We start from the raw sequence: 288358 nt of genomic DNA on the forward strand, positions 1-288358 counted from the left end.
TCAGCCTTACTTTTGATTTTATTTTACTTTTAAATCAACAATGATGGACATAGCAATATGTTATAAATATTAAACTTTTGTGGGAGTCTAGCAATAAGACTGATCACAGCTTTAAATAATATTAACAAGAACTGTTGCTACAGATGCTGCTGTGTTGGAGTAGTTCTGTAATAAGGGCAGAAGAGGCAACTCTCTTGTAGTCTATTCCCAACACTGATGATGCTTTGTGAAAAGTTTAGCAAGAAAAATGAACTTTACATGACTAGTCTTCCAAATCTGTAAAATTATTATAATTGCACTTCCAGTCTCCAGAAGATCTCATAAGATGGAAATATCTTGGGACTTCTGAATGAAAAGCTCGGGGGAAAAAAAGCCCTTTTTTTACTGGCTGCTTGCCTTAAAAAAACAGGATCTTTATTTCAGGATCTAATTGCTTTGCTTACTGCTTTGTTTATTTTGGAGGATCTATCTGAGATATAGGGGTGCAACTGCTTTTTAGCAAAGTGAAAAAAAAGAATTGCTCTGCTAATGCATTCAGGGGAATTGAAGTGGATAACTTTTTCTGCTGGTGTGCTGCTAGACTTTGCAATAAAAACAGTATACTCTTTAATGATTTTAAGGGGTCAGTGAAATGATTTTGCCATTGCACATTGAAATCTAGCAGTGCATTATCCCTTCTCATTATACCTCCTTTTATTTCAAGCCTGCATCTAGAGGGATGAAGGATGAGAGTGTAGTAGCCAGAATGCAAAAAATTGCCTAAATTTTGGAGTAGATGTCTTAGTTATGTAGATTAGATCTCTGTATGGACTGTGACAATGCAAAAGGATGACTCTTATGTCATTCTAATTTTTCAGCATAAAACCTCAACACTGACTGGCAAAGCTGAAGTACTCATAGTCTTTATGTTATAAATACTGAAATTGTGGTATTCAAATGCCAAAGAAAGGAAATCAAGTGCAGGACTAGTTGTCAATTGACAACTGGAAAATCTAAAAAGTTAAGCAATCATCTTTCAATTGTATTGCATACTTGAACATCAGCTGTTACTTCATCAGATGGAATTCATTTTGTTTCACTAGCAATAGATGCTTTCAGCAGACGCTCTATGGAAACTTCTAATTCATGTTACCAATAGTTCCTGAAAAGATAATTCAGTCTAGACTTTGGTGCAGTTTTAATTGGATTCCATGGGTTTTAGATAAGCCTATGGCTGGAAGCCTAATTCTAAGAACCCTTAAGGAGCAGGAAATGGTAACTTTTATTTCAACACCTGCTAAAGAATGGCCATGGAAATGTCTGAAATTCCACAGGTATCTGGCTGTAAAAATCCAAAGAAATCCAGCTGTGTCCTCATTTTGTGTTGTTTCCAAACATTTGGCAGTCCACATGAGGATTTTCTGAGACATCTCTTGTCCACCTCATTGCTTGCTTTGCCTTAGTGCTGACTTCAAATTCACGTCTTGAGATGAAAACAGAGATGAAAGACGTTTGTGGTAACTTACTCTGTGACTTTATTCAGCCTCTAGTAAACCCCCTCCAGGAAGGGAATGGCGCTTATTCTACCAGGTAGCAGGTCGTCTGCTATTTCTTAGCCACTTTCGCTGTAGATGAAACCTTCTAGGTTTTCCACACACTACCAGTGCTTATCTCCTCTAATATATAAGGGCATGGTTATCCAGAGTGGAGAATGTATTTTGCAGCAGATGAACAGTGAGTTGCTGTGAGGGACTCTGCTATCTGATGGCGAGAATGCTGGATGAGGATCCATGAGATTTGTCATCTATTCCCTGCTCTGCCTTGTGCCTGTGGAATGACCTTCAGCAAGTCACTGTCTCTCTTTTGTCTCAGCTATCGTTTTACCTGCTAAGATGTGATAATGAAACACTCTTTTTTTATGAACTGCTAGGTGCTGATGAATAGCACTGATGAAAAGTACTGTACAAAAGCTAAGTGGTATTGAATATGTGATTGCACTTGGCTTCATTGAATTATGAATGATAATACAGATACTGACCAGGAGGAAGTTTTAATGATTTATTAGATATTATACAATTACCAAATTTTCTGTTTGTCTACCTTTATGAATTTTAAAAATAATGCTTCATAGATTGCACTGATTTTGCTTTCTGCTGTAATCTCACAGAGAAGCTAAAATCTTGGGATCTGTTGGCATTTATTTTGTTTGCTGACCTTGGGAGGGAATGGAGCTCAAGATGCCTATTTGTATTTGCTAATTTAAGATTAGTTAAACATAGTAGGCTGAGGAGTCTGGAAGACTTGTATTCAGTGCAATTTATTGTGCTTGTTCAAACATAAGACATAGAGTTTCCTCCAGCTGTGACCCATCTGCTGTCCTGAGTTAGTGGGAACCCAGTGCTGTACCTGAGATGCTGTGTGGAACACCCTTGCTTAGGAATGGTAGGCAGATTTAATACACCCTTCTGCTTCTGTGTGGTCATGCCTGCTACTAGACACAAGTAACAGGGATGTCGCTTATATGATTTGCCAGAATTCTGTGCTGAATTACATGTAGCTAAGATTTAGAGGAATATTTTAAGTGTCTTAGCAGACCAAGAAGCCCAAGAAAACAGGCCAAGAATACATCATGCCACTTAACAAAAAGTTTGCTACTTACCTCAAAGGGGTTTTGTTTTTAAAAGGCTTTGTCCTGATGCAGTGCTTTTCTGGCTTCTAACTTAATTTCATCCTGAGGTTCTCAGCTGGGGTTACATTGAAGCTCTTGTTCCTCCTAGCACTTTCTGAAGGATTGGTAAACTCAGCCCTAAAATACCAACTACCTGTTAGTGTTTCTCAATACTAACATATATATTTTCAGTAGTAAAGAACTTGGTTATTTCATTTGTGGGATTTTTTCAGAAACGCGGCAAACAAAAAGGTTCATGTGTACTTCTTTGGTGTAAAATTTGCAGTGTTATTTTTACTTGCTGAATTATGATGTTAATATCACCATTCAATTTTGTAAAAACCAGTGTTTATAGGTCTGTATTTCTTTGGAGTTGACGCCTTGAACTCTCAGATCCTACCTCTTGACTGGGTGGTCAGCAGCATAACTTAAATGGATAGCTTTTAGATAGGATACATGGACAAATCATCAGAGTATCCCCAAAAAAAGTCCAATAGCTTTGGAAGTCATAAACTTGACTAAAAAAAGATATATTCAAAAGCTCGAATCAAAAGGACGTGACCAGAGTCCATCTGTTCTCAGTGGCAGGTAAACATCTATCACTCACATGTTTTAATATCAACTTTCCATCTTAGAAATTGAGGCTGTCCTAGGGGATCTGTATATTAGTGTTTCTGTCATAGAAAATATGAACTTGCTTCCATAGTTATGCAGTGTGCTGCAAGAACTGAAGAGAGACATTTGATATAATAAAAATAGCCAACCAATAAAATATGAGGCTCTGTTAATGTTGGCTCAACCATCAGAAACATAAATTGTGCTCCTCTGTCTGTATGTTTGAAAGGTGAGGTTTAAAGATCCTTCCTACCTATGGCTAAATGATGAAAATTACCAAGATAAAGGACTGTCTCATTTCCTGTCTCTCAGGCTTGGAGAATCCTTACAACACAAAAGGAATTTTTATACCAATACCGCTGTTTCAAGTTTTGTCTCTATTATGAAAAAAACCCAAAACAAGCACTCACCCCCCTCCAATTTGTTCTTCAAAGCCTAAAGGCATGAAATTTGTTCCCTAAGTTTATGGCCCATCAATGTGCAAAGATAAAATTGTCTCCCCTAAAAAGTCTAGCCTTAGGAGAGGGAATTCAGAAAATGACTGACAGCTGAACAGCTAATTCCCTTGGCCTCCTCTCAGCTTTTGTCGTTAGAGTTTTATTTCCTATTTTTGGAAATATTCATTCAGAAGCTGCACTCCTTTACTTCTTTACTTCTCCATAAAAATTCTTATTTGCTTTGCTAAGCCAGCCATTGAACTTCATAACAAGTAAGAATACAAAATCCAAAAAGTAGAGAGTGACTCATCCTCAGCTGAGTTACAGACTTGAAGACATTGCTAAATGGTATTTTTTTAACCATTAGTGTCCAAGCTTGGGATGCCACTGAACACTGAAATTGTTCCTTTAGACACTAAAAAAGAGATGAAGATCCCTTTCCCCAAGGGTTGGAAAACTAATACACTGATTAAGTATGATCTTGAGAATTATTGGCAGTAAGGATACTTTTAAGGAAGAGTGATTTTTAATGTCACTTCTCATTTTGCTACATGATTTGCTACAGGCCTCTCTCACATCTTATTTGGTGATGCTATGTATAAATTTTAAGTCACATACATTCTGCTTTCTGCTGTTTAGATTTGTGAATATGTTTAGAGCCTATACTAATTTTGTGTAAAGGATAAAAAGAAGAGCTATTTGGATTATTTGAAATCCTTCAGCTTGCACATAATTTCTATTACATGAGCTATGGCTTCCAGAGAGACTCTCCCAGACAAAAATGTAGTAAATGCATATAAATTTATTTATATCTACATGTATCTATATTATACCAGATAACTATTGTGTTCATTAGGATTCCATTTAGGTCTTTGCTTTAATAAATTTACAGGCACACATGACTTTTTAAGGGTTTCATAGATGTGCCTGTGTCACAACACTGTGAGCCCTGGTGTTCGCTGTCTCCATCTCAAGGGCAGAGCATGGGGCTGCTCCTGCAGTCCTCACTCTGCAAACCTCTCACCTTGATGCCAGAGCATTTCTGTGACATTGAATATGTGGATTCACACCAGGAAAGTCGTATTTGCCTGTAGGTCACCTTCCTTCTGGTCCTTTTCCAAGGGTGGGGGGCGGAACTGGAGCCAAATTAAGTCGAGCATTAGCCAGCACACAGACTAATTTTCTGTTCTGACATTGAGAAGTTCTATTTCTTTAGCCTCTTGCTTCAAGCTGGGAACATTTTATGAAATAGTTATATTTTTCTCTAGAACCTCTTTTGTTTACTTTTCACTCCCAAACTGGTGCTATAAGGAGCTGAACTTACATCCAGCACAATTTCCCTACCTCAACAGAAGAGATGCCCTTGGAGCAGAGTGCAGCAAAGAAAATCTTTTCACTTTATTATTTAAAAAAGCAAAGCTGATATCTTGATTAAAATATCCCTGTAATAATTAATTTCTTTAATAACTTTTCCCCCAAGGCCTGCCTGGTTTCTCTGCTCCTTTTTCACCTGATGTCTTACCTGTAGGTATGGGCACGATGCACCTCGTGGTGCAGCTGCAGTGCAGATGACATGACTGCTCTTACAGCCCTGTTACCATGAGGCAGCTGCCAGTTCCAATTAACCTCTGAGAGATAAGAACTCAAATTAACACAAGCTGACAGATACCTGGTAACAGGAGGAGGACGATGATTTGGGTTTCTGTGTTGTTAGGTTATGACCCAACATGTATTACTGAATGATGTGGCTCACAGAGGCCATGTGTGATGACACAGCCTCAGGAGGTACCTGTGCAGGGTTCACCATGGTGTGGCATGAGAGCAAGAGTCACCAGAGCCTCCACTGGTCCTCCACCTCCACTGGGGTAGCCAGGAAGGGCTTGAAGGCTATGTGTGTGCAGGAACAGGTTATGCCAAGTGGTCTTTGGAAGAAGGACAGTGCTATCATCACCTGGATGGTGGTTAGATGTTGCTCTCAGTCTCCAATCAGTTGGAAACTTCTTGGAACCTGGTTATAGTCTTCTGTATTGTTCTGTTGTTCTTAAAAGTATCTCTTCCTCTCTCAAGAATTGTGTTATTAGAGAAAAATTTAATTTCCTAGCAGAGGGCAGAAATGCAAATATTCACAGTGGTCAGTCCCAGGTATTTCCACATGGGAGAATGGACATGCTTCTTTCACAAAGGTTAATGAACCAGCCAGAGTCAATGCTATTTAAGATTTGGTTTCAGTAAACAAAGAATCTTTCTTTTAAAAATAATACCATCATAAGAAACTGTTACTGGATTAGGAAATGCTGATTTGATCCAGTTAAAATCAGCTAAAAGGAAAAAGACAAATAGTTCTGTCACTGAAATTAACATCTACTTGAAAACAAACTTTGCTGAATTTAGAGATATACTAAAAAAATTCAAAGAACTACAAAGACCAGAAGAATACAGGGTACAGGCAAGAACTATTTGTCAGTGATGTAAAGTCTATCTGAAATTTCTGTTTCCAGAAGAGGAAAAAGAATAGGCAAGGGCTACAGATCCAACCAGAAATGTAATAGGAAAAAAAAAAAAAAAAACAACTAAAAACAACCTAGAAAGCCTGAGATAATTGTATTCAAAGAAATCTGTGTTTTGTCGATCAGAAGGTTTAGAAATAAATGGAGAGTTTCTAGTAATCAGCTGAATTTGACGTGCAAAAGAAAGTACAACAGCAAGAAGATTTTTTTCAGGCACAGAAACAAGAAGACTAAGGAAAGAAGAGAGGCTTAGGGAAGAAGTTCAAGAAGCTGAGCATCCTCCCCCAGTCAGCCAGAGACCCCCCATGCCTCACATGCACCACATCACAATTCTCCTGACACTCCTGGTACCAAAATGTCTCAACACAGAATGGGGAGAGAAAAGAAGCCTGAATTATAAGGTTACCAAACTGGGCTTTCTCATCATACCCCCCCGTTTAAATTTCATTCTCTAAATGTATTGTTAGTACATACTTGGTAAAGGAATAATTGAAGCTAAAGGAAAATACTGGCTGGAGTGAACAAATGAAAAAGTGGACGTAGACAAATGTAGGCTGAAAATAAGAAGGTGACTGCAACAGCAGTGACAGTCTTGCAGCCTTTCTCCCCCTGTTTGTATTAAAGCCTGACTAACTTGAGCTGGAAATGCAGTTTTTAAAGTGGATTACACGGTGTGGCTGTTAACCACAGCAAGGCACAGACTCGTGACCCAGACTGCTCCTTCCCCAGTTCTGCAGCAGAGCCTTATCTGGCAGTAAAAGTGCAAGCCCCTAATATTGATTTTTGACTAACTGATAATCAGAATGAAACTGGAAAATGAGCTGATTGATATCTGATGTGCACCCAAATATCCCACTAAAGTGAGCTAAGCTTCTTAAAGTTGACATAGATATTATAGGAGGATGTTTGGTTCTTGCAGCAGTTCCCTGTGCAGAATATGAAGAAGAAATGAGTTTTGAGATTCTCTGTCACCAGATCTAGCTTGTTTCACCTTCCAGCGAGTCTGAGGCCTTCTGTATCCAAATTATGTATTCCTTACTCAGTTTTCTCTTTGCTTTAAAGACCCATGATATCCATTATCATATTGAATAACTGGACTTGCAATTTTGTCTTTATACTTTTGGCTATTTAGGAAAAAATATAGCAAACCTCTATGTGAAAACAAAGGATTTAAAGAGTTTTTCATCCTCTTCATGTAAAAGCATACACTTCACTTGTACAAAACCATTTATTTTCAGTACAAGCTCTGGATCACCAAAAGGACAGATAGTAAGTGTTATTATTTCCTTCAATCTTTTGAATTTTTTTTCTCCACTGTCAGTTGTTTTCTTCTAAAAAAGAAAAGCCCAAGAAAACCAAGCAGTCCCAGCTTGAGTCATATGTGCTCCTTCCAGCAGGAAACAGAATTATGACATTGCATATCCAGCTTTTGGACATGGCCTCTGCTTTTGAGACATTCCTTCTGTGAACTCTGTAATGCTACCATGCTAATAGCTAGATAAACTACAAAATCCTTTTGGAAATCTGCCATCTCTACTGCAAAATGTTATCTTTTCCAGTTTTCAGGGATAAGCAGTTATGTGTCTTGTTCACTAGACTTTTTTTAAATCATGTTTTTGGAGCACAAAGCCATCTACTGAACTAAGACAGTAACATAACCTTCAGGGAGATGTATTTCCTTAGTCTGTAGAGGTTCTGTGTAATGGCACCCTTAATTCAGGTGGGACCAGTTTGTGTTTCACCAAACAGAATTTACTTTGTATATACATCAGAAAGTGACACTGTTTAGATAGAAAAATGTTATTGAATAACAGTCCCTAAAGGTTCTAGTGTCCAGTCCATAGCAGTTTTACTTGATCTCCATATGAAGTTTTCTTTCTATATGAATTCAAAATTTTTCCATTTTAAAGCCATGTGTTATGCTCCTATATTTTTACAATATTTTATATGAAGGAAATAATAATTTTTGCCTGGAGATAGTTTGTTGATAGGACCTCTGAAAATGAGATATTCAGGTCTGCCAAAAAACACTGCTGGAATTAAAGCAATGTAAAAATGGGAATTGATTAATTCTGTAGTTTAGTTATGTTCAAATGGTTTCTATAGACACAAAGAAATTGAGTGCACAGGCCCAGATTTAATTCTTATAAAACCAAACCCTAGTTCAACAAAGCACAAACCCAGTGTACTGTTTCAGTCCTCAGTGCTTTGCCTCTAACCCCACTGGGTGTATCCTCTGGTAGTCTCTGATCATCTTTTCTGGGCCAAAACTGAAGGTCTGGTTATTTTCTCATCCTCCTTGATCAGTCTTGATATCAACAGGTACTCATTCCTTTCTTTTTTTTCTTTTTAAGGTTCATTCCACTTATGAATGTGTTCGCCTGATGAGTCTATGTGCAATATCTTACTAGCCACACTTGCCAGAGACCTAGGATCAGCTGCACAATAGCATAAAATGCATGGAGACCAGAGGGAAATGGTGTTTAATTGGCTACAGTCAATCAGATCTGAATAGTTACCTGGGATTTGTTCAAGTTGTATAAAAAGTTCCTGAAGTTCCAGAGGGATGAGAAGTTTCTATTAAAAAAATCAGATAAGGACAGAGGAAACTGATTGTCTAAATACAGCAAAGGAAATTGATGAATAACTCAGCTTGGAAGTAATTGATTTTATAATTCTCATTTTACTGGCAGTTCAAATGACCTAGTGAAGTTAGAACAACTACAGCCCCTCAGTTAAGCTTAGAGCTAACTTTAGTTACAGGAATCTGCTTTTAATCATGATCAACTTGTTAGTCATCATCATACAGTGCAGACCAATTTCCAGTTCTGGAAGATCGCTGTAGTCAGTTCATAAATACCTGCATTTGTCAGAGAAACTGAATATCAGATAATATCTGAAGTGGTGAAGACTAAAAATTAACATCTTCATCACTTCTGACAGCATCTGGCATTTAGTAACAGCTACTAATACTTTTAAAATGTAGGGACTATCAGCAGCAAAAAATGCTCTAAGTGCATGTAATTTTAGTGCTGTGTTTTGTACTGAAATACAACTTCAGCTCAAAGCACGACTACTGCTAACAATCTTGTGTATCATTAGAAACTTTAAAAAAGTGTTGAAACAGATAATTTACACATGAATGATTGTTACAAAGGAATTAATTTCAATATTTTTAATGGACAGCGTTAGAATTTTTTCAATTATAGGTAAGTTGTTAGGCATTAGAAATTACTGATTTTTGTCCAGTTTTGATGAAATTAAGTAAGTCAGCTCCTGTTCATGCCTAATGTTTCCTTTATGTATCATTTAGAAAGTGCTGAATGTTTTTGGTGGGGACCCTTTCTATACCCAGTAGACAGGAGTTTTCAAACAGTTGAGGGCTATCTTGCACAGAGATTGATTGAGCTAATAATTTTTTAAATGTGTCTTTGTACATATTTTTTCACAACTATTTTTCTTCCCATTAGGCCATATGCATATGTTGTATGTCTTATTTTCTAAGTCATCCTTATTTCAGCTATTCTGTTCTCCTTGCCTGTTTGGCTTCCTCTGACTTTTGTCCTAGGACACTGCAAATCAAAGATGTTTTCCTTTGAGTCTGATATTCCAGTTTCCACAGCTTCCAGTAAAAGGGAGATGAAGTTTGATGGCAGTATTGTGTAATCTACTGCATGCCAGGAATATCTTACATACAGTTCTTTAGAAGGACGATCTGGTAATGCATGTCACCACACTGCTTTTTAAAGATGATTAATGGTCTTTTAAATGATTCCTCAGGTGAGCTGTAGATCTTCATTATCTTCTCCGAGGACATTGCATTAGATTTATTTGGAGAAAATGAAATTAGGGTCATGAACCTTTCTTGAAAAACTAATTTATATCTTCTGAATTATTGAGAAGCACTATACTCTAATGATGTGATATGGTTGTTGATATTATAAAGACAACTGTCAATAACATCCAGAAGATAACTGTTATTTCTTATTTAACAACTTGGGAAGTTGCTGCTGTCTTTAAAGCTATTTTTAATAGCTGCCGTTCCTACTTTGGTTTCATCTGGATACACTCAAATTTTATCTGACTACCCAATAATTAGCTGCTGTCAATCCAATCAGTGCTAGATTGGCTAAGCTATTTTTTCTAAAATGCAAAAGTTGTCACAACACTGCTTGACAATATTATGTCATGATGACGTTAGGTGCTTTGCCACCTCACCCACTGCATAATGGTTAATTTGAGCAATATTAAATGAATGATAGGATTTAGAATTTTGATGAGCCAGAATTTGCCTGAAGAAGTATTGCCACATAGAATATTTGTATATAGTTTATTTGGATGAAGAACATCACAAGGAAAGAATTCTGTCATTTGCTATTGATACATTAAACCCTTCCAAGAAAAACACAACATCTAGATCTGAAAATAGAGGCTCTGGCCTATTTTGTGAGCTCCTCATTAGCTGACTGAGAGTTTATGCAGTGAAGAATCTTAGTGCTTGGGTTTTTGGTGCTCTATCACTATGTGTGGCCGTATATTTAATTCTGTCAGGGTTGTATGGAAAACTTTGCACAGCAGATGCCTTGTACCTCCATGATGTTTGGGAAGTGGGTGGTTTGCATGGAAGTACAATTCTTTCTTTAAAATTTTCTGCTGATCTTCAGTTTCTCCATGGTTTCCTGTTCTACAACTATTTAAACACCTCCAAAAAAACTGTGCTAGCTTTAAGTGGTCTTTAGTGGTCTTAAACATCCTCTGTGGTGCAAAGAGGTTTTGCCATTTGAACTGCAAACTTTTTAATACCCAATAAATATCTTTTAATGTATAACCGAGATTAAAGAGAGCTTTAGCTGTGGACTGCTGATTAAACTGACAGGTTCTAGAATTTCTGTGCATCACCACTCAACAGTACAGCTCCAAGCACAAGGCAGCTGCTTGAGAAGAGTGGGTGTTTTGTAAAGCTCCAGTGATCCTACTCAAACTCAATGGCCTGGTCTCTGGTGATCCACAAGCACCCATGGAAGTCACTGGTGGACCCAGATTTAACCATGTTGCCTTCTCAGGCTGGGAACTCAAGCCTGTCACACACAGGCAGTGCACAGAACATCTTTCCTTTAGAGCCTGGCAGCTCATGCTGTGTTCCATAAAGGGACTGTCAGCCCCACAATGGGCGTCATCGCACCAGCCTTTGGGCAAGGAGCTCCATTGTGCGAGCACAATGTCTGCTTGAGGTAAAATGTTCTCAGCACAGTGGCTGTCAGAAGAATAACTGTTATCTCCCAGATTCTGGCAAGCACTTAAAGGTCAGAGTTTGGGTTTTCAGGGCCACAATGGTATCTTGCTAAGCTCAGAGTGTCCATAGCACTTTCAGCCAGCTCTCCATGAAGATGGCTTAATGCTCTTCACACATGTAGGATAAATCTACAGCCTCACTCCTGCACAAGCGTTTCAAGGCTTCTTCAGGGTTTGATCTAGGCCCCCTTCCTTTACCAGGGCACACATTTTCTATGAGATCCCCTACTAAAACAGCTGGAGCAGTGGAAGGTGGCATGGACTGTAAGCATGCTGGGGCCAGTTAGTATCTGTTCCTTTTGTTTGTGTATTTCCGTTTGGCTATCCAGTCCTCCAAAATATTAATATGAACTAATCCTTTCATCTTAGACATTTCTTTCAAAACCAAATACAATCTGTTACCCCAGATTATATCATTTGCTAATTAAGAAAGCTAGATGGAGTACTGCAAGAGTATGTATTTTAACCTGAAGTATTTCTAACAGCCCTTACAAAGGGAATTACTGTGGTGAGTCACAGTACAGAGAAAAAGGCATTTTTTTGTATCTCTGAAGAATAATTGTGGTACAACAAGTGCTGAGCAACTCCTCTGTATGTTGCTGGAGGTGTCATTGCCTGTGATTTAAAGCTCTAGATGAACTGTGCAGCCTTTGGCTAAGCAGCCTGGAAGCAATGGTTAAAATACCCTTCAAGTGCACTATCACTTTCCTTTTTAAAAGTTAAAACAGGTCAGCAAAGGTGACAGAAAGTTCTTTTTTTTGATTGCCTTCATTAAGCTTTTGTTTAAAAAAGAAGGGAGAAGGGACTGAAGCATACAGAAATCGCCTCAATAACCCTGCAGCAAACTGCCAAAAAGTTTTCCAAAGCTCTCATGCAATTGAACCTGGTGAAAGGAACCTACTCCCCTAGTCCTGCCCACAGCCCTCTTTAATAAAGTTGCTGGAGGTTAGGGGTTTTTTTTTTCTGAACACTTAATTGTGTAGGTCTCCCAACAAACTGGTGCCAGCCTGAGAGAATTGGAGCTGATGTTGATAGTGGAGAAGGGAAAAAGCCGAGCTGGAGGGAGGACGTTCAGGGGTGCGCGGGAGAGTGGGGACCAGCAGGCTCCAGTTTCCACTGCTGGCCTGAGTACAGAAGTCACCAGTTATGATTGGGTTACAGCTCATGACTATTTAGACTTGGACATGGACTTGAAGCCACTTCGTGTCAGTACAAAGGGAGGAATGTAACACTGTCTCTCCAGTGCCAGGGGGGAGAGATTTGTAGGTTGGTATGTGACCTTCACTGCTGGCCCATGCAGGTGCTGTTCAAAGGCTCTCCCCATTCAGCTCTTGATACTGATACTAGATTAAAAAGAGAGAATGAAAAAAGTCCTTGTTAAAAACTTTCCTCTCTGTTTTTTCCCTTTATCTCTGTGAACAAGTTGTCTTTTGATTTGCTTGGGTTTGTGGGTTTAGGAGGCTGTTTTCCTTTCAAGGACTTACTCTTGTACTATGTATTTTTTCCTTTAGCAAATAACATTTAACTCAGTGAAAGAACATTTGTCTTGAGGCAATTCTTAGGTATTAAAAAAAAAAAAGGTTTTCATTTGTGCCCATGCTGTCTCATCATACTAGCTTTTTGCATTTTAAATTTTAGCTCCTTACCTGTATTCCAGTGCATGTGTTAAAAGAATCAGAACAAGAAACAGAGAAGTATTCGAAGCCAGAAAATCAAATCAGCAGGGCAATTAAAGACTGGTGGTCAAGGAAGAGACCAGCACCCTCCCTGGTCTCTGGCACCATGTTCCAGATCAGTTGTGTTCCCTAACAGCCCCACTGGTGTGTGCACTTGGGTGACTCACAGTGTTTAAGATGCCTTCAGAGATGATGTGTTTGTCAGGGACTGTGCCTCGCCATCCTGTAGTCAGAAGCAGAACAGACCAGCCTTCCTCACCTGTGAAGCAGACAGCACCCATCAGCAAAGACTTGGCTTAGCACAGATGTTCGGGACTAACTTTTGTACTGGAAAGATCTCAGGATTTCTGAGGAGCAGGAGTGTGCAGCAGAGCTAAGTTTATGTAAATGTCTTGTTCCAGTAAGCACTTAGGTCAAATTTCTTCTCACAGCCTTTTGGAAGGCTGCAGAACTACGATGCCCACTTTTAAAGACGGTTCTTTTCCTGTGTGCGTGCTGAAAGGACCAAATGTGTAGAACAGAGTTGCTCCTTCTGCTTCCAAATTCCCTCCCTGGAATGCTGTGCAACCGAGCAAGCCTGCCCAGCCTTAGCAGCAATTTTTCCTTAACCCTCATAGGGTTTTTCGATTGAAGTGGTTGGTATAATTAAAAAGCAGCTTGACTGCTGCTGAGTTTCTTTGTTTTATATTTACTGGAGAAAACCACTGGGCTGTTGATCTGTGAGTTTTATGTTATTATTTAATTACATTGAGGGAAGATCCAGCATTTTGGATAATTTATTTTGAGTGCTATATTTTCCAGGGCTTCGTTTAGTTCTCGTATTAATCCCTTTCCTTCACAGAAGTTTGCATATTGTTTTGGATTATTTATACTTCACTATGCTTCCAAATCCATTATTAATCACACAGGTATTGAAATACATTTCACAGATAATACTGGACATACTGCTGTATTGTTTGCTCACATAATAGTCATGCTTTCACTCGGCAGGTTTCTCATACATCAAATTATCATTAGATAAGAAAAAATGTTACAGTGAAGATTTGCCAACAACTTAATGCTGAATACTCAAGCAAAACCCTGATGTTTCCCATTCCAGGTGATGACTCCTGGGGACAATAAATGAGCAGATGCTCTACTTAGATGAGAGCATATCACCTTCAGGGATGTGAACAGTGCAAGGTTCTGCTCTGTGGACCTAAAGGAAACCTCTTGTTCATTTTTTCTCCAGCAGCAGTCCAGATGACTAAACAAGAGAGATTTCTTTCATGGTTGCATTTTGGTCAGTATAAAAAGTATTTTAGTTTTGAGAGGTCCTGCAGCTATCAGTGTCTGTAAGCCTAAGAAGGTAGGGCTGGAAAGGACCATCTGGGTCACGGCATCCAATTTCTGGGTCATCCAGCCTCTAGAAACCCACGGGCTGCAGGCCACGCTTACCCAGGCTCCACTGCGTCATTGCAACCTCACAGCAAAACCCCAAAAACCTCAACTAAAAAGAGAGGAAAATCAAAGGAAAAAAACAAGAGTGATAGAGAGTTTTAGCAACAGTCTAGACCCTTGCAAGAGCATAAAATATTGGATAAAACTCCTTGATGATCCCAGCAGGCAGCCCTAGCCTACTGCACAGAGGAAGACAAACTTTTCTCTCCCATTTCTTTGCAGGCTTTTCCACTGAACTCTTGTATAAAAATGGCCCTGAGAGTTTGAACAAGGGTATCACTCAAACCTTGGGACCCTGCTGAGAGCTGCAGCATTTTCCACCCTGTGTTTAGTCTCTGCCTACTGGCCACACCAAGGCCAGGTGTTTTAGAGCCAAAGGAGAGCACAGCTTTGCACACTGGAGACAGCTAATCCATGAACACATTTCCCTGCACTCTACAGAACAGGACTGTTCAGGGGAAAGGGGTGCAGATATGCTGTGCAACACAGAGCTTCGGGCTGGGTCCCTGAGACAGTTTTTCCACCCTCAGTGTGGCAGAAATCTCAACATGGGTCCCTAGCTGTGGCATAACATGGCACTGGCCCTGGAGTCATTCTGAGTTGGCACTGGCTTAGGGAGCTTAAGTCTGGGCATAAATACAGTGCAGGGACCATGGAAGAGCACACAAAAATTTGAGTTCTCAGTGCTGTTCCCATGTCAGAGAAGAATCTTCAAATACCTCTCTTTTTCCATTTGCACATCTGTACTTGAGGGAGAGTAACTGCACTTTGACACAAAAGCATTTTTCTGGTCCTTGGATGGATGGTTAGTGCTGACATTAAGACATAAATCTGTTAAAACTGAGGATTGGTTAAATAAGTAAAATATTATTACAGAAACTCTCTTAGCTGTTCAAAATGACCTTTCTCCTTAAATTAGCAAAGTGAAAAAGGAATAATTGCTTTCTGTCTGCCCACAGAGTCAGGCACACACAAAGTCCTCTAGGTTTATTAGACTTCACAACAGAGTGGAGGACATCCACTGTGTCATCCTCAGCAGTTCCTGCAGTCTCTGGCTCTTTTCAGCACAGTAAAAGATTACTTTCTGCAGACAAACAGCAACAGTAATAATGTCTACATCACTCAAATGGAATCTCTTCTCTGTAATTCAGAGGAGTAGCAGCACAGGTTTATAGGATTTCCTTCCAGTGATCTCAAAGGACTCTGCAAGTGGAAAAAAAAATCTCAAAATCCCCACCCAGTCACTGGGCCCCAGTGTGACTGTTTTGCAGGTGGCAAAGACATGTCACAAGCAAGAAGTGACTCATCAGATATACACATGAGAGTTGGGGCACAGCAAAGAGCAAAAGAAATTGACACTGTTGCTTGCCTGCACTAAGAGCTGATCTTATAAAAATGAAAAAATGCATAAAATAAAAGTAGGGATTTGCTTCTTATGCCATTTGAATTTAAGTCGTGTGTAAATGAGTGTGTATTGTGTATCCTTCCTTTTAGTGTAACATTGGCTTTAATTTGGCTTAGCCTTTGGGAAGGATGTTTGACTGAATTAGAGAAGGAAGCTCAGTGCACAGGTGACTCTACCAAAACCATTTTAAAGATTGGCTTAAGTTCAGTCCATTTTGAGGATTCATGAAATCTCTTTATATGGTGATATCTATAATTTATGTGCAATGTTTTTAATCTTTATCATTTATATGATTGTAATATGTTAATGTGGTTATTGTAGATTCATTTTTCTGCAGACAAGCACCACTGTGCATCCCAATTACAGCTGGACCAGGGTAGCATTCTCTGACCTATCAGTGTTCTAGCTCAGAAAGGCCTTGAAAGCAGGAACTTCAACTTGTCTTTATGAGTTTCTTGGTCATAATTTTTCCTCCCAGAACTTTGTATGAACTTTCATTGTTTTACTTGCTGGTTCAAAAGCCTCTACACTGCCTGCTTTTAGACTGTTATTTCTGGGCCCAAAATAATGGGATTGCCCAGAAGAAGCCCAGGGAATTTCTTGGGGTGGAACAATGTCTTCACTGGGTCTAGATGCAAAGCTCTCTGGGGACAGCACCACCTTCATATTTTGTCTGTTGAGCACCAGCTCACTGGGGACTTGGTCTGGGACAAGAGATTTTGCCAAAAGCCATTTGGGTACAAGACAGTTTTGAGCAAAAGAGCTCGAGAGTTTGCTTTTCCTGAAAGAAGGGAAAAGGCTGTAAAAGTCTGGAGGGAGAGGGTTGCTGGATTTTTTTTTTCTTTAACAGCAGCATCATGACCCCTTCCATGTTTATGTGTCATTACTTCTGTCAAAACTTGAACTATCTCCTCTGTGTTCAGGTTTGGAACATCAAAAGGACCATAGAACAGTTTTCTTTGATGTTAAATTTTTCTGCTGATGCCGTCTGTGGTCAGGTAATACCACATGATTAATGTGAAAAGATTCAATTTGCTTATTTTCCCATGTTCACTAGCAAAGCAAAGATGCAATGCATCAGTGGGATATGAGATAGAGTCAATCAAGAAAATCCTCCATATTAGAAAACATAATTTTGGCTTTCCAAAAATCACCCCTGATGCATTTTCTTAGGGGTTTTTTTTGTTTTTTTATTTATTTTTTTTAAATGTGTGAGTTTGCATAATTGCTTAATATTAAAGAGAGCGTGGTTTGGTCATTTAGTTAGTAAAATGAGGCCTTGAGACTGAGAAGAACAGGCTCCTCTCACTCAGCTCAGCTATTGGCCAGGACAAGCAAGTCACTTTGCCTTTTTATAAAGTAAGGATAATGGTTCCTCCATTGTAAAGATGTGAGATCTACTGCTGAAAAGCAGTACATGAGAGTTAGGTAATATTATTTCTGGCTCTCCTACAAATGTACTTAGTGTTCAGTTTTCCCATCTGTAATGTGGGGATGTTAGAACTAATCTACCTCCCAGGGTTGTTTTGCTTAATTCCATAAAGTACTTGAAAACCTCACATGGAAAGAGTTATAGGAGCACAAGGTTTCTTAATAAAGCTCATTCATGAGTAATGTAGTTTTGAAGTAAGTGACTTGAACCTTCACCCATAGTTGGAAACCAACATGAGCCAAGTCTTCTTTGTTGTTCAGCAAAGGTTGGTTGATCTTTTTTTTTCCCCCTTACATATTTAATTCTCATACGGCTTTACATCTCTGGTTTCTGGCTATGATTGAAAGCAGAAATTCCAAATACCACAAGAGAAGACTGGGGTTTTTTACTTTTTTCCCCTGACCCTTCCAGAAGCTGGAAGTTCTGAAACATATAATAGTCTCCCCCACCATCCAGTTCTCAGTCCCCCCACCATAGATAGGTGTCTGAAGTAGTCTTCTCTGAAAACTGAGACTCAGCCATGCAGACACAGCCTGTACCCTGCCCCCTTGCCACCTGCTCACCACCTTGGAGGGGACAAGTGACTGAGGTGTGGCAGGGCTGCTCTGTGCAGAGCACTAGGTGCCTCATCAGCCCTGATCTGCCCTGCCTTCATACAAACTACATTCAGTCTCATCTGCTGCACTGTTGTTGTTGTTGATTGCTGCTCAGAGCACGGGGAGGCTCTTTAGAAGCGCTGCACAAATGCTGAGGCTGAGATGGTCTTTACGTCAAAGGGCTGTAAGAGAAAATTAGCCAAAACTCATTTATCTCCGTGTCAAAATTCCTCCTAACTGGGGAGGAAGCGAAGTTGGACCAGGCTGGAGGCTGCCAGGGAGCCTGGCCATCACACCGTGGGATGCATTACAAACCCGGATTTGCGGGATCTCTGCCTGCAAATAATCCACACTCGGAGTGCTCTGCACATATCATTTGATGTGTGTAACAGAGGGATGGTGCCAGGAGCACAGAAGCTAACTTGGAGCTTGGGGAAGTTTTCAATCGGTTTTGCCAGGGTTTCCCTCGGTGGGAAGGCAGGACGGCTTTCTCCTGCCCCCTCCTGGTGCAGCCCTCAAATGTGGCTCTGGAAGCGGTAGGCTGGAAAAATGGCACCTTCATTTTCCAGGGGATTTGCACCTGGCATATATGGCAAAGCTGGTCTGTTTTCATGGCGTGAAAAGGAAGCATTATCATTATTTTTATTTTTTACTTCTTGGCATTGTAAATCCAGTTGAGCTCTGTGAAACAAAACTAAAGCTGGATCTGGTCAATGCCAGTCGAGTGGAAAGCAAAAGTTAGGGTATTTCAGGTGTGTGATCTAATGCCTTTCGTCATTGCAGTACACTGCCTTGGGAAATAAGTTCTGTTTTTCTTTTTAAGCTGCTGTGATACTTAGCCAACCAAAAAAATAATGTAGTGCAAATAATTTAAAGAAGATAAATAGGATTATGTAGTCCTCGACCAAATTCTTTATTCTTTACTCTAGGAGACAGCAGCAAAATTTCTCCTGAAGAGTCAAACTTGGCAGTGGGTGCAATGCTCCCATCCTGCACTTGAACAAAAGGCAGTCCCTGGGCACTGCACTCCATGGAGGAACAGGGCTGGGGCAGTGCCCTGACTCCTCCTGAGATCTGCAGCACCACGGGCTGCACAGACCAATGCAATCTTAACGTTTGCCACAGGTACCCACCAGTAAAGCAGTAAATCAATTAATAATAAGTCAAAATAGCTCCTGTATGGGATCACCTCACTCTTAAACTCTTCAGCCTTTTGGATTGAGCACAAGTGTGAATACAATTGAACACAAACTAAAACAGACTTGCCTAAAAGTGGGCATTCTAAGTCTAGGCTATCATTCTCTCTTCATATCTGCATTAACTTATTTCACTTTGTAAAATGATTATTGTTCACAAAACCAGAAAAAGATTTTCAGGCCTTTTGGTTACCATATTTCAATATAAGTCTAAGATCTTCCTGTCTGTGGACTCAAAACTGTGTTCTGCTCTTGATGTAAGTTCTCTGGACATCAACATGTTTCTTAACAACAAAAAAACAAAACAAAACAAAACAAACAAAGAAAAAAAGAAAAAAAAGAAAAAATTCATAAACTTAGAGTTTTTTAATCACAGAAAAAGAACTGATCAGTTTCTCACTGTTTAGATAACTATCTGTTCCCTTATCCTGCCTAACATATGACTATTGAAGAGGTTGAGTCTTCTGAATTTTCTAACAATTTGGAAACAGCTTTTATGTGTGTGTGTGTGTATGTATATATGTGTGTATATATATAGATATATATATAAAGTATCAGCCAGCTGTGATTGTGCTGTATTTTCAGAGGCTTTGTATTTCCTGGGAAGGTGTTGAACTTTGATTGTCCAAAATGTTGGAAGCACACTTTCTGAACAGCCATATCCCAAGCTAAGCTGAAGTTAGTGCTCAAGAGGGTGTTGTTTCTTCAATATATTTGTTTGAAAAGCACATCTTGCAGCACTAATAATACAGATTCGTCTCACTTAAAAATAATACCTTTTCTGTAATGTATTTTGGCTGAGGAGTTTCCATGTGAAGTGAAGCAACTCAGCTCCCTTTCTCTACAGAGCTGGAGAAAGGTGGGTAACACTTTGTGATGCTGATGAATGTGTAGCTGCAGCATTGGGCAGGGGGAGACACAGAAAACCACATCATTTCTGCTAAATGGACAGTATCAGAGACAGGAAAAAGAGATAGGAGTTTCCTTTTTTTTTTACTCATGTCCAGTATTCTTAAGGAGAAGGTCTGGCTGCACAAAGCTTTCTCTGTCTGAATATTGGTATTTAGGAAAATGTGCAGAGAGTAATTCCTTTTAATGAGTTTCTCTGGACTTTCCCATTGCAGCTTGTATCTGGCCAGTTTTTGAAGGGCTGTGACTCTGATCCATTTTGATACTATCTAAATCCATCAGTTTATCTCTTAAAGCTGAAATGCATAGAGAGGTCTGAGCAAAGCCACAAAAATTTTGGGAGGTGAGTCATTTGTTCACCACTCAAAAATTCTATTATGGGTGGACTTTTGAAGAAAATTTTCCATAAATTTATGTTTATATGCAACAGACCGCAAAGACAAAACAATTTCAAATTAAACAAAACAGTTTAGTCAGACTGATGAAAATAACTTTTTTTTTCCCCCCATAGTTCTTTCCATCAACAAACAGACGTGAACTTCACTTCAGGGCAGTGTGAATGTTTTTTCTCCCTTCAAGTTCACCTGGCAAACTGAAAAATTAGTTATTTGTACAAGCCTGGCTGTGAATCATCTTGACTCAGATGTGTCCCTGCTGGGGAGGACACGTTAGCCCCTGCCACCTTTGCGTGGTGCTTTGAATTTTCAAGTTCACCATAATCCAGTTTGGCCTCAGATGACCTGAAAAATACCATTTCTCAAAAAGCACTTGAACTGCTACAGGGCTTCAGGGCAGGTGAGTACTGAGATAGGTATTAGATAACCAGGACCTCAATTTCTGATCTCAGACACTGGGATAACGAAAAGCAGGCTGATGTACCTTCTAGAGTAACTGAGCTAAAGAAGTTTTGTAACATCACATAATGTAATGTTCAAATTTTCATTCTGTTAGACCTTCTGCACAACAGAGGTTCCATCTATCCTCATTACTTTTAGCATCCTGACCATGACTTTTACTTGAACCATAGCACAGAAATGATAGCAGTAGGTGGGACCTCAGGAGGTAATCTAGTCCTGTCCCTCCCTAAGCAGAATCAGTGTGATAGAACAGAATAGACTATTCCACTTGAAGGAGACCTACAATGACCATCTAGTCCAGCTGCCTGACCAGTCTGGAGCTGATCCTTGTGGGTCCCTCCCAACTCAGAATATTCTGTGATCCTGCGACCAAAAGCTAAAGCCTGTTAAGGACATTGTCCAAATACCCCTTAAACACCGACAGGCTCAGGGCATCAACCACCTCTCTAGGAAGCCTGTTCCAGTGTTTGACCTCCCCCTTGGTAGAGAATGGCTTCATAATGTCCTGTCTAAACCTCCTCTTAGAATAGTTTTGAAGCATTCCCATGTATCCTATCAGTGGATCTCAGGGAGAAGAGATCAGCACCTCTCTCTCTGCTTCCCTTCCTCAGGAAGCTTTACAGAGCTACGAGGTTGCTCCTTACCCCCCCTTTTTCCAAGGAACTGAAAGTGTTTGTGTAAAGAAGTCTTAAAAATTTCAAGGTTTCTACAACTTCCCCAGAAAATTAGTCTGCAATGCTTAAAGCTACAAGCAGTTATTTCTCTGTCTCACATTTGGGATTTTTTGTTTGTTTGTTTGTTTTTTGTTTTGGTTTTTTTTTCAGTTTCAAAATATTTATTTTTAAAAATCCAACCTAGATGTACAGTTGTTAGAGTTGTAGTACCATCAGTATGTCCAGTGGCCAATTAGTCACTTTATTACTAATTTTTAGCTCACTTTCAAGTTTGGTTTTAAAATCTTTTCCTCTACTAGATTGCATTGTTCTACCAGACTAGAGGTAACTTTCTTGCAGACATCCAGAGATTCTGCACTCAGAGAGGACCATGCAGTCATCATATTTTCTCTCCCACGTTGTAGACTTTTATATTTTGTGCTGATACCCAATACTTTGCATCTGAATTAAGCATAGCTTTTATTTTGGCTAAAATATATTTTCTGGAAAAGCATCTAATTTTGATATGAATACATCAGGAAATGGATAATCAATCATTTCCTTTAGAAGTTTGTTGCAGTGGTTAATCGCTGTCACTGTTTGAAAAATTGTGACCGTTTTGAATTTCTGATTTCAACTTCCAGTTACCGGTTCTCATTATGCTTTTCTCTGCCAGATGTAAGAACCCTTTAGTATCCAGGATGTTCTTTTCTGCAAGTAACTACACAGTGTAATCAAGACATCACTCATCTTTTTCTTCACAGTAAACTCAGTAGATGGGTCTTTAAATCTCTCACAGTCAGGTGTCCCCTTCATTCATCAGGTCAGTCTAACACTCGTTCTTTCCTGCCATTTCAGTTGTTTATAGAGGTTGGTAAAAACTGGACCAGACTTCTGTGAGATGTTGCACTTTGAGAAGATAAAAACACATTACTGCTTGTTTGTGGGTATATGGATCATAGGGACAACCTGTCCTTCTTTATAGACTTTCTGGAATTAGTATTTTCAAGGGGTGTTACTTGCCCACTGTGATTCCCAAACCATTCTCCAGAATCACACCTTTCCAGGATCCTGGGTCCTATCAGGTTATTTTGCTCTCTGCCTTATAGCTCAGCTTTGTACTTGCCTGCATTTCGTTCAAATGGGCTCCCTCTAACAAGTGACCCAAAATACTCTCAGCATTAGTATTTTCTCCTCATCGTTATTTACCAGGCTGCTAATATTTGTGTCAGCCATCTGTCTATCAGTGCTGACTTTATATTCCCTTGCAGAGCATCAGTGAAAACGCTGAATAGCACCGAGTACACTTCAAAGCCCTGCGGAAAGCCAGTAAAGAATCCTCATTTGATGATGATCTGATTGACGCAGCTGGGTTTTGAGTTATGCTAAATAGCCATGTCTTAGCCATTTAACATAAGTTTCCTTCATGTTATATAGTGTTTATCTAGTAAGTATGTCATGCACTAAGTCTAAAGCCTCGAGAAAGCCTGCTACATCTGTACAGTTGGCTTTTTTTTTGCAGGCAGAACATGAAACCAGTTTTATTTGAGCTATTTTCCATAAACCCACATTGACTGGCAGTAATTAAAATCTTGTTCTTTCATGCTTTAGCAGTTCAGTCCTGTCTCAGTTTTTCCACTCTTTTACGTGGGATTGATGTGAGGTTAGCTGCTCAATAACTCCCCTGTAATTGCACTTGGTTTCCTGTTCTCCCTCTCTCCCCTTTTCTCTCTTTATCTCTATCTCTCACTTTCTTTTTTTTTTTCCCCCAGGTTACTACCCTGCTTCCAGTCACCTGGAATCCCTCTGATATTAAAATGTATTAAAAATTAACATTAGCAAGCCAGAGTTCTCCTCAGTCAAATATTTTAGGACCCCTGGGTGTTATTTATCCAGGCCTGCTGATTTAAAAATGTTTATCTCTACTGGATGATGTTTAACATCCTGCTTATTTCCTAATGGGCTGGAAAGTACTTATTCAACCTTGCTCTCATATAAACATCGTCGAGATATTACTTTTCAAAATACCAAATGGAAACATTTATTGAACAAGTCTGGCTTTTCGTATTGTTGTTCACAGTTCTACTGTATGCAATTCAAACACTCCTCAAAAAATCCTGCTCAGCATTGCCATGGGCTAGTTTTTCACAATCTTTTTATTTTCCAATATAAGTTTTTCTTCACTTCAGACAGTTGCTCTATTTTCCCCATTTGTTGAATATTTAAAACACTTTCAGTTTACCAGTGGAGTAGTTGAGCCAGTCTGTCCTTGATGATGCTGATGGACTGACTATTCTGAAAGAACTTCTGATTTCCATTCATGTTTTCCTCTCTGATTTCTTCCTCCCACTCACTGTTTTCTCATAATTTTCCTCAGCTGGAGGATATTAGCCATTGGGAAGTACCAGCTACAATTGTCTTAATTTTGTCCACTTTTAATTACCAGCTCTTAGGATAATGTTACTTGCCAGCTGTATGACTGCTACATTCTCTGTTAATCAGAATGAGTTGCAAAATGAGTAGTTGATGTTGGATGCAGTATCTTTTCCTGATGTAAATGTGTAAGCGCAGGTTGTCATCCCATCACTTCCTCACTCTCTTTTGGATGAACTGCATTGCACCCAGGATTAATGAGATCATTAAGATTTCTCCAGAAACATGGGTCAGGTTTGGGAATCGTGCACTGGATTCAGGCCTGAACCTCACCTTCTCCAGAGGATAACAGACATCAGGCTTTGCTTTTCATTTTGGCCTTATCTCACATTTGGTTCATTCCTCTCTGCCTAAATTGCTCCATATTCTGATGCCTTCGTCAGGGCTCACTGCTGCAGATGGTGTATTTATATTAACTTAAAGATTGCATTCCATTCCATCTTTCAAATGAGATTAATATATTTTTCAGGCCATTGTGGTTACCCGACCTGACCTCCCATAAACGCAGCCTATAATTCTTCACCCGGATTCCAGCATCTGGTCCTATAACTCATACTTGAAAAACACAGCATGTCTTTTTTAGAAATGCATCTCGTGGACATGTAAAGCCTCTGTCATTTGGATATTTTTCCTTATTTAGTGTAAAATCCAGTCTCTTGATGATGTGTAAACATTGCACTACCTATGGCTGTTTATAAGTATGCAACAGTGTCATACTTCTAACTGTGTTTCCAACTCTGCCTTCTACCTACCTAAAATATTGCCCTTATTTTCTTCCAAGTTGATGCTGTTCTAGCCATGAAGATGGGATCTGGAAGTCACTGAGAGTTACAGATGCTTAATGAAAGATGCATGATAAAAACCAAAATAATCCAATTATTTATGGTGTCAAACTTCTTAGACAAGTGTGCAGGGGTTGACTGTCTGTATCTCTGATTGCTATGTCTTACATTTCTGTAATGTCTTTCAAATGAGGATGGAGATACATCTGCTGGAATTGGGAGGGTATTATCATTTGCTCTGTGAAATGGACACACATTTTTGTATGTATGATTAGTGTCAGAAAACAGAAACTGGACTAGAGTGTTCAACATCTTTGCTAGTACTCTTGGGGTTTACACTTATTTTTTATTTCATTTAATTTCTTTTTCTCTGGTGAGATTTTACACTGAACCCTAATATACTCCTGCAGAATGGCATTCTCCTGGGCCTATTTGAAATTCTTGATCTTTTCTGCATCTGTTTAAGTCCTGCGTTCATGCACGTACAGTACAAGGTCAACCCTTTTGTTTGTTATTTTTATGGAGTTTAAAGAAAGTCCAAATACCTGACCGAGGTACCTGTCTGGTGTAGCCTTGTGACAGTTGCAAAATCTTCAGGCTCAGAGAGTCACATGATTGTTTCTTGAAGAACAGAGGGAACCATAAACTCAGGGTTGAAGCTAACGGGTGGCTGGGGCTGGCTCCCCACCGATCAGAATGTAGGAGGTGGTTTGAGAGTTGCCTGCTCAAAGGAAACCAGCCCAGAGTGTATTGCTGAGCCGTGCTCCAAACAGAGCCCTGCGTACAGGGAGGTTAAGAGCTCACAAACAAACTACAAAGCTTAGCTCTTCCTTGGGTTTATCACCTCCAAATTCAATCTTACCCTGCAGTATAGCTGACCAGCTTCGAAAGACCAAAGGGTATGGAAGTAAAGATGATCTGCTAAGAATATTTGGGGTTATTTCTGCAGAGTCTGGGACTGGCACTTTTCAACTTGATATTAAACTGAGACTTCAGTTCAGTGTTATTAGAGATGTCAAACTCCTAGGGGGTTGTTGCTGATCTCAAACACAAAGCTGGGCTGCCTGGTGTGCAACTGTCTGCGCTGCTAAAATCCCCAGAACTTGCTCATGAAAGGTTTAGCTTTGGAATAGCTACAGTTAGCCCTGAAATTATAATTACTTTCAATTTTTTATCTGCTTGGGTTTTTTTGTTTTTCTTCCCAAAAGATAAACTCCCTTCAGACGTTTGAAGGGATTTTGTTATATTTCTGCTACATTTTATTGGTGTGAATCTCTGGGGAGAGGCTGATGTCTAAAGGAAATTTATTATTAAGAACTAGCTATACTGTTTCCCAGCACTGAGCTTGTTACTGACACATCTTCGTCTAAACTCTGTAATTGGTAATTATGTTTGTCTGACCTACATTCTTCTGCATAATTGTACTGAGATATGAGATATATCTTTCAATTCCTGAGTAAAAATGTCCACACCAGTTGTGAAGTGTTGCTGGGCAGAAGCTTTCACCCTCAAAAGGCAGTAGTATTTTTGTGGTGGAGGATGCATTTTTTTAAAATGTATGTAGCACTAGAATCCTATGGGGGTAAAAAGCAATGTTGAAATAAGTTAGATATAATGACATGATTTTTCAGAACCTAGGAAACTAATGGTCAATTAAGTCCCAGTGGAGGGTGTGTATTAGCTTCCTAATTTGTTTTGGATCCATGACTGGAATGTATACGCACATGCTATTCAGTCCAGAGCATTCATGTGAAAGATCCTTTGGGTAATTTAACAGCTACAAATGGAACTTCCATCTAAAATTGTTATTGTGTTGTGTTTCTGCACCAACTGAGCCTTCAGTAACAGATCTGATGATCAGGTTAGAAAATTCCCTCTCCTATTGATTTTATCATCAAAAGAAGGAAAATTCAGATTCCTTATAAGGTTCTTCAGTGAATAAAAAGCCATCCTTTCCACTTAACAAAAAAAAAAAAATTTCCCTTAAATAACATGGGAAATATTTCTCCTACTGCTTCACCTCAGAAGTTTTTCAACATTTTGCACCCATGAAGACTGAAGGAGCTAGTGGATTATTAGCATTTCTCAGTATGTGGACCAGATAATTTGACCAAAAACCTTGTTTCTGAGCCTTTCACTCTCTGGCTTATTGACCCAAAAGTTTTTTCATCTGTTCCTTGGGGGCTGCTGAGAATTCTGATATTTTCTCCATCTGTTTCTCGAAATTTCCCTTGTGAGCACTCGGCATGTTTCCCTGTTCCTTCCAGATGACCCTCTCTTGCCGTTCCCACTGGGTGTCATAAAGTCCATGACTCCTTCCAAGAAACGTTAAGGTGAGTCTCATTTTATTTATTGTGCTGAGTAATGCCATTAACACATTCCAAATTGATCCATCAAAGAACTCAGCCTGGAGAGCCTGCTCAGTGAGCAGCTTCAGGTCAAATATTTAGGTGGGGCAGTCCCTCTCACCTGAGCACTCTGGGAAGTTGTTATTGAAGTGTATCACCCAAACTACCCCTTTGGACTCCACTGGAGTTGCAGGTCTGTTCCATGAAGTCAACCAGCTGCTCCTTTTAGAGTACCCTTCTGAAATGTGAGCACAGCACAGGGAAATTGTTGTCCCACTGGATCATTCATCTGGAACAGACATTATTAACAAAGGGTGATAGACTTCCCATTGATTTGGGATGAAGGGATGTCCTTTTTATGGGTGTTTTGTTTTATCATGTTTTGAGCCCAATGCTGAGCCCCTGAGCACAGCCTGGCAGAGGCGGAATCTTGCTTTAGGGGAAGTGCACAATGTTGACACTTCCAATGGCTGCATTGAATGCAATCTCTTCATCTGAAGGAAACCAAAGGAGTAAAAAAAACCCAGAATCAGATCATTCCTTGTGATGTATTAGAAATATGAAAGCTGATGTCAGGAGCTTCTCATAAATTACTTATTTGTCCTCAAGCTGTCTGTGGGGGACAAGAGACAGTTATTTGTACTCTAAAAACCCAAAGAGATTAATTTAATAAAAAGTTATACTAAAACTATTTCTCCTTACATATTTTGCTAGGTGACTTCACTGAAACTCTGTTGTTCCTGTTGATCCTGTTCTCTTCCAGCTGTGCACCCACCTTGGTCTGCACATACCATAATGTTTCATGATCCACCGTTTGGGAGAGGGGGGAGCAACCCTAACAGGAGTCCCAGCCACAGGAATGCTGGGCAAGCTGGAAGCCTGGCACACGGGGGAGAATGGGAAGAACAAGTCCACAGAATGACAGTATTCCTGGTTACCAGGGAAACAATCCTAAACTGGAGCTTTTTTTTTTTTTTTTTCAATCAGAATATTTGTTTTCATTTGAAATATTTTGATAAGGGATTTTGGTTTTGATTTAAAGCTAATCATTTTCACAGGTATGCCTGTTTTTAAATTCTTAACCTTTTTTAAAAATCAGTATTTATAACATACAGTTTTCATTTAGAAAAAATATGGGGAGCTAAGTCATCGTCATCTTTTCATAAACATCTAACCTTGTACACAACTTCATAGAAATGCAGAGATCATTGATGCAACTGGAGGGACTTAGAGGGGTCCACTGGTACAGAACAGGATCAACCACACCTGAATTTCCCCCACCAGGTATTTGTTTAACATGCTTGCAGGGAAGCTCCCATTGTGGAGATTCCTCAGTCATCTTAGGCTTCCCTTCCCCCACAGTAAGTAAATTTTTTCTGATACCAATCTAATCTTTGTCACAATTTTAAAACATTTAAACACAAATGTTGACTTCACTCTGCAAAGCAATCTTTTGCATGTTTGCAGACCATTATGTATCCTCTGCCTCTTCCAAATACAGTAATGTCAACATTACTTTCCTGGTCAGAGGTCTATAAATTCATGACCTCTCATGCTTGTTCTCTTCATGCTCTGTATCTTTCTGGAAGTGTCATGCCCACAGCTCACATCAATGGTTTTATCCCAGCATGCACATTTCTGATTGCAGAAAGGATCCTACTTTTTAAGCAATATCTGCATCTTTTCCTTTGAGCTGAACAGATATCTCACTATATCCAAAACTGTGTGTTTAAACATATTTTACCCTTCATGCCTATATAACAACAATATTTTGACAATGTAATTCGTCAGTAGCATCCTCCTGTTAAGAGCTATCATCTATAATCTGAAGAAGTGATACAAATCTTAAGTACTCATAACCCTCTTGACTTGTTCATCGAAGATGATCTTACGTAGCCTTCACACCTGCCATTTCTCTGGCATTTTCCTCCACAGTATCCATTTGATGCTCATTAGGTTTTCAAGTTATTTTCCCAGCTTTTTAACTATGTGTGCAATCTTGTATTCTAAATAGGGTTGTTTATGCCCCATGTGTTTCAGTGAGTATTTTGGTAACAGTACACAAGCAGGCGATATATTTGTCCTACACATCTTTGTCCCAGCATTCTGCAGTTCCTTCCCACTCGTGCCTGAAAATTGGAGTACACTGGTTTTTTTCCTTCATCTCATCATTGTTGTTGTATTTTTTTTACCCTCTAGCATTTTTAGAACATAACATATTTTCATGTAAGTAGTGTTAATTATGTAACAGTAATTTATCTCAGATAAGATCTTTTATTTTTGTTTCAATTTGGCAATTAGAATGCAGAAAATTTCATGCTTTGAACCCTGCCTTTTATGTCAAGTTGTCTGCCCACAACTGATGAGTATAAGTATCTTATTTGCTTCAGAAAAGGAAGTGAAAAAAGTACCATCTGCAAATTTATTGGAAATTTAAATATCTTGGAGGTATGGCTGAAGAAATAGATCAGGGAGTAGTCAAAGCTGTTCTGACCACAGAGTACTTGAATTCAGCACCCTGAGAACCATTATCAAAGGGCATCAAGAATAAATGTAGATATTGCTTCAGACATAAGGTTAAAGCAACTGGCCAGTGTTTGATGCACAGAGAACTGCATGGGAGGGAACATAAATGAAGCTTTTTTGCTCAGGCATCACAATTTATTTGGGTTCTTTGAAGAGGTCAGCAAGCATATGGATAAGGGAGAGCCAATACATACAGGCTACCTGGATGTCTATTTATAATGCTTTTATGGGACCTGAATAATGGTTGGAGAAGAGGAAGGACTGTTGCATGAATTGAAATAGCTTAAAATATGTAAAATAGCAGAGTAAATGGCAACTCTCAAAGTGGACTTCTACAGGGCTATGTAGAAATGTGAATGGCAAGTCTCACGGTTGAATACTACACAGATCTGTTTTAACCCCATATCTTACAACCATCCCTGGGTTCTAATTTAGTCAGTGCCCCACTTGCTTGATCCAGGACTCTTGACTGAATGGTAAATCTTACCTCATATGTCCTAAATATGTAGCTTCCACATGAACTCCTTTAACGTGACTTCATAAAGATGGTGTTTGTTAGGGAACAAAATGAATGGGGACTCAGTGCTCTACTGCTTCGTTAGGAAGCTCAAGTTCTAACTTCAGTATCAATTACAGCAGACAGTTTTGTGCTGGGTACACAGGCAAATTTGATCCAATATTCTCTGGCTGCCTTCCTGCAAATCTGGATGTTGATGTTGTGTCATCTTTAGGACATGGATGTTGTATTACCCTTAGGAGATCTTACTGTGTTGGCACAGAGCAACACACTAGGTTTCCCAGTAATACTAGGATGATCTGTAGTGCTCTGCTTTATTCTTTTAATCTTACAGAGAGCATCTCTAGATAGTCATCTATCTCTCACCATCCCTCAGAGTACCTTAGTGACAGAATTATCACAGTCACAGACCCTGATTTAGGAATTCTTTCCATGTTGGTAGAACACCCATGTTATCTATGCACTGCCATGGCACTGCTGTGCTATGGAGGATGTTACTCACCACACTGTATCTATTGCTGGCAGATTTGACTGTCCTCATCAAACCAATCAGCTGACAAATAGAATGTATTGCCTTGAACGTCAGAGTAGATTTTTCTAACTAGGTCTAGCTACTGAGCATATGCAGGAGCCAGAATAGCAGTTGCCTGCCTTTATTTCATCCTCCTCCTCTGACAAAGCTAAACTAGCTGATGCTCCCTACCCAACATGATCTTTCAGGCCTTTCAGCATCCTCTATTCAAACAACTCTAACTCTCATAAAGAGAAATTGTAACTTCAAGCCTGCTGGGAGCCGATGGTGGAGAGGAATTACCCAGGGTGGGAAGACCCTTGCACATATATGAATCAATAGATGTCATGCATTACCAAAAAATATAACCTCTAGATATCTTCAAATATGGACTTTTCTGACCTTGAACAACCACAGAACAGCATTCTCATGACACTCTAGGCTGCACATCTAGAAAGGAGTATAACTTCATCAGTGTCCACTAAAGCAGAGTCTTTTAAACAGTTACTTTGAAATTCTGGCATTGCTGGCTCTCTGCTGATCTGCAGCAGAGCTCCTTGGTGCACAGAAAGTCCTGATGACACAGAGCCCTAATGACCATCACTCCTACACCCAGGCAGTGACAGATCTAGCTCAGCAGGGCAAAGTTTTCTTTTGGGACCTGAGTGTTTCAGGGAGGGGGACACTTCCCAGGGATACATCGGGCTGAGGGACATGAAAGCACCATAGTGCTGTGAGTAATGCATCTATTTGGTGTGTTTTCTTCACATGGCCAGGCTTAAGTCAGTCACCAGGTTTGGGCTGAGTGAAGAGCATTTCTACAGCAGGTACCAACACCTGTTTCTGCTTCCTATAGTTTTGTCCTTTTCTGCAGCATGGTGCACAGTCCATTTCCCAAGGACTGTGTGTTCCAAATCTTGTCCACTGTATCCACCTATATTAAGTGGCCAAATAACAGTTATCAACATTACTAATCTGAGATCACCCACTCAGTTTCACCTACAAATGCCCATGAGTCACAGTGAACCACCTCCCACCCCCAACAGGCTGTGTCATTAATTTATCCTGTATTTGTCATCTTGCATGGTCCAGTTTTGAAGTTTTAGATCTTTGATGAGAAAGTTTAAATTGGGTTTTGAGAGCTAGTTTGTGATTAGAGCTGTCTAGGGCTGGGGGGAAGGTAAAGGAGAAATGTATTTCTTTGCTTACTCGCCTTTCATATACTGCGGCAGCGACTGTAGAAACCTGGTCCTGATGACCCAGCTACCATGTTCCAATTCACTTTTTCCCCTCCCTTGAAGGATTGTAGCTCTTCAGCAAAAGGTAAATAACCCTTTTTCCTCTGACCCAGAAATACTTATATGAGTCATAATGTTCTAAATGTGCTTGTTGGTGTAAAACTACATGCTGATGTGAAATCCTTCTTTGGCTTTTCAAGGTTGTTTAAGAACAAAGTGGATTATAATTCTTCACAAATGTTTTACTTTATTGTCCTTAGAACTGGGGATGAAGGGACCTATATGTGGTTTTATTAACACAGAGCAAATATCTGACTGTTTACTTCCAGTCTTGTAGCTGCACCCTGATGAGGAAAAGAAGGGGAGATGAGGAAAGGAGACTGCAGAGATTTAAGCAATTCTGACAAGGACAGGAAAGAAATCAGTGCTTCTAGAGAATCTGTCTCCTAAATTTCTCTGTGGTGCCTACTGGACCATCTGTAATTCCCACAGAGCAGGATCTTCAGAACTATTGGAGAGGCCACTGAGACTTGAAGTCTTTTATAATTTGTCTTCCTGAGCCAGAGATACCTCTCAAGTACCTAGGTGTTATTTAGAATAAGGTTACTCTGACTCAGATAAGCAAAGGCAACTCACCTTCTGGTGGACACAACACCATATCTAAAACTTATCTTAAAACTTCAAGTTCCTTTAAACAAACTCTTTTGTGAGTGGAATTGAAGTAGGAGAGAAGGGGGCAGACCAAACTGAACAATTGCTGGGAATATGAAAATTATATAGGGCCAATAATGTGTTTATCATAAAGAAGAGCTGGCTAAAAGCTGTAGGAGGACAGTGACAGCTTGCCAGGTTTTCTTGTGGGCTTTTTTTTTTTCTATCACTATTTTAAAGTTTCAGAAAAATTATCTGTTCTACAGAAATAATACTTTGATACACTTTAAAATATATGGTAGCCAGCATAGTTTCTTGCAGCTCTGGAGGTGTTGCTCTTTCTGTTTCTGGAGAAGCTGTGACCCTGCAGGTCTCAGGTAAAACCCCTCTGTAAGTACAAATGCTCTGCCCCACGTGGGCTTTACAGAGTTGGGAGATGCTTAGCTAGTTTTGGCAGCCTGGATCTGAACCTTGAGTGACTACAGGAGGGGAGGAGGGGAGTAGAGACACCAAATGGCTCTGTCATAATTATTCAGGAGGTATTTAAGGTAGTGCCATGGACTGTATTGCTTTGTGTTCCACGTTTGTAAGCAAAGCCATGGAAGACAAGAGCTCCTCATCCTGCTGTAGATCTAAACTGGAGTTGTGAGTACAGGTAAGCAAAGTGTGAGGCAATCCTCAGTGCACCAAGATATCAGGACTAAAGAAACAATTGAATCAATGACACACCTCAAAAATTGCAGTCAACCATGTTAACATACATGAAGGTTTAAAAGTCTGTATGTGCCTCTTTCTCTTGTATCAAAATCCATCTCACAGGCCATAAAATACTGTCAGAAACTTAAGAGCAATAGCAAAGGGTGTGAAACAAACTAGAACTTGTTTCTGGATAAGAGCAAGAAAGAGACAATTCTGCTGATGTCCAAAGACCCTGTGATAGCCAGAAATCTCCATTGGAAAAAACTCACTAATGGCTCCTGGGAAGCAGATTATGGTCCAGAGTACAGAGAGGGAGGGGAATCAGCAGCGACCCTCCCAAAGAAGTTCCCTCCACATTCAAATATGGTTGTCAGCTTGAGATTTGGGTCTGTGCATGGATACCCTGACCATGAACCAGATTTATTAGTTGGGAAGAGAGTGGTACAGGATGTTAATGATTTATTACAGGCATGAAGCAGAGATGAAGGGATCCTGCTTCCTAATTCTTGTGCTGATTTTATAGTGAAGTGAATTGAAGAAAAGAAACACCGATCATGGAGAGCCTTGAATTGTTCTTGCACCTGAAGGTGCAGGGATCTGGTTTTTGCTGCAGAAAAATGATCATAAGAAAAGATGTTTTTGAGCCAAGATCAAACAGAAGGGCTGTAAGCAGGAAGAGCAGTGTGATTTTTTTTTTTCCTTATAACTGTTTTTGTGCATACTGTAACAGCTGTACATTGGTGCCATCTACTGCCTGGCCTGGGGCTGTCCCTGCATGGATCTCTGAGGGCATCACCAGAGACAGGTGTAGCAAAAGTGCAACAAAGGAAGAAAAAGCTTTACTCTGTTGATGCCCTGACATAACAAGAAAAATCCTACCTACCTGTCCTGATGAAAGCTGCAGTGATTTAAAGGGAACAGAGATGTTAACCAGTGATACAGCTCACTTGCCTTGGAGGTAGGACAGAAACCATGGGTGAGCATCTCTTTGGCCTGAAGGAAACATAAAGGAATCAGCTGGATTCCTTAACTATGTCCACGTACTATGGCAAAATAAGTCTCTTCTGATCCCATACAGATGCCAACAGCAGTGAGACACTCTGAGAGACAGGGGAGGAGATCCTGCAGCTTTCACAATGCCGATGGTATATGGCTTCTTCCCTGAGGTCAAACAGAGGTTCATGTGGCATCTGTACCAGGAGACTGGCACTAGAGCATAGCCCCCAGCTCACACCCTGCAGCCACTGTGACTGTCACCAGGAGCAGGCTGCTGTACACTTCTGAAACTTCTCTTTGCATGCCAGGGCTTCTCTGTAGCCCATGTCTCTCTTTTAATTCCATTACCATAACCCACCCATAAAGCTTCCATGAAGCTGCTGTTCACAGTGGCTGTAAAAATAATACATGTAGGGGGTGTTTCCATCAGCTGGTCTGAGCTGCACAGCACAGTTCACATCATCACAGCTAACTCAGCTGAGGCTGCTCCAGGAAACTTTCTAGGGAAGGTGGGAGAATGATCAAATGTGAGGAATTGCTCAGGCTGGTAACAGTGCTTCCTTCAGGTAGGACAGCCACAGGGATCAGGAGCAGGACCTGGCATCCTTCCCTGGTAGAACAGGAATAGGGTTCATGTTCCTCTCAGTCCAAGACATTTGTTGTTATTAGCCAACAAACTGACCATTTACAGGGCCCTTAGCACCACTGTGGTTGAGGGTTTCATCAATACACTGTGCCCTCTTTGTCAGTGTGCTCTCCTCCTTTCACAGGCAACAGCAGCCGAGATTCCAGTCCCAGCTTTGTGACCAGCCACCAAGCCAGTGCCCAGGCAGCAAGAGCACAACCAGCAGCAGCAGAAAAATGCCATCTTCCAATAGACCTGCCCAGAGGAAAAGGGGGAAGAGTACTTGAAGACAGACATGGTGTTTGCCTGACTCACAGCTCAAGGTAAAGGATCATTTAATGACACAGGTGTCTGTTTACTTTGTGACAGAGATTGTCTCAAATATTTTCAATCTGTGGGTAAATGCTGACTTTTCTAACATGTCATTCTGAAGCCTCATTTGATCAGTATGTTTACAAGGTAATCTCATAACCAAAGACTCTTTTAAGTGCTTGTGGAGTGCCTGAGTTCAGTAGGATCTGTCTTAGTTTTCTCTGCTTCAAATGAAAATCAATACCCATCATAAGTATCCCAAAGCCAGTTCCTATCCAAGGATAAAAACTTTTGTAGGTAAGAATGTATATATTTGTTATTATGGAAATTATACTTTAAAACTGTACAAATAAAAGGGGTTTCATTCTCTTCTTTAGAAATCACCTTTCTTAATAATTCAGTTTTATACAAAGTGAACATAAACTTTTCTGAGAACGTGAGAAAAAAGAACGAACATTTTCTCAGAGCTGCAAATCAGTGGAGACTGCCTTTCAGGAGAAGAAACTTGAGTTTCCCACTGGGAGCTGATCCCACATATGACTTTTAGGAAGACCAGCCATGGCCACCAACAGATACACCATCAGAGCCAAACATAAGCCTTCGGGGGAATGTGATCTGACAAGCAGCTGCCACTGCTGAAAACTTTCTTTGTAGACCCTGACATCTGGCTTCCTCAGCTGCCAAGCTTGGCTTCCTCCAAGGTGCTGCAGGAGACACATCTCTGCAGCAGGTAGGAAACTGGGAGGATAAAGATCACAATTTGATGTGACTGGAAGTAGGAGATGAGCTTGGCGGGATGTAAGGCACTAATTTGTATGGCCTTTGCAACACCTTTTATTTTCTACAGATTTGTTCATGAGTTGGTAGTTCTATATGCATAAATTATTTTAGTAGAAGAAGGGAAAGGCGAAGAAGGGAATGGGAAGTCACACCAGAACTTTCAATCCATGTTTATATATGCAAAACATTGACATAATTTGATGTGGCTTCAAAGCAGAGCTCCAAATCCAGTGCCTTGCTACATCTAAAAGGATGTGCACACCAGTATTAAAGGTGTCAGGAGAACAAAATTAGATAGGACAAATGCAAATTTCACAAATGTGTGAAGGCTGAAAAAGTGGTGGTCTCTTCAACTCCCCTGAGTACTGTGGTGATTGGAGACTCCCCTGAGCTCATCGTGGCAGTGTTCTGCTCCATGTCTGGAGCTGAGCTCCCTGCTAGTCTGCAGTGGTTTTGTTTGACACACAGACCATGAGCACTTCAATCCTTTATAAGGTGTGGGTGAGACCAAGCTGAGGCTTTTTCAGATACTGAGTAAGCCAAGGTTTCATTTCAAGAGGTGGTCACTTGAGACCTGAATGGGGAGACAGGGTGAAGGGAAGTTCATGTTGCTACACTAGGTGTGACTGCAACGTCACTGTGAGAACAAGGTGTTTGTTTTCCCTGGCTTGCCAACTGCTAGCTGTACAGGGAAGGAGGAAAAGACCAAGATGAGTCACTCTCTGAAAGTAGGATTTATTACTCCTTCCTCTGAAGTGTCCGTTCCCAGTGTGGGAGACAGGCTAGGTCACTGGTTTCAGAGAGGAAGCTACTTTGAGTTGAGTCTTGGCACTCTTCAACTACCAGTTTTCCAAAAAGGTTTAAATGGTTCTTTACTTTATAATAATTTTTGCATATAATTGACTGAACTGCTTTGTTCAAAACTTGGCTCCTGCCTAGACCTCAGTGAGGAGGAAAAGTAATTGCCTGAGTTTAAATAGTCCCCTGTTTATAATCCAAACACTGCAGCATGGAACCATTGCATGAGAACTGGGAAGTAAACCTGACTACAAGCCAGCTCCTCACAAATGTGAAACAAATGTCAGCCTTTCATTATCCAAGACAAAATGTAAAGCAAACAGCTTCCGAGGAAATTCACTTTTTAACCTATCTCATTGAAGGATAGAGGTTTTCCTTGAAATGCAGAGGAGAATATTTACTACAAATACTTTATAATAGTGAAATTATAGAATGGTGTGGGATGGAAAGGACCTCAAAGACCATCTAGTTTCAAGCCCCCATGCCTTGGACAGGGACACCTTCTACTAGACCACTTTGCTTAGTGCCCCATCCAGTCTGGCCTTGAACACTTCCATGGATGGGGCATCCACAACGTCTCTGGGCAACTTGTGCCAATGTCTCACAACACTCAGAGTGAAGAATTTCTTCCTTGTATCTAATTTAAACCTGCCCTATTTCAGTTTAATGACATTTCCCCTTGTCCTATCACTCCATGACCTTGTAAAAAGTCTCTCCATCTTTCTTGTTGGCCTCCTTCAGTTACTGGAAGGCTGGCACAATGGGTCTTCAGCAAACATATTATATCCAGTATACAGAGTTATCGCCAGAAATGGCAAAAAGTTAAACAGTACCTTTTAATATCTACCACAAGATGGCAGAGTTGGACTTAGAACACTTACAGTTTTGGGTAAACTGATTAAAACTTCAGACTAAAAAAAGTCTTTGTGTCCTGTAGAAAAACAAAAAGCCAAGAGCCAGTTATTACATCTTTCCATGGCAAGGAATTGCATGTCTGTATAATACCAATAGTAGCAAACTGATCAGATCTGACTAGCCCTGAACTGGGACAATGAAATGTGGGCTCCCTCCTGAATACCATGGTCACAGTGGAGGAAATTACCTGGATGGTGACATGTAAGAGAACTGAGGAGTGTTTTGGTGGTACCTTCTTGTTTTCCAGGGTCAGGCAAAAGCCAGCCAGCAGCAACTGAAAGTTAATTCCACAGATGCCAGAAATATATGTGATGCAAACAGACAGCTACCATTAAACTTCCACAAATACATTTACCATAAACAAAAAGTTACTCACTTCTTGAGAAGTGCTGACCCTTACAGATTGTCTCTCCTAAGCAGCTCCCTCCAAAAATGCAGTTATCTGACAGCTGCACAGAAGTGTCTCCCACACAAAAAAGTTGCTGTCTTCAGGAGTATCCTGAGAATCAGATTTCCTATGCTCCAAAATGGTGGTATGATCCTCAGGATGCTAATCACCAACAGAATGCTACAGGATCCTATGGGGAAATTTGGCTCTATATACACATCTTGGGCCTGCTCTGAATTCATGTGGTCTCCCTTAGCTACGTGAAGTTTTGTTGCTGGGTAGCTGGAAGGTGACTTTGGCTGTGCTAAGTTATCAAATGGATAGGACTAGATGGTGACTTTTAACCAATGTAAATACACAAGAACTCACACAAGTAATGTTATGAGCATCATATATGGAATAAACACATTACATATTCATGTTATACATTTATGGCCAGATTCACTGTCCTTGGGAGGGTAAAATGCCTACCGAGGGTTGCTTATCCAAAGAGAGCCTTGTCTGTGCAACTCCCACTTATCTAAAAGAGGTCGTTCCACTCTTGCCAGGTTTCACAAAGGTTTTTTTGCCATCTCAGTTCCTGGTTAAGGTGTAAATTTCACTTTCCCACTAGATGGCAGATTGTCATAGTTGAAATACTCGTTCAGGCCAATTCCATTAATTGAGCATCGTCTACTTGCCAGCTTTGTAGTTGAACTGTTTCATGTACGAATGCATTGGAACCAGAATAGATATGGTGATGTGCTCCTCACCAATTTGTTTAGAATTCAACAAGTTTGTTTACTTATTGATGGAACTCATCTGAGCTCAGTTTGACATTGCAGTACCTACACTGCAGGACACATGGTTCCTGAGGAATGATGGGCATACATCAGATGCATTTTGCATCTCCACAGGACCCTTTTACACAGCTCCTCTGGGGCTCTGCAGGAAGGAGTGTGTTGGCCAAACCACTCTCCTACAGATCTAGGATGTGTGTTGTGGCTCTTTCAGATTTCTGGACACAGGGCATCTCAAAAAGCCCAGCACTATGTCACAAAACAATTTTTTTCCTGTCTGAATGCTTAACAAATTGAACATACTTTCTAAAAGCTGGTAGCTGTCCTGCTCCACATTAGAGAGTTTTTCAATGCCTCTTTCTCTTGCAAGTGATGAACTCTTTTCATTTGAGCAGGTCCAGGACTTCAGAAAGTTGCAGCAATAAAATCTGCAGTCCTGATGCTCCTGTGCTTGCATGAGATTCTTCAGGTTCCAATTCTGGCTTCAAAATTCAAAGCAAACTCTTCTATAACTACCAGATATTTCTTGTTTCACTCAAACCCATAAATTGTTACAGACACCTGGAAAGATAACCTTGACTCACAGGACACTTCATCTAGGTGCAGATTTTCTCCCCTTGAACTTGTTACTTATAACCTTAAGAAATTCTACTGGAACTTGTGCTAGTGTCATGCACTAAGCTTGATGGATTTTTCCTGCCTTACTTTGGTGCAACATTGATGACAGTTGGTCCTGGTGACTTCTCCCTTACCCATGACTCAGTTTGCTACAGTGCTCTCCTGGCTCTGCAGTCTGTGCTGAGGAAGCAGATGAGCTGTTTCAGGATCAAGATCTCTCCAGCTAAAACTGCAGCACAGATTTTCCCATCAGTGTTGGGGATTTAAGCTCCATTAGCCACTAAGCAGGCACTGGCACTTGAAATTTCACTTCTGAAGGAACATGTGTGAGCTTTGCATACAAAGGCAAATAACAAATTACACTTCAGGATGTGTTAACTTTGTCATGTGCTGTTGTTTCAGCAGTGGGGGCCTTTTAACAGTCCCAGAGAGGTGTGATGTACTCACACCTATCTGTATCTGTTTTCCTAACTCTAGTGCAAGTCTTTCAAACTTTCATTTGAGAGGATCAATGCTTCCTAATAGGTTTTCAAGGGCATGGAGCATTCTCACACTTTCCTCTGACCTAGGTAAGGACCTTGGCATCTCACAGAATTGACTGGAGCCTGTTACAACTAGACTGACCTGTTGTACCGTGGTAGCATCAAACCCATACAGGTCACACAATCTCTTTTTCAGAGGAGGAATGATACCCCAAACTGGCTGTGTCCTGGAAGGTGGTGATCTCCCTTCTTCACACATCTAATTTGAATTACTCCTGTTGTGGCAGATTAGCACTGACTGGACACAATAATCAGGACACTTCTGGTGCCCCATGCTGCTGGGAGCTTCCTTGCCCTTGTTACACGGTAATCTTTTCCATGCCTTTTGCAGATGTCAAGCTGTCAAAGCAATTCCCTGGGTTTGTTTGTTCTTTCCCTACTAGTAGTTTTTCAGTGTAAAAGGTGGATATGCAGATCCATCTCTGGGGGGAGGATTTGGCTCTTCAGAGAGCTGTACAAGTCCAGCAAATAGAGGCGTGTGGAAATCCTTCATTTCGCCCACATGTAGCCCTTCCTTCAGGCTCCAGCCTGCTTTGAGCCCATTCCTGTTTGTGTCCATCTGCAATTGGCTGCAAGTCTTTTGTTGCCAAGTACTTTTTGACTGCATACAAACAGAAGGTCCCTAGAAACTATCTGAATTGATCTAATGGAAATCTGAAGACTGTGGCAATGAAAAGCCCAGTTATATGGCAGTGACAGTTTTTCTGTGCATAGAAAGCTTGTGACTAAAAGTCCAATACTTCATAGACTGCAGAAGTGGGAGCTTTATATCATTTCCAGCTCACTAATAGTGTTGCCAACTCTCATGATTTTATCATGAGTCTCATGATATTCTTCTTAAAAGCTTAGTTTCTGAAGTCAGGCAATTACATGAGAATCTTTCTCTCTCTCTCTCTTTTTTTAACATTCTTTTCTTAGCAGCAAGTTTCTAGCCCTGATGCTTTCAAGGGGGAAAGAAGGGAAAAAAAAACCCAGACAGAGGAAGCTTTAAAAGATGACCAAGGTTTGTCCTGAAGACTCAAAAACACCAAGAATGCAAACCAAAAGTGGTACATAGATATTACTGTTTGCTTGTTTCTTTTTAATCTTGTGGGCTTTTTTTAAGCCAGCCTTATGTCCAACTCATGATTTTTGAATGCCTGGGATTGGCAACTCTATTTTGACAGGCCTAATGCCTATGTGTAGCACTGGAAGTCCTGCTATAGTATTTATTTTTAGAAAAGCTATTTTAGCTCATTTGGCACATTCTTTATAGCTTCATCTACCTCGTGTAGTTCGACTCATGGGGCCAGATCCTTTGCTGGAGCAAATTAGAGCAAGATCTGTGATTTAAACCATCTGGAGATCTAGCTCATGGTGCAGTCATCTGGCTTTACTGGCAAAGGGATACAAAATATAGTCCCAATAACATTTTTAAAAACTCCATAAACTGTGCTTAAAATAGTCTTCCGTCGTTCTGGAGCAGATGTGGTACATACAGGGAACCCAGGATGGAAAGCTTCAGAGGGTTTTCTTGCTGCTCCATAGCTCACTCCATCAGATCTGCCTGTCATGGGTTTTGTACTCTCCCCATGCACTGCACCACAACTGAGCTGCTGCTTAAGTGTGTCTGTGCTGGGTGCTGTAAAATCATCGTCACAAATGTGATTTCCATACAGGGAGATTCCTACTGTGCTTCCTTCTCTTCATAACCTTTTACCCATTGCAGTGGAACCATGTAGCTTAACATGAATGAAGGAGCCCCTCAGAGAGCAGCTCACATGGAAATGTCTTTGTGCTGGGCTCCCAAAGCCCTCTGAGGGCAGACAAGGTCAGTGCTGCTCTGGAGTTGGATTCCTCAAGGACCACAGAGGAGCTGCAGGAAGTGGTCTTGGTGACTCAGCTGATGGCAATCCTCCTGCTGGGTCAGCATTGAGACAATGCCTGGCACGATGGGAGAAGGCAATGTTTGCTTCAACATCCTTCAGGTAAAGTGCAAGGTGAGGTCTCTGACCATTTGTTTCCAAAAGATCTTACAAACCGTTTTGTAGGAACAAAAATTGGCATACCCTTTCAGGAGACTGAAGTAGTCAAAAAAATATGGTAAATCAGAAAATGGATTTTGTAAAAATATATGCAACTCATTTCCAGCCCTTTTTCCAGATGTTCTACAGTGAAAGTCCCCATAGCACCATGCAGTCCTCCTGAATGTCATGTACCTTTCCCCTTTGCTGGCAGCACTTCATGAGGCTGAGCTCCCCTTGCTGAGCTGCTGCCAGTGTTGACTGGAGTTGTTTAAAGCTGCTCTTCAGTTTCTGTGACTGTGTTGTTGGCACTGCACTAGAAGATGTGAGCCCCTCTCCTGCTATTCAGTGATTCCAGGATGACTGCTGACAAAATGAAACATCAATGCTCAAAGTCCTGAGGAAGCTTCGAGGAAGCTGCTTTGCAGTGCACAGGAGCTCATTTTGAAGGTGGTGGTGGGAAGGAGGCCACAGCTCAGCAGCTCAGCTGCAAATTGTGCAATCCCTGAACCACACTTGTGGCTGGAGCTCTTTGCTCCCAGGAAAGCACTATATCTAGGATGGCCCATTTCCTCAGGGACTGTACCCATGCAGGGCCCAGGGCCCACTGTGGTCTTCTGAGCTGCTGGGTTTGTTTGTTGTGGGCTTTCTCGTGGTTCTGCTTGCGTCACTCTTGGTTGAGTTATTCTTCTACAGTACAGTCTGGGTTTTCCACCTTTGGACTACAGGGTGTGCACTGTCTCAGGTTACATCAGCTCCAGCCTTTTTCTGTGTTTGCTTTGCATTTTTTTCTGGACTCATCCAGAACCTGATTAAGTTACTTTGTCCTGGGCAGTTAACTCTTTAGAAAAGCTGGAGAAAAAGAGCATTTTCTAGAGAGCATTTGGAAAGGAACAGAGGTGGGCTGTGCCTAGCACCCCTGGGAATGTGAGCGACCTAACCCAGGCTGGTGGAAAGTGCTCTGCTGTAATACTTGGTAGATTCACCCTCTTTTTTTCATGGTCTTCCAAAGTGTGGCACACTTCACATGGCAGCTGTGACGTTCTGTGAAAGTTAAGGAAAAGTCTGGGCAAGGACAATCCTTCAGGGTGTATGTGATTACTTTTACTGTGATTTATTCTTTTGTGGTCAGAAGGGGAAAATGTAATTTAGTGGCACAAGAAAATGCTTACTGGGTTAAGTGTGTTCATTTCAGAACATTTCAGGTTTCACACAATTTGGGGAGAGTGTGTTCCTGAGAGAAGTCTCAGGATGAAACAAACTGTTGGGCTGCACCAGGATCCCATGAGTTACCATCCCAGTTCTGGGGATCCTACTGTTGCTTAGGGGTGCTGCAACTAAATGATAGAAAGACTTTTAACAGTATTATTTCTGATATTTGGAATATATTCATAAATTGGGACTACTGGGCTGTATTCAGTGTTTGTCAACTTCTTTAGATGATCTTTGAAGAGAGGACTGTTGTTCTTTGCACTGATTAGAATCTGCACGGTCAATATGGACGTGTTCATGCCATAAGCTCCTGGCTGGGGGAAGCTCTGCTCTCCTTGGGGCTGCCTGGGTGAGTCATTCTCACCATGTTACATTTAGCATTTAGGTTATGTCATATCAGCTCTGCCAGCTGGAATTGAGACATTTGCAGTGATACTAGAAGATTAATTGTCCTATTAAGAGGTCATATTATCAAAGAACCAGATTTACCCCACATTTTTATATCAACATAATACAATGGGTTTTTTTCCTTCTGTGTTTTATGCTAAATAATTATTTGATTGTTGATCCTGAGGAAATCAAAAACTAGCAAACTACACATTAGTAGCATAACCTCTCTTCTTATGTGTAAAATTGCTACCAGTATATTTTCTAGGATTTGTTCACTCCAAATTTTGGAAGTCTTTGGGGATGGAATTTGTTTTGCCTTGTTTTTTGTTTTTTTTTAATTAGTATAAATATTGTAATTTTCATTCTGTTTTGGAAAACTTTATTTGAATCCATGCATCAGGAACAATGGATTAAAATGAATGGATGGTTAGGAGATGGTAGAAATTAATTTTTGACTTTTGGTGAAAGTTTTGTGGTCCTTGCTAGTCACCTTCTGCTGATGCCATTGTTCTGTAAATATATTAACATATCTTAGTTGTCTTGGATAATTAAATAGCCTCTGCATTTAAGAGAAAGATGTTAATTTTGTGTATGGTTCCAATGTTTGTCCTGCCTATGGTTATGTGACCTAGTGTATATATTATGTTCCACTGAGGACTTTATCCCATCTGCTTACCCCATGAGACATGCACAGATCACCTCCTGTGTGTAAAGCCGGCAGGATCTAGGCTGTTTTGGAAATGTTTGGGATGTTCCAGAAGAAAGTAATCATATTAGTATTATAGAGCTCCCTTTCTGTGCTTATTATCCCAAAACCACTAACAGAGAGAGAGGTGCTTTAATTCTGTGGAAAGGTTTGATGCTGTGTGCGTTTCAATGGAAATAACTTGTCTCTGTGGATGTGTAGCTTTATAGCATCAGTCCCCTAAGTATATGTAAAACATATTCTGCTGGTAAACCACTTTTTGTGTAGTCAATATGCATATTTATTGGTAAAACATATGCACACTGTCATCTGTCCAATGTTTTACGTGTTACCCAATTTCAAATGAATAGAATAAAACAACTGAATTAGGCTGCAGTACATTGGTAAGAAAATATTTATTCTCATCACAGGGAGCTCTGAAGCTCACGAGTGACTGTGGTTCCTAACACCAAGCCCAATTAAATAGGGTATAGAATGTTGCCACGGTGGCAGTTTGGGTTGTGCTCCCTCCATGCAGAGCACAAAGTAACACATTAAGTTCAGCAGCAGATCCAGAGAAAAGGGGCATCCAAGCATTAATCATTCATTGCAGTGCTTCATGAAAGAAATCACAGTGAAAACAAAAGCAGGAAACTCAACTATTCTGAGAAGCACTTTGAGATAGCACTAGTTTCAGCTGCCAGGTATTTGCACTATCAATCAAAATATATTTATTTATCAGCTGAATCATATATTAAAACTCCCGGCTATGTAGAATAAGAGGCAGAAGAGAAATATTGAATGAATACATACAAAAATCCTGAAGCCTACACTTTCTAGAAATAATACATAAATGTCATTTGCTGACAAGAAAAACAGATTGTTGTAAAAGGAACTCCAGCAATGACCTGACATCAGAATCACAATTTCCTGTGTCACAGGTTAGTGAGAAATTGCTTCTTTACAGCCTAACAATTCAAGGAATAATGACCTAACATTGTTCCACTGTGAATTGGGGCCAAGATATATATTTTTGCAGGTAGCAACAAATAAGAACAAACCTTTCAAAGAACTAGAATACATAAATCCTAAAGCACACCAGAGAATTCACCAGTTTTGACATAAGCAATCTATAAACAATATAACCAATTTGAAATATATTAGGTATGATTGCAACTGTTCCAAGTCTCTTCAGCAAAACTGGGCTGGACCTTTGTGGGCAGTACATAGGAGGGCTATCATTTAGGGATTTGGAGTACTTCTGATTCCAGATGTTTGTGCCACTCATTTATTCAACAAATGTAATGGAAATTCACATTGGCTTAATAGAGTTTTCAGACACCTCCTGCCGTTCAGCCAGCAGTTTCATGTATCTGTGGCCACATTCTTTGCTCATCACCATAAGTTCTTAGTCAGGATTCATGGTAAAGGATGGGTATTTTGGATGCTTGACTTGAGATAACTCACAGACAACTCATTTCTGAAGAAGGCAGGCTACCCCTGAAAATCTGAGTACTGAAAAATTGGAGCCCTTTCCAGAACTCTTAGTATTTATACAACTTTGGCTGTTGTTCTGCAACCCCTGGATGTGTTATCTGGAGAAGGGGGCCTTTAGTACACAAGAACTCTGAGATGTCAGTGATACGGTCATATTCTTATTTCTAATCCTTTTATTCCTTTACAGCCTCCTAAAACTAGGACTAGCACAAGAGTTCGTGCTTCTGCTAAAATGCCATCCAGCATGGAGGATTTGTAATTCCTCCAAAAGACTTAGAAAAAGTGATCTACAAAAGTAAATAAGATGAGATCACTTTGAATGCTTTATATACCCTTAAAGTCAGGGCAGAATAAAGCAGACTGAGCTCTGGCAAAGGATTTCTTTGTGAGACAGCATTATCTAGTAGCCTGAATTTGGGTCTATGAATTGGGATTTCCTTTCCAGCTGTATCAGGGATTCTTTATCTGGCCTTGGATTAGATAAGCATTAGAGATCCTAATTAATGGTTATACAACTATGAAGTTTAAATGGATAAAGTTTTTTGGCTGGAGGAAAGCACAAACTTTTATTACAGGCACTGGCCACAGTAGATAATGTTTCAGCAGTCCAACCTCAAGGCAAATCTCTGCAAATTATTTATCAGTATATATACACTGTGTATATGCAATATGGTATAATGTGTACAGCACCAGGTTATACATTTTGTACTGACAAGGATTTCTATTTTTCTGCAAAGCCTAACAAATTTTCTCTTCCTGGAGCAGAATGAAAAGTCTTCTTGTTAGTTTTCCCTCATGAAATATAAATATAGCTTCCAACAAATCTCATTGACTTTATATCAATGTCCGAGTTTTGCTTTCTGTTCCTTGCCAATTCCAGCTGTTTGCAGTTCCTCACACAATGCCACTCACAGGTATCCCAGTTCCTACTCTGTGCATTCCTGTGCCTGCTCTCTTCCCCTCTTCCCTATAAGGAGACAACAGATTTCCAGTAACCCAATCAGCCCTGGGGAGAGAATTGTTATCTGGGCTCTCATCAAATCAAGCATTTTGCTGGGGACAGATGAAGCCCAGAGGAGCCCTGCAAGGCTGCTGTGCTGCCCTGCTCCCTCCTCCCAGGCAGGCAGAGCCCTGTAGCCCATTCCTGGCTGGCAGAGGGGGCTGCAGTTAGAGGGACAGGGAGAAGAGGAATAAGGAAACTGCAAATGATTATGAGAAAAGACCATCCCTCAGAAGCTGCACATTTTGTTTTCACATCTATGCCAAGAGAGCAGTGCTTCTGCAGGGTTGCTTGTTTTCCTTTCCCCACATAAGCACAATGCACTGCTGCTTTTCTGCAGCTGGAAACACTGTGACAAGCATAACTTATCCCTGAGCTTTTCATGTGAAACTTTCTGCAGTTTGATCTTGGCGTTGCCAGTCTTAGAGCAAATTGTGCTTCCTTTTTCAGACCTGAGTGAGAAGGGCCCTCTCAGAGTGTGACAGCAGGCTGGGTCTGGCAAGGACAGCCACAAGTGCAGCACTTCTTGAAAACCACACAGACATGATGGGCTCTGTGCACTTTGAAGAAACTTCTGTCCTTCTGCTAAGACAGGTAAGGATGGTGTGTGTATCCCTGGTCCATTGTGAATGCCCAGTCAAATGATTTATTTATCATTTTACAAGCAGAAATTTCAGTGTATATAGTCATGTGAATAAGGTCTTGTTTAGCAGGGCATTTCAATTTGAAGTTGAATAAGAACTTGCATGCTCTCTGAAATGACAGGCAGGCTTCCAGGCCAGTTTTGCAGTAAATAGATGTAGCACCTTCTTTGCTGATATAGTATAGAAGTATCATTTTGTAATCACAGAAAACCCTTAGAAGAGTTTATGGTATTAGTTCAATATTCATGATCCAGTATAGATTAAACCAGCCAAAAATTGATCTTTCCAATGCAGCAGAAAACCTCCCAATCCTCCCCCAAAAAACCAAACCAAACCAAATAAAACACAAAAACAAACAAACAAACAAAACCAAAGCAGCATCTACCAGGAAATTAACATTGAAGTTATAATTTGAATATACTTTGGAGAGAAGAAAAATAAAATAATGCTTAATCAAAATGTAAAATGCAGGGAGATGGCACCTGCCTTGAGAAACTTAACACTGAAGCTTTAAACAAGAGACAACACATACATGGAGGCAGATAGGAATCAGAGCTGCATATCAACCCCATGAGTATCAGCTCATTGTCTACCCACAGTTACATTTCCCCCAGGTAACAGGGCAACTTTAAAAAAAGAAAGTGTGCCAAAAAATCTTTCCCATTCTCTTAGTAAAATCCTGAGCCAGCATTACACATGACATTGTTAATTCATTAAATATCACTGTGATTAATTACATTCAATAGATACGAGGTACATTCAGGTTCAGTGCAACTTCATTGACCCCAGAGCTGGTACAGCTGTTTAAATCAGGGCAGAAGTGGTCATGTACTACTTCCCACTTGGACTTAAACCAGGCATCATAAAGATATGAGTCGCATGAAACATGGGTTTAGGCTTCTATCTCCTAGTGATCATCCCACATGTAATTATTTTCTACATTCTAAAAGAGAAGCATATTTAAATGTGATTTTTTTTTTCCCTGGTAGCTTCTACCTGTGAATATCCTTTGGAATACTCAAATGGGCCTTTTAATTTATCATAAGGATTTATGAAGATTTATAGAAAGAATTCTATAGACACGAACAGAACAGACTGGAGCGTTCCCCACTGCTTTTTTAACAATTGTCTTTTAAGATGTACTTTAATAAAGAATTACAGTCCATTTTCAGAACTATATCAAATATTTTAATAGCCACATTTGTGCCTATTGAGGCTAGTCTAACTTCCAGATTCTTTCCATTGACCTAACAGAAATGGGACAGATCCCAGATTAGCAATCCTGGACTTGGTGGTGTGTCAATCTTTTATCATTGTGAGAGGTTTTTTCTAAAATTGTGATTAAAAGACCCTCTTTCCTTAGTCCTGAACATTTTGGAATGTATCTTCTATATCCACATGATCGTGCTACAGCAAGATATAGTAAGTGCACGTTGTCATATGTCCTTACATCCCTACTTGGTTTCATCCCTATCAAGTTGTACAAGAGCAGGAGGGAAGACAAGAGGGAAGGTTTGCACTCTGACCCGTTGTTCATATTTTGGTTCTTTTATGTGTACCAAATGTCAGTCATCCTGTCGTCTATTTAATCTCGGACACCTATGGAAGATTAAGAGAGGGCAGTTCAATGAGCAGAGCAGGAGAGGGAAGGATAGATCCTGCTACAGCAGGCAGATAATCTAAAAGCCGACTCAAAGTTCTCAAAAAACTCCAGCCGTCACCAGCCATCGCCAGCCGTCATCCTTCAGACAAAAAGGAGGAGTTTCCATTCAGGCTTAAAAATCTCCATCTTCTAAAAGATTGGCATGTGAGAATTCTAGAAGGGAAAACTGTCCTTCTTTACATAACTCTGAATTAATCCTTTAATTCTTCCTTCTTTTGATTTTAAATAAGTTCTTGGCCAGGAGTCTGGATGTACACATGTTTATCACTGTGCAGCAGGAATTTAGAACATATCTAGTGTTATTGTTTTGCCAGCTTGTCGTTTTGATCCATCCAAAACCCTGTTATTCTAACCTATATCTCAAGCTGCTGGGTCATCTTTCCCAAGTAAAGTAACCTGGGAATAAGAGTGAGCTTTGTTTTTGGAGATCAAAGACTTTTTTTGATCCTTCTTTTGGTAACCAAAGCCTCCTCTCCCTTGCATGGTGCTTATCAGTAGTAGGTGCAATGAAACTCCTCTCTGCACAAAATTGTCCACTTGGATGGGGTAAGGTTGTGCTGCTGTGCCAGCACTGACTGCATGTGTACCACGGAGAGAGGAGAGAATTTCTTTGGATAAAACACTGTGTGCATATTAATGCAAGACTTTGACCAAAAAAAAAAAAGTTGCAGTGTTGGTGGTTGGCAAAATAACCTGCCTCACAGTCCTTCCCAGGCTATCTGAATGGAATAAATGGGATTTGGGAGTGCATGGTGAGCCAGTTGTCACCCTCAGATACTAGCCTTCTAATGACATCCAGAAAATAAGGGGGGGGGGGGGGGGGAGGAGAAGAAAAAAAAAAAAGAGAAAAAAATGAGAAAAAGCTATGTGTGCAAAATATCAGACAGAAGGCACCCAAATTGGTAGCTGGTTTTTAGGATTAAAATTGTCGTGTGAAGCAGTCCAGCCAGGTTGCTTTGCACAGGCTAGAAGAGGGAGGTTTCTGAGTGGTTTGTGCTCATTTTCCACTTGCCCGGACCTGGGCTGCGTGTCGGGCAAATCCGCTGGCAAATGTTAACACTGCCCAAGGGACTGAAAGTGAAGCTGGGGGCTGATGTGGCATGCGGTTGCCATGGTACTGGCCATAATCCTGCCGGAGTCAGATACCCTGATGATACGGCGAGTTTGAGCTTGCTCTGGAGTACAGCGCAGTGACCCTTCCCAACAGCATCTGGTTGTGTTTTAAACTTTTGATAAATTCCATAGCCAAAGAAATCAAAACAATTTAAATAACAAGCCCAGCCTGGCCAAAGTCCAAGTTCAGGCTGCTGCGTTTCTCATTGGTACTGCTGTTTAATGTAGAATGGAGCAAAAGCAAAGATATTCGGGGTGGGAATGGGGCACTTTTTGGAGATTTTTTCTCCCCTCCTCGTAGCCTTAGTCCCAAAACAAGAGGATGAAACTAGATTCAACCTCCGGCGAGGCTGCTTATCGCGTTTAGGGAACAGTCTTTAATGAACGCGTTTCTCCCCCTAGATGTTTCTGGCGGGTAAAGCCGCCCGTGTGCGAGGATGTTCCGCGGAGCTCTGCTGCCTCCAGGCCTGCTGTGGCGGGGGCTTGAAAAAGTCGCGCAAACTCGCGGGGAAAAAGCAACCACCAAAGTTGGAGGAAAACCACCCCCAGCTCCATCCCCGCCTCTCCGCGAGCGAATCTGCACAAGCCAAACTTGTGCTGTTTGGGGAGGGGGGCAGCTTTCCTCGAGAAGGGGGATTTGTGTGGGCTCGCTGCAGATGTGCTCCAGCTGAGCGCGGTGTGCGGGGGCTCCCGGCGCTCCCGAGCGGCGCGGCCGGGCTGGGTTGGCGGAGCGGATCCCACAGAAAGCCCCGCACCCAAAATGGTGCGGTTCGCTGAGGCGAGGGGGCGATCCGGGATGAAAGGGGCTGGGGGGTGGAGAGAGAAGATCCGGAGCGGTGCGCTGCTCCCGCGCCATAAGGGTGGGAAGGTTTAGATTTCCCTTTCTTTTTTTTTCTTAAAGGGCGGGTGGAAGAGAAAACAGACCCTAGAGCCAGTTTTCCTCTTGTGTCAGGGCTTGAAAGCGCTCCAGCGTCCTCCTGCAGGCTGCTCAACTTCATCCCTCGTGTGTGTGCATGTGTGCGTATATCTATTATATACATAAAGTAGGTGTACGTGTGTGCGCCGTGTCCCGCCGGCGGCCCGGGCGGATGGGCAGCAGGAGCCCCTCACCTCTGCACGCCGCCCCCGGCCCTCCACAGCGCTCCCTCTCTCCCTCCCTCCCTCTCTCCCCGTCCTTCCCCGCCCGCCTCCGTGGAGCTGCTCCGCGGCTGCAGCCGGGAGAGCACCGCGCCGCCGGGATCCGCGGCAGCTTTTGGCGAGGAGCGGAGCGGAGCGGGGGAGAGGCACAAAAGGGAAGGACGGAGGGAAAGTCCCTCCCACGCCCCCCTCCCCCAAGTTTATGATGGGGGTCCGGAGGAGCAGCGCTGCTCCGCGGCAACCACTCGTCTGCTGAAAACTTGCTGCTCCGCTTTTTGGGTAAAGTTGATGCTTATTGTGTCTTTTCATTGTGCTTTTTATTCTTTTTTCCCCCCCTCCTCTTCTCCCGCTTTGGCTGGAGCTGCCCTGCGCCGGTGGGGGGTGTGTGTGAGGGTGGGTTCAGTTTGGTGAGGGGCTCTCCTCGCAGCGGGTGCCCAGGGGGGCCCGTCCCGTGTGTCCCCCCGACCTCGCAGGTGAGCGGGAAGGATGGGGCCGCGCGTGTGTCCGCTGTGTCCCCCCCTTTCCCCGCCAGACCCCTCCGGGACCGTGCCTCCACGGCCATTGTTTTTCCCGGGGGCTGCGGTGACAGTCCCAGCCCCGGGCTGCTGCCGGGACCGCCTTGCCCTGGCTCCCGGAGGACGGCAGAGCTCCCCAAAGCCAGAATTGAGTTTGTCTTTTTTTCAGAGGAAAAATGAAGTTGCCCCCTCGCCTCCTTGTCATCCCCCCATCCGGGAGGGGCAATCTTTCGACAAGTATATTTGCTGAGGAATTTAAAAAATTCCCTGCTGCAACTTGATCCCTGTGTGATGAGGAGCGGGTTGGAGAGACCCGGACTCCAATCCTATTAAGGACTTAGAGAGTTGAGAGTTTTTCCCCCGGACTCGGTGGCTTTAAAACAATCAGGGAGGAGGGGAGGGAGATGGGCTCATCTAGATGCCTTTTCTGCCTCAAGTGATTGCCATCATTTCCTGGGAAACCTGACTTTTCCAGCGCGGGGGCTTAGAGTGATTTATCAGTGGTCCTGCTGCCGGTTTTTCCGAGCTTTACGGGCTTATTTATTTATTTATTCATTTAGCTAACCTGCAGCCAGGGCTTCAGAACTTCCCGGGCCGGGGCTGCGGCTGAGCCGCGGGTGCGGTGCCCCCTCCGCGGGGCCGGGACCCGGCTCGGCCCCCGGTGCGTGGCCCGGGCGGCCAAATGTCCGGGCGTGGGGGTCATCGCCGGCCGGGCCAGTGAAGCTTGTGTCTTCCCGTAGCTGCCCTCGCGTTTCATACTGCCCCAGGTGCTGGAAAACTTCGTGCTTACAGAAATTAGCATTTTGTTGGTGTATGGTGTTTATATTTTTACGGCCACAGATAAAGGTGCTAGTTGTAAAAGCTTGTCTACCCCCTACCAATCCCCTTCTGTTTTCTTTTTATTCTTTTTTTTTTTTTCAACTGAGGTTCTTGGGATGTACAAAAATTTGAAAGTAAGCGTTACTAGCATGTGCATAAAACAGCGTTTAAACAAATACTGTATTGGCATGTGCTGTGGAGTTGGTGCCAAAAAAGTTAAGTAAATAAGCCATGAAATTCAAAATACACACAAGTGGAATAGACTGATTTGTTGTAAGACTTGCTGATTTTATCTGCTTGTTCTAGCTACCTTGCTTTAAGAAAAACTTTGGAGGTCTTTTTGGGGTTGGTTTTGTTTTGGTTTTTTTTTTAAGCTCTAAACCTAATAAAATTAACTTCATTAGAAAAGAAACTAAATTCACCTGGAAAAGAGGATTGTGCTAGATAATTAACTAATTGTTTATGCTGCTGAGATGTTTGAATTGCGTGATAATTGCTGCATACAGCAACTACAGTTGGTGAATTGGTTTGGTTCAGCTTTTCTGATGGGTGGATATGGTAATTTGTACTTTGGCTGTAACGTCAGGAAATGGTGACACCTGTCAAACTTTGAATTGCAATAAAAATGTATTGAATGTTATTGCAAAACTGACAACTTTTAACAAGTGAGTGAAATTCATTATGGCTTTTCCACCGTAAACAACTCCTGGAAATTTGTCATTTGATTGAAAGCATGACCTATCTGTAGCACTGCAAAGTGCCTGATTGACTGAAGATGAACTTGTTAATCTATAGGTATGCGTATATCCAACCTCTGGTGTGTGTTTGTGAAAGAGTTGATCTTTAAAGCAAGTTGAGGTAAGATTCACTTCATCTCGAATGTTGTTATTGCTTAAAGTATGTGACTTTGAAGTGCCCAGAAATGCAACTGCTGTTCTTCAAAGGAAAACAGATCTCGAGGACTGTTTCCAACTTCCTTTCAATGTCTTTCTTTTTTTTTTTCTCCAGTGTGTCAAAGGGGATGTATACAGATGGACAAATTCTATTTGTGTTAGGTCATTCAATTAGAGAAAAATTAGAGCCATAGAAGAATTTGAACTAGATGCATATGTCAATATAAATCTAGCATAATTTCATTGAAGCTGCTCCAGGTTATACTTGGATAAAAGAGAATAGAACTTGACCTCAGACATCCAATACATAGCAGCTTGCATTCCCAAATGTCACACTGAAGTCACACTTAGAAAAGACAGCCTTCTGGCTTCTTATATATAATGAGCAGTGGTTTTGTCATTGTTTTGAAAACCAGTTTGAACTTCGATGTCAAAGAACCATTTTTGATTATGTTTTCTGTGATTCTAATGATCTTACAAGTTTATACCACAACTTCCCTTTCAGTGGCACAGTTGTATAGAAGCTGCACAGGCTCTGGGGCTGTGTGATCAGCCGTATACAGAAAGGGTTATGTGGTTGCTACGGTTTTGTCTGACTTGAAAATACATATTTCATGATCCTGATACTTTATTTCTATTGAGAACGTTTGAATTTTTCAGTCCTCTGGACACATCTCTTTTTTAGTTTAAGGACAGGGTAGAGCATATGACCTAATAGCAGTTTCATTATTCTCATTCTCTGTTTGCAAGTTCAGAAGACACTTGGTTAACTGCCTGCCCCTGTTTTTGGTGGCCTACTGTAAGCCAGTTGTTTGCCCTGTAGTCTGAAAGGTACACAGATACTTCATGCTTTTGTACTCTGAGAAGTGCTCTGTTCATAGTGAAGTTTCCAGTGCAGATTAGTGAAGGCAGTGGATTCAGCAAGCAGTCACCAAAATCTGTATGTATTTGTGGAGCAAACACCTATCTATTGCCCCGTCACAAAGCCTCCACTTAATAATCTGGCCAAGGATTTCAAGGCAGTGAGTTTTTTCAAAGAAGCTACTTAGGAACATTAGATGTGACTATAGCATCAAACTAATTAGTTGCCACTCCATTTCTATGAAGCTTCTAGGGCTTTATAGAAATGCAATATTTGCACTTCTCACTTGCTGCTAAGGCATTGAGGTTAAGCGGTCTCTGCTTTTTGTCCGCTTCCTTGCTGATGGGAAAGATTCCAGGGCATTGTTCAAGAGCTGCACAACCCCCTTATGTACCTGGGTAAATGTTTTAAACAGTTGCACATTTGGACAACTTGCCACAAAGCATTAAGTGGTATTTAGGGTTTGCTTCTGCTCTGTTGCCAGGACCCTTGTAAAGAAAACCAAAACAACTTGTAGGTATTTGGGAATTAATTAATGCAACACTAAATAAAATAACAGCAAAGAATGAATCCTCCTAGGAATGACAGCAAGAAGGCATTGTGTTAGAAAGGCAAATAATACATGTGTGCCTGTGCATATCTACATGTATGTACACACATTTGTGTGCATGCATGGAATATGTACAATTCATGACCTGTGTATACAGCAGATCCCATATATATGCATGTTCTAGAAACTAACTGGTGTTTGGTGTAAAAGGAATGAAAATTGCATCTTGTATGGCAATCTTGATAGTTCAAGAGGCAAAATTGCAGGTTTCCTTTGTGAACAAGTGAGTGGAATGGAAATAGTGGGTAATCAGGTCAAATTTTCTATAGACCAGCTCCAGTTGGGAGTGAATACATGTTTGATGTGTGTAGTCCAGGAGAGGCCACAGAACTTTTGTTCATTCGCTCTTGGCTACTGTAAAACCACAACCCATAACCTTTAACTTCTTATAAACAAAGTGAACCCAAATGCACTAAAGATGAAATGTGTTGCACAAAGGGAACAGGAAAATTGTCCTTTAATTCAGAAGGTCAGAGCTGTAAAAATTGTTTGGGATTTGTGAATATTCAGTACCACAGCAAAAAGAGGCCTCAGTGCCTGGAAGTGGACACCCAAATTAGAAAAAAATTGAAAATAGGCTCCCTTGGGCTCCTATTGTAATGAGTGGAAGCGTTTCTGATACTGTCATGGGCATGACTGCCCAAATACATTAGTCACTGGTGAATCTTTTCTTATCGTTTCACAATTATTTGTGATTGGCTGTCACCTTTCTGCAATTATAAATATTCTAAGAGGAAACAATACAAATTAGAACTGTAGGTACCAGGATCTTTGTACTGGATGTATTTCTTTTTACTTTCTAAGTGTTCTTTTTCATATGAAAAGAGTCTTGCAGCTTTATCCTTATTCAAGTCTTTTCTTTTTGTATCTACTGGGGAGAAAACCATTAATTTTGAGGAATGGTGAGAGTAAGCCTTAAGCTGTCTTTGACATTTTACTTTAACTTGAATAGGTTAATTTTTTTTTTTTTTAAGAAAACAAGTTGGTGGGAAGTGTGTTTTAACTGTGAGCACCCGATTTCAACCATTAGCATAAGAAAAAAAGTTTTAGTGCATTTACTATTGTATTGAATGAAGAGTTCCAACAGTCAGGGAAAAGAAAGTAAAAGGCTGTAAAGAAATGATGGTCTATTCAGATTATTCAGCAGCCCAGAGCTCTGGTCATCTGCCTCTGAAATCTGTGATCGGGATATCACTTTTATCTTCCTGTGCCTTTCTCTCCTCTATTTCACATGTTCACTTTTGTCAAGGTTTATTGATCACGTTTTCTTCTCTGCAAATCTGTGGAAAATTTAATGAACCAAAAACAACTGAGAAATAAAAGGAACTTTTTATTCATTAGTCACTAGATTGAATTTTGTTCTATACTCACTAGCCTCTTGCCTCCCATGTGCCTCATTGTGTCACTCCTGCAGCAGTTACAGTATGTACAGTGGGGATGGCCACATTATTAATTCTCTTCCAGGGAAAAGTTTGTTTAAAGTTGTGAACTCATGGCAGCCCCAGCTCTGCTCCTTGGCTTTTCTCTGCCTTCCTGACATTTGGATTCTTGACTGTGGTGCTTCTGTCACTAAATACCTTTAAGTGTGTATTCGGCAGATCATTTACCTCTTCAGGAATTAAATGTATTTGCTGCCTAGCAATTAAATCCAAATTTAAATGATTGCAGATTAGTAGTAGTTATTTACAGTCCTGATTGTTTTGGTGCTGTGATCCTTGTTCATTACACATCTGCTTTGCCGTGGTGCTGCCCCAGAGCGCTTTGTGATGCAAATGCTTTTGTTAACTTACAAATAGTTTCAGTATCTAGATCATCTCAGGTGACATATTTAAGTCGCTTCTTTTTTCCCAGATGGACTTAAAAAAGCTGTAATTAAATGTGGCTTCCAGTATGATTAAGCTTTGCTAACATTTTCCATGGAACGATTTACTTGAACTCTGGCACTTTCTGAACTTGTCTCTGGAAGATTTTTCAATAAACGCCCCTTTTAACATTAATTTCATTTCATTTAGTGCAGCTTGTAAGTGTAGGGAAATGAGTTAAAGTGAAGCATATATCTGCCTGAGAGATTACTTGGATGTTTCTTGATTCTTAAGAACTTTACTGCTACCCCATGTTAAATGCAAAGTGTAAATCCCAGGGGAAGCAAAACGGTAAAGTTCTGTAGAACAGTCCCAAATACTCTCCCAATGAATAGTAGCATCAATCCTGATACTTTTAAAGGATGACCTAAAAGCCACAAAAAGGACTCTGGACTTGAGTTTGTAATTTCAGCTACAGTGATGGCACATCTGTTTTTCTGTGCATGGAGTGACTCTGTTCTGTAGGAGTAGACACTTGAAAGCTTCAACTGCCTGTAAATCTAGAGAGAGGACTTTGTGCCCAGCAGAATGAACCCTGCTGGAAAAATCTGGGGGGAGGAGGGGTGGGGGGAATAGTAATAAAACGTCTCCTATCCCCTGTGAAAAGTAGGATTTTAGTGGAGTTAGCCCATTCACATGAAACTAATGAAATCTCTCCAGAGGAAGACAGACACCTTCTGTGGGATGCTGTGCCGCACAGGGGAAGCCGGTGTGGGTCCAGCCCCGCAGAGAGGAGCACCCTGTGGTCACAGTCCCTCACCCCTGCCATGAAAGTGGCAAATACCCCCAGCAGGGGACCAGCTGGTTCTTCCCACAATCTGCAGGGGATGGTTAGCTGCACGGCTTAATTCCTACAGTGGCAGTGGGAAAACTTCCCGTGTTACAAATGCAATTCAGAGGAGTGGAGATTCTGTAACACTACAGTGCTGTGGCTTATATTCGTCACTAGGAGCTTTAAATATCCAGTCTCTGGAAGTTAAATCCTGTTTTGTTTAAATATATATTTGGTGATTATAGTCTATTCAAGCAAGCAGATCTCCTGGAAGTTGTTTAGCGCTGTGTTAAGCAGTTTGATTCTGTCGCTAAAATTCATTGAAAACCCCTTGAAAACATCTCAGCATTTATTTTTTTCAGCTTGGAAAGTGACATTCCTAGTTAGAATCAGTGTATTGCTCCCCTCCATGCTGACCTGAGGAGCTCTATTAGAGCCCTTTTATCACACCGTCTTTAAAAGCAAGGTCTGTTGATTGCAGCGGTGTTAAAAGAGCATCAGTTCCCAACACCAAGATCGCTCCTTTTCACAGCAATGCTCAGCAATGCCCCTTTGTGCGGGGGACAATGCAATAAGTCAGACAGGACTTTCTGAGCCACCTCTATAAGGAACTGTAAGGGCTGCTGAAGTACACTTGTGTTAAGTTGAATTGATTGAAATTTAATGGCTGTTAGTAGCTATGAATGGTAATGATTTTCTAGAGTATCTTCACCATGCTTGACATTAATAACTGTAGAGTGTGTATGTGTGACGCTAGTATGTTATTCATTTTTAAAGATGCTTTCTCCCAGCCCTCTTTCCCATAATTTAGTTGCTTTGATGCTTCAGAAAAGAAAAAAATCTTTGTGCTTCGAAGAGCACGTACATCTTGTCAACATAATTTTGTGCTCAAGATTTTTATTTTTTCTAATTCTAACATAAATCAGACTACAATATAGTGAGAGTGATGAATTTGTTTTACATGCCATCAAGAATTATTGTTATGCAAATAAAAGCTTTACAGGTGCCATGATTTACTTAATAATTTCAAGTTCTAATATTTAAGCTCATTCATTATGTTTGAGTAAAAAAATAACAGAGCATGTTCATGTTTTAAAACGTGAAATGTGAGATTTGTGTGCATTTGCTGTGTGTAGTTGCTGTGTAAGCACATTTGATGGCTAAGAAAGAATCAATCAGTGTTTGCATTCGGCATCCTATGCCTGTAGATGTTACAGAGACATTTCAAAGAGAATAATGAAATATTTGTATGTAAGGAGAGGAAGAGGGTGGTGAAATATCCTTCACAGATACAAAGAAACAGAAAACTGCCAAAGAAAACTTTTCTGGCCTTCAGAATTTGAGCAGGGCAGCACAGTTTTGCTATGCAAAGTGGCCTTTATTTCATCCTGAGCTGTTTGCTCCCAGACCTGCCGCCTTTGCCGCACGGGGAGGATGCACTGAGGATCTGGTGAGAGCTGTAGGCATCCTGGGTCAAAGGTGAATGGGAATGTGATGGCAGCAGGGTTTGCAGGCTTTGATATAATTTTTAGTGTGCTTCCCAAAGGCTAAGGACAAGGGGGAGAAAGTTTGACACATAAATACATCTTGAATCTCTGAAGATAAGAATAGATTTTGATTTTATTTCTCAAAAATTGAGGTCACAGTGGCCTGATGACAGGTTGAAAGCCCATCACTCAATTTTTTTTCTGTTTCTTACTTTTTTTTTTTTTTCCAAATGAACAGACAGATTCTTATTTTTGATACATTGTACCCATTGAGTTAGTGACAGCATATTCAGGTTTTGAAGTTTGTGGCCCCAGGATCAAGGTTTAGCACCAGCATTCAGGCCTCCCTGCCCAAACAGTAGTGATTTTACTGATAATGCCGTTATAGAATCAAACCTCTTAAATTTGGTAACAGTGAATTAAAAGTGAATCTTTATAAAATGCAAGAGGGTCACGTGTTTCTGTGATTGCTACAGTTCATAGTTGTGGGAGTAGGCTCAAGAATTGCTCCTTGACCTCTTCAAGCCCAGGGGACCATTGGCCAGGGAGCAGAGTGGTACTTGGCTTTTAGTAATTTTGACAACTTCTCCTTTTGCTCTGTGTTCTTGAGGAACTTGGAGGAGAAACTCATTCGGATGAGCCATTCAAGCCGAGGATTTAGCTGGGTGTTAAAGGGCCATTTGGGAAGTGGCACACAGTGTATGTACCGTGATCAAGTTAATTATGTTGCTTTGGCAACCCCAGCTTTGGTATTTCCTGGCTAGGACTCATTGATGGAATCATATTCCAATATCTGGCGTCATCAACACTAAAATCTTCTACAAAGCCAGGTCAGTGTTGTAAAAAAGTTGCAGAAAAAAAGAGATGGAGGATTTTTCTGAGAGTGTTAACAATTCATTGTTTTACATGCTTTGTGTTGAAGTAAGTTTCTGTTTAGAATTTTTAAGTATAATTCCATTGTAGGAAATACAGTAGCAATATAATTGCTTTTCCAGTGGACTCCAAGTGATTGTTTTAGAATTCCTTTTGTGGAGAATTTCAGCATTTTGAGATTTTGTTTCAATTCACAAAAAGTCAGATTTGGAAACCTTAAATTTCTTTGTAACTGCAGTAACTGGATTCTTAACTTTGCTCGCTGCTTCTGAGAGCTGTAAGGGAACAACAGGGCTGAGCACAGCACATGCGTTTTTGAACCACGGCCATGGCCAATTTTTTCATCATTGATTTATTGTGTGTGCTGTTGGAGTCTTTTTCCCATTTTTTGCAGAGAAAAGGGAATGAGGGGGGAAACATTGTGCATATTGGGGTTGCATTATCCCAGCAAAGCTTGCAGTTCTTTAGAGACCTTGCTGCAGCACTCTAAATCTCCACTTCCTATTTGAGAAAACGTTCCTACTTCTGCATATTACTCCAAGGCCTCTGGCAGGGGTTGGTAAAATTTAAACTGTGTGTTGGACTTCTTTTGAGAAATTCACTGATGCTGGAGGTGATTTCATCCCTCTGGGTCAAAGCACATGGGGGAAGTGGGCGGTGAAAGGCAGGTCTAGATCTGTGTCGAGAGGATGGGGATGAAACGGGGCAGTGCTGGAGGTTGCACCATTCTCCCAGGAGCGTGCAGGGTGAGGGGTCTTCCTCCTCTCCATTCCAGAGGGCATTTCCAAGGTGCAGATGGCAGGGGCATCTTTGCCAATGCATTTGTTTCCTTTAATTTCTTCTCAGGGTAGAGAGACACCTGAGAATCAGACTCCATCCAAGCTGTTGAAGGTGGTAGATGAGATGGGCTTTCTTGGTAGAGAGGAACTCGCTGCTTGTGAATTGGTGTTGCTCTCTGCTGCCCACTTTGGGCTGGCTCATTTCTGGTCACTGTGGGTTTCTCTGCACCAGGTGGTGGCTTTCCAGGGAGACACTGCCTCAGTTTAGGCTGGAAACTTTTAGTGCATTGGGTGCAGTCAGGTGATTAAATGCTCCAGCTGTCAGGCGGGAGGAAGGGGACACAGAACAACTTGGGACCCCTAACCTTGGTCATTTTGGTGTCTTCCTCCTTTGCTGTTGAAGATGCAACTTTCAGCCTTCTGCCATCACCCCACTTCCCTCCTCCTGTTACTGCACGTGGAATAACTAGTGCATTCATGGGGTTTACCAGAATCAGATCTCCAGTGAAGTGTCGAACCCTCCAGTGGAAGTGAAGAAGGCAACCACTCAGGATGTCTTCTTCAAAGTGACTTCTCCGTCTTTCCTCAGTCACTCTCTTCTGCTGGCGTGGTGCAGCCCAGGGGCTGCTGCTTGGGACTGGCAGGCTGTTAGCCCTGCTCTAATGAAGGGGGAGTAGTTGGGGGATTTTATCTGGTTTATTTTTTTCCTCTCTTGCCATGTGTTGTTGGGTTGCTAGGATGAGGTCTGTGGTCCTGGTGTGCTTTCCGCATGTGCTAAACCACTCGTCCCACGAACCTCCCATGCAGGCTGGACGGGGAGTCCTTGGTGCAGCAGTTCAAACAGAGTGCAGAGCTGCAGGTGCTCTTTTGCTGGCTGAGTGCTTCAAATGTCACACCTATCCTCGGCTTAACATCTGTGCTCTTTCAACATCTCATGTGAGCTAATGCAGTTTAGGCATCACCCATTTCTCTCTCTCTCCCTGGAGGTTACAGATTTCCAGACACCCTTGAGATGGAGTTTTAAGGTCATCAGTGGCATTTTTAGGTCACAGAACTGCAGGACCTTGTCTTCTTGCTGGCTAATCAAATGACTAATTAGTTCATATATCGCTGCTGTTATCTTTCTCTCTAGCTTTGGTTCAGCTCTGCAGGATGAAGCCTGCTAGGAGATGACATCTGAGAATTACTTGATTGGAAACTTAGAGGCAGATATGGTCAAGGGAATCCATATGAGCAATCACTGGTGCCTGAGTTAGTCTCTGTACCCCAGTTCATCCATGTGTATTAATGCATCTGTCAAAGCACAGTATTTAAAAACAGCCTTGCTCTAAGCCTTTCCATGATTATGGCAGTGAATACTCAAAATACACAGCACTCTTAATTCCATTGTAATTTGAGTAATATGCACAAGACTGTATTTTAACAGATGTAGCTGTATACATATATTTTAATTTATTTTAATCATCTATGAGCAGTTTTACATCTGGGCACTTTATCCTGCACCCTCTTAAATGCTCACAAATAGAGACTTGGGCAGTGCAAGCCTTTGTGCGTATCACAGCCGTATTAACCCACTTTATTTCACACTTTTCTCAGGTGTTGATGGCATCTGGTTGTGACAGATGCTTTCTGGTAAAGCCTTCAGATCAACATGCCTTTGGAGACATCAGTGCTCTGTGTTGGTACTTGCAGACTGCTGTATCCAAATACTCTTCTTTAATTGTCTTATTAAGTAGAGAATTAAGCTGTGTGCTTTGACTGTTTTGGTGCCAGTGATTCTTATTGCAGGCTTTGGCACGGCACCACGTTGTGTTTTAAAGAGACAGCATCACTTTAATGATGTGGGAATTGAGTTGGAGGATAAAAATCCGCTGAGAAAATGGCTGACTGAAAGTACAGTACGTAAAATCTGATTTTATGTTCTACCCCTCAGACTATTAGGTGGGGGGTTTAGTTCAAATGCTTGCAATGATTTAAGAAATAAAAAGCAGAAATTCTCCCTGCTGCCAGACCACAGGCTCCTCAGCGCCAGACTTGCAGACGAATGTCACATGTTGCTGTATGTTTTGAAAGCATACCATGTGTTATTCTTTAGCTGTCTCAGTCTTCCCCCCCAGCTATATCATCTTCCCCCTAGCCAATCTCACAGAAAAACTTCTAATGAAAAAACTTTCCTTTCCCCCCGTCCGGCATAGACCCCAGGATCTGTGCCCCTGTACCTGTCAGTCCACGTGAAGGTCTCTGCCCACAAACTTGCAGAAGTGATTTTAACTTGACTTCATGTAACTCTGCCTCTTATGCTTTAAATCAGACACTTTTGACACTGATATTGCAGCTTATGTTGTGCGTTAGGATCAAGAGCTCACAAATGACTAAACATATGGTTAAAACTTTTTTTTCATGAAATATAATATGTTTCAGTTTAACTCAGCTGTGGGTCTAGATAACAAACCTCCACAGTTTGCCATTAGAATAATTGCATTTCCAGAAACAATTTTTTACTCCTTCTTTTCTACTGTCTTGGATTAATGTTTCCTCCAGCTAATGACAGGACTGGACATGCAGACTGGATTAGAGCATAGTGTGAGTACTATGAGCTGAACATGCTGGCATCTCACTTTATTGCCTACAAGGTTAAGCGGTTTACTGTGAGGTCGCAAGAAGTAAACTGAAAGCAAAAAGGCAAATTAATCCAGATCTCTTGGGTTCCGTCAGTGATGAGTTTGGCTCCCAGGGCACTTGCCTCTAAAATGTTGTTTTGCCCGTCCCCCTAGCCTGCAGCAGTGGAGCTTTCTGACTCATGACCAACTTGTGCCTAAATGGGAGGTCAGTCCAGCCACCCCTCGGGTAGCCGGGTGTCACTCCGCCAGAGTGGCCACGGGATGCCGCTCCTTCTCCTGATCTGCAGTGCCAGGAAGAACTGTGGCAGAAAAGTTGGCAGCAGCAGCCTGGTGCTGCAGCTCTCGTGAATGGTAAAGGCTGCTTTGCATTAGAGCTGCTCCCTGGGGCTGCCTCCTTGCAGGACGTCTGCTCCCAATTTCAGCAGGGGTAGGAAGCAGCCAGCACTTGTGCTCGACATCTCTATTAAGTTCACTGTACCAAGGAAAAAACGGCTACTCAGGAAAGCCACTGCTTGGGTTTCTGCAGAAAAGAGCCTTGAATTGGTCCAGTGGCAGAACTGCAGATCACATCTCTGATAAGGAAAAAACTGCTGGGGAATAATGTTAGGATAAAGGATAGGGCTGGGAAGACCAGAGCAGATGGTGCAAGGGATCATACATGCATCACACCCACGTGTGCTAGCTAGACCACTGCTGAAAATTCATTTGTATTCCTTTTATTTTTCCTTTTTGTTTGTTTATTTGTTAGGAGGTTTTTTTGTTTGGTTTTTTTTTTTTTCTTTTTAACACTGCCGTGAATGGGATTTATGCAAGTACCTGCATCCAGCTGTACCTTATAATTGTAGGTGGTATTTCCAGCTATGAGCTTAGGTGCTGGGTGAGCCACCTGATGTCACAGTTTGCAAGTGGACTGGTCATACTGGTGACTGAATGAGTCTGCCCACTTATTGTACACAAAAGCTTAGAATCCATGTTGGAAGGCTGGATCACAGCCTGTGTCTTAAGCGTGTTGGGTTTGTAATTCTCTTTTCAGTAGAAATGAAAGATTTATTGGTTATCTATGAAAACAATAATAGAAAGTTTGTGTTTCATGTTTAGATATGAGTGTGGTGCTTGAATGATGAGGTGTGCTGTGTTCAGAAAGAAACCTGGTACCATCCCACACGAGTGCAGGGCTTCCACTGGGCTGTGTCTCTGACAGATCAGTTTGACAACTCCTGCTTTACTGGGGCCTCCTTCCTCACCAGTCCCTCATGTTTCCTGGGGAGCTGCAGTGTTCAACTGGACTCAGCAACCCAGCTGTGTTGTAGAGGTAGAAATATTTCAGGGACGTGGCAAGTGCCCTGCTGGGACCACCAGCCTCAGGCAGAGTGACTCCTGGATACAGAGCTGACTGTATAGCTTGTATCTGTGGGGAGGAAAAATGGCTGTTATGTTTCCCCTCTTGAAGTCAGTGGGAACTTCACCAGAGTGCCACAACTTCTCAAATACAGTGGATGATGGCTTAGGCACTTCACTCACCAGCTCCCTCAGGACCCACAGCTTAGTCTCTTAGAAATACCAGTAAATGTTGCAGCTCACCAAGGGCACAGGGCTGCTCTTTGTATCCCAGGTTCATGGCCAAGAGCTAGTGAGTGATGACTGCTTTGTGAGACCAAGTGTGACCAGGAGGGCACGTCCTGCCTTTTGTGTTACCAGTTGCCTCTCATGTGGACTCCTGTGACCTTTTTGTACTGATGTGTTGGATCTGGAGCTGGGCCTTGGAACCATGCAGAGCTTGTACTGGAGCAAGGGACTTACCCTGCAGCCTTCCACAAGCAGTGATACACACTCTGCTTCCCTGTGCTTTGTCTGTATACAAGTCGTCAGGGGCATTTCAAGATAATTGCTATAAACTGGAAATGTTCACCATGCTAAGGATTTGCATGGTTGGGACAGACCTTTCCTTTGTGACACTGTCATGGTGGCACATGAGAAGCTACTTGAACCTGATCCTCCTGATTTCTGAAAGAACTGGTTGTAAGTTTGATTATTTCCCATGGGGCTTCTCAGAAAGCAATGCTTTCCCTGCCCTTTTCTTATCTGAGGGAGCCCTTCCTGTGGTCTGCAAAGATCACCTTACTTTCAGGGCATTTGTGGGACATGCATGTATTACAGTTCTAGTTGGTAACAATACCTGTGTGGCTTATCTTAGAAAAACTATTGCATTACTATATAGGAAGTTCATAGAACTTTCACTGTCTATTTTTATAAGGGAGATCTTTGCCTTAAATTTGTTGCTCTTTAGCAGAAGCGCCGGTGCCCCAGCAGAAGAGGAGGCTGGAATGTGATGTCATCAGCTCTCTGCTCTGCTAGACCTGCGGGCTGGTACAAAACCACAGTTGGCCCCCAAGCAGGCACTTGGCTCATGAGTATTTAAGGGACATGAAGGGGTCCCACGGAGACAGATGCACAGACAACCTGGTGGCAGCTGGGAAAATACTGTGGGGGAAAGAAGGGATGTAAGACACCAAACCTGTAGGAAACCAGTCTTCATTATTTCTGTAACTTGTCTGACTACTTGCACTCTTTTATTAACTTTTTATTACGGCAAAAGTGAATAGAATAAAAATAGTCTAAGTGCCAAGGGGATAAACAGGAATTAAAAGGATTAAGTTCTGAACACTTTACTGCTTTTAGAAAGATGTTATTTGATTTACTAGCTTAAGTTAAACTTACATGACCAAATTACTTCTTAACTTAATAATGACTTTTGTGGGGTAAAAAACCTCATCTGTTTAGGTGTTTTAGCACTTAATCCAGAATACATCATAACTCTTTAGGCCATTATGGAAGAGTGGAGCAGCTATCCTTTGTGTCATAAGCTAAATGAGTGCTGACTGGGATTTGAGTGTTCTGGAAGTCAGCATGATCTGCATGTGGTGTAGGTATAGATAAAAACTCAGCATGTAAGATAGCAAGGGAACTATTCCCAGTGTTACATTAGCTATGTTGCCAACTGTGATATTTTTGATTGTTTCATTTTTCATAAATTCTTGAAATAATTTAAGATAACTTGTTGGGGTGTTTTTAAAATATTAAAATCTTTGTTTTCAAAAGACAGCTCATGGAAAGTTGATGACTGACAGTGGCAATTCTGTTTGAGATCACCTGCAATAAACTTCTCTCCTGATACCTGTCAATGTAGTCAAGCCAAGCTCCTGCCTTTTATAAGGGCTCAGAATTGCTGGCACTTTGTGTTGGTTTCCTCTGAATCCACAGTGCTTGTTTGTGGCTCTTTCTTCCCCCCACAGCTCCTCACACAGCACACTTGCATGTTGGACAGAGTCCAAATTTCCTCCCTCCTGGGGATTCCTTTGCTGTTAATTTAAGTGATGGCAAATGCAAACTTCTTGCCAGAGCTTGCTGTGTGTTTTTTGGATGCTTTTTATAGCTGTTCCCTGAGGGGTCAGCTTTTGTCCTTCCCCACCGTGCTTTCTGCTGTGGGGAGAGAGGCCTTGAACTGGAGCTGATCGGTCCCACCTGGCTTTGAATGTATCTCTGACATGGCTTCAGGACCTCACTGTCTTGTCTTTCACAGTTTTTGAAGACTTTTGCTTGTTGTTGTTTGTACAAAGCTGAGCTTTATAATAACTTGAGTGTATATGTAATCTAAAAAGCAGAATTGATCATGCATGCCTATAATAGAGTCTAAGTTCATATTAGACCTGATGATTTTAGATGCTACATGAAAGTTACAATTAGGGAGGAAAATGACTATTTTTAATAGGTATGCAAAATAGCTTTTCTCTTCAAAAGTCATGTGGTGAAGACATGGTGCTAATATGAGACAGAGTGAATGTGTTGAAGAGAAGTGAGTGCCCATCTGCTGTATGCCTGAACTGTAGATTTATGGGATATCTTCTCAAACTGGGGATGTTCACACAGATCAGAGCACAGTCTAGAAAAGCACTGAGTCTCCTTTCAGGTAGACCAGCAGTAGCCAGGAGAGCTGAAAAGCAGCTCTTCAGTTTGAAGTCGTATGTGCTGTTGCTCATTTCCCTTCAAAAGGTCTGCCCTTGTCACCAGAGGGGATTTGAGTGCTTCCCCCAGCCACAAGTTCTGCTTCCCAGGGTTATTCTCCAGGGCCTTTGTCCTGCTGTGAGGTTTGTGCTTGCACAACTGAGAACCCCTTTAGTTGTGGTTTTAACCCCTGTCAGCTGTTTTCAGCAGTCCTCCTCTGATTTGTCCCGACAGTTTTGTTGAAGGAGCTGTGCAGCAGGACATGTTCACAGGACAGGGAGAAACAACGCTGGCTTTATGGAGATGCACATGTTGGAGGAATGTCATCTGTTTGTGCTTCATTTTGCACTGGGGTCCCTCAGGGCACTATGTGTTCTGTGATCATCTGGGCTGTTGTGGAAGGCAGAACATTTGATTGAGCACAGAGGTTTGTAACACCAGCACTTCATAGCTTTGTTGTCCATTTCGTGTTGAACTGAAAGTCTCTGGTAGAATCAGAGGATCATAGGAATGCTCTGTGAGGGCACCTGGTGAACTAGTGGAAATGATGATGAAGGAGTTCTCCATTGTGGCATCCTGGATGGAGAAATAAACCCTTGAGTCTGGAAGCAGTGTGGCAGGCAGACTCAGTGTTTGGGGAAGGTGACTTGTGGAGACCATGCAAGAAGCAGCACAGCACCTTAAAATGGGATTCAAGTAGGAAGAACAACTAGATTATCTGGGGGAAAAAATCCAGTGGAGTGGACATCCAGGATCCAGCATCTATTGGGATACCTAGTTCCTCAGTTATTAATAACTGAGCGTGAAGATCTTGCAAATTTGCTGCTTTTCATAACCTAAAAAGACCCCCCAAAAAAGATTTGGTTGCTTGTCCTGTGCTGAGGCAGCAGATGGGACTGAGGACACAGCACTGGTAACTGCAGAAAGTGTAATGCATTCAGGTCTGCTTCACTCCATTACAATAGAGATTGACAAATTGGAGAGAGTTCAGGAGAAAAAAAGAAGTAACAAGAGAGCTTGAGGGATTGACTTACAAGAGAAGACCGAAAGAGCTGAATATAGATAACTTGGCTAAAGGATGACAAATGGGGTGGTTGAGATATAAATCTACAAATATCTGAAGGGTGTAAACACCAAGGCTATGAAGAATTATTTAGAGTGGTACAATGGGGTGTAACTAGAAGTAATGGGATGAAATTTAAGAGAAGGCAAATTTCAGTTGAATAATGGGAGAAGCTTTTTGACAGTGTGATGTATTAAGCCATGGGCTGCTTTTCCAGCAGTAGTCCTGTTGCTCAGTGTTTAGGGCACAACCCTGTTTGCTTAAGAAGACAGAGTTTTCCAGAGTCTTTATTAAGGACAGTTTCAAATAATGCCTTTTGTGTTTTATGTATTTGATGCAGAGGCATGCAAACCATGTACCAAAACTGCTGTGCCTCTCCACACATGCACAATGTCTGGGTGTGACATAGCAGCTCCTGGTGGTGTGGTGGTGGAGATGAAGGCAGGGGTGTGAGCAACCTCTTGAGCCACAGCTGAGCCCAGATGGCCCTGCTGGCATGGCAAGCTTGGCCAGGTCAGTAGTGTCTGCTCTGATCAGGACCTTCTTTTACCTCCCACACTCCTCCCATCCAGGGCTGTAGTGTTACCTTTTGGGGGTTAGTTCACTTACGGTCTCTGGAGTAGATATCAAAGTTATGCTGCAGCTCTGCACCAAGAAATCTCCCACTTTGCTTCAAAGAAATCAGGACAAACAAGCTCCCATTGATGCACATGGTCTATGATCTTTTATAAATTTACAATACTGTACCTTAACTTTTTCTTTAGAAACTCCCATTTCTTCTTCTGCTTTTCACTTCTCTTGAAATGCAAACCAAGTTCAGAGGATCACTTTCCTACTGGCAGAACACACTGCATTGTCTGTCACTTTAAAATGTCCTCCACAGTAACTGAGGAAAGGTTCCTTTCTCTACTCTTTATGCTTAAAAGTGATTCTTGAATGCATTTTTATTTTCCTAATCTAGAAGGGCTAAATTAGAAAATTAGGTTAACTAGCTGTGTAAATCAAGTTAGAGTTATCTCAACTAAAATGGTAGCACAGGGAAGATGGCAGATTCATGTAAATGGAGAAACAAATGCAGCTGTAGTACTTAGCACACACTGGAAACTTGGCTATTTTGTTGAAGAAAGGGAGGACAGAAAACTTTAAAGCACTGGCATTCTTGGAGCATAAATGAGACGAGCTGAAAGTGTCTTTTATAATTGTTCTTAAATGTGTTTTGTATTGCTCCTGCTGTCCCTGAAGAGGTCTGTGTCCATACGCTTCAGGGAAATTTCTGAATTATATCCTCTCTCAGTCTGTGGGAAGAAAGAACTGCTGAAGGGTTTCATTCTCCTCTGCATGGGGATGAATATTTTTCTTGCTAAAAAATGCAGTTTTGGTCTCCTCAGAACTGGATTAATTTGGTGGATGATTTTCATGGGGAATTTTGTATGTGGGGAAATGTCAAAACAATTGTGTCTTCACTGCATTCCCATTACTGAGGGCTGTGGTGAGAGTACACTCCTGGAGAGGAGAGCTTTGCTTTGAACCACTTTTCACATCCAGACCAGGAGTGGATGTGTGCTCAGGCCCCGTCGTCTCAGGAGAGCAGCATAACCACTAAGCTACCTCAAGTTTGCCACCTTAATCTAAGTGGTTTCCATTCAGCAGAAATAAATCATTTATGTCAGTATGACTCCAGAATTATTTTTAAAAAATTGTTTGGTTTCACTGCTGTGCCGGAGTATCAATTATCCTCCCTACCTTATTTCTGAGGCCACTTTAAAAAGGAATTTTAATTATGCAGCTGGGGGTCTCTAATAGCATTTGCAGGAGACATCACTGGAGTTTTTTTCCCTGGAGGTTGATTGATGATACTTTTGCACCTCTATTAGTAGACTTAGGCCCAACCCATTTACAAGGCAGACTTTCCAGGCAGGCACTCCTCAAGAGGACAGTGTAAAACCTGGTCAGGTTTCTTTTAATCGTTGCTGCAAACTTCTCTGAACCTTGACAGTGAAAGACATCTTTGCAAAAGCCAAGCCTGAGCAACTGAGGGAAGTGTTTGGGGGGAAAGGGTACCTTGGAATAAACTGCAGCAAATTTTGGGGTCACCATAGCAGTCCAGGCCAGTTTTAACTTCACAGCAGGGCTGGATTATGATCTGGAGCATTTGGAGTATTCCCAGTCTTGTTGGTCTGAGTTGATAAGCTGCAGCTGAAGGGTCAGGAGATGGGTGGGAGCTATGAAACACCAGCAGGAGCAGCAGAAATTCAGCTCCCAGAAGTCCTGGCTTGTAAGAGCCAGCCTGTGCAGCGTGGCAGACTATAAGGCACAGTAAGCATACTTTTTTGTCAGTATAAGAAAGGAAAAGGCTGCCCTTCCTCCTTATCTGTTGAGGGCAATGAAAAATCTTGAGCCAGCTTGTGCAGGGAAAGGATTAATTTGCTGTGGATGTTTGATTAATAAAGCAGTATCTATCTCATTACATTTCCCCATAGTAACTGCTAAAGAGTTTCAGATGTGCATGGCCTTTGCTGCTCTCCCCCTACTGTGAAACAGATGTCTCACTGCCCCCAGAAAGGAAGATCAGCACCCAAACCCTCCTTCTGGCAGGACATGAGGAGAAGCCAAAACTGAGGGAGGGAGTCAGCCCAAGTGCAAGGAACATGCCTTTCTTTTTCTTCTACAATATAAGAAAACATAAACGAAGTGTGCATGAAAGCCAGGCAATGGAATCAGATTATTTGGACTTAAAATACAGTGTTAGTTTTCTTCAGCAGCATTTAAAGGTTGGAAAGTTTACAGCCAATTTTGCTGACAGTTGCACCGTTTCTTTACTGCCTTTTGTCCTTTTCCAGGGCATCCAGCCTTCATTACTCCATACTAGTGCCCTGCCTGTATCTCTTGCAAGTCCTGCTCCTCGGCCCAGCACTGTGGGCCTCCAAGAGTAAATGTTTATAATGTTCATTTAGCTTTCAGTGAAATCTCTTCCAGCTTTCAAAGAAAGCTCTTTAGTTTGGTCTGCACAGATGTAAACTTTCAATAGGAGAAACTCCCTGTGTTCGGCTAATGGCTTCAGGACACCAAGTGATGCTGATGCAAACTGTAGTTCAGTGTCCTTGTAGCTTCATGTAAAAACTATGTGCTACCTCTGATTTTGTGTTTAAGTACTCTGTAAGAGAGGATTTAGGCCTTCTATACATGCAGCATATACTAACAGTACCTTATTTTTGTTTATGTATAAATAAGATGTCTCTCCACAAGATCTGTTGGAAGCCAAGTATGGGGTTTAAAAAAGGAATAAATAAGCAATGGAACAGTAATTCTGTCATAAGGTGCATTGTGTCAACAGAAGTTTATTTTATTTACCTCTTAGAGTGGGAAGTGCTCTGACTTGTTAGTTTGTTGTTGCTTTCTGATGTGTTGGGTTCTAAGACGGTTCTCAGTGACTTGTATTCTGTTTTCCCAAGAAAAGCCTTATATCACTGTTTCAGTTATTTTCCTTGGCAAAACTTAGTATTTTATTTATTGTTAGCTGCCATAAGTTACAGATGAACTAGCTCATGCTTAGAGCTACATATTTCATTCACTTAGTTTGCACATTAATTTAGAAAACTGAGGAGATGGTACCAGCCATAGGTGATGGAAGTTTTTCCCCTGATGCATTCTCATTTCACAACAAATCTAGCAGCGACTGAAGGTCTAAGGGATGTTGTTTCTTTCCATCAACACCCATACAAATATTTTCTTCCCATGTGTCTCAAAGCGCTTTAAAGAAATGCTTGAATATTATATACCAGATGCTTGTGTTAAGAAGCTGAGTCACAGATGGACAGTCAGGGCTATGAGGACACCTGATAATAGTGGCAGAGAATGGGGGCCCTTTGCCCCCTGTCCTGGGAATTAGACCACTGCTTCATGGTCCCCACCTGTCCCACTGCAGAAGCGGCTTAAGGTCTGCAAGAATTTCAGGATCCTATATTCTAATGCAGAACAAATGTTCCAGGATTTATTGTGATGTCCACAAAATCAGCTGTCTTTGCAGTATGTCCACTCTGGATGAATCATTTCTTGTCACTTTTCTCTGACAAGATGGGAGAGTGAGTGGCTGTAACTGAGCTGTGTCCTCCACGTCGCTCCTGAGGGCCAGGAGGAAAGGGCAGTGCTGGGACTGGGTTCCCTTGGTGTGGTGCAGCTCCAGCACCTCTGAGCAGGCATCAGATGAGCAAGTGATAAGGCAGGTTTAGCAGTGTCCTGGCAGCTCACTGATGAGGTTGAGCAGCCCAGCACTGGGTTGCCTTGGACTGGCCAGCCCCAGCCCAGAGGTGCCTTAACGTGCTCCACACACAGCACAGCCGTGTCTGCAAATGACTTCCAGAGCTACAGGCTGGGGACTTACACTAGACTAAAACTCCCTTAGGAATGTAGAAATAGAGGTGGAATTATTAGCAACCAACTGGTGCTGGACCCCTGAATTGGTCTACCTCTGTTATGGTTTACACCGGTAAATTCTGATAGCTGTTGTTGGGCCATGTGTGTATGGGAGCAGGGAGAGGAGGAGAGAACTTCTGGTAGTGATCAAACTGCATCTTAAACTTTGTTTGTGTTGAGCCAGAAGGGTTTAATTATATGTATGTTACATGCAATGAAAAGCAACATGGGTCTTGGATAGACCATATGTCTTAAGTGCTGCTAGGGATCACTGAGAGCTGCAGAACCACGCTTTAGATTTTGGAGATGTGGTTCAGACACAGAATTGTGCTGGTGTCCCTAAACTTTCCTGGTTTTGAATAACATTTTTGTAGCTGAGGTTTTGCATGAAGCCAGCTTAAGGAAAGTTTATGATGTGAAAATTAAGTTTTCTCTAGTAAGCTGCAGTTTGTCAAAACAACTGCACACATTCCTGTTGGGCTAGAGTTTGGCAGGATGCAAAGACTGCATCTCTCTCTTTGAATATCCAAAGAAAATGGAAACCTGGCATGTTAATCTTGCATGGATTTCTGTACATCCCTTTCAACAGCTGGGATAAGCTCCTCTGCTTTATCACACGTTTTCCCTTGTGTTATGAATCACCACCTTCTCTTCAGGCAGTTCACATACAGGATTCTTCAGTCTTTGGAAGTTAGTGTGTTTGACTAAGGGGAGCAAAAAAAGGTTGTAAAGGGACTTGCCCAAGGATAAGACGGATCTCAAATTTGGTTGTCTGACAAGAAATGAATTGTCATATAATTGGAGCTGGTGCTAACTGACATTCCTACTTTTGGGGAAAATATTTTGTGAAAATTCACTCTGTTTTCCAACAGACCTCTTAAGAGGGTCTCACAGAGAGGAAATTCCATACATTTTTTGCTCTGGAAGCAAAAAAAAAAAAAACAACAAAGAAACCCCAAAAAACCAAAACTGGTTTTAGTTGATTACTCTGAAATGAAAGAGAACAGCTGTCTGCTCCAACTCCCCACTCCCGGGGAAGGAGGCCTTAAAGCCCCACTTAAGCTTCATGTAGAGCTTGGATTCATGGAGCTCTCACAAGCTTTGTGCTCCTGCCAGCAGCTTGGGGTAGGCATCCCAGCTCCCAGGTGCAGAAGGCAGTCCATGAGGTGGGTTTTCCTGGGAACAGAAGCTGGGGAGTTTGGGTGTCTTCTGGACAGCTGCTGAGGAAAAAGCAGCGTTCTGACCCAGCCCATGAGCAGTTACCTCTGATTGATGCCCAGCCATAGACATTTCCAGTGTGGACAACCTGATGATTTCCATTGGATATCTCTTGTGGCAGGAGCTCCTGACCTCTTTTACACAGGTTTTGGTATATATGCAATGTGTAGCATATTGCTGATAAAGCTGTATAGTGCCATTAAGATTTGAAGTATTGCTGGAGCAGAGCTCAGTTGGGGAATCTGCTTTTGCAGGTCACTGTTTGGATAGGAACTTAATGGTGGTATCCAAGCAGTTGTAAGCAGGAGATCAATAAACCAGAAATGTCTGAGTTATTCCCTTTCTGCTTTGTGACCTCGCTATTTTAGAGCTTTCCCTTTTATGAAACTCGCCCCGTGTGAATTCGCTCACAGCTGTAAGAGCGATTTAGTTCCACTCATTAGTGATGAAGCAAAGGTCCATAATAAAAAAGAAAGGATAATACATCCCCTAATGTATTTTTTCCCCAGGCTTGATGCATATGGAGCACTTTAAAGTATTAGTTGTTTTCAGATATAGTAGAAGTATTGTGTGTTTTGGAAAACTTAACTGCGTAAGTAATAGGAGACCTCAGCCATACGCTTCGCTATTAAATCTTTTCTGAGAAGTATGGAGAAACGTGTTTGCTCTGCGTGTGTTTGTGTGAGTTATGGGCTGTGCAGATCAGCAAAATGCAAATTAGCAGTCCTCTACTGTCCTGTCATATCTCGACTCGCAATAGCAGAGTTCAGAAGTTCATTGCTTGGGGGAGGCAAAAAAGGAAAAAAAAAAAAGAAAGTTTGCTCTGACTTACTTGTGCTTTTATGAAGACTGTCTGGAGCTAAATAACCCCTGGTGAACTTGTATCCTCCACCCCAGCTGCAGCCTTTCAGCTCCAACAAAGACCACTCACTAAATCCAGGAAATCGAGCGGCGCGTGGGTGAGTGGCTGACTCCGCATTCACACCCTGCCTGTGTTCCGGGGGAGCTCTGCCCAGCCCTGCGAGCAAAACCCTCTGCATGTGCGCCTGGAAAAAATAATTCCTCACCATCCTCAGAAAGCTGCACTTTCCATTGAGTTTTTCCAGCAGTGCAGCTTTGTAGAAACCACAATAAAAACATGGGGCTGCAGGAGTTTTATTCTTTACATTCCTCACTGCACAAAAAGCAGCACCAAATGTTTTTCTGGAAGCAGGATTTCCAGCCATGGAGCAATGATTTAGGAGAGTGAGAATATCAGTTTCCAAGAATGTTTCGTTTGGAAAACTTTGAGATTTACTTGAGACATCACCAATCTATCTCCTCCGCTTTGATTACTCTGTTTCCACATACATTTATTTAGCCACCGGCTGTTGTTCTTTTACCCTCGAAAAATCTGTTTTGATGCCCCTAAACATCGTCTTCTTTGTTATGCTAAGGCGGGAGATAGAGCGGCATGCAGAGAGAGAGAGATAAAAGCAGTGTTGTTTTATAGATCCTACGCAGTGTACTTTGCAGGAACTTTAAAAATAATTTGCACAGTGCTCCACAGTGGGATAAATGTTCTCTAAGATCATTTACAAAACACGAACAAAAGAATATTAACAAAGACGAGTAAGCACAGATTTCCTCGTTTCACAGGTGAAGAAACAAAGCTCTGTAAAACTTATTTGTTGATACAGGGCCTGGTCAGGGTTAAAAAGGGTGAGGCTCAGCCTGCAGGGCCATCACGTCCATATATCATGGGAGTTGCAGTGAGATGGGAGGTTAAAGTGGCTGAGGAAAGAAGTGGCTGTTTAGCAGTTTAGTCATTGGACTTTGCTGCTTGTGTAACATGGCATTTTGGAGATGCTTTCAGGTGATGGGGATTTCTGTCACTGGGGTGTAAAAACAACTCCGAACCTCAACTGCCCCTGTCAGATATGGTAATATTTTTTTATTAGGGAACTTGATATTTAAAAAAAAAACATACATTTTGTGGTTCTTAAAGACCAGAAGTTTCCTTAGGAACTTCAGCACTGCAGCCTGAAATGAAGCAAGTGGGCTGTTGTGCCAAGGGGGAGAAGGTCCCCAAAGGAGTAGCTATGGAGGAATGCCTGACTGGCCCTGGCACTATCCATTTGCACTTTTTTATTAAACCCAGTGATTAGTGGTTTAAAAATAGGTACAATAAAGCTTGTGAGAAGACGTTAATGCACAGTAGCTGGAGCTTTGCACATCTCCTTCTGACTGTGCTGTTGTTCTCCAGCTGCTGCCTGGTGGCCTCTGTTGGAAGGCAGATGACTTTCAGACTCACTGTATTTGGGGCAATGCTCTTGGTCAGTGGCAGATTCACAGGAGTGCTGTCAGGATGGGACTTGGAGCCAAATGACTTGCCTGGAAGCCATCACTAGTCCCCCCAGTGCAAATGCCTGCCTCTGAGAGGCTGAAAAAGTGTCCAAGGTGCCTTGTGGATCCACATTCATGGACTTTTCTGGCCCCTTCCCTTGCACCAGGATGCTCCAGTCTCTGTTACTTGTGAGAGAATGTATTTAGAATTTTCCTCTGCAAAGTATTGGTCAAAGGCAACTTAAAATGATCCAGCTGTTAAAATCGTCTTTCCATCTTTACCCTTCTGGTACTCCTGTGGTCATACATCATACACATTCACGTGCTGAAAACAGATTTTTTAAAAATTCCTCCCAGAATAATGTTTTTTGCTGGATCAGTTCCCTGAACTGATTGACACTGTGATTGCATTAATGTGAGCACAGGAGAATGGGAGGGAAGATGGGGGCAGGCAGGACAATGGGATCACAGCATCATCCCAGGCTCGGTTTGGTGAAGGCTGTATCCTTGGTTGCTGGATAAGGCTGTATCTGTGGTGGCTGGTGAGGCATAAATTTGAGGATAATTTGTGCAGGAGAATACAGAAGAAAAATCCATTGACTGACTTCCCAAGCCAGTGGAGGTAACCCTGTGTTTCAGCTACTACACAGCCTAAGTAATTCTGGTTTTTAGATTTTTTGATTTATTTTTTAAATCGGTTGGTTATACAGTGGTTTCACTCTATGTCATCCATGCTTAGTCATGCTTATGCAGTGTGATCCTGCTTATCAGTAACTGGGATTATTCTGTAGCTGGAGCTGAATCTCTCATTGAGCAGCTCCAGAAGGAGGGCTGGTCCCCAGAGGCTGCTCTGAGCAGAAGTACACCAAGGGTTTTGCAGCCTGCAAATGTCAGGCTGATTTTTCTTTCCTTTTCTCACTGGACATTTCTATGTCCTCATAACTGTAGGTACAGCTGCCTTTCTTCAGTCACCTACAGCATGAAGACAAAAATTACTTTGGCTATCAGTGCTTCTGGGTGGGTTGCTTTTCTCCCTGCTGTTTGCAGGAACATCCTGGGACACAGAGTGACTGTCCTGGCCTAGCCTGTCTGTGAGATGTTCTGTGCACACTTCTAGCTCTGCTTCAGTCGTGTCTCCCAATGGGCTTGACAGTAAACTGGAATCATCTGTCTTGCTAATGGCTTTGTCTGTAATTAGAAAATCTTTAATGTCTGCAGAGTCACACGTGGGTGCCAGAGTTTGCAGCTATATAATAGCGGTTCTGTTGACTTGCTGGTTTTAGGCATAAAGTTTTAAAAAATTATCTCTTGAGCCTCAGGATAGCAGTATCCATTGAACCCTGCTTGCAGATTTTCAGGAGTTAATTCTGGCCAAAAAACCACCTCCTCTAATTCCCATTTTTCCACCGGTGAATCACTAAAAAAGGTCTTTGATTCATTTTCTCATCTTCATCCCCAATGGCTAGCAGACTGTTTATTTTCACCGTCTCTGTACGAGTGCTAATGCATTTTTTGTTTTGTGTTGTGTTTTTCTGGTTTTGGCCTGTAGTTAGGTATCCTGAGCCTGTTTGCTCTGTGTCAGGCATTAGCTTGTTTCCTATCAGTGCCATGCTCTTCCTGGCTGTAGCTTTTGTGGTCTGGCTGCTGCTGCCAGGTTTTATGCATATTGTGTGCAGGGTGGCACTGAGAGTAATATGACTCCAAACTGCAGTCTCTTTCTGATGAGAGACTCTGGAATGCTGTGAGTGGAGCCAGAGTAGAAGCCATGTGGGCTTCTTGGTGTACCCTCCCAGTCTCTCTCATCTATGTCCATCCTGTGTTACGGGATCCACCTTGTGCCAGGCTTCGAAGGAGCAGAGACAAAGGGCAGGACCTTGGGTGAGTTCTTTACCAATAAAGGCCTTGATTTTTTTCCATTTTGTAGGACCTAGAAAAGCATAACCATGACTTAGCTTATGGGGTTGTGGAGGAGAGACATAGCCCAAGCCTAGATGGACCACAGGTCTCCTGTTTCCTTTGTCATTCCTATAAATTATTCCTATATATTATAGCATGAGGAAAGGATGCTGCTTCTTTCCAGAGGCTAATATTCCCAACTTTGGGAAGTATTTCATGGGGAAAGCTTGTTCAGTTGTGCAGAGAAAATTATTAATGAAATGAAACAGCTTCATGAGAAGTAACACCTAGTGCTTTGTCTGTGAAGGAATCAGTCTTTTATGAAAGACTTTGTGTTCCCTGATTTATTTATTTATTTTTCCATTGAATGAGCAAGATTGTTTAAAAAGGGTGGTGGGGAATGTCACTGGGGAAAAGCCCCCTCCTCTACTCACTCATCGATTCTTATAACATTAAAAAAATTAATTTAAATTGCCACTTTCCTCAAAATGAAGTGTAAAGCTTCCATAGTTCTGTTGTTTAATTTCCCAACTGGATATGAAATTAAGGAAATTGTAATTGTTTGACCTCTCGCATCAGGGAGTCTAGGTATTTTTTCATCTGTTTCACCGGAGTACATCTATATGAGAATAATGGCTTCCCTGGAGACTCCATTTCTTGTAAAATACAATCTAATGAATTAAAATACAATCTATTGAATTAAAATATATCTCCTCTTCTTGGTGCTTTTTCACGCTGTGACCTGCCTAGGGTTTGAGTGCAGGGTGGCTCATGTTGAATTGTCTGAAGGCTCTCAGCATACTTCCTCCTACTGAATTGTTCTTCCTGAAGTTTGCCCATTGATTCCATCCTCTGCCTTGGGTCGGTTGTCTTTCTTACACGGTTCACTAATTTTTCCTCACTAAGCATTGCTAATGTGCCTTCCACAAACTTGCAGCTTTTTAAGCTTTGATCCAGGAACCTTACCAAAATCAGCAAAAACAACTAAAGAAGCAGGACTTTTTTTTTTCCTCCTCCTTTCTTTGTGTCCTTTGTTACTGAAGAGGACTGCAGATATTTAGTACAATTTAAAGCCAGACAAAAAAAAAATCCCTCTCATTTGGTGATTTCTCCAAAACACCAGTTGATTATTGTTGGCAGGGATATCACACTGGAAAGGACTAGCTGTTCTGTGTGGTTTTGAGGCCAGAATACTGCTGGGACTGTCCCTGGTGGCAGGATGGAGCTCGCTGGGTACCTGCCTGGGAGCTACAGCGTCCTCATGCAGCAGCTGGACCTCTCTTGGAGGGCGGGAATTAGTTGACACCAAAGAACAATGCTCTTCTCCCCCAAAAGGTAAAAAAATATATACTCAGTATCACTGAGAAAGCAGCAAATATTGGTCTTGAGATCTCTGTGCTCTGTATGTCTGATCAGATGGAGGCATGATTTTTCAGGAGATCTAATACACTGTCTTTTAGAATATAGCTGGGTATGTCAGAGTGTGAAGTAAGGGAAAATTAAATTTAAAATTAAAAAAATGCATTCATTTTGAAGGCTCTTACAGAGAAATTTTTGTCCCAAAATCAGCACTGGGAGAGGTGGGATTGGAAGCTGAGCTGACTTGCCACCAGAATAAGTGTATTTTGCTCTTGAAGAGAAAAGGTGAGAAAACATCAACTTCACTGATATATTTAGCTCTCAGTGATTGCAAGGATGAGTTCAACTGGATCCATAATCCCTTGCTTAGCTCTTATTTCCCAAACAGGCCACACAAGTGGCCTAATGCACACCCATAGCAGCTGGCAAAACAGCTCCACTTGCGCAATGGAAGAAGTTGGCAGGAGGGGACTGTCAGGAAGGTTTTGCCAGGATTTCATGGCAGAGAGGTGACTCTGTCAATACCACACAAAAGTTGGTCCAGATCCGATCAGAAGTCAGGATCTCCTCTGTCTCATTTCAGGTATTAGAAGCTCTGGTTTATGTAGCATGTATATCTGAGCTCTAAATAAGTAAAAATCCTTGAATTTATTTCCCTTTCTCCAATCCCATTGCTTTAAACGGAGAGGAAGTTTTCAGCGTGCCCCAAAGAAGAAAGTGACAAAAAGGCTGGCAGTGGTTCGGGGCAAACCCCTCCATCCCAGGCTGGCAGAGGAGGCTCCCAGGAGCGGGGTGATGGCCGGGGTGCTCCGTGTGCTGCCAGACCACATCGGTGTGTGCTGAGCAGCAGGAGCAGAGCCTGCCCGTGGCCCACGGGCAGCTGTGAGGCAGCAGCAGCAGCAGGCAGCTCGCTGCCAGCACGGCTCTGGCACCGCAGAGAATCGAGCCCTTTGTATCTAACCACCCAGACCTAATACACTGACATGGTCGTCATCAGATACAGTTGACACATGTTTAAAGAGTGTATCTCGCTGCTTTGAACAAGTGGGAAAGTGTTCTTGGACTGCTTTGCTCTTCGCATTTCTACAGAGTTTCCCACTGTCCATTTTCCATAGTTACTTACAGCAATTAACTGGAATCCAGGGCTGCAGCGGCTGCATGCATAGTCTCTCAAACCACACCTGTGGCTTTTTTGTGTCACATATAATTCATGACTGAGTGACACTTCCTGCCTTGTCATCTTTAGTCCTGGATGAATGAATAGTGTAGCTAAATCAGCTTAGTGCCGAACTGAAGTGGTGGTTCACGTTCAGCTGTGGCTCTTGCACAAGTCGTGCAGAAACTTATTTGTGTTGGTATGGCTGGCTGTTCACTGGAGGCTCCAGCTCTTTTGATATCGGATCCACTCACAGCTTGCATGTCCTGCCTCAGCTTTATTTTCCCTTCCAGAGGCATAGATACTGCATGAATCACTGTGTCTTTGCAGAGGCTCCAATGGGCAAAGGTATTTGTTCTGAAACCTCACCAGGCTGTAATTAATCTGTAGACGAAAGGAAATGGTTTTGTGACAGCTAAATGAAGACCAAATAATGTGATGTGATGAAAGGTATGCTCAGCAGTCGGATTCAGGATCTGAAGTTATATGAGTTTAGCTTTATGGTGAGCTAAAAAGGGTATGAAAAAAGAATTGCCTCTAGTCCCACTTAGCAGCAGACAAAAGCAGAGGAAAACCTGCATGTCGTTATATATTAGTATGGAGAAAAGTGAGAAGAGATTAAAAAAATTACACCGTGTTATGCATTATTCCGTGTATTTGAAAACATTTGGAAAACTTACCCATAAAACTGTATGGAATGGTGTACACAGGAGGGCATGTGCTTTCTGCATTAGGTCTGTGAGATCAGCATATGTGCCAGTGAACAGGCTGTCTTTTCTTTGGGCTTCAGTTATGCTGAGATAGAAGACATCTGATAACCTTAACAAAAATATTGCAGACTTTTGTAAATTAGGCTGAGGAGTTTTTCTCTCCCCTCTCCTCCCTCCCCCAAATCCCCATTTTGAAATGTTTTGCAGAAGGAAAAGAAGTTGGTGATCATCTTGTTTGAAAGTTAAATATTTCTCCCATGAAAAGTTTGGGAGTTATCTTTTTGTTTGTTTTTAAAGAAGGAAGAAATATTTTAAAGTCATGTTTCAGCTTGTTCATCATCAGTTGCACCTTTGATGCAGGTTATACTTCACATGTAGCTGGGATTGGTTTAGCAAAAAGTCTCCTTGTTAAATGTGGCACCTTCCCTGTAGTTTGCTGACTCTGACCTGTGGAGTGGGCACTCAGACTGGTTGATGCTGAACATTTCAAGCAGCAGCAGCAGTGAATCCTTAGCTAACTGGATGATCTTCCAAAGCACTGAGATTTTTCATCTCCACTTCTGCAGGATCACAGAATCCCAGAAATTTCAGGTGACAGAAAGCTGAGGGGGGCTCTTTGTCCCCAGCCTCCAGCCCCAGTGGGGCCTGCCACCAGCACTGGGTTAAATTGGTCATGGCTTGTTTAGTGGAGTCCTGCAGACTTCTTTTGGCAAAGAGATGCCTCAGCCTCTTGAGGGTGACCTGGTCCAACAGCGCATGGTCTTCCTGGAGAAAACTTTTCTGAACACCCAGCCTGAACTCTCTGGCGAGTGTCACGTCATTTGCTGCTACCAGACAAGGTTTGGCTTTGTTATAACTGCAGACTTTTACATTAGGTCATGTATACATGCTTATTTTCTGTTTTATCCTAAGACTTTGATCAAGAAACTTCACTTAGACTGTATTTAAAATAAAACCCAATTAGGATTACCAAATTTTAATGAAATCCTAATTTCACTAGGGCCCTATCATAACTCTGCCTTAGTAGCGTTATAAGACTGTGACAGTATTGTTATTAGGATTATGATTGTTTTAATCACTATCTATATTCAACAGGAACATACCATTTCAGGTTGCTATCCCTAATTCTGATAGCAGAAAATTATTTTTATGACTGGACAGAGTTGCTTAATGGTAGGAGAATGAGTTTGATTCTCTTATGACTTCAGCATCATCAACAAAATATCAAGTACTGTAAACTTACATTATAATTATGATGTCAGAAACAATATAACTTGGTTTTCAGGTTGACTGAGAATATGCCCTGGGAATTTGGAGGAAATATATTTTTCTCATTTGGAAGCGGAATAAGTCCTAACAGAAGTATTTCAAGAATATTTATGTAGTTTGGTGATGTTATACTCAGCAAGTATTTTATAAATAGCTGAAGTTTTAAGACCAGAGCATCTCATTTTTGGTTCCCTTTTTATTTACTTGTCATAAATGAACTCAGGACTCTGCACCTTTTGTTTTTTTGTTTCAATATGATTTGCATCCTACACATCTACAGCAATACTCACTTTTCTCTGAGATGGAAATTACTTATTTAAGTAAGCATGTAGTAGATAATTTGAATCTTGAGAAATGAATGTTGAAGGAAGAGCTGTTTCAGTGTTTCAGTTAAGACATAGGACAGTATTTTCCAGTCAGTGTAGAGAATTGGCTGCTGGAATTTTAGGGACACTGGAATACCTTGTATGTGCAGTAATGGGCCAGGTATCTTAATTCCTTCTGGCTGTATAATTTCTTTAAAGCAGAAATGGACATCCAAAATCCTTCAGAAGTGAATAAAGGTGATACCTGGGGCACTCTGATAGAGAAGGTAATCCAGAGCTATACAGGATGTTGCCTGCTTCTCCAAGTCATGTGAAGGGGACTATTCTTCCTCAAACCAAATCTTTGTACCTCTGGTGACTTAAGAGTGTCAGAAGGGCTTTGTCTTCAAGATCTTTCTGGTTCTTCCTTAAGGAAGGCTCCTCTCAGTCCTGCTTTAGGGGTTTTCCAGGATGATCTGGAGGAGGTGGTGAAAGCAAAGGGCACAGTGGTGTGGAGAATGATGCCATCTCTCGTACCACAGTGGGTATGTGAGCTCATCTGCTGTGACGGGAAGCAATGGCCCTTCCAGCAGCAGCTGGTTTTGCTCCTGTTGGTGGTGGTGTCCAATACCAGTCACCTGCTTTGGAAACAAACAGCACCCACTGGAGCTGGGCATCCTGTCTGTGCAGCAGCACAGCTCTGTGGGTTTGCTTTCTTACCTTCATGCCTCTCTCCTCCCCTTCCCCCACAGTTTCCACTATGCTTTCTCTTGTAGACTGCAATATAGGATCAGACTGCTTTTCATTTCCATCACTTTTCCCTGCTGTGCCTGAATCTGTTGCAATTAAATTTTAATTGAGATGCACACTGCTTAAATAGACACAAGACAGCTACAGCTATCGCTAATTAATTTTCTTCCAAAATGACAACATTTAATAATTATATTCCTTGTCACTTACATTATTTATACAAGTTTAACTCTGGGAATTTTTTTAAAGACACGTCAGCTGTGAAAGTGCTTTATGGTGTTAATCTCCTGTAAGGCAATTGTGATTAACTTCAGAAGTGGAAGTATGTTTATGGTGCATTTATTAAAATGTAGCTCTGCAAGCTTCAGGAAAGATTGAGGTATTTCTACAATAAGGTAATAGTGTTTCTGGTTGCAGTATACAAATCTAGAGAAGCCCTAATGGTAATAATGTGTGCTTCCGTATTATCTGATCTGACGATCTCTAAGCACTTTCTGACTACAAATGAACAAGTTCACACCTTCTGCAGAGATGCTTCCCCAGTTTCTCACTTCATCTGACATAGCACAAAGAGATCATCTTCTGCCCCAGCTTGCAAAAGTCCTTGCCCTCTGCTACCTAGCTGTTATATACTGGGCAAAGCAAATGACCTTTTCGTATTTTAGTCTGAGGAATCCATCACTGGTTGCTGTCAGACAGGGTGTTGAATGAGTGGGACCATTTGTCTGTTGCTGTGTGACAGTCCTTAGGCAGTGCTGTGACAATTTGAGGTTCTGTCTGTGCTTGAATACATCACTGCTGCATCATGGCATGACTTTGGTGTTTGCAGAGAGGTGCATCATCATCAACCTCCAAACTTCAAACGTTCACAAAACAGGCAGAAATTTCTCAGGACAGCTGTGAGGAGAATTTTTCCAGCCCCTCCTGTGGGGATATGTGGCCGTGGTGTTGCCTCTGCAGAACAAAGGAGCTGGCTATTGAAGGTGAGATGCATCAACCCTGGGGTTTTACTGGCAGATCAGGAAACTTTGGGAATGACTGAAGAATCAGAAAGGCTTTTTTTTTCCACAGTGAGGGTCCTGTCTAGGGTGAAAGTTTAAGCTGGAAGCTGCAGCAGAGGGATTTTCTGGGTCAGAGAAATAAATGTGGGAGGGCAGGACAGGTAAGACTTGGATCTCTCGGAGGACCCAAGACCAGTAAAAGTCAAAACTAGATGTGAAAAGTGACTGCAAGTACCTGGGTGTGCATATTTTCTCTACTAGCATCGAGTAACTCTTTAGAAATCTTCACACCTTTGTGGTCACTGGCAAAGTAAAGCTGCTCTGGGAATAGAGCTCTGGGAAAGTGTGTGTTTGCATTTATTAAGGATGTTGGCGATTAGTACTGATGTTGCAGAGCAGAATGACTTGGATGATGCAACCCCATTCCAGGAAGGCTCAACAGAGAATTTTTCCAAGGATGGCATGAAAAGCAATTGTACTGTGTGCTGCTGTGACCAGAGGAGGTTACGATGGTGTGGATCTAGAGGGCTGAGCAAAAGGACATTTGTAATGAGTCAGCCAAAGGAAATTAATTTAAATATATTAAATATGCATATAACAAAACTCTTTTGTTGGACATTTGGGACTATCACAATTATTACATAAATTTCAGCAGTTTCTTGATGTTATTTTGATTCATTTTATAGTGAATATATAGCATAATATATATAACATATATATATCTCCAAAACCATTTACTTCTGTATTAAGATGAATTTGAATGAAAAGCTCTCTGGTCACCTCTCTATCCTCATGTACTGTCATAGCAGCAAAATTGTATTACAAAAGCTTTTCATTGTCACTTCACTTTATTTTCCTCTCAAGTTTTACAATAGCAAAAGAGACTGGGCAATATTTAGTGCTGTTTTGGTATCTCTTTGGTTTCTTGTGCACTGTTGTACTGTGGCAGGGGCAGGTAAGCCAGGAAATTGCAGAGAGGATTTTTTAGAAGCAATGGAACCTTTTTGCACCTTTTATATTATCATGTGTCTCAGTAGGCTGTAGTTTACTGCACTCTTCCTCAGAAGTTAGTGCAGTTAATTATTTTTGTGCTTATTGGTAATACAGTCGCAATTCTTGGCAGAGACACAGGTCTGTGTAGCACAGTTGGGTGGGACAGCAGTGTGTTCCTTCCAAGTGGGCCTGTTCTGGGAGCCAAGGTCTGCTCCGTTGCACCTGAAGAGAGAGGAATCATTTATTTCTCTAACAAGTAGATCTCTTCCTATGTGTGTTTTCCCTGAAGTTGCTTACACACGCAGCCATTTGCTTTGAGGTCTTGCATGCTCTGTAATTTGCACGTGGTGTGCTGGAGTTGCGGATGGTTCGTTCCTTTGATTGCCGATTCTCACGCTCTGAGAAAGGCCTTCAGCTGCCAGTGCCCTTGGCTGGCTCTGGGGGCTGGAACCCAAAAGGCTTTGGGAAAAGCTGTAGGTTTTCTGCATGATGCACAGTGTGAGTGCCCAGGTCCCAGCCAAAGGGCCAGGCAGCAGCCGCGTGGCCTTGGGGCTGTGATGTATTATTGCACTGATCAGCAAAAGGGAAGGTCTCAACATTAGGGAATGTTCACAGCCAGCAGTCTTGTGTTCTAAAAATCTCAGCGGGCTGCAGCAGTGGAAACCAGTCCAGCACATGCTTCAGGTCTTTCTCTGAAGGCATCTGCCTGAATATGTTCTCTAAATAAAGAACAATCTTTGGTTACAAGAGTGCTAAGGGAAGACATCTACTGTTTTCTCAGTATGCCACTATTGATTGGGGGATGTCCATCAATTTTTGCTTTCAAAAAATACATTTTCTCTGTTTGTTTTTTTTTAAATTAACATTTATAAGTATTTATTAGCAGTAAACCTGTGAAGAGCTGAGTTTTCAGTGATGATACTGTCTCCAAGACATGTATGTTGATATGTCTCACTTATAATACATGAAAGGCTGGGAAGTGCCCAAGAGTCCAAATGGTACCAAATGTTGAGTAGCTATGGATATGGTTTAACAACAAGAAATTGCGTGGTCATCTATGGCTGGTGACAAATCCCCCACCCGTGTGCCTTCAGTTCTGTGAAAGTTTGGACTCAAAAGGATGAATGTAGAGATGGGGAAAAATAGATGTTTAATTTCTTCAGTAGAGAAAAAGATAACTGGGTTTTAAGTCAAGTGCTAGGTTGTGACAGCAATTAAAATGCATACTTGAAGAGGTTTTTCAGTATTTGTAGTGTATAATTTTGAATGTCGCTGTGTGTTACGCAGAGAGCAAGGGGATATAAGAAGTAAAATCTTTCTTTTGGTGAGGGACAAGTGAATTATGATAAATGCGTTATGCAAGTGATTATTCCTTTACAGGAGGAAACATAGCATTAACTGTGGAACCCTAGTACTTCTAAAAACAGAGCAGGAAAATCAGAACTGGTTCCTGATTTTCTGAGGGAATCTGAGTCTCTTACCTTGGAGACCTGAAATGAAACAGAAGGCAGCTGAAGTTAGTAGTTTCAGTGGTGAAAACTAATTATGAACGAGACTGGGAGTGGGCAGATATCTCTGACCTGTGTGACCAAACCCACTCAAAGAACACATATTTAGGCCCTGATGGAAGCAAGTGCATATGCATTTGCTCAAGTCTTCCTGAAGCCAGTGAGATTGAAAGCATAGTGTGGTAGGCTTTGATAGGCTTTGAAAGAGGAGACAATGGCTGAGGCAAAACAAAAGAGCATGCCATCAAAGGATGTAAAGCAAAGTGACAGGAAAAAAGTGACAAGCTAGGAAAATGTTCTTTGTTCCCACATTCTGAATGGCTGTGAAATCAGCTTTGTACTCATTAGAACCAATGTAAAGGAACTTGCTGTAAATGAAAATGAATGGGTTAGAGGCTGGTGTTTTGAGTTCAGATATGTAGGTGAGTGGCAGGAAGCTCAAGGAAATGCCAAACTCTGAGACACTGTGCAGAAGGAAGAATCAGGAGTCAGAGGTGGCCTAGAGGCAAAATCTTACAGTGAGGTTGGAGGAATCTTGAGGACCACCCCAGGTTTCAAACTTGGATAACAAACAAGATGCTATCCACTTCTACAGCATTTGGCATCATTTGCTACCTTCTAACCATAGCCAGACTTCTGTGAGAGATATTTGAGAGATAGACTGAAGGTTCTGTGTGGTTGGAGGGAATTAGGTCCAAACTAGGTCAATCTGACAGTAAAATGTAGGTAAGATTTAGTGGAGAGAAAGCCCAGAGGCTACTGGGCTTTGAATACAGCTTAGCTGTAGTGAACAAGAAGGAAGATGGAAAGAGTTATAGGCACAACTCGGATTTTGGGTTTAGAGGGAGACAGACCAGAAAAAAGAGGAAAAAAAAGAGAGAAAGTGCAAGAAGAGCAAAAAAAGTGGCTGTGGCATGGTTTAGAAGATGACTGTGCAGGAGTGAGATGATTGAAGGAAAGAGTAGTTGAAACTTCAGGAGCAGGGAGGAAGTTGTAGATGGGAGGTAAATGAATTAGCTTGTTTTTACTGTTTTCTCAAGGAAGAACTCAACAAGCTTGCATGCAGAAAAAGATATGGATATAGAATATAATTATGTGCATTCATATGCAACAGAAATCATGTACAATAACTGCAAGGTATATTGTAACTGTTTTAGTAGATAGTTGTATATTAGTTATAACTAAATGATAACTGTAAGTACAACCAGATGTATGTGTATGTGTATATACACACATGCTCCTGTACAAGAGTTCTGTCCTGAAGAATTGATATGAATCCTTTGCATTTTGTCTTAAATTAGAAACTATCACAGAATGAAAGCAAATAAGGAGGCAGGATTTACAGAATCTTCTCAGACTAACCTTAATGACTTGAGTCTTATGTAATGAAATAGTTGAAAGGATCTTCTTGTGTCTAGTGGCCACATCAGTCACTATGCCCTGAAGTCTGGTACAGCCTCTGAAAATCTGTGGGGGCTCAACAGATGCAAATGCAGTTTCCAGTGCTTGGGCCCTGGCCTGGCTGCCACCACACACAGTTCTTCTGCTTCACTTGTTCAATTCCCCTGAGCCATAGCAACCTGCTGACATTTGCTACAAGTTCACTGATGGCCTTTGTTTTGTTCCAGTAAGTTTTGGGGACGTGAGACATTCTGTCTGGCTTGTCAGCCCAGCTTGTTTTGTATGTGAAGCAGACACTGCAGGGCTGCAGAGGACCAGAGCTCCTCGTATTCCCACTCTTTGGGCTGTGGAAGACACCACTGCTGGGGTTGAGATGGGAGGTTTTCCCCTTAGCTTTTTTAACAAGAGAATGAAATAAATTACAGTGTTGTTTCTTTCCTTTTTTTGATGCTGGCAGCTGCTTACCAGATCAAGAAACGAAGTGAGTTCTTATAGGCTACAATGTGAAGATTGCACGATATTCTGTTGGCGAATGGTTTTATAATTTGTCTTAGTCATCAAAATACTTGTAGCACAGTAGACATAACTGCATAGTGAAAGAATGTATATTCTGCAACATTGCTATTGGCAGGACATAAACACCTGTCCTGAGTCCTTAGCACAAAAGAAAAAAATAGGGAAGCTGGAAGGTAAACATTAGTTTTGTTGTCAGCAGAGATAGTCATGCTAAAATTTAATCATAATAAATGCAGATGTTTTGATTTGTGAGGGTATGGCAGACCAACTATTAATAATACCCTGATACATAGGTGCACAGAGGATCAAGGTGCTGATCTAGTCTAACCTTCTCTATAATACCATTAGAGGACTTTCCTGTACTTAAACCCATCTTGTACTTAAAACTCATGTGCTGTGATAAGTCACACTATAGGACACCTCCTGAAAAATACCTGAACAAAATGTCAGCTCTGCCATGCTAGAAAGTCTGGCACCAGCCTGAATCTAGTGCTCTTTTCTGTTGCAACTGGGAGCCTTTTGTTTCTAATCTGAATTTCTCTAGTTTAATATCTGTCTCTTAGCCTTTGTGGTTGTGTATCTCTTAATATTACTGATCAGCTCATTCTGCAAGTGCCTCTCTGTTGACCTCTCTTTCATTTTTCTCATGTGTGGCACAGGAGCCTTGGCAGTTTTCATCTCTCTGCTTGGGCTGTGGGCACCAGAACTGCACATACTGTCAGTTCAGGGTTAGGCAGAGAGGCATTACAGCCTCCCAAACCCTGTGTAGACAAACACATATTGCTTTAATAGTTTTAATGTTGGTACCCTCCATGGAGCTTCTCAGCCACTGTCTGCCCACCATAAACTTCAAGTAATCTCCGGTCAGTGTTTCTCAGACAGTTTTCATTTTAATCAATTATTTTCCAGATGTGTGGCCTTGTATGTGGTTGCTTTAGAACCTATAATCTTTATCTAGGCCATCTAGGCATGGAGAGCATCTCACTGGTATAAAGCAATCATCTTTATTTACCATGTCAACACCCATTTGTCACTGACAGACTTCATGGCTCTGTGTTTGTTTCCAGTCCCTGATACACAAAATGATTGTAACTCTCCATTCATGTGAATGTTTCCACCAGATTCAGTAATACCAGTCAGGACTAATTTGTGTATTAAAGGAGCTATTCCACTTCTTGTTTATTACTCATGTTCATAGTGTTACAGTCTACACAATTAAGGAATCTCTTCTCTTTGAGTCCCTTGGTACCTTGATTAATTTTAATCTTGACATCTTGATTTCTGGCTAAATGAGTGCTCATTTTCACCCTTGTCTTTTGTCATTAGCTTAATACCCTCCTGAATACTTTAGCCTGTCTCCTGAAAGACTTATTCCCATCCACTGTAATGACAGCCAGCCACATTGTACAGTTTCTTTTCTCTGTAGAAGATGGACCTGCACTGCTGAAAACACAGGGGCTCTGCCAGTCACCACTTACTTAACTATTAATTTCTGAAAAAATACATAGCTTTGTAACTTGAGTCACAGCTCACAGAAATTGAATGCTCTTCAAAGTATTGATTTCATTCTTCCTCATGGAATGTTCCTTGCAAGGATTTTTGGTTCTCCTGGAATTTTTGTTCACCAGCATGCTTGTGTCGTTGCAGACTAGTCTTTGTTGTGGTTCATGGGTTCATCCCATATAACTCTGACCTCTCCTACAAAAGCAGCTGTCAGATATTGCAACAGTTTTGGGTTTTTCAAATGCTAGTTGTGAGCATAAGGCTGACCTTGATGACCTCCATGGTCCCTTTCCAATCCTAGATAGGTTCCTTTGAGAAACTCTTCTGCCATTCTCATCTGGATGAATTTTTCTCCGTTCTCCTGTTTATGAACTGCCAGCCATTTTATGTGGTCTGCATCCTGCCTCCAGCTGGCAACTGGAGTCTTATAAAGACAATATGTGAAGTGGAATAAAGTGTGGAATAGCAGCTTGTGTGGTGTATGTGTTCAGCAGAGGAAAATGAGCCAACTGAAGTGTTGCTTTTTTGTTTTTAATTACATTCTTGTTGCCTTCCCAGGCTTCTCTCTTCTGCATGCTTACATGTGTGCCTCTGGAGGGAGAATTCAATAGGCTGATGAACAGAACTGTAATGTTTAAAAATAAACCAAAATTTTGCAATGAAACATGTTCTGAAAGAGCCTAGTTGCTATAGGGATTTTTGCAAGGATGCAGTCCTTCATCTTTCATTGCTCAAAATAAAGATTTTCATTTCTTGAGCCAAATGAGGGGTTTCTTATCCAAGCTTTGGAGCCTGTTCAATGTCATCTGGATGGACTAGCCACTACAAGACATTATTACTCATCCCACCCCTACATAAAGCAAACCCATTAAACTTCAGTCCATGTGGTTTGTATTTGGGGTTTCATTCATGAGAGTTGAAAGTGCCCAAACTACTGCAGCACGGAAGTGAAACCCTGAGAGGATTCTCCTTCAGTCACCACCAAGCCAACAAAACATTCACTTCTCAAAGCCTCCCTTGAATCCAATATCAAGTCAGCTCTTCACCTGTTAGCCAATCTCCTGCGCTGACCCTTCTCTGCTCTGTGGAATCTGCATAAACATTTCTGCTCAGAATCAGTTTCTGCTCCTCTTGTAGTATGTGCAATTTACTTTTGTAGTACCTTTTACTCATAAAACCTGATTAAAAGTCATTAGGTTACTAGTGATTTGCAATTAGAGTCTAATTTTGTTGTTAACAGTTTAATGGTCCTCCACCCTGGTCTTCATGCAGTCTGTCACCCACCCTGTTTAGCTGTAACCCACCCTGGTGTGGCTGCCAAGCACCACATATGTTTTCTCTGACATGTTAGTTATTAGCAGTTCCTGCTCTTGTTGGAGCATGAGAAGACTTGATGAAGGGGGTGTTTGGGGGGTGCTATATTGCCTTTTTTTTTAGTTTTCTATTTTGGTGTGTGAAGGTTCCCTAAAATGAAAACAATACTTATTAGATACGTGTGTGCACACATAGGTAGTATTTGTATTTTTGGTTCTGTTTTTGGAAAAAACACAGTTGTGTAACGGGAAATTGAAAACTTCTTTGGATTTACATCAAAAACACAAACTTAGACAACGCTTTGCCACAATTCTCTCACTCTTACAACAAAAGCAAACAAATAAACAAAACCCAATGAAGATTCATGGACCAGTTATAATGGTGACGCATCAGTTTTAAGCAATTTTTGTTTACCTGGTGCCTTGGTGCCTCCTCCCATATTTTTTGCTGCATGTTAATACAGCGTCTGACTACAGGAGTGTCTTGATTATCTTCTTTGACGGTTTTTTCGCATGTCGGAATTTGCTTAGTGGAAATTTTCTCATGATAAGACATGTAGGATTGGTTTTGTAAAATTACAAGCATGACTTTGTTTTCCTGTTCTACCACAAAAGACTCTTCCCTCCAACCCCCACTCCTCCATCTTCTCAGCTCTTCCAAAGTAAGAAACAAAGATAACTTCTGAGGGAAAGGAGGGAAAGTCAGGTACCCCAGCCTGCATGCCTCAGCATGGACCAGTGCTGATTCTGTGTCTGGCTTTGAGCTTTTATGTCTGTTCGTTTGTTTTGATGATGTATTGTGATTGTTTTTAACCCAGCATCTGAAAGATAATTTTTGTTCAAGGCTCTAAGTTTGGCAACTTGGAAATATACTGGAAGTGGGGAAACGATTCAAATGTTCTGCTGTTTTATAAATCATACTTGTTTGTAATGAAGCAGCAATATTAAAGTGACATTAGTGTTTGTGAAAAATAGGAACATCAGGCTAAACCTGAAAAACGGCTGAAATGTTAGTTCCTCTCTTTAATATCATCTCCTTTCCAATAAATGCAGCCTAGAAAGTAAAATGGCTTTAGAAAGGAAAAAATAATTTATGTTGCAGTACAGTGTCCTCAGTGCTGTCATTTGGTGCCACAGAGCATCCTAGGATAGCTGGCCTGTGGTGGCCATTCCTGAAGAACGTGTCTCTCCCACAAATGCTATGCCACCTCTGTCAGCCCTGCCCAGGACCCGGGGGCCCAAGGGCTGGCTGCCCCTCTGTGCATGCTGGCATCGCAGCCTTGCTGCGTAGCACCCATCAGTGACTGGCTCCTGCTGGAAGGACTCCCAGGAGCTGCTGAAGGCTGGTTCTTGAGCAGGTGGCTGAATATTTACAGACAGTCCATGTGGTGATAATCTCTGAGTGCTACCACTCTTACTGTCCTTGTGTGATGTTAGGGGAAGGCTGCTGTGGTCAGTGTCAGCGTAAGTAGGGTGGGGCAGCACTTGTGACTCTTTTTGAGATGGTTTCCTTTCACATGGCTGGGACCACCAGAAGCAGTAAAGTCTTTTTGTGCCTAGACACAAAGTCTTAGGTACTCCATGTACAAAGAGTGATGGAGCAGGCTGGAAGGCTGCACTCTTTGAAGCTGTTTGCCGGGCATATTTCTTCTATCAGAGAACCTTGCATGTCACTTTTCTTCCCTGTGTCTCTCTTCCCTCTGTACCCTGCCTCCTTGTCCTGTCCCTCCCATGAGCAGATGTCATGTTGTGCCTACCCCTGCCCCAGCAGTGCATGTATCTCCATCTCTTGAGGAGCCAGGTCTGCCTACAGTCTTGCTTCTTCTTTTCTGTTCTTCTCTGTTTACACAGGATTTGCCATTGTCTGTGCTTCATTCACTCATACTCCTCAGTAATCTTTAAGGTCATCCCCCTATCCCCTTATTTCCTATTTTCCAGGCCCTTGTCCATCTTCAGGAACTTACTGCTCTTTCCACATGCATCCAATCATCCTTTCAAACATCCCTCCTTCCCTCATGCCTCCTTCCTATCCTGCACTTTTCCTTTCTTTCCACCTTCCTGGACAGAATTGTGCCTGAAATATCCCAGGACTTGTGGAGCTGGCTGGAGGTGATGTTACTACAATACAGAGGGACCCTACCAAGCCCCAGTCAGTTCTGGGTGCACTTTGACCCCTCCCAGTACTGCAGAGCAGCTTCTTCCTCGTGCTTTTGGTTTGCTGTTGCCATATGGAAATGGCAGATGGTGTTGATCAGGAAGTTAATCTAGAAGTGTATCCGTTTCATGCCGTACGCGAAGGATTTGTTCATTAAACTTAGAATTCTAATTTAAAGCCAATTAACAGAGTGATTTGAAGAGACTTGTTGTTTTTGAAGTTCAAAAGAGATGCTAAGTCTCTGATTTCAGCCTTTGTACATTCCAGAACCTGTATAACTATTGCAGTTTTGCCAACCCTACTGGGGGTATTTTTTGTCTCTTTTTCCCCCCTCTCCTTTTTTTTCTGGTTTTTTTTTTTTTTTTCCTTTTCATTTTTTGGAGTGATACAACTTTTACCATGGGCTGGAACTGTTGGGTCAAGCTTTCTCAGATTTTTCAGCAATTTTAGCCTTACCTTTGGGAGTAGGCAGGCAGAACTTGTGTGTCTTCCTATCCTGTTTGCTGCTAGCACAGCTCCCTCCTTCCTCCCTTTGGCAGCCTGGTATTACTCTCCTCTGAGCAGGAGTCAGGGTAAGGGGTAGAAAACCAGCATAACTCCTGAGCAGCTCTGTGCCCTTCTAGCCCTGCTTCTGCCAGCATGGGTTTGTCTCTGCTTCCTTTCATCCCAGAAGCTGGGAGGGACCCACCACAGAAGGTTTTTTTGAGGGTAAGGGGCAGGAGTGGCTCCCAGACAGAGAGCTACTGCCCCGGTGTACAGCTCTAATTTCCATGTGTAATCAACCCTATAGGATTGGCCCAAGCAAACCATTCCTAAGAAATGTCAAGATGGGAAACCTTGTGTCAGGAGTACCTCAAAAGTGATTAGTTCTGAATTAATATTTATGCTGCTTTTACCTGAGATTGATATTCTGTAAACAGTTGTAGGTCCTTCAGCAGCAGACAGCCTGTTTGGATAGTCCCAAGATTTACTAGTGGCATTTAGACAGAAAAAACTTTCTTTAGTAATTTGAAGCATTTGCTGATATAAAAGAAAATAGAGGGGTCAAGTTTTGCTGTGGTACAGAGCCTATGACTTCACCAGGTTAACTGCTGCTACTTCCATGTAATTGAGAACATAATTTGGCTCAAACCCTGGGAGACTGAAAAGGATCACAGCAGCCACTGTATTAAGTCAATGTTCAGAGCAGTTGGCTCACACTGAATTTCATAAGTGGATCATGTATTCAGAAGGCTTTAGCTGTATGATACAGTCCACTGAAAAGAAGAGATGGTGGGAGTGTGTCCTTGTTTATCTTCACTAAAGCAGCACACCAGGAAAAGCTATCAGACCTGGGATTGTACCTACATAGGGCTGATGTGGCAGAATTTATTGTCTCCCTGTGGGTGCCTGAGCACAAACCTGGCAAGAGCTGTGCAAAGCTGCCCTTGGTTATCCCAGCTCCCATCAGCCTTGCCAGGAGCCAGCAGCAGTGGTAATGGACACTGGCTGTGGTGCTGGTGTCAGCAGCCAGCACACGTCCAGCGTGTCCCCTGGAGGTGACGCCACCTCACTGGCACTGCTAGGGCTGTGTGTGGAGAGGTCAGGTGGGGGTGAACTCAGAATGAAGAGAGAATACACACTGGTCTGAGAAAGCCCAAAATATTCCCAAAAAGTGAGATGGCTTCTGGAAGCATGCTTTGGAAATCCCTTTCTGCCCCTTGCATGGGGCTGCCAGCCTTGGAGGTGGCACTCAGGATTGGATCTGAGTCTCAGTGTCACTGGCAGTGTCTGCCCTCTGCCAGAGAGGATCACTCCCATAGTGCTGCTTACTCTTTGAGCAGATATAGGCAAAATTGGTCATTCATTTGTCACAGAGAAGAAAAAAAAATGTTTTCTGCCCTGTCTAGGGGAGGAGAAGGGGGTTTCCTGATGAAAGAACAATCCTGAAGAAGGAAATAATTGCCTTAAAAAAAAAAAAAAAAAAAAAAAGGGTGTGCAGAGGGTATGGCTGATGAGTATCTGTTCATTCCTAAGTTTGCCAGCAGTCCTGCTCAGGCTGATGCCCTCCAAAAGAGACAGGCATTTTCGGACAGCACTTCAGACCATTCCTCAAGCACTTGGCGGGAGGGATTGTTTTATTAGGAAAGTTTACGGCTTCTTGTTTTCCCTCAAAGGCAAATGTGACTTTGTTGTTTTTAATTCTGTTGGGATTTCTCCCTTTTAATATACAACACAGCTGTTAAAATAGCTAGGGTTGTCTAGGGCAAATCATATAGCACTTTCCTTGTTCAGATCTCAGATGGCTGCCTTTTTAGTGTCACTGCAGAATTATATTACAGGGCATATGAATAGTGCTGGTATTAGTGTCAAAATCAATTACCCAGTCCTCCTCCTGCAGAGAAAGCTACAAACCTTAGGAAAAATCTGAGTAATCCATTCTGGTTTTCTAATTCTGAGTAATGACGGAGGGCAGAGAGTTGTGCTTGAATAAGTGCATAGGGTCTTTCTCTGTATAGTCACTCCTAAATGCATGCTCTTTACAGGAAAAAGCAGGCTCCCTGTGAAACCCTTTTTCATGCCAAATGGCTCACTGCTAAGATTAATCTGTCATTGAATTTATAAATTCTGTGTGGCACAGAGCAGCAGAAAAAGTTTAGCATCAAACAGAAAGCAAAGTATGCATTGCTTAAAAAATGAATGTTGTGCTCCTGGATAGTGTGGATTGACTGCCTCCACCAATATATCTTCTTATACTGGTAATAAAAACACTTCCATAGCCTTGTGCCTCAAAGGATCTCAAAGCACTTTGCAAATAGGGCAAAGTACTATTTCCTATTTTATGGCTGTGGAAACTGGTTGCAAGAGAGGAGTTAAGCTTTTTGCCCAGGGACACTGAGGAGACTGTATAGCAGGTCCATGATGGGGACCTAAATCTCCAGAGTTCCAGTGCTGTGTCCTGGTCACACATTGCACCACAGGGAAGGCTGCTGGCCACCAGCTCTTGGCTGCTGTCTGTGAAACCTCAGAAGGTGGGGTATGAAATCAGTGTTGGTGCTCCTTTGCTCACTGGTCTGTGGGCAGAGGTGCTGAGCAGAGCAGGATCTGGCAGGAAGGATGCTTGTGTCTTCCTGGGCTGAGATGATCAGCTCTGGCTGTGGGGTGCTGTGAAAGGAAAATGACTTTTAGTTGCTGCTGACTTGGGGAGAAGCTCGGAACCTCACAGTCAGCCTGCTCTGCCCCAGGCACCTTTACAAAGCAAAAATAATTATAGATTTATTACCCTAAATCCTGTAAAATTAGAGTAGTTGCATTATTTATTTTTTTTCTAATCTGGTATTTGAGGATTTACCTGTTTAATACAACCACTTATTACAAACACTTGAATATTGTTTTAAATTCATAATTCATCTGTAAAGAGAGCATTACAGCTGCAAAGACCAGATTTTCAAATACAGGCATGATCTCCTGTCACATTCCAGTTGGATAAATGACACATCTGAAAAACTGGGTCCCTACTGAGGTGTCTGTGGCAGGGATGTAGAGATTTTGCTTCAGGCATCTCTGGAAAAAAACCCATGGCTCTTATCTGCATGTTTCACAGAACAAGTCCTGTTACCAGTTCCTTCCTTCCCCTCGCTGGCTGCTGAGCTTCGCAGTGCCCGAGGATGCTCCCTCACCCCCAGGGCTGCCCCCAGGGTCAGGGTGCCCAGAGAAGGGGGGTTGGGGTGCGAGGGCCAGCGTCTGGTTTCAAAGAAAAGTGCAAAGCCTTGAAAGGAGGGACTAAGAAGAAACAGGTGGGGGGTTAGCCATGGAGCCTCTGAAGTTTATTTGCTTAACGAACAGAAGCCCAGGCTGTCAGACCTAGGTCAAATACTCCTGCAGTTCGGGTGTATTTATTTCATACGTGGCCTGTAACCCAACCTGATTCCTGGATTAAACCACTGTAAAGTCCTGGCCCCAGGAGCACATCCCATGCTTGCCATCAAGCCCAGCACATGCCGGGGCAGGACCTTGAGGGGCCACCTCGGTGTTCAGCAGAGCCTTGTGTCATCAGTAAAGCCTGTAATTATGGGTCCTGTCATTTCCAGTGCAAGCTCTGCAGTTTACAGCTGCACACTGTGACCACAGATCCATCACTTCATTGTCCCATTAACGTGAGCCACGCCTGAAGGCTCCTGGGATGAGCTGCTCAGGCTGCAGCACACAGCTGCTTGGTGGGACACCACTGTCCCAGAGCCCAGGCAGTGGTGACAGTTCTGCACAGCCACCAGGCACCAGGTCCCTCACAGGTGGGAACTCCTGAAATCTTTGTGCTTTCAAGTTTTTAGGAGAGTTCACCTTTTAGTTCAATATTTTCAGGAGTCAGTCAGTCCTTCAGAGCAAAAGGAGGGAAGTTCTGAATTGGCACAATGGTGGTAAAACTACCCGCGCACACACACAAAAAAAATGTTCTGGTTTCCCAGATATTTCCCCAATCCCATTAATTCTAGTAAGGCAAACAGCCAGTGTGCTCCAGAGTATTTCATGAGATGAAAAATTTGCATTTGAAAATTTGCATGTGAAAAATTGCAGATCTGCATTAAAATTAGAAAGGAAAGAGGAATTAGCAGTGGGTTTTCCCAAGCCCAGCCTGAGGCTGATAGTGCCAGGTAACTGTGCTGGTTACCTGCAAGGAGGAGTCAGGTGGAGACGTGAAATCAAACGAGGTAAAATGAGGGGAAAAAGTATTTGCATTCAGAAATAAAGTATGCCTCTTCATTTTAGAGAAACCCTGTTTTTACAGTAGATTTTGGATACCCAAATGTTTGCTTTTAAGTCTGAATCGTGCAGAAAAAAATGGTCAAAAAGTTCAGGAGCTGCTATGTTTTATCAACCTAAGTTTAAAAACCTAGGTTATTTGTATCTTCTTGTTTTGTGGATATTTCATGGCATTTAATTCACTATTTGTGGCTGATTTTTAGATGCAATTGGTCAGGATAGAAGAAGTTTTTTGAGAGAGAAAGGGATCAGTGTTTGTTAGACTTCACCAGTGAGAACTTGATGGGATATGGCAGACCTGCTATGGCTTATCTATAAGCATTGCTGAAAAGTTCTGATCATGACACTGTTTCCATATTAGCCCACAGCATAGCCACACACTGTGGGATAGAAAAAAACCCTCACTTTGAATATATGTTTATCTGTATTTTATTGGAAATTTTTCACTGAGTTTTTTCTTAGGATGATCTAGTCATGTATTCAATGGGCAAATCCATGTAATGTGTGCTAAATATTTGTATCTCACCTATCCTATAACCCTGGAAAGCCTTTTGGACCTGTAAACTTTACTGTATAGCCCAAGTTTAGCTGGGGATTGGTTTTTGGTCCTGATCTTTGTAGATCTGTGAGAACACCCAGTCCTTTACATGGCTGTGGCCTTTGTGCCTATGTTTGCTGGAGTTAGGAACCCAGGAATTCTTTGCTGCTTGCCATTTGCTTTTGAACTCTGCCAAACCATCTTATGCTTCCTGTTTTGTGAGTGGTGACCAGAATCTGGTTTTGTTTTATGTCCTGTAGGGTTCCTGAGCTGGAAGATGCCCGTCTAAGATGGAAACTTCTGCTTCAACAGCTGCTGGGAAAAAAGAAGGGAAAGGTGCTGTTCTGGAGGGGAATGGCTTTACAGAGACGGGGAAGAAACCCCCTCCTTTAGCAGCAGCGGGAGCAGCAGTGTCACAAGGAGGTACTTTGTTTTCCACAATTTGAAAGCAGCAGGGGTGTTTTTTATTAGACTGTAAGAATTTAATAAGTATGGTGGCATCTGTCTTCCTGTGAACACGCTGAGTTTATTGGGGTTCTGGGCTGTCAGAGGATCTGGAAGCTGTGTCACTGCGCGGCATCCAAACGTCACTGTAGTGTGATGGAGAACTGGGCTGGGGTGAGGGAGGGGATGGGTGGTGAGGGGTGGCTGTGGGGGAGTTGGGGCATCCCATCAATGCTTGCCATCAGCTGACTGGTGCTGCACAGTGTTGGCAGCACTGTGCCCTCCACTCCTCCATGGTTAAAGAGTGCCTGGTGGGGCTGGCTGGAGATGGGGAGCACCTCGTTATCCTGGTCAGAAAGGGTTGTCATGTGCCAGCTGTGATCCTGCTAATGAGCTAAACAGACTGCGTGGTCTTCAGGCATTGCTGCTGGGATTTCATGGTTAGAGAGGAATTTGGGAATGTCCAGACCCAGTGCAGGAATGTTCATAAAGAAACCCCTCCACTTGTGCTGTTCCTGTTCAAATCAGTGTGTTAAGCAAGATTTTGGTCTTGCTTCTGTTGAAGTCAACTGGGAAGCTCTTGTGGACACCTGCAGGCATGGAACCATTACTGGTGGATGTAACTGGTGTGCAGGTGAACATGCAGGGATGTTGCTCCTGCCTCCTCCTGCTTGCTGTGGCATGCAAAACCCACCCCCATCTCTGGTACACGTGTGCTGGTGGATATCCAGAGTAGTGCCAGGGCCCATCATGGTGGCACAGCTGTGGGCCAGGCTGTGCCCACTGGGGAGCCACCATAGCTGCCCTCTCGCTGGGGACTGGTTGTCATCTTTGGACAGGGTATAAGAGACAAATTTAGTTTCCACCAGTTTGGATGTGACAGGAGACACCCCAGCTGTGTAAACTTTGCAGACAACTTTTTTTTTTTCCTTTTTGAAATACATGCTGTTGCTAGTCAGAGTCTACCTCAAAATGATCCTGTCCTCTCCCCTTCCTTCAGTGCAGGGTGGTTTTTCATCACCCCAGGAGAACAGAATGACTCTTCTGTGAGTTCCTCTCTTTCTTACTTAGATTGGCTGGAGAGTTTGAGTTTTTTGTTGCCTGAGTTTTGAAGATAGTTTCCGACCAAAAAGGCTTAAATCTGCTTTATCACTCCTTTTCCGTAAACTTTGCTACTCAGGTTTCTTTTTCCAATTGACCTGTGAAGATTCAGATGCACAGAATAAAGTAGGAGGGGCTAGTAATCTATCAGATTAGTTTGTGTGTTTGATAAACATTTTCTTAAAAGCAACCAAAAAGTCTTTTACAAAATTGTTTGGAGGGAAACGCAGTTTTGTGGTGCTGGATTGGTCTGAGCCACTTTCCTTGTGAGCACTGCACAAAGTGGCAGAAAGGAAGGCTTGCCAGGAAGCAGAAATAGGGGGGACAGCAATGTGCAGAAGCTTGGCATCCCCCAGCAAATCCCTGAAGAAGCAAAGGCTGTAAGAACTACTGAGGCAGCCCACTTGAGGTATCACCTCAGTGACTGGCAGACCTGAAGGGTTGATTGGCCCCAACGTAGTCCAAGCATGTTCTAAAATTCACAACTCAGAGATGTGCTGTTATGAATAAACACCTTCTCCCCACTTGGCACTTGCCTTGGGAGCGCCTCCACTGAGGAAGCAGTCACAACCTTTCCAGAGATCCAAATGAGGATGCCCTGAGGTGGAGTGTCCATCAGCCCATGTGGCATCCCTGGAGACCTAATTGGTTTTTAAGCATCTAGTATAATGTGTTCTGTTAGCAGTGTGCTCTCACCTTTGGAAAAAAGTGATTTATGGGCTCAATATTTCTCCTTTTAGTAGGAGGAAGTGGAGAAGTAAGTTGAGGATTGTTTGAAGATGTCAGGGGAATTGTGATAAAAGCGTTGTGTAATGAGATGTAAAGAGTGAAATCTGTGTCACGCTGTGAGGAAAAGTGCTCATAAATGACCCAAAATGGCAGCAGTGGAGCAGCGTGTGGCCGGGCGCTGGCCGCGGGACGCTGCAGGTGATGCACGTGCTCTTGTGGCTCCAAGTGCTTCCCTTTGAACTCTGGCTAGACATAATACAGGCTCCTGAAAGCCAGCAGCATGCTTGTGCATGTGCTTGAAAGTAGAAAAATTGATACAAACTTGTCTTCTAACCTGAGTTAACTGCAAGGTGTGATTTAGCAGGTGATGACAAAAAGGCTGGGTAGAGATGAGACTCTACTTACATGGTATTCATGCTAATGTAACATGTTTCATGCCCTAAACTAAAGTAATTATTCACAACAGGCCAGAACTATGAGTATTTATGCTCATATTTTTACAGAAGAAAGCAAATGAGGCTTGGAGATTAATTAGGAAGTTCAGTTTGAGGAGGGCATCAGCTTTAAAGGGGGGGCCTCTGAGCTCCCCACCCTGCTTTGGGGCCGTACGGGCAAGTCTTTATTCTCATCCAAGACAGACTCTTGATTTCATTTATTGCAGAGGTTTTACTCTTTGTACTAGCATATGAGAAAGTGGCAGTGAGGCTCAGCCAGCGCTGCAAATCACCAAGCTGCTCTCCAGAGCCAAACAAATGTAATTTGCAACACATTTCTCCTCCTTTATTCTACTGAGTCACATAGAAGGAGTGCCATCATAGCACGTTTTGCATATTTCTCAGATCATAAAGTTTTCTTTTTCCCTTGTAGGAATTAATGGATTCATAAGGTTTTATTTCTAATTAATTGAAGGAATAAACTGAATATTAGTTAAATAATTGAAGAATAACTATTTGATTATATTATTAGTTAGACTGTATTATTATAAGATAATATGTTCAGTTTGCATTTCTAGTTCCCTTCCTTTGGGTATTTGTCCCAAATGTTTCCAGCCTCTAACAAATTAAGTTATGGTTGTGGGAAAAGAGATCAATATTGTTGATGCTGGCAGTAGAGAAGAGTCCTTTTGTACTAAAAATTTGCATCTCAGTCTTCTGAAGCTGCCATTTTAAACATCATCTGCGACAGTTTTTTTATAGTAACTCATTGATCAGATGTTCAGAAATTGGCCTCACAGATATGACATCAGGGAAGTCTCTCCTAATTTTCTGGTTTTCCATAAATCATGTTGGCCAAGGAGTCAAAGCTTCTCTTTTCACTTGCAGTAGGGGCAGCTGTGTACGTGTGACTGCGATGGAAAGTGTTTATAATGACAGTGTGTAGGAACTGTAGACAAGTTAGATCTGCAGAAGAGGCTCTTGGTTTTATTGTCTCTACTTCTGGAAGGGCAACATACAACTATTCAAGTTCAGAAAACCGTTCTGTTGAATGCCAAAATCCATATTGCTGTGTAGGGTGGGAGGGTTTGGTGCAGAGCACCACGGGTGAGGCTGGGTTTTGTCCTCCAGGCTGGCTCTGACACATCCTCTGTACCTACAGGCATGAGGAAGCCCAGGCACATGACTGTAGGGGAAATTTAAATGAGCCACTCTTTCAAAGGCAGAGATATTTAGGAAGATAGGTTTCTCATCTTGTAATAAAAATTAAATACAAATTCTCCTAAATGCTAACTGCCCAACTTTAACAAGGTCCAGAATGCACCTTTCCCTCTCCACCCCACCCTCTGCATGACACAAACTCCAAGGTCCCAAATTGATGGTGTTTATGTTTGAAACATTTTTCTGATGTCTGGCTCTGTCAAGACTAATTTTAGCATTTCTAAAGCTGAGTAAAAATACAGCCTCATTACTTTGATGTCAGAGCATAGTTTACTATTAGTATATTCTGGGGTTTATCATTTTAGTCATGTTTAACACAGCTACAGCAGGCATGCACTATTAAATCTGGCTTATTTTACATTCCTGTCCGAAATTATTTATTTGGAACAATTTCCTCTCTATCAAAAGACACGGCTAATGCTGAGTTTTAATGTGTTATTTACACACAAAATAACCTATTTACAACTCAGTATCTGCCGCAGGGAGAATGAATGGGGCAGTGCTCCCTTCATCCTGTTGTATCTGAGTTTAACAATCTGGATTGCTAATAGAACCATTTATCACAGGGTGGTAATTTATTTTATGTTAGCTGCACAGGTCTCCCTGCCTCTGATCTATGGAAATACTTTGTATATAATGAAGTTCAACAAGTCATTTGGTGTAAACATGGGGAAGCCAAGCTGCAGAACTAGTACGACTCTGGCTGTGCTTTTTTTTTTTCCAGGAGGTAACGACTCTCCTCTGATATTAAGGCTTCAGTTGATGAAATACAGCTCTTTGCCTTGTGTGTGCTTTAAAGGCAGAGTATGGGGCTTTTCTGCAGTGGATCAGAGATTGGGATGGAGTTTGCTCACTTGATTTATGGGCTGGCAGGAATGCTTAGTTCTGCAGAAGTAGCACACTCAGCCCTTTCACAGGCAGAGGAGAAGGGCAGGGATCACCTCCCATTCCTCTCCAGAGGTCTTCCATAAGCAAGCCCCAAGTGGCATTGGCAGGGAGTCCTTGTGCAGTTCAGCTTGTCTTAGTGCTAGATTATGGGAAGACCATGTAAATGAGGAGGAGGAAATGCCAGCATCCCAGCACACCTCAGTGCACTGAAAAAATACATAGTCTGTGTGGCCCAAGACTCAGACAAATTAGAATGAGAACAGCCCCAATGAAGTCATCTCCTATGTCCACCCTGGAGGGGCAGGGATCTTCTTGAAGAATGTTTTTCATTCAGTTCACATTTTCCAGGAAAAGGAACATAACCAGTACAAGCACATTCTTAGTTTCCCTGCTCTGCACTGCTTTGCTGTGTACATCTTAAAATACTGAGAGATGTGTTCAACAGAAAAGCTGGGACTGGCTCCAGGGGGAGAGGGGGCAAGTGGTTAAAACTGAATGATGGGAAAGTCCTGTAATTCAGACTGAGAAATTCTCCTACTGCACAGACTTCAGTGGCCCCCACCTTGGGTAGAGCTTCAGTGCAGTGCTGCCACAAGAGCAGCAGCAGTCAAGAACTGTATTTCTTCTCTGACTGTTTCTGTCAGCCTTTCATGAAACTAATTCTCTTGGGTCCTGAAGTGTATTTCTTTGCTACTGTAGCCCTTCTGAGTGCGCAGATTGCCTACAGTTCCTTGTGTACCCACTCATGTCCCTTTGGGCAGCTGGATGTCTCAGATGCTCAGACTGGTGCAGTGCTGAGACTGTTCCCAGTCACAGGATATCAAGGACAGTGACAAGCTTGCCAGCTTTGTCTCATGCTGGTCACCTGACACCTGCTCTTTGGGATAGTTTAGAAGGATTCGTGTAGAGATAGATGAAGTCAAAGCCAGGCTGCACCATTTTTATGTTTCATGAGCAGTGTCTGGGGTGTGGGCCTGGCAGAGAGTACTCTGGGAACAGCAGGTTTAGTTCTTCAATTACAGTGGCAGAATTTTGATAATTAAGATGGCCACAAACTGTGCTACAAAAGCACGTTTTGTCTTCTGCCTGCCCTTTCTCTTCTATCCACAGCTTGCAATGCTGTCTCCCTAGTTTCTTCTTCGAAGGAGTCAGCCCAGGTAATCCTTTGCTTTGCTTAAATGTGTGATTGGAGTCTGACTTCTTGGTTTGTTTTCTTTTTTCCCTCATGGGGGAAAGTTCTTGCCCAGGTCTCTCTACTGACTTTGTGTGGTAGCCAACCCTGTGGGCAAAGGTGTGACCTCAGAGTGGATAACCATTAATGTTTACAGACTTTTTCATTCAAATTGTGTAGCCCTTAGATTATGCAACAGCTTTATGGTTGGACGTGATGATCTTAAGTGTCTTTTCCAGCCTAAACAATTCTATAATTCACAGCATCAGCTAGCATTCCCTAGTTGTATACAGTTCCTCCACACTGTTAAAGCAAAAGTTCTTATAATTTCAGCTTGTTACAGATGCAAAGGTACTTTTGAAGACAGAGTAATTTTATTTCATCCCTAACATACTGCCGGTTTGCACGCCAAGTTGAAAAGCTTTTATGACTTTAAAATAGAACAAGTAATTCTTCACAGGCTGGTTCTGGCATTGGTGATCCCAACCATTAAGCACCACCTGGAAGACCTTTGTATTTTGTGAGTGTATTATCTTACTATTAATAATAACTGTAATAATAATAACTTCTGCGTTTCTATTACTCTGTAAGCTCCATAAGTTTATTCTGGCAAATACTGGTAAGTCTTCTTCTCTGGGGACCCAGTTTAGTCTTCATGTAAGTGCCCTCAGAGGGTAGCTAAATATAACCTTTATAACTGGTGCTAAACTTACCTATTGTGGATTGGTCCATTGTAGTCAAGTAAGAAAATCTAGTGGTGATAATGGATTATCTCCTGGATTGTCTCCTCTGCCAGCACGTCCCCAGAGCTTGAATTTTTAGTATCTCTGACAGCTTTTTGCTTGAATGCCTGTGAATTTGTGCAGGTTTTATAAATCAATTCTCCCAACAGCACCCATTAGCCAAGGCATTTGAGCCTTCCATAATCATGGGAGGACAAAGGATGGGAGTTATTTTGTCTAAGTTTGCTGCCTAAGTGTTAGGTGTCTAGTTTGGGATGCTTTTGTATTAGAGTGGAGTGAATCACATTGTGCCTGCTTTATTCCTTTGAGGGCTTCATGCCTGATTTAATGTTAGGTGGAAAAATCCCAGTCTTCCCAACTTTGCCAAAATTTCAAAGTGGGGTTAAAGTGAGAAACCAAGGTGGGACTAGATTCATATTTAAAGCCTTTCATTCATGTTCATCAGTCCATAGCCTGATGAGCAGTCTGGGAGCCCTGACTGCCAGCTCTGAACTGAAATCTCACCCTTGGCTTCTCAAGTTAGAAGCAAACTCAGCACCCAGATGTCAACACAGCCAGGGGGGCTGCTTCCCAGAGCTGCTCCTGCTTTACGCTAGGGTTGGCAAAACTAGTGTTTTAACAGCCCATTCAGAGAGATGGGAGATTTAAAATCCCCACTAAAAATACAAGGGGAAAAACCATAGTAAATTCTCAAGGCTACAAAAAGCTCCTAAAAATAACCCAAATGGAGGAAGGCTATTAATGCAAAAGTAAATAATTATGTTAAGGAAAGCAACTAGAGAGGCCAGTTGTGTAAATCACTTTAAGGGGAACAAGCCTTAGATAAAATCCATCCTTTTATCACACAGATTAGGTCTACCTTTGGATGCTAAATAATTGATAGGGTTTGGCAGAGTATTCCATGGCTGCCTGCACAGAGCAGTGGGACTGCTCCCGAGGTCAGACGAGTGGCAAAGAAAAATGTTCCTAGAAATGCTGTGCATCCAATACCAGCACCAAGAAACAGGGCTTTTATTCCCAGCACCCCCTAAAGAAATGGCCTTGAGAAGGCATCCATACACCTTGCAGTGAAAAGAGGACTTGGCATTGTTCCTCACCTTGTTAAACTGCCCCCCATGAAATCAGGTTGTCTGTTTTCATGGTTTTGTGTGGTGATGAGTGAGGTGCAGAGGCCTGAGAGGATACAGCCAGTTTCACTGGAACTTTATTATTAGAGAAGATTAATTATGCTGGATGGTGGCTTCTGGGAAGCCCAGGGCTTGTGGGGGGATTTCTTGCTTTGTGCAGCCCCCACACATCTGTCTGCGTATGAACATCCTGGCAAGACAGGGAGAGGTCATTGCTCCCATTCTGCAGACAGGGAGCACAGGGGATTTTTTTCCAGGGTCAAAGTGGCTAATATGGGTTGAGCTGTTTCAGAGGGATGTCAAGTGATTATCTCTGGGACTTCAGATGTTCATATGTGGTGTACATGGGACGTAGATAATAGTACAGAGGTCTTAGCCCAGGTTCCTTGGTTCACCATATCCACTAGCAAGCCCTTCCTCTCTCAATGATATGCCATGTAATCATGGTCAGATGACTCAAATCCTCATGCCCATCTGCCAAACGGAGGCGTTGTTTCTTTCCCTTCAGGAGAGATGAGCACAAGTTGTGTATGCATCATCCAGAGCCTCTGAGAACATCACGATGCAGCAGGCAGCTTCATTCCTCTTGGTTGTTGCATAAGGGTATGAAAATGCTCAGTAGCACAAATAGGTTATCACTGAATTTAAACTAACTCAGCAGTGCCTTTGTTCAGTACCTAGCACAGTGGGCTCATAATTAGAGACTACAGATTTTTCCAGAACCAAGTGAGGCAAAAATTGCAGAAACCTTAAATTCTGAAATAAATTGATATCCCATGAATTCTGTGTGGGGACTATGCTTGACAGGATGAGTTCTATGATCTTAATGGTAATGACAGAGAATAAAACCTCAGCCAAGATTGTAAATTTAGCTCTTGAAGGAATGAAGGGGATACAGTATTTTCATGCAAACTTCTTCAGAATTATGTTAAACTCGTGACTTTACATGTGTTGGAAAATGACCTATGCTGGGTGTTCTGTGACTCCTACAGTAGTGTTGGGTTGAAATCAGGCAAACCTTGCTGGAAAGAACTGAGCAAAACTTTGGGCACATAGGCTGAGTCCAAAATGAAAATTAAAAAAATTGAATGTGATCCCACATGATCACAAACTTGACTGAAATCAATTCTGCCTTTTCTGTAGTTTGTTAGAGAGCTCAGTGGGGGTTTCTCTCTTCTTTTTTTTTTTAATACTTTCTTCCTCCTCCTGGAATCCCAGATCTTTTTAAGATCATCCCATTGAAAATGCTTCCAATTGTAAGTAAATCATAAATAAGATCAGGAGAATTATAAGCAAAATATTTATATTTACTGCCACCAGTATCTGATTTTTAAAATACAGTGACATTTGCAGGGATTGAATGGTGCCATTTTAGCCAGAAAGCTGTTCTATTCTGTTCTCTTTTCTTACAGTGATCAGCTCTTGACTGACAGATTTTCAGAAAAAATCACAGCTGGCAACAGATGCATCCTTAAATAAACAGTTAAAGTAGATGTTTTGATGGCTTCAGTTGTATTGATATAAAAGATCAGTGTCTAGCATTCCTGAAAACTATCCAATAGAGGAGGTATCTTCTTCTAAGCCCCTGGCCCTGTGTGTGCTGCTTCAACAATAGTTTAATCTTTTAAAGAAAGCAGAGGGTTTATGCACCTGTGGGATGCTCTGAGCCAAGGGAGAGTGACAGGGGATCAGCACTGCTGACCCTGGAGTCAGAATGTTGGCTAATATTTAGATTTTTCTGAAATGAAATTTTTCTGTTTGTGAGGTGATAAAATTACCTTTCTCTCTCAGTTTTTCTACCTGAGACTCACCCTGGTTTATGGTTACTCTTTGTGGGATGGACCAGCAGTGATGGGGGAATTTCCTGCATCCTGGCTGGAGTGAATATCCCTGTCCTGTGTTAATGTGTCCAAGTGCCTTCTTGCAAGTGAGGCTTGAGGTTAAGCCAAATCTGTTTGTGTCGGTTTGCAGGTACAGCTGATGATGTTCTTTCAGAGGCATTTACAGCCACACTATAAAGTAAAACCAGGGAACCACAAAGGTGAGGACTTTAGGCATTGGTTTGCACGTCCCGTTTTAACGAGGGGAATTATTATGTGTTGTGGGAAGCTGATCCGACTCCCAGAGGCTGCTTGTGTGAAGATACCCAATTTTTTGGTGGCTCCCTACAGTGAGGGCACAGAACTGAGCCTGGAGAAAATTAGTTTCAGGTCCTGATGAAGTCCCAAACTTCCTTCATGATTTTGGGAAAGCTGCTTGACTTCCCTTTGCTCCCTCATTTATATAATGAACTCGGGTTGTTCTTTGGGCCTCCAGGCCCATCCATCAGCATCTGGTAGCATGTTTATGGCATCAGTCACAAGGAAACACTTAATGGTCAGACTGTGGGGAGGTTACCATTTCCCACTCCCCACCACCTGCAAGAGAGTGCTGCTGCCCCTGGGTGCTGCCTTACAAGGGTGACCATTTCATATGTCTTAGGTGTCGCATATGTTGTCCAAAGGGGACAATAAAACAGTTTTTTAGGGTTGGGGAAGATAAGTTTTAGTTCTTGCAGTAAAGGTGTTTTCAATATCTGCAGTGGAGAGACCATTTGGGGGTATAGAGATGGAGTGTATTCCAAACGGCCATGCTTGCTCTGAAGTGAGAAAGTTTTTCGGGTGATCTTACCTGGAACTCAGCTGGACAACATCAAGTTGTTAATAACAACTTGTAAATGTAAATATTCTGTATCAAAAAAAGAGAAAATTATTTTTCTTAGTTCAAAACAGTTTCTTATGTAAGTAGTCTGTGGGTGAGCTCCAAATACCTCAGTGGGATTTTGGACACATCTGGATGAATTTACAGAAACCGCGGAGAGCTTCATGGTTTACCCTGACCCAAGCAATAGACACCCAACAGACATGTATATTCACCCAGTCTAGCAATAGACAGTGGTCTTAGCCAAGTCCTTTGTAATGAGACTCTTGGATGCTAGGTGATGGAAGGATAAAATCATTGTCATGGGATAACAGCTTCGCAGAGAAACTTAGTTTCAGCTTACCTTCCCATTAGTCTGCTGTGCACATGCAAGTTCTAATACTGTAATCAGCTGCAGAGGAGCTGGCAATGCTCTTGTTTGGTGTGATTTTTTTTCCCTTTGAAAACTCCTGAGGAACTTTCTGTGCTGTTAAAAAGACATCCTTAAAACATTTTTACTGCAGGGTCCTGTGTTTCAACTGCTGGAGCAGTGACTCTTAAAATAGATATGAGATGACTGAATGTGTGAAAAACATTTGCATCTCATATTCTGAGCTCTGTACATTCTGCATCACTTATGCAAGCAAGTTAAAAGGGTTGAGAGTTTTGCAAATTCTTTTGCTGCTTTTAATTCCACTCAGAACAATGTCTTTGCAGGTGAAATAAGATCCAAGGCTATCTTTTGGTCACATAGAGTCACTGACACTTGAAACAGGCTGGATTTATATGTAGTTACTAAAAAATATATAGCAAAATTAAAGTTTCAGACACTGAGTTCACATGCACTGCCCATTGTAAAGATAAGTAACGGCTGTTATAAGAACACTTAAATGGTTACCTTTGGGACATAAAAGGGATCTTTGAAGACAGTAAGTCTTAATACAGAAATGTTTACTCATAAAAAATACATTTGGAATGGGGGAGGGGAACACATTTCCTATTAATGTGGGGTTTGACTTTCATGGCAGGTTGTAGCTGGTCTTTAACCTCTGTAGCACTTGAGTGAGGATAGAAATGAGCTTCTCTAAGTATCAGCCCACAGGGCCTTTCCTCAGTGCCTGTATCTGCAGTGGTTTTAGTTTATTCTTCCTTTCTGTGACCATAATGAAAAACTATTCTTTTCCAGCCTCAGATCCTTCCCATAGTTAAGTCCTGAGGGTAGAATAGAAATGTCCTCCTGAATTTGCTTCATTTAACCTTGTGTTTTATGAGATACAGGGCTGATGGCCCAAACCAGTGGGGATTTGAGGGCAGTGTCAGCTGAATAAGGCACGAGAAGAGAAGAAGGAATTGGCCCTTGAAAGCTATGGTTATGGATACCAAAAAGAAGGGTTGATGTCTCTCTAGACACTTGGAAAGGGTGCAGCTGTGCTCAGAATTCCCAGTCTGCACATGAAGTGGATGGTGGCTCATGTTACCTGTGAATTTTCTGGTACCAGTTCTGCAGGTAGTTTTGAAATTATTTTTCCAGGCAATTATTATGTTCAGTGAGGCAAAAGAGAACGTCAGGAATATTTGATCAATGTGAACCCCATAACTAGGGAGGATGTGATTTCTGCTTCAAAGTTTTGCAAAGTTATTACTTGATGGGGTAGGACACAAGGTGCCAGTAACTCAGAGTAGTAGAGAGTCCTTTATGGAAATCATGGTGGACTAAAGTCAAAAGGCTTTACTCAGATACAATAATATACAGAGCAGCAGAATTAGCCTGGACAAGTTGTGTGGGAGGAGGGCTGAGCTGTGCAGAGCGATCTGAAGACCCTTGACCAGCTGCTATACAGAGATGTGAGAAACAAGAATCTAACAGCAGGGTTTGAGTCAAAAGACACAATTTTGTGGGATCCTCAAGAGGAGAACTTGGTAGCAAAGTGAAAAGTTAGGAAATATTACACACTCAGAAGTGTAAGAAGAAATTGGCTGGGTGCAGAAAAAGACAAAAGGTAGATAAGCTGGAAAAAAGTACACGTTGTGAAGATATGAGGTTACCAAGGTGAGATGACTGGATTTCTGATGAACCTTTTCACTAAGCCTATGGCCCAGTGCAAAATTAGTTCTTCACATGCTAGTGACAGGGCAGAACGGTTGGTGGGCTTTGTTATTCTTGTTCCAGAACATCATGCTCATCCAGGCAGTAATCATTTTAGGTGAGTAACAGAAATTAGGTTTTGAGTCACATACTGACCTGTCTTTGTAATTAGTACAGCGTGTTCTGGTCACGTAATGAGAGAGAAGACAGATTAAATGAAAGACAGGCAGGATTTTCATTCAGGAAATTGGTATGGTAATGACAGATATGGAGTCTTGGCATGTTTCAGATAGGCTTCGTCTGGTCTCTTCAGGTAGCAGATACAAGCACGGCGCTCACTTATATTCACCCAGTCAAGCATGAGGAGGTAACAAGTTCTCCAGGGAGGCTGGTATTTAATATCTGCCAGATGCCTGCTGGAGAATACTAATACAGATCCCAGATTTAGTGTGCCCTGGGAATGCAGATGGTTGGTAGCAACATGCCTGGCCCAACAGTCACGTCTCCCTTAGCTCCGTCCGTGGCAGAGCTGCCTGGGTTTTTATCCCCTGCTATTTGGATTGTGAAAGTGATGACTTGGCCAAAGAAGCCTTTTCTGACTTCCCTGGGAGGAGGGTTAGCAGGCAAGAGAGGGAATGACACTGGGGTTTCTGTCAGGGTGTCACACTTGAGGACGGGGTACTGGCAACATCAATTCCCCTGGATGTCACTTGGACCATTCTCTTGGGCAGGAATAGCCAAGTGCTGTGCGGCAGTGAGGGCCACAGGGAGGATTTGTGCTCGAGGAGAAGCTTCAGTCAGCTCCTGCAGTGTGTGTATTCCCCTCTGAGACCACAGCAAGGGCAGAGGGAGGGTGGCAGCGCTGTGGAGATCCCGCAGCTCGTCCTCAGGCTGCAGCAGGGAAGGAACTGGTATGAGTTTCACTTTCTTACCAAATAAAGGGAAAAAAGCCCCAAACCCCTGCAAGGCTACTTATAAATCAGGGCAATAAAACTGCCGGTGGTCATGATCAAATTATGTGGTCTAAATCTATATAAAAGAACTGGAGCAGGTTCAGTGCAGCACTAATGTCCTTCTTGCTGTAAACAGTGAATGGGGGTGAGGAGAAGGAGGAAGGGCAGGCACTGGGCTCCCAACACCAACACACCGGCGAAACAATTTGCTGAGGTGGTTGAACTACATGTTTTCAAAATCTGTTTGTGTCCATAAGGGTTTAAGAAAAGGATGTCGTCTGCTTACTCGGTAACTTGTGTGTGGCCTGTGAGTGGTTTCAGATGCCGGGCCAAAACCAAATAATCTCTCCTTTTAGGAAATTTGAAAAGTATGCATGCATCCCAAAAAAGAACAGAGATTTTCACTGATGTCCCATGCTCGAGCCACAACGCCTTGTGTAATTGTGGCACTGTGTGCTGTTGAGATGGGGAGAGAGAGGGTTGCTGAGCCCACCTCTGCTAGAAACAGAGACCAGATATGACTTGGGCTTTCATGAGACTGAGTTAATAGGTTGTTTTTAATGGGAGAAAGGGCTACCAGGGTACCTCGTATATCTTCAGAATTTAGCTGAATGCTGCAAAAATGTCCATATTAGGGCATGTTCCTTACTAGAAGTGAAATAACAGAACTAGTGAACTTTCACAGTACGAAGAACTTGTAGATGAAGTTGAAATTTCTGATGGTGTAGGAGAATTTTAAATTCAAGGGTTTTGCTTCTTTCTGAGTATCCTGGTCATGCTGATGAGTTCATAAATCTCTGTGGTGTTTGACTAATATACCAAGGATCTGCACTGTCCTACTCAAAAGTGGTAGCAGCCATCAGTATTAATTAAGGGCTGTATTAGAGAAGACCAGGGGGAGCAAATGGGGTCTTTCAAGTCTGGCAGCCATCACTTTCAGAGGAAATGGGCAGAGACTGCACACATGCAGCTGAAAGCCAGCGTGACTTCCCATGTCTGCACAGCAGCTCCATGGGGCCACCAGAAGGTGTGAAAGACTCCTTGGGTAGAGGGAGAAACTTAAAATTTTCTGGGGCATGAGGGTAAAAGAAAAAAAAAGCCAAGAAGCTAAAGGCAGTAGCAGGTTTAGGCACAATCCATCGAAGGCCACTGCAGGCACCAAGAAATTTAATAACCTGTTATATTTATGTAGCACATTTCATCCTCAAAGCGTTTTGCGAACTTAATGATGTGCAAACTATGTGCACACGTATCCTTTCATCTGCCAACGACTGTAGCCGCCTTCAGTGTGAAGCCTGATGATGGCTGCTTAGCCATCACAACAGTGTAGAACAGCAAGTGGAAAATGCCTGAAGTGCAGGAAGATTTAGGGAGGCAAAACATAACCTTTGGGCAAGACAAAAGGATTGAGAACACTTGTGCTGGCAAAGTGCACATATCTTCTGTGACTACAGTCGATCAGATCTTTTAGCAATCCCGTCAGATAGAGCTTTCTTTCGGGAAAGCTGGAAAATTCACCTTAGCTGTCTGGAAATCTGGTGTGAGCTCTCTTTTGTGCCAGTTGGCAGTCTCCCACCTCAAAAAGTAGTTGCTGACTCCAACTCACATGAGCTGCTTTTCCACCTGAGATCCAGTGGGATCAGATGACAATGTTCTACAAATGGCCATGTTGTCCATTTCTTAAATTCCACTTAATAGCATTCTCATCTCAAAGGAAGGGTGTTTATTTTTTAGAAGGGTCAGTAAGTGAGCGTTAGAGATCCTGGGAGATGTGCAAGTTGATAGCATCTCAAATTTGTCAGGAAAGGGGGAAAAAAAGTGCCACACCAGCAGTTTTGCCCATTATCTTCCCAAGGAAGTTCTATATTGTCAGGCATGATAGTTTTCAATGTCACCCTCCCTGTAAGAGTTTTGGTGTGCCATCTAATCCCCCAACCTAATGAGTTCTGCAGGGATGCACCATGATAACTAAAGATCATTTACCTGAATTGCTTTTTAATTTCTGGAATGGGAAGCTGCTTGTGCAGCAGGATAATTACATTATAATTTACAGCAATCCAAAATCAATAAATTTAGTCATATTGGGATAGAGAAGGAGGATGAAAATCCCCCCCACATTAAATTATTTTACTCTCTGTACTTGATGATCCAAGAACTCAACAATAAACTTTGGGGGATGGGAGAGAGGGTTGGCGAATCACTGGCTTCCTGAAGCTGGCCAGTAAATCAGCTTTGTCCAGCGATTTCTATAGTGAAATGACACATGGTGTGTTTGCAGAAGAGGGCAAATACAGCAGATAATGTCCTTTTTCTAATTTATTTTAATTATGGAATATTGAAGGAGAGAAAATGCTTTGTGCTCTCTGGCCCCTTATTCCAGTGGGGAAAAGCTGATGAGCCATCACCAGCTGCACGCTAAACCTGGGCATCTACCTGAGCTCTGCTCCCTGCCTCAATGTGACAGTGGAGTTGAATAATTATTGGGATGAGCCACTAAGGGAGCTGGTAGGGTTTCAAGCTCTTGATGTCTTCATCAAGATAAGATTGGAAGCTTTCTTTTTTTTTTTTCTCAGGTTAGTATTTTTGCCATGTATGAGCTGTTTGGCTCATTGACTCATCTCTCATAAGGAGAGCGGGCTGTGCAACATCAGAGTATTGTGAGCTTCCCTGTCCAGGAAGGACCACTTGAGGGATGAGTTTTTCTTTTGGAGTGTTGAAAACACAGTAGTGCTCTGGTCATTGGAAAGACTGAAGGAAGAGGGATGACTTCCAGTGAGAAGGCTGGTCTCAGCTGGTCCTTGCACCTGCTGCCAGCCCCTCTTTGGTGCAAGCCAAGCCCTGGCAGCAGCAGTGCCAGTGTAGCCCCTCCCTGGGCCACCAGCCCTGTGGTGTCCACAGTGCTCCATGTTTTCAGGGGTCCACCCAAGACTCAGGTTTGGTTCTGGCAAGTGAGAGGAATAGCAAATAGACACAGGTAGCCCAAAGACACCCCTCCCTGATTTAAGAGAAATATTATTTGAGCAGACAGTTCAAAGGAGTTCAGTTGGGCACATGGCAATAGGAGCTGCGGTTTGGTCTGGGTTTTTTCCTTCTGTTTTCTTTAAAAGAAAGTATCCTAGTTGTATTAAATCCCACCCATGTCTTCACTGCTGAATTTATCTCACAGGAAGATGTATTAGATGTTTCTGGACTTCCCCCACTCAGACTGACTCAATTTTATTTTTCCTTTGAAACCACAGAAAAGCTGTCGATGCTGCACCCAAAAAAAGATGCTGTATGAAAAGGAAATCACTTTGTCTCTTGTATTTGAGGAGGATTATGATCTGGCATGACCTCATTATGGGTTAGGCAAGGATATTTCTGGAAATACTAATTAAATACTTTTTCCATCCCTTGTGCCCTTGCAGCAAGTGTAGACTTTATAACAAGAAAAAGAGGGGAAAAAAAGCTGTCTGCAAGGAATTTTTTCAAGCTCTTTCTCCACTCAAATGAAGGAAGTACAGTTACAGTCATGATAGCAATACTACAAGCTATTAAACAAAATTTTCCTAGTTGTGACGAACTAGAGGAAAATAATTATCTGAAAGAAGACAGTAAATGTGGGATTCTTTTGGTGCTTTGTCTATGCCTGACTTCAGGAGTCTGAATTGATCTTGTTATTTCAGTAAGATCACTCTGAACTGCTGAAAACATCCTACCTTGTGCAGTTTTTTTGTTTTAGTTGCCCTCCCCCAGCAGGTTCAGTGAGCACAAGCAGTAGTGCACAGCCCCACAAAGAATCCTGTTGGCAGCAGCCAGTGGTGAGCATGGACTGCAGATCTGTTACACAGGCACAGGCGGGAATGAAATTCCATGGTACCATGTTTTAATGTTTTTATTAATGGATATTCTCCTCTTATTTCTCTTGGTGGCATTTTCCTCCTGGGCTTACCCATTTTGCTCTGAGAGATCTGTTCTCAACTTGCAGCATTTCAGTGAGTTATAACAGCTCTGAATCCTGCCCTGACTGTCTGAACTGTTTCCTATTGAGGTCAGTGGGAGTCTTCCACTTAACTTCAATGGAAGTTGGATTTGGCCACTGACAAAATGTCTTCAAAAATTGCCTTCAGCAAATAAGCTTGTAAATGTTAGCACTAAAATAGCGACATGCAGGCCCAAATATGTCTGTATTGAAAACACATGCTACGAGATAAAAATGTGTTCTGACAAAACCTTCCGACATCATGATGAAGAGGCTGTAAAGATTTTTTAAATTTTTTTGATCATATATTTAGCACTTTGGTTTGCTGTTCTGTTGTGTGGCACACAGGATTGAGTCTAATGAGGCTAACAGCAGACTTGTTTGAACGAGCAGTCGGTGGCTTTTGTTTCCAGTTATTGTTCTAAGTCTAGAGATGTGGTTCTTCTTTTCCATGTGAATGTGAGATTTTGTCCAAATTTCAGTATTCCTCTGGTATGTAACAATATCCAGTCCTGCATGTTGTTTAAAGTCTTGTTGCCTCCATGGGAATGAAACAGGACTGCTATATTATAGCCAAAGGAGGGAAATGGATGCTTTCTCACAATAACTTCAGGAATTGTTTCTTGACCTGCAAAAGCACAACCTTGCATTGAAATATCGCAAATAGAGAGAAGGTGTGGGGGAATTGTCCACATTTTTACACTTTTGCTCTCTCTGTGGCTTCACAATGGCTAAGGAAAAATGAAAGCTGTGGTTAGGGTTACTTGGGGCAGCTGATGAGTTGACCATGGCTTGTCTGTCATCAGAATTCTCAAGTGCTGCACTTGAGTGATGGTTAAGGCAAATGGAACTGGGTGATGGGTTAAATGCCTGTTGTAAATTGTTGAGTCCTAGGAGTGGATTGATAACGGATAACTTGATTCAAAGCAAAGCAGGGGCATCTGTGGAAGTGGTAACTCCATCAGCCATCCCAAGCCCTGCTGCCTCTGCCCATCAGAGAGCCAGAGACACCTGGCCTTCAGCCAAAGAAAATGAAAAGATTTTATCCTGGCTCATCTGAGTTGATTGGTCTAACCATCCCCATCCTCCAGATTCAAGTCAGTAACGTTTGAAAACTCCACCCATCCACATGGGTGATGCAAATGCTGTTGTTTCCTTTGTTTCTGGTTCTCTTGCAGAAGTAGGTCTTTGTAGGGGTAAAAATCAAACCTCTTCCTTTAAAATCTATTAAAATGACTTTTACTCATTGACTGGAACAGGGAAATATTTGTCAGGGTAAACCTTCTTGGGGAGCTAATGGAAGCTGGAGCTCAATGGATAAAACCTTGAGATGAGCTGGGGTTTGCCAAGACAAACACTTGGACTTTTCCTGGCCAGTGAGACTTACTCACATAGCAGGGTATGCAGGGTATGCAGGAAGGGTACCAAGACCCTTCCCACTGCAAGGGAGCTGAAAACATCCACGGTGCTTTGCAAATTGGATGTGGGGTGATGGCTGGTTCAGCCTGGACCCATTATATCAAGGGGAGGAGCACAAAGAGGCACTGTGCAGACTGTTAACCATGCCACAATATTTTTGGCTTTGCAAGAGAAGGGCTCCCATTCTTCCCGTTAGCCTAGAAGGCTTTTGAGAAGGTTTGACCTTCTTCCTCTCCAGCTCTTGAGCTGAAGTAGGGCTGTTCCTTTGGGTAAATGCACTTGTAGGATAAAGGTGCAGATGGTTCAGGTCCTGGTCACTGCTGTTACAGCATGCTGTGAGACTAAATCACAGCTTGGCACAGCCACTGAGCCCAAGCCGATTATGTGAAAAAGTAACACATGAGCAAATTCAGGGTGAGGCAGGAGAACAGTATGGGATTTAAAAATCTCAGCCCTGTTATTAATTTCTCTGGAAAAGGTGAACTAATGATACTACTTTTAATTCATTAGTATTTAGGCTAAAAATATGTTGGCTTTGAAAGAAAATGATAAAGTAAAGGGGAAGATGTAATAAAATCTCCCCCCACTTCTCCTCTTAAAGAAATGTTTTGCACAAAGACAATTCACTGATTAGAAATGAAAAGTTGTAGTCCCACGGGGCCAGGTTGGAATTACTGCATACCACTTGTCTTTGAAATCAAGGCCTCCAACCTTAATGTCCAGGTGGGGAATTCTGGTGGCTTTACTCTAATCCAGGCAAATCTGAAATCCAACCCTGTAGGGAGGAAACAATGTGGGAAACAGATTCATCTTGATCTCGGCTTTGTGCCTTGGAAAATGATTAAGACCAACTGTTAAGCAGCTCCCAATAGAGTTCACAAACCTGCCGGCCTCTGTGTGACACAGATTTCTCAGTTCAGCCTTCACCCCTTAAAATAACAGATGGAACTGATATGGTTAAGCTACAAAGTGGGTTTCCATTATTCCCCAGTTGTTTAAATATTACTTTTGTTGTTGGAAATTATTTTTAATCTGATTGATTTGCTGCAATTAATTATTTTCCACTTTCTATTGTTACTTTAACAAAATCAAATGCAAACAATTTAATGCTACTGACAGGCAGCCACTCTGACTTCTGTGAGAGTGCTGTCCTGATACACAAAATCCTGTGCAGCATTGCAGAGGTCACACACATGGTCCTGTCAAAATCACCCAGTGGGGATCCTTCTGTGCCCTTTTTTCTGTCCTGATCTCAGTCAAGATAACTGGTTTTATAGCAGCTTTTGAGGATTTCAAAGTGATTTAGAAAATCAAGTCCTTTGAGGTAGAAAAGTATTCATATTCTCCACGCAAGTAGAAGTGGGAAGCAGAAAAGCTGCTCTTTGTTAAAGCTTATTTGGGCAAATCCATGAAGAAAACCAGGGACTCACAAGTCCATTTACTGAAACAGTTGTTAAAAAAACATCCTCCAGAGAACCTGCTTCTATAAAATTTCAGACCTGGTGAATGCTGGAAGAACATTCTGGCTTTGCAGAAGCCTCCTGAAAACGAACCTTAGAAAGTTTGGAGGTCTTTATGTTCCTGCAACACTGATTAAGGGAGTGTGTTAAGAAAAATAGTAACCAAACATTATGTAATCTTTGTTATTCTTATTTTTCCTATATTTATTGGATGTGGTTACAATCAACACCCATGGGTAGCAAAACTTGTTGCTGGTTTGATTCTCGAGTAATTCTGCAAGTAGTTACTAGCAGATTTGTGAAGTTTGGCACCAGACTGTGCTATTTAAGGGTGGGATTTCAAAAGCTTCCAATGGAATTTGGAGCACAGATCCCTCCGTTTCTCCCCTGTGAATAGACATTTTGTTCTTTATAGTGGATTTATCATTATTGCAGTTTTGGCAAGAATGTATCAGCAAATTTTGTTTAACGCCATTCCTCAGCATTCCATTACTTAAAAGGCATGGATTGCTTTGTTCTCCCTTTTTAGACAGCCCATCCAGTAGGTGATTTTTAAAAGTGTGATTAAGTGTGCACTTATTATGCACCTCTTTTACACCATGTCAAGGATAAAGGGATTGATTCTGCTCTTCTTTTTATACTGAAGGTATTCTGCTACTGGCCACCAGTCCAGCTCCATGCTGTAGGCATAGTTCTTACCTCTTGCTAGGACCAGGAGGAACCAAGAAACCAGAAGATTCATAGAATGGCTTGGTTTTGAAGGGACCTTACCAATCTTTTGTTCCAAACCCCTGCTATGAACAGACATAATTTGCACTAGACCAGGTTGCTCAAAGCACCATCCAGCCTGGCCTTGAACACTTGAAGAGATGGGGTAGGTGCCACTTCTCTGCAAGTCCCTTTCAGCCTTAAAATTGGGGCAGAAAGTTTTGTCAGTTTACCATGGGGGAATGTTTCTCCCATTAGTGGGGTTCTCAAGATCAGGTTTTTTTTCCTCTTTACCAGCCCCTTTTTCTCCAAAGATTGCTCCATTTCACTCCTTGGAGGCTGCCCAGACACCGCACATTTGAGCTGAAACTGGAGCTTTCTGGGTTTGCACAGTAGCTTGCAGACTCGTCTGCAGCCCCACTCCCAGTGTCCAGCAGGGATGAGCAGGGTAAAGCCTCTCATTAACCTGTTTGAGGGTGGAGGCCTGGCTGTGCTCTGCTGTCTGCATGTGCTCCTGATTCTCCTTGCAGGGCTCCAGGCCCCTTCTTCACCAAATAGCAATCCCTACCCCATGAGTGTCAGTGCCCTGCTTCCAGTGCACTTTGCTGTGGTCCCTGCTGAGTTTCGAGATATCTAAGCTGAAGTTTTGAGCACTAAAGTTGGGTTGAGTGGGAGAAAACGCTATAAGGTTCTGCCTGGTTTTGCCCTTCACCTTTGCAATTCTGTACAGTTGCTTGCAGTTAAGAATAGGCGTTTCCTTCTTCTTACATGCTGGGAATGCAGTAAAAAACTAGAGAGCGTAAAAGGGAGCTCTGTTAGCACCGAGCCAGAAGTCCAGCCCAGGAGAAGCTGGAAGGAGTTTGAGAAAAAATTCACATCTATAACTGAGTAGGTTTTTATGTAGCAATATACATACTTAATTTATGCTTGCAGCGACAGCAGTTGTATATGCAAAAGCAGGCGTGCAGTTACATGTGCACTTCTGTTTGGGATTCCAGGACTTAAGAAAGAAGCGATTATGATCATGGATGAGTTATACTGTAACGGCTCTTAGTGTTGTATAAGCAGCATCTGTATGCTGTATCATGCACATGTGAAACTATTTTTATTATATTAATTTGATTTCCCTGGGAGATTGCATAGTAACCGTTTGTGTTTCATGGCTGCACAGAACCTTGTCTTGCAAAGAGTGCTGTTCATGTACGTGGCTCTTGATAAGGCAGAATGTACCGAGATGGTTGACATTTACACACTTACAGTTAGTATTTTTAATAATGAAAAATCCAGTTTGTTTGCCCCAGAGGAGTTGCCTTGTGAGATTTCCATTGTAATTCCAAACATACATCTTGCCAATTATTCTATTCAGGTACATTTCTTAATGAAGAACAAATTTGTTTTGATAAAGAGTTAGTCCTCTGCTCAATAATTATGAGCAAATGATTGGAGAAGATTGGCTGTGGAGAAGCTTTTGCAGTTGCCTGTGTGTGATATCTGTTTCCATTTATTTATTTATTTATTAATTTTATTTACTTGTATGTTTCAATCATTTCCTCTTAGACTTTTCCCCATGATAAAACTCACTTTTCACAGGATGTAATTTACTTCTTTTCCTGGCTCTTCTAAGGCTTAGGAAAGTATGGTTCAGCAGTTCAACCTTCTATATTAAGCTACCTCCTTAAAAAAACAGATGCACAAGACCTTGCTTCAGAAGCAGTGGAGCATTTAAACTTCTCCCTTTCCCAAGTCCATCCTTTAACTTGATTATTTACAGTCAATGGTGTTATCCATACAGATGTGCGCAGGTATTTTAAGACTTCCTGAAGTTTTGTCCACACTAATTTCTCATGGCAAAAGGTTCCCCTGGGAAGCCACGTGCTAAAATCTCTTACATTTGCAGGCAGTGGTGAGTGGTGTGTTGCAGCTGACTGTCTCGAATGGAGACTTCAGGGTTGCATTTGAACAACCACCTTTGCTTCTGACTGTGTTTTTTCTGAGGCTGACAGCTTCCAGTTTTGAGACTGCCTCTGTCACAACCAGGAATTTTTTAACTTCAAAAATAAAACCCAAGGGAGGGTGCATGGATGATCAGCTCTTCATGGTTTTCATTCTTTGCAACACAATAGCAGGATAAAAAAATTACATGCAGAGAGATGGATTCTAAATAATTATGTTGATTCAGTATACGGAGATATGCCAAGCCTTGCCGCAGAGGTACTGATGCTCTGTTTTATGTGGCTTGTGCATAGTATAGAGGAAGCCTCATGAACACCACAACAGGCTTCTGAAATCTTCCAAGGGCTGTTCCAGTATCTACTAGTCCCCTTCCAGAAGAAGTACCCAGGCAAAATGGTGAAAACAGGAAGTTCCTCGGGACTGCAAAGAAAATTCATGTATTTTAACAGAGTATAATTTTTTTACAGAGGTTAAGGTTAATTTTGGCACTGGTAAAATAAATGTTCATCTGTGAGTTTTGTTAAAAAAAATATTTAAAGTGTAGAGGCAGTCGATTGTTGATGTATATCTCCTTGATGGGGCCTCTTCCCATTCTTTTTCAAGGTCTGGGTTTAATAATAGTAATATTCTTGTCATATATTTTAGATAATGGTCATTGTATTTTCTTGACTCCTTAGAGACACTGTGAAAATTAATTAGCTAGTGTTTATAAAGGAGGACACTCAGATTCTGTTACTCTGACTAATTACTCTCTGAATACCTGTATTGATTTATAGGAGGAGTGTCCCCAGGATGGGATAATATTTTGCAGGGAGAAGAGCATCAGTGTCTGGCTAGAGGTGCCCTGGGTTGACACATGCTCCTGGTTACCCAGCCAGCTCTGAGGATGATAGTGACAAATATCTGATACGTACATATGCCACCTTACCTTCTCCTGCAGGATGCATTTATTGCAATGATTATCTCCCATGGTTTGTTAGATCGCATAAAACATGACTTGAGGGGGAAGTCCTCAGGTTTCAGGGTCTGACCATTGGGGGAGGCAGTGTCTATGGTAGGCCAATGTATTTATGAGTGCGTGTATTTGGGTGCAAAGATAATGTTTGTGCATGTCAGATCAGGAGAAACTTATTTCAATATGTATATTTTTCTTCCTGATCTAACAAGTACAAACTTCAACTGGTGGTAAGAGCACAACTTTGTAATTGTGTTTAATAAGGAAATGGCCTGGAGCCAAGCACCCAGAGATCCCAGTACTGCTGGGTTTGGGAATGAAGCAGGTCTCAATCAAAGCTCTCTGGTGCAGACACATCCTTTCTCTGTAGTCCATCCTGGCAAGGACTCTGGCACCCACTGTGGCTGACAGGTATGACCACTCCAGCTACATTTTCTCACCAGAGAAACCAGGGCTCCAGGCAAAAACTAGGCCTGGAGAGCATGAGCTGAGTGGAAAAATCTGATGATTAAACAATCACCAGGTTCAGTGGATCCCTGAGTTTAGCAGGTAAACCTGTTGTTCAGATAGCAGCAACAGCTGAACTTTAGTAGCCCAGACTACAAAATCCAGCCCTGTGCAGAACTATCCTGTCCTGAGGCCAAGCTGCCACACTTTAGCTTGGTACAGATGAGCGGCTTCCCCTAATAAAGGATGAAAGCCATGCATTTGTACGAAGGGGCTGGAGAGCAAACAGCAGTCACTGGTGTAAAGAGCTGTAAGCCCTGAACATCCCCACTTTCATGGCTTGCAGTGCAGACCAGAGAGTGTACAGAGCAAGGCCAGCTCCTCTATGTGACTTGTAGCCCATTCTTTTCCTATAACCAGTCTCAGCTGAAGGAGAGTGTATCCCAGACTAGGTATGTAGTGAAGGATGAGTATTTCAGCTTGCTGTGACTCAGAAGCAAAGAAACGGCTTGGGTCTGGCAGAGGTGGAGCTGGGTATATGTTGCAGCCCAAGCATAATAAAGGTCTGGAGGCTATAAGTGGGGAAAACCATTCAATCCTGACTTGGCAAAGCTCTTTAAAAAAGACTTCTTTGCCCCAAGCCACAGTGCCTCCCAAATCTCAGTTGGTTCCCAGAATTCAGACACCAGTGTTCCTACAAGAAATGAACACACAGAGTTCATTTTAATAAGGATTGAATTGGCAGCTGCATGGAGTATTAGTTACAAGAACATAATAGATGCAATAGAGGGAATTTTTAAGCCACTAAAAGTGACTACAGGGAATATCCTGTCACTCCTGGAGTCATTTTCCTTTGGCTTCTTCCAGTCATGCAGCAGAAGTGTGCAATTTCAAGGAGGTGAACATGTGAATACCTTGTCAGTGGGACAGTGCTGCTCTTGAGGCTTTTACCACTTCCTAGATTGCATTAAGGGCTGTGCTTTGCTGCAGCCTTTAGAGATATCTCTGCTTTTGTTGACCTTTCCATGTCTGAATATATTCTGGGTGTTGTGACCTTTCTGCACAGCGTGGTTTTTGTGTGACTCTTGTGATGCTGCCTCATTTAACAGTAATGTGCCATCATCTCAGTTTTGCAGCCTCAAGGATCAGATGTTGTGATGACTCAGTTTCTGCAGGGACAGAGACCATGTTCACCATCATGGAAGTTTGTTCCTGCAGAAACTCTGAATGTGTGTGTCTATACATACATTTTCATGGTTTATTCTTCTTTAAGCAGCCTGAAATCTATATGGATTCCAGACTAGAGGCAGTGAAAATGTATATGTGACTCAGTTCTAATTTTTGGGGGGATTTAATGGCTTTCTTTATTGGAGCAAGATGTATGTTGTAGAAGAAAGGCCTTGGATAAGATACTATTTCTGTGAAGCTGAATAGAGAGGTTTTCCTGAAACGACATAAAATCTATTTGGGGCATGCTGGTGGTGGTGTACAAATGAGCAAACTTAAGGCTGGAAAGGTTAAGATCATGGCATCAGAGGAAGAACATGGAAACTACAAGTTTCAGCCCATTTGACAGCATGCAAGAGAAGAAACCAAAGTTACTGTTTCTCTTGATTTGGCCACTACATACAGCTGCTCAAGTACCGCTGCAGCAAAGTGTCTTCATCTGAGGCAGTCCCCTGTATTGCCTGGATAAACCACTGAGGGTTAAACCACAACAAAATATCCTCGTCATTAAGTCTGCAGATCTGGAGGGGAAAGAAGTGAGGGATAGAAACAATAGATGTTTTTTGCTGGTTGCCAAGATTTATAATAATGATTACGATGATGATGAGTAGCTGAAGGAATGTTGCTCACATTGTAAACCACTGATCTCCTGATGCTCATCAGCAGAATTTCAGCTCTCAGATATTTTAGTGCTGGGGTGTTTTCTATCCTTATCCAAGTGGTTTATTTAATACAGCTGCAGCCAAACCTCCAGCATGGTGAATTCCAGCTGCAGAGCCTGTGAACCCCCTTCCCAGGCTCCCCTGAGCAGCTGCTGTGCTGGGAGCCCAGCACAGAGAGCAAGGAGGCAGATGTCGCCAAGCAACATATCTTGTTTATCTTTTATTTATTGCAGGTATTTATACAGGGCAGGTCTCTCTGCTCCCAGCTCACAACTTTGCACCAGTGGTGGCTGCCGCTTGCCAGGCAGAGGCAGGGGAAGGCAAAGGAAGGGGCATGAATAATGCAGTGCAACATATTTATCGACATTGTCAAGTTGAGCCTCAGATCAAGTTTAGTGGGTAAAGAAGAGGCTTTGAATTCTTGCCGTACTACGCATTAAGATTCAGATAACTTGATTTCGTAAAATAAGTGAGTCCAGGAGGCTGAAACAGAGGAATGCTGTGTACAAAATGCACCTAGTTTTCTTCTCTCCTTTCTTTCCCCCCCTTCTTGTGTTACTAGTGTAGGATTTGATGTGGGGTGTAAATTGCCTGAAAAATATTAGCTGGCCACAGACATGCTTCTCCTTTTTTCACTGCACATCTCTCCCACCCTGCAGGACTGCTGCTGCGTGTGCTGAAAGCTTGTTCCTGTGCCTTCCAAACCTTCATGTAAATTTTGGCACTTCTTTGATATGCACCATCATTTGTAATTGTCAAGGCAAAAGTAATGAACTATTCCCGTAAGTAGGTGCGGGGTGCAGTGCAGCTCCCGGGAATGGCCATCATGCTGCAGTGGTGGTGGGGCAGCCCTGCCTGCATCCCTGTGCTCACAGCAGCCTGGGCTTCCCTCACTGCCCCAGTCAGCTGCAGGAACGGTGCAGACTGCTCAGGCTTAGAGAACAGTGATTTATGTATTTATTTATCAATTATTTATTAGAACACTGGACTAGGCCTTGAGAGTTACTTTCTGTCACAAACTACTCCAGTTGTTTTGAACGTGTCATTAGGGCTGGGATTTCCTTAAAGCAGGTGGCAGCAGTTCAACTTTTCTGCTGTTTGAAAAGAATGACAGCAAGTCTTGAAGAACATCAAGGGGTGGGGAGGAAAGAAGCAAAGAGCAAGTTAAATTAGCACTGAGTACTTCAGAACCCCCCACCCTTCATGTTCCTATTTTCATCCCTGTGTGACATTTCCTTACAGCACAGAGAGCCTGAAACATAAACCATCCTTAGCTGCAGTGACTTTGCAGCACTGTGGACACAAATAACTTATTTCAGAAAAAATTGATATATTTTTATATTCATAAAGAGTGCATGTAATTTCATTTTAATATGAGTTGCCAGTTACGTAAACTGCCTTTGTGTTTTGAGTCCTGGACACCAATTTCCCTATGCCCCTGCTTTTGTTGTTACACTTTGGTTTGTCCCCTGCATTTGGGGAGGCGGATGCTGGTCCTGGGCTCTGAGATTAGGAATTCATCTGCAGCTGCTCCCCCACAGGTAGCCAGTAGTTCCTTAAGGCACAGTTCAGGGGACATTTCTTGATTGATAGTCCTTTTGGCTGCAAATAGTAATTGCAGATGAAAAAAAAAACCCAACAAAACTAGTAAAGGTAGGTAGAAGCCAGACTGGCCCTTGTGTGGTGTGAGGTACTTTACTGGCTTATAGCCTCTGGTTTTTAAATGTCTGTGCAAGGACACCCTGTTGTGTGTATGTGTGTGTGAAATTAAAATAGGATTGTTATTCAGCCTGCGTTTTAAGTGCCTAACCTCTCCATTCTGAAGACTTCCTTCTGCTTTGTGGGAAAGCTCATACTCTTTAAATTGTATTTTTTTATTGGGGGTGGGGGGAAGAAGTCCGCAGGGAGTTTCATGGACAGTTCACACTGTCAACTCAGCATTTTTGCACACTAGAAAAAACATAAGTCTTCCCGGTTAAAAAAAAAAAAAAAAAAAGGCCAACAAAAAACCAGAAGAGCCCCTGAAGAAATTATCTTAATTCTAAGCAATTTTCTTTATTTAAATGTGAAGGGCCTGGGATTTTTTTTTTTTTATTCAAACAAACAAATATTTTCCAGAAAGGAAACATAATTTCACTCTGTCTACAGCACACAAGGGAAAGAAATAAATGATTACTTGACCCCAGGACAACACGATGCTCTTTTTTTCTCTGTTGTCTGGTTGTGGTGCTGGAATGTGCAATCTGCAATCAGAACTGGCAGATGCACAACTTTTGTTTGTAAAACTGACTTCATTATTCCTGCTTTAGGGGTGGGCTGGCTGAAGACGTTTGGGATGCTGACAGTTTCTGGCCTTCCTGTTGAATCATCCGAATATTTGGCCTGAACTGAAGGAGCAGTAGCATCGCTAAGCTCAGATCCAGTGTCTTGGGAATCAGGGAGCAGCCAGCATGTTTTAACCATAGCTTTTTAGCACTAGTTCACATTATCTCAGCCTTAACGTGGTTTTACTCCACCCTGTCCCTTGGGTTTGTTTTGACAACTGCTGAGACTATAGACTTTTTGGACCAGGGTCATCTTCTCACATCACATGCAAAAAGTAGAGCAGAGGTGGTTTTTACTTCAGCTTTACATAGCACTATCACATTACAAATAACTATGATCTAATGTTATATATCACCATAGAGCTAAAAATCCCAGTCGCCCACCAGTACTTAGCTATATTTTACTCCTGATGGCTTGTGCAGTGCTGTACTTCCTGCTTGTATCACTCTAATGACTGTCTTCCCTTATTTACCTTCTCAGATGTCTGCCCTAGTCTGAAGTGATTCCCTTAAGGTTAAGACAAAGACTTTGGGGACAAAAATGATGTGATTATGTAATTAAAGCGTGTATTAATTTATGCAAGGTAGTCTGAGCAGCCCAAACTTCTGTATTTCCTTTGGAGTTCTTGAATCAATCCTCCTATTTGCTAGTAGGAAAGACTTATATTTTTCATAATTTTCCAAAGTGAAATTTCTTTGTTTTCTTAATAGAAAATGCCAGTTCCACTATGCCCAAAAATGATATTTCTGTTTCCTTTGCAACCACCCATGGGATTTGAACCACAGACCTACAGCACTGTAACAGAGGTCTCTATCATGGGCTAATTAAAGGGCTTCAAACCAAAGTCAGACAGAGGGGGAAAGCAGCAGCTTGGGGCCAGGTGTTAAAAAGGGAGTTTGATTTTGGGGCACATCACATCCCCTCTGTGGCAATCCCCAGCTGATCATACTGTCACTGACCTTCCTCTTTTGTTGCCTGTCCCTTTCCAAGTCTTGTTTGGAAACTTTCCCTTCCCACTGCTATGGGACTGCCTTTCTCCCTCCTGTTTCTGCTGTTATTCATCCTTCTAATTGTGTAAAACGTTTTGGGCTGTAGTTTCCATAAAGGATGCTATGCAGACTAAAGTTAGTGCTGTATATGAAATCGTGATCTGTAATTTGTATTTACTTCACTGTATAACTCAAGTTTATTAAATAAGGATGTGGCTGGATGTAGTTCTTAATATCAAGTAGACAATGCAATTTGGTTTTACCATTTCCTTTTGTTGATCCCTCTTTATTACTTTTCATCTCACTTGGAAGAACAGAACATTTGGATTGTGGCTTTTCAGCATCCTAACAGTGGGTCAGAGATGCAGGAGATGGAGAGGAGATCAGCAGGAGTGATTTGAGTGTCTGTGACTCAAAGTGACCAGCAAACCCCCTGGGAAGAGTTCAGTGTCTGTGAATCTCATCACCCTGTTTATTTTATTTTGCCTTCCTAGTATTTAGTTATTGCTAACACTTAGAAATCCTGTGCTTAGGAATCATGTTGACTTGGGACCTACCTAAAGTACTGAACACTCATTACTATAGCAAAGCTCACCTCCTTTGTGTCTCGTGACACTTCTGCAGCTCAATGACCTGGTTGGTGGCCCTAGCAAGGCCTCTGATCCTACCTTTTTGTTGGCATAGAGAGAAAAAGAAAAAAAGGGAAAAAAAGGGCATTAAAATTAAAGTCTCATGACTGTAATGAAAAGGTTATTTCCCCTTCTCTCTCAAGTTAAGTTCTGTGCAATTGGAGCTCACTTTGTCCTGTCCATCTTGTAGTCTCATTAGCTGCTGGGCCACAGAGGAATTGAGGAGAGAGAGTTGGGGGTTTTATCTGCATGCCGTACCAGCGTAGAAGATTCAATGAGATGATGGCTTGTCATTTTTTATTAATGAGCTGGAGCCTGATTCATTATAGATGTGTGGAATGAGCTCGGTGTGGCTGCAGGGGGAGGGGAGGGACTCTGCCAGGGGAGAGGTACCCGCGCCGTGGGTGTCCCCTGCAGAGCCCTGAGCAGAGGCCGATTGGTGCCGCTTTGCGCGGTGCTGCGAGCGCGGCTCGCCCAGCGCCCAAACCCGCGGCTTCCAGCGTGCCCAGAGCAGGAACGAGCACTCAGTGGTGCTCAGCAATTAGGCCTTGCTAAGAAGGCACTGTCCCTCAGGGTCTGTCTCTCTGTCAGGCTGGTGGCTGAAAAAGTCTTCCAGAGTTTCTGTTTCACTGGTGGATTGGCGTGGTGGATCAAATCATGTTTTGGCCAAGGGAAACAAATAGCTGTGTGTCCTTCAGTCCTTCCTTGCATGCTGCTGGCATGAGTCACATGTATGTGTGATGTGTGTGCATATAAATACATACATATACACTTGTGTATATGCAAAAAAAGAGAGAAATTAATTTTTTTTTTTTTCAAAAGCCGTGTGGTCAGAAGAAATCAATTATGTTCGAAAGGAGGTATGCTAAGCGCTGGGGAGGTTGAGAGCAGGTGACCTCTAGCCCTGGGCAATTCTAAATTCCTTTGAGTAGAAGTGGTCACTGACACTCTGTGGACCCCCTGGCCGCACCACCAGAGGAAGCCACTCTTGGGGGGCACAGGCAGAGGTTGGGCTGTGCCCTGGCGCTGCTGCCTTTCGCTGGCTGCTCCTGGCTCTGGCCACGTGGGCAGGCTGTGCCCCTAGTGTGCCTCTCCCTCACTGACCACACATGCCTCTGTGAGATGCTTCCTTGGGGGTGAGGAATTTGGATAGCAAGAGCTGTTGAATGTTGGAAAACAGGATTAAATACTTAAGGAGTATTTAAGACCAGTTTAAAGAGTGTTTAAGCCAGCTTTAAAAGCCCAGTGTAGGCTCTTCTCTTTGCACAAACGTAGTTAATTCCATTTTTGTTGCTTCTGTGTTTTCTGCCTATTTCTAGAGGCCCTGAAAATCTGCAAGAGGGGCTCCTCTCTCTCACTTTCTGTGTTATTTCTATGGATCAAAGAAGTGCAAGTAAATATCCCAGCTTTTGGAAGTGTTTGACAATAATCTGGCCTTTTGGAGAGTCATCAAGTTGTAGCTAGAAGCAGAATAGGCATCATTTAGCTTGCCTGTTGCATTTTCTTTATTATGTGTTTAAATTTTTAAGCTCTGTGCTCTTTTCAGAGATAGGTGGCAATTCAGCATTAATCTCGGTGGAGGCTGTCAGAGTCATGAAATTGCAGTTGTCTTTTCCTAATCTGCAGTGAGGTCATGCAGGTAGAAGTTATCTGGCTCTCCTTGTACACAGAAAAGTGTAAATTCTGCATGTTTGGCAGTGGTCTCCCACTGGGAAGGTGTGGTGTGTCCCCCCTGTGCCATACTCATACACCCACTGGCATACAGGTTTCTTCTCTGAATCAAAACACCGAGAGCAAATTAGGAAATATTCTTGAGCATCTTGGAGGATCGTTAAATTAACAGCTCTTGTTGAATAAGGGAAATTTTCCCTACTTTGCATTTACACTTGCCCGCAGATAAATTCTGGCTGAGATTACATTCTGGTGATGTACAGAGGACAGAATGTGCTATTTTCCATTCTTGTTATTTATAATCATGCAGTGTGGTTCAAATATTTTAGAGGTAGCTGCACAACTGGGTACACAGGGAAATAAAGATATGCTGTTCCTGTCTTTGGTGAGAGCTTTCTTTTCAAATTTTTTCAGGATCCACAAGTATTTTGAAATGGTTGGGTGTACTATATAGAAACTTAAATAAAAACTCAGGGTGCTGTTTGTTATTCTCTGTTTGCAAGAAAAATAAAAGATCAAACTGTCCCTGCAGTAGAGGTGCAGGCTTGAAAGGGTTAATGCAACAAACAGACCTAAAGGAATCTTTTCCCCTTGTAAAATATGCAGCCGTAGTGACAGCAGTATTCCCAGAGTCAAGTTATCTTTTACATTAGTGAATGTTGTTCCTAAAGCTTTAGCTGAGGTAATAAATGATTCATGGTAACCACACCTTTGTGCACAGCCGTCCACTTGATGTTCAGTCCATGTGTGACTTCAAGAAGCCTTGTGCAGGAGCTCCACAGCTCCAGTTCAGCAGCTTTCTCCCAGTAACTGTGACAGGGAGAAAAGCATTTGAGTAACAAATGGTAACTCGAAGGGAAAGGTTTCTCTTCTGCCTCTTAAAGTGTAAATTAGCAGTGTTTGCTTGTGCTTTCTGTGCAACCTAAGTTTGATGCATGTTCCTGAGAGTTGGGACGTGGAGAGGAGATGGCTGAGTCTATTCTCTTTGGAAAAAAGGAAAATAGGAAGGGAGCTTGAAAAGTTCTGTGTGTCAGTTCTCCAAGCACATGCCCAACATGCAACTAATGAGACCTCCCAGTGCATTGGTGCTGCAAGATCCCCTTGCAGAGGAGCTTCAAGTCAGATGACATTCAGAGGTGGGCTGGAGTGCAGGTCTCCTATTCCCTGACCTTCTGCAGATGCTGTTAAATGTCCCAAGTCTCTGGGCTCACCTCAGACCGTTTGTGCCCATAAGGAGTGGTGGACCCAGGTTCCTTCTCCTAGGAGAAAGTGGCTGACCCAGGTGGGATCTCAGCTCTGGGTTTTGAAAGCCAAGGCTCAATCCCTACAGTCTCTGTGGTTTGTCCTGCTGGGATAGTAATTTGATAATTAATTGTGTCTCTTGATAGAACATGTCAGATGTGTTTACTTAACCTGGCCCAAAAGCTCACAGTTTATGATGAACCAGTTAAGCCACTGGCACAGTTATAGATGCACATCCAGCAAGTCTTCATCTGATCTGGAGGATGGATTTCTAAAATGGTTGGGAAAATTGCTTTTGGAATATTCCATCCACAGATAAAAGGGAACTAACAAAAAGTTGCACATACAAGAGATACCCTATCTTTCCTCTTCCTGGTTGCATTTACACAGTTGAAGGGATCAGGGCACAACATCATCCCTGGTCCTGCAGTCCAGTTTAACCACCCAGATCCATACAGCTACACTGCAGAGTAGCAATCCTCAAAGCAGAGTGGGCTTGTCTGCATCACACCCTGGAAACAGTCCCAGGCCAGTGCTCTCCTCCAAGATGTGCACCCTGCCTCCTGGCACAGCACAGCAGGATGGTTGCACTCAGTCAAACAGAGGACCCACTAGTTTCCTGGTGGGACTTTAGCTTCACTGATCCTGCTCCAGTGGAAATGACTGAGAAGGTAACCACTAGATGCTGACACCCTGTGATTACTAAAGATATGTTTGTCCAAGCAGTCAGACTTGTGCAAGATTAAAAAAAATCTTAAAGAATCTTCTTATTGGGAGAAACAAAGAGGCACAAGATTGACCCTATTAGAAAGTGGATATTGTTAACAAACCATGTCAGGACACTGGAAGATGACCACTTATTTGTGTTCTGAGATCCAGTGAGAAGTGAATGGAAAGAGGAGGTATCAAAAAGCAGTGTTGGACTAGCCTGAGAAGTTTTTTAGCAGTTCAGAGAAGAGCCTAGGATTAATAAGGACAGCAGACATTCAGGAATGACAAATACTAATGAAAGGATTTTGTCACAGTTTGTTTAGTTTTCTCTGCAAGAAGATGTGGGGGAGGTTTTTGGTTTTGATCTTGAGTTGACTTCCAGTGGGGTAGGCAGTGTGTCATTCCCTTCTGACTGTCCCCTGCACGGGCAGGACACGCCATGCCAAGTGTGCAGCTGACTTTCCCAGAGCCACATTTCAGAGTGCCACACTCTCCAGAGCAGCATAATGTATTGGGGACCTGTGCTTTATGTATCTCTCTCTCCTGCAGTTCATGAATAGTAAGCACAGTGGGTTTTACAAGGACAGATATGGAATGGCCTCCATGGCATTTGAGTAGAAAGTACAGCAAACAATTGATATAGCTCAGTCTTCGGGCATTTGCTGGTTTGAAAGAAAAACAATTTCCAACAATTGAGGGGTCTTTTTCTTAGCAGACCAATCACAAACTTTTGAAGCATGAAATGAATTTCACTGGTCCTTGCCAATAAGCTTCTTTCTCTCATATTGGTTTTTATGAAATGGCTATAATCTTTGCAGGTAATGAATGAAAGCTACACTATGAAGTCCCACCTAACATTCTTCTTCTTGATTTATGGTGTATTGGTCAAAATAGTAAACTGATAATGATCACAAAATAGCGATAAATCACTATGGGATGATGTATCAGAAACAATAGAAAATGTTCTGGAGGAAGAAACTTGGAGCTGTTTGGGGAACAGCTGGGTGTTCTGCAGATATGAAAGATACCAGGGAGTCCTCAAAAATACAAATTAAAAGACTCTCTCCCTTTGTTTCTGTCAAGACTGGGCTGTTCCTTGCTTCTGCATGAAATAAACTCAAGACATTTATGATGAATTAAGGTTCCCACACCCCCAGTGTATCAAATCTAATTAGAAAGTGCTGGTGGAAATCAATTTAGGCCAAAATCCTGTCTGGATCTGAAGTTGCAATCTGGACGTGATCATTCCAGTTTGTACAATTCTGCAGACCACTGGTATTTAGAACTCGCTCCTGCCAAAAAAAATTACCCTTCTAGATAAATTTATGCATTTAATAGGTTTCTAAAGATGAAGCAAAGGAATGTTGTTGTCTTTTCTCAGCTCCTACATAAGCCCCTTTTTTCATCCATCAGGTGTGTTTTCAGACAGTCTGTTTTTTTTGTTGGCATCATATAATTGTAATACATTCTCATAGATGTGCTTTGCCTAATGATGTGCCAATAGATAAAATAACAGGTGGAGCAAAATCACCCCTTCCTGAATGTAGTTTGAAGACACCATGGTGTCTCCTAAGAACTAAAAAGTTACCCAATCTTTTGGGGACTTGAGCTATCCCAAACAGATCTTCCTAGAAAGATTTTGGGTTATATTCTCCCTCTTGTCTTGTCTTGTAATGGAAACTTTCTTTGGATTTGGTGCTAATCATACCAATGAGCCAGCTCTGATTGGTACTAGCTTGCAAAAGGCCTCTTTTGTTCTTGTTAGAGTATCTAACCTCTAAATCTATTTAATACCCTTTCCCTGGTTGTCCATCATTATGACACATGATTTTCCAAAGGATTTACTATTAGTTAGCAGCACAGGGCTTTCTCCCTGGGGTAGCAGCTACTTGCAGTGAAGAAAATGCATGTTCGATGTAGCAATTTGTCTTTTTTTATATATTTATTATAAGAGTAAATGAGTTATTGTGGGGGACTTCAATATTATTGCAAATTAGGTGCTACAAGCCAAGCCATGCACATTTGTTATGTTTCCAGGCATACACAGCATGCATAGCAGTTCAAAAATCAGCAGTCATATTATATCTAGGCCTTTTCCTGGGCAGCTGCTACTTTGCAGGTATTTTTGTAGTGTGACTGTTCCATAACTCTGCTTACTTCAAATGAAGGGACAGGGGAATGTGTCACAAAAGTGATTGCTATAAAAAATGTTTTGATGTGCATGAAGGCATGAATTATAAAATCTCTCAAGATTTAGTTTCTAAAGTAGGTATGGGCTAATGAATATATAGAGAACATTGTTTGTCATATATTTCTTCTATAATAGTAATTTATTAACTGGTTGGGTTTTTTGTGGTTTTTTTTTACTTGTGCCTTTCTGGATGTACTTCTAAGCTGGAAACTTATCAAAATTATAAATTGCTCCTCTATTCAGAAAAGCGTGCAGATTCAAGCAAAGCAAACAGAATCAAATCCTATCTGACATCTGTTTCAACAAGGGACATAATTTAATTGAACTTTAAATCAGCAGAATTAGTCAAATGTTTTGGTTTCAGCAGCTCACCAAAGCTGAGGTATCTGTGTTGAGGAGGGACTGAAGGGAGTTCTGCCCCAGGTCAATCTTCTGACTTTCTGGTGTGGGGAAAAACAGACTCTCACCACAAAAATTCCTTTTTGTGTAATTTCATCTCACAAGGATGCAGAAATGGGCAACCAGGCAAGAGCCTCATGTTCACATCTTCTGCTTGAGCCCTTTTTTTCTAGCTTAGCCATCAGCTTAATCCTGGATTTAGAAACTAATCTGGATTCAAACTCGGTTTCTTTTGATGTTCCTGCAGGACGGGTGGTGTCTGGTGGGAGGGGAAAGCACCCTGTGTACAAAACAGTAAGGAAAAAAATTCTGAAAATCTCCCTGGCTCCAACAGATTTCAAAAGAGAGGAATTGATAAGAATGTAGAACCCTTCTGCATCTTTTCTACTTTTCCTTTTTCCCCAAGAAGAGAGCCCAATGTGTCATGTTTCGTGTAACACTGGTTAAATTCATCATAGGTGACCTGGATCATTTGTACTTGTGGTTTATAGTCTCTCGACATGCATTGTTTTCTCTAGCTTGAAATATAGCACATTAATGAGGAATGTATCTGTTCAGATGTACACAGTCAGCTCATGAAAGATGCTTTGGTAGCACTTAGACTAGTTTGTCAACAGCGAGCATTTTGGCAGCTGCAGAGAAAAGCATCCAAAATTCATACAAGAGACTAAGAAAATATGACATTAAACTTTTGTGAGCCATCTTTTCACATGCTGAAGCTAACTTTGTAATTAGTCACATGGTAACCTCCCTAATCCAAGCTCCAGTGAAGCAGCTGTCATTTTACAGTCAAATACACATCCATTCCTGATGGGTCTGTATTGATACTTCTGTTCTCCCTGTGTTGTTTGTGGACTGCAACTAAGGTAGCCAACAGCCTGAAAAGGTACAGCAGCCCTGGAGAATAGCACAGGCTTGTTCACAGCGGTTCATGTCAGGAATCAAGGATGAGCATGTTTGCTGAGAGAAACCAAAGATGCTGGCAGCGTGTTAGGAGGCCTGGGGAACTGGTGCCTGCACCAGCTTGTGACCTCCAGCATGGGAGACTCACACTAGCTTTTGGTCTGTGTGGGGTGGCCCATGCAAGCAGCCTGTTCTCTGGCTCTGTGGGCCCTCCATTTGTCCTGTGCTGTCCCATTGAGCACGAGCAGCCGGTTCTGGCAGTGCCCAGCAGTGGCTCCCTGCTCGCCAGCTGCTCGCTGTTCCCGGTACTTGCCATGGCTGCAGTGGCATCTTTGCTCTTCCTTATCACAAAAAGGGGTCACCTTTTACTATTTTCCTATATGAGATCTGGAATTGTTTGGTGGTGAGAACAGAGTTACTGGGAAGTGTTGGGACTCCTAAATTTAGCTCTTTATTTGGCTCCAGGTTATTACTCTGTGAGTGCATGCTTTAGCAGTGCCTTGGAAAACTGTTAGTGTACCACTTTATAGCTGTTGACTTCAGTAAGCATTGGACTAGGACCTATTTGCAACGTGATATTAGATCTACAGGAGCATTGGGAACAATTTGGATTGTGTTCCCAGTTACCAAGGCAAGCTGGAAAGACCTTTCAGACAAATTTGGGAAGGGAAAAACATTATTTCTATTTCTCTGTCAGACAAAGAGAAGAAAAAGAATTTCCTTACTAAGCATTTGTGAGGCTTAAGCAGTTGTGTGGAGTAAAGTCCTGTGACTGCAGATGAATGCAGCTTTTTCTTATCAATATACAATCATCCTGAAACTGTCTCAGTTTGGCAGAAATTATTTTATTTGCGTGCTGGTGCCTTGTGTATTAATAGATGATGGGTGCCAATCTGGAGTGGCATCCTAAGGACAAAGAACATGACAAACTACATCTTGAAATCTATCTAAACTTGAGTAGTTCAAATCTCAAGAGGCAAAACTCTGTTATAAGTATTCCTGTTGAGTAGTAACAAGTTGTCCCATTAAGCAGGAGCTAGAAATCAGCATGTCTCTGAGACAGCCCGGCAGCATTTATTCAGAGACTGAATTGTGGGCGAGATGTGCGGTGCTGCCTTTGTACTTTGCTCTGAAATACTTATCCTCCTAACATCCCTCTGAGCTCCCGGGCTTCCAGAGGCCAGGGCTGCCTCTTAATCTTTGTTTGCATTCACCTCTCGAAGATCAGTACTTTCTCATTACAAATTGCTGTGCTTTTTAAATGACAATAAAGGTAACTTTTAGCCCAGAGACTGAGCCAGTTGTTTGGTTAAACTAGGGATATATATTTAGGGGCTTTCTGATTCACTGGAGTTTGTGTGTATACATTCTTAGGAGAATCTTTGCTGTCAGGGACCTTTTTTTCTTTGTACAGAGACTCTTATCAGAGCTCATGCAGCACACTTTGTAGGAGCTGAGACCATAAGGAGTTTCTCCCAGCTGTACAGAAATCTTTATTGCCTTTAATCATTTAGTATTTCACAGAAATAGTATTGTCGTCATCTTTTTTTTTTTCATGTGCCACTCTAATATAAATGCATCTTTTATGTTCACAGATTTGACCAAACCAGTATGTTATTTCAGCTACTTTTCATTAACAACTTGGGGTATTTTAGCTGTGCTGTAGTTTTTTCATTGTGTTTCTATGCTACTTTACTGTTGAATGAAATTTAATACATTGCTTATAATTAGCAGTGAGGAATGTTACCCTCTCATCAGTTTGCTGCTATGAGGCTTGCTTGAAGATTTTAACAAAGAAAATATTCTTTACCCTTGAAATGCTTTGCAGTTCTGCTCAGGCTGCTCAAAATAAACATTGTTTTTGAACCAAACTCTTCCCTCCTACCTCCCCTACCCCCCCTTCCAAAACAAACAAAATATCTTCAGTGGCCATCAGATAGAAATTTGACCCTAATTACATGCTTTGTCTATTCATGCAATGTAGTAGGGGTCCAGAGACTGATAGTTTGAAACTGAATGCGCTTTAATATACAGTCAGGTGCTGGCAGAAATACACAGCATGTATGTTGAAAGGTTTAATGAGAGTTATGTGCTCTTGTAAGCTTCAATTTGCATATATGAACTGAAGTGGATTTTTCTTCTATAGTGATTAGCTCTTCTGAGCGAAGCCCAGAAATCCTTACTCAGCTGTAACTCCTGATGCTCAGTCATTGTTCACATACTCATGGTATAAATGAACTTTTGCATTCGTTGATTTTCCAGAGACCATCCCATTTCCTGCATTGCTGTGGGTTTCAGTTGTCTTTCAGACAAATCTCCAGTGCCCAGCTCTGCAGTTTTACTTGTCACCTCTTGCTCCAGAATCAGGATGCTGAATTCCAGGGATGGGGAGATGTCCCTTGGAGCAGGTACCCAGTTTCTTTGCTGGTTAAGTCATCCACACCATTGCTTGCACTCCTGGACACTTCTCTGGGAAGTCTGGGAAGGCTGATGACTTCTGCTGATCATAGCCAAGGTAGCCCATCTGTGGCTGGGTACCTGCAGCCCCAAAAGCACCTGGAAAGGGATCTGCCCAGTCCATGCTCTGCTCAGTGGGAATTTTTACAATCACTGTAAAAATGGGAAAGCATTGACTGCAGTGGTGGTTCCCATGGGGTCAGCTGAAGGAGCAGCTTAGCAGATGTGAACGTAAACAGCAGCAGTGAGGATCGTGATTTGCCTACAACTTTGCTAATGTCTGTGTACACCCAAGTGATGTGGGTTGGTGTCTCAGACCTGAAAGGTGCTGGAGGTTGGTGCTGGTGTGCAAGTGCCCACATGAAAAGCTGAATCACTCAGCAGAAGGAATTCTTGGTTTTCCCTGGGTTTTATGGCCTTGTTGCACTGTCTCAGTTCTTATGCCCCCACTTCTCTTACTAAGTTCAGTAAGCCACACTAAGGTACTGTCCTTCCCAAACTCTCTTGCTCCCAAGCACCTCTTCTTGAACACAGATAAAAACCAGTAACATTAATGTTGTTTCACTTCCTTTGGTGGTTCTTTTTTGTTTGTTTATTTCCTTGTTTTGGATTCAGTTTATGACTTTGGTTTCTCAGATGTATAGGCAATTGTTATGGTAGCTCTGAACAGATATTACTTCTAGTCAGTGACCTAAAACAAAACAAGAGGGAGAGAGAAAAAGGAGGAGATTGTCTCTCAGTTACAGAACAGCTAGTTCCTATTGAGAAAGAGACTAACTCTTAAAGAATGCACTGTAATTTGTATTGTAGATCTAATTTGTGTGAGTCTTAAGTGCAACAATGCATTAGTGTGTTTGCAAAAATTAAACTTAGAGATGTGGGAAGAGATAGAATTTAGTTTCTAATTTGTGCAAACATTTTAATCTCCCTCTCACAGAAGATTTGTGAAGTCTCTTCAAGCCCAGAATGTTTAATTGTTCATACAGAGCTTTTTCAATAGGCCCAAGGCAAGCAGGGACAAACTCACAAGTGAAAATCACATCCTTGGCCTCCTTTTTGACCAAACCTGCACAACAAGAAGTTTGGCCAGCAGGGTGAGGCGGTTGACTCTGCCCCTCTGCTCTGCCCTTGTAAGAACCTACCTGGAGTGCTGCATCCAGCTCTGGGGCCCCTAGCACAAGAGAGCACAGAGGAGGCCACAGAAGTGACCAGAGGGCTATAGCACCTCTCCTGTGAAGACAGGCTGAGAGAGTTTGTGTTGTTCAGCCTGCAGAAGAGAAGGCTCAGAGAAGACCTTATTTGCAGCCATTAAATACTTAGAGGGGCCCTACAGAAAAGATGGAGAAAGACTTTCTGCCAAGGACAGGGTGTAGCTGTTTTAAACTGAAAGCGAGTATGTTTAGAATGAACATTAGGAGAAAATATTGTACGGTGAGGTGGTGAGGCACTGGAGCAAGTTGGGGATGCCCAAATGTCCAAGGCCAAGTTGGATGGGGCTTTGTGCAACCTGGTCTAGTAAAGATGGCAGAGGGCAGAGGTGTTGGATTAGTTGATCTTAGAAGGTTTCTTCCAGCAGAAAACAGTCTATGGATCTGTGATTATAGGTTTTCAGGCTTGAAGCATGAATGCTGAATGTTTCACCAGCATGAGACACAAGCTGTCTGAAAGCAGCACAGAGTCTCAAACTGGACTTACAAAATCTCTTAAAATGCTCTTGAAATAATTCTCTGAGTGTGCTGAGGCTCATTACACCCTCTTCAACCTGCTCTTAAGAGGGTAGAGATTTGGAGTGTGGCTTGCCCTAAAGGCTCTCCCCCAGACAATTTGGATACTGTGCTCCTGGTAATACTGAATGGTGTGCCATAAACAGGCTATTTTCTATTTTGCACACACCCGGTCATCAATGGCTTCCTGCTTGGGAACTGTGGTATTCAGACACTTCAGCAGCAGCAAAGATATGTAAACACATTTACCCCCTTTAAGTCAAGGCCAGAAGAATGTTGGCCCATCCCAACTAACAACATAATAATTTGCTCACTAGCACAGGCCCAGCTCATTTACTGAGGAGTTTTCTGGAGTAGCCCAGACTGGTGGCCGCATCCCAAGGAAGCTCCCTTATGCTGGAGTTGACTGAAGGAATTGCAAAGCCATTTGTGTTCTCTTCTTTCCTCTGCTCTGTCATGTGCTTGAGGGATGATGGCCATTTTGGCCATTGTTTATTCCTACATAGTGTTTATTTCCCAAAGTAACCGTTGGGCTGCCAGTTCCATTTCATAATGGAAAGACAAGCAGAAATTACTCTGAAACCCACCATCAAGATCTGCTTGGGCAAAGCCCTGTTATTACATAATCAGCTCTGATGCTTTTGGCCTAACTGTTTGGGAATCAGTTCTCATCATCTTAAAGAAGCCAAATTTCTGATTTTTTCTTGGTTCTGGCATTGCTCCTGCAGTACTGTTATGATGTCTGGCTCCAGTGACGCTTGCAGTGAATTTGTATTGCTGACTGCTCGGGATGGAGCAATCATACTCAGGCTGTGCTTAAACAGAGGCTTCAGTGGAGTACATCACCATGCCTTTGGCTGACACCACAGAGTGGCAGTTCTGTGTCTGCTGCATGGCAGTCTTGCTTTGTATTGGAGTCAGTATTTTTGCACCTTCATGTGTGTAAGTGCCAGCAGGTACCACTTTACAGGCACTTTAGTGTAGTATCAGTGCTCACCGCTGAAGATTTCTAGAGTGCTCCAGAATAAGCTCCAAATGGCTGAGAATATGGGCAGTGAAAGCTGACTCTGTGTGCTTATTAGTTGATCTACTGATTGATTTTTAGTGCATTTTGAGGGTATGTGTGTTTTTTTTACAAGAGGCAACTTGGTATTGCAGCTCCAGTCTCAGTGGCCTTAGAGGACTTCTGCACACATTTTACAATGGGTCTTTGAAGGCAGTGACTCATAAGTGGGTTTGGCCTGACACCATGGAAAAGTGATTTTGATCCCTTCCAACAAGGGGCACCACAGCCAGTCTGTGTCAGCCAGCACACGCTCCTTTCTCCTTCTGTGTGTTCATATATCCTGTGAACCCATGACAAATCTGAGCATGTGTGTGGCAGTGTTTTTCTTTTCTAAGCTAAAAAATGTAGTAGCGATGGTCCAAGTCAAGCCAAACCTAAGCACTTAGATACTTTGGGAGTGTTCCCGTTATAACAGATAGGAAAACTTCCATTGCACAGAAGGGATTTTGCAAATACAAGTGAAAAACAACAAATAGAAAGCTCATTAGAATATACTCATTAATTCTTGAGTTAAATTAACAAGGTTAAATATAATTTAGTGAGTTTCTCAGAGTTGGTCTGCCCGATTCATTAACAGGAGTTTAAAACAAACACATAACCACATTTCTTAAGAGCTGTATCAAAAATGCTTTGGCAGAAGGTCAGCCCTGGATCTGTGATATTTTGGGCTACCCTGTGCTCATGGGACCACTTTCAGTGCTTAACATGCAGTGAATAAATAAGCACTCTGGATCTCTTTTTTTTTTCTTTGTTTTTTTCTTCCCCTGAGTGTGAAAGGCTCTGAGAAATGGTATTGGCAGCAGGAGCACCTTGCGCAGATCAGAAGGAAAACTGCTCTTCTGACTTGAGCTGACTCCTGCTAATTATATGGCTGGAGATGGACTTTAGGGAAGCTGCCCCCAGGCATTGTCCTGGACAATCCCCACCAAATTAGGGCTGGTCAGGCCAAATGCAAAGAGAGTGGTGATTACTGAGATTATTTTCTTTTCAAACATGCTCCTTAGCTCTACTTTGCTGGGTGTTGGTTTTCAAAAGGGCCTTATAATAAATGTGGGCCATCTATATATAGCCCAACTTTTGTTCGTTTGCACAGTTCAGAAAGCCTACTGTTTGAGGTTAGCCTTGAGTAAACTTGTACCATTTACTTTGGAGCATTTCAAAGGGAACAAAAACACAAATCATGATGAGGCTAATAAGAAGTTTGGGTGTTTAGTTTAAATGTGTACACAGCAATCATTGTAGAGGAAGTCCTTCTCTTTGGGAGTACATTATTATTAAGCAGCATTGCTGTTTGCCTGGTTTTGTCTGGTCCGCAATTTGCATTCAGTTGATGGATTGCCAGGGTCGGAGGTGCACTACTTGGGAAACACTGAAGTGCCGTCTCAGCAAACTCTTAAGAGGAAAGGAACACTAATACAAGCATTTACCCAAACTCCTTGAGTCTTCTTAGGCTTCCTTAGGCTGTGCTAGATCAATATGACAGTTTGCTAAGAAGCTTTGGACATGCATTCACAAACTCTCTCTATTGGCTTTCTTGGCATGTTACTCAGAAGGTAGTTGCTAGTGAAACATGTCTGCTACCAGCAGAGAAGATTTATACATGCATTTTCTTCTCCTGCTAAGTGATTTATTTACTAGCAATAATGCCTTGCAGAGCTGCTTGGTCCAGTTTGCAAGACTCATTATGTCGACCCTCAACAATCTATAGATGAATGGGATCACTATCGTGCTCTCCCTCTCTCTGGTTTCCCTCCCCCTCTTGTCTTTTCCCTTTCTTAAAACACTGGTCACATGGTTCCAATCCTCTTGTTCAGTGGAGGTGATCCAAAGCTGATGAACATTTCTTTCCATACCATGCACAGAGGTAAGTTTTCTTGTGCCACCTGTCTCAGAGCACTAAGGGGTTTGCTAACTTGCTTGCTTTAATTGTAGTAATTTGCTTTCTGACTGCTTACTGTCAGTTGCTTGCAAATGGATACGCTTATATGGGTTACAAGTTATATGGCTTATTTCCTGTGATCTACAATCCCTGCAAAATAGAGCAGAAATGTAATTTTGTGGAAGTTTTTAATGGCAAACACTTGGTACTGGACTTCATTCACAGAGCACTCAAATCTCTTGTTCTTGGGCCACCAGAATCTCATGCTGGTGCTTTTCAGTCTTTCTACTCATTGTCTGGTTTTAATTCTGCCTCTCCCAAGCATTTGATGAGATTTGGCTCTTTTGCCAAATGGTGAAGGATGGGAAACAGGTTGCTCCAATAGCTCTCACTGTTGATCTCTCTGCTGAGGGGATGATGCAAAGGTGAAGAGTGACCAGATTATTCATGTTTTTATCTGTGAAGCACCAGTGGTGCTCCTCGTGTCATGGACAGGAGCAATAGAGCAGTCTGGGCCCATATGCACCAAGTGTCCACCTTCCCCTCAAAGCCCTGTGGCACCCACATGCCAGGGAGATGCTGGCCCAGCTGTGACAGGGCAGAATTCCCAGCACCTGCCCTGGCTGTGAGCAGTGGAACCTCTCCATTCACCATACATTGAGTTTTCAGTTGGTGGGGGGAAGTGAAGTTCAAGATTTGTGTGTCTTCCCATCCTTCTGGGGAGTGGGGTCTTTCCACTTGACACAAGTCTTTGTTTAGTGAGCTCCCCAGCACTTTTGGCACTATCATCTCCTTCCCCAAATGCCTCAACAGATACATGATGCCTTGGACATGTGATGTAAAAATGTTCCAGGGCATCTTAAACTGTTCCACATTCTGTTAGCCCTGCCAATTTCTAAGCACACCTTGAATAAATTCATAGTTGGTGGTTGTGGCATATGTACCTTGGCTACCGTGGGTGGATAAAAAAAGTTTTATACCCCTGAGGAGCAGCAAAAGTGCGAGTGAGCCCATGCAGCAAAGGGAGTGAAAAAGTTGGATTAAATCATGTCTGTCTGCCTGCGGTTGAACTAGCAATGAGGCATTTTCAATCAGAGGTCAGGGCTGTGGTCACATTTGTGCTCCAGTTTTTGCTTGCTGTAATTTTCCCTCATACCAGATTCTCTGTGAAACACCAGAAGAACCGAGACACTCTGTGTGTGACCTTTTGGGGCAGGATTTTTCAGACAGTCCTGTTTCAATTGAACTCGCTGCCAGAGCATGCAGGAAGGAAGCGACATGTGTTAGTCATACGCCCTGGTGTGTGTTTAGCATCCAATTTGTGTACAGTCCAGGAATAACCCAGCATAATTCTGTAAAGCTGGACTCACGCTTAGATGTTTTGATGTTTGGGCTAGGAGGGGATTTCTTCATACATGAAACAGGCTTTCGGTGCTCGGGCAGGATCAATTCCTCCCCTGGGGAGCTCAGGCAATGAAAATATTTTGGTAAAAGACACCGGAGCTCATCCTGCACACAAGCACGCTGTGTGAGCATATTTCAAAGCTGAAATTTACCTGCCCTTACCCACCCAAGCCCACCAGGTGGGCACCCTGCCCCGGCTTCACGGGCACATCACACCCCAGGAGAGCTGATGTGTGCCAGCCTGGGGCAGCGTGTGCCACAAAGGCAGATTGTGACAAGTGTGGGAAGAGCCTGAAGCACGCTTGCCTTGCTCACGCAGCCTTTGGAAACAGCGCTGGGGGCAGCCACGCCAGGCTTGACATCTTGAAACAACATTAATTAAAAGTAACTTTTTAATCCTTGAGGGAAGAGAAGCTAGAAGTGACAGTCTCCTGGCTACAGCCCTTCAGTTTTAATCCCAGTTTTGACTTTTTGCCGGGGATCAACAAGCCACAGAGAACAAAAACATATTTTAAAAGTTCCTTTCAAGGCAGACGAATGTTAATCATGAGGATGGGATTTTGGGATTTTTGGTTAGGGTTTTCTGTGTGTTTTGGGGTGGTTTTTTTTCCTTTTTTTTTTCTTGGTGTGTAGTTTTTTGGGGTTTTTGTAGTTTTTGGTTTTGTTGGGGTTTTTTTGTTGGTTTTGGGGATTTTTGTTTGTTTATTTTTGGTTTTTTTGACTGCTGTTGGTCTGAAGGAGCTGGAACAGTAGAGTGCCTCACTTTCAATGGGTATCATTCTACTCCTTTATCTAGGACAATATTTCTGCTCTTTGGCATTGACTGTCATGCATTCTGTCTGGCTATTTTTGGGACATCAGGCTGCTGTGCAGATTGGCCAGGACTTCATATCCCATGAGGATGATGCTGGGATGGTCTGTGTGAATTGTCCTTGACTGTGGTGCTCTGTGGTGGGAGGAACTGGGGTGAGGCAGTATTTGGATCCATGCATTTGTTGTCCTTGAAAATGGGTTCTGAAGCCAAGCTGTAAGGAGAATGATCCAAGAGAGGTTGGATATGCTGTTTCTCTTCTTGCTGCAAAATCCCACACTGTTTTCCCTCTGACACACCATGCTAGTCAGTACATTTTTCTCCCTCACAAGGCCTTGGCCCATTAGTAACTGGAAACACTTCAGCAGACCTTCTCTTCTCAGCTACCTGTTACAGCAGCAAGCCCAGGATTTCCAAATAATCCACTGATCCAAAAATGTGTGTATGCAGTACTGCAATTAACATTCCTTCTGAGTGCCTTGCATTAAGCATCTCTGTATGTGTCTTGAAGGAAACCTCTGAGAGATTGTCTTTTATGGAGGAGTTATAAGAGATTTCTTATGGCTGAGTTCACCTATAGAAAATACAGAATTGTAAGTCTATGTAGTTCAAGAAAGAAACTGAATTAGCCAGACCCAGACAAGAATAAGTTAACAGTACTCACTAAGGAGCCTTGAGTGGAATTAGAAAAGAGAAAAATGGCATGCTGATAAAAACAAAAGCTTAAAAACTTGAAAACCTTCCTTCCCCCATCCCCATCTAATCAGTCCAGGACAGAGCTGGAGCAGGGGTGGGAGGGAATGCGGGATTTACTGGATGTCGGTGGTGTATCTCCTCCTTCCCTTCTTTATTTGACCCTCTTTTAGAGGAATGTTTAGCAAAGCTGTTTATTTTGCATAAACCCAAGTAATAATGTGGCCCCGGGTGACAGGACCTGAATGAAGATGACAGCAGTTTGATTTAACGATTAGCCACCTGACCCGATAGCACCTCTGGAATCTCAACTGCAGAATAAATTCCCATTCTTCCCACATGGGCTGCATGTTAATCACGGGAAGAAAAGCAAAGGGTGGTTGCAATAGGGCCATTGTTCCTGGAGGCGAAGGCTTGAAAAGAAATTGCCCGTTCCTGCCTGCTTTGTGCTGGCTTCACGCTGAGTCTTGGACACTCAAGTTTCTTTTACTGCTTCTGTATCCCCCTCCGCCAAAATACTGGTTTCCAGTGGGGTAGATTCAGTTGAGTTCATTCAGCGAGGGACTTGCCTTCCCCCTGAATTATCACTATGTAGTTTCTAGTATTTGTTTCAGCTGAAAATCAGTGCTCGCAGCACAGGAGTCTATTTGCAGAGTTAGCGGAGCAAGTTGCTAAGGAATCCCTGCTTTTTCCAAACGTTCCCCAAAGCAGCTTAGCAAAGTGCTAGGGCTTTGTTTTGAGGGAAACCAATTTGGGGAAAATCTTGCTGTGCTTTTTGTTTCCTCCCTCCCCTCCCCCTGCCCTCCAAACTCTTTCAAAGCCCTCGCATTAAGCACAGCTGCAGTGGTACAGCCCTCGCCTTAGCGGGCTAATATTCACTTACAGTTCAGCCTTCCAGCTTGGTAGCACAGGGAGAGATGTGGCAAAGGGGAATTAAAAAATGATTGCAAAGTCAATGGTTTAAAGAGTAATTACAGAGTCATTAAAGGTTATTACAGGGAAATGTTCAGCTGAGCAGCGATTAGCATTCCTGATACCTCAGGTTCACCATGGTTTGAGGACACAAGTGAGACGAGTTGTTGAGGTCTCTGCTGCGAGGGGATGGAAGTGGCAGTGAGCCCTGCAGCTCCTCTGGGGCTGGCAGGCTGCTATCTTGGCTGGGCATTCACTGCTGGCCTCCTGCCTCCCCCAGGGCCACTGGCTCAGCCAGCAGCTGCACCAAACCAATCTTACCAACTCCAAACTACACATGGCCGTGCTCTGCCCCAGAGCAACACTTGCTCAAGTTGGCTTGTGGCTGCGGATTCCAGCCAGCCATTCAGACCTGCCTCAGCCCTATTCTGATTCCTTCCCATGCAAAATCTTCAGGTGCATCAGGATTCAGCTCTCACTCAACATGGGGCTTAGAGGGTTGCAAGCTGCCATTTACATCTGCAAATAATTTTGGAGGTTAAAACTCCCAGCAGGCAAATGCTTAGAGCCAGCACTTGAACATTGCCCTTGCATGCTCACTGCAATGTGCTCCTGTGGCTGTGTCACCCCAGTGCCCAGAGCTTCTGGAGTATGGGATGCTGTCCCTGACATGGATGGGCCTTGCTCTGCCCCTTTGGGAAGCTGGGAAAGCCTGGTGTCCCTCCATACTGTAATTGTGAAAATCTTGAGGTGCAGCAAGAGCAAAGAGTGCTGTCTTTTGCATGTTTGCATTTGTTCATATGCAGTGAAAAAAACCTACAAATCAAAGTCAGGTCTATTGGGTCAGTGTGAGAAGAGTGAAACACTGGCTAAAGTCCCTGTTGTTTTATCGCAGGGAGGGCCAAGTAACTATTTAAACAGATAAAACACATAAGTAAAATAAAACTAAGTATTAATGGCAGCATTTGCAAATTATAAATATTTAGGTATAAAGCAGGTACCATTCTCCCTCCTCAGATGCTTGGCTTCTGGTCTGTGCTGCTGTTTGGATTTTCTTTTGAGCCTTGAAAAGAGCATTAATACGTTGCCAGGAAATATTATTTCCAAGGTAAATTTAAAAAAAAGAAACGGGCAGAGGATCCCAGCTGGAGCCCTGGGATATGCAGAGGCAGACCCTGCTGGAACCCAGCATCAGGGCAGGAATGTGCTTGTGCTTGAAAGAGAGCAATGGATGAGTGCATCTAAAGTGGGTCTCCGGGGCAGTGAGGAAGACTCAGACTTTCTTCTTAGGTAACATAAAATGGGATTTGTTTTCAAGGTTAAAAAGAAATGTATTTTTTAAAAAATTAGGGATGATAAAAAAACTATGTTTTCCCCTCTGAGGAGAAAAAGCAGTTAGTTTGCTTACCAAGCGACACCTCAGGAGGAAAACACTGCCGCCCTTTCACCACACCACTGCCTGTGTGTCTCCCTGGGACCGAGAGACAAGGCACGTCCTGCCAGCCTCCCCAGGGGCCACAGCCCATCCAAGGAGGGAGGCTGCCCTCTGAGCCTGTCTGGACAGCTGGTATTCATTTATGTTTTACAAGTAAGCCTCTCACTGCAAATAGCTTTTGCAGATCTCTAAGATGTCGGAGCGGCACAGGGAGGGAGGCCTCACTTCCAGCTGCATGGGCCTCCCTTCTGCAGCACTGCTCCACAACAGGCCCTGTGTTCCCTCTGTTGGACCCATCCTAGTCTGCTGCCAGTGAGGGGATTTCCACACTAACACGACCAAAGCTCATCCAAACGCATTCCGTTAATTCAGTTGCTTTAATTATTCTTGTAGGCTGCTTCTACCATGTCTTTGTAATATCCTGTGACATCTGAGATGGGGGTGGCAAAGGCAAGAGTTGGTATCCTGGCCTTTTGGGGCCCAGCAGTGGCAGAGAGATAGCCAGGCATTCTAGGTGGACTGTGGTGCATGACAACTGCTCTGCATTTGAGCTAGTGGCACACCAAGGCCATCAGCTCTGCCAAAATATCAGGGATTGAAGTGTAACCTCCTGCTGATGCAGAAGAGCCAGCTCCCAGACCAAAAACTGGAGTGGGGCTGGGAGTTGGGGATTGCAAGAGGCCACCCTTAACACAGAAAATAGCAAAAGGGAAGGATCCTCACTTGCTGCAGGCATTTGGAAATATTCCTCACCTGTTTTCTTCCCCACTGATGGAAATACTGGCAGCTGTATATGAGTTCAGATGTTTAGCTTCACAAAAAACACTGAGGGTAAGGAAGACCTAACTTAAGCAGGCACTGCCATTAATGCCAGGCTGGCCACTTCCCAGCCTCCCCGCTGCTTCCACCTGCTGCCAGGCTGTGTCAGGGAAGGGTATCCATGAAACTTAGCTCAGGAGCAGCAGCAGCTCAGGTCAAGGTCAAGGTCTGTCTACCTCTGACTCCAGCTTCAAAGGGGCAGGAGCGCTCAGTTGCAGTGCAGGTGTGGAAGCAGCTTCCAGGTGGTGTTCTCACAGCGTCGCAAATGTTGCAGTTCAAGGACCAGCTGATTTCCAGGTGGCATCACAGGATTTTTCTTCTGTGAATTTGTAGTCATTTTCTGAAATGATACATCCTTTTAGTGTGAGCACCATCCTACAGCAGTGCCACAGATAGGCTTTGAACTGTGCAAGGGAATGCGTTTGATCATCGTCACCTACATCCTCTCTGTGCTACCTGGTGGCTTGCAGGTCTTCCATGGGAAGAGACTGAACTAGCAACCTGTAGTGCTGTCTTCATCCCAGCCACAACCTGCTGAACTTCCTTAGTTGCCTGGGGGTTTTTTCTGACTGATGAGCACAGGTTTGCTCACTCTCTGCATTGAGCCTCATTGCAGAGGCAGAGCTTTGTGATGCTGGTCTCCTCTGAGAATCCAGGATGTACTATCTTCTCTGTTGGCTGCTAATGGCATGGAGTCCTATATTCATAGTGATCCAAATGTATAGCTTCGTGGTGGGAGTCCTTTCTGCGTGGTTTACCCCTTCTGTTTGTATTTTGGTTGTAGGGGACTTGCAGTCCTTCCCTCAAACCCATCCTCCAAGGAGCAGTATGTTTTACCTTAGAAACAAGATGCAAACACAGAGTCGTGTTCCCTGCGTAGTCAGTAATGCTGGTGACGCTCAGTGCACTGTGAGAAATGCCTGGGGCTGTACAGAGCTGCTTTGTGCAGACCTGAGACCTGCTGGCTGTCCACTTCTTTGAAAATATTATGCATGCGTGATGGTGCATAGGGAAAGTTGAGGAGTTGAAGGAAGGGCAGGAACCAGGTATTTTTGGGCAGGGGCTCGCCACATTTCTGCCAGCTCAGCCCTGACCTTCTCTTTCTCTTGCCTTTTCCTGTCTTGTCTACCTGGGAGCAGCATTGGGGCTGGGAATGTAGACAGGCGCCAGTGGGAATCTGCAGCCCCTCTGAGTTCAACCCACCCAGGCTCTGAGCACGGGTCTCCATGGGTGAGTGATCAGTGCCTTAAACAATCGCACTGCGCTCTCCCGGCATCTCATTACCAGCACAAAACAGTGCGTAATAATAGATATTGCAGAATAGCTCATTCTCCTGGAGGATTTGATCCAAACCTCAATGAAGTTGGTGGAAAGACTCCCATTGATTTCAATAGACTTTATGTCAGGCTGTTAGTGTGCTGTTGTCTGCTTTGCTGTTAACGGCAATGCACTTTTCCCAAACTTTTTCATTTAAAAGAAGATCTCAATTTTATAAATTATTTACTTGAATCAAGGAAGTGCCATCCTTTTCAGAGCAACTGTCCCTCTGTCTTTTATTGTGGTGGTGATTGCCAGGAAGATAGCATTTTTGAATATCACCAAGTTTAGCTGTAGTAATGACAACTGATAGTTAGTTGCATTTTTTTATGTTCCAGTAAGTAAAGGTGTGCAGGAGTTTATCCTAACATCATACCATTTCAGGAGCTTGGCAAAACATTTTGTTTGCTTCCTCTTCTGAAAGCACACATGAGGGCTGATATATACACTACAAACACTGTTCTCCTGTGCTTTCACTCCTTGTGGCTGCAGTCTCATTAACATTGCTGCGTGTGAAAGACTCCTAAGACTCTTTTTGTAAACTGAAGGTTTTCTCATCGGATATTTTCATGAGTATCAGGAAAATATTTCAATATAAACTGGTGGAGGAACAGTGAAAGTTGTTATAATTTGTATTACATCTTTTAAAAAAATTAATGCTTTAAAATTCTTATTGTCCCGTGGGATTCCATCACTACACACTACTCTAGGAAAAAATGCTTATGTCTGACTAACACAATCATGTCCCTTAAAATAAAACATTTTCTTTAAGAAACTAAAAGTAGATGATGTTCCTTTGCTGCTTCTTGGTTTGACCCTGGTGAGGAGGATGTGAGAATACTGTGCCTTAGTGAGCATTTTGGCTCAAGGATCAAAATGCAGGGAGTGAGCCTCAAAAGTGCTAAGGGAGAAACAACCTTGACTGTCATGGAGAAGGTATTGGGAGGAATGGTGCACATCTGGTAGGGGGAATGCTTTGGGGTACCTGAGGGTGGTGGAGATGTGCCTTAGAGCAGTGACAATGTCCCTAGGAGATAGAAAAGGGGTTTGATGAGGAACCTGATGGATGCTGGTATCCTCAGAGCCGGGAAAACCCCTGGGGAAGGAGCTGAAGAGGTGCCCAGGGATGGAAAAGTGGGGCACCTATTGTCATCATTTTCAGGGAGACTGTTTAGAAAGGCCAGAAATTAAGCAAAAGGAAAATACTGAGAAGGACATTCAGAGCTGCCCCAGAGGAAGATGCCTGGGAGAGAACAACCCTAGTGGGTGACTTTACCCCAGCCAGGTGCCATCAGTGCAGGTTGTGCAGCTGCTGAGCACAGCCCTGTCCCAAACCCAGAATTTCATGAGCTGTCAAAAACAGAGGAAGAAAGTACCAGGAGGGAAGGTTTCACTGCCTCTGCTACCAGCTGGGCCAAGGAGGAGGGGGTATCAGCACAAGAAGAAATCCTCTTTGATCCCTGCACTGGAGCTTATCCCAGCTCAACAGGGAATATTGGGCTGTGTATAAACTTCAAATTACAGCCATTCTTGCACACGAGTGCACAGGTGCCTGGGTGGTGGTTTCTGTCTGCTGGGCAGCCAAGCCTGGGGGACAAGCTGCCCTGAGCACCACTCTCAGCCTGACATGCCAAATCCAAGAAAAACAACACACTTTGCAGCCAAGAAAGAGACAGCTAAATTTGTCTTCAAACTACAAAGATTTGGAGCAGGATCCGTGCAAGGGGAAGCTGGTTCGTCACGGTTCAGATGATTATTCAAAATGCATGAAATTTGCGTGGAATTTTGTTAATCTGCCTTTATAGGAAAATTCCTTTCCCATTTCCTGTGGGCAGGCCTATATTGTTGAAGGCAGCATTCTTCAGCAGGGGGATATCATTTATTATAAAGGATCATGGGTCAAAGTATCTTAACCCAGATCAAGGGCAAGGTCTGTGGGGACTGCCTGGAGCCTTTCGTGATAACTCACAATAAAGAGCCAATTACAGAGCGAGCGGCTGACACCAAACCCACACCGTGGCTGCAGACAGTGAATGCACCTACTTGGGTTGTGCATCTTGGGAAGAGAGAAATTACTGTAGGTTCAAATTCCTGAGCTGGGTGACCATGGCTACCTGACTAATTATGCCTTTTGAGGGAGAGATCCATGTTGCTTAACACTCGCTATATTTTTCTCAGTAGTTTAACCTTGATATCTTTCCTGGGATTAGAGAGTGATGAAAGGTTGAATTATTTGTCTCTGAACTCCCACCACGAGCCGTCTGACTGCATCTGTTCAAGTTCCTGGTTTCTCAATATAGGTATTGCATGCGATGCTCTGAGGGTGTAAGACACCAAGATTGTATCACTCTAAACTACTTTTATTTGCTTGGGATACATTTTACTATTTGAAAGAGTCAGCAGTTCCAGGAAAAAAGAATAGATACATGAATGCCAAGTAATTGAAAGAAAATTTAAAAATTAAGGGGTTTGCATACATATGCACAGATTTCTGTCCAGTCTTTTTTAAAGCCAGGCAGGCAGTGGTATTGTTGTTAAGAGATTCTTATAAAACTAAGGCAGCCTTTTTTCTCCTGTTCTTCTGCTGGGCAGTGCTCAGAAGGGAAACCTCTGAAAGGTCATTAAATACGAAGGCACATCTCTGGCTCAGGACCCAAGATGGGAAATTGCCTGGAGGGAGGACTCTAGAGTATGATGGCAGGCATCTTCTGGCCCTCTCCCATCTTACTGCTGGAGATGGGACACCATGAGCTTTGTCTGACCTGCTGGAACTGCTTAGAGGTCCTTGGGCACTGCAGGGTATTGCAGCTTCTGGTCAGGAGGTTGGGAGGAGGAGGAGGAGGCTGGATGTACCATCCACTTCTAAGCAGTAAAATCTGCTTATTGTGCTGTTTTGAAAAGCCAAACAAAACTTGTAGAGAGCTGTGTTTCATTCCAGTTTTGTGCATACACTTTGGACGTGTCCAGCTGCTTGGCCAAGGCAGGTGTTTTTGGGGGTAGCCCTGGTGCACAGAGAGCTCTGCAGGGGAGTGAAGGCTGTGGGAGGGTAGAGGTGTGTGGGATGTCTAACGCTGCTCTCAGTGCCAGGCTGTGCTAGGAGGTACTGCAGCCTCTCCCTATGTCATTAAGGCATATCTTTGCCACAGAGTTATTGGAAAAGGCTTTTTGCAAGGCTGAACTGTAAGCAATAAAACTTGCATTCTGATACAGCCATAGTGCACTTAGGTAATAAAAATAGCCTTGGTGTCAAAAGGTTTCAGTAAATGTGGCTAAAGATATTAGCAGTCACTGCATTTGTCTTTCATTTCTCTGTAGACCCGGGATGAGGTGAGGTGATAAAAATGGTCATTTTGTTTCCACTGGGAGCCAGAGTCACAGAAGTTTACTTAGGATGGGGAGGGATCAGTCCTGATGTTTCTCAAGGCAGATCATCTCTCTGCTCTTCTGCCTCCTTGACAGCTCAAATATGCTTCCAGCTATGATGGTTTAATGTAGAGTGTCCCAGTTTGGGCAGCAGAATTGTCTTTTCCTCTTGACCCAGGGTGAAAGGCTGGAGCACAGGAGAGTGCCTGACAAGGGTGGATGGAGACCTGGCCCTGCCTCTCTCACCACCTCTGCATGACTGGGGTGTGTTGTGTCACTTGAAAGTTCAGGCTGTGAAAAGAGGGATAGTTCTGCTGTGATGGAGATAAGGATATGCACCATCACTTTCCTGAATTGAGAGTTGTTTTCCAAAGCCTGAATCTGCCACCAGTCACAACTGGAGCTCCCTTAAGTCAGTGAAACTGTTTGCAAACTACAGTATTACAGGACATAAGCAAATGTAGCAACACTTGACTTACAAATAACAAATTAATGGTTTCTTAGGACCAGACACTGATAAAAAAAAAGAAACATATCATGGCTGAAAGTGAACAATTAATTTCCCTTATTTGCCCAGCTGCTAACAGATTTCTTTCATGTGATCACACAGTCATTTGAATCAGAGGAAAATGTATAAACCAGTTTGCCTCCATTTCCCAGTTGTATGTCAATCACATGGCATTTGCCAGGGGAGGTGATGGGAGTACCTGTGATTTGGATTATACTCTAGAAGTCCCTTCTTGGCTGGGAGCTATAGTTGCAACAGTTTAATAATATTAATTACCACGTGTATGTACTATCAAAGCTGTGTTTGGCAACTCTTTTGGGCTATGGATGTGGTTTGCCCTGATACTAGATGAGATAAAGTCAAGAGAAGATCAGAGAAGAATGAATTCCGAGAAATGGAGAAAATCCAGCAATCTGGAAAATTGCTGTGCCCACAAACGCACTTTCTGGCCAGCCAAGTAACTGAAAATCTCATAGGAATGAGTGTCAATAATTAAACATGGCCATAGTGATTTGTGGCCACTAGTTTAGAAAGGTGGCTGCAATAGCCTGTCATCCCTTTCCTTCACATCACAGCTTCCCTTGCTCTATTTCTTACACCTCTTCTTTCTATTTAGTAAGTGAACGTGTCAGGATAAGTACCACCTGATTCCTGGAGAAATGGAGTAGGGCACTGTGAACTCACCAGTGTGGTTAGGTCTGCCGTGACCTCCACCAGTTGTGGCTTTGACAATCCAAGTGATGCCAACACGAGGTTATCTTGGTGCTTTCTTTCCTTCCTCTTCCTTAGCAGCCCCAGCAATGTTTCAAGGTGCTGGTGCCTACCTGGCACTGTTGTTCCCTGTGGAACAAAAGCACTCTTCTTGCAGTGTGATTTCTTTGGCTCCTCAGTCCCTGACCCAGATCCCTTTTCCTTTTGAGCACACACAGGCTGTTTGTTTGCAAGGGAAGAGTTGTGAAATCAGGGTTGGTGCTGGGAAAATGCTCATTTAAGTGTTCAAAGGCATCTGCTGCTGCAGCTTTGCTGCTCAGGATGCTCCCAGGCAGCAGGTACCCTGTGTGAGGGACGTATTCATACTGATACCTGTACTTGTGGGTCTGGGTGAAGAAAATATTCCTCAGATTGGGAGCTGGGAACCTGAGCATCCATGAGAGCGCTGACCGCTGCCAGCAAGGTTGCATGGGTTACATGACACGTGAAGACATGAGTGCAGAGATTAAGGCACTACAGCTTCCTCAGCTGTCAGTGCAGCCTCATTCACATGCATTAGAAATTCACTTAAAATTTTCAAGAGGATAAGTGGAAAAGTTGCTCTAAAACGACTCTCAACCAGAGTGTCGCCAGCTCACAGGAGCGCTCATGTAGGCCATGTTTGAGTTATCAAACCCAACAGCTAGAGGCAAATGTCAGCTTATCATAACTGCTCTGTAAACAGAAATCATCACGTAAGCTTTTGTCTCAGCCATCACATGCAGGTGACAGCCCAGGAAGCCTATTAGCAAATGCCAACACACCCACCACACCGGGCGAGTTACGTGCCTGGGTTAAACACCGCGAGGGGAGCACGGAGCCTCAGCAGGGGAACAGCAATGAGTCACCTCAAGTCAGAGAAGTGCTAAGTGATTTTCTCATGGGAAAAACTGAGAGCTAGCATCACTGGGATTGAAAATGTCTTCTTTTTTTTTTTTTTTTCCCTTTAAAGTTTCTTATTGAAAATACCATGCAGGATAAAAGAGGGGCACCGGAAGAGGGTGCATATACCCGTACCACTCTGGATGGGTGTATTACAGACTGAATTTTTCCAGTGGGAAGATAAATTATAGAAGTAACCTGAGCCAAATGAATACCAGAGCTGGGAGTAAAATTGCAAGAATTACAGTACATACTTCAAAGTAATGTGCTTGTACTAAAAGCCTGATAGCAGAACCTGTTTCAAAGTTAGAAGTGTGTTGTCAGTAAAACACAGTGTTCACAGATGTTTTGATCTGCCACTACTGCATTTCTGAAGAACTTAATATACCCATTTCTGCTGTTACCCTATTTTGCAGGCCCAGTTCACAAGTGGTTGTGTAGATCCCATCCTGAAATGGCCCAAGGGGCTCCAGGTCAAAGCAAATCCAAGAGTCTTCTCCTGTCAGGATGTCTGTCTGTTTTTCCTGAAGGCACTGAAAATGAAAGAAAAGTTCAGTATGATGCTATAGCCATTGTGCAGTGGCTTTTCAACTCAAAGCCTGTGCTAGTGTTGCTTTCAGCAGATGATGAATGAATAAATTAAACCCTAAATGATATCTGAAGCTGTTTGCCATAGGAAGTTCCCCATCTTGCAGATCTCTCCAGGTATCTTGAAGTTATCAGCACACATCAGCCGGGCTCTGAATTGAAAATGGGGAAACAACTCTGTTTTCTGCTTGCTGATAGAGACACATGCTACAGAATTACCCAGCTTGGAAGTGTAATGAGGTCTTTTATGCATGGGGAATTTGGTATCAGTGATAAATAGAGTAAAAACAAAAAAAGAGGAAAAGGGCAATGCGTTAACTACAAATTAATAAACTCATCCAAATTTATGCAAAATATGAGGTTCCAGAGATCTGGCTCACATTTTTAAGTGTTTGCTTTTTGTGTATCTTTTAAGATTAGATATTTTTAAATAAGAGACGCTCTCCAAAATTGATTGTGGGATGAGGTGGTTGTGTTCATCCTTAGGTTTTTTCAGTGCAAATGTATTTTGGTTAACTGTAGCTTAGCCTAAGACTGTTTTAGGCTCCCACATTGTCACTTCTAACCCAAGAGAAAGGGGTTTACACAGATTGCCTTAAATAATAAACTGCACATAAATGAAACAGCACAGTTTTGTGGTTTGATCTGGACAAAGTAATCTGCTTCACTTCCCAGAGTTATGGGATAGATTGACTGGCTGAATTAATATGAGGAGTGATACAGGATATTTGAACTCTTGTCAGTTATTTCATTCTGCTTTTTCCCAGCAGTAAAATGGATTTGTTCTGAAACCTGGAAAAGAAAGAAATAAACTTGGCAGATGTAGCCAGTTTATGATTTATTCTGAGTTTGTAGCCTGATCCAAAAGCCACTGAAGTCTACAGAAATCTTTTGGGGGATTTCAAAAGGAATCTCATCAGACTCTTGATTAATATGCTGGGGAATTGGGGGGCACACCTTTGGGGCCAAGGGAGTCTTGCAGATCTAATCCCTTTTTTTCCAGGGTTTGCATTCTCTTGGTGTACATCCTTTCATGCAAGTCTCTCAGTGTTCCCTGAACCATATGTATTTGGATTAAAAGGTAATATGAGAAGTGCTAAGAAAAGCTGGAGCCAATTCCCATTTTATTGCAGGAAGGCCTTGAAATGATGTGAGGAGGGACAGTGTGTCTGACATCTGGGGCTGTGGGAACGTTGCTTAGTGGCTGCAGTGGACATGGGGGTTTCTTGTCAGTCCTGTTTCCCTTGTGTCCAAACTCCTGTGCTCGTGTGCCAACTGAGAACATTCGTGGGTGGAAAGGAAACGGGGGACGAAGGAGGAGAGGTTTGGATCCTGTGATCTCCTAGCACAAGCCCCACTGCAGGCAGGCAGCTCATCTCAGGGTGGGGGTGGAACAGGGTAACTCCCAAAGTCCTGTGCTCTGGTGCACTTTGGATCTCAGTTTCATGAGGCAGTGTAAGTGTGTGTGACCTTAATCAAGCTGATTAACCTTGCTGAAGCATCTGGAAATGGAGAAGAGAAATAATTGTAGCAGAATTTAGCATGCAGCATCTTTTAACTTAGCAGTTATCTGCAATCTTTTCTGGATGGGAAAATTTCCAGATTTTTGTAGGATGGGAAAGGCCACGATGTATGGAAACTAAACAGGCTTTGCATCTTGATTTATTCCCAGTCTTATTATTGTGTGACAGGATCAGTTATCTCTCAAGGGGTGGTATTAATTAATGTTTACAAAACACTTGCAGTACTTGGGGAAAAATGCATCACAGAACCGTGTTTTTACTTGAACTATTTATTAGATGGCACCCTAGGTGTGAAATCCCCTCCTTGTAACCACGACCAGGTTTGAGAGTACATTGTGAGCTTTCAGACTGTTTTTGGAAGAGCTTGTCTTTTAAAATCTTATTATATTTTCCTTTTTTTTTTCCCTCCGCTAAAGTGGGAGGGAATCACAGATGATCTTTCACATGATTCTTCCAACACCCAGTCATTCATCAGCAGAGACTTAAAGATAATAAACTTTTTGTTTCAGGCAATTACTTAATCTCGACAAACTCCTGTGTTAAGCAGGGCTATTAACTGAGCAGGCTATAAATCAGCGTGTTGCCAGGTGGGTGAGTCTCCTGAACTGCAATCACTCTTAAGGACCTTCCAGAGACCCCTTACAGTCTTAAGCACCCTCATTACACAAGCAGCATGCTAACAACCAGCACTTTGCATGAGCTGCCCAGAGAATCTGCTGCAAACTGCACTGGGACCATTTTTAATACCAGTCGGAAAATTTTCATACGAAGGCAGGATGATACATGGGAGTTATTAGCCTGCACCAAAACCACAGCTGGGTAAAACAGATAACTTCCTCACCCCTCTCCTCATCAGACCTTCTGCTTAGTTAAGAGCAGCAGGCTGCCTTATGCCTGGTTAAAAGCCATCTCATGCAATATCCTCTCAGTCTTTATCAGCTAGGACTGCTTTGGGGACTGGTATCCTGAAGCATGAAAGCTCTCAAAACTCTTCTTTGAAGGCTGCCTAGATGTTTATCACCTGGGTATAAGTGCAAGAAAGAAAAATACCCAGCCCTGCAATTTTATCACAACTAGTAGAGAGCAGACATCTTTTCTTCCATTTCCAGCAAGAAGTTTGGTCAAAATGCACAGCAGACACTGTAAGGGTTTTTTCCAGGCTCGACCTGTTCAATTTTACAAATTACATAAACAGACCTTTCATACGAAGGGGGAAATTTTTCAAGCCATTGCCTATAGGAACAGTTTGATTTCAATTTGTTTTAATGCCTGGAGGAGCATATGCATAAAGAAAGCAAACTGACTCCTGTGGTTTGGATTAGAGAGGCTCGAAATGCCAGCGCTGAATTTGAAGCGCAGCCTTGTCCTGAAAGATTGAGCAAGTCTTTGTGGCATGAGGCAGTACAGGTGTCCCCACCACGGCAGCAGGCAGCCCTGCAGTGGCAGAGACCATTCAGGTAGGTCTGTGCTCAGGGCGGGCTGGCATGCCCTTTCTTGTTGGCATTGGCACCTGAGCTTTCACAGGATTTAGGCATCTGCTTGGGAGTTTTTCTTCTGCAAGACAGCTTTCCAGCTCCTGCAAGTTGTGTTGGCTGGTTGAGCAGACAGCTCGTAGCGTGCTACCTGATGATTGGGGGAAGTGTATTTAGTTAGCAATGGCCAGTCAGCCCAACTGCTCCATACATGTTGAAGCAGCTGTGCCTAGTAGGACCTGCAAGCTGGGCTGTGAGCATCAGCTGCTGAGGAGGGGTATGTTATCTTTCATTGAGATGTACTCCTGAGTCCAGTCAGCCCTGCAGTCACAGAAAACATCCTGGCCACCATAATAGTGTGTGCTGTGTTGTGGGGACAAGTGGCCAAGGGAGGTCAGGGCTAATGCTTTCAGTGGCAGCCTGGGCTGGAAGTGGCTGCTGAACAGCAGCCTAAAGGCTTTTGCTTTTTTCTTCACCATTGATCTCATGGAAAACTGGTTCAGGGAGCTGATCCAGCCAAAACCCGTGCAATAAAATTTTAGGTGATTAGTTTTCAACTGGATGAACTCCCTGAGCTGGCTCAGTGTGCGATTGAGTGAGTGCCAGTGGCACCTCAGGGGAGGGGTGTGAATGCATGAAAGGGGGCGTGAAAGCTAAAAGACATCTCCATCTGTAGATCACTCCTAGAAATGTGCCTTGGGATGAAACTCCTCAATAAGGTTTTATTTGCATGAGTGGAAGGTGCATGGTCAGGGCTCTGCTAGATTTGCTGCTCAGATGAGTGTTGTCTAGAAGGTGCTGTGTGATAGCCAATGTGCTCTCCCTCCATCTTCATTTACCTGCCTTGCCCTTTGGTACTCCACCAGTCTTGTGGTTTCCAGTCTGAAGCTGCTCAACTTTCCTGTCCCTCCACATCTCACCACCAGAGATCTTGGGCTTTTTGAGGTTGGATGCAGCTGAGGGCAGCAGTGTTGTCTGGTGCTCCTGCTGCCTCCTGGTCATAAATGCCAGATAGTGCTTTCTCCCATAACACCTCAATCTAATGGCAATATTCAATTTAGCTTTGTATAATAAGTGACCTGAAGCATTTGCACTTCAGGGAGCCGAGGAAAATTCCTTTGAAAGTTTGGAAGGAAAACTGCTCAGATGTAAACTCAAGCTCCAGGAACACCTGAGCAATACTGAGCTATGTGCTCAGGTAACTGTGCACTCAGGCTCTGGTTCTCTGCTCCCCAGAGTTACTACTGCAGGAGGCAGGACTGCTGTCTGGGCCATGTTTGCACAGGCATCAAATGCATTTCTCTCTCCTCTGGATACCCAGAAAAAGAAACCTGTTGAGCACTTTGGGAACTCTCACAGCCAGATGTTGGGGGACCATGGGAGAAAGGCAAGGGGCATTGGGGAATACTCTGGGCAGTCAGCTGAGGTTTACACACTCCCGTTTCACCAGCTGGCTTGAAGTGAGGTGGGTTCCACAGTGAAATGAGCTTTACTGTGAAACAGGCAAGGTTTGTCATCCATTGGCCTGGTCCCAGAGAAGTCAGGGGCAAATCTCTTTGCCTACTTATTTTCGAAGTTACTACATCAGTTGGAGGCTCAGGCAGTTTATTCAGTGCATAAACTGAATCCTAGTGGCTCCCCAGGGAGCAGGATGATAACAACTTGTGGAAAATGTCTCTCCCTTTATAAGTGTTCATAGAAGTTTTTGACTAACTGATTTTTCTCTTCCTGCCCGTCCAGGCAGGCACAAGCTGAACCACCATCTGGTCTGCCTCACCTCCCTGCCCGCCCCTCGCGTGCCGGGATTTCTTCCTTCCTGCTTGGGATTTTTCTTCTTTTTTTTTCTTTTTCTTCTTTCCATTCTCCGGCAGCAGCTGTTGGGAGAACAAGCCCCAAGATCCATCTGGTCCTTCGAGCTTATCAGGCTGTGTCTTTTCCCAACAAAGCAGCAGTGGCCATGCTTTCATACAAGAGTTACATCATATAACAGCAACTTGCCTGAAAAGCAAACTGCCTTTTATTTGCTTGTGCTGCCTTTCTCCCTTTAGAATTGCAGCCACAGCCGAACCACAATGTAGCCTCAGATCTGAGTCAGTCTAGAGGGCTGCTTTTCTCTTTCTGTTTCTGTTCTTTCTTTTTTTTCCCCCTTTTATTTTCTTTCCCTCCTCTACTTTCTGGAAGAGTTGGCACAGCCCTGTGTTATTAGGACATAAGCTAGCTTGTTCTAGTGGAATTTCCTGTCTGATTTTAATTTCCCCCTCTTTTTTTTTTTTTCTCTCCTCAAAGTGAGACAGAAAAGCTTTTTAATTGCACTGCCGTAGGTTGGCCTTTTGGGATATTATTATTCTTATTAAGTACTTCCTGTTGGGAGGTGGCACATGAGTAGAAATAACAAGGATCTCGGTGCAGTCAGGGCTTGTGGCCTCTTTGTTTGTTAATAACTGTCAGATTGGCAGCATCCTCAAAACACATCTTGGCCTGACAGCCTGGCAATTAAGTGATTTTCAAGACTCTCGGCATTTGCAGCTCACCTGTGGAATTAATAAGCTGCATTAGGCCTTTCCTTTTGGGTTTCTTTTCTGCCATTCAGTGATCATATCACCTCACCCAGCTAATACAAAGCTAGCACTAGTGGGAAAGTCTCACTCTGGAAATGCTCAGCATGGATGTAGGAACTCCTGATCAGGTATGGTGGAGTAGACCGGTACATCCCAAGTGGGATTGGCATCCTGCTGCTTCTCCAGCAGCAATGTGTGAGTGGAGCAGGTTTCCTTTGCAGTGGAAATGTGCAGTGCTGCTGTTTCAGATTTCATTGTGTCGCAAAGAATTCAGTGCTTATTTAGCAGAGAAAGGCAATTTTGATTTCTTTTTAATTTTCCAGGAAGCACAAATGCGCAGCAGTCCCTTTCAAATCTTTTTCAGCAGATATTGTTGAAATAAAGTCAAGGCATTTCAACTTCATCACTTCCATATTCTTGTAGTCTAAAATATAATAGATCTTAAACCATCTTAAACTTTTCTGTGCTGCTTCTTACAGAAGGTACAGCTACCCTCTAAAACATTAACTGATAAAAAAGTGTGCTGGCCTAAAGCTTCTCCCAGCTCCAGCTATTTGGGATTGAAGAAGGTGGCTGGTGGCAGCAAGGCTGATCAAGGGACTTTTCTAATTACTGCTCTTCAAAAAGCCATCAGAGATTTGGTGTTTGGGCACCCCACTGCGGGACTTCCTTGTGCTTGTGGGTTTCCTCCTGGCCGCAGGAGAGCTCTGCTTTCATCTTATTTACTCTTCCCAGAAGTATAAAAAAATAATGGTTTGTCCCCCTAAGGCTGCCACTTATCAGTAACCTGAAGACCCCAGGAATTCTTGCAGAATAATAGTTAATGCATTGCCTTCATGCACAAATGCTAATCTGTTTGAAAATACTTCTTTAGATCTGAATATATTCATCCCCCCACACCATTTTGAAATTTTTGGAAGTTTTGGGTACAGCCTATTTTGCACAACCAAATCGAGGACTTCTCATGTCAGCAGGCTTCAGAAAATTCATTTTTTCACCAAGAAGTGAAATGCCCCATTTTTGTTCACAGAAGAAAGGTACTGCAAATCCAGCTGCTGCATGGCAGCATGTTGAAGAGATTCCTGGGGTCCTCCTGTCCCTTCCAGCAGCAGCTGTCCCTGCTCCTTGGGTGGATGAGGCAGGAAAGCCCCTCATGATGAGTTTCAGAGATGTAGATAGCAACGAAGGAATTTCAGGGTTTGATTTTTTAACGACAATTCTGTGTTCTTATGGAAAATGTCAATGAACTCTTCAATTTTTAATCTAAATTTTCCAGTAGAGGGAAAGGCCATTTTTAGCCTCACTGTAATTGTTCCGTCTCTTTTGCCCATGAAAAGATGGACAGTTTTAATGCCCTTACCAAAGGTCAGGCAGTGCATGGGAGAGAGCTGAGTGGAGCTGCCAGGAACTTCAGGATGGGTTAGACATCGAGCTGAACAAGAATATCCTACTTCCATTAGGGCCTGAGTTCATTTAAGTGCGCTGTCTTCTTCTTGGGGGTGGGGAGGAAATTTATGGGCAAATTCCTTCAGTGTTGCCTCGAGTTGGCCACGGGGCTGCGGGGGGAGCTCTGTGATCTAATCTCGCCCCATCCCAGCTGCAAGAGCCAGCTCGCTCGGCAGCCGCCTGCCCGCCCGCCCGCCCGGCCGTCGGACACAGCCCGCGGCCCCGCGGCGCTGCCGGAGCTGGGCCGGGCTGAAACGAGTTCCGGCTGCACGGCCACCAGAGCCCTGAGCGTGCCTGCCATGTGCCGGCAGGGCCTGCGCGCTAGGCAGGCCTGGGTAAGGGCATCCCTCAGCATCTTCAAATGAATTTTTGTTGTTGTTCTTCCACCTGAGCTGAAGCAGTAGAATGAATAAACTTTGTAAGAGGATAAGCTCCTCTGGGCCATCCCCAAGAGGATGGATGCATGGTTGTTGTGATTGGGATGACTGAGAGGGGCATCCTGCCGTTTGCAGTGACTGAGGGAGATGTTTGATATCTTTCATGTATTTCATAATGGCATTTTATATGCAGTAACCCCAGGAATGGGCTTTATCCTGTGTCAAGTAAGTGTCCACATGTGCATGTGAAGTCTGTGTCCCTGCAGGGAGCTGCACAGGGAGCCCAGTGGCCCCTGGTTGTGTCTGTGGTAGTGAGGTGCATGCAGGGGCTCCAGCAGTGGAGAGACAAGCCTTATCCTCTGCTCCTCCCTGCACCCCGGCTTCTCTCAATGTGAAGTCACACTGACTCTGTCCTGCAGGTGCTTTGAGATGTCAGTACAATAATGCTTTTCAAAGCATTATTTTTTGTGATTTTATAGCTGAAGGGCAATGTGTTTTTCAGTATTTCTTGTTTACTTTTCACATATCTGCATCCCAGCAAGGCCCCTTCTCCTTCCAACTCTCCTACAGGGCATTTACCATTACTTGAGCTGTTTGCCCAACAGAAGTTAGTTGTGTGATCTTTATTTCTTATCTGAATGGGATGCTGTACCCAGCGTGCTGTTAAACTAAGCATGTTGTCTTCTCCAACATCCTGACATGCATTGTCTGAAAAACATAGTTTTATAAATCAGGCTACCACCATCTTTCTCCATTAGTTATGTTGTAAGAAGAGAAAACTTGTTCTGCATCCCTTTGGGTGGCAACAGCTGGCTGGATGTATTTCAAAGTGGTCTGTAGTGCCCGGGGCAGGAAAGAGATCTCCCCAGGTGAGCTGGTGGGGGCCTGCCTCCTGCTTCTCCTTGCTATAATGTTCCCAGTGGGCCAAAATGAATATTTCCTATTATTCTTCTTGTGTAGTTCCTCTTTTATTTTTGTCAAAGCCATTGAGCAGGTAATAAAACAACAGAATAATTAACAGTGATAATTGAAGTATGCTGTATGAAAACCAAACTAAATGCTAACAAGCCAAACAAAAGGAAAGTAGGCATGGTGCAGCCCTGTTTATAGGGCTGTCTGCTGGAATCATTATAGACGTTGATATAATAATACTGAGCACTTAATTACCACATCATTTTTAAAGAGCTGTATAAACATTAACCAAACCTCTGAGGTAGGGAGGTATTATTATCTCCATTTTAAAGAAGGGAAATTCTGACAAAGCGAGGTTAGTCAGTAATTTAGTGTTGTGAAGACAGGCAGCTGATGGGGCAGGAGTAGGGGTTGCAGCTCCTTCCACAATTTTGGAGACAGAAAAACAGAGCTGCTGAAGGACCTGGGTTTTTTTTGTGAAATGCATAGTGCTGCCATTCAGAGAAGGGGCACACTTACCCAGACACCTCTCTATGCTTAGAAAATTCTCGGATTGGTGTAATTAGCCATTGCATAAATATCTCTTTTTGAAGGAGGAATATGGTGTATTTCGCAAAGTAGCTAAACAACATTAAAGTCAATCTCTCAAAGAGGGGACTAAGAGGCAGCTACTGTAGCCTTGTATGTCTGTCCCTGCTCCTTCCCTTATTGATCTGAGTGGTGGTTCTGGGAATGGCTGTCCCTGCAAAGCCCTTAACATTCTGCATGGTGGTATATGACTTCATCTGAGGAGAATCCCACGGACGCATCAGCGTGATCTGCTCTGTCATGTTTCTGTGACCCAATTTTCCCTGTTCTTTGTCTCAGACCTTCCCTGACCCCAGGCCTATTATCCCTTCCAATAATTCACCCAGACCATTATTAATGGTGCATTAACTTTGGCTGTGCTTTCAGTGAAGATGTTTTTCTTGTGCTCATTCATTCGCTCAGCTCACTTAAACAGCTAGATCATTATTCTGGGGACGTCACACAAACACAAAAACATCTCCCTTGCTGACACCTACAGTCCTGCAGCGCTTTGCCAGAGGGGCGGCCATCCAAACACAACAGTGAAACGCCCAGGAGGGACTATCAAAGGGAGTCAAGTAGCCACACACAGACTCAGTGCTCGAGGCTGGGTTTGCCTCCTCTGCTCGCACACTAAGACTGTCCAGGGATGCTCAGAACTCACCAACTCTAGGAGAGCTCTGATGTGAGGGAAATCACCGCAGGAAAGCTAAGGAACAAAGCAGGGGCCTGTCTTTGCTGTTTCACAGCCACTGTGCTTGTTGGATGCCAAGATACACCTTGTTAATATATACTGTGGATGAGTAAAATTGAGACACTAAAACATGTAACATGAGAAACTAATGCTGCCTAAGATTTCTTTCTCACTTGATGCTTTGGGCTTCCCTGGGAGATTACTGAATGAAGAACACTTCATGTTTGTTGTACCTTAACCTTGTTCTTGAGAAAGAGATTGAGATTTGGACATCTGGGAGAAAATGTGGGCAGCAAGAAGGGCCTTTGCAGATATCTGTTGTTTCACTATTATTTTTTTCAAAGAAGCTGGACCTGGGAGAAAAAAAAAGAAGCAAAAGTTGTTGTAAGTTGCTGTGTCACACCGGGTGGCATCCCACCTTCCCCAGTAAGAGGGATTTGGCCTCTGACAGCACAGCTCAGTTCACCTGTGGAAGTACTGGTGAAATCTCACAAGCATCCTCTGGGACATGCCTTTCCCATTTTTTCTGTCAGTTGCTTGTGCACAGCTGCTAATGACACTGCAGTGACAGGAGAGTGTGAGCTGGTGTCTGGAAAAGTTTTTTGCCTGCTAACACAAATCAATACAGTACCCCAGGGCTCTGAAGCTTTTTAGAGATAAAGTTGATAAAGTTGCAGTTTCTGCCTGCTCTAACTGAGGTTCATTGGTGTCCTGCTCTTGTTTGACTATGTAGACTTGTGCAAGTTATTTTACATTAGCCTGCTTCAGTCCCTCTCAAGTTAAAAAACAGCACTGTTTTTCAAATGCATGTTTTCTTCCCTTCCTAAAGAGAGGTGAAGATTTGTTACTCTTTGCAAGGGATCTTGTGATCCCTTTATGAGTGCTGTGTCCCATGCATCATTGACTCCATAGGAAATCAAACCAAAAGGCATGTCAAGAAATCAGAATTTGTGTTCCCTCTTTTATAAGATACCAGTTTTTATGGGATCTTTTTTGCAAATTTGTTGAGAAAAGCACAACAGGTACTGAATTATCCAATGATATTTTACATTTTCCTCGACAAATTACTTAAACTGTTGATTGCAAAATATTGTGCACTATTTCTGATGGCAAAGAAGCCTACTTACAGGCTGGACTGCTTGTTCCCCCAGGAGACTGTGGGACACCCATAGAAAAGCTGTATATTTTTTAGCCCATATGGTGGCCTGTACAACTCACATGTGCTTCAGATAAAGCAGGGGGAGCCCAGTACATTCTGTGTGGTACCAAGGGTGTGTGGGGGGCTTTTCAGGGTCTCTTCCCAGCCAGTCTTGGCTGCAGCATAGCAGTTGCAAGTGGCAACTTCTTTAAGTCCTTTCCCAAGAGCTTTCTGAATTGTTTTTGTCAAAGCAAACTGCAAATGAAACCCACTTCAGTGCCGTGGGGTCTGATTTCTTTTCTTCTTTCTTTTTTTTTTCTTTTCAGCAAATGTGTGTAAGCTGAAGTATTTGGAATAGAAAAAGCTTGCTAGACCCTTCCTAATTCTCACTTTTGAGCTCAAGAAAGGTGCTGCTATGAGGGATGTCAAAACAGCTCCTTTGCTTGCTATGCAAACCCATATAGGCAGTCTTGTTTCTCTCGAAACACAGACTTATCTGTAGAGATAATCAGAAGCCTGCATCATCCTCAAGTAAGGGCTGTTTGTGATGCCTACCTCCCTGATTCCTGGGATTTTCAGCAAACGGACATCCCCTTTAAACCTGCATTTCTGCCTCCTATCTTTTCACTTTGAAGCCAGAGGGTTGGCTGGCCTTTGAATAGACAAGGATGAGAACACAGCAGTGGGAGGTCCGTGTCTTGCTCATAAACCTTGGCCAGAAAATCGGCTCTGACAAGTGGGGACAGGTAGCAGCATCTTCCCCCTTATCAAATGGCACGGCGGAGCAGACACATTCCTGCAGGAGCCCAGTGGGGTGGAAGGTGGGGCCTCCTGAATGTGCCTTGTGCTCTGCTTCACCAACTTGGTGTAGAACTGTGTTGTTTCTGTGCAAAACACCTTGTTCTTTCATTGTCCCTGCCCCTTGCGTGCTGCTTTTGATGTGTTCTTTGGCTTTCTCTTCTTTCAGCAGAACCTGGAGAAAATGTTTATCTGTGGTTGCAGTGCTTGGGGACTTTTGGAGGTGCTATGTCATGCCTTTGCACCTCAGACTATTGTATTGCATGGCTTGGTACAGCCCAACCTTTTCCTGGGGAAAAGCTTTCCCCAGGCCTCCTACAAAAATTTCCCTCCCTCTTGTGTAAAGCAATCATCATTAGCTCTAATTGGGCAGCTTTGGGGTTAAATCTACAAAGATTGCTTGGGTTTGGTAAATCCTCTGCCACTGCAAAGCAGATAATGCTAAACAAAAGATTGCCTTGATTAGATTAAAGTTGGCAAATTCATTGCCCTAATCATCATATTGCCCTTCCCGTGGCTATTCAGGAATACATCACCGTAACTTACTTGAAGTAATTGAATATAATTGTCTTTTTAACTCGTATGTGTAAAACATCCATCTTTGTTAACAGCATGTGTTGCTGTCCTGCTGCCAGCTCACAGTCCTCTTCTGGAGGGGTGGGAACAAGAAGCAGAGCCAGGCTGACGTTTATGAATTGGTAGTTGATTGCCTATAAAACCATTCATTATTTCTGACCAAGCACCTGGAAGAGAATAAAAATGAACAGCACCAGCCACTGGGGCCCGTAGGCTTGGCTGGTGCTCCCAGGCAGGGAAGCAGAGGGGAAGTCATGAAGGGGAGTGTTGCAAAGGGATGTCAAAAAAACCAACCCTTTCCCTTGCCCTTAGTGGCAGCAAAGCACAGGGCACATGCTGGGGTTACAATTGGGAGTGTGAAGCAGATACCCAAGGCAGAGGCATTGCTGAGCTTCCCATGGGCAAAATAGGTTGAAATGCTAAAAACAAACCAAGAGTACAGTGGGAAGGAGGAAGTTCATGGAAATTTTTTCTCCCATTAATAATCTGAGGTGTGAGGAGGGAGAAATTCTCTTCAGATGTCAATTTTATACCAACAGATAGCTAGGAAAGGAGGCCAGGCAGCAAACAGCCCGTGTTTCTATTTCCCAGCTCTCCTGAGTGACAAGGAGAGACTCTTTTAGCACAGAAATTTCCAGTATTATCTCAGCAATCAATCATGTAGAAATGCATAGGTACAAAATAAAACATAGCTGGCCTGGCTTTTAAGAGATTCAGTTTGACCTGTTTTTAGTAGTTTTATCATTATTAATAAATTAAATTGCCCTTGGGGACAGGTCAAAGGATTAGAGTGACTCCACATCGTTAAAACTCAGCGGCGATGTCCAATACAGTTTCAGCCCAGGTCAGCTCTCACTTTCCTGCACTCTAGGGGATTAACTCAGCCCCAGACCTGTCCATTAGAGGCACAATGACCATCCTATTTTGGAAGGTTGCTAATCTTCACCTGTAGGGATGCCACCAGCAGCACTTGGGTTGATCCCAGGACCACAGGAGTTTTCTTGCTTCTTTTGGTTTATTTGCATAAATATGGGGTGGGCACTGCAGGAAGCCCAGCCTAGGGGCTCAGGCTGGAAGAGATGTTTGTGTTGTTTGCCACTGGATGTCTGTGCAGGGACAGTTGATATTGTGACCATGCTTTGTATGTGATGATGTAAAAGCTCAACTCCCTCTGGTCCCCACAGCAGCCGTAGGTCGTGGCAGGGAACAGCAGTGTCCCTAGGGAGGAGGACAGCAGCTGTAGGTGTCTGCCAGCCTAGGTTGGAGTCAGAGCTGAGCATGGTTTGGGGAGACCAGAGGTTTTACTGTGCTGTATGAGCAGGGGATAGGGTGTGACAGCTAAACTCTCGTGTATTTTTGATCTGGAAAAACACAGCTTGCCTCTTAAAATGAAGAATTCCTACAAGTGCCCTTATGTAACAGATCGTCCCTACTCAGGACACTTAAAGGGTGAATCTTCCTCCTGCAGAAGCAAATCCTGAAGGATCCAAGTTCATTCTCTCCCTGAGCTGCTTTTGGGAGAGGAGGGGAGGGGGGCAGAAGCGGGGGAGGTGGTTAACAGTTACTCTACTGTGTCCTGACATTAGGCAAACTGCAAAAATGCTCCCACTGTATCAGGTAGTGTGAGGTGCCAGCCCTTTGCTGGAGCACGGAGAGCAAGTCTGCTGCAGAGCCCTAAATACTTTCCACCCCGACTACCTTAGCTTAACGCCTTTCAGCAGAGTTGGCAGGAGGGTTGTTTTTGTGTAGTCTCTCACCTCTCCCAGCAGCCTGGCTGACGCGCCTGTGCCGCACTGTGCTCAGGGATTGAGCGTTGCAATGGGAGTAGGAGCCGCAGATCCTCTCGCTGATATGCCGGGAAAGACGTATATGAGGATTACACGCAGGCGTTGTGCGAGGGACCCACGCGGAGCGCAGCCCCACCGGACACAGTCGGCGTAGCGCTGGTGCAGCTGGAGTCACAGATGCAAAAGGCTGAATTTTAAGTCTTTTGTAGAAAAAGAGTTTGGCATTTCTGAAGTTTGCTGAGCAACAGCAAGAGACTTGGCCCAAGCCTTGACACTTTGGTTTTGGATGGTGCTTCCCCAGTCTCCAGAGAGATGGTACCTGTCGTGGAGGCAAGTTACAGTGAAATACCGAGCACAGGCTGGGTTTTGAATTGCTCACTTAGGAGGTTGGGTTTGTTTTATTTTTGGTCTCCAGCTAGACAGAAAGGCCAAGAAGCCAGAGAAAGAATGGTAAAACCTGCAACAATATTAAGTAATCTTTAATGAAGAACTTCTGACTGTAAAGGCAAAGCAAGACCAGCCTTTTATCTTTAAACTGGTCGCTGCCACAGATGTAGAAAGGGGCATCTTTAGAGACGCGTGGAGCCCTGTCGGAGGGCGATTGTGCGGGATCGCTATTGCGGTTGTGCGGTATCGCTGTCGAGACTCTGCTAATTCTATTTCTTTCTCTTGCTTCTGTAATTTTAGCAGGAAAGGCCCAGGCGGCCAGGCAGTATTGTTGGGGGTGGTGAGGAGAAATAACCTGATGAATTTTCCATCAGCTCAACTCACTCAAATATTCTCGCCGTTAACTTTTGGGGTCAATAATAAATATTAAAACCTGTAGATTTAATAAGTCAATGTAGGTGTTCGCTGCCTTTTGAGACCACTTTATCTTTCCATCAAAGATGAAACAAGCTTCTCAAATGAATAAAAAATAGGGCCTCAAGTGATTACAAGTGAGAGCAATTTGAGCTCCTCTCTCAGAACCTGGCAGTAGGCACTTCTGAGCCTCTTTTGACTGCCTAGACATTCTGCTTTAGCGCTGCTCTTGCTGTTATATTTTTAGGTAAATATTTCCAACTTGTGTGTACAGACCTTCAGGAACAGTGTTTGCTGCCACTCCAGGCTTGAGGGACGATGCAGGTCTGGATCCCACCAGGCTCTGTTGAGGCTGATTTGCGTTGCAAGTCTAGTTTTCCTTGGTGCTTGCTATAATCTCCTCAAGTTCAAAGAGCGCTTAGCTGCTTGTCTTTGTCAAAAACCCTGTTGGAGATCTTTTATGTCGAAGATGTAGGATTTTTCCGCATGACTTTGATTATTTATTCATTCCACTTCTCTGGTGTATGATAGCGCTGATATCATGAAGACCCCTTGTCTTGCACTGCTCTTGCTCTGAAATTCATGGAGATTTAGTGCCTTTGAAATTGTTTTAAAAGGGAAGGAAAAGTTTTTGAAGTCCCTTTTTTTTTCTTCTATTCCCCATAACAGTGCCGCAGCACATTTTTCCGGCCTTCCACGCTCCTTTGCCAATTGACATGCGCCACCAGGAAGGACGATACCATTACGAACCTCACTCTATCCACGCTATCCACGGGTAAGTCTTACACCTCCACTCCCGTGCCTCACTAAAATGTCAGCCACCTGCAGTATTCCAAATCCCACTGCTAAAGTTCCTGGGACTTACGGCCCTTCTGGCAGGCTGGCCCTACTGGCCACCCTCCACCTCATTGTCCCCATCAGTGACGATACTGACCTGCCCAGCAGGAGAGTTTTACAGCTCTGTTAAGCTGACAGAAGTGCCCTATAGCAGCAGGATGGGAGTATAGGGCTCCTTTGTCATTATCCAGCTCAGCTCCAGGGAACAGGCTTGACTTGTGTTTTTGCACCCGCTGTGTTTCTCGCATCGTGCCTTGCCTGGGTCGTTTCTGCCACCATCTTGGCAAAGACCCAGCGCTGCTCCCTCTCTCTGGAGACCTTGTGTACCATTCCTCCCTGCCTGCCAGTTGTGGGGATGGTGGCAAAAGGCTGCTGGGAATGCCGTAATTCAGTTTGATTTCACTGGACAACAGCCTGATTGGGCTGGTAGCATTTTCTAAAAGCAGTCATAAGTCAGGTTCTCATGGGGGTGTCCATGTCCACCCTGGAAGGGTAGAACTCTGAGTTTTGGTGGTGACCTTCTCATGAAAGCCTCCTCTCCCTGAGGCAGCTGATGGGCAGTGAGCACAGAGACTGGTCAGGGGCTACACCCTGAGAGGGGGGGGGTCATGGTTAATCTCTTCATCCAGGGACGTTACAGCTCAATAGTTCTTGATGACTTGAAGGAGATGTTTACAGAGAGATCTGTTTTCACCTCCTGTGCATTTTGATCAGGGCAAGGAAAATGGAGCCAGCAGGGATGTGAGCAGTGATTCTAGTTATAGTGGGGCTGGAAATGTTTCTTCTAATCCCTGACATGCACCTTTCCCATGAGAGGTGAGGAGCAGTGTGATGGGGCTGGCAGTGCCATGGCCATCCCAAAATCCTTCAACCTGCAGCTGTAACGCAGGGCTCAGACATTGGCTGAGGGACAGGTCCCAGAGCACTGGCTGTAGGGGAACCACTGAGGGCCAAAATAATTTTTCCAAAACAAGGAAAGAACAGCTAGGGCTCATCATTTAAAAAACTCTCATTTGATCTCCTGGAGTCCTGTTGCAGCCTTGCTGTCTGGCCAGGGGCTGTGCTCACCCAGGTTTGCTGGAGCTGTTAGTGGAGCTGTGCTGCTTCTGGATAGGTGTGAGCAGGGGAACAGACCTTGGGAAGCAAGTAATGCAGACAGCAGCAGCCAGATCTGTGGAGCCCCACAGCTACCACAGCTTTATTCTGCTTCCAAAATACTGCAAGAAATAAATGATAGGGCATTCGCCCGGATCCTACCAGAAGACAAGTCATTGTCTTTTAGTCTGACAGTCAATTTGACTGGATGTTTAAAGGGGCAGAGCAGCTTCTTCCATGCTGTGTGCAAAGGGGAAATGACAAAGCAAGTTGCTAACATGGGAACTGGGGGGGATTAGGGAGGCTGCATGAAATAGTTCTGGTCTTTCATGCAAAAATTGTAGAAAAAAAAGACAGAATAATAACTTGCTGGGAGATAGTTATTAAGCCAGAGCTCTGGCTAATAAAGCACGTATGGAAGAGGGAGATATTCAAAACAGTGGTTAGAAGAGAGGCTGGCAGATGTCCTGATGTTTGTCACAGGTTATTTGTGTGCCCCAGTCCGTGTTCCCCTTCAGTTCTCACAAGGAAGTTGGGGGGCACTGCACATACTCTGGGGCTCCACAGCAGTTTCTATAGTGGGGTCATGTAGCAAGGTCTTCTACAAAATGCAGCTGAGAGCTTGCCACTGATGCTACATACCTATGAATCATAACCCTAGTAACCCCAGTATTTTTTCATATTGGCTTTGTCCAGCTGATTGACCCTGGCTAAGTGTACAGCCCTGGCAGATCAGGTTTCAGTTCATCTGCACCAATATTAATAATTTACTGTGTTAGCAGTTGCCACATTTGTCTATCAGTGGACCAAGCATATTAGTATTTGGGTGGAATTGTTGGCAAATACCTGTTGCATTTCTTCTTTGGGATTCCTCTCCTTCCCAGCAGCTCATCTCACAAAACTGACTTGCGAGGTATGGGAGAGAAAACTTGGTTGCAGGTAAGAGAAAACATACTCCTCTTTGAAGCTACCTGGGCACTGCACTGAAAGGTGCCTTTGTGGCTGGGGATGCTCCAAAGCTGCCAAGTGCTTCTAGGCTGTGACAACTTTCTAGGGTCGAGGGAATGCTGCTTCCATTTGTTTGTTTGTCAAGAAGTACCCTGCGCTACGGCACAGCCATATTGGGAAAATTCTCTGCAGCTGTGGTCTCAGTCCTTTTTCCTCTTCAGATTTTATCTGCCAACATCTTAAAATCATGTATTGCCCTTAACTCCTCTTGTTTTTTATTCTATATCTCTTTTGTCTTTCTTCTCTCTCCTCCAGTCTCTGCTCTGGAGGTCACACTGTAGCGCTCACCCTCCTCGCTGGAGGATGTCCAGTGTGAAATCATCCAGATACGGTGGTAGACCTGGGCTAGAGCATACTTGGTGGTTGCATGGCTCCTGTCCAGTACACTGGACAATTTATGCCATCAGCTCATTCGGGCTGTTGTCCAGTGAAATCAAACTGAATTACGGCATTCCCGGCAGCCTTGTTCAATACTCTGTGGGCACAGATGAGCTTCTAGAAGTTTGTACTTCATCCTGATGGGGCAGAAATCAATCCTTCTTGTTTCAAAAGTAAACAACTCGTAAAAAAACCCCAAGGGCATATGCATATTCTCACTCTAGAAAATTATGGCAAATGTTTGGAAGAAAAATTGCGTCACTGAGTTTTGGCTTTATGATTAATGTGATGGGTGCCTGACAGAGAGCCCCCAATTCATCAAGTCTATATTCTACCTGTCTGCTGCCTTGACAGTACCAAATTTATCTAATTATGTGAACGTTGCACGGCAAATTAAGTGCAGTCTCATTTGTTGCTAACTATGGGGTCTTATTATCTGCCTGCTGTATTATGTCAAAGGTTTGTTTCCTGATTGCTCGATGTGACCTGGCAGTGCATTCCCCTTCATCACTGTTTGCATTCGGCCTAATGAGAGCATACGTTATTTTATCTCAACTGGAGAGAACTCATCTGCAAGGCTCTCTTGAGCAGAACCACCTGTGGGACCCTTTGCTTGGGAACACAGATGGGAATGTGAAAAACTTGAGTAAAAAAGGACCCCCTGTGCCAAGATGGGCCTGAAAGACTTGCTGTGTTTCTCCTCAGTATTGTCATTCCTGGTGTCTCAGTGATTTTCTTGTTAAGCAGCATGACAAATAATTTTCAGGACATGAGTCTTCTTCTAAACCACTGAGGATTTATTACATATGTCCAGAAGCAGATTATGTTGGGGTTTCCTTGAATTCTACTTTTAGAGAATTGTTTTGGTGTTTCTCCAGTCATTAGGACAACCCACTTTTCTGTACAACCACTGTTGGTTTTACTTGTTTGATGGTGAATTTTTTAGACATCTTTAATATTTGGACTTTTTTTTTTCTTGGCATGAACAATAATTTGACAGAATTGTGGTGCTTTCTTGGCTTGTCTAGAAAAATAAAGTGTCTCATTCAGATGATTGTCCTGGATTGCAATGATAGTGTGCCTGTGGTAATATGGAGGATAGAGGGAGAGGCAGGATTGGAGTCCAGTGGACATCGTAAAGAATGCAGTGCAGAATGGAGTGAGACTGAATATGGGATGAAATCTATTCCAAGAATGTAGAACTAGAGCAGAATGAATAGAAGAAATTGTATTGGTGCATAAAAATGGTATGAGCCAACATTTCCACAATATAACATTCATTTAACAGTAAGTAATACTACAATACTCAAAGGCTAAGAAAAGACAGAAAAATAAATTTGGAGGTTCTGCGTTATTCTGGAGATACTGGATCAAATTACAGAGCCACATACTCTTTCTTCTCTCTGATCCTCTCTTCCAGAGCACAGGATGGCCCAGGCTCTGTGGAAGAGCAGTGGTGGGTCTTACAAGCATTTTCTGCATGCAGCTTTTATTGATTTGTCAGAATTGCACTCTTTGCTGCAGGTTGTAGGTCAGCATTATTTGAGCAAAAGTCATCAGCCAGGTGTGTGCAGGCTCAAAGCTGAACCAGAGAAATTTCACTTCCTAAGTTAGTACAGGTCCTTTTCTAACAAAAGGGGTGTTTTGTATTTTAGTGAACTTCTTCACAAAAACCTAATGCACTGGGGCCTGGTCTCTGCTCTAAGCTAAGGGGACAGCATCAGCTTTGCAAGACCAAGCCCTTGACTAAAGAGGAAAGTTGCTGGCAGATATGGAAGGTGATTACATGCTTACCTGTGTTTTATTATTATTATTTTTTAAATCACAACAAAAATAACTAAAAACTCCTTAGCTCAGCTTAAAAGTCCCTGCCAATGCAGGAGCCTTTGGGGCTAACCTGAGTAAACAGCATGCCTAGGCTTGACACAGCAAGAAGCTTTTTAACAGTAGCTCCTAAACTGTGGTTAAAACCCATCAGGCATTATGCACTGTAAAAAACAAAAGCAGCCTTGTTTTTCTGCCAACATCCTGGTGGTGTTTTAGGATGCAGTTCTGACATTATTTATTAACAAAATATTGTGTTACTCTTCTGTGCAGACATAAAAATAGTAAAAACACCCCAAACCCTGCGCTGATAATCACAAATTCCATGGAATTCATTAGGATTGAATTATCCTAATTCATTAGGATTGAATTATCCCAAAGACCTAAACATAGAGATGACTCCATCTCCATGATAATGTGGAGTTGCCCTTATTTTCCCTCTGGTCGGGATTTTATCTCATTTAATCAAGGATATTCCTCCATTTCCCTGAAATCTTAATATATTATTGCAGATTTTTCCTGATATCCAGCCTACACTTTTTTTCTTTATCTGATTTTATTACCCCTCCCTGTTGAAGTTTGTTTCCTTTTTACTGTGTTAAAAATTACAGAATACTTTTTCAGGACCAGTTAAAATGTTCCTGAGCTGTTTATGCAGGGTGATTCACAGGCAGAGGAGTTGACTGTTAAACTTTTCATCATAAAAAAACTATGTCTCAAGTGTTTACAAATATGCCAAATTTAATGTCAAACCCAAGATTTTCCATGTTTAATATCTGTTCCAGTCTGGTTCTCTCTTTCCTTTGTTGTTTTTTGTGAGATTCAGCCAAGGGAGGCCAAGTGGGGTTAAGGGAAAATATGTTGTTTAGCCATACAAAAAATAATCATCATCATCTTATAACTGCTTTTAGAAACACCAGTGTCTCTTGCTTTAGAGCTGGAATTTTTTATTGTCACAGATGTGCCTTTTGCTGCTCCCATTCTACAAAAACACACACAAAGTCCCATCAATTTTGCCAGATAGGAATCCTTTGAAAGGTCTTGCTTCCAATACATTCATTGAAGGGATGTCAGAGTTTTGCAGTGAAATTTTCCGACTGCCCTGTGGCCCTGACCACGCTTCAGCTGAGCCTTGCCAGGGCTTACCTGATGGTGCTCCCCGTTCCCTGCTGAGGCCTCTCTGCCATCCCTTCCATCCAGGGGTATTCCTGACTCTGTGGAAGAGAGGAGTTTGCAGAGAGTGCTCTGGAAGCTGCCTTTGTGCAGTATGAGGTGTGCATAGAGTGCCTTGGGTTACCCTCCGTGGGGCACCAATGCCCAGGGCTGCGGCTGGGTTTGGTCATTCCTGCAGCAAGGATGCCTCTCAGCTGAGCCACTGAACGTACATACCAATAAAACCTCTGTGTTTTCATATTTACTTTGCTACTGGAGTAGAAAATCTTTGGCAGGTCATGATTGATGGTACTGTGCTGCTTAGGAGACAGAGCGAGCTCCCTCCGGAGTCAAAGCAAACAGCTGCTCAGAGAGGCCTTCTTACGTGTTTTGCAAAGTTTTACAACTTTCACCAAATAGATACATTGCTCATTTGGGAAACAGGTTTGGGGGCTCCCACATCCAATTTATTCTGTCCCCTTCTTTCCCACATGCTTCTTTCATTTATTTAAGAAAATCAGAATGTGTAAGTTTTCAATGGTTTGCAGGGTCTGGTCCCCTCCAGAAGGCTGGTTCAAACCTCTCCGTGATCTGTAATTAGCAGGAGTCTGGTGCTTTGAGGTGGCTCTTTGGTAACCTACAGGAGGTGATTTGGGGGACTGTCAGTTCCAAGATTAATACTTGATGGTCACTTGATCTCCATCTCCAGGAGACCACAGATGAAATACTAGGCTTCGGCTGTCATGTTCTGGGAGCTGGAAAAATTACTTTAATTCTATCTGTGCTTTATTTTCCTCATCTCGAAAATGCTGTCAGAGTAATACTCATCCTTTTGATATCTGAGAGCTAAGAAAAAGATTCCTTTGGCTTCCAAGATTGGTCTTGTAGCCATTTTCAGGCACCAGGGAAGAGGTACACAGCGCTACCTGCCTGTGCAGAAACTGAGAAGCTACGTGCCTAACTTCTGGCCTCAGTGGGAGGACAGGCTGATCAGGTCTTTGGGGAATGGGGAAGGCGTAATCCAAAACACTGATCAGGGCTAGTATGTTTCTGGAGGCTTTTCCTGTCTTATAAACTATTCTGCAAAAAACCAAACCAAAACACAAACAGACAAATAAACAAACAAAGCCAAAACCAAACCAATGCAATACAAACCCCCACAGCTTTCTCTTTTGAATCTTTTTTAAATTGTTCAAGCATATTCCATTATGAGAGAGATTTACACATCTGTGCTGTTCTTTAAATTCAAGATAGTTTTGTCATGTGCATTTAGTTAAATAGCCTTCAGAGTACTTTGAGTAACTGAAACCTGAAGTCCAGGCAGACCTGAAGGGGAGTGGTTTCAGATTCACTAAACTATGCAATGAAATGCAGATTGGGCTTGGAAATGTGTGGGCTGGATCTCCAGTTGCTGAATGCTGTGACATGAGGCTGGAGTGAGGGGCTTGGGTGAGCTCAGATGGAGCTGTGCCTATTCACATTTAGCGAAGATCTGGGCCACCGAGTTGCTGGTGCTGTGAAAAACTGCACCTCTAATTTAGCCTAATCACTGCCAGAAGTTTAAAAATGGCTAAGAGGTTTTAGTACTGAGAACAAAAGCATGATCTTTGAGGTCTTTTATGTAAACCTCTGGCATGTGTTCATTTAATATGATGTCACTCTGTAATCCACCATTGCTTTTAAATGTCATTCGCAGAGCTTCATGTCAGCGAGTCTTAAGTGATAATCCCTTTGCTTACCTCACTTTATAGTAGATTAAAAGTGACTTCATGCTTCCACCTTATCCGCTGTTAAGCCTGTGCTTTAGGAAAAAATTATTTGAACTTTCTTTTCCTGCTGCTTTCTAAAGAGTTTCTAAACAGAGGGTGTGTGTCTTTCAGAAGCTATCTCAATGGGATTGCCCATTCTCCACTGCTTTCAGCATCTGTGGAAATGGATAAATGTTCGGTGCCAACTTCCTGCCCTTTTAAACTCCAGTGTTCTGAATTTGTTTCTCAAGTTTTCTCTCAGCTAAATGGGGAGCACTGCCCTTCCTGGCCTCTTCTTTTTCTTAATCCTAAATAAATCACCTCTCTAGATGGTATTTCGCCTCTCACCAGCTTCTTGTAGTCATAAAGACAAGAGATGCTAAGACTTGTTGCAGTGTTCTCCTCCTTTGTAGCACTTTCTCTTGTACGGCACAAGGGTCTGTGGGCTCCCCCTTGTATCTCCTGGTCTTGTATCTCTGGGTTGAACTTTTACTCTATCCCGTAGCAAATCCTTTCTCAGTATTTAAAGCTCTCCATGCAGTTCACCTTTCTGGTCCACCGTCCTTTTTTTCTCTCCCTGAATTTCACCCTCCTGCTGCTAGCACACCTCCTTGTGCAACACGTCCCTCCAGATATTTGCTGCATGTTGTCATATCCTCCCTTCTCTAATGAACTGGCCAGGCTGCAGCCTGCAGCATATAGTCAAATATCAATCCACTCAGCCTCCTCATTTTCACTGTGTTTCTCTGAAATCCTTCCAGTGTGTGTGAAGATAAATGGACAAAATGCATCCATCCCATTGGCTTGTGGAATGAAGCCTGCGGCACATCACTTTTCAGGTGCTGGTTAATCTGGATTCCCAGCTACCAGTGGCCATGGGGAGCAAATTACACAGGGTGCTGAGAGATAAAAACTAATGGCAGGAACGCTGGCTTGTGATGTTGGCTGGAAGAAAAATGTAGGATTTTTAATGTCCATACAGAGCGGAAATTTTCAAATCTCATCCAAAAGTTCCCCCCACGCAGCAAAGAGCAGGGAAGTCAATTTACCCTGGATGGATGAAGGACTGAGTCAATTCTGCTGGGATTAGAACATGTGGTTCGAGGGATCCTAGGTATTTTGGGTCTGATTCTTGGACCACCCAGATGGCTGGGGGGAAACTTAAAAGAAAAATAGCATAGTGAAAAGGACCCTATTTGGCAGAAGTGTGGATCTGGATACCCTGCGTGCAGCTGACACCTTGCAGACACATCGGCACAAATCAAAGAGACTGCAGAACTGGGTGCTGTTACCCTGGCAAATCTCAGACCTGCACATCCCTCCCGTGGGAGTGCGTGTGTTTTAGCGGGCTTTCTAGAGCCCTGGCTCTGACACTAAACCACATAAGTATGTTTTTCTTCTGTGTGCCAGACCATTTTGAGAATTTGTGATTTTACACAATTTTCTGCCTTGGAGACTCTTGATTCCTGTTCTTTTATGTTTCACCATTGATATTAAATAGACAGCTAACAGCTAAAATTTAGAGCATTTCTCAAGGGTCAAACTTTTAAAAGTACTTGTGTTATTTCAGATCATAAATCCCAGTGTACTGGGTCTGGCTAATAGCATTTGAAAGTGGGTGTTGTGGGTTTCAAAATAGTGTTGACTCTTAGGTCTGGCTTGTCAAGTGCTAGTAATGCAAAGGCTCAATGGGTTTTTCAAACAAGCTGGATCCTATTTAAGGTCAAACTACTCCAACCTCTGTTGAAAATCAGGACACTAAAGCCATCTGTAGTAAAGGAGTTAAGTACCCAAAAATTCATAAAGTGGCTGGAGTGGAGTTAAGAAACACAGACATGTTAATGATGTGGTTTGTGCATACTTGGAGCCCAGTGTGCATGCCCAGGCCATGCAGCTCCCTCAGGATCAATGGAGATGTTTTCTGCCCTGTCTCCTCTCTGTTGTAGAAGCATGCACATGGCAAATCTCATGGGAGGATGTGCTGTGGAAAAAACACATTCAAGGTTTAGATGATATCAGTTGGCCAGGCTCCACTTCAAGAGCAAGTTTACTGCATTCCCTGCTCTCACTTCATTGGCTTATGTGGAGCTGGGTTTTGATATAATCGATGGTGGTAGCTGATAGTGAACCAGGAGAATGTGAACCTTTTGATGATTTTTTATAGCAGATACTTGTCGGAGGGGGCAGCGCCTTGGAGCATGGTAGGAGCTGTCCTTTTTCACCCCCTGGGCAGTAGAAGGACCTGTATCGTGGTTTCCTTGCTGCTGAGCTCATGCTGTTAGATTAAATGTGAGAATTAGGCTCCACCCCTGCGTTCTGCCCTTTCTCTGGCTGCAGTGGTGTGCCAGTGTTTCTTTTGCACGGTGGAGCCTCCTCACAGCAGGGTATTTCTTCCTGCACAGCTCATCTTATCTCTCTCTTACAACCTCTCCCTACTCTGCACACGTGAGCCAAAGTCACTTATATAACAGCACCTAGGTACAGCCAGGCAAGACTGAAAAAATGTGTTGGGGCTGTATAAAATGCAGTCACTGTATAAAATTCAGGCTGTATAAAATTCAGCTTTTTGAGTTTTAGTCTCTCAGGGAAATAAAAATGCGTTCTTAAATCCAGTAAGGGCCTTTGAGATATTTTCCTTTTGATCCTGTGAAAGCATCCTGGAGAAGAATTTGTCTTATTCCTTCTCTTGCCCCTTCAAAAGAGACTTTCCTAGTTTGGTTATGGAGCTACTTCCATGGCTTCTGATTTGCAAACCAGCTGCTGGACATGGTACCTGCTGATTGAATGCTTCATCTGAAAGCCTCTTAAGATCCCACAGAACAACCACACATCCCAAAGTACCACTGGTAGGGAAGTCGACGAGAGTGTGGTTAATACATTAAAAATAGGAAAGTTTCAAGCTTACAGCTGCATTAGGGTGATGTTCTTACATGCACATACTTGAAGGCTATTTGTCTTCACTGTGAGATAAAACACTTGATTTCATAGGCTGTCTTTCATTCTCACTCAAGTGAAGTAGGATATTTTACAAGAGAAAACTGCATTGTAGATGACAGAAAGCAGAGTGTAGAATGATAGGGAGGTGAAGGAATTAATGCATTCAGTCATCAAATCAGTAAATTAAAGGAAGATCAATCTAATGAGGACTAGCAAGAAGGAGAAGATTTGTAGAAGATACTTGAAAAGTATCTTCTTGAAGAGTATCATCTAAAAGATGAGTTGGTAATGCAGAGGGTCACACAGAAAGTGCTCTGGGCTAAAGAACTGTTTTTAAGCCTCTTCCTATTCAGGAGAATGTGTGAGTGTATGCTTAATTAGAAATGCCTGTTTAGGTCTGATGACTTCAGAGAAACTTTAATGAATATTCATTCACGTGCTGTCCTGAGGAGAGTGCTCTTCTGAAGATACCACAGAATAGAAATGTTTACTGAATTCTGCTTGTGTATTTGTGCTCTAAAATTAATTCACATTAGTAATTTTTCTTGTGTCGATATGAACTTGGCTGTTGACTTCAGACCTCTTACAGCAGTGGATTATTTGCTGGTATTCTCATGAAAGACTTCAGTTATGATTCTTTAGATGAATTTTGCAAAGTATAAGTCCACATTTAATGAAGAGGGACTCTAGAGCTATGGTGGTTACTTCCACACAGCGTTGCTGTGACTCCAGCATCATCACAGAGGTCCCAAAAGTGGTGTCAAACAGGCCAGTTTTGAGGAGTCCCGCCATGTTACCGTGCAGACAAAATATCCCAGTGTCAGCTTCCTATGATGACCAAATTTTCAAGGAATTACCAGTGTTTGAGGTGCTGCTTTGTGTAACTGATAACTACTCAGGTCAGACTGTGTTGGTGCTCAAGGAGCCAATGACATTTTCAGTTCCTCTGGCCTCTGAAATGAGGCCTTTGCTGCTGTTTTACCCTGATTACAAGGCACACATTCTGTGATGACATCTTATGGGGATCAAGGTACAGCATGAGAGTTGGTGTATTATAGGGATCAGGTCAAGGTGAATAATTCTATTTTCTATAGACCAGCTAAAAGGATTTTGCAGTTGGTTCCCAGGAGTGAAATCATATAGAAGTGATTTCTATTTTTCTCTTTTTTTCCTAGTCCTCCAGCCCAACTGATTCTCTGTTAGAAGTATTGCTAGGAAGTGATGGACAGTGAAGTATCTGCAAAGTTTTATCCAGTATATTTTGAATATTCAATAGTTACAACCTGTTTGTATATTGTTTCCAATAGAAGTCTCTAAACAGAAAAATAGTCATATGAAACCAGTTTCAGCAGACCCCAAACCACTTTATTCACTTGACAAAATAGTAGACTTCCAAAGTCAAATAGATTTCTAGCCATCTTTGGAAAAGAAATTGTACACAAACACATAACCCAACCACTTTTCAGGCTAGGTCAGAGAAACTCAAATCCTTGCCCAGGACATGAGATGTAAGAGACTAAAATGGAATTGAGCCAGCTTAGATATTTTAGAAGCCATGTCTTTTAAGGGTTCCAGAGGATCTTTACAGAGGACAAATACTGGACCTGGAGGCTTTAGTGGCTAGCAATGAAAACCACTTCATATTCCTCACCAGAGCAGCATCACATGGCCTTGCCTAGTGAATCGACGGAAAGGCATTCTCCCACCAACACCACTTCCTCCACGTCCTGGGGACTGTCTGCTCAAGGCTTGGCTAGGTCTTGACCTCTCTTGGCATACGAGATCTAAACCTGGTATGATTCCAGACTTCCCTCAGCCGCGTCTGGTTTGAATCCTGTCAGTGCCTGGATGAGTGTTACCACAAGAATAAGAATCTCTTCAAAGAGTTGTTTGTTTGTTTGTTTGTTTAAGAGATGACTTGTGCCAAATGTGAAGAAGGTAGGAGCTCTGTGAGCTGTAACTTCTTTCCCTTCAAGTCCTGATGTACTGCTGGAGCTTAGGATTCTGTCAACCTGGTTTCTTCCTTGCTTGATCCCTGCAGAGCAGGGTTTGCATTTCTGGTGAATTATGTGACGGTTTCTGATAAGGATGGATGGTGAGCAGAGACTTGGGTTTGATTTCTGTGCACATGTCACATTGCTTCAGGTATGTCACTCTGGTGCAGCATATTGGGTGAGTGACCCTTCTCAGGGTGACTCAGTGAGTAAATGGCACAAATTGAGGGACAGAAGATTCCATAAGGTGCCTTGTGCTGAAGAGCAGCAGATTGTGCTCCCTGCCAAAGTCTTGCAGTGGAAGCAGTGGTTTCCTATCCCTTCGCTTGGTTTTTGACTATGTTGCCAAACTGGACTTTTTCCAGGATCTGGTTTCTGTGATTGACTTCATTACTTTGTGTTCCATAAACCCAGCCCTTCCAGCTGTGTGTTCATTGGTGCTTTTCTCCCAGGCAGGGCAATTTTGTGGTTCACATATTCACCAGCAAATTTGCTGCAATCTATGAACTTGTAGTGCAGTAAGGATTTGTGTGTGCACATAGGGTGTGTGTGGTGTCTTCCTTGCTTAGCAGTGTAAGGTCTCAGTCTAGTCTCCTCCTCCTGTTACCATCCTCACTGGGTGAAAGCTGGGCTGAAAGTAATCTCCTGGCCTACAGTACACCATGGTCTGCACTCCCCAATCACATTTGAGATTCAATTGAAAGAGCCAGTGGTGTCCTGGAGGAAAACTTTGATTAAAATGAAATTGTAGACTTTTAGAAGCTGTTCTTGAAGGCTGAAGGTAGAAGGTGGACATGCAGCCCAGCAATCTGGCTTCTTGGGAGGTGTTACAAGAGCTTGACAAATATGCCTGTAAAAATCCATGTCTACAGTACCACAAGCTGCATTTGTTATTAATTTTTGACTTGTCAAACTTTTGGCCTCATTCACTGAACAGGAGAATGTGAGACCTTTCACGTGGGAATTTGTAATTAAAGGTTTATCTCCTACCAATAGGTCCTTGTAACTTCCTGCACTTGCTCTGTCCCTCAGATACTCTATGACTGACCTTAGAACATGGTCTGTGCATTCTTGTACCTTTTATTCCATTGGCTTTTGTAGTAGGTGTGAATGGTTGTATTAATCCTTATGGTTTTCATGAATGCTAAACATGTACTGCATGCTGGGTAAGAGTAATTATATTGCCATTAGATTATGAGCAGCCTTCCTGTACTGTGATGTGACATGCACAAATAGAATTGTGAATATTGGCAGTTCAGATCCAGATACTTGAATTTCCTTGGTTTCTACTAATACTTTCGATTATTTAAACAATAAAATATTTTTTAAATCAACATTAGTTTCACCTGTTACATCCTTTGCTTATTTAAACAAATCAATCAGCTGATTCAAGTAAATAAAAAAACCCAAAACATGCAAAGTTCTATTTTAAAACTAAACTGCAAGATAGGAGAATTTCTTATCAAAATCCTGTCTACAGCCTTTTCCTACAATGAAGGTATGTAAGAGCTTATACCCCACTGAAACCAACTTGGGCTGCAAGTGATACTTGATGGTGCAAAAAGATGACTGATGGGACTTTCAAAAGCTTCTACCACATGGAAAACCTCACAATTGGGATTTCAGCATAGCTTTGATTGCCAGGCTTGGTTTGTCTGCCACTGAGTTGTCTAAAGTGGGTAAAGAAATCCACTGCACCTGAGCAGTTCTGATTTCTCATTTCTAGACCACAGTACAATGGCCCTGTGTTTGCCTTTTCCAAAACCAGAGAGAAATGTTTAAATAACATTTTGTGCTGAATTATTAAAACTGATGCAAATGTTTTCATTAAAATTGGAGTATGTTTAATATCCCTTCTCTTGAATTTTAAATAGAACCAATACTTGGTGACTTAATTGCCCAGCAATATATATTTTTTAGATTTTTGCCTTATATTAATAAAATGAGTGTATTTACATAGTTCCAACCTAAGCACATCTCGTTTTACTGACTAATTGCTTCATTTAAAGGGCACACAATGTTAACACCTTTTGGCTTGCCTGAGACTTTACATCATGCTACACGCTGAATCCCACAGTGAACTTTAGCCTATGCAAAAAATAAATCATGTTTTCTATCTTTCTTGATAAAATGTTCCAAAGAACCCCTACACAACTGGTGGAGGGTCATTTTAAACTGTCCCCACGGCAGTGAGGTTGTGTTCAGAGTAGCTAGGTGACCCTCTCAGACAGAGCTGGGCTGCTGTTGTGGAAAGCAGTGGCTGTAACCTGTGAGTTGAGCGCCTGCACTTGCCCATGCAGCCATCTCTTCCTCAGCTCTGCAGCGTTTGAGTGTGCACAAACAGGGCTGGGGGTCTCATCCCTCTCACCACCTAATGCCACGTGCACTGGTTTTTGGTGAGATGCAGGAAGGGTGATTTTTGAGGTTGTGGAGTGATGAAGATCCTTTCTGTTTCTGCCCCTGGATCAGCAGTACAGGAGGCACCAGAACTGTTAGTGTGAGGAGGATGTCTGGGGGCCTTTGCCAGCGCTGATGCTGCAAAAACCCTCCTGTTTTTCAGGCAGCACCCCAAACCCAGCTGCAGTTCCCTGGAAGGGGGAGCATAAAGAGTGGCTGTGCCTCTGCCATTGGAGCATTTAGGAGAGAATCAGTTTCAGCTACTTGGCACCAACCTGGTGCTTTTGGGAATTAGATGTTACATTTGAGGTCAGGTTGGCGTAACTTAAGGGTCAACTGAGGACTGGAGGTACTGAACTTGCTGCTTCTACCCAGCTGAGCTTAGTGCCCAGTTTTAACCTGAGGTGAAGGAAGATCTGGGGTGTCTAATATTGATGGGAGGCCCCATGCAGGCAGAGAGGCAGGTGAGAGCAGTGGCCAGGAGAAGGGAGGCCATGGCACAGCCCTAAGGACAGAAGCCACACTGGTGGGTGGTGGCATGGTGAGGAGCTGTCTGTGCCCAGGCCCCCTCTCCTGGCAGGTTGGTGAGCACCAGACCCGCTGGGCACCAACACAACCACAGCAGATATGCAGGGCTGGGTTCTTTGGCCTGGATAGACCATGTGCATGTGTACATCATTCTCCAGCTGCAATGACAACGGCTCTTTGAAATGCTCTTCTGCATTTGCATTTACAAAAGCTGGATAAGCCTTTTTTTAAAAAAAATCTGATAAGTAGCAGGCAATCGAATTAACCACTGTTGACTGTATTGCTGTCTCTTAACAAACTCCATCTGTATGGTCTTCCTTTGTAGACACAATTTTATAACTTAATTTCCCTACCAAAACATCAGTGTTTACTTAGTAAGAAATCTGTTCTTTGTCAGCTTAAAACAGTGATTTCTTTATTACCACTCTGCGCAAGGAATGACAGCACAGAGTTGGCACTGGAGCAAGTCTGGTTGAGTCTACAGCGTTGTAATGGAAACAGGGTGAACTGAGGGTCAAGTATAATGGGATTTGTATACAGAAATGTGTCTGCATAAGGAATAGCTGCATGAGATAAGAGAATCAAAGATGAGGCCCACAGGTCTCCCTTTGCATGGTGTTGGGAAGGAGGTATTGCTGTAGGTACACAGCAGACACAGGAGATGGGGTTACCTCTGCACCAGCACAGCAAAGCTCCCTAAATCACATGTGCCTGCTCCTGCACCAGCTGATGTTGGTGGGTGTAGGATGGATTGGTGCAGTCATCAAGGATTACTCTAAGAATGTTTTGTATGTAATTTTTACTGATTTTGGGAAGCATAGGGTCAGTGAGGGGTTTTCAAGCTATTACAGTTTGTGGCCTTCCTAAAAAATTTCTAGCAGAGTTGTTAAGCATAGTATCATGAATTTGGCCCGAATAACAAGAGATTTGCAGAGATTTTTTGCTGTCTTTCACAGCCCCTAAAGGAGTTTTTAGTGTTTCCCAAGGGTTTTGCAAACCACAGGTTGAAAAGCACTAATGTAAACTTTCAGCAGTAAACAGCTGGGGACCATCAGATCCCTATTCCTTCCCTGATAAATGTGTTATATTTTCCTACACCGCTGAAAAACCAAAAGAATAAGAGGGCAGCTGTAGTCAACGACACCAATGGATCTGGGAGCAAATGAGTTTTGCAAGGAAGGTTCTTTGGGTGGTTACATGGCAGATGAGATATGAAACACCTCATGTTTTTTTTGCCATGAGATGATGATTTGGGGGGCAGGGGAAGCATCCTGGCTCCTTTGAAGTATGTTCAAGTTGTACAGTGCAGTGAGCAGAGCTGGGGTTTTACCACAGGGCTGGACTTCTGTTTATTGCTTTTACTTTCTCCCGCCATAGAGCCTTTCTCAGTCTTACATTGCAGGCTAGAGCTGGTAGAGAAATGCCAGTTGTTTGTTGCAACAAATTAGTTTTGTTGCAATTGGAGAGACTCTGCTTTCTTGGAATTTTTTGTGCTCAGCTTTTCCTTATGAAAAATTAAACCCTAGTGGAATGCTGTCCAGATTTTAAAAAACCATTTATGTCTCATTCATGTTCATTTTCTTTCTAATGTTAAAAAAGCAAATAGAAATGGAAAAAAAAGTGATAAGCTAAAAAGAAGAAATAAATGTTGAAGTGCTGATTTATTGTTAATTCTCTTATTTTGTGCAGAAAACTCCAGATACTTCAAGAGAAAAGCTTGTTTGGAATAAAAAGGGTTTATTCCCTACAGTCATATCAGTGAAAAACTTTTACCTAGTTCTGCTCTTCACCATGTAATTGCTTGCTTTTCAGCATCCTCGTTGCAAAGCAAAGGCTGGTTAGATCAGCCAGTCTGCTGGATCAGATCTTACATTACATCTTGAGCTCTTTGAGTGCCATTAGCATTTCCTTTTAGACGTGAAGAAATATTGACAGTTTGGTAGGTTATCTCGCATTTTACTGCACGTTAGGGCACTTCAAAGTCTTTATGTAGTGATGGGAACTGTCATGAAGTAGATGTGAAAAGGGCCTTTGGTCCAACTAAACCTGTCAGCAAAAAGATTTAGGGCAGATGGTTATTATTAGAAATCAATGTATTTATTATATATTGTTCAGGAATATTTCCCTTTGGAGGTTACTGTGAGTACTGTTGCTGTTTAAAATGTGTCAAATGCCAGTAAAATTAATTCCTGCAGAAAACCCAGGGAGCCCCAACCAAAAGCTTTGTTATTATGGGAAGGCATGTCTCTTTACTCCTTTGTGATGTGATGCACCAGAGGCAGGTAGACACACAGCACACCAGCAGAATGCCTGGCATGTGTCTGTGTGTGTGAGAGATGTATTTCTGCACAGCTATCACAATCACCTTTATGTACTGACAGAGCTCCTCTGTCTGCTGTGTCTGGAAAGGCTCTGTAGAGATCTGTGCTGTACCTGTTCCCATTTTGTTATATTCCCCTTTGTAAACTATGAGGTTTGGTTACTTCCAGTTAGTTACAGCAGCTTACTGCTGCTTAGGTCAAGTGTGTCATTTCTCTAAGGCTTGAACACCAATGGTTTTCTCCTGTACTTTAGTAAAGAGAAGCAGGATATTTCAGAGTTTTGTAATTAATTGGATGTACGTTTTCCTTCCTTAGTGTCTTGTTTAGCTATAGGTTTTAAGTTATAGGACCTTGGATTATGGGAATAGGACATTCCCAACAGAAAAGGAGCATATTAGCAGAAACATTAATGCTGGAAGTCGTTGTCCTGGAACAAAGATTCATTTTCCATTCACCCCGTGATTTACAGCACATTCCAACCAAGTGATTTGGCTATGGTCTTCTGGCATAACATTGTTTGCCCTTTCCCTGACATTCTGCATATAAAGAAAAGTTATGAGCTTCTTCGGTATTCAAGGTACCAGGAAATGCAGGAGTCTTACCTAATTTGTTAACATGAAATTATAGATGTCAGACACAGACTCTGTTAGTTAACGTTGGTTAGAGTAATGCTGCAGCCAGTTGATTGTATTACAGTCATGATGAAGAGGAATGGTCTTTTTTTGCTTTTCTGGGATATGACAGGTATGGAGCCAAGGCAGATTTAAAGTGTAATGAATGAATAAGCATTTTTTGTGGGTTGTCTGACTCTTCCATGAGCCCTGTTGCTGTGGTGTTGCTGCCACTGTCTTTCTCTCTCCTCAATGGGTTAGTGCTGGCATAACATGGAAACAGAGTTTTCCAAAGTAGTATAGGAATTGTCTTTTAAATGCTAAACCCTTCCGTAGCACTTGAATGTTATAACCTTTTAAGGGAGAGAAGCCTCCACCCAAAAGTAGCATAGGAGGAAGACACTGGGCAGGGATTCAAAAACTCAGATTTCTTCCCCACAAACATGCACTTCCATTTGTTTTCCCAAGCCCAGTTTCTTCACAGCTACAAGCAAAGTATTCACTTGAAAGTGCTAATATCCTCAACATGTGTCCCAAGGGAAAACAATGAGATGCAGAGAAATGGCTGTGTCACATCTGACACATCTCTGACACCCATTTCCCACATCCCCACACCAGTGTTGGTTCCTCTCAGATCTCCCTCAGCTCTGCCATCAGGATCTGGTCTGCCTCCACACTTCTCCCATCTTTTTCCCCACCAATTCCCACCTTGCTCCTTCAATCAGCCATGCCACTGCTCAGTCTTCATCCCCTCCCAGCCCTGACCCTGCAGCGTTTTGACACCTTAACTCTCAAAATTTGTGGCTACTGGAATCAAGTTCTCATGCATGGTGGTTTCAACCTGAAGCTCACATGCCTCCAGGTTTCCACAGCTCCTTAGGTTTGCTTCCTTTCACTGGCTCCTACACTTCTATCCATGCTTTGCTTCATGCCTTTTCTCTCACTTTTCTTCCTTCTCTCCCCCTCAGCTACCTTCCTTGAAGTTTCCCTTCTTAAAATACGCTTCTTCTCTGAAGGCTTTCATCATTAATCTCTCAAGAAACTATCTTAGAGCCTCATCTGCTGTGCTTTGATTTATTCGTTGTGCAGTTTTTTTGGTAAGTATCTCACAGGAACTGAGGTGGTCATCCTTCTACCTTCATTCCTAAAGGAAAACTTGTGTAAAAAGGTGGGCTTTCAGAACTTAAATTAAAAGATCATGTAAGTAAGATAATTAGATTAAAAAAAGGATATTAGGATCTGAAACAGAATGTTTACTTGCTTTGATGTGCTTTTGGAACATATGTCTGCACAGTGGGTTGTGTGGCTGATTAAGTATAAAACAATCCGAGAAAAAATCACCACTATTAAGCTTAAATCAAAGATCTCTCCCTAAGACACTAATTTGATTTGGGTTTGAAGGTCCCATATCAACCCTAATTTCTATCTTTGATGTCTTGCTTCTTTGTGTGTTGTATAATGGAGGGCAACCTTACTTATAAAAATTTGCGGTTTTCTTCCATTTTAAAAGCAAATATTGTTATTGTTGTTGTGTTGCAGTTGTGAGCACAAATGTCAGCCAATACTAGACCCTTGTTGTGATAAATGCAGCACAAATGCAATGAGAAACCATATGTGGTCAGGAGAGTTTTTAATCTGAGAACCAATCCCTGTGCTCAGGCTCCCAACTTTGCTCTCTCCAAAAGTTGCCCCTGTCCCCACTGAGGCTGCCAACAACCTGTGACCTTAAAATCGTTGTTAACTTATGGGGGAACTTAGATGAAAAAAGGTTTCAAGCTCTAAACCAAAACAGTTTTGATTTCATTATTAAAAAATAATGCATATCAGGTGAAATCAAATAGGTTGTTTGATTTGTTCTTGGATTTAGATATTTTAGGTATAGGATTGAAGTCAGGTATGTTTGAATATGGAATAATCCTTCAAAAGGAAAAATGAAAGATGTTTGCCACTGTTTTTTTCTACTTTTGTAACAAAAAATTATTTTTCTTACCTGGAACAAGTATTTTAAATTACTCACATGCTGGAAGTAGCATTAAGTCTAAGGCATGGAAAAAATAATCATACAAAGAAATTGTACCTGCCTTGTATTATGATACTGTGTAGATGAAAATCATAGAAGTTGTGTTGGAGACCTGTTCTTGTTGCTCTTCCCATTGGTTGCAGAGTTTTCTTTGATTTCAGTAGTACACGATTAGACAGAAGGCATGACAACTACCATTGCCAGTGGACGTGGAGTGGGATTTTCATAGTGTCTACCTAAATCCTTCTCAAAGTGCTGCCCAAACCACAAATTCACAAATAAGAGATGTCATAGTCAGAGTTTTTTATCTGTTAAGGCCCAATGGAATTACCACAGTTATCTGATCTGACATCTGCAGCACCAGTCATTGGATTCCCCTCTTTAATTTCTACTGTGGGAGAAATGGCTATTTCCTACTATTAAAACTCCAAACCTTGCTGTGCACTTAAAGCCCATCTTTTTAAAAAGCATCTGGTTTTGCCATACAGTCTCGTTGCAATGCTGAATTTACCAATTCCTTCCATAAACCCATCTAATGGGAACTTACCGTTGTTGATAAAAATATCTTTTAAAATCAATATTTTATTGTTATAAACCTTTTATTATTATTACTTTTATGCTTCCTTTTTTGCTCAAAGACATGTTTGAGGGGAAAAGAGAAAATACGAACTACATGAAACACATACCCATTAAATTTCTGCAGAAAAGCTGTAACAATTTTTGTTCAGATTCACAATCCCTATAACATCTTATAAGTAAGAGCATTAACTGCTGAATTAGCCATGGTAGCTCTGATTTTCTGTATATTCCTCTTTGTGAGCATGAAAAAAAAAATTAACCTTATTTTAGAGCTGAGAAGATACAGGGGAAAAAAATATTACTTGTGCATTCCGATGGAGCGGGGGCTGGGAGATAGCAGTGATGTCTCTGGAGTCCCCATCTCGATCTCTTTGTAGAGGGACACAGAGGCCGGCTCTCCAAGTTGATAGTCTTATATTAGATCATCAGGTCACTTTACTGGGTAATTATCAACTTGTTGCAGTGCTGAGAGAGCTGGGAAGAGCGAGCGATTCCCCATCGCCTCATTACCGGCGATCCCTGGAGCGGCTGCGGGGAGAGGCGGCTGCGAGGCAGCTCTGTGCCGCTCCTGCAGCACATCCTCTGCTCTCCGAGCTGAAAACACGGCAGGGAGGGAAATCTGTGTGAATGATCAAATGCCATGTGAATTTGATAGTCGTGGCCCAGGTTTGACCTCTGGAAGTTACCTTGTTTTGAGGGACCTCGCGGGGTTTGATCCTCAGGGTACCGCACAACTGTTGCGACCTCTCGCCCTTCCTGTTGTAAGGGACTTTAAATCAGAAATAAACAGAGGTGAAGCTGAGGGGCTGGTGAGAACTGTTTAGACTGAAGCATTTAGCATGAATCCTGGGGCATTTTAGGTTTCCTGTTGAATACAGCTTTGGCATCCCATCCATACAGTCTCTGCCATGAGAGCAGTCCATTTTTCAGTCGTCTGTATGGCTTTCCTCCGTCTCCTTCAGACAAAAGTGGTGTTCTGGGTACACAGCACTTGGAAAAACAGGCTAGGAAGTTTTATGTAAAGTGAAACAAAAGGAAGTTTTGGGGTTTAAAAGTGGGGTTTAAAAATGATTGTCAGCTTTAAAAGCTTTTTTTTAAATAGCAAAACTTTACCAGAGTATGATACCCCTCCCCATGAGTAGTTCTGTTACTTGCCTCTATGTCTGTTTAGCAGCTATGCATTTCTTTATTGTAGAGCAAAACAATTGCCTTCAAGTGTCCATATTCCATTAAGCATATGGAAAAGTATTCAGCCCTTTGTTTTCTGCAGAATGAATTTATTTGTCACATAAGTATTAATTTAGACTAGTCATGGACCATTAGTGCTTGGTAATTGTCCACATTTTTCTGGGGTTTATTTAACTGATGGAGATTATTTCAGAAATGTGCAACTTCTTTAACTGTTACATTCATTGCTGAGTGCCCCTTGCAGAGGATGCAGGCTCACAGCAGTGGCAAGATGTTGCCTCATCTCTGTCACGCAAGATTTTGGGATTGCTGATGCGTGTCCACTGAGGGAGAGCAGGAAAAAGTCACCCCAAGGCCCTTTTCATAGCCACCAACACTGGTTTTGCCAGTTCCTGAGGTTTTGCCTTCCCAGGAGCCCAGCCCAATTCCTCACAGAGGATGCTGCTCCTCTGCTATGGGACCACAAGGCTTCTTTCTCAGCATTGCATCCAGCAGCAGCATCAAAGACAAGCACCTGCCAGGCTCCAAGGCACACAAAGGAGAATGGTGCTCTGCCTCACTGAAAACCATGGGCTGAGGTTTCCTTGCCTTGGTTTTCAAAGGAAACTGCAGCTCCTTCCCCCAGACTTTGGGATGAGACTGCAGAGCTTCAGATGAGCTGTCACTCCTTTCAGCAAAACCCAAGAGGCAAGAAAACTAAGCAGATCTCTTTTCCCCAGTGAAGGACAGTTACAGAGTGACCAGCTCCTGGGAAACCACCAAAAGTCTCCCAGTGTCCCACAGGCAGTGTGTATCATGTCTCAGATGCTGGTATCTCACCTTTCACTGATTGTGTTTCTCTGCTGTCAAGTGTTACCACTGCCCCACAGTTCTGCTCTGCAGGTGGCTGAAGACTGGTAAATTGTGCCAGGATTTCTGCTCTCCCATAGGGGTCATCCACTGCACTGGTAAAGACTGCTCTGTAAAGCCTTTAGTAGCTTGTATGACCCCAGCACCACCATGAGGCCCTACAGCTCTTAGGTGGCATCAGGTGATGTCTCCCTTTGTTAAAGAGCAGCAAAGGAAAAGCCTCTCCTGGGTGGGGGAGGAAATGAATCCAGGCTCACGTGCTTCGTCAGAGATGCAAATTGCTCTGCAAATCCTGAGCATTAATTATAGAGCCTGGGCTTCTTGCTGGAGCCACAGGGAAAACAGGCCCCTCGCTCACATTAAATTTAATGGTGTTTGGGCACCCAATTCCCTTAGCCTATTTGAAAACCAGAATCCCACTTTCTCCAGATATATATGTGGTCAGGTGAAATCCCTCATCCCACTGCAGACAGCAACATTTTTACAGTATTTTGTTCAGCAAAGCCAGGAGCTCTCCCTCAGGTGGTGAGGTGTTTTCCTCATGCTGTCTGTGGGATCCAGGAAAGAAATGGGGAGCAATGTGGCTAGCAGAGGTATGGACAGGCTGAAGAACACAGCTCTGGCACCATGGTTTCACTGCATGGGCTGGTTCACCACACCAAGCTGAAGGATGTCCCACTGCAGGGTCTGGGGTATGGGCATGGAGAGCCCTGCACGCCCTGGATGTGAGCTGGATGTGGGGACAGAGCTGCCTTGCCCCTGCACTGCTTCATCTCTCATCCACTGCCTCTAAAGATCAGGATGTGATGGTCTCCTCTGCAAGGAGCAGACCTGTGAGGATACAGCTGCCTCTCACTGTGTAGTTTAGTGCCAATGCGATGGCTCAGTGTGGGATGAGATAAGAAACAATGCAGTTGGGAAAAAAGTGGGGAAAAAATCAAACCTTTGGGGAGTTAGGAGCAGAGGATGCCCCTGGCTGTGTGAGTTGTTCCTGGGAGGCAGCTCCTGGAAGCCACATCATTTTGCAACATGCTGCACTATGGGATGTTGTTTTGCTAGAATTGTAGATGTACAATGGTGAGCGGTGATCTCTGCCTGGGAGGGCTCACAGGAGCCAGATCTTGATGGGAGTATGGCTGTCCTAGTCCGCAGATGGACCAGTCAGCAAGGACAGGCTTTAAGCAGAGCCATAAGGAGCTGCCTACTCTCCAGCCCAGTCTTTGTGCACAGGGCCAACCTCATGCTCAAACACCAGCTGCGTTTCCAGCTGCATGCATTTTGGGGAAATTCTTGATCTTTTTCCCAGTGTTACCTCTTTGTTGAGGGTGGAGTTTTCCTATTCTGAGGGACTTCAGCATTTCTGCCTAATTTAGCACAGAGAAAATGAACAGCAAACCCTTCATATTGTTATACGCATTTTAGATGTCGGCCTCACAGTTTGATCAGCAGAGGCTCCAAAGGCTCGTAAACCTGGTAATACATAGTTCCAGGACTGCATCAAAGAAGTTCACAACCCTTTTGGGAGAAGCTGTGAGTACTGATGAAAGAGGGAACTTATTGTATATGTAAGAAAACCTCTTTCATGGCTTATGTATTAAGGCAGGCTCTGTGGCCCAGGGAAGATTGGGGCTGCTTTTAATTTACATCGCCCCTCACTTATATTAAGTCTTCGTCAGAAGAAAAATTAGTCAGATGTTTTCTTAATGACATCATTTTTTTTAATCCTGTTTCATTTTTTCCAGATGAGGCGGTGGAGATTATTAGAAATGAATTGAAACTAAATCTGGAACAGAGACTTTGATTCACTTCTCCCTCCTCCCCGGTAGAAATAAATTGGTCGGCTCCGTGCTCGGATGCCTTTATTAGCAGCCTCGACAGAAACCAGCCCCAGCGGCCTCGGTGCAGCTTCCTGAGCTCGCCACCGCCGCAGCTGACGTCATGGCGAGAGGCACCGGGGAGTGACTTTGGTCACCCCATAATTTTGGTAATGGAAGGCCATGGCAACACAGGTGGGGAGGTTATGAGGTCTGAAATAGCCATGCCATCATCAGTTCGTCTTTCAGTGTCATGAAAGAAAACAGGGTCGATGCTGGTGGGTGTTTCTCTGGCAAAACCCCGGCCTGGGTCTGATGAGCCACCTGTTTTGGTGGCTGTGCATCTTAACAAAGCCTTTATGTGTGACAGGTTTTCACTCTCTGGTATTTCACACCACTGAGCCACAGAGTGCATTGCTACAGGAAAGTACTTTGAACTATAAATATTTCAGAAGGCATTTAATTTACTACCCATCAGCAGAAAGTGTTCAAAAAGCCACAAGGTTTACTAATTTATCAGAAAGACAGAGAAACACATAGAAGATCAAACAAAGACAAACATGCTTGTTAAATTGCTGAATAAGTCTGCAAAGCTTATATTACATTTCTGTGTGGTTTTGTTGATATGCAAGTATTACAAATAAATTAAAATGCACCTGAATTGTTGATAAGACAGGGTGGGACTGAGATCCTGAGGTGCTGGTGGCATGTTGAAACTGCTCAGACCATCATGTTTGTGGTTGTCTGTGCATGGAGAGACAAATCTTAGATGAACTCACTAATGGCATATTTGGATAGTCTTAGTGGAGGGCCTTTGTAATACCCTCCCTTAGATCAGCCCACATCCCAGATCCCTGACCTCCAAATCCCTGTTGTCTTCTCTGCTCAGGGTGCAGCCCCATTGGGTGCACATCCATCTCCCTCAGCTTTGCCAGAGCACCCAGTCAGGGACAAATGCTGTCCCTGCTGTGACCTGTATGTCAACACCAGCTCTGCTTCCAGCAGTCTGTGAGTACAGAGAGAGCTAATACAAAGCAGATTTTTCTCTTTTGTTTTGCCTAATGACAGCTCTGCCGCCTTTGGTGTCTAGGTCAGATTTTTTGCTTTTCAGGTCAGGGTGTGTAACTTTTTCTCCTTTGCACCCTCTGTGGTTTGTCTAAGAGGCAGGAGGGTACAGTAGGGCACGTGTCTGGGAGAAGTCTGCAGACTTTCTCTTCCATCCTTGTTCACCCTTCAAAAAAACTGCTTAAGCACTAAAGCATGCATGTGACATTTTTTTGTTACCTGCTGAATCTCTCAGTATTTACTGACTTTATTCTCAGGTAGCACTTGGCCTGGGGAAGATCTGAGGGATTTGAGAGAGGCGGCCCCCAGAAAGCATGCAGTAAAACCTCTCATGAACTTTTGCCCTCTGAACCGTACCACCGACCTGTCAAGGAGGTTTGTGCTGGCCATGATGGACGCAGGAGGTGGGGCTGCTGCACCAGCACAAGCCAAGCCATGCATGCTGGGCTGAGCAAAGCACAGCCCAACATCACATAAGTTCTCCTTGCCGCATTTCCATCCTTGCACAGACTGCCCTGTCTAGGGCTTTCTGCACATGCCAGGACTAAACATCTGGATATCCAGGGGCAGCAAGGGGCTTGCACACCCCAGGTTTGCCTCAAATATCGTTGTGTGGCCAGCCTCACTGTGCAAGGAGATGGGGTGGGATCTCTAGGGCAGAGTGTGTTCCATGCCTCCTCTATGTGCAGGCACTGCCTAAAGCAGCTCATGCCCCTTTCCACAGCAGCCCAGTTGGGGTGAGCCACCTTGCACAAATACATATTTAGTGCAGTACTGGTGCATGTCCACAGGAAACTTGGGAACTTCAGACTCTGTATGCCAAGAAGAGAGGATTGTCCCACGATGTGCTTGAACTCCTCTCTTGTGGGCGAAGGTGGTGGGGCAGGACAGAGAGGGGTGGCAAGCAGTTGTGCCTGCTCTGGGTGGCTGTGAGTGACAGCATGTCTCTGTTTTCCTTCCCAGGCCTCCTCCTCTGAGCGGCAGCCCTGTCATCTCTGACATCTCCCTCATCCGCCTGTCTCCACACCCTGCCGGGCCCAGCGAGTCTCCCTTCAGCCCCCCTCACCCCTACGTGGCACCCCACATGGAGCACTACCTCCGCTCTGTGCACAGCAGCCCCACGCTCTCCGTCATCTCTGCTGCCAGGGGCCTCAGCCCTGCCGACGGTAAGACACTGCTACTGGTACTGCAGCAATTTTGTAGCTCACCAGGACTGAAATTCCCTAAAACCCGGGGATTTACATCTGCAAAGACTCCACAGCTGCTCTCTGAAGTGGGAGAGCTGTCTCTTTTTCTTTTTGTTCGTTTTTTTTTCCCCCTTTAACTACACATTTGTTTTGCATCATCACACTGAGAAAGCAGAGCGTGAGAATAGCTATTACTGCTGGATCATATTATAAATATTTTGCTTAAAGTACGTTCCTTTCTGCAGAGCTCTCTTTCTCTCTTAGGAGCTTCCCTGTTCTTATGTCTCTGGGACCCAGCTTTCCCCAGAGAGGGTCACAGTTGTTCTGTCTGCCTGGCCTGGCTGAGACTGATGTTACAGAGGAGACAAGGCCAGCTGGGTTATCCCCTGTTGGCTTTGTGTCTGGGGTCAGCGTGGCTGCTGAGTGAAGGCGAGGGGCCATACTTTCTTCCTCCTTACTCCTGAGCTGCTCTGCAGCAACCCTCAGGGAAGGCAAGGATGTGTGGGGAGTTGGTGCTGGGTGCAGGCAGAGGTGATCATGTTCTCTGAGCCCTATCAGACCCCATGCTGGGGAGCTGGGGACAAAGACATCCAAGAGGGAAAGGGGAAAATGCACAACACTGCTTTCACTTGGCAAGGTGTAAGTCATGCCTTACTTCGTCAGAAGAGCTTCATTACACAGTTGCAGGTGGCTGGCTCAGTGCCCAGGGAATAGCTGGGGACCTGGTCTCTGCATGCCCAGTGAATCCCAACATCCCTCGGCTCCCAAGCTGCTGCTGGGGCAGCAGCCCTTCAGCACTGCAAAGCAAAGTGCACCAGAGAGCAACAAGGCCCCTGGATTAGTGTCTGGCAGCATAAAACTGTCTTGTATAGCTAAAACAACATCACTATAGTGATGGGGACATGCATATGTCTTCTTCTTCCCTCCCCTTGAAACGTCATTCAAACTCTCAGGCACCCGCCAGAGAGAGTCTGATGGCTTGTGTGTGTTTGTGTGTGTTCTGCCCTGTCCTCTCCTTCCAAAACCAGTTTCATTGTTTGCTGTGGAAGAAAGGCATTGCGTTTTGGGTTGCTTTTCTTTTCCTCCTTTTTTTTCTTTTTTTTTTTTCCCCCTTATTTAAGGTGGTGGTAAATAAGTTAATGGGGCAAGCGGGTGGGGAGGCAGGTTTGAAAAATTACAGCTGGGAGAAAGTGATTGTAATTGGCTTTGGCAGCCAAAATGGTTTTATGCTGCCAGACACTAAACCTAGTTCTATGCATTAGACCTTGGCTTTAATTTCCTCACGCTGCTATCGGGAACTGGGCTGCATTTGTCTTTCCTTCCTAATAGGCAGGGATGTTAATGCTGACAGGGTTACTGCTGTCGGCAGCCTGGGCCCTCTCCCCGCCTCCCAGGGGTGCTGGCCACGTCCAAATGGGAGGATTATTAGAAGGGGGAACGAGAGATTGTTTATAAATTTGCGGAAATGGAGGAATGCAGAGGCCCCAGCCTGGTCTCCTTTGTCCACAGAAGCACGCCCAAGCGCACGTCACGCGCGGAGCCGTGCGGCTGGGGCTGCCGGGGGGCGCGGGGGGAGCCGGGGCCGCCAGCGCCAGCTCCAGGGTCTAACACTGCACTGGGAACCTTCTCCCCATGTTTCTCTCCTCGCCCACGGCTCCAACAGTGGCTCATGAGCATCTGAAGGAACGAGGCCTCTTCGGGCTGCCCCCGCCACCACCGGGAGCCAGCCCTGCTGACTACTACCACCAAATGACGCTGATGGCCGGCCACCCAAACCCCTATGGGGACCTCCTCATGCAGGGCGGGGGAGCAGCCAGCACAGCCCACCTCCACGATTACCTCAGCCCTGTCGATGGTGAGTAGCAGCTTGGGTTTTTCCTGGCATGGCTGAAATTTTGGGTTAGATGGATGAGACTGCCCTCCAGGTGGAGGTTGCTGAATGTGGTCACTCTGCCCTGCTGGAACCTTCGGGTGCCGCACTATAATTTTTGGCTTAAAAGGTCACCTCCTTCCATAGATATAAAATATACGTAAACTAAAATAGGTACACCCTGCTCTCTTAGGGAGGATAGCATGGCTGCAGCATGGGTAGGAGATGGGCTGGTCCAGTAAGCTGGGCATTGCTGCTGTCCTGCTGCATTGACCATGGGTGACCGGAGCGTGCCTGGGGACAAGCTGCATCTCTAGCTCCCCATCCCACCGTGTGTTTTGCCTGCTTGGTGTCTGGGTTGAAGTTGGGCCATATGCATGCAAAGCTGTGCTAGGCACAGTGGACATCTCATCTTGGTTAGGACCTCTCAGGTCCACAAGGAGAGAAAATATCTGAACGGGGAGACACAGTGGAAAGAATAAAATAGTATTTTGAGCAAGGAAATTTAAAAAAGCAGGAATGTGGTATTTGTGATAGCATTGTGTGTTATAAACTCAGAAAACTATCTCCTTGCTACATGAAGAAGAAATAGTCATGTTAGGCACTGTAGTGCTGAGTCACCCCTGTGGCCTGATTGCTGCCCTGGGAAGAGTCTGTCTAGAAGCATATATGAGGTCCAAATGATTTTTAGAGCTGTTAGAAATGTCTTTCCTTTCACTTCATGCTACATCTTGCAAGAGCTGAGTTGTACAGATATTACAGAGGGCAGTTTGAGGATTATTTCTGCTGCAAGAAGGAGAAATCTCAGCTCAACTTTCAGATTCAGCGTCTGTTTCCTGGGATGTCTTTGGATTTGCCTGTGGACCATTACAATTTTTGGAGTGGAGATCTGCATCATTTCATTACCGCTTCAAAGTTTCTGTTGTTGAGCTTTTAAGATGAAAGACTTTGTGGTCTTTCTGCTTCATAAAGTGACTGGTTTAGAATGATAAAAGCTGTTCTGGCTTTTCAGTGATGGGAGTTTACAGATACTTCTAATGGAAAAACAGTTTCTCATCTGTGGCTGCTGTGGAAGTTTTACCTGAACAGTCATTTTGTGCTGCCAGTACCTAGATTAATTTGGAACCTGGATCCCAGTCAGAGAGAGCACAAGCTCCTTGGTACTATCCTGCCCTCTAACACCCAAAATATATCTCAGGCTTCACTGCTGCAAAGCAGCTGGTCAGTAAGACTGCTCTGTATTCTCTCCCAAGGGTTAATGCCTGTGGTTATAGCAGATGGGTGCAAACGAGCCCTGCCAAGTTCTCCTTGGGCTCATGAACAAGACTCCTTCCTCCTTGCCTCCTTATTAGTCCATCTCTGACCAGCAGTGCCTCACTGAAGTGCCAGATAAACAACCAGTGAGGGAAGCAAACACAACTGTTTTCATGGTGGTACAGGCTGGCTCCCAGCACACCGAGATGCTCATCCTCTGGTTTGCTGAAGATCAGTCTTTATCTGAGGTACTGAGATACTCCCCTTGGCAGAAGACTCTCATATTGTTTGCCTTCTTCTGAAAACAGCTCTACGGTGAATCATGTATCAAAGGTCTCAGTTTCCTGCAGCCAAGTTCATAACCATGATTCACTGCAGAGCCAGGCCTCACCAAGAATTTATTATGATCTTTTGGAAAAGCTTTGTTGGTGATTAACTGGAAAGCCTTTTCTGGGCCTTCACGTGGGTTCTGTGTGAGATGGAAACTTTCAAACATTATGAGAATGTGGCACTGCTTTTTAAGAATGTGTAAAGGAGCACCAGTCCAGTACCAGTCCATGTGCCTGGGTTTATCCATCACCCAGAGAAAAGAGAGAATTGTACATTATTAAAGCCGAGAGTAAAATGGATGGCTCTGAAATGCTTGATGAGGGGACAGTGTCTCCTTCTCTTTTTAGAAAGTTATTTCAAAAATTTAAATCAGCAGGGCCTAAGTAAATAGTTGAACAGATAATTTAATAAAGCATCCTCTTATGGTGTTTTTCTGAGACGAGAATATCAGTAGCATGCATAAACCCCCAGTGAGTCACCACCTCGCTGCATCTGTCATTCAGAGAGCCCTTTTCTTCCCAGCCGGGAACATAGAAACTTTACAAGAATTTGTTTGCTGAAAATGCAGGTAGCTCTTGTTAAACCACATGCAGCACCATTATTTATCTGTGATAACACTGGCACCTGCAAAAGGAAAAGCAGGAGATAAGCATATATTAAATCTGGCCTATTCAGTGTCACATCACTTCCAAACATCTGCAGGTTGGTCCATGGGAGCTGTGGACACTGGCTATGGGGGTTCTTCCACAGACACATACCTACACCTTTCTGGTTCCTGTAATTGCATTTCTCAGAGAATTTCTCAGTGCCTTCATGTTTTTTCTCAGAGTTTTTGACTCCATCAGATGTCTAAGGTCAGGAAAAGTAATAGGATATGAATGTCAGCTGGAGTTTGTTGGTGCCAACCCTGTGCCAGGTCTGCTGAGTGTTCACATGGTGGCTGCGCTGGGCTGCCCAGAGCTGCATCTCTGCTGGGTTTTCAGTGTACAGCTAGAAGTTAAAACAGTGACCAGATTTAAGTTTTACATACAAGATTGCTGTGGTGTTCAGGCCAGTCCCAGTGGAGACTAAACAACCATTCAGTTGCTTCTCCTGTTCCATTTCCTCATCCAAACAGGGACTCAAAATCCAAGACTCGAATTTGAATCCTGGCTTAATCCCATTTTCTGGAAAGCTTATACTTTCAAATCAAAAGTTAATCACTTTCCAATGTCACAGCATTGCTGATGGGATACATTTGAGACTCTATCTACAGGTTCTATTCACCAGACCAAAGCAATCTTTTGCATTTCTTTTTTAAAAGAAGTGCTACATGGTGGATTATTCCAGGTGATGGAGTGGTTGTGCAAGAGCATCCCTGAGGCAGGAAAGACTGGTGGGAAACAGAATGACCCTGGAGATGGCTACCACTTTCATGTTGAGTACTTCCAGCTGCTTTTTTCCCTAGGCACAGGGCTTCCTGTGACTACCCTCAGCCCTTCAGGAGGAGACATTTTCTCTCAAGAGGAGTCCATCCACACTGACTTGATGCTGCTACTGTTATAGACCTGTACACCAGCAGATCTCAAAGTGCTGCACAAGCAAAGCCATTTCATCACTGGAGACCACAAAGAAAAAGGAGACCAGTGAGTGGAGTAGTGGCAGCTTTAGGAGCAAGATCCAGATCTTTGGAATAATGCCAGGGTGGAAATTAGAGATCATCTTTAGGTCCATTACTTTGCAGAGCTTTTAGAGTGTGATTGGGTTGTGCATGCTGAGTAAGGGAATGGGAAAAAACATCTCGAGTATAAGTTAGGTCCAAGGTAGTCCCTCACGTCAGGAAGGCTGTATAGATGTGTTTCTGCAACAGTTGCCAATAGCAGGGATGATCCAGCAGTGCTGTCCATTTTGTCCAGTTCTGGAGCTAGAGGGGGGGTTCCCTACCCTGTGTTTTGCTGCCTGGTGCCACAAATGGTGTCACAAATGTCTTGATTCACAATCAGCAGTTTAAGTGGTAAAGGCTTTGTTCAGTGCAGCATGGCCAGCAGGCCAGCAGCTGGCACACTTGCCTGGAATGTGGGCAAATCACAAAGCAGGACTTTATTTCCCCAAATCAAACAGTGATTCAGCTTCACCAGCCTCTTTCAGTCAGTGTTGCTGGAGCCTTTCTCCTTGAAGGAAATTATTTAATAGCCAGCAGGGTAAGGAGCAGGGCTGGCAGTGCAGTTGGGTTGTGACTGCAGTCTGCAGGCATGTGGCTGGGAGAGGTGAGCTCAGGACTGTCTCCAGCAGGAGAGAGCAACTGTGGAGCAACTGCTCCATCAGGACAAAAGCAGAGAGCCAAGCCTCATGGGGACCTAGGAAGGAAGTGCTTCCCCTGGGGCTGGAGGGGCAGCAACCCTGGTTTGCAGACTGGATGTGCTGGATCACAGATGACTTCCCAACCAAGCCAGCTGTTGGCTACTCTGGGCAGACGGCGCGCCCTGTAGTCGCTTCCTTAAAAACTCTCAAAGACCTATTCTTTTTTGTTGTTGTTTTCTTTGTCCCAGCACAGAATGGAAACTTGCTGAAATCTCAGAAAAGGTTCAGAGAATGGGAAACAATTTCCCACCCATTTCTAGCCAGCAGTGCTGTTTTCCTCCCCAGAAAAATATGTGCAGAAGAGAGAAAAAGTCCCAGAGCACCCCATAAGTGCTGTGTCTGGAATCCTGCTGCACTCTGGTTTCTAAAGAATTCAATTTACATATGCAAGTTGGGTCGACTAAACAGTTACCTTGTGGATTGGGAGTAGAAGAATGCAGTCTTGTCTTTCAGCTCAGATTTGAGGGAAGCATTAGTATTCCTTGAACTGCAAAGTTGATCGGCCTATGGAGAGAAGAAAGAAGGGTCCCAGGGCAGTGTCTGGTGCCAGAACAAATGTCCAGCATCTGCTGCAGACTGAAAAAGAGGTGTGTTGCCTCTGCAGAAGGAGAGAGGGAACTAAGGAACTGGTTACACAAAGAGCGTTTGTAGTTTATTGCCGCTTATCAGTTATGGGACCATCCTGTGTTTTTATGGGGCCCTTGGTTTTAATTTGATGATGGGAGTGGGGGGAGATATTTCTTTACACTTTGGATGGAGTTTTGTGAATGGTGAGGAAGGGGGACCATTTTGATAACACAGTATTTATCCTGGGGCTTGGCCAGGGGATGGAGGGGAAGCAGTGGCTCTGGCCAGGTTTCAGTGAGGCGGGAGGGGGGCAGGCAGGGTGTAAGCCATCTGCAGCCCATGTGCCTTACAGGCTTGTCTGTTAGGGAGCAGATACCCCTGATGATCCTGTGCTGTTGTGAGCATAGAAACATATTTGTCTGTAAAGGGTTGCCTGAAATTTCCTTATCCTGGAGGAGCCTTGAAGGAGCTCCCACTGCGTGCCTGATGTTTCCTTTCAGGAGGGCTTTGCTGCCATTATTCCTAGTGTGACATGAGGTCTGAATTCTTGCTCCAGAAGAAAACATCTCTTGTAGAATCCCTCTGACAGCCCACGGCCACAGAAGTGGTCCGAGCAGGAACCTCTGCTCCCACCCCCCAGACGAGTTGGGATCTGATCCTGCCCTTGGGCACTGGGATCAGGCGCCAGAGTTGGTCCACAAGCTGCCACATGTAAGAGCTGATCATTTGGTCATCACTGGCCTGTTGTGGATTAAGCTAAATTTGGGAGAAGTATCCCAGTTTCTGAGCAACTTGTGGATATGATAATTCATAGGCACCACAGGAAATTGCCAAGGATACTCTTTCCTTCTAGCACAGAAATCTGGACTTTCCTCACAGCTCTAAGCTGTCTGGAGAACTTCCCCCAACATATTTTCCAACCATCAAAAAATTCTTTAAACTAATCCTGTTCATTTTGAAAGGGGAGAGGAGAGAGGAGTGTTAGTGATAAATGTTCCCAAAGCCTTCCATCTGTGTGTGTGAAAAATGGAACCCGCCTTTAGTTCCTTCTCTGGGCACAGTCCCTGCTGAACAGTTGTGTGTGGCTTTTCTTTTTGAGCAACACTGGACCTCACGCAGCAGAGGACTTTGCTTATGTGCCCCAGTGGCTGTCAGTCAGCCCATGTTGAACCCCTTGCTATGTACAGCCACACAAATGCTGACCACTGCTGCTGCCTGCTACCATTTAACATTCCTGCTCCATGTCCTCAGATCAGAAGATTCAGGTCAGGCAAACTTTATTATTTAGAACAATCCCAGTGTTGTTAATCTGCTTTTGAATAATAATTTTGAAAAGATTCTCTCTTCCTAAATGCACTGGTGAGCATTTCTTCATGGGCCTAAACTCCTTCTTCATTTCCCAGACGATTCTCTTCCCAGGCACCTTGGGCAGGCTGTCATTAAGAAGAGAGAATTGTTCATCCATAGCACGATTTTAGGTCACAGCTTTCTGTGGAGGCCTGCAAGACCTAAGAGGCTTTCGTGTAAAGCATGAGCCCAACCTATTGGATCTGCTATCAAACATTTCAGACAGTCCGCAGTACCTGCAGGATCTAAATTAGAGTGGACACTAACACAATGCATATTACTGGTTTTGGACTGGAGAATTCCCAAGAGAACTTGATAATCTGACAGCTTTCCACAGAGTTTTACATGGGGAAAAAATGACATACCTGTGTGCAGCAGGGAGGAGTGCCCACATCGTCTGCACTGCTAAAACCCTGGTTCTGTTGGACATCAGGTCTTCTTCCCTCTGCAAATTAATGGGGACCAATGGCTGATCCAGCACTGTGAGCATAAATCACGTGAAGGAAGAGCGAGAAATGAGTACAAGGCTTTTCTTTCTATTTAGTAATTTATCAAGGGAAGTGGCACATTAATAAACAGATCTCCCTTGAGATGTGGGAGTAACAGAGATAAATATGACTGTCAAATCTGGCCTGCTTCCTTCTGTTAGAGAAGGAGGAGACTGTGGGAATGCAAATGCAGGAAACAATATCTATATCTGGAAATACACATATTATTTGTAGGACAGAAATCCTGACAATTCATCTGAGATGGGGCCCCATCGCACTTGGTGCAGTATGTACAGAATAAAATACAAGCCCTGTCTAAAGGAGCTCATTTAAATAGATGACACTGGGAAATAGGGACACGGAAAGAAGCAGCAACTTGCTCAAGGAGGTATGGCTGAAGAGGACTGGGAAGAGCACCCAGGTCCCTCCAGGTTGTGCTGCATGTATTGAATCAAGATTCCTTATGGCCAGAGGACCATTGTGATCTAGGCCCAAGCAACCTTCATGTTGTTTGGTCCAGGGCTCTGGCAGGACTCAGATTTCAGGAACCAGATGTGAAGTTTGGGAAATCTCCATTTCAGCCTTTTGGGCCAGGCTTTGCTGAGACGAGCTCATTTGCACAAGGAATTGTTTGATCAGACCAGCAGGACACATCTTACCTCCTTCTACATCCCAGTCAGCCTCTCACCTACCAGCACTGTCATCAGGACAGAAAGTTCATGCTCTTAAAAAGTGCCAGGCTTGTATTTGGTGATACGCAGCCAAAATCGGTGCCTTCAACCTGCTAGAAGAAAATGTCTCATACTGCCTGTCTGGCCAGTTCAGTATTTTATTCACAGCATTTAATAGGAAGGATGCTTTCTGGGGAGACCACCACTGGACAAGTCAAGTAGTGATGCATTGCTGTGCTCATCAAGGAAAGGAGCTGGAGCAGCTGAGCCCTCCTGCACCCCTAGGTGGATGGCAGGGATTACCAGCTAGGACCTATTGCCAAGTGCTATATTTCACCCTTAGTTGGTTTGTTTTTTTTTTAAATACACGATCCAAACACTTCTTGCTTTGGAGGGATGAGTCATTCCAGGCAGGGTTTGGATCTGGTACCCTAGCATTGAAGAAAGTTGTGATTTGATCCATCTGCAGCTCCCATCCACGCCACCCCAGAGATCTGCAGGTGGGTCAGGCCTGGGCAGAGTTTCCTTTGGGTGAAGTCAGTAGTTCCAGTTAGTGGTGCTGAAACACTGAGAGATGCCAAACTTTTACAGTATTAACCCATCATGTATTGCAGATCCATAAATGGGCCTGGCAGGGTTGGAAATTACTTCATGCCTGAATGATTGACAATTGCTAATAGGGTCCAGGCACTGGCAGGTCCCCTCAGAGGGGGAGAGCTTGAACTTTGTGCCTGAGCTGCCAAATTGGTTTTCTTAAAACTCTTAATTTACTTTCAGGGTTTCTGGAGCCTCGCCTCCTTCATTAATTGGTTGGTCAGCATTGTGCTCATGCTCGTTTGGTTTCCGTTCCCCCCGCGCACAGGCACACACTCACCATTTGCAATGGTCACCCAGCTTGGATGTGCAGCTCCCCTGGCCTGCTCCTCCTGACACTGAGTCAAGAGGCATGGCTGCACTCATGGAAACCTTGCTGTCCTTCTCCCTTTTAAGTTAATTTAGTGTCCATGAAAGGGGGTTATGGACAGGATTCTGTATCCCCTGAGGACAGCAAAGCAAGCGGGCGTCCATGGTGCTGCCCGACCCCTGTGATTCAGCACCCAGAAGAGAGGAAACCTCCCATCAAAGGGCACTTGGTCCCTGCACTGCTCCTGTGTCCTGAACATCCCACAACAGTCATGAGTGCAGCAATTCTCAGCACTTCCAGCCTGCCTGCAGGAAGGGAGCAGCCCACGGGTCTTGTCTGACAAAGCCTCTCTGTCCTGCAGTGTCCCGGTTTTCGAGCCCACGGGTGACTCCAAGATTAAGCCGGAAACGAGCCCTGTCTATCTCCCCGCTCTCTGATGCCAGCATTGATCTCCAGACAATGATCAGGACCTCCCCAAACTCTCTTGTGGCATATATCAACAACTCCAGAAGCAGCTCAGCAGCGAGTGGCTCCTACGGCCATTTATCTGCCGGGACAATCAGGTAAAGCTCTGGGATCAGCTCCATTCAGCTCAGGAAACACCTGCATGAAAGAAGGGATGATCCTCCTGCAAGGGAGAGCTTCCCTCCCTTGCAGCCTCTGCTTTTGTGCATCAGGGCTGTGTAGCATAGTAAATCAAAGCCCCCATCTAGTTTTGCATGTGGAAAGGTGTTTTGTGGCATTTGGGGTGGGGTTTCTTTGGCTGGATTGGGGTTATTGGCTACCACGTTTCCAGTAATTACAGTATGATCATGCGTCCCTGCAAGCAGAAACAGATAATAAATTGGTCTTAAAAAATGCTCATTGTGAGCAGTTTGACTGGTTAAGAAACACTCTGATTTAAGAGATTGCCCCAAAGTACTCTCCAAATTACTGGCCCACATTCTTAGAAAAAATGTTGCCTGGGTGGATAGAAGAGCCTAATTCTAAAAGCATATTTAAACCAAATCTAAACCCTTGAGTAAAGTTTTGTTCAAATCTTCATTAAAAAGCACTTACATTAGCCAGCTGACTGTTGTCAATCCCTACTGTGATTGCTTCACCCAAGTTTCACAATGTTATTATTCTTTTTGTTACTTAACTGTTAAAAATGTTAGATCTAATTAACACTGATGTTGCAAAGCAAAGGGTTATGAAGATTATGCATGCTTAAAACTTGTGGGGGAAAACAGAGATGTTTTTATTAATAAGTGTAGGATTAATTATGTAAGTTACTTTATCCAGCAGCATAATTTAGAAATTGACTGTAAAATCAAACATAAGACTGACATAAACAAATTGCAACTTCTTATCTGGTAATCGTACTTTTTCTAGCCTCTTTACCTGTTGTCATTATCTGCACATACCTGTAGCATCTCAGCTTATACTCAGATATTAAGAGTACTGTCTGGTATTTTTGACAAATCAGTAGAGTCCAGGGACTGAAGCAATGGTCAACTTTCAGCCTCCAAGGGAATAATCAACTAATAATAAAGAATTTGAACCCCTTCTCCGTGTTCTAAAAATATATCCTAAATGTCAGGATTTGTAAAATGGCTAACATATATAGCAGCATAACTGCCAGAAATTTGGTATGAAAAGACATTTTTGTTATTATTTTTACAGCATCTTAAAGGCAGGAATGAATACTCTCTCCAAAAGCAAAATTGGTTATTAAGCGTGTTTCTAATTATGGCCCTATTCTCTGAACAGTCACACCTTGAGCAGTTTTTGTGGTGAAAATACGATGAGGGTAAAGGTTCAGGGCAGCCACTTCTTGAAGGTGGCAAATAATCAATTTTTGAGCTGTCTGTGGTTTGTTCATCACACATCTAGAGTTACCACAGAGCATCTCCTGTGCTTCTCCCTCTCTGCCCAGTGGACTTGCTCCTGGGGGTTAACCCCTTTTTTCCGAAAGCAGAGTTTTATTTTTACTGCTCCCCACTGCTGCATCCTGTCTCGGACCTGTTGTCCCAGTTATTGCCCAAGCAGCCAGGGGGAGTGGTGTTCCTGGTCACTGCTGACCTAGATTGGAGATGAACCAGTGACCTACATAGGAAGGGTGACATACTTCAGCAGTCCCCTGAGCCAGAACTCCCATCACCTGAATGCAGAGTAAATTGCATGGTTTTGGACTATGTTAAGTGGATACTTATTCATCCTTGCTGTAATCTGTGCCAGGTGAGCCAGGTGATGCTTGTTTTTCATATCCAGGTTAGCATAACCCCAAAGTTGCAAGTTTGCAAAAGAGGTCTGCATGGGAAAACCCAGCAGCCTTAGGGGCTGCAAAGCCAGATTTACCGAAGTCTCATCCTCTTATGAACTCCCAAGGGCTTTTGTTGGGTTTTTTTACATAGGAAGCAAGGAAATCATGATCAGTCTAATGCTTGGGTCAAAATGATTCACAAGTTTGCTGAGGCACATGCAAGTCAAATGATGACTTTGCAGTAAAGTAGGCAGTCAGGCTTATCCTGGCATTGAAGGCGTCTATCTGGGTATTGCAGCTTGGTTCCTGGAGTCCCCAGGAAGCCAAACTTGAATCAGTGACTGGCTAATATGATAAATATTGTTTAAAATAACTCTTCATCATTTCTATTTCTCCTGTTGCTGCAGTCCGGCATTCAGCTTCCCCCACCCACTTAACCCCGTGACGTACCAGCAGATCCTGACCCAGCAAAGAGGCCTGAGCTCAGCCTTTGGACACACTCCTCCCCTGATCCAGCCATCCCCAACCTTCCCCTCACGGCAGCACATGGCAGTCATCTCCGTGAACCCATCACCAGCACAGAGCAGCAGCAACAGCAACTGCATCTCTGACTCCAGCCAGGTAGCGACAGCCATCCTGCATGGCACATGTGGAAGTGGAGGCACCTTCTCCATGGGAAGTGAGCTTCCCTTCATGGTGGTTGTGGGAGTTCTAGCAATTCTCTTTTTTACTCACTGTGCCTTTATGTTGCTGTTCTTTTTCCTGGCAAGTGTTTCTGAATTAGGCACAGACAAATTTTGCACCCATCTCCCTTCCTTGCACCTATTGTTACAGAAACCAAAGGCCTTGGTCCATCAAAGTATTGAAAACAGTATGCAATGTCATCCCAGGCAGGAAATTTCCTTGAACATGCTATATCCTGTGAAATTGAGGGACGTCAGTTGCTGTAGTGTTTTGCAAAATAAGCACCTGTGAACCAAGCTTCTTGTTGGGACCTTCACCAATCCCTCCTTCCTTTTTTGTGCTATCTGAATCATGATGAAGGTCTTAATCTTTAATGTGTAAGTGCATCCTATGTAGGACCTCTTCACATTTTACTTGCTGTTCTTCTTTTTCAGTAGGTTTTCTCTCAATGTGTCCCTGCTGTCAGTTTTTACTGCTAAATTTTGCAAAACCAGGGGCCAGATTTTGAAAACTAGGAATGAGATCCCAACGCCTTAAATGCATCCTTACAAATACCTGTGAGCACACAAGCACATATATGTGTGCACAAGCCCTCCGCATGCACTGGGTTAGTGAATATGCCTAGCACATGCTTAATCATTTTTCTTTTCCACTTACATTCCTTCCAAGTCTAAATTGCAGTTGCTTTTCTCCCCAAAGACTTATTTCACCATATGTCACACCCATTTCAAATCGTTGTTCTAGTAGTATCATACTGAACTTTTCAGACTGGTTTATTGTTTTAGGGTTTCTCATGGCTGCTGCACTGCAAATTCTGTTTGTTATTGCAGGTTATTTGATTGATTGGTTTTGTTTTCTCCTTACAAAACTAGCTACCAAAATAATGTGGCTGGAAGGAGTTCTGCCTCTGTTTAAAAATTTGCAGGACCAATCTTGAGCAATTAGCAAGAGTATTTAAAATGTTAATGTTCCAATTTTATGCACATACAATGGGATGTTTTTTCTCCTGAAGTTGTTCTTATTTTTTAAGAGCTTAGCAAATTACACACACAGTCTTTCATGGACACAGCATGCCAGAGCCCTCACATATAACCAGAGACCCCTGCTTCCCCCAGGAATTCATTTTCTCAGCAAATCATTTTGTCACATTGAGAAATGAAACTGGCTTGGGTGGGGGTTGTATAAGGCTTTGATGGCTATGCCATGGACTGGATTGCTCTAAAACAGAGCAGCAGTGGCGAGGCCAAGCTCACGCCAGTGAGCCTGAAGCTGAGGCTGCCCTTGATTCTTCCCTCTCTCCCATCCCCCTGCCTTGCACAAACCCACATGAGCTGGTTTTCATATGAACCCCAGGCCAACCCTGCTGTCCCCTGCCACTCCTGAAGCTCAACCTTGACTGATTTTAAAGTGAGTTTTCAATGAGGAAGTGGGCCACAGTCTGTGTGTCATCCCAAACCCCAGTGCCATTTCTTGCCTGGTTTTCTTTCCTAGAGCAAGCAGAGCAGTGAGTCGGCCGTGAGCAGCACCGTCAATCCAGTAATTAACAAACGCAGCAAAGTCAAGACTGAAGTTGAGGGCTTGCCCCCAGTGTCCCCAAACACACAGGTAACCTCCCTCCTGTGAGCCATGTTGTGGGGTTGAGGCAGCGAGCTGCTGGGACTCATCTTTGGGAATGATCCTCTTGGCATCTTTTGTTGTAGCTGGGAGCAAGGCAGCAAAATCTGCCAGGCAGGCAGGTGTCTCTTGGAGCACAAAGCCCAGGAAGGGACGGGGCAGAGCTGCAGTGACTGAGTGAAGCATTCCATGGGTACTTGGGACTCAGCTTGCTGTTGCTGTGCTTGGATAAGGAAAAAAAGGAGAGAGCAAATATATCAAGTATAATAATGTAAAAATGATGTCTGAGTTTTCTGTGCTGCAAAGCAAGCAGCATTAGTGTCTCAGAGCAAACATAGATTATGAGGGAAACTTGCATGTAGGTAGAAAGCTTGCAAAAAAAGGACGACTTCTTGATTCAACAAGGAATTGCTCCTAGAAACATCCTTTACACTGGTGACACAACATTTGACACCAAGAAGGGCCCAGAGGCCTTTGCTTTCTTTCTGGAGCCCTGTGATTGCAAACTGCTTAATGGCTGACAGTATCCATCTGACCGTCCTTTATCACAACTGTAAACTATCAGGAGTGCTCTGGGCACTTCATTTTCATGAAATATTAAGCCATGTTATTGTCAAGCGAATGGAAGAGTTGATGACAAATTTCTCCTCCTGCCCTGGTTCAGGAGCAGGTCTCAGCATGATGCATGGGGACAGCAACGTGTGTAGTCATCAGGGGGCTGGTAAAATTGATGAAGATAGCATATCAGGGAAAGATAAACATGCTGTAGTCAGCACGATTAGGGCAAAGAGGCACCTCTCTGGAGCTTTGAGTTTAGGAGTGCATCCACACACTGCTGCAAAATCACACGTCCTGAAAAACCAATCTGGCCACCGCCTGGGCTAATAGGGCAATGTGTTTATTTCTTGCAGCAAATGAAAAAATATTCAAAAGCCATCAGTTGCTTTCTCAAAGCATGTGTTAGTGGAGGAGCTGTGGGACAGACAACGGCTGCCAGCCTCCGTGCGCTGCTCCATGCGAAGCCGTGTGCGCCCAGCTTGGGAGTGCTTGGAAAGCACCAGCCTGGCTCACCCCTGCTCCAGGGGTTTTATCCACTGGGTCTTAAAAACACTGAAATTGGCAGTGAATGGAGCAGTTTAAAGTAATGCAGTGAGATTTTATTAGAATAGCAAGGTGAAATTAGGGGTAGGAAAATGCACGCTGATCATCTAATAGTTCCTAATGAGGCGGTATGTGAAGTAATTCCCCAAGAGAAATGTAGGTTCCACATCTTGCAGTATTTCAGTATTGACTGGGAAATTACTAGAAGGTACCATGTAAAAGCCCGTTCTTGGCAAGGAGAACAGATTAAAAAACTGAGTATAGTGGGTGTATACTTTGGTCTAAGCAAGAAGAATTGATTAAATTTAGAAATTCCTTTTCTGCAGGACACTGTGCTGAAAGTTGTGTTACAGTCAGTTAGTAATTGACTAATCCACTTTTTGCTGACTATGAAGTTCATCTATCCCCAAAAACGTGTATGTTTTGTTTTGGAAATGCTGCATTTCAAACACCTCATGTGAGTTGTGGTTTGGGTGTTTGCAATCCTTGGCAAGACAGTCTCTCCCATGATGGTTTGTGCTGTAAAAAATACAATCATACAAGATTTGTGGGACACAGTGAAGTACCAGGCACAAGGGACCTGAGTTACTGAACTTCTGCAGTGCCACAAGAGAGCTCCAGTACAGATTCAGACTAGCATTGAACTAGCTGGAAATAAAACAAGTTAATTCTTTTCAACAAATTAAATTGTTACAGTTCCATTTTTCCCACAGAAAGTATAAAAATTTGGGGAAAATAAGATTTTTATTAGAAAATTACAGTTGTCCAGGAACCGCACTTTGCACAGAGACAAACATAAAAAAATTAGTGTTTAAAGCTAAACCAATAGGAATTTCAGGGAAAAAAAGCTGCTCTTTGAACTTTCTCAGACTTTTGCTCTGGGCTCTAGTATAGTTTGAATCTCCAGAAGTCTTTCTGTAAATTACTACAGTTTCTGTCCCAAGAGCCACCTTGCAATATCTTTTTTTTTTTTTAAATAAGAGCTAATTAAAACAAATCTCTTCTGTCTGAAGGTGTCCTGGAGGCAGGATGCTTTGTGCTAGGCAGCGGTAGTGTCTGGGAGGAAAGGGAATGAAGGGGGTCAAAACCTGCTGGGTTTTGTCTTGCTAGATTCCCAAGCCAATAGTGGGTGCTGATGGCCTTGTTTGTAGTACAGGTATCTGATGCATGCAGAGTTGACAGTTGTCCTTACTCACATTTGTACTAATTATGTTGTATGTTACACTGTTGTGTAGTTGCCCATGCTTTAATCCTAGCAGCCATAACAAAAATCTTCTGTGCTTCATTTAGCACTGAGGATCTGGCTAGACAGAGAAGTTAAGGAGAGAGCTCGCAGTGTACCCAGCATAAAAGTAACTCCTTAATGAGTCCACAGTCCCAGGAGCTCTCTTCTGCAACCTACTCTTCACTGGGTCTTGCTCGAGCTTTCCAAACTCCCCTCTCAGGAGAAGTGCTTTGAGACCTCATCACTTCATCCCTGTGGAGCAACCTGCAGGCATAAATCTTTGGGTTAGCTATCATTTTCTCATCTACTGAGAGATGCAGAAAACAGGAACCCCCTGCCCAGCCCATGTCAGGTGAGTGGGCTTTGGGCTCTGACTGCCCTGTGATTTCTTTATGCTCATGTTTCTCCACTCTGCCCAGATCAGTTGTGTTGCTCCAGCAAAGAACATAACATAACATAAAGGTCAGAAGCCAGCTCTTTCCTTTTTTCAGTTTTTCCTGGGACTGCCCCCAACCCAGCTGAATCCAGGCACTGCTTCATCAGTGGCTTTGGGGTGTTTCATATTTTGTCGTCAGCTCTGATCCACTTCTGCCAAAACCCTGTAGCTCCTTATTTCACAGTAATTGTGGATGTTATGTAGCCACAAAAAGCATGGTTTTGTGATCAGTTGATACTTGCCCTGTAATCTATGAGTGATGGAGGAATTCAGATGAAAGAAGTTCACCTTATACAATGCACCGTTATGTGTTGCAGGAGCATCTGACAGACCTGAAAGAAGATCTTGATAAGGATGAATGTAAACAGGAGCCTGAGGTTATTTATGAGACTAACTGCCACTGGGAAGGGTGCACAAAGGAATATGACACTCAGGAGCAGCTCGTCCATGTGAGTAATGGTTGGGAGGAAACCCCAGCGATAAATTTGGGTTTCTGTGCACTTGTCCTCATTTTTTATCACTAGCTGCTGTACAGCCAGAGCTCACCCTGGGAGCTACTAAAGGTGCAAATCAGAGATACGGTGTGTAAACACTGCCAAAGCAGGTCGCTGCTCCCCGAGGAGTTCAGCTGAAAGAAGGCTCTCATAGATTATGTGATATTGCTCCCTTCTCAGCTGCTGAGGCTGCACTTTCAGTCTCCCTTGTGCACGGCCCAATGACAGAAGGCTCAGTGCAGAAGACTGGATCAGAAAATGGGGAAAGGGGCTGAGCCCTTCTCTCTTCACTGGCCGTATTCACTGAGCCTTCCCACAGAGCTACACCAGCTATGGGTCAGGGATCATCCATGTTGCCCTCAGTCCTGGTCCAGGCTGGGAAAGTCTCTAATGCTGCTGTTAATGAGCTGTGCAGCTATATCACTTAGAGGCTGTTGACCTGCTCAGCTCATCCCTCCCACAGAAACAGAGCACTTTCAGACTTTGGAGATATGCTCCAGTGTCCGAAATACAGAAAGTGGGTTGATTTTCTAAATCTTGGGCAACAGGGCTTCCATAATCACAGTGATGTTCCCAAACCCATGTCAAAACTGCTCTCTGAAGGATCCCCAAACCAAGTCATTAATCAGATTTTCAGTTCTAATTAATTCCAAGAACCTTTTGTATGCTTTGCTTCCTCTGGGTATCTACCATTTGGTTTCCTTTGGCATCTGGGGTCAACAAATTCCTCATCCTCAGGGAAGTGCCTGTGAAATCAGACATGATCTGTGCCTAAGCCCTATTTTGCTCCTAGCCCAATACCTCCCTAGTCCTTATTTTGGATCTATGGTGCAAGTCCCATTTCTTTGAAGCCAGCCCATATCTGCTGGGAATTCACCAGCCCAGCAACCCTGATGCTTGCAGCAGAGTTTTGGATTAAACACATTTTGCCTCAGGAGCTGCTACCTTTTCCTTTTCCTTCAGCCTTTAACTGCTTGTCTCAAACAGGCTCCCAGCTTGCCAGGGGCCACCCATGTGCAATTCACATGTAGCCCCCTTCCTGAGGGCTTGTGTTTGCTTTCACCATTTTTTATATATCTTCATTTTGGATACATTTAGATGCCCCCAAATTGGCATCAGTCACCATTTGTCCGTGTTCTGCACACATTGTGCAGAGGGACTACACTCTAAATTACAATTTTGGGCACATGTTTTTCTTCCATCTAAGGCTAGTGCCTGCCTGCCTGTGCCAGAAGCCACTGGTTCAGTGCATCAAGTCCTTGAGTAGAGACAGATTTGGAAACGGTTTTCAAGGCCAATTGAGTGATCAGGTGCTTAATGGGTTACACATTGCATAGTATGGGGCATTGCTTTTTTGGGGTTAAACCGCAGCAGCCCTGTCAGATGGGCTGGGCTCACATGTGTCCAGCAGTTTTTGTGTGTTTCCCTCTCAGATGTAAGAAAAACTAACTCTGCCCAGAGCAAAGTACAAAGCACCAGGCAGCTCAGCACAATTTCCAGAAAAAAACCCCAAAAATAAGCAAAGAAAAACATTTGATGAAATCTCCCAAGATTTTCCTAAATTTGGAAGGTTACAAAAATTGAGTCTTCTGTACTGTGATTACTAGCAACATGGGGTTGTGGATTTGGGATGCCCAAAATACACATGCAAATGAAATACAGATGTTGTGGGCCAGCTTCTGAGAAGGTGCCATCTCACCATGCATGGAAAAACTCTAGTTTGTGTGCAAAGTACCTGGGTGAGCAGGGTCTGTTCCCCATACACAGTGTGCTTGTGGGAGAAGTGCATGTCAACAGGGAGCAGCAGCAGTGATGACATATTTTTGCAAGCATTGCTGCTGCTCCCAACCTCAAAGGTCACACTCAATTTGAGAGAAGCCCAAGCAAAGCCTTCAGCCAGGTAGGGGCTAAGGAGCTGTAGCTGAAGTGGGGTGAGCTGTGCAACTCCTCCTACACCATGTGATGGGAAGCAGATGTTGCCTAGACAGGGAGTGAATAGTCCTGAATGGGGGCTACAGTTCCCTTTCTGTAAATGTTCTTCCTCTGGCTCAAACAAGACCAGAAGGGTAAGCCTGTGCTCTTCCACGCTCCCAGCATTGCTGTGTGTAGTCTTGGTTGCAAGTTAGACTCCATCTTCCACACATTGCTGTGTGTAGTCTTGATTGCAAGTTAGACTCCCACACAAGCAGAGCCTGGAGATGTGTCTCCCCAGGCTGGCCTGGACATGGTTTAGCACATCCATGGGTCTCTGGAGAGGTTCATCAGATTTCCACCATCTGAGGCTAAAATCTCACACCAATGCCACATTGTAAAAACAGAACTGTAGGCAGCAGAACTCTAAACCCATACAAAACCTCTCCCAAACCAAGGCTTCCCCAGTTCTCCCAGCACACAGCTTTGGCTCTCAGTGTTTGTGTGTGGTGCCCAAGAGACCAGCTGAGCCCCACACACCTCCTCTTGTCTCTGGGTAGAGCTGGGACCCCAGGCAGCAGGACCTTGACCCCAGGATTGTTCTGCAGTACACAGAACACTGAGACTGAGTTCAGCTGGAGCTGTGAACGCTGATGAATCTGTTGTAATGTACTTTTGTGTCCTCATGCTGCCTCACGGCCCCAAGAGAGTCTCATCCCTAGCTGCAACATGTGTGCCTGGCCTTGGCCTGGGGACGAAGGCGGGGGCTGGAAAAGATCTCAGCACAAAAAAAGCCAAAACCCAAAACCAAAGTGGTTTATTTTAGGATTTCCTGTCAGTGAATGTCTTCTGAAAACACAGGAGCGAGGACAGGCATTATTTTTGGCAATGAGACCCCATTCAGAGAGACAAGGCCGCCGCGGGAGCGGCGCTGCCGACGGGCTGGCCCCTGGCTCTGTTTATTTTCAGCAGGGCTTCATCTGCCCTTCACTGGGAAAAAACAGCCCACTTCTCCCTACCAGGGTGGATGAAGGCACCATTCTGGGTCTGGCTTTTCAACATTCCAGCACAGAGTTTTGTGGGCCTGAGCAATTAGCAGTAAATGAGCTCTCCCTGCTGCATAGCTCTTAGATGCTGTCATTTCCTGCCAGCCACCAGCTCTGGACGGCAGGTGGATGTCATCGGGCCAGCATATGGACTTAGATGCATAGGATCATTTAGGTTGGAAACAACCTTTAAGATTATTGAATCCAATCAAGGCTTGTCTCCTGTCCATCATCCTCCAGCAGCATCCCAGGAAGGGGTCTCAGGTGTGTAAATGCAGCACAGGAGGGTTCAGCAGAAACAAAAATTACTGTCATCCCTGTCAAGAGTGGCATCAAGCAGCTGGGGGCATGCTGAGAGGGGTCCCTGCTCCCAGAAGCTCCCATTGCTTTTGCAAACCTCTAATTTTTAGCCTGCTTTGTACCCAGTCTGCTGGGTGCTGCACACCTTTCTCAGCAGGACACACCAGACCACAGTGCTGGGTCCACATCCCTGTGGTGTCACCTGTGCACCTGGCACCCAGGTGCTGCAGTGCCTGACAAGCACTGGGGAGGGAACATCTGGCTTTTGGAGCACTGTGCATGATTCACTGGCATCAGCTCTTCAGGAGTGACCTGGTTTTCCTTTCTCTCCTACCAGCACATCAACAACGACCACATCCATGGAGAGAAGAAGGAGTTTGTGTGCCGCTGGCAGGACTGCACACGGGAGCAGAAGCCCTTCAAGGCCCAGTACATGTTGGTGGTGCACATGCGAAGGCACACAGGAGAGAAGCCACACAAGTGCACGGTGAGCTGGCAGGGGACATCTCACTTGGCAAGTGGGACACCAGGCTGGGGTGGTCACAGAAATGTGATGGCAGACATGGGCATGGCTTCAGGTAGGGCTCTACCAGGCCAGCCACTGGCAGCAGCTCAGAGCCAGTCCAGCCCTCTGTGTCTGGGTTACAGCTACTTGCAGGTTAGACCCTGGGGACAAGAGGACAAGAGGACAAGGAGTGTGGGTAAGATGTTAGTGGGCAAAACTGCATTTCTTTGGGAAGAACTATTTCAGAACTACCACAGAGATCCAAAGCAACCCAGGACACGTCACTTAAGGAGAAAATCCAGCCAATTTAGTTGCCTACATCCAAGAAAGAAATTCAGTAATGCCACACTGTGGGGAGTTGCCTAACCCTGGTTGTGTCTAACCTGGCATCACCCACTACAGCTGCTGGGAATGCAAGATTCCCTCACCCATGGACCAAAGCATACACACATGTCTCTTTCTAGCCTGGGAATCTAGGCCAACACCTCCTGCCTCTGCTCTCTTAATCCAGAGGTGAGGATAAGCCATAGGTGCTTAAACCCCAAAGAAGTGCTCAGTCTCCAGACCTTCTGCATACCAGCAGCACTGTGTCTAGGGTTAAACACTGCCTGAGGAAGAGTATCGGGTACTGTTTTGTATCTCAGCCCTGTGGGTGCAGGCTCACTGACCACATGGGAGAGCTGGGCTCTCCTTCCCCTTAGCCTCAAGATATGAAATCCCATACGTGCCTTCACATTTGGAGCCTCTCACCACACTGCTTGCTGATGTGGGGCAGCCAAGGATGCCTGATGCAAGGCACAAGAGGGAAGCAAGGTTATGGAGTTCAGTGACTGTGGTCAGCTGTTGGGAGACATGTTCACAATCTCCCTCCTCATCTCCTCCAGCCTTTGTTCCTCTTTTCCTCCCTGTCTTTTGATATCCTCTGCTCTCTGCCTTCTCCTCCCAATGGCATTTCATAGCTCCTCTGCGATCAGCATTACACTGTTCCTCTCCCCAGAGTCTTGGGGATGAGTCTCTTCCTGCTCAGCAAATGTCTGAGCCCTCCTCCCATATATTCCTCCTCCTCTGCTCCATTAGCCAATTCCAGCCCTGCTCACTCCCTGGCTCTGCCCCAGCTCCTGCTTACAAATATTAGGATATGTATGATTTGCCTGCTGCATGACTCCTTTATCAATCTTCCAGCCTTGTGTTCATTTAATTTAGAGCATAAGCTCCCCCGGGGCACAGGGCCATGTCCTTTGTTTTAATCTTCTAAAGCACTTTGCCCAGTCTAGTGCTTTACCAATCTTCCTTAAAAGTATCAAGAAATATTGATTGTTGGTGCATACAAAGTGAGCACTGAGGGCAAGTCTAGCCTGCCCTTGTAGGCAGAGGGACTCAGGAGACAAAACCAGCAGTGGCTGAATCCTCTTTAGTGCTGTGGTGGAGCAGGAAAAACCACTGCTGCACAATCCTGCCCTTTTCAAGCCTCAGCTTTGTCACACTGGGGCAATGGCGAGGCTGTGTTTAAGTCTCAAGTCATCCTCTGCCTCCTGGAGAACTGCAGGCCCTCCATGTGCAGTATGTTGCATGTCCCAAACTGGAGGAACACCATTTTCCAGTTGTCTGGGATAATGGCAGTTCTGCAGACGGTGCCCTTCTGTGGCACAGCATTCCTTGTCCAAGTCTGGCAGTGATTGTTCAAAGCAACAATGGTTTCAGACAAGTAAGTTTGTGGTGTACATAAAGCTACAGATGAGCCCAATTGCAGCCTGGGATTTGGTCAAGGATTATTTCAACAGATGACAGCTAGAACTCCCACTGGCATAATCAAATCCACACGTAAGTGTGGGAACAACTGCTTTGAACATGCACGGCCTGCTTTGCTGAGAAGCTTTTATTTGAAAATGTGGCCTCAGAACTTTTGCTCTTAATAACTGCATTTTTGTGTCAGTATCCAGCAAAACTAGATTGGATGCATGAGTTGTCTCATGCTGAGTTCCCTTTGTTTTCCAGCAAGAGGAATGATGTATTTCAATAACTGTAGAGACTTAACTTGTAAAGGATTGTTTGTGCAGGGCAAGAGAAGAAAGAGATATACTGTGCTACCTCAGAGCTGTGGCATGTTCTGTGGGACAAATGGGCTAATGAAAGTTGTCTGAGGAAGAAAAACTGGATCCATCCCGCCCTGACAAAGCTGTGGAAGGAATCAGCTCTTGCAGGATGCTCCTGCTGGTCCTTGAAGAGATGTGAATAGCTCAAGAGCAGAGCAAATCTGCCTTATGTCTACCATCCCTATGCTAGACCTTAAAGGGGATCTTAAGTAAGCCTTTGCCTACAAAAATGTTGCATGGGATCAACCTGTACCTACATGCTTCATGGGTTTCATGGGCTGCATGTTTGCCTCCCTCCCTAGCAGTCCAGCAGTGCATGTGGAGCCCAAGGCAGCAGGTGCTGTTGCTATTGAATGCAGTGCCTGTGACCAGAGCTTTGGATGTGTAGAACCACTCAGCTGCCCATGGGAAAATCAGACACAGAGCATGACCTGTCCTGCTGTGGCTCCAGTTTTTTCACTGGCCAAGACTCAAGCAGAGCAATGTAAAGTCTTGTCACAACTGGACTGAACTTGTAGACATGTTTAAGCGATGTGACTAGAATACAGCACATACATTACAGCAGCAGGGGCTGCTTGTTGAAATTTAAAGGGTGTATTTTTGTATAGGAAGTACAGCCTGGACTTTTCAATGCTCCCAGCTGAACAGGCAGTGCAACATTTAGTTAGAATTTCCAAGGGAGCCTTGCATTTCTTAAAACCTCCCACTTGTTTTGTCAAAGAGCACTTTAGAGACTCCTTCATTGGAGGTGAAACCCTCCCATGCTGAGATGGGGCAGGTGCAGGGAGAAGCCTCCAGCCCAGCCAGAATGGAGGGTGGCAGGACTTTAATCACCCGAAGCCTCATCACGTCTCCCAAGCTGCTCCTTCTCATTGTGTGGGCAGCTGGTTTCCTTCCAGGAGGAAGGTTCCTGGCCTGTTTCATCATCCAAAAATCCATCTGTCTTCAAGATTGAGAGTCTTGTTTTTTAAACTGGTAATGTCAGACAGCCTGACCACAGCATCCTCCAAGAGTAAACCCAAGCTGTAATTTGGGAAACTTTAAAGCTTGCTAGATTTCTGTTTGTGTGTTAGCGAACTGTCTGCTCTTTCCAGTGTTGGTGCTAGTGAAGTTGCAAGGCTGGTCAGACTGTGGAGAAGCTGTCAGTTCCCTAGGTGGGAAGGGGGGGGCCCCTGTTTCCGAGTGTTTTAGATGCAGAGGGGTGGCAGGAGGGGCTAAGAGAGCTCTGGGAGGAGTGGAGGGGTGTTTAGCTCTGCTGGAAAAAAAGAGTCACTTGTTGAAATGTCAGGTGGGTACCCAACAAGGAGTAGCACCTCAAATATGACTCACTTCTGAAACTCTCAGCCTGCCTAGGGAAGCAAATTCTCCCAACAAAGTGGATGTTGTTCCCTAAAACACAAGCCCTTTAAAAAGAAGAAAAAAAAAAAAGAAAGAATGAGAAACAGATTGGAAGGGTTTAGGCAGGGGGAAAATCAAATTTTTCTGGTTAATTAATCACTCCTCATGCGGTTTTTTTATTTTAGTTTGAGGGTTGTTCCAAAGCCTATTCCCGCCTGGAGAACTTAAAGACACACCTGAGGTCCCACACTGGAGAAAAACCTTATGTCTGTGAACACGAAGGCTGCAATAAAGCCTTTTCCAATGCCTCGGACAGAGCCAAGCACCAGAACAGGACACATTCCAATGAGGTAAGCCTGGGCTCACCACAGCTCAACGGAGGGCTTTTTTTAAATTTTGCTGACAATAAACATACACTTTACACACTGGACGCATGTAAAAAGAAACCTACTGTAATGAGAGGTTTATCTTATTTTTTAATGGGATTTATTTTTGCTGGGAAGCCAGACCACATTAGCTTTATATTTATGAAAGCTGTGTTTGAAATCATAAACAGATGTTAAAGTATGCAAACTTTTTAATCGACTTTGGAAATGAAAACAAGCATTTTCCAAACATATAATTTTTAATAGCACAGATAGTATAGTACAGTTGTGCAAGTGGAGTTTAATATTACTGTGGAGCAGACATGCAGTAATATAACAGCTACCCTGGATCCTGATGCTCAGGAAATAATAGTCCCTCCATCATTTGATGTACAATGATAGAGCACAATGCAATGCTTTGTTAACCTTGGATAATTAAGACCCACTATTAGTAGTTGGGGAGCAGAGGAAATTGCCTTTATTGTAACGCATGTGATGGTCTGTTGCAATCAACCACAGCTGACGATTGAAATTTATATTACCACTAATTAGCTGACAGGGGAAGAAAAACAACACTCTAAAGTTCTAATAGTGTTTTCAGCCATGAAGAATTCAGTCTGTAGCCTAATTTGCAACAGTTAAATATCGACCATTGGAGAATGGAACACAGTTGTCACGGTTGACAGCCTTTTGAAGCGATGCTGTGTCTACAAAGGGCTTGTTGGGAGTATTTTTATCTCTGGCCTAGTATCAGTCAGTGATAACCAAAGCTCTGTAGGTTTCAGAGATTCTGTTTGAGTCAGAATGAGGACTCAAAATCTAGAAACCTCTTCCAGGCCGAAATGATGCTGAGATGGACTGGCGAATGACTAGGATCCCAGGGTTGTTTGAACTGGGTTGGGTATGAACCCAAACGTCAGGATTGTTCTCCACTAGCAAGACAAAGGTTAAAATTAACCCATATCCACACTTAAACTGGATAGTTTGGAGATGTTTTAAGTCTACACCAACCTTGAGGCCAGGAGGGACTAAAAAGGTAGGTTGCAGCCTCTTGTCTGCTCGGCATCCTGCATTCCCAGTAAGTGGTGTTTGACTACAGAATGTTTCTGTTAAAGCTTTTTCCCCAAAAGGTAGGTAATTATGATTTAATCTCACAATTTAGGTGTTGGAAATTGCTTGTTCTCCAGCCCTGGATGCTTTTTATGCCTTCCTCCAGTGCTGGATCCATTGTCCCTTTCATTGTGGGATATTTCCACCTCTAATTTTGCAGTGTTAAGCCACTCTCCATGTTCTCAAACTGAAAAAATCAATCAGGCCACTGAAGATTTACATTTTTGCAACATTGTTTCCTGTCTTAAAGGAAATTTGCATCTCCCTTCGATTCCTAAGGATTCTCATGTGAATGGATCACGACTGCTGGTACAGCTCTCAGTGCTGGATACAGACTCACTCAGCCCAGTCTGTGCACACTGACAGTATGTGAGCGACTTTTTTGCCATAGATCACTTGAGCTCACATCCCTGGAGCTTTACCAGGAGCTTTGCTAGGCAGGGCAGTTTCCCATTTGAGCCAGCTAATGTCCCATGTGGAATTTTCATTTTGAATGTGTTAGTAAATGTAGTTTCTCCAATGGGTTCAGATTCTCGAGTGTTCCAGATCAGGAGCTGCATTGGATGTGGGATGACTCCTTGCTTATCTTAGCAGAGGTTGAACACACTTGAAAGTCAGATCATTTGGGTTCTCCTTGTGCAAGAAGGTGAGGCTGTAGGGCAGGAGCATCCAGCTCCATGTCTCTTGTGGACCCTGATCTAAATATGCTGACACTTGGCACAAGCTGCTTTCAAACACCACGAATCAAAGACTCAGATAACAGATAGGGATTTTATGCTCTGCAATTGCTTCTCCTAAAGGACACCTACCCCTTCTCTGGTGTAGGAGCAGTACAGCCACCAGCAGAGGATCTATACCAGACCAGCTGGCCCTGCCAAGGAACTGTAAGGCACTGCCACTATCCAGACCATCTTACATGTTGCAGTCATGCTTATTCCTGAACTGCTGTTCAACCCTCCTTGATGCAGTACAGAAACACCCCAAGACTGTGGGAGATGTGTAGGCTGCATACAATGGCTCTCTGGGCCATATTTTTGACACCCTCTTTGTGAGGATCATATAACACAATCCTTTACACCAGCTGGTATCCCTCACAGCAAAGCTCCTCACACTGGGCAGCAGGCCCAGGCAAGGGTCCTGTGTCCAGCTGTGGCCATGACCACTGGCTTAGCAAACTGTACTGAGACCTTGGCTCACAAAACCACACAAATGCAAAGCAGAAGTTTGTGGCTGTGACTATTTCCCATTATCCATTGGTAACTCTATTGTGGTTCCTAGCTACCTTCTAAATATTTTCCTCTGCTTGCAGTGTTTACTTGGAATACACCAGTTTCAGAGTTAGTCATCCAAGTCTCCTCTAAGGGGGAAGTTCCAGGTTCCCTGTGTTTGTCACTATCATTGTGTGACAGGACGTAGGTGTATGGTCCAAACATGCTGAAGTTCAAGGCTGGAATGTGTTACCACACTGACTTTGGTTTGATTGTTGAAATGTCATACACACTACATTTTAAACTTTCAGTGACTGTTTGAATCCCTTCAGGGGATACCTTCAAAGTTACACCTGGAAAAAGGGCTTTCATCCTGTGACCACTCTCCAATGCATATACAGAGGAGTGCCTTGAGTTCATAGCCAGCCAAAGACTCAGAGTGACATTTTCAGCAACTCAAGCTGAACAAGGGTAAAACACATAAATCCAGTTCTGCTTTGTGTGGGGAGAGTTCTCCAGTTCTCCCACCCTCAGGAGTATTACCCCATATGTGCATGAGTGTGGGAGGGAGGCATCTGAGACATCTAAACTCTTGACTTCACTAGGGTGAAGATGTCACTAGATGTCAGAATCTGGATAACCCAGGGACAGATGAAGGCACACCAGTGAAACAGCAGTTGTGCTTAGCTCAGTTGCAAGGGCTATGGCCTGATGAAGAGGATGATTGAATCCCCTTAGGTGGAGTGTCTGCTGTCTAAGCAACAGTGATCATGTTACCCTAATTGCTGGGGTCTGAAAAATCAGAATGTTGAGCCTAAAGGATATTTATAAAAAAATCTTTGAGCTGTTCATATACAGGATTTTTTCAGCACATGTTGTGGGGATTCTGTTCTTTGTAATAAGGCTTAATAGCAATAGTAGTATTTCTATAATGCTTGTCCAAAAGGTTGCATGGTATTTTTAAACAAACTATTTTAATTTTTGTGCTTTGGTTTACCCAGCTTTAAAATATATTTACCTCAGTGGGGTGTAACGTGGATTTAGCTGGTTTGAATGATGTGCCAAGATCAGTCAGGAAGCATGCTTTTGAATACATAACAGACTTTCAGTGTTTTTCATGTGATGATGCTGGCTTTCTGCAAAGAATATATACTCCTTTTTATTTTTTCACTTAAGTTCCTGGACAAAATTACAAAACAGATTTTTAAAAAAATTTAAGGAATGGTCATTTTGGGTAGCCTTCAAATAACATCTATCTGTTTTTTCTCATGGATCTATCCTATTCCTTGGTAGGAAAATACATAGAGTTGTTGTGGGACCAAAAGTGGAACTTGGGATGAATCCTGAGCTTCCAGTGCAGCAGCACCAGCTCAAACAACTGCAGTACTAATATAACATAGGAATTGGAGACTCAGTAAAATAAAAATAGTTAAAAAAATAAAAGTATCTGTTGCCGATTTCTGTTTTCAGAAGCATGGCTTCAGCCTTGTTTTCCTGTGGCAATCAATGATTCATGAATTCAGGATAGAGTGCTGTCGTGTGAAAAAAACATTGCATGCCTGTGGTTTGTTTTGCACAATAGCAGATTTCAAGGTGACAGGTGCTGGAGTGGTGTGATAGATTGAGTAGGGTGAATCCAGTCTGGCTTGAATTCACTGGACTTCCATCAGCCAAAAGGTTTCAGACATTTTCTTGGTGTAGACTCCACCTTAGCAGAGCGAATGTGTTATGCCCAGTCCGCTACATCACCTCCTTCCCATCCTTAATCAAGAAACATTCCTGTGGCCACCCGAGCAACTACATACATGGGAAAGTAATACTAGGAAAGTATTTTGTGAATTCTTAGCTGTCTTTTGATCCAGAAACTGAAAACAAGAAGTTTAGCCAACATGAAATGACAAGCCAAGTCTGTGTGGATCAGCAGCAGCCCATATATCACATCTTCCATATCTCAGTCTTTACAGAGTCCTGTGGAGCAGATGCTCCACATTTTGCTGCTGCCTGCTGCTATGCTCATTGTATTTTCTTGGCCCATACACTGTACCTGGAATATTTGGGCTTATTCTAAATATAACCCAAGATTTGTTTGTGTTGACAGAAGCCCTATGTGTGTAAAATCCCTGGCTGCACGAAGCGGTACACAGACCCCAGCTCCCTCAGGAAGCACGTCAAGACGGTGCACGGGCCCGATGCTCATGTCACAAAGAAGCAGCGCAATGATGTCCACCCGAGGCCACCTCCTCTCAAGGAAAATGGGGACAACGAGGCCAGCGCCAAGCAGAGCAGCAAGGTGTCAGAGGAGAGCTCCGAGGCCAACAGCACTACACGGAGCATGGAGGATTGCTTACAAGTCAAAACGATAAAAACAGAGAATTCTGTGGTAAGAGCAGTTGCTTTTGGCAGAAATGACGTGGTTCCTGATCTCTCTGATGCAGTAGGTGCACGAAGCATTTGTATTCCATTTACCTCTCTGGGCAGGTGCCCTTCAGCACTAGAGTTCAAGTCCAGAAATGAAGCTGCAGGTCAGGGCACAGTCCACTACATTTTGTACCTTCCTACCCAGCATCATAAATTCCTGCCCTTGTAGTCACGGGGGCCCTGTGGTGCCCTTTGCTGAGGTTGGCATTCCTGTGCTGTGAAAGTGGGTAAAACCCAAGCGTGTTGTGGTCAAATGAGCTTTACTTACCTCACCAGTTTAAACTGAGCAATGACCACAGGGCATAGATTGATGAATGCTTCTTGAAGCAAAGGTCCTGGCCTAAGCAGTCCCTTTTCTTCTCCTCCCTGCACCCTTCACTCCTTTTCTTTGTAGTCTGCTGCTGTTTGATGAAGCCAGTGGGGATAAAACTAGCTGTTCTATTTTTGTGGAGTATCTTAAAGCAAGTTTAATTCCTTGTCCACCATACACAGAAGCACAAAATCCCTGGGGTTGTCAGGGACCTCTTGAGATCATCTAGTCCCACCTCCCTGATCAGCCCAGGCTGGCTGGAGCAGATTCCTCAGGAGTACGGAAATTCAATACATGACTCCCAGCTGCCATAGAAAATTGTAGCGAGGTCATGGGGCAGGGGAGTGAAATTAGGAATAAACTGTGGCCCACAGAGTACAGCCTGTCACTCAGCCATGATCAAGCTTTACAGCTTGAAGCACCTGAAGCAAAGACCATTTATTAGCTTTCTGTCTGTTACAGCAGCTCCACAATTGGCAGTAGCGTGGTCAGTGGTACTAAGGAGCTGTGTATAGTGGTGCTTTCAAACACATCAAACCTCTTCCACCCCATCCAGGATGGAGGAGGAGATGGAGGGTTGCAACACATGAATCACTTTTACCTTTTGATGTTTCTTTTCACTTCTGTACCCAAAGTTCTGGTCTGTTGCACCAGAGTGGAACATGGTATGGTCTGGATACAGAAGAAAAGACCTTCACCTGCAAAGGAGTGTTCACATATTCCCCAGACTTCCCACTTGAGCTGAAAGGACTTTGAGCTCCAAAATATATATTTTCTTGATTTGAATCCAGGCTAAAAGATTGTTATTCCTGTGAAAAACATGCCCTGGAGCTACAAAGATTTTCTCAGAAGGGTTAGGGGATGTGTTGTTGGACAAATTACTAATGAGCAGCATGTTTCAGTGAAGAAAAAATTTAGTATTTACACATCCACAATGTCTCTAATTGACTAAAGAAACAGTTTCCTGTGATGAGGTTCTGTAATGTGTTACAAAAGCTGAGTGTGACAACCACTGGACAGAATGACCTTTCTCCAATACTCTTCCTCCATGTGTTTTGTTGTTTTTTTCCTACGAAAACACTGACACAATTACAGCTCCCCACCCTGCTTCTCCTGAAGGTATGGGCTTGTTTTCCTAGCACTCTGTGCTCCCAGGGCTCCAGCCAAGCCATCTCACTGGCAGCAGGGCCCTGGGTCATGTGTTACTCTTCACTGTCCCTCTCTAGCCCTGCGTATTTCCCTTGAGCACCTCTGACAGGTGGCATCTCGTCTGGTGGGCCCCATCCAGCTCCTGTTTCGTGGTTAAGGTCAGGGTGGTAGGAGGGGTGAGATGCCTAACTAGTTCCCATCATTCCCAGGCTCCTTGTTTTGACCCATATTTGTGTGTCACCCCAAACCCATGGAAACAGGTGGAAAGTCTCTTCTAGGAGCTTTTATTTGTGCCCCCAAAGAGGGAAGGCAGGGAAGGTGGGGTATGGGAGTGGGGGATATGTTGGTAATTTGTGCTATATTCTGCATTTCTCTCTTCCTCCTTTTACTATCCTGGTCCTTTTTGTTAATGCTGTCTTTGTCCTAACAACCTGTTCTTTATTCCCACTTACCCTTCCTTACTCTACCTTCCTAAGGACAGTCGGTACTAAGGTGAGCAAAGAAATCCTTTGTATTAAAATAGCTGTATAAAATATGATCTCCTGCAGATCTCTGTCTCCATTTAACCCTCGCAGGGTGGAAGTGGAAGTATGTGGGGCAGTGGGGAGGGATAGGAGAAATTTGCTTGAGTGCAGAAAGGGGGAGGATGCAGTGCCCGAGGATTCCCTTTGCCACCTTTCTCCCAGCATCACAACTTGCCATTAAATATTGGAATTGCAATCTGTATTGCCTAGACTGAAGGGCAATCAGAGCCAGGCAACCCTGCCCATGGGGCGCTGCTGTGGAGTTAAGAACAACACTGCAGCACTCTGCATTCCCACCTTGGCCCAGGGCAGAGTACTTTGCCTTTTCAGCACTCCCATTTTTGGCTGGAGCATGGGCCTGGAGCAGAAAAGCCAGGCATCCTGTTTGGTAGCAGCAGCAGAGCAAGTTCAGACGATATAGTGTCTGCTCCAAATAAACTACTCAATGTGAGTAGTTTACATTCCTAATGTAAATAAAATAAATATTTATGGTGCTTATCTGCCTTATCTGCAAGTGGGAGTTTGCAAACAGTGAGCCAGGTTTTTATCTGGCGGGGAAGTTTGTCAGCTAACATAATTATATGTTAGGGTATTTTAAAGACAGAAATACGTTGTGTCTGAAATACTTAAGCCTTGATCCCATGTTAGATAAGCCAGTGTTTGCTGCAATATACCTTGCACAACCAGGTGACATGCTGCTTTTCTTCAAAAAACATCTGTCCTTCTTTTGGAGGAAGAGCACTTGGTTTCTCTCTATCTTGCAGTTGAATCACCATGGTTTTTCCAGCTGTGGGGTGCTGTCCCATCCTCCTCTCACAGGGGGGAGGCATCTGCCTTTTGGAAGAGCTGGGATCTTGCAGCAGGGAGGGGTAACAAGATGAGAGCCTAGGATAGGAGCTCTCCTAGCCTCCAGGACTAACACCGGGGATGTTTGGCTCCTGATTTCTTCCCAACCATGTTTTCACCTGCCCAACTCTTTTTCCTCTTTTCCCTCCCCAAGATGTGTCAGTCCAGTCCTGGTGGCCAGTCGTCATGCAGCAGTGAGCCATCACCCCTTGGCAGCACCAACAACAATGACAGTGGAGTAGAAATGAACATGCACAGCGGGGGAAGTCTGGGAGATCTGACAGCGTTGGATGACAACGCTCCTGTCGTGGACTCAACAGTGTCATCTGGTAACTCAGCAGTCAGCCTGCAGCTAAGGAAACACATGACGACGATGCAACGACTTGAACAGCTCAAGAAGGAGAAACTCAAGACAGTTAAGGATTCCTGCTCATGGGTGAGCCCAGCTCCACAAGCCAGAAACACCAAGCTGCCTCCCATCTCAGGAAATGGTAAGCCCTGGGCCTGGACCATGTCCTGTAGGAACATTTCAGAGTTTGACTCCGGTTTCATAACCAAGAGTCTGCCCTGGAGGAATGAGGATCATTCCTTATTGCCTCTGAATCATGCTTTGATAGTTAAAGATGTCAGGTAAAATGGACAGCTTGGGTGTAAACACAGCCATCTGGTGATGTGCAAGAGAAGAAACCCAGGTGCTCAGTTCTACAGACCTATGAAGGGAGACAGGGGTTTTGGTGTCCTTGTTTCTGAGCTTGCCCAGAACCCAGACACAGCTGTCCCCATTGTCTCAGTTACAACCGCAAGGCTGCTGGCATTTTTTCTAGCAGTAGGAGTTCCCCGAGGGCTAATGTGCTTCCTGGGAGACCACTGGAGCACAGCAGCAATCCAGATAAGACCTCTCTCCATAATTTTGCTCTGACAGAAGCCTTTTGTCACTCAGAAACTCCTGGCTATGAAGCCTCTAGCTTCAAATGCTTGTTTCCCACCGGCTGGTGATTCCTGGTAAAAGCATCTTTTTGAACCCTCTAGAGGTCCTCTAACTTTGCCAAGAAATCCAAAGGCATAGTGCCTGGGTGATACTAGATCTCAGAGCTTCTTGGGTTGCTCTTGGAAGAGCCTTTGAATGTCAACCTTTAGATTCTCGGGCTGCTCTTCCTGACTGCTGTGCATCTGTCCCAGAGAGTAGCTGTGGTTGTAGCTGTATGCTGTCCCTGTGGCACTGTTCACACCAGTCCTACCTTTGTCCTACTGAGGGAAGCCCATGTGGAGACATTTCCTCAGAAGCTGAGTATAAGGGGTGTACATGTTACAAACACTCTGGCAGGGACTTCTTAACTTCTCTCCCCAGACTTCTTGCTCCCTTTGCATGAACATAGAGCTAGAAATGAAATTTTGAATTCACTAGCAGCACATGAAACTCATCATTACTACTCATCATTAAGTATTTGGGAGTGGCTTTGTGGGTCTGTATTCTGGCAACTAGAACACCACAAAGTGAAATTTCTCAGCTAACTAAACCTTTTCCTTCCCTGCAACCTTTCCAGGCTCTGTTCTGGAAAACAGTGGTGGTTCTTCAGCTATGCTGCCTAACCCCAGAATAATGGAGCTGTCTGTCAACGAGGTTACGATGCTGAACCAGCTCAACGAGCGCCGTGACAGCACAACAAGCACCATCAGCTCTGCCTACACTGTCAGCCGCAGATCCTCAGGGATCTCCCCATACTTCTCCAGCCGCCGTTCCAGCGAGGCTTCACATCTCGGGCACCGCCCCAACAACACCAGCTCCGCCGACTCCTACGACCCCATTTCCACAGATGCCTCCCGCCGGTCAAGCGAGGCGAGCCAGTGCAGCGGGATGCCAGGTCTGCTGAACCTCACACCAGCTCAGCACTACAGGCTGAAAGCCAAGTACGCTGCTGCCACAGGGGGCCCTCCTCCAACCCCCCTGCCAAACATGGAGAGGATGACCCTGAAGAACAGGATCTCACTGATGGATGGACCAGACCCCACCTTGCCCTCCGTCCGCCTCCCACCGGGCCCCAGGCGTTGCAGCGATGGTAACACCTATGGCTACCCATCAGCTCCAGCATTTCCCCATGAGGTGCAGGGCAACTGCACGAGACGGGCAAGTGACCCTGTGAGGAGACCTCCTGGAGACCCCCAGGCTCTCCCACGAGTTCACCGCTTCAACAGTACCAACAGTGTGAACCCCTTCCATCCTCCACAGCCCACAGACAGGAGGAATTTTGGTCTCCAGAGCTATGGGCGCTCAGACGGGAGCCTGCCCCGGCACTCCTACTCACCCCGGCCCCTGAGCATCAGTGAAAACATCGCCATGGAAGCCATGTCCGGGGAGACAGACGTGCCCATTGGAGATGATGACATTATGCTGCCAGATGATGTGGTACAGTACATCAAATCCCAGAACAATGGAACAGTGGCTGAGAGCACTTCCATGGGGTACAGCAATGACATGCAGAACTTCCAAGGAAGTGGGAAGCTGCAGCCTCCAGCCTTGCCCAGTCAGCGCAGGATGGCGGTGGCTGAGGCAAGCATGAGCCACTTGGGACCCATGATGGCAGAGTGTTCCATGAGTTTTGATACTTCTTCAGACATGAATAAAAATAACATGCCTGTCCAGTGGAATGAAGTCAGCTCAGGCACAGTTGATATCATGTCCAATCAGTCGAAGCAGCAGTTTTCACAAGGGAACTTAGCGGTGGTCCAGCAGAAGCAGAACTTTGGTCAGTACCAGAACTACAACCAGCAGCAGATGCAGCTGCCAGACAACAGTATGAATGCAACTCAGCAGAGCTTTATGCAGAGAAACATGGGCATGGATGGGCAGAGGCTAAACTGCATGCAGCTGCGGCAGCAGCACATGAGCCTAGGTCCCAGCATGAACCCCGACATGGGCTTGCACTCCGGGTATAACCAACCACATCAGATGCTGAGCCCCAGTGCAGTCAGTGGCAACCCAAATCAGATCTCTCCTAATTGCAGCAACATGGCAGCAAAGTCTGGACCCCACCTTCACCCTCAGCAAATGGACATGGCAGCCAACCCTTCCTTGATGGTCAGGAGCAACAGTGAGCGCACAGCGCTGGGACAGGTCATGCACGAGCCAAGTCAGCAGAACTACTCATCTCAGCCAAGCCACCTGAACTTCCCTGTGGCTCAGGAGACCTTTTCTCAGCCCATCATGACCTCCAGTCAGCCCAGTTTTGAGCCTCAGCAGAGCGTGGTGGGTTCAGCTGCGCAGGCATATCCACCTGGCATGATCCAGCCTCATCCTCCACCAGAGCCAAACCCGGGCAGCAGACCCCGAGGGGTCCGCACCGCCCAGCAGCTGGGCTACATGAGAACTGCCCATCCTGCAAACACCATCAGCTCTGGCCAGGAGACAGCGGAGGCCATGCACAAAAGAACCAGTGACATGTTGCTGGCACCAGCCCAGCAGTGTGCGGACGGCACGAGAGACAACAGCTTGATGTACTATTATGGCCAAATCCACATGTATGAGCAGAACAATGGCTTCGACAACCACGCGGACTGTCGGGTCAGGCAGCAGCAGTGCACACAGAACAGCAAGCCAGCCACTCTGCCTTCCCCAGGAACAAACCAGGTGTCCAGCACAGTGGACTCTCAAGGTCTTGAGCCGCCCCAGATAGATTTTGATGCCATCATGGACGATGGGGACCATTCAAGCCTGATGTCAGGAACCCTGAGCCCCAGCATCCTGCAGAACCTCTCCCAGAACTCCTCTCGCCTGACGACTCCACGAAACTCTCTGACACTGCCCACCATACCTGCGGGGATAAGCAATATGGCAATAGGTGATATGAGCTCCATGCTAACCACGCTGGCAGAAGAGAGTAAATTTCTAAACATGATGTCGTAACGGTAAAGCACAAGGCCTTGGTGCTATCCAAGGGGCTCTGCGTGAAGCAGTTGTATGAATGTGCTTTTGAAAAATAATCTGTTTCAATAGAGTAGGGTTTTTTATAAGTGTTAAATACATTAAAGGATTTCAAAGTGAAAATTTTAAAAAGTCTGTGTACAGAATTATGTAAACTTTATGCAGGCAGTTCAGTACCACAAGGGTGCACCTCTAGTATTATTTTTTTGGCTTGGTTTCCTGGAGCACTGAACGGTATCACCACCAAGCTAAGAGACAGCATGAGGGTGGTTAGAGATGAAACCCTCTCTTCTGGGAAGCCCTGTAAATAGCCCTCCCCATCATTTTTCCGTTAGTTACATTTGCAAAAAAATTCTGGTTTCAACCCACCCCAGAAAGAAATGGGAGGATGCATTTTTGGTTAGAATAAAAGCCATACGATGTATTCTGCTCTGATGAGAGTAGGCTTTAGTGATGTCTCCAAACAAGCCCTCTGGCAGCAGTATTGTTTTATACCGTAAATACCTTTGTACCTTGCAAAGAGCAACGTTTCCAAATGGCTTCTCAGCAAAGTGCCTTACCATGCTTTCTTGTTAAGTAGCCAAGGCCTCTCTTCCTTTAAAAATCAAATATAGTGTATTGTCAGAAGCGTATATAAAATGTACATTTATAAAAACATAGTGGTGTTTCTGAGAAAACATTGGAAAGACACATTGATGAGACACATAAAAGGTGAATGCACACTTTGATCAGATGTGTTTACAACGTGGTTTATATCATGTGCATAGTGGAGCAGAGGTCTGGGAACAGCAATCACTGGGAAATAATCCCCCGTGGCAGGAAGGCTCTGGCATGCAGACTGACACACATGCATAACTTTGCACCTTCTGAACACAGTGACTTTCTGCCAGTGCCCCACATGCATCTTTAATGTCAGAGTGCTGGAGCACACATTACTGGATCCCTGTGCAGCTTTGCAGCAGCTTTGCTCTCTGGTGGGTTTTCCATGCTGAGGTGCTCACATAAACAAGTGATGGTGATGGAGAGACTTTTACTTTCGTTCCAGCCCAGTGTGCACTGTGGCAGCTCTGGGGGAGCAGGTTAATCTGCCAGGGCTCATCTGTGTGATGTGCTCAGTGCAGGGTTCTGTCTGGGCTTCATGTGCACAACAGGTGCCTTGCTGCACTGATATGAGGCCAAGCATAAGCCAAAATGCCCTGCCCCACAAGCAGGCTCATTGGCATGCACCCAGTGTTAGCTTAACATGTCCCACAGCATGAAAAAACTGCTGTATCCAAAAAATATACCAGGGTCAACCTGAGTTGTTCATTTGAGTAGCAGACTGCACCTGCAGCCTGCAGCACCTGCACCAGCAGACTGCACCTGCAGCACTAAACATGTGTATAGTCTCAAAACAGGAATTTGGGTCAGAATAGTAGCTTGGTCAGTGAGAATCTCTTGGAACCATCATTGGGGAAGAGATGGGAGGAGCAGGGCCTCCTGAAGTCAAATTGTCCACCAGAATATAACTGCTCATAAAATAGTGATCAGCTGTTTCCAGGACAGTCCCACCTGCCAGTAAGTTGATCTTTGTTGTATTATTTATTTTTGCTGTCATTAGACAAAAGGGTAGAAGCAGTGGGGTGCATGTACTTGGGAGGAGGCCTTGCTTAACTTCAGACTGCGTTGGACAAGGACAACTTCTCTCATCCTGCTCTCATAGCCTCAAATACTTTGTACCCCATATGTTGAAGGGCAGGGAACAAGTGTGACATCCCCCCCAGGTTTTTACAGCTGGACTGAATAAGCATCTGTAGAACTTCACTCTTTCCTTGCCATCTCCCTGTCATATCAGTGTCATGTTCTCATTTGCACCTACTCTGTCCCCTGCACAGGACCAGGACAGCTCTATAAAGGTGTTTTCTGGTGTCTTTGCTTTCCTTTTGCACAAACTGATGACAGGATCACTCTTCCCAGTATCACCAGGGGCTGACATGAAAATGCCACGTGCTACCTCCAGGCAAACTCTGTGATATCAGGTAGCAGGAGCTGTGCTTGGCAGTGGTGGATCAGGACAGCTTTGCTGTCAGGTATCCCTGGGTATGGCTGGTGCAGGGAGGTGCTGCTCAGCATCCTGCAGTCTCATCATCCTCATCCCAAAGGCAGAGGGTGCACACAGGGTGCTCTCAGCCCTGCCCTTCACCCCTCCATGATTCCTGCTGATGTCCAGGGTGCATGAGGACAGGGGAGCAAAGCAAGGTGCCTGGCTGTTTATTTGTGTCTCCTGTGAAAGTTGTGTTTAAAGGGATTGTTTTATAGTCTGCTGTATATATTCTCCTGCAGTTACTGACCTTGCTCTTGCCTTCGCATTTATGAAAAGAGGGCAGTACATGTTTTTAGGACATTGTATGTTGTCCTGGACGCTTGGAGTACAACTGGGCACCCCTTATGCTGAGATGGACCAGGCTTTCATGTGTCCTTTGATTGCTAATGACTTTTTTAACAGCTGCATAGGGCAGCAGTGGCTCCTGAGTCCCTCCTCACAGATATCTCATTAGCAAACGTTCAAATACAGAAGCAAAACCAAATCTCCAATGACTTGAGATTTTTTTGGACTTTCCAGTGGTGGTCTTCCTTCATTTACTGAAAAAGTATTATAATAATCTTTCCAGCACTGTATATATTATGTATAGAAGACATCATTACTAAAAGTACTGTAGGTGAATTGTTCTGTCAAATTTATATCCTAAGAACATTTTTAGCTGTTTTCTACATCATAAGAATGGAGGTAACATGCTGAACCTGTATATAAACCTTTTGTACATTAAAAAGTAATTTTTTTTTCATAATTCATTGTGTCTGTTGTTATTTCTTTTTATTAACAAATGGTGGCTGGTCTTGGTCTGTTGTTAGCACACCAACACTGTTAGTTGGACTCTGGTGGTGCTTAGGAAGAGTTGGTGAGGAGCTGGTAGGGCATGTATGTGATACAGCACAGATGTGGAATGGTCTTGCCTTGAAGAACTTCCACTTAAGAGTGAGATGGAGGTGGCAGAAAGAGAGGCAGCAAGGCCAGTGTGTGCTGCAAGCACAGTTCTGCTGCCCAGGTGTCTTTCACTGCCTCTTGGCAGAGGTGATTTGAAGGACAGTGGCAGTGCAGCAGGGATTGTACAGGAGAGGAGATCAGAGCAAGGACTGGGCAAATTTGTCAACCAGAAGATTTATGATAAAAATGGCTTGTTGACTGACTTGGTCATTGTCCAAAAGGAGACAGAAATAGGACAGATTAGCAGAGCTGCGATGGGCCATGACAATGGCAAATTGAATATTGGGTTTGGAGAAAGGAGAAATTAATCTGTGCATTATGTATGTGATGGGAAGCAATTATTGGGTGAGCAACTGATAGATACATCAGCTGTGACTAGTTAGTGTCTCATCCAGCTCCTTGATGAGAAAGATTTAATTTGGCTGCAGCAAGAGTTAGCTCAGCTACTCAAGAGACTGACTTTCCACTTGTTTTTGTAGAGGTGGGTTGGTGTGCACAGGGTTAGAGCCTTGAGGGAGGGTGAGGAGGCTCACAGGTGATCCTCGTGGGCTCAGCAATGAGTTTGGAATGAAAACTGCTGAGCAAAGCAGCTGGCCAGTGAATCACTGAATTACACTTGCTGCACATGAACCAGCAGTTTCATGCAGAAGCAACTGCAGGGGATGGACTCCTCTTCCTCTCTGTAGGATCCCTCCTGAGCTGATTGGCAGAATCAGTATGTAGAATCAGGTACATATGGGACAAACCCTCACCCTGTCTTCAGGATCCCTATTTGAACCTTCCAGGTTCCTTCAAAGTCCATGGCAAGAGATTAGCACATCCCTCTTGTGAAATTAATCTTTCCTGTCTTAGACACATGGAATGGAGTGGAGTTTTCCTCTGAAAGACATGCGTCACTCTCCCCATTTATTACAGAGAGACCCCCAAGTAGGCAGCTTAGATGCCTTCTCCAGTGGGGCAAGGTGAATCCCATACTCCTGTGGATCTCTTACACCAATCTGGTCATCCTCAGCATGATCTGAGGCTGAGTCAGTGGAGATGTTAGTGATCCTGTTAGCCTGTTACTTATTGAATAAATATCACACCCCTCAGTACTGTCCAAGAACTACAGAAATCACAATAAAAATGCAGACATTTCATTAAAAGGAAATTGTTCAGATCTTTTCTCTTGACAAAAGCTTTTGGAGACTCAGATCAGCTCCTACTGCTTTTCTACTTCAAACACTTAAAGTAGGTTTCTAATCTAGATCAAATGATGCTTTTAGCTGGTGTGTCTCTTCAGAGTTCAATCAGGGCACACCTCTGCCAGTGTGAGAACATATTTATTACTTAAACTGGGCTAAGATTTCCTAGGAGCCCACCTGAGGTCATGTACCAGCATGTGCATTTTTACTGCTTTACCATCCTGGAATAAACAAGGAACGAAAGGCTTACTGCTCCAATTGTAAGCAGGTAATAACCCTTCTGCAGCAAATGTTGTTTATAAGCCAGAGCTTGGAGTTTATACTACTGTGGCAGCTGCATAATATTCAATTAACCTTCTTTTTAATCAATCATATCCCTTATGAAAACAAACCATCCTAACAGGTCTGATTCTGATCTTCTTTGGTGAGTGTTAACCTCACTCCACTTCCAAAACCAGTGGGAGCACAGGAAGAGTAAGATCCCACTCTGGGTAAAACCATCACAGCTCTTTAATATTGCACTAATATCTCAGGTTTTCCTGGAGGGGAGAAAAAAGCCCATAAAAGCTACTGTTGCTGGATCTGATTGCACTTACAGAGTACAGAGTCATTCCCACAGCTCTTTATTGCAGTGGTCTCTGTAGGGATGACATAGGGGCTCTTGTTCTTTACGAGCTGTTGGATCTGCTTGGAAGCGCATACGTGTGGTAAACAAATGGTGTGTTTTATATTATTGGAAGGACAATTTATGACCAACCAAGGCCTCTTGCAGACAGCCATTTAACTTGTAAGTAAAATGACCTAACACTTAAGAAATTTAGAAGCTACAAAACAACCCGTGTTGTGCCCAGTACACTTATTTCTCTTTGATTTATGCTTCATGTAAAACTTGAAATGGCCATATTAAATATGTTCGGCGTAAAAAAAAAAAAGAAGAACAATGCAATGTTTTCACGTATGCTGAGGGTTTGTGACTACTGCAGCTTCCTCCAACTGCACCAGCACTTCTGATTCATAACATGGGTCCCTTTGCCTCCCTTATTTCCATTTTCCCCACACTGACCTGTCAGGCAGATATGTAGAGGGCATGGTGGCATGCCTGCTGTCACCTTTGGAAGAGCTGCTGCACACAATACAGTGCACTTGCTGGAAACATCTCTCCAAGTGTTGATGGCTTACCAAAGAGCAAACTCTATGGCTGATACCTTTGCCTGTCAGAGGCTGTTTTACCATCCCACCTTTACCATCATGTGTAGGGTGGGTATCAGCAGGTAGCAAAAGGTGTAGCAAAACACCACAAAAGGCAGCTTCTGCACCAAAAAACAGGGAAGAGGACTACAAAAATATGTGATCTACATTCCTCTGCCCAGCCTTAACTCTTATTCAGTGCAGCCCAGGATAGTCTTCATAGAAGAAAGATGTTTAAGGAAGCACTTTGAAGTAGAAGCTTGGTCTGATGCTCTGAATGTCTTCTAAAGGACTCTCTCTTTCCTTTTCTCCATTCACTGTACAGAAAGAGTACAGATGAAGACAACCTTCACAAATGTCCCCTCTCTCCCCTGCCACTATCCCTTTTCTGTTCCTCTTTGGGAAGGACCCCGGAGTGCTCTGCCCATACAAACATCTTCTCTGCCAGGCTTTGACAGACATTTTTTGACTCAGGACTATGAGGAACAGCTTTCCTTACACCTGTGGAGTGAATCATGCAGAAGAAGAGCACACATTTCACAGCTGGATGTTGGCCAAAGCACCAAGATCTGTGTTCCAGAGTGGTGGTATTGGTTAAAATAGATCAAATGAAATGAGGACAGCAGCAGGGAAGGAAGCAAAACTCTGGGCAAAGCTGAGCTAATTTTCTTCATGGCTTTGTGTCCCCCAGTGTGTCTTCCACTTGGAAAATTCCATGGGCCATGAGGTGTAACTGGCTGTGACAAAAACAAAACAAAGAAGTGATGCTTATGAGGGTGTAAGAGAGATCTGTTTTTGAAGAATTTCGGTCTGTAAAGCTTCACATAAAGGACTTCTGGAACAAAGGCACCACTTTTAGCTTTGTTACCTTTTTTGCCCACTACTCTTTTGACCAGCTGAGCAAGCAGCCATGGCCTGGGAAGGTGCTGTGACCAGAGAGCCTCAGCCACCTGCTGCTCCATGGGAATGGCCGTGGCAGGGACAGAAGCCGAGGAACGCAGCTGGGAAGGATTTGCAGCAGGTTTGGAAAGGCACTGCAGCCCCAGGCCTGGAGTCTGTAGGTGGGCTGCCCCACCCTTTGGCAGCACCAGCATCCTGCCCTTGGCTGAGAGCTCAGAGCAAAGGAACTCCCAGGCTCTGCGGCTCAGCCAAGCTGCAAGAAACAAACGTGCTTCTGCCTTTCTGCCACTGTTGCTGTACAGCACCAACCTGGGAATCTCCAGGTGGCTTCACTGGGCCCCTTCCCAGCTGGCAAAGCAGCCTCCTGAGAAGGCACCTGCCTGCTGCACTTACCCATCTGATTGGCATCTGAGCAAAGTGTCTCCACGGACTCAAAACTGATGTATTCTTTTTTCTTCTTTTTTTTCTTTTTTTTTTTTTTTTGAGCAAAATGTCTTGATGCGAATCATTTAACCTCTGTGTCACTCATCAATAATGACGATAAGTGAAATTCGATGAAATGCACAGAGGATTAAACATCACTCCAGGCACACTGAAGGAGGGCTGTGTATCTGGGAGATCTGAGGGAGGGGTGAGAAAATGGGCTTTGCTCTGCAGCCCAAAAGGCTGAACTCCCTGTAGCAGCAGCAGCACCAGCTGTGGGGAGTGCTCCTCGTGGTGATCCTAATCACATCCTGCAGGCCAGTGAATCTGCCCTGCTAGCAGCCATCCAGGAACCAAACAGGTCTCACCTCGCTTGAGGACCTCTCAGGAAATGATAGCTTGTCTTAGCAATGTCAGGAGATTTGTCAGAGAATGTGAAGGATGTTTTCAGGGAATAGAAACTGGGGCTGAGCCAGGTGAAGGTTTCTACTTAATTGGAAAAAAGAAAATAGATCCCAGCATTTCCATCATTAACTGGAAATAAGTGGGAGCATTTTGAACAAATCAGCAGTGGTCTATGTGTTGAAAGCACCAATGACACCAATGTGTTTGAGAACCTTTTCTTAGAGATGAGAGACAGATTTGTGGTCATTGAACACTTCCAAAAAATGGTCTGTATTTGCCCAAATTATGAGGGAAATTTAAAACCTGAACCCATTCAAATGCTTTCCCAAAATTTAACATCTACTAATAATACATCAACACATTTATCCTAAAACCCTCAAATCTAAACCTTGAATTTACAAGAGCATTGGGCTGAGACATGACTTCTTAAGTAGTCTTGAAAAAAAGCAACATCAAAAAGATTTTCAACTAAACTACTATCTGCACATTTCTTCAATAATGTTTTAACTGTCATTTATGGGTTTTTTAAAAAAAGGAAGATTTATTATGCAGAGACATGGGCTGGTTTAATCACAGGTGAATCAGTACCAGAAAAAGTTAAAGTCTCTAAGGAGCTCACATGGAGTTGTTTTCCACTCCTGATCTTTCTACAGAGTTGTTTCACTTGCAGGAAGTTGGGATTGAGATCTGACAAAAGAAAAAGGTGTAAAATAATGTAAGTGGCTGAGGGCCTTTTAGATTAGCATCATCCCTCCTTTTAACAGGAAAAACCACATTTTTAGTGGTGTTCAAAATTATTCCAGATAACACACAAAATACAGTATTGTGTTACAATTAGATTAGCTGAGGTAAAACCTCTTTCCCAGCCCTTATTTAAGTGCTGACAAAGTCCTTCAAGCAGAGCACTGGCCCACAGATGTTCCAACAGATTCAGAAATTGCTTTTTGTGAGCACAACTGGTGAACAAAAAGGGTATTTTCTCCCTTCAGAATAAAATCCAATGATAGACAGGATGAGGTTTATTATTTTAAGATATTTCCAATGCCTTTAGTACTGCTGAAAAAAAAAAGACATTTTTTGAATAAAAATAGCAGGAGAACCATCGGGGTATTGCAATTGTAAACTAGATGTTGTGTACATGCTTCAGTGTTCTCTATTACAGTAAATGAAAACTACTCAAATTAGGGGGAAAAACGTCCTCTAATGACCTGGGTTTTTTGGTCATTTGCTTTTTCTTAAGACAACAAATTTTGAGCCTACCATTTCTCACAGAGCAACAGCACTCATGGGCAAAACTAGCTCAGCCTCTGTCTCACAGAGCAACCTGCTGCCTCCTTTAGGAGTGAGCTGATTTTTTGAGTTTTTCCACAATATCTTGGAGTTCCTGGCTTGGGGTTGGGTGTTTGGGTGTTTTTTTTTTTTTAATTTATAAACTTGCATATATTACTTTTCTCTCAGGGGAAACTCCCCCTTTACAAAGAAAATAGCCTTTGTCCAAGCTGCAATCAGCAATGGGAAAAGAACAAACCAGCTTAGTTTAGGGCCAGGGCCAAACAATGCTAGTCACAGGTGTGTGCCTTCAATGGAGAAGGCAGAGCTTTCCTTCCACCTCTCCAACTGCAGGAATCCAGCTCAGAACACAAAATTCCTGTGAAGAATGTGGCACCTGTTGAGAAAAGTCTTTTCTTTTTCACTGGAAGTTGTAATGAGAGACACAACCATGAGCATTACAGAATCACAGAATCATTGAGGTTGGAAAAGACCTCAAAGATCTTAAGGTCCAACCATAAAACACAACCAAATCCATCCCCTAACCATGTCCCAAAAGATCACACCTACATTTTTTTTAACACTTCCAGGGATGGTGATTCCACCACTCCCCTGGGGATGCCTATTCCAATGCTTTACAATACTTTCAGTGAAGACATTTTTCCTAATGTCCTATCTATATTCTAACCTATTCCCATGAAATGCAGCAGAAAGCAGACAAAGAAGCAGGGGTAGGTCTGAGCTTAGTGACAGAAATGAGAAGGACCACGAAGATGCACAGCACAAGGTGTGGCACCAACCACCTGCAGCCCCCACAGTGTGCTCAAGGTCACATTGAAGGACAGCTCAGCCTGTGCTCCATGTGTAGGAAGCAGAAGATGGAGCAAGTCAGGGTATAGCCCAGTCATATGGGACATTTAAAGGACCACTGGAATGTATTGGAGGCACAATGACTTTGGGTAGGTTTTTTTGGCAGCCACAGGAGATTGGTTTTTTGTTTTGCAATGTACTGGATGAGACAATGTGGGTACCATCAAGGCTTCATCTCATTTAAAAGTTTATTTTAATGAAGTCACAATAAGGCCTCCAGCTGGAAAGGTTATTTATTAACCTCTTATTTACAAATTGAGCCCTGATTTGAAAATTAAGGCATAGTAATTTAATATTAACCCACATGTCAGAAAATAATGAGACAAACTACAGGGAAAATTGCATTCCATATTGCAAAAGACCCATTTTATTTATAATGACCAGGATTACAAGTTGTGCCAACATTGATGGATCATACTTTAAAAATCTTGATAGCTCATTCATTTCTATAATTATATTTATTACAAATTAAATAAGTTGCGGACACCCTTGATATACAAAGAGACAAAATTAATTTGTGAATCAGTATTAATCTGTCATCAAACTAAATGAACTCCCTTTCTGGCAGTCTACTGAATATAATGTACTATACAGACTTTACTCAGGACATGGGAGCAGTGAACTGCAAGTCCAAGCTGTGGAAGGAACACCTCTTCAGTTGGATGTATGTGATTGCTCCGTATGGCTTTTAAGTCAAGAGATTAAACCACTATAGAAAACTTGTCTGACCAACTTCTAGAAAGCAAAACAAAGTCTGATGATTCCAATCACATCTGTTCTTTGCCTCCCCTCAGGTCAATAGTGAGATGCAAGGTGCTTCAGCACTTCTCCTATACCTACATCCCACTGGAAGCTGCAAGGCTGGTACATTCCTGCTTCCCTTCCTGACCAGACAGGTCCTGAGGCCCTGGGGCAAACCCCTGCCCTGTGGCAGCAGTGGGATATTTGTGCTGGATGCCAGCCTGAGCATCACAGGAGATGCTCACTCCCCTTGGCCAAGGGAGAAGGGGATGCTCAGATGCTCCTGGATGAGATTACAGACCTTAATGCTCAACAACTGCCACTGTGCTTAGCCAAAACCTGTGCCCATCTGCTCAGGGGTTTTGTGACTGCAGACAAGGAGTTCTGCCAGCTTCAGGAGAACTCAGGCTTTCCTCCAAAGTATAAATTTGGAGCGGAAAAAGGGAAGAAAAAAGGACAAAGAGTCAATGGTGCAGGTTAGAGCACACAGTCCCAGTGGACACAAGCAGAGATGGGTTGTGGCTGCATGCCCCCTTGCCTGCATCATTCCTACCCCAGCATCATCCAGACTCAGTGCTCACAAACAAATACTTGGGCCATTCCTCTTCTAAATAGGACATGACTCATCCTGAGGCAGTGGAAGTGTTGCATGTGGAGGAGGAAATCATCCCTGTGTTTACAGACTTATTATTTTTAAATTTCCACTGTATTATCCCACCCCCCTTCCTCTTGAGTTAATCATCATCAACACCCCTTGAGTTCATCATCTCAAAGGCAAATGTTCAACTCTAGTGGGTTGGATCCCATCTAAAACTGGCCAAAACAACTGAATTCCCCTGCCATAATATGCTGATCTCTCCATGTCATTTAGCAGCTAGGATCAACTAATAAAGTGCAAGATGTAAAATGTCATTCAGAGTTACCTACCCGTAACTAAATAACTTTGTAATGAATGAAAGGCCATTTCGAGCTGCTGCCTTAAAGACTAACTCCATCTCCATAAAGAAAGAAATATGACTCAAGCAGAGACAGCCTGCATGTGGCACTAACAAACCCTCTTTGTTTCTGTAGGAAAGACTGACACCAAGTGAGTTGAGTGCTTGCATCATCTTCACCTTATTTTCCTTAAAAACTGATGACTCCACCTCAAAATATTCCTGCAACTTTAGGGCTGCTTCCAGGGAGCAGGTGGGCCCCTTCACTATGGAATAGAGAGCTCTATAAGTGTTTCTGAGCTCAAAAAATTTTCTTAGGTTAACTTGAGCTAGAGAACAAGAACAGTACTGTTTTAGTAATATAACAATAATTAATTCTGTCTGTTCATAGAGGAAAAACACAGTGTTGCCAGAAGAAATGATTTATACATCTTTATATGACAGTGGTTTTCCACTCACCTTTTTTGGAGCATTTCCTTCAAAAGACATTAAGCCCATACATTACTATTTAAGAGCTTAATTCAACCCAGGCAATAATGACCCATAAATATTCATGATTTTGTTTAACATTAAAATAACATCTGTTTCAAAACATCTGCAATCTGTTTTCAATGCTTGGGTAACATTTAAATTAACTGTAACTAATACAATAAACCACTATTAGGGATAATGATAATGAAGGATGCCCTATTAAGAGACAGGAACAACATGGAACTGAATGAAAAACAAAACAGGGAGTGGAGGGAATGAACCCAATGGTCAGGTACCAAAGCTCCTTGGAACTTAAATCCACCATTATGGGAGAGTTTCCTGTGTGCAGGGCTATTGTTTAACCATCTCAGCTGCTGTGTCTCCACTCTGCTTGCTCATGTTCAAATTTCCACTGCTAGAGCAGTAATTTATGATGGAAGCAGTGTGCCTACTTGTAAGGCTGGGCTGGAAGGGAGACTCACTGTCTCCAGCTGAGGGGGCCCACAGAGTGTTTCTGAGCTGGGGAAGCAGCTCACAGTGTGCCCAGGGCTCTCCCAGCCATTTGTGCTTCTCCAGCCTGCTGACCTCCCACCCCCAGTGCCGTGTGCCTGTCCCAGAGAGCTCCGAAGGCCGGTGACCGCGCTCGTGGCTGTGCCGTGCCCCAGGCCATGGGTTAACCAAAAATACCAACTTCCCCGCAAAAGGGCCATTGTTTTCTGCTGTGATTTCTCCCTGTGGCCAAGGCAGATGACGTCACTGCACATCTGTATATGGTACAAGGGTGCAGGTGAAGGTCGGGCGTGTGACGTGCAGGGGAGGGCGGAAGGTTCCCATCCTCTGACACTTGGCACTCACCTCCCTGAGACCCACATGGACCTCGCACCCACAGCCCCTGGCTGGAAAGTTTTACTTTCATGGCAAGCCTCGGTGGGTCACCAGTCATAAATTAAAAATTATATTTAAGTGGTTGTGTGGCTTGTTTAGTTTTTTTAAGCCAGCCCTTCTTCTTTACTTCTCCCACACCCTGACAAAAATCCAGGAGGCGTTTCTAATCTCCTGGACATAGTGCAAAAGGCAAAGGAATATAGCAGCTGGTTTTGCTCTTATCTGATGATTTCTTTAGAAATAAATTCTATGTTAAAACAAATTTTTTCAATCAAAACAAAGCCAGGACTTGCCACACATCTGTACAACCTTGATGCAATAAGAGCAACTGTTTACATTGTCAGAGTGACATATTTTTACACCAAAATGCCCAGGCAATCTGAAGAGACCATTGCATAGGTACAAAGAGCTCCAGGAAAGCCCTGGAGGCTGTTCATCCTCTCTGGCCTGAGCACTGCACCCCTGGCACCCACCCTGCATGCTGGCTGTGCTCCCAGCCCCTGGCACCAGCTGGACCAGGTCCTGGCTGGCCACCACGGAGCCGTGCCTCTGTGCCTTTCCAGCAGTGGCAGCAGCCCGTGGAAAGCAGAGCATAAATCCAAACCATTTAAAGTGTGATTAAGACTTCCCCTGATTACTGCTCTGCATGATATTGAATGCTTCGGCTGTTGGTGATTTATTGAAGTAATATATAATATGCTGCATTCAGTTAACAGTCCCCATCAAGCACAATCTAGCTGAATAAAAAAAAAAAGAGTCAGAGAGTGAGAGAGTGTGCTTTAAGAGGAAATCTCCCTGGATTTAAAGGAAATTGAAATATGCGCATGGTAATCTGTGTCCAAAGCTTTTAGCGCTTTAAAAAGTGCCAGTTGCTAATACCACTGGCTAAAATCAGCATTTCTTCAATCACTAATGGTCCCAGGGCCATCCTCACCCACTCCTTCCCTCCACCACCACCAGCTGGCTCCTTCACATGCACTGCTTTTGCTTTTTGGGTTTTTTTTCAGTTTTATTCCAGAGTGAAGTTTCAGGTTCTTCAGCAAAGGGAAAGCTGTGCCACAGTGGTTTTTGTATCACCACCAGCACCACGTCAGGGAAAATAAGGTAAAACTTGAGGTAACTGTAGTCTGAAAGGAAATAAACAGGCTGTCATTAAAAGGGGGAAAAAAAAAGGAAAAAAATAGTAGTATAAGCAGTCAGTATAGTTACAGTGCTTTAAATACTTCAGCTTTAATAGCAGAAGTAGCTATTAGTTATGCAGGGAAGAGGTTTATTTATTTTCATATATGGTACTTAATGTATTACTGCTCCTTTAGGATCTAATTCAATGAGATACCTCCACAGTGGGCTAATTTTAAGGTGTCATCTTCAATTAACACTGATCTCAAACATAAGCCTTCCAAAATAAGGTGGCTGACTTAGAAATTATAAGATTATTTTTAAAAAGGGTTTTATTTGACATTTTCTTTTGAGGATCCATGCCTCCAAGTTGTTGTGTGCTTTGTTTTTCCCCCCATGAAGGCACAAACTTTGGAAATTTCTTTTTATAACCAGCAAGAATGAAAGCAGATACTCTCACAAAAGCACTCTTACTCTGCAGCCTCAGGCTTTCACAAAACCCAGATGTAATTCCCAGAAATCATAGGCTTTTCAGTGCACTACTCAAACTTCAGCAAAAAAAATCTGGCATCTGAAAACACACAAGGAGTTGGGTTTGGTTTCCCTTCTTCAGTTTCTAAAATTGATTAAAAAGGCCCAGTACCAACCCTGGTACTGATGATAAGGACTTTGCTTCAGCTCTGACATTCTTCACAAAAGTTGCAGAGTTGTTTTTGTGCACTGCAGCAGAGAGCTGACTTACAGCCAGTGTGTGATGGACATCAGCGCCCATGTGCATTCCCCTCTCAGAGAATTAATGGTTCAGGTGACAAGGGAACATTCTTGGCATTGCCCTGGCTTGACTGGCAAAGAGTGAGACTTCAGCTCATGTCTTTAGCTGTTCTTCATTCTGGATGCCAGAGAGACATCTTCCATGGTGACTGCAGGAGACACAGTCACTGGAACAGGGCTCCTTCCCTCTTGTTGGCTGAGAACTCAAACACACAGAGGTTGGCTGTTGGGCTCTAACATCTCTGAAGTACACACTGACAAACAATTCTTTTTTATTCCTGCAGTTAATGTGGGTGCATTTTGATGGGAGGAGCAAAAGTGCAGCCCTGACCTGAGGGCAGGCACATGCCAACTGTTGAGTTCTTGCTTCAAGGCCCCAGAGCCCTAGAGCTTCTCTGGAAAATGTCTGCAAGAATATTTTAGCTTGGGCATCATATTTTCCCTTAATCTCATTCTAACCAATGTCATCATCATTTTAGCTTGAAACTTTCCAAATTTAACTCAGCCCAAGGCACAGACTGTTGAAAGCCTGGCAAAGTTGTAGACTCCTGGGTCTTCCAACAGGAAGACTCAAGGCAGCCTTGCAGAGAGGTGGAGGTCCCAGCTCTGCTGATGAGCTGAAACATCATGTGGCCCCTGAAACCCAGAAAAGTATCATCAGCCCAGAGCCTGGGCATTACAAACCTCAAAAATGCAGTAGCAAAAATTTTGCTATTTCTCAACCCAATAAAGCAAAAAAATGCATATGCAATAAATTGCCTTTTTTTGTTGGTTTTTTTCATAGTTTGATTATCCGTCATGATAAGACATTACTTAAAGCAGTGGTGACACTGTCTAATCATTCTTGTGAAATATAGACTTCTCTCTCCACTTCAGACAGAGCAGACATTAATACACATTTATGCAAAGCAGAGCTGGAGCTGTCAGGGGCTAATCTTTACAAGTATGATAAATGATGTTTATTTTCAGTGATGGAACGAAACACCCGGGCTGACAATAATTGTAATAAAAAGGACAGATCAACTTCTATAAAGTGATTGAATTACCAGTCTATTGCATTAATGCCTGATCCTGGCTCTGTCATAAACCTGCTTTAGGTTACCAACGACTGCACATTAGGGAACATCCACCTTCAAACCGACACCCTGCCCTTGACCTGGGGCAAGGCAGCAGAGCCACTGCTGGGTGCAGGGTTTGGCCATCCTTACTGAACACCTGTCTGCAGTAAAGTAATTTTACTTCCTCTTAGGCCAAAAAAAGCAGCAACCTGTGTCTCTTAAGCCTCGCAAAAGAGTTTCAAACCCTCAGAGCTGTACACGCCTCCTCCACACACACACACTGCCTGAGTGCCCACATGCAGGGATGCCAGTACGGAATTAAGTGCCTGCAGTGCAGGTCAGATTCACCAGCATCCACAGGGAACAACATACTGACTGTGGACCACCAGAGTCCCCTTGGAGCAAAGAAATGGAAAGAGGTCAACCTTCCCCACCTTCCTGGGCACATGGATGCTACCACTAGATTTTCTGTGATTGCCCTGAAGGAAAAATAAAAGGAGCTTGAAGTCCTGTCATCCATGGGATGACCAAAACCTCTCATGAATAGCTGGATCAATTAATTGCTTTGTAATTAACTCCATCATAGGAAGTAAAACCAGCTTCAGTTTATAGAATGGGACAGATGCTGTAGGAAAAAGAAGAAAAGAGACAAATAGAATAACAACGTACAGTTATACCTGTGTATGTTCATAAAACATTCATGCATATACTACCTGGATTTCCCTCCAGCTAGGATTTCTGAAATAAGACTAAAAACTGAATAGGAAAGGTGAAATTTGGGGTTGTCAACAATCCCTTACAAAACAATATTCTGGAAACACGTCCTTTCAGGTCAACTGAAACATTTGTTTGTATTTTTGGATTTTTTCTTTTCCATTCCATTATGCTTATATTTAATGTACATTTCATATTTTGAGGATTCCACGTTTCTATTCCAGTCCAGATTTGGATAGTATTATTCTGTTTCGTAATTCATTTTGCATTATTTCATGTATGATTTTGTACTCTGGTATACATTAATGCACAGTGGTGCCAAAGAGAAGGCATTTGAGACTGAAAACTTGAAATGTTCCATTCTGACAGCTGACTGCTCTGAATTTATTGAAATGAGTTATCCTGGGGGTTTTTTTCCCCTAAACTTAAGTTTGTCCAAATTGACACACTCCCATGGGGATGGCTCAACTGCAGCAGAGCAGCATTTTCTGACAGCAGACACTAAGCAGGAAATTTCCAACCTTTCTCAGCTGTGTGTATTTGTCAGGGTATGAGTGTGTGTGCTGAGCCCCAGGGCAGGAGCCCTCTGGGGCTGGGAGCTGCAGAGCACACTGGGCAGCCAGAGCAGGATCACAGCCCAGCTGATGTTTCCAACAGCCCTGGCTCCCACCCAGCTGGTGCTGGAAGGGTGGTGATACTCCTGAAAGTCCCAACAAAGAGAGTTATGATTTTGAAACAATATTAAAAAAAAAAAGTAAATATTGCTGATCTAGATTTTGCTGACTTTATTGAAGACCATTTCCTGGATGAATTTTTTAATGAAATAAATTTAATTTCAGCTGAATCTATCCTAGCATTGCTATCACAAGGTTTCAGCCTCTGTGGATGTACCTGCAGTCAGGAATGTGACAGTCCAAGGTGCAGTGTGGTTTCTGTGTGCAGGCCTGGGAACACGTGGGAAGCCAATTTATGTGGCAGGCTCCTGGGAGGGTCCTACAGCCACGGGGACAGGGGAGCAAGGTGGGAGCTGGGCTTGCTCATTCAGCTGCTGCCACAGGGGGCTCGAGGCTGGAGACAACTCTGATCAATGGATCAGGACAGCACCCACATGGGTGCAGATATTCCCTGTCCTGCCCTGCAAAGGGCACTCAAAGCTGATACTGAGTATCAGTGCCTTTTTCTCTTCCCATTTCCCACTCTGAACACTGAGATTTTCTAAATACTCCACTATCTTAACAATTAAAAGGGGGTTACATGCATTGGATGTGCATCTCATAAAGAGGGCTGGAACCTCTAAATTACATCATACCTCAATTTTACATGTCACATAACACTATATATTCTAGTGGGTGAACTATTGTCAGAGTGGAAGTCAACCTCATTGGCAGCTAAAGATTTTTTTTTCCCCAGACAGCAGTAAGAAAAGATTCAACACAAAGTCCTGACCATTCAGCACTGCCTGTGTCTACACTTTGATGTCAGAAATGCTTGAGGGCTGAGTCAGAACAGCTTTAGCTGCTTCTGTCATGTCCCACACATCAAAAAGACATGTAGGGGTTTGTTGCCCCATCATCCAATAATGTCAGCAAGACACTGGCACCTCAAAGTATTGCTGACCCCAAATGTGCTGGAACTCATGAACCAGCTATGCAAAGTGCACATTTTAGCTAAAAGACAGAAAAAAAGCATTTATTTTTAAAGTCGTGTGTTTGAGATTTTCCTCTATCTGGCCTTAGCTCAGTATTTCTGAGTGCACTGCAGAGAGCAGAGACAGACAAGGGGGCAGGAGCAGCCAGGGTAGTGCTCCCACAGCTTTGCCCAAAACAGCCCGACCCACTCTCATTCCAAAAGTTACTGGTACAAGCAGACTTGGGTGAGTTTTGCCTGGGAAAAGGAGGAAGGTCTTGCATAAGCTGCTCCCCCAGCAGTGATGCAACAACCCTGGAAAAGAGAATCATAGAATCATAGAATATGCTGAGTTAGATGGGATCATTGAGTCCAACTCCTGGCCCTGCCTAAGGCATCCCAAGAATTCCACCATGTGCCTGAGAGCATTGCCCAAGCACTCATTGAACTCAGACAGGCTTGGTGCTGTGGCAACTTCCCTGGGGAGCCAATTCCAGCACTCAAACACCCTCTGGGTAAAGAACCTTTTCCCAAATATCCAACCTAAACCTCCCCTGACTCACCTTCCCGCCATTCCCTTGAGTCCTGTGCTTGATCAGGTCATGACAAAGCACAGAAAGCTCCTTCACTGGCACAGAGCACAAGAAGGGCATCTCAGTGCAGCACAGAGCAGCTGTGTGAGGCTGGGAGAGAGCAGGGCATCAGGGTGTGGGGACACTTAGTCACAGGCACTGCAGAGTGGAGGGGATGTGTGGGGCTTTTGCTGGGACTGCCAGAGCACAGAAAGAGGCTTTGACACTCGAGAGGGTCAAAAAGCAGTGCCATCATAAAAACTGTGCAAACAGCAGGAACATTTCTTTAATAAGTCTCCAGACAGATAAATCACAGCTTAAGGAGAGATTGCAGTGCTATTTATTAGTCATTTGTGCATGATTTGCTCACTCCATTGGTAGTGGAATTTCTTTTTTGGGTATTTAATTTTCATCAGAAATGATTTGTGTGCTGCACAGCGGTTCATAACGACACCACTGCCCTGCACAGGCACCTGTAACCAGCCACCTACAGACAGCTCCAGCCTCCAAGAAAAGTGCTGACAGTGACCTCCTAAAGGAGATGCCCCAGTGGTTAAATGCATCGGCTTTCACATGTACCTTTCTTATTTTTCAGAGCTCTTAGGCTTCCTTGCATGGCTGAGCAATACCCATCAGGTAGCACACACTCCTTGGAGCTGGGTTCCCCGTTTCCAGCCATTTCCACATCCCAGTTCCACACTGCAAAACTACATGCTGGGTGGTAATGGGTGACAAGGCAAAGAATGAGAGCTAAAAGGCTGGTGTAAGGAAGACAGAAATCATTAAACACAAACAAATGACTTTCTAGAAGACTGGGTTAAATGCCACCGCAGTTTGTACCTGCTGTTAATCCAAGGGGTTAAGTCAAAGATGAATTTTCTTCCTGTATTACATCCAGCAATAAAACAGTGACAGGACTAAAGTGACAGTGCAGAGGCTCTAGAGCAGTTTTTGTTGTACAGGACAGATCTTGCTATTTGATGGTGCTCCAGAGCAAACATTCCCAGGTTTTGGGGAAGTAATTAGCTGTCTGTCAGAGATACTCATTGTGGGACCTGATGATTGTTGGTTTGGCTGCATATATTGTTGGGCAATTTTTACATTCCCACTAGCAAGAGGCAGCAAAGCAAGATCTTGCATGGTTGCTAAAAGTTTTCAAACTCTCCAGGACTAGCAACAGCAAAGAATACTTGGAATAGTTTAACTTACTCACAAGCTAAAAATTATCTCTATTTCTTGTTTTTCTGATAGTTCAAGACACATTCACTTCTTCCCTCAAAGCCTCATTTCTCAGAAGCAGCTGTTAACCAAAAAGTTTGAACTTTGGAAGCCATTAATTGAGAAATATGAAGAACCCTCATGTAAAATCCACTTTTAACCTTATTCAGACACACAGAGAAATTCAGTCCCCAGTCTACTCCCTGCCCAAGTCCTTGAACTTGCAAGAAAGACTAGCAGATGTTCATTAGTGCACTGGTAACTAGAGAATTGGAGGCACTTGTCAACTCTGTGTGTGATGAATAAATGCTGGAAAGTTTCTGCTGGGGAATAGTACTGTTTTGGGGCCAATTGGATGCACTCAAAAAAGTGTGGGAGGGGCAGGGGAATTATGACCAGCAGTTCCACTTTGTTACTCCTGTTATTCATTTTAATAATAAGTGTTAGCTGCCAAACACCTGAGGGTATGTACCCCCTACCTAAACTTTAGAAATAGCAAATATTTGGCTGAGATTAATGATCTTTTCAAGGCTTAATAAAGATTTGTCTGCTCATGGATATGTGTATAATGTTCTCCTGCTCGCTGGCACCACAAGAGCCTGGACATCACAGTGACCCCACAGACCAAGGAGAGCAAAGCTCACACGGGAGCACTGCAGGCACCCACGTCACACAAGGCCATTAAATGCTTTCCAAACCTGTCTTCAGGCTTGCATTTACCTGGCAAGTCCAGGATATTTTCCTCCCCTGCAAATACCCCTCCAGAGCCTGAACTTACCTCCAAAATCCAGCAAATATCTCCCACTCCTGTGTGGCTGTCACTCACACCAAGTAGTCCCTTTTAAAAGGACAGAGTTACTTTCCTCAGCATTGAACTATGCTGCATGTTTCCCAGGCTGGGCTGGGACTGCAAACAAGATAACACTGCAAAGAAAACTTCTGAACTGCACAAGGAAACAAGGGCTTGGTAGCAGAGAAACTGCTTCACTTTGAAAAACTCAAATACTTAAACACTTCTTGGTAAAGTAATTCAAAAATGCAACCCTGGCCCAAGAGGAGAAAAGCCAGTGCTTCTCCCCAGGCAGCTGTGTGAGCCAGAGCTCTGTCTGTATGTGGGAGTGAGTAGCTCTGCTCAGTCTGTGAGCAGAAAAACAACAGAAAGTGATCTGCTGGAAGCTGTCTCCACACACAGGCATGTGGACACGCAGACACGCACACTCTGAGCTTTGAAATGTGCCTCTGACTCAATTACAACTGGCAAACACACGGGCTAGATATGCCTGAGAACCATGCCTGACAAAACTATATCCCACAAAAGAGAACTTGGTTTCCCAGAGTAAAATAAAGCAGATAGTGGCCACATCTGGATTTCTTCTCACTCTCACATTGCTCTGCATTTCCTGCTTAGAACTGGGATCTCCCCAAGAGAGGCTTTTCTTGTGGTATTTCTAGCTGGGACTGGATGCACCACAAATCTCCTGAGAAGGTCTTTCCTTCCAAGATTCATGAGCTGGAGGCTCATGCAGCACAGATAGTTCAGGGAAGTGATCAACTGTGTGTGTGGATGCTTTCCAAGCTCTCAGCCTTTTGGGGGGTCTGGTAGCACTCCCAGTGATAGGGGGTCACAGTGATAGGGGGTCACAGTGATAGGGGGTCACACTCCAAGTGATAGGGGGTCACAGTGATAGGGGGTCACAGTGATAGGGGGTCACACTCACAGTGATAGGGGGTCACAGTGATAGGGGGTCACAGTGATAGGGGGTCACACTCACAGTGATAGGGGGTCACAGTGATAGGGGGTCACACTCACAGTGATAGGGGGTCCCCTCTCACCCCCTTCCCACCAGCATGGACACTTGACATCACGACTGTCTGGAAAGCTCCTTACTCCAAACATTACCAGGGAGACAAGAAGTCCCTCTGGGTCTGCCAAGCAGGACTTGGGGCTGCCTGGCTGCTTCAAGGCCCTGCAGCAGGAACCTCAAAGCAGCTGGTGATACAACAAGAGCAGAGGGACACCACCAAATCACCCACCTGCTGATTTCCATCCAGGGGACACCAGCTTTGCTCTGTGCTGGGAGGTGAGCAAAGTCCAGTGGGAGCCTCAGACCTTCCTTTACAGGAAAAAAATCCTCAGGTCAACACAAGCTCTTCAATCCAGTCAATTCTGGTCCAATCCACCTCCAGAGCACACATACCGCACTCTGCTGGCCTCTGGGTTTTCTGAAAAGGTAAAAAACAAGCACTTTCAACAGCATTTAGCTGATTGTGGGATACTTAGGAACTCAGTTCCCTATCCATAAAAACAAGAGGGAGAGAGAAGCAGCAGCATTTCCCAGCTTTGCTGGGATCTTGTGAAGATTAATGCATTAAAGAACAAAGAGTGCCAAATGGTGCATAGGGAAAGCAAGTTAGGTCAGTGTAGCACTGAGGAGGAGTGTATTTCAACAGAAGGCTTGTTTATTCCGTGTTGTTACTGTCCAAGGGAGGTTTGAAGGGTCAACTTAAAGCAGAACAAATGCAACTCTCTCTGTGCTCCAGAGGGGACTGCACAGTATGTGGGTATCTAGGAATGCTCTCAGGAACAGGAGGTTTGGAAACTATTGTGAAAACTGTGCTCAAGAAGAACCAAAGCTTACTGAATTCGCCAAGGAGCCTTTACCACTCAGAGTTCTCCCTGTGGACAGAGTCTGGTGGTTTCAGGCTTCTCTGCTCTTTGACCCAAATGCAAAGACTGGAGCCACACAGTCTGAAAGGGCTCAGCCACCAGGTGTCAAATGTGTCCCTCCTCTGCCTTGCTTTGTTGTGGCTTCAGGGCAGCTCACACTGACCCCCCCAAACCCAGCAGGCACCTCCTGGCACAAACCTCCAGCAGAGTTAGGGTTAGACACCCCTTTGTACTGTAACCCCACTCCCTGAGCACACAACCCTCCCTCCTTCCCCTTGATCATCCTCAAACCTGAGGGCTTGTATCCCTGCCTGTCCTGGAGGAAATCTCACTCTAACAGTGTGTTTTGGCACAGCATGCGCTGCCCAGGGTCACATCACATGGGGACTGTGGTTTTGTATTTTAGCACAGGACAGTGAGGCTTCCAGGACCTCTCCTTTTCACACGAGGCAGCACCACTATTCCAGAAGTGTGGAGCCAGCTGGGAGCTCAATGCCCTCCAGTTCAATCTGCAGCACCATGCTGCACGTTTATTTTCCTTCTGCACCCATGAGATGCACATTCCTGAAAGAGGACATTTCTCTCCAGGAAAGTTAACACTCTATGTTTGGGCCTCCTTTGACTGTCAAAAAAAGCACCTAAAATTCAGGTCCACCATGTCTCAGGCTCTATTAGGAAATGTTTACCATTATCATGAGCCTATCTGAAGAAAAGTGAACTATTTCTATTTAAGCACTTATCCCAGACAACTCAGCACAGGACACAGTGCCTCTGAATCCTCATGCCATGAAAACAACCACCTCAGGGCTGCAGAAACCTCCCAGAGTTGCTGCAGTACCTTCAGATTGAAAGGCATTGCTGGTCCTTTCAGCTGGGTCAGGCCTTTCCTCATACCCCATCCCAATCAAGACTGGTGTGCTTAGAAAAAGGTTATAAGCAGTGTTGTGCAGTGCTGGGATCACAAGAACTCCAGGATGAGACCAGCCCCAACTGCTGAGCTGCACAGCTCCCACTCATCCAGTTTGCCCAGAAGAGCTAAGACAGAGTCCCTGCTGTCATGCCATCACATGCAGCTCATCCATCCAGACTTCACATAATTCAAAGAAACATAGGCAGCACTTCCACCCTCCTCTGAATCACCAAGGTGGGCAAATATAGATCCAGGCAGGATGTTTGAGTGATGGGATCCTGACACACCCCCAATCCACAGCACCTGTCACCCTTCATCCTTTAAACTATTATTTTAGATAGTGCAAAAAATTCCGAGTCACGGCAGAGCATGGAATGCTGAGGCTGGTGCCTCAGTCCCTGCTTCAACCCCTCACTGGGGTCCAGCTTCCACAAAGATGCCTGGAAAGCACAAACTAAAGCAAGCAGGTACTGAAAATTCAAGCCAGTCTTTGGTCTAGCAGGAGTCAAGTGTCCTGGGTGCTGATCTGTGATTATTTCATCACTTTGCATGGACCTGCTGAGCCCAAACCCCAGGGAAGATTTGGCTAATGGGGAAGAGCAAACAGAAGATTTGTGCAAGAGGTAGAGGTAAGATCAGGAAATACTAGTGTGGGACTGGGTTTCAGATAAACTATAGTCAAAAGGAAAAAACACTTTTCCTGCCCAGGGTGTATTGCAAAAGAAGTCAGGGGCATCAAGTGTGGCAAAAAAGAGATTAAAGTTAGACAGCAAGAAAATGTCTGTAAGGATGAGGGTAGTGCAGACTGGGGGCAAGCTGCAGAATTACCTCATTAGAGCCATTTAAGCACTGGTCAGATGAACAAACACCTGTCTAGCAAGAGCCAGGTGTTTTTGGTCCTGCCTTGAGGTGTGACTTCTTTAAGCTACTGCCACTCCTCTGATCTTTCAGGGTGTGGAAAAGGAGCTCAGGCAGTGCTCTGGGGCATCTGTGAATCCCAGCCCTGGGCTGTCTCTGTGGGGACTGGAGATCTCAATGGGAAACCATCTTCTTGAGGTGTCAGGGCTCCTCCTGACACCTTCTTGTCCCTCTGTCCAGGCTGGGCATGAATCCTGCCTTGGAATAACTCCTGCATCTAGTTAAAACCACTGTCAAGCAAGATGTGTTTGACTTGTGGGAGGGAAAAATCAGGGAGATACAGGGAGTTAGCATCAGTGGAAAACACTAAAGGTTCTGTCACTGCTATGCAGGCAGTGCAGCCCTGTGGGCAAAGCTCACCAGCTCTGTGACAGGCTGGGGTGGTGCTGGCCCTGCAAGTGCTAGATGAAACCAGCAGGAACACTTCCCCTGCTTCCCTCTTTCTTTTATTAGATACAACCCATTTCAAACCGTATTCCCCAAAACCAATCAGTAAAGGGTCATAAAACACCCACAGACATCAAAAAAGTGTGCCACCAGTGCCTGGCACAGAGTTGCTGGTGATGAGCAGGACCCAGTGTTTGCTGGGTGGCACCTGTGCCCTGCTCAGCACCCTGGCCACCCCTCACCTGTCCCCCAGCCCTCTGCAGTGACACCCCTCTTACATTTGGGCCTGCTGGAGTCTTGGCTAAAACAGAGGTGTTCAGCTTTATATAACCCCCCTCTCATACTTGCTCAGCTGTGAGAAGCTGGAGGATTTTCAGCCAAGCTCTTCCCTACCACCTAGTGGGAAACAGAATTTTTCCTGTCATGATGAGTACAGAGCAGAGTGGGATCTCTGGTGTGATCCTGAGCAAACCCTTTGCAGCCCATTCCCACTGGGGAGATCCCAGTGACCCCAAAGGCCAGGGCAGCCCCAGAAATGGTTTCTTTCCTGAGTCTCAGCAGCACCCTGGCTTAGGGGCCAGAAGGACTTGTTGAGAGAAGTTGTCCCCTCCAGTATTCCCTATTTCTAATGCAATTACACACTGGCCAAGCCTATTTTCCAGTTGACCACCAAGAAAAAGGGCACCTAAATTTGCATCATCCCAATGCCTGTCAATGCAGCACCCACATCCACATACAAATAAAGCTGAATTTCACCCTTGTGCATAAATTCTCCATATTTTCCCATCTCCATCCACTCCAGACAAGGTTTGGGCATGACCCACAAGGCCCCAAGCAGCCTCCAGAGCTGTGTTTGACCCCACAGCCCCCGAGCCCCAGCCTCTGGGCCCCGTGGTGATGCTGCAGGAGCGGGCTCTGGCCAAACTCCAGCACAGGTAATTGCAGCCTGTGCACTGCAATTCCCCCTGCAGATGCAGCCTGTGCTCATTTCCTGTCCTGAGCTGTGGGGTGGCGGTGTTAAACAGCTGCCACGCGCTGCCCAGAGGCGCCTGTGCCTCGGCAGTGGGTGGGTTTGGCACGCCCAAGGATGCTGAGAGAGCAGCAACGAGAGCACTGGCTCAGGCTGCTGCTTGCCTCCCCAGCTCCCCAGCATGGCTTAGGCACTGCTGGCGCTCCCTGCTCTTTCTCACACAGCCAAAATCTGGACAACACCTTCCCCTTTTCTGGTGAGCAAGCGGCCATGGGGAAAGCTCGGCTTTCTTCCAGCAGCTGCCGCATGGGAGGAGGCAAAGGGTTAATTCCACCAGCGAGGGAGGGTTCTCCTGGCAAACTGGAGACCCCTGCGAGTTTTATGGGGAGGGCTCATGGGGGTGGAGGGACACGGCGGGGGGAAGAGAATTTGCTTTATGGCTTTGACAGGAACTCCCATCATGGTATAATTATGGAAGCGAGAAGTCTGTGTGTAATGAAGACCATATGCCGTGTTAAAACACACATGCACAAATATTAGGCTCCCGTGAGGCCTGTGGGGGAGCTGGGGAGGGGATTAGGAAGGGGCGGAGGAAGCCCTCCCCCGAGTTCTCCTTGCAGATCTTCCCGCCCAGCCACAGGCAGGGCAGTGGGGATGTGGAGCAGCTGAGGAGCCCAGCGCAGCCAAACACGGCTTGTTTGGGGTAAGAAACATCCGGTTTAAATAGCCCTGGGTGGAAGGAAGAACCTCGGTGCCAAAAAAATGGGGTTTCACTCTACATTGCTTCAGACAGCCTGAGAGCAAGGTTTCCTTCAGCAATAATTTTTCTTCAGCTTCTGCTACAATTTTTCCCTTTCCTTTTAAACTATGCCCTCACTGCTCTTCCCACAGTGGAAAACATCTGCACACAGCTGCCTGTGGAGGCGACCAGCCCTCCTCCTCCTCGCCTGACCCAGCTGTGCTGGTGGAGCAGCAGGAGCCACACAACATCCCCAGGCAGCTCCTGGGCTGGGGAAGATGACTTCAGCAGGCACCAAGGCCACCCAGCTGCTGTTTGAAGTCCCCGTGCCATCCTCTCCATCACCCCGCCTGCGCTCCATAATGTGAAGCTTTCTTGGCTGTGGCATATTATTGTCTCCTTTCCTGATCTCACGTCTTCTGCTTCACATCTCCCATGTCTTCTGCTTCACATCTCCCACTCGCTGCCTTTATGGGTCCTTTAGGCTTTTTGAGGCTGTTTCTTCCTTTGCTGGTCACATGTTTCCAAGATTACTTTGCTGCTCACTTTCTGCATCTGTCACCCTGCCGGTCCCTGTGTCTCTCATGCCCAGCAGCACACACTGGCCTCAGCACGCTGAGTACTCACCACATCCCTCAGGGAGTCATTCTCCATGTTAACCTTCACAGGGATGGACAGAAGTGTGTCCTTCACAAGCCTCAAATCCACTTACTATGTCCATCCCCCCCACCCTTGTCCATTCTTTTCCCTGCTGACAGGACAGACTCTGGCCTGGAGCAGATGATCCTGGTTTTCCTTACTCTAGACCATTTTCACCCTGCTGGTGGTGACTTAACTGGGAGTCCCTGGCAGCCAGCCTAGTTTGCTCTTCCAGCTATTTTGCCAGCAAAACAGGAGCTGTTGCTGTTGTGTAGCAGGGCTGGAGGTGAGAGCTGTGCAGGAGGGGCTGTGGGCAGGGATGCTGCTCTCCTTGCCAAGCAGCATCAAGGGTGTCCAGTTGCAGGGCTGACTGGGGTAAGCAGGGCAATGCAAGGCTATGGGAAAGCAAAACTGATTAGCTCAACATAAGCTCTCCTTGCATCAAAGGAGGGAAAAACACATCCCTCTGCCTCTCTGGTAGAAAAGAGAGGTGACAGGAAAAATCCCATTCCCTGTGGAAGAAATACCAAGTGGAGCAGAGGATTATTGCAGCTGGTTTCACTGGGACTGGCAATGTGCAGGAGAAGAGAGCCCAAAATTTATATTTTTCTTGTCTTTCATACAGCCTCCATTTAAAATACTCTTTTCATTCATCTATACATATAGTTTTGTCTGTTCTCCTAAAAAAAGTTGCTGCTTTCCACCACCCATAGATGCACTAGAGATAAAGGGAAGCACAACTCCCACAGCAGTGCCAGGCAGTATTAGAAGGTCAATCACTCCAGGAGGGAAGAGCCTGCATTTCCCAGGCATGAAAAGGGAATTCCTCCAAGACCACAGCACAGAAAATGCCTAGATGAACGCTGCTGCCAAATGCAAGCTCATTTCAGGATGTATCTGTCCCCCTCACTTTATCAGTCTAACTTCTTCCCTCACGTTTCCCGCCTGCATCTGCTCTGAGGCACAGCAATCATGAGCATTCAGTGTCAGGAGCAAAATCTTTAATTGTTGCTCTGATTAGAAGTATCCCTCACCACGGTGGTTAGAAGCTGCTGATACTCAGCACTCATCCTCCTCAATGCTCACTGCCCACATGCAGCAAATCCTCCCCTCTGCTGCCCCGTGCCTGATGAGAAGCAGAACCATCCCCAGACAGGCCCAACTGTGATACTGTGAAATTTCCAGGCTTCCTGCAAACTTTTACACCCATTCTTACAGGGCAGAGCTGCCACATGGAGGTGAGTCACAGGTGTAGTGCCATGGCCTCCCTTCACTGGGGACAGCAGGGTGAGGAGCAGCCTCTTCCCCCGCCAGTGTCTGCTGCGATCCGCGATTCCCGTCATGCACAGAGTGTCATTTCCCACGAGTGCCTGCCTGCTCCTGCCATCTGCCATGATTTATAGAAAATGGGCAGTGATTAATAGCCCAGTCAATGCCGAGTGAAGCCATTTTCTTTCATTTACCTGCTCCCTGACCTCCCTGCACAGTCCCAGACAGGGGCTGGGAAAGTGTATTAATCATGCACTTAAAATATATTTAAAAGGGGAGATTGGCTGGGAGCTCAGTGGTATTTATGGAGTCATTTTCTACAGAGGATGCAAGCTAATTGCCAGATAAAACAAATGGGCTCTTTGAAATGGAAATGAGTCACTTGGAGGTACTGGATGTTTGGTCCTTGAGTGATGCCCCAAACCCACACTCGTCCTGGGGCTCTCTGTCACCTACTGAGTCCAAGTCCAGTGGCAGCTGTAGCTCTCAGACAAAAAGGATGGGGGATGACACACCAGCTCAAAGTGTGAGCATGGTGCAAAGAGATCATTGGCACCAGAGAGGTCTGTGCTCCCACTGTAGCATGGTCACAGCACTGGGGCAGGGGGCTGCAGGGGTACAGAGAGATCCTGACAGGCTGCAGTCCTCCTGAAGAGTTCCTGCAGCAGAGAAAGGCTGGGGAAAAACCTTGATTTCTTACGGAATGAGCTGTATTACTAGAGCACATGGTGGCATTTGTCCCCTCTCTGGACCCACAATATTAACAGCCAGTAGGCAAGCTCCAGACCATCTCCACAGACACAAGGCAGGCTCTCTACACCATCTTTTATGACCTCCAAGCAGCAGGACTGGGCCTCCTCATCCCTCAGCAGAAGCAGATAACTTTTTGGGGGATAAACATCAGTGTCCCTTGCTTCCCCCAAGCTCAGAACTAGAGCCCATATTCACCTCCATCCTCTGTGGCACACCTGGAGTGGCACCCCCAGGATCAGAGAGCAGGTGAGGCTGGAAGGGACCACAGCGAGTCACCTGGTCCAACCACCCTGCTCAAGCAAGGCCACCCTAGAGCACATGGCACAGAGTTTTGTCCAGACAGTTCTGGAGTATCTCCAGTGAGAGAGACTCCACAATCCCTCTGTGCAGCCTTTTCCAGTGCTTGGTCACTGCACAGTAAGGAAGCTCTTGCTTGTGTTCATTTTCTTGCCTTGTGTTACAGCCTCGGGGCAGCACCATGTATGCTGTCTCCTGTCCAGTTTTGCATGACCTCTCAGAAAATGCTGCTGTGCCCTGGGCCCCCAAGGACAGCTGGGGTTGATAGCAATAAAAAAGAAAATCCCCTGTCAAGCTGAACAAAATTATTGAATTATTCTCACCAGCCGGAGACCAAAGGTTTGTTGACAACTTAATTAACTGTGTTTGTAATGAATTTTTGGCCACATGCAACAGACTAATTATCAAAGCAAACATTAATCTCTTTCTAGGTACATCAAAGTGTTGAGAGCACAAAATATTTACATGAGCCTCAGATAAAATTCTTTGCACTAATTCTAACATAATTAAAATTATGTTGGGGCTAAGGTAATTATGCAAGGTGCTTATGTGACATAACAATGTAATAGAAGGCGGTGCTTATTTTTCCTAGAGTCAATCAGCAAAGTTCTCAAACAAATGTAATGTCTTTTAAATGTATTTTCAAGGGAGAGAAAACAGCACCACTTTTGAGCTCAGTTGAGGCATTTTAAATGGCCCACTAAGGCTGGATGACATAAGCACCTACATTATTTGTACTATCTGGGCTTTTCCCAGCAATAACTAGACATGAGTAAAACTGGTGAGTTTTAAAAGGACCTTGCAGCATTTCCAGCTGTCTCTGTGCAATAAGTGATGGTTTGCTTTTCTATGTTTCAAACTGCTGATCTGAACTTGATGCCTGAGAGGTGGAGCAGACTGTGTCCACCCATTATTTCCTAAGGGATGCCCTTCCCAAGAGCAGGCTGCAGGAAAGGAAAAGAGAGAAGAGAGAAGGGAAAGGGACCTGTAATTTCCTGGGATGAGCTGTGGCAGGACCTCCTTGCTCTGGAAAGGGAGGCACTATGCCACAAGGCAAAAGTGGCTTTCCCAGATATCCCCAGGTTGTAGAAACAAGGTGGCCACAGCGAGCTCAGCACCTGCTGCCTGTGTCACCAAACAACTGCCTGCAGTGCACCAGCTCAGCCTCTGCATGAGAAAATGACCACAAGGCAAGGTCACTCCCAGGTCCCACCTGCCATCTGTGCTGAGAGTCATTTCTGCTGTCACAGGAGGTGACCTAGTTTCAGGCAGCAGGTCCCAGAGATGCTACCCTGCATCCCCCACCCTGCCCTCCTCTCCCTGGGCCCAGCACACCTGCGCTGCTGCGACACCACGAGGGCCTCGTGGTGTGAACCATGCACAGAGGCCATGGTGACCCAGAAAATCCTTCAACTGATGAGAAGGCAAGTTGTCTGGATTAAAAAAAAAAAAAAATTAAATGCTGCCCTAGATCTGTGTCACAGTCCTGCAGACACATGGCTCCAGAGGTCCCTGACTCACTTCACCCTGATGTGGTTGTGCATGTCTGCCTGATGCTCTGAGCCATCAGGATGAATCTCCAGCACTGGAGGTGAACAGCTTGTCCCTTCATGCTGGCACTCCCCTTAGAAGGTTGTTAACTCTTCTCACTTGTGTCTGATCCTGCCCTGCCTACCAGTGATGGGCAGAGGGGAAACCTTCATGGGCACAGCAGCCTCGTGGATCTCATGGGCATCTCCCAGGACGTCCATCTGGCTCCTGATCCACAACAAGAAGGGTCACCTCCATGTGGGTTGTACTGGGCAGAGCCTCCAGCAGCAGTTAAAAATTGCCCATTCTTAACAAAACATGGAGCTCAGCTCCCTTGTGTCCAAGGGTAAACCAGGTAAACCAGCAGCAAGGCCAGAGGGGCTTGTGCTACAGCACTATTCAGTAGCTGCACCCCATCCCAGCACCATCCCACCTCACATATCAGGACATATGTTCCTGTTTTGCCAGTACTAAAATCAGCTCCTTCCCATGGCCTTTGGAGATATTTGCTGGAGGAAAGGCTGCCTTTGAACAGATTTCTGCCTAGGTTTCACTTCATAATTCAAATAATTTCTTGACACAAAGCACTGAGGACTTGCTTGGGGTGCAAGGCCAGAGAGCAGGGTCATGTCGAGTGGCTCCAAGGGGCTGCCCAGTGTCATTCCCACAGACACACAGCCTTGAGGAACATGTTAAACTTTCAGCCTGATTTGCAGACTTAAAAAAAATTAACAGGTAAGTTTGGAGCAACAACAAGAACAACTTTTCCAATATCAGCTGGTGTTACTATCCAAAAGACAACTAATTTTACACCAAGATAAAGAAAGCAATATCACATCTCAAGGCCCTCAAAAGGTGACAGAGCTATAGAGGGACTATATGGATTTCTTCCCTGTTGGTGGGGCTTAGCCTAGAGTTTCTCAGGAGACAAGCCCTGCTGTTTGGCCATATGAGAAACTAGCCAGCTAATTGCTCTGAGGAATCTGAAGGTGGGACAGAAGAAAGCCTGGTCATGAAATCTGTGTGCAGGAGAGAGCTCTAACAGCCTTCCCCCTCCCTGACTCTCTGGCGAAACAGTTTTGGCATTTGTTCAGCATTTGAGAATGTGAAGCCAAGTCCAAACGCTTGACAGACTCCAGTGCAGTGCTGCTCCTCAAAGTCCAATTGCCCAAAAGACAACTCTCACGTTCCTCAAGTTTCTGAGCAGCTTTGTGTCTGGGGTTTTCTTAAAACCTTCAAAGCTCCAACAGGATTAGTGCTTGGCTTAACCTCTGGCAGAATTGACAGAGGCTTTAGGAGCTGGAAAGATTTTAGGGCTTTGTCCTTGGCCTCTCAGCAGAGGCCAGAACCTTTATATTCAGGTCACCTTCCAGCCCCAGAGCTGCTGGGGGTGCTCTCTAGTAAGAGCCTGCAGAGAGAGGAGAGGAGCAGTGTGCAGATGTTACCCTCAACATCTGGAGCAGCTGAGATAAAAATACAGCTGCAGAGGGAGGCAAGCTTTTAAAGTACAGGGAAAAGTAGAAAACATTGGCTAGAGGAGTGGCAGGCTACAGTCTGGTATGAGTATCTTGTGCTCAGGTTGCTCTGAACAGAAAAAGGCACAGTAATTTCCATTAGTTGTCCAAAGACATTTGTGAGAGCTGTTCAGCACACTGATCTTTAGCTGCTTGCAAAAGGAAATGCCCTCACTGTGGCAACTGAGCAGCTCCACATAGTTTTTGGGGATCTTTTCATCCTGACAAAACTCTCTCAAGATTAGGGGGTGTTAGCCCCATTTTAGTAATAGGAAACAGAGATAGAGAGAACTCAGGTGTCTAAAAGGTTTTTAGCACTGGCATAGAGGAAATTATTCAGCATCAGTGGAAAAGGTGCATGGACAGACCTCTGTATTTTAAGAAGTTATAATAACTCCAAAATCTGGACCAGAGTATGGAGAGAGGTAATTTTAAATTTTTTTTCTTTTTTATCTTTTCAACATTATCTTTCCAAGTTATGAATAATAAGATTGGGAATTAAATAGAGTCCTGACATTTTCCCACTATTTAACAGGGAAGTGATCGGAAAATCTGGTGGGAGAAGGGCTTGTGAAAAAAATGAAATTCAAGAAAAAAATAAATCCATGAACATTTTCCACAGCTACAAAGACTTTTGGCCTTTTCTCAGAGGAAAACAATCTCACATTATTCCCAAATTATCACTCCCATCACCCTGAAAACTATGGGATGTTTTTATTTGACTAAAAACTACAAGATTGCAAACTGGGGGAGAAGAAGGTCTGGTTCCAACCTCTACACCAGTCCCTGCCACCAGCTGTCCCCCTTTTGAGGCCATACATGAAAAAAAAAAAAAGATTAAAAACAAGGGGTCAGGGTGGGCTTCCCAACCAGGATGGACCAGACAGAAAATTCTCAGGGCAGTAATCAGCCACCTGCAGGTTCTCAGAATGCCCTGGACTCCCTTACCCCCTTCCAGCCTTCTCAGAGTCACAAAGTGCTGGTCACACCAAAAGCTGCCGTGGGGCCGGGAAGGACCTAGGCGGGCTGGGAGCAAGACTTGGGCTTTGTTCCCTTCCAGCTGAATCACACCTAAAAGTTTCCTGCCTGCTTCAGAACAGACTCTTTGCTCACAATTCCTAAAGCCCCTTGTGGTGAGCAGGCGAACCTAAGGCTGATCCCGGCGGCAGGGAGGAAAAGCCCCGCGGCCGCGCTCCGGGACGCGCCCGGCGACAGCAGAGGGAGCTGCGCGACCGCCAGTGCGAGCCGAGCGCTCCCGCTGCTCCGGGACACCGGCGGAGAGGGGGAGCGCCTGCCCCGCGCGGCCCTTGGAAGGGTCCCTCCTCGGCACAGAGAGAAAGAAAGACGAGAAAGAAAAAGAAAGACAGAAGGGAAAGAAAAAGACAGAAGGGAAAGAAAAAGACAGACGGGAAAGAAAAAGACGGAAGGAAGGAAGGAAGGAAGGAAGGAAGGAAGGAAGGAAGGAAGGAAGGAAGGAAGGAAGGAAGGAAGGAAGGAAGGAAGGAAGGAAGGAAGGAAGGAAGGAAGGAAGGAAGGAAGGAAGGAAGGAAGGAAGGAAGGAAGGAAGGAAGGAAGGAAGGAAGGAAGGAAGGAAGGAAGGAAGGAAGGAAGGAAGGTTGGTTAGGAAGGAAGGTTGGTTTGAAATGAGGTTGGGAGAGGGCAGAGCCTGCTGGTTTTTGCAGAAAAGACGGATGCTCTGAGGTTGGGATGTGGTGTTTGTTTCCCGGCCCCACTGCCACCACAGACTTCATCTGCAGCCTTGCCTGCATCACTCAGGGGACACCATTTTCCAGGGAACTCAGGTCATTGTCCAGCAAATGGACTCTGGAGCATCCCAGCTCCTGCTTCCCCCCACTTCCCCTGGCAGCCCCCCAGGATACCCACCATCCTGACAGCTCCTGCAAAAGCTTTCAAAGGTCAGAAATGGCCTGCTGCTTGTAAACAAAAGGCAAACCCACAGCTTACCTCGGGAATTTGGGGATCCATGGGGGCTGCCCCTAGGACATAGTTAGAGTTTGCCAGCTCTGAGCCCCCTGAACAAAGAGCTCTGGTGCTGGCCCCAGTGGGTGTTCCCAGAGGTGCTTCTTTGGACACTTGCTTTGGTAGGTTATAAAACTCCCTTACAAAGTAAGTGATTACAATTAACTCAGGTTTTATAGATGTGGAGTGCTCTTTGATGGTATTTGGCTCACAGGAAAGAATAAAATAAAATGAATGATGCAAGTGTGCCAGGGCCAGCAAGGCCAGGCTGACCTTGCAACAGATTCATTCATCTCCCCCAGCACATGCTCAACACAGCAGCACCTCAGGTTGTGAGAGATTTTATAGAAGAATAAAGCAGTAACTGAAGTGTAATAAGCTAACACACAGCCCTCCTTAGCTTAATTTTTAACTGTGTGAGTGACAATCAACCAGCAAAATAAAACATCTGTGGGGGGTGGGTGGATTTGACCCAGATTTGATCCATTGATCCCTCAATGGATCAGATCCATATCCTCCTGTGGGATTTTTCAGGGGTAGCAAACTCAGTTTCTGGGGCAGGCCTGGCTGACACCCCATCTGACACGGGCATACATAAAACATTTTTAAAAGAAGCCCATTTAAAGATAAGCTGCATGCATGGTGTTAGATTGAACTCACTGCTGCTGCAATAACTGCAGTGCATTACATGTACACTATGCTGAGCTCTCACACCAGCCTAAGAGACTCAGCACAGGGCTGGGTCCCAGCCTGAGCTATCACAGCAGCCCTGCACATATTTGCAAGCTTGGATGAAGCTGTTCTTCAGGCCAGGCCCAGGCCATCCCAATTATCATCTAATTTATGGGCTCAGGGCAGCAGAAATGGGAGAAGGTTTTTGCTCAAGGCACATGTGAGCCAACATATGATTGCAATGGCTCCTTCTCACATTCACATCTCTGGAGGAACACAGGAACAGTAGGGAACAGGCTGTTTTCTCTGCGAGCACAACCACAGCCTAACATTGCACGGAACGCTTAGGAACAAAAATAAAAGTGTGTTCTAACCATGTTGCAGCTATTGTTCTTCCACAGGATTTTCATCTCGTGGCAATTTCTGAGGGAGTTGAAGTCTTTGTGGTTTCTTGCATTTGGGGGGAAAAGAAGATCAAAGCACAACACCCTCTGAGATCTGGCCCGGGCGACACTGTCCCCAGATGACTCGGTGTCGTGTGACAGTGCATCCTGCAAAACAGGCTTCAACAAGGCACGACACACCAGTGGCTCAGTGCTGGCTGCCCCACCGTGGGGATGAGCAGCAGCACAAGGTGGATGCAGGCACCTGAGCCCTCCATGGAGTGTGGCAGAAGGGACAGCTGTGTCCAGAGCAAGGGCAGCGCGATGTCCTAAAAATCCCATCCTTTGAGACTTCTGCCCTGCTGCATCCCAGTGCCATCTGCCCTGGGACAGGCAATTCCTTCACACCCCAGGTCAACTCCCACTCACCAAGAAAGAGAGATTTTTAAGTTTTTTGAAGGAAAACAGCCTGGGAAGCTGTGGGCTCTCAGGGGGGTGTCTCACAGTGCCTTGCCCCCCTCCACAGGCTGTAGGCATCCAGCCCCTGCACTTCCAGCACACTTCCCTGCAAGGCCCCAAGCAACCTACCCAAAATCAGCACTGATTATAGCAGGGAGTTGGACCAGAGACCTCCTGAGGTCCTTCCAGCCTCAATTACTATGCAATGCTACTTTTGTGTGCCACAGGAGGTCATCCCAGGCCACCACTACCTCTTCCTATGCGCTGCCTTTAGGGCTAAGCCACTTGGTGCTCCAAACCTTGACCCAGAGGCTCTGCAGGCTCTGATATTTAGCTTATCCCTTTGGCCAGCTCAGCTGGTACAGATCACTGCCTGTGCTGGCACAGGATCTAGAAGAGTCCATGCATCACAGCTGACTCAAGCCCAGCCTTCCCAGGATTTCTTCCATTTGTGCCAAACCAGAACAAACCCACATGCCCCAGAAACACTTTGCTACAATTAACCAAGATGATGCAGAAAATCCAGGGTTTAACTACTGAACCCCTGTTAAGTTTGCAAGACTGAAGCCTGAGGGAACAGACATTAAAACCCTTCATACAGCAGCCTCAAGAGGCAAAGCAGAACTTTGAGCCTGGGAACTTTGATCACTTTGGTAAACAAGCAGGCAGGGATTGGGAGACTGGAGAAGGACTCCTCCAACATCCTGGTTTGCCCATAAAATGAAAGAATAGGGTGTACTTTTAAGAACTTTGCATGTTTTATGACATTATTGTCTGTAAACCTTCCTAGTTTCCTTAGTAATCAGAAAACCGACGCCTTTAATGGAAAACGCAGTGTACTCGCCACAAGAGCAGAGAATGAAAATTGGTCTCCTATGCAAATAGTTCAATTATAATCAAGAACAAACACTGGAAAAGGTCAGGTTCCCAAAAGGATGTGTGTTTACATTATAAATAAGGAACTGGGAAACAGGAACAATATGATAGCTTTACTACATGGGAGCTGTGACTTGTAAAGGTAAACTGCAGTTTCACAAGGGGGCTCAAGGTGTGACAAACTCCCAGTGGTGGCACTATGATACCTTTTTTCCTTTTTCTTATGAAAAGCTGCAAAAAGTCTTATTCTTTTCCAGAAAATCATGAGGCTGAATCCCAGAAAAGGTGGCAGGGTTTTTTATTTGGATTTGTCCTGGGTGTTTGCTTAGTTGACCTGAAATCAGCACAAACAAGTCTGAAGAAAGCAGAATTTGTCACATAAATTCTTCACTGAAGATAAAATAGTATCAAAGATGGGTCCATCCTCAGGTACAAGGTGAAATCAGTTCCTTGTAACTATTTTTTAACACCTTTTGGTCCCCAGTCATGGTTTGTTAGTACAGTCTGGCTTTAAGTCATTTGAGCTTTCTTGGAGTAACAAAATCAAAACCACTAAATATTTTACTATTTATAAGTAATCTGTTACAGGCAAATAATGAAGCCCTACTATAGCTTTGAATTAATGTATAACTTAAATAATGGCTAGCCTAGTGTTGGTGTGCTGGTTTACATCCAGGAAGGCTTTAGGCAAAAGCAAGGCCTTATGGGGATGGTTGAGTAATACAATAGAAAGAAAGAAAGCCTAACATAAGAAGGGAAGCAAACCCAGCACAGAGAGTTACAAATATAAGACAAGAAATACATAAAGAAATATAAGAAAGCTTGCTATAAGCAGACAAAGATTTCCCTCTGTCACCTCTCAAGAGGACCCTCGAAGTTTTGAGGGCTGCAGGCTGAGCACCAAATGAGCTCTCAGCTCCCAGCTGCAGGAAGAGGTCGAGGCTGGAGATGATGTGTCACAAACTCTGTGTAGCTGTAGAGCACTCATCTCAAGAAACATTAAAATGAGCTCAAGTGCCCAGCAATGAGCCATGACTGCTCTGCCCCAGAGCACAGGAGCAGCACTCTCCCAAGCCATCCATGTGCACTCTAACACGCCCACTCAGAGTGGCTGCTCCCAGACACACAGCAGTGCTCATATTCCCACTGTCCCACCATCCATGCTTAGCTCCTCAAAAAGCAGAGATCTTTCAGGAATGTTGTATCTGTGACAACTTATCCTGAGGAAAGCAGCAAAACCCCTCCCAGGGGACATGGAGGGCCCTATGCAGGCCTGTCCAGCCTCCCCCTGCCCAGCAGGTGCTGTGTTCTCAGCTCCTTGTGCTTCAATATGCTTTTTGCAGGGCAAGACAGGTCGTGATTATGCATGATTCATTTTATAAGCATATTTTCAAACTGCATTAGCAAAATATTTTCTACACACCATTTTACAGGTGGAAAAACTGAAAGAGAAACCAAGAATCTTCACTTTTGATATACTAAGTTAGATCTGTTCACTGATTTCAGTGTTTCTTTGGGAAAAATCCATGTGAGGAAAAACTGTATGTAGCCAGTATCAAGTGACAGAAGGAGCCCACACGAGTCGGTGCCTTTAACTCCTGAATCAACTCTGCTACCCCCAATTAATCAGCATAATCACCAAATTTCCAGCTCACTAAAATCACATTAAGCATTTCAAACTTTCATGAGCACTTGCAAAGCTGAATATAATTTCCACTTCCAAACAAACAGAACCAGACGTACAGTGCCTCCTGCCTAAGGCCAAACTACCAACAACATTGTCCTTTTACCTCCCTTAAACAGTTCAGGGTATTTTAAGCTTCAGGAGAGTTTTGGCCCAGGTATGTCCCTGCTCTCAAATGCATATTCACCTTGTAGCTCAGAGTGACTGCAAAGGTAAAAGGATGCAGATCCACATGCCAGCAAGGCTCTGAGCCTGCCTCCTCTCCCCACACACAGCTGAGGTTTCAGCTTTCCCTGGGACAGGCAGGGATCAGCTGCATCAGGCACATTGGGTCTGACTGGTTCTTGGCCCACATGCAAATGTCAGAAAGGGAGGGAGCACACACTGACCAAAACCAGCTTGTTGGAAATGTAGGGACAGACCTGCAAACACAGGAAAACTCAAGCATTGAAAACACCCAGAAGAAGAAAAGGGATGGCTTGGGAGGCTGAATAATAGAGTGTCTTTTCTCCTCAGTCTGAAGGAGAACAGTCAGACAGGGACAATCAGTCTTGCTCCAGCTGAAGGAGGGATTAGGGACTGCTTCCAAGAGGAAGGACCCACCAGTAAATTCAGAGAGATTCAGCAAGGATCACAGAGCAGGACCTAGGTCACTTGGACCCAGTGATCTTTGTGGGTCCCATCCAACTCAGGATATTCTATGACTGACAGCAGTTGTTTACTGTGGGCTCATACAGACTTCAGCAGGGCTCTGTTTACTTCTCCTCCTCTCCCACACATTACCTAACACTGCTGTGCAGCATTTAACAGCTGCCATCCCAGATCCCAGGAGGTGGCTGCACACCAGCAAGGTGAACATGGGCACACAGCACACCAAATGCACACGTCTCTGTCTGTGCATTAACCACTGCTCCAGGCTGGCTGCAGAGTGACATCTGTGTGACACTCACTGCCAGTGCTGCACAGCCATTTGAGTAGCTTGAATGAAGAAAAGGCACAGATGTTTTCCAAAATCCTTCAGGACATTCTGACTGTTACCAACAGCTGGGCAGCCTTTCCCATGGTAACATCACAGCAGTCAGCAATGCAGAAGTAAAGGAGGAGCTGGGGTCTGAGCTGAGCTGCCAGCATTCCAGCAAGTAATGTTATTTCAGTAAGGAGCACAAATGCAGATGCTGTTTGTGAGTAGAATAGAATCCTTCCCCACCAATTCTTTACTTGAAGCTTGAATTTTGTACCTTCTCTCCCATAATAAATGGAGTTATTTGTGTGATTTTTGCTACTCTATCAATAGCCTCGTAAGGAAAAGAAAAAAAAGGAAAAAAAAAAGAGCAGGCTTAGGTGCCTCTTGCACCCAGGTCTCTGTCTGACTGCAGTCACTTGGTCTCCACACGCAGTGGGAGATCCACAGGATCCAGTCCATGGTGTGCCCTGTGCCACACAGAGCAGAGGGGCTGCTGCAGTCAGGATGGAAGTCTGCAGTCTCTGGGAAGCCTGGGGAGGGGAACACTTTGCATGTGCATTGTAGTCGCAGGTGCAAAGCCATTCTGCCATTCTCTCTCACAGCAGCAAAGCCATTCTGCAAATGCTGATCTTGTTTTCTCACACCCTGCCTCTCCATCACACAGACAAAGGCTTGCCAAGGTCGCTGTGTTTGCTGAAATGAACCAAGACCTCAGAAAACTTCCCACCGGCCACACAATGCCAGAGGACCAAAGTGACCTCTCTCAAACAGGCCTTCAGCATTCTGAGAAATGCACACAGTTTTGCCACATCTTTTGAACAAGTTTGTTCCAAGAGGTGTGCAGAGGAAGGAGGGGCAGGTACTAATGGGGCTCGCTCTGTGCTTGAAGAGATGTAATTAAAGAGTGAAAGCCAAATTACATCTCAGTGCCACGGTATTAACACAATATATTCAAAAGCTCAGAGGTTTTACCAATAGAAAAAAAATGTACTTGTAGCAATACAAACTTGTATTGTCACATTACCACAGATTCTTTCCAACTAAGAAAAAAGCATCATAGCAAGTCAGTGTGAAAGAAGGCTTTTGGGTATGGTTTTGGGGTTTTCTTGTAATTGATCCTGTCTTGCAAACAAACAAAAATAGAAGATTAGCTGGATTTGTGGGAGAGTAACATTGGGAAACTCAGAGCTACACACTGCACCTGAAAGTCACTCTCTCTGTGCTTTTCTTTCCTCCTCTTCTTCAACTGCTGTCAGGCCCCATAGACAGCTTCTTAATACAAATATTAATGTGTCATTAATACAAATATTTATTCTACATATCGAGCTAGAACCTAGGAGTCCATCACAGGCAGTGTTCTCACTGGGATTGGTGCTGTGGAAATGTGGAAGTACAAACTAGTTCCTGATCACAGTAGAGGTAACAGCTATCCAACATGAAAAGCTCTATAGGACCACCCAGTCCCTATGGAACCTGTATTCCTCCTCTCTAGTCCATGAGATCCACAGGCAGAGCACACAGGTCCAGCCAGCAGAGTTACTTTTCTGGCCACGCCACATCTCTCTGAGGTTTGGTCCACTGTCCAAAGTGCTTCTACTCTCTGTTTTAATTGAGAAAAATGCAGAGAGCGCCTCAGGCTCTGTTTGTACCAACCTGCAAAGCAATTCAGTTACAGTTTAACTTCTCCTTGAAAATGAGGTCAAGAGGTGAAGCCTACAAGTCAAGGAGAAGTCCTCCAGCAAGCATGTAGTTATTGGGTGCACCACATAAAATCAGCTCTGCCATCTCTAAGCACAGCCTTATGATTCATCACGTGCACAAGGCTTTGCAATCTGTTGAAGACAGCTATTGTCCCTGGGAATACCAGCTAAATTGGGTAAAAATGTGATGACTTCATTGTATTCATTAGGTGCTTTCTCCTACCAGATGTGGTACTGGGCAGCACAAATTTTGACCCAAAAGAAGCCAAACTGGCACATCAAAGCTTGCAGGGATCTGTATGCCCTCAGCTCAAAGCCATCACTTGTTTTCATTCTGCCAGGGCTTTTGGAACTCTAGAAATCTCCTAAGGCATGCAAAATACAACTTTACAGACTGTGACATCCCTCTCTCTATTCTCAACAAGCAGGGAAAGCCCCGTTTCCTCTCACAAGCCTCAGAACATGTCGTTCATGCTGAAAAGCACAGAAGACCTCAGACAAGACCTCAGAGAGTTTAGGCAGAGGGGCACCTGCTGTTGTGGAAAGGGAAAGGCACCGTGAGTGACATTTTCTAAAGCAGGGCACTGTCCAGAGAAAAGCACAGTACCCACTACCCTGCAAGAGACCTGGGCACAAGCGAAGCAACCAGATGTCATGGTACTTCCACAGAACTCCATCCAGCAAGGGACATGTGCTGTCCTTGTTCAGCTGACAAGGGGACATCAAAAATGCTGAAGCTGTGAGACAAGGCTTCATCTTTTATCTGATCTCACACTTCTGTCACATCACTCAGCATCTTAACACAATCTCAAGCTTTTCTTGGTAAACATTTCCACAGAGCAGCAGTGGTATGTGCTAACTCTTTCCATTTGCCCTTTGTATTTCTCAGGGTTGCAGGCAATTTCCCATTCAGCGGTGCTGAGGAGGCTCCCCTGAGGATATTGCCAAGCAGAGCCTGTTTTTCTCTCTCTCCCTTTCCCTCTGGTGATGGCTCTGCCCTGCCCTTCCCGTCCCTCAGCCCAGTCAGACAACTCAGTCAGTCTCCAGTCAGCCTCCCTTGCCCCTGCACATTACCTTCCAGCATTTACACAACACAACAAAAGTGCATTTCTCCAGAAAAACTCTGCCTCACCCACACCTGCCCATGAATCCTTCTCAGAACCCATCTTCCAAATTGGGTGGAGGTATTTCAGTAGGCTTACAATGTTCATGTGGCCTTCACCCACAGGACTGCAGAATGAGCTGACAATCCTTTGTATTTTCTGGGATCCGTGGAAAAAATGGAGATTTGACAATTATATCTGGATTTTTTTTACAAGATAATTCTGCATCTTTGAAGAACTATTGAGATTGGGAATTAGCTGTCAATCTAAATAACATTTAACTGGAAGATTTCTCTCTCCACCCATCTCCAAACATCTGGGCAGATCTTCAGCTGATGTAAATCTGTGTAGCTGTGCTCAGTTACTCCAGCTGAGAACCTGGCACGTCTTACAGTTCTTCCAATATTAAAAACACATTCTCTTTTTATGTAAGCACAAATTTTTATGTGATGTTCTCTGCACAATTTTACGCTTTTTTTGGTGCAGATTAGTGTCCCCCAAAGAGATGGGTAAGTAAAATGGTTGCAGCACTCAAGCTTTATTCAGTCCCTGGGTTCTCCGTTTCTTCTGATTCTTGTTTGCATCATTGTTTTAATGATGTGAAGGGTACATGAAAAAATCCATGTATGGGAAAGGAACTGATGAAAGACCAAAAGCTGTTTATAGATGAAATGCAAAGTACTTAGTGGAGCTAATACCAACAGAGCCAAATAAGGCCAGTTGAGTTAAATGGGTGCCATTCTTGAGTTGAGAACCAGATTTTGTACATTTCTAGATCTTATGTGCCAGGTCGCTGCACTGGAATATATCCACAACAATTGAGATAATGGTTACATGCTCATTTACATCAGAGGATGAACTGGCCACTTATCTATATATGGAAATGTATTTATCTATCTCCCTGAGATTGCCCCACAAATTTATCTTTAGACTTCCTGAAATTGAATTTAAAACCTCTGTGTCACTGTAATACCCAAGTTGCTCGAAGGATAAAATCCAAGCTCTAATAGCCTTTTGCAGCATCCCTGCCCTGTAGTCATACAGGACATGACTGCAGTTCACTGCTTTTTACAGTATTTGATGGTCATCCCTTGAACACAAGGGCAGACTTGCTTGATGACTTCTGAATCTTGACTGAAGTACATCGCTGTTTTTCACAACGGTTGCTGAAACAGCTGCATGTTAACTACTACATAAATCTCCTGTTTCCCCCAAACACAGACAGTTTGGAATCTTCTTCTGTGTGACTATAGAGGTTTTTTCCTTCCCATCAGTCACACTAGATAAGTTATTAAAAACAGTGCTTTTAATAAATCCCAGAAAGCTATGTATTTCCTGTACATGCCTGGCTAGCAAAAAAGGCTCCTTTTCAGCAGTGCAACATGCAAACCTTCCATCATCTGCCAGGAAAACTATACCTGTACTCAAAGCATCAGAAGTGAGAGAACTAAAAGAAGAACCTGTGCATATTTCCTTTACCAACCAGCCTCCAGCTGCTTCAGAAAATTTACTAGGAATGAGATTTCTATGCGTTTTAAAGCCCACAGGATTCCTCTGTCAGCATTAGAAAAAAATCTTATTGCAAAACCCCTCTCCATCTTGTCTTGTCTGCCTACAGAATGAGCTGGCTCAGAGACACAGTTTACTTGGTTTGTCACAACATCTGGAAGTCATAGTGACACATCCAAGCAAGTGAGAGCTGGAGACCAGCAAGCTATGGACAGAATGAACGTGTCTGGCAGACCCTCTCCCAGACACTACAGTGCCATGAGGGGAGATAAAAGGAGCCCAACAGGGAAATGCAGGTGCAGGAAAAGGGTAATGCAGGTACACTCATCTTCATCACATCAGAGGGCCCAACTTCAATTTGTGTTCAGAAGGAGAGATGAAAGTTCATACTGATCAATATGTACATTTCTGTGCAGGAGGTTAAGGGAGATACAGAGAAATGCTGTTAGGAAGAATTAGAGAGGTGATAACTCCTAAGCTTCATTTTTAACTCATCAATTGAGTTAAAGAATGGGTCTCTCTGTTGGAGGACTTTACTACCCTAGTAGTCATGGTTTCCATGAAATTACTGGTGACAGCATCACACCTTGCAAGTAAAGCTCTGGTTGTACATGGCATTTCTTACAGAAAGGCTACCAACTGTCAGAATTTCTATATTTTCATAGTGCCTCTTTTCCCAGCTGGGCATCACACCATGTGAGATGCTCCAACTTAAGCTTCGTGACTATGCATCACAGCACCAGCATGAACTGCAGTTCTCATGTGATTTTATCTATATTACATCTTTTAGGTAATCTTTCTGCTCTTGCCTTACCATCAACACTGTAACCCTGGTGTGGGAGGCTACTGCATTTGTCAGGGCTGATTTGTCCTTAATGAAGCCACATTGGCTGTCACTAATCACCTCCTTAGTTTCCACCTGCCTTTGCCTACTTTCCTGGTGGATCTGCTCCATGATCTTGCCAGGAGCAGAGGTGAAGCTCACTGGCCTGTAGTTCCTTGAGTCTTCCTTTTTCATTTTAAAAAAATGGGGGGGTATATTTCCCCCTTTCCAGTCAGTGGGAACTTCACCAAACTGCCATGACATCTCAAATAAGATGGACAGTGACTTAACCACTTCATCCACCAGTTCCCTCAGAATATGCAGATGTATCTAATCTGATCACAGAGACTTGTTCACCCTAAGTCACTAGAGTGAGGCATTAGATTGGTTTTAGGGCATTTGTCTTCTGGATAAATGTGGTTTTGGGTTCAAGTTATTTATCAACAGCTTTTAGGGTACTGGACACAAAATTTGCCTCAAGTGATGACATGCAAATTTGGGATAAAGGACCAGATCCTGCCCCTGAAATGCTGCCTCTGAATTAGACTGGAGAGCAACATTTGGACGGGAGAACAGCCATTCCCTGTGCAGAATTTCCTTAGAAAATACACATTAAAGTGACTGATTTACAGTGCAAAGTTACTTCTCTATACAGCTGTGGTCAGAGAAAAGCAATGTACCTCATTTGTATAGGTCTTAAGAATGCTTATTTTTATTTATAAAGAGTCCATATCAGCTCCTAAAAGCTAGACAGACAGCCTGTCTGCAGTGCAGACAAGTAGCACTGCCCATCTGTATGTCTGCTGATCCTATATTTTGCCAAGACCACTATGTTCTGGTAGGGAATCATTTTAATTTTTCATACCCAGAGGAAGCAAAGAGCTGTTGTAAAGGCAGATCTGGGCCTAATTTGAGCATATGGCCCAAACTGCAAACTGTAGAAATTTTAAGGGCATGGCAGTTACCCATGTCTAGTTATTGCACTGAATTGAATTTAGATTGCATTTCAGGAGTCCACCTGAAATTGAAGGGGTCCAAGAAACTCAGCCTATATACTAAAAGAGTCAAAGAGCAGGTACTGCATAAAATACAATAAATCCTTTTGGTCAGATGGGCAACAGACTGGTCTTGATTTGACCCAAATTGTTGTAGAGCTTTGTTGCAAACACTGTAGTTTGCAACATGGAAACACCATGCAGGTATTTCATTTGCTTTTACCCTTGGCTGTTATCGTCTCTCTGGAGCTGGCTCAGGCAGAACCAGGTCAGTTGGTTCCAGTCTAACCTATCACAGGGAGAGGAAGAAGGAGGGACCACTTATTTGCACTGCTAAGCAAAGCCAGTCTTTCTATCACCATCTGCCCTGCTCTTTTGCTAGATTACTTCTTTTTTTAAAAAAAAAAAGCATAGCTAGAAAGAAAAAAAAAAACATACCCCACCAGCCTGCCTCCACTGCATAGCTGCCCTAATCAAAGGTTAAAAATGAACTCGGGCCAATGAGATGGAAATAGAGAATAAACATGCAGAAGCATCTGAGATTTTCTACTCAGATAGGATTATTTTCCATAGGATTTGACTAAGAATTCCTGGCAGAGGAATGGAAGGCAAATCTGTCCTTTGAATGGAATGGGGATTTTCAGGTCTTTCTCTGGCTGGGTAAGTGCAGGCATGTGCAGCTTTCTGTGGATTTGAGCAGATGTAAATACCATATTCAGCAGTAAAAGGTTCAACATAAGCCTGCTGCTTTCAGAGGTTCTGAGATTTAAACAAAGCCCATAAAGGCAGCAGGGGCCTTCCTTGACTCAAATGCCTGGTCCCAAAGCCTGTGGAAGCAGCATGTCACCTGAGTATGGATGATCTCCTCATCCTGAGTATGAGAGTTTTCACTGAAATTCACTATGAAGTTTGTAAGAAATGTTGCATTAATTAGGGGCAAAAGATGCAAATTTCCTTTACTGTCATTCATTTCAGCTAAACAACTTCAGACCTGAGCAAATTCCAGTTCTGCAGCTCAGATCCTCAGGAGATCTCTCTCAGCAGTCACAGACACTTGTATCTAGCTCCCAGTATAAGACAAACCTATTTTTATGCAAGAACAGTTGTCATTAGAGCAGTCAGTCTTTCCCAGTCTGGGAACACCATACATCCCTAATTGGCATGTCACACAGACAGGACATCCTTAATTAAACCCATATAATTATGCCACTCCAGGCACCTGAGTGAGAAGATATGTGGATGTACCCATCTCCCCCAGGCAGGTGTGGGTACCTCCATAAACCTTGCCTGGCACAGACTGAGCTCATTGCCACACACCTTCAAAGAGGAGAGGCAGCCTTTGACTCAGCCAGCCTCATGAAATATTTCCCTGAAGCACAAGAGACCAAGTCCTCAACTGGTATTGACTGGTACTAATGGTACTACCAGCAACTGGTATTGACTGGTGAGATCCAGTAACACCATCCATTTATCTCACCAAGTTCAGTGTATTCCATGGCACTGCATCATGCTTGGTAATATCCCCCCTGCTCTACATGGGCTCTCAACCAGCACAACCCATGTTGGATAGAGGAGATTTCCAGCCAGAGCACTGTTAGGAGTTTGGGATTTGGAGGTGGCTCAGCAGGTGAAACAACCCACATGACCTCAGTTCACAGCAGTGGTCAAAAGCAGAGCTGTGCATGCTGGATGTGCCTGAGAAAATCCAGAACAAACAGCAAACAAGCCAGACCTTGCTGAGCTCAGCAAAGGCAGGCTGTGGCTCAGCCTTTCACAGTGCACTTTCTATGTGGCCATCTTGGTGCATCAAGAAAGGCTGGGAGGGAGAAACTTCTTGAATGCTTTTGACTGATCCATGAGAAATCTTCCACTTGTTACCCTCTTCCCTCAACATATCTAAATTCTTAATATGGTTGATCCTATCAAATTGCTCAATGGGGTAAGGAAACCTCCTCTTTTCATGGCACAGTTGCATCACAGATTCATAATGTCATCTTGAAAGCATTGAACATCCTAATTCTTATCAGTGCACCCAGATTTCTACTTAGGAACCTAAATATCATTGTGACATTTAATCCAAATTGACTACTTATTTTCAGACCTGCTGAGTCAAACATGGAACTAAATAGCCCTTTGAGCCTACTTGCAGATGGCTTATCTCTCAACCAAGGTGGATCCATCTAGCTCCAGTGGGTCATGCAGGGAAAAACCCAGGCAGAAAAATCTCATGTTCCTACATCTGGATTCCTGCACAAGGAAAAGTCCTCACCTGCAGAAAGGTTAATTTGGTTTTTCCTGGAGGTATGTTTCCATCCAAGAGCCATGCAAACTGAGTTGAAGAACAAGGTACTGCACCTGCCATGCCCATCTGCCACCCTAAGCACACAAGTCCATCTCTTGCTCCTGGCATTTTGCATCAAGCAAAGGTGAGCAGAGAGGCAGAATTCTGCTTTTACCCCATCTCTGCACACACACAGCAAACTCCATGAATGCCATAAGCACTCAGTCTCCTCCCTTCTCCACCGTATTTTGACAGAATTTTGGGAATTGCTTGAATGCAAGACAACTGCTTGAACTTCATACCAACAAACACAACCAAGCATTGTTTAACACCAGCATGGACATAAAACACCTACAACAAACACCCATCTTCACTAATCATTTGGACATCCAGCTTCTGTTCAGGTCTGTGTCCTCAGAGACATCCCTGTGTTGCTCTGTAGTGTGTTTACACTGAAGTTAGGAGCTTTTGTCCTTATCAGTGTGCTGGGCTAAATAATCCTCTTGTAGCATTGTAGCATTGCTTTTTTTGCATTTTTTTTTGTTTGTAACAGAAATTCAATACTCACAGGCATTATGAAAACAAGAGTGAAAACAATGATCCAAGAACACTACAGTTACAAGCTGCTATAAGGAAGCAATGACCTGAAAAATCTCTTTCAATTTTAGTGTAAATATTTAAATTTGCATGAGTAGTAAGTCTTCATATACTGCATGCAGCAACATTTTTGGGTGAAACTAGGGCAGGAAGAATATGGCCACAGACTCCTGAGGAATCTACAACACCTATCCCATGTTTACCCCAAAATATTTGTCTATCCATAATGCCTACTTTCTACTAAGATTGCAAGCTTTTGGATAGACAGAGATCAACATTTTGTTCCACCACAATATTTTCTTTGCTGTCAGCCCAGCAGTTCTTTCTGCATGATTATGAATCCTGACAGAAGGAAAAAACACCCTTCAGTGTATGTCAAAGTATCTAATAAAGGAAGTCAGTGTCACAGTTCCTGGTTGACAGAGGGGGAAAGCCGAGAAGGAGAGGTCCTGCCTGTCCTGGTTTGAGAGAGCAGGTTTGAGCAGCACAGGCTCCCGCCTGCTCCTCTGTGCTTAGCTCTAGAAAACCCAGTTGGCCTTGCCTGGGGGCACAATAAGTGCTGTGTGTGCCTGAGTGGGTGAGATCATGCCTGCCCTGGATGATGCCTCAGGCACAGGTCAGTGGCTGCTCGTACAGCAAATGAGAATGGCCTGGAGACACACATTGCCAAGCAGAGAGCTCAGACATCCCACAGACCACTTCTCAGAGCTGGGAGAGGGACTTCAGGTTCCAGGTCCTGCTCTGTCAATATCCTTCAGTTTTCCAGTCAATAGGCATTTGAAATATCTCCCAGCTAATTTAGAGAAGCTTTCTTTACAAGGTACTGATATCCAGTCTGAGGATAATGGTTCAGAGTGGTCAGAGTGTTGGTCAGAGTGTCCAGCACGTGTGATAGTGACATTGTTATCAATAGCCTGAGTGCCATACTGAGTGCAAAGCAGGGGATGTGTGCTAGGAGAGCAAGGATAACTTGCAGAAGGTCTCTACTTCTCTGTAAAGCCAACCCTCAAGATATGTGTACTCTGGAACAATGGGATTTAGAAGAACAACTAGGACTTACCAAAAATTTTCTTTTCCTTGTTTTGTAAAGATATCATGCCTGACACTGTTGCATGTGCTACAGTACATGAAGGCAAAAAACTGGGCCGTAGTATAACACGTTCCAAGTGCTTAAAAAGGGCAAAGACATCTGCAAAGGTAAAGTCTGATTTAAACTTCTGGTTTAAACACCAGAAGTTATCATTTAGGTGTTCTGATAGGAATTCTAACATGACAGAGACAGTCAGAGTACTTGTTCCAGCTTCAAGCAATGTTCTTTAGATAAGTGTCTGCTGGATATGCTACAAAGAATTGCTGTAATCATAATGACTGTGGATTTTCTGCGCAGACTTTGAAGGCATATAAAAAGTCAGGTGTAACCAGACTTCAGTCCCACCTGTGCTAGTGCATAGAACAAAGGCATCAGGGCTATGAAGAAACTAATTCTGTGTCAAAGCAGGTATTTCACACCAGTCAGGCCCTGTTTCCTCAATATAAGGTGCTAGAAATGTGTCTATAATAATTAATGTCAGATGTGGTACAGGACTTTAAAGTTCATTTGGTGTGAACACCTTTTATTCCTTGTATAGGTCCTCTCCTTGGATGAATCACTCTGAGCAAGTCCTAATTACCCACCCCAAATCAGATAATGCTCTTCACCTGGCTACAACCACATGCTAGCTCTTTCCCAACTGAATTCATCACACTGCTAGTGATTCACCCACTACTGCAACTGGAACAAGTCAAGGGTAGAGCTTACTCGGACTCAATTCAATATCCAAGAAAATAAGAGAAGAAAATCCCAGGTTGGAGGGACAGTTATCAGGACAGTATTCACTTAATTAGAACAAAACTAAGTTTTACTGTTAAGAAATTAGTCTTTTTGCTGCTTCACCAGTGTACCCTTCACTATTTCATCCACAAAGATGACAGCTTTTAATATAATTTTCTGTGAATCTCAAAGGATTGGGTTAAACAATCCAAAACTTAAGCTTTTCCAAGCTATTTGACCTTCTGAAGTCTGCAAAGTCTGGTACCAAATACTTAGTCATTTACATTTCCAGCCAAAAGCAGAAGTGTAAGGACTCACACAGATGAAAAACAAAGGTGGGGAAGGGCATGCCTTGGTCACTAGAATTGATTACTCTGCTGATTGTATAGAGCTGCAGAAGTCACCAGCCACCCTTCCTTCTCATGTAACAAAGTTGTGCACTTGAGGGCAGGGGTGTAACTACTACCAAAGGGCTTTTCCAATTGGTTTCTGCTCCAGCTCCTTTTTTATAAGATAGTGAGGCCTTGTCAAGGCTGACCTAGAAGAGAGGCTAGACAGAGTTAAAGAATTAAGTAGGGATTTACTAAAAGGCCTCAGTGGATCCACCTTGGGCAGTACAAGACCCTTGACAGGGCTACACCCAAGATAAACCCAAAATGGTCACAAAAAATGGACAACCAGTCACAAGGTCTCTCACTTTTATAAGGTCTGGTCCATTAGCATATTGGAGTTAATTGTCCAGTTATAGCTTTAGCTTATGAAGTCCCATCCTTCTTGTTTTTCTCTCTTCAGTCTACATTGCTTATGATCTTGGGCCTGAAATTTGGATCTTTTTTTTTTTGGATCCAAGCTATAGAAGGAATTGTTTTGTCTATGTTCTCTGTGAAGAAAGCTCATCATCCCCTAACATGAAGCTCAGAACTACTCACTATAGCAGTACAGAATCTGAAAAATATAAAAGCTAAAACCTAATGCATCAACAGCTCCATCCTTTTTGGAAATTGCTCACAAATTTCTTCAAGGAGTCCGTTGGGAGATGAGGTTTTCTAGGCTAAGATTCAACCCAAAAGGTTTTAATTTTAGCCAAATTGATTTGACTGTTTTTGAGTAGTGAAGGAATGGAAGAAAATACTTGTCCCATATGTTCCAGACAGAGGAGCACATTTGCTGAGAAGAAAGAATCGTTGAGGAGACAGAGGGGGAGAGGGGGCAAATATCTCTAAAGGATAAAAATATTCCCAGACACAACACCACCATGAGCTCAGCCCTAACCTTGCGTCAAAGAACACAGCAGCGATGGCATTTGTGTTTACACCAGCTGAGTATCTGGCCTGTAGGAATGGAGAAGAAAGCTTTCCATTAAAATCTTGGATAAGATACATCAGAATCTAAACAACATGACAAAAGCCTCATATGTAAAACTCCCTTCCTGTTATTTCTCAAGACCAGAGGACAGTGTATTCCAATGCATGGAGAAGACAATCTGCTGCAAGCCTTGCCTGGACACAGTGAGTTTGTGCACAAGACATCCTTGCTCAGACCTTCCACAAGAGTCAGGACCTCCAGGGATCTGGGCTCATGAACCCCAAGGGTTCATTAATGGCTCTGTGCTCCTGGCAGATCAGCTGCTGAGCCTCTCTGGGTCAGACCAAACCTCCCACATCTCACCTGTTGCCTCTTGGCTAAAGTGAGGCAATATGAAGCCCAGGAAGAAAATGAAAAAGGGCAGTGATGAATACAACTCAAAATTGGAGTTTCCCCAATCTTAGCAGTTCCAATATGAGGGAAAGACAAACCTTAGAACTGCCAACTTCTTGTCCTGACCATGGAAGCCCATGGATCTATACCATGTGCCTGTGGTGCTACCTTAGGCAGAATTCACAAGGCTTGAGGCATGTCCTGTTGATAAGAGTGCCAGGTTCTCACAAGAACCCAGCTACACAGCATGAAGCCTAGAAATTAAAAAACACGGTTTGTCTCTTGACTTACTCTCAACAGAGCCTCTAAAGTTTGCAGATTCTGGGTGTCATATGC

At 43.8% G+C, this 288358-nt stretch overlaps 1 protein-coding gene across 1 annotated transcript; it reads left to right on the plus strand.

Moving 5' to 3' along the window:
- Nucleotides 1-99981: 99981 nt before the first annotated feature.
- GLI2 (GLI family zinc finger 2) lies at nt 99982-236523 on the plus strand. The gene is made up of 13 exons (XM_066553486.1): nt 99982-100114; nt 173046-173151; nt 199685-199887; nt 201572-201763; nt 210041-210242; nt 212332-212545; nt 214100-214213; nt 217302-217433; nt 221073-221222; nt 224857-225021; nt 229453-229734; nt 232756-233092; nt 234146-236523. Exons 1-13 carry the CDS (start codon nt 99982-99984, stop codon nt 236500-236502), a joined length of 4587 nt encoding a protein of 1528 aa, XP_066409583.1. The 3' UTR covers nt 236503-236523.
- The last annotated feature ends 51835 nt before the right edge of the window (nt 236524-288358 follow it).

This window comes from Molothrus aeneus, chromosome 7, assembly GCF_037042795.1.
Source record: "Molothrus aeneus isolate 106 chromosome 7, BPBGC_Maene_1.0, whole genome shotgun sequence".
Lineage (NCBI taxonomy): Eukaryota > Metazoa > Chordata > Aves > Passeriformes > Icteridae > Molothrus > Molothrus aeneus.

What these genes read in the sequence shown, in the direction of transcription:
- GLI2 (XM_066553486.1), top strand. Translation starts at nt 99,982, where the DNA reads ATGGAAACTTCTGCTTCAACAGCTGCTGGGAAAAAAGAAGGGAAAGGT. An exon ending in AGCAGCAGTGTCACAAGGAG is followed by an intron (nt 100,115 to 173,045) that starts GTACTTTGTTTT and finishes TCCCCATAACAG; the next exon opens with TGCCGCAGCACATTTTTCCG. An exon ending in TTATCTGCCGGGACAATCAG is followed by an intron (nt 210,243 to 212,331) that starts GTAAAGCTCTGG and finishes CTGTTGCTGCAG; the next exon opens with TCCGGCATTCAGCTTCCCCC.